We start from the raw sequence: 226,394 nt of genomic DNA, 5'->3' as shown, positions 1-226,394 counted from the left end.
ACAATTATCTTGAGAACTCAGTTCCAGAGGAAGGCCACTGGTTCCATCCCAAGGTCTGTGTAATCTAAAGATACAAGGCATGAAGACAAGAATAAGTATTACCACATTCCAGTAATGACTACATTCTTATAGGTTCTGATTATTGTGTGAGAGTAAGTAATAAGAAGAAGCTCACCGATCATTTCTTGATGGGACTCCTCAGTTCCCAAGAAGATTCCAAAACAAGAGGGATGATTAAATTTGGCACTTTATTCTTCTGTTTCACTTCTTAAGGAAGACATTAGGAAAATAATTAGTATTAATTCTGGGGAAAACCAATAAATTCTTTACCTTCTACTGATTTAGGATAACAGTCTCTCTGCCGTTTCCCCCTATTGTGTGCCCCCCTTGCAGCCTTGCTAGCAAGTGGGCAAGAATATTCTATTTGACTTCTACTTGATTCCAGGAATGACGGTTATGTTTTTATTTTGACCCCCTAGTTTGGAAAAAAATGGTGATAAACTTGTGATAAGTCATATAAAGTGAAACAACACTTTAAGAGCTATCTGATCATTTTATTATAGCATTTCTATGGGCGAAAATAATAGATTTTAAAATCTATTCCAGCTATTTTAAAGGCTTAATAAGGTCTTATGGAATTCTTATCAATAATTTAATGGTAGAAGTACTACTGAGAAAACTTTTTTTTTTTTTTTTTTTTTTTGCTGTACGCGGGCCTCTCACTGTTGTGGCCTCTCCCGTTGCGGAGCACAGGCTCCAGACGCGCAGGCTCAGCGGCCATGGCTCACGGGCCCAGCCGCTCAGCGCCGGACCGGGGCACGAACACGTGTCCCCTGCATCGGCAGGGCGGACTCTTAACCACTGCGCCACCAGGGAAGCCCGAGAAAACATTTTTGATACTTATGTAGCACTGCGTAAAGCTAAGTTTTTTTTATTACCTTTCCTCAATTTACGACACAAAGCAAAACCGTCAAAAATTTATGACTGAAAAAACTACTGAACATTTCTACATTTGAGCTCTTATGTTCCTGGTTTGCATTAAGTTACTTATATGGATTTATTTTAAATTGTGTCTCTTAAAAATAGTATAATATATTAAAAGATGGAAATACCCATTATTGTTTCTGTGTGGAGGGTAAATATTTCAAAGCTCACACCAAACGTTCCACAAGGGGGCACCAAAGACTCATTTATGGTGATTTTGGCTCACCTTCAAAAAAAAGTAAATTTAGCTTTTATATATTTGATATTGATGTGGTGTGACACTGCCAGATAGGGGAAATGTTCCTTGACTTAATTTTTAAAGGGTATATAGAATAAATTTTGGTAATAGTTATTACTAAGAGTTGGTAATTAAAATACTTTAGCTGACTTGCAAGAGTGTACTGTTTTCCGGGATGACTTTTAGCAGAACACCTTGTTGGCGGCTGGGTCCGTAACTTGGCCATCTGTGTTCTCTTGCCCAATGGCTCTGCCACGCTGGCTCCTTTATCACAGACTGTGGAGCCAGAGGAGTGGAAGGAGCAGTAGAAACATGGAGGTGAGTGCTGATTATGAATGCTGATGGCATGCTACCAATATTTTCCCTCTGGAATTCTCATTTCTGCAGAAAGATGGTGCTGGTTCAGGTCATAATCACATCCTGCCTAGATTCTGCTCAATGCCTCCTAACAGGTCTCTTTGCTTCTACTTTCTGCCCATCTGACTCTGTCCTAGTGTCCATTGCCAGGTTATTTGTACTAAAACATGCCTCCAATTATGTTGCTTCCTATTAAAGATGTGGCAGAATTTAGGATCTCCTAATGGTCCTAACTTTCTAGCAATCTCTCCCACCATTCCACTCTGTACACTTTCTTCCAGCCAAACCAGACTCCCTTACTGTTTTCTAAACTCCCCCTGTGCTTTCTCCTGCTTCTTCTCTCTCTTGCCACTCTAAATCCCATCAAATCCAGCTAATCCTTAGTTTCTTTCCATGAATCTTTTTTTTTTTAACATCTTTACTGGAGTATAATTGCTTTACAATGGTGTGTTAGTCTCTGCTTTTTAACAAAGTGAATCAGCTATACATATACATATATCCCCATATCTCTTAAACCAAACAAATAAGAAACCCACTCATTGTGCGTGGTGACATTGCTCTGCACCTTGCTTTTTCCTTATCTATCTCTTTTCCTTATCTATCACTGATACAGAGCTGCCTCATTCTTTTCATTAGCTGCCTGTGGTTGTACCATAATAGAACCCAAACCCGTCCAGATGGACAAATAGGTTGTTACTGAGCTTTTAGTCTTTGATTTCTTTTTTTTTAATTTTTTAATTTATTTTTTTAAACAGCAGGTTCTTATTAGTCATCAATTTTATACACATCAGTGTATACATGTCAATCCCAATCGCCCAATTCATCACAACAACACCCCCCCCCCCACCGCTGCTGCTTTCCCCCCTTGGTGTCCATACGTTTGTTCTCTACATCTGTGTCTCAATTTCGGTTCTGCAAACCTGTTAATCTGTACAATTTTTCTTTTTTTTTGAATTTTCAACATTTATTTATTTTTTACATCTTTATTGGACTATAATTACTTTACAATGGTGTGTTAGTTTCTGCTTTATAACAAAGTGAATCAATTATACATATACATATGTTCCCATATCTCTTCCCTCTTGCATCTCCCTCCCTCCCTCCCACCCCTCTAGGTGGTCACAAAGCACCGAGCTGATCTCCCTGTGCTGTGCAGCTGCTTCCCACTAGCTATCTATTTTACGTTTGGTAGTGTATATATGTCCATGCCACTCTCTCGCTTTGTCCCAGCTTCCCCTTCCCCCACCCCATATCCTCAAGTCCATTCTCTAGTAGGTCTGTGTCTTTATTCCTGTCTTACCCCTAGGTTCTTCATGACTTTTTACTTAAATTCCATATACATGTGTTAGCATACGGTATTTGTCTTTCTCTTCTGACTTACTTCACTCTGTATGACAGACTCTAGGTCCATCCACCTCATTACAAATAGCTCAATTTCGTTTCTTTTTATGGTTGAGTAATATTCCATTGTATATATGTGCCACATCTTCTTTATCCCTTCATCCGATGATGGACACTTAGGTTGTTTCCATCTCCTGGCTATTGTAAATAGAGCTGCAATGAACATTTTGGTACATGACTCTTTTTGAATTATGGTTTTCTCAGGGCATGTGCCCAGTAGTGGGATTGCTGGGTCATATGTTAGTTCTATTTGTAGTTTTTAAGGAACCGCCATACTGTTCTCCATAGTGGCTGTACCAATTCACATTCCCACCAGCAGAGCAAGAGTGTTCCCTTTTCTCCACACCCTCTCCAGCATTTACTGTTTCTAGATTTTTTGATGATGGCCATTCTGACTGGTGTGAGATGATATCTCATTGTAGTTTTGATTTGCATTTCTCTAATGATTAATGATGTTGAGCATTCTTTCATGTGTTTGTTGGCAGTCTGTATATCTTCTTTGGAGAAATGTCTATTTAGGTCTTCTGCCCATTTTTGGATTGGGTTGTTTGTTTTTTTGTTATTGAGCTGCATGAGCTGCTTGTAAATTTTGGAGATTAATCCTTTGTCAGTTGCTTCATTTGCAAATATTTTCTCCCATTCTGAGGGTTGTCTTTTGGTCTTGTTTATGTTTTCCTTTGCTGTGCAAAAGCTTTGAAGTTTCATTAGGTCCCATTTGTTTATTTTTGCTTTTATTTCCATTTCTCTAGGAGGTGGGTCAAAAAGGATCTTGCTGTGATTTATGTCACAGAGTGCTCTGCCTATGTTTTCCTCTAAGAGTTTTATAGTGTCTGGACCTACGCTTAGGTCTCTAAACCATTTTGAGTTTATTTTTGTGTATGGTGTTAGGGAGTGTTCTAATTTCATTCTTTTACATGTAGCTGTCCAGTTTTCCAAGCACCACTTATGGAAGAGACTGTCTTTTCTCCATTTTATATCCTGGCCTCCTTTGTCATAGGTTAGTTGACCATAGGTGCATGGGTTTGCCTCTGGGCTTTCTATCTTGTTCCATTGATCTATGGTTCTGTTTTTGTGCCAGTACCATATTGTCTTGATTACTGTAGCTTTGTAGTATAGCCTGAAGTCAGGGAGCCTGATTCCTCCAGCTCCATTTTTCTTTCTCAAGATTGCTTTGGCTATTTGGGGTCTTTTGTGTTTCCATACAAATTGTGAAATTTTTTGTTCTAGTTCTGTGAAAAATGCCACTGGTAGTTTGATAGGGATTGCATGGAATCTGTAGATTGCTTTGGGTAGTATAGTCATTTTCACAATATTGATTCTTCCAATCCAAGAACATGGTATATCTCTCCAATTGTTTGTATCATCTTTAATTTCTTTCATCAGTGTCTTATAGTTTTCTGCACACAGGTCTTTTGTCTCCCTAGGTAGGTTTATTCCTGGGTATTTTATTCTTTTTGTTGCCATGGTAAATGGGAGTGTTTCCTTAATTTCTCTTTCAGATTTTTCATCACTGGTGTATAGGAATGCAAAAGATTTCTGTGCATTAATTTTGTATCCTGCAACTTTACGAAATTCATTGATTAGCTCTAGTAGTTTTCTGGTGGCATCTTTAGGATTCTCTATGTATAGTATCATATCATCTGCAAACAGTGACAGTTTTACTCATTCTTTTCCAATTTGTATTCCTTTTCTTTTTCTTGTCTGATTGCCATGGCTAGGACTACCAAAACTATGTTGAATAATAGTGGTGAGAGTGGACACCTTGTCTCGTTCCTGATCTTACAGGAAATGCTTTCAGTTTTTCACCATTGAGAATGATGTTGTTTGCTGTGGGTTTGTCGTATATGGCCTTTATTATGTTGAGATAGGTTCCATCTATGCCCACTTTCTGGAGAGTTTTTATCATAAATGGGTATTGAATTTTGTGAAAAGCTTTTTCTGCAAGTATTGAGATGATCATATGGTTTTTCTTCTTCAATTTGTTAATATGGTGTATCACATTGATTGATTTGCATATACTGAAGAATCCTTGCATCCCTGGGATAAATCCCACTTGATCATGGTGTATGATCCTTTTAATGTCTTGTTGGATTCTGTTGCTAGTATTCTGTTGATGATTTTTGCACCTATATTCATCAGTGATATTGGTCTGTAATTTTCTTTTTTGTAGTATCTTTGTCTGGTTTTGGTATCAAGGTGATGGTGGCCTCACAGAATGAGTTTGGGAGTGTTCCTCCCTCTGCAATTTTTTGGAAGACTTTGAGAAGGATGGGTGTTGGCTCTTCTCTAAATGTTTGACAGAATTCACCTGTGAAGCCATCTGGTCCTGGACTTTTGTTTGTTGGAAAATTTTTAATCACAGTTTTAATTTCATTACTTATGATTGGTCTGTTCATATTTTCTGTTTCTTCCTGGTTCAGTCTTGGAAGGTTATACCTTTCTAAGAATCTTTCCATTTCTTCCAGGATATCCATTTTATTGGCACAGAGTTGCTTGTAGTAGTCTCTTAGGATGCTCTGTATTTCTGTGGTGTCTGTTGTAACTTCTCCTTTTTCATTTGTAATTTTATTGATTTGAGTTCTGTCCCTCTTTTTCTTGATGAGTCTGGCTAATGGTTTATCAATTTCGTTTATCTTCTCAAAGAACCAGCTTTTAGTTTTATTGATCTTTGCTATTTTTTTTTTGTTTCTATTTCATTTATTTCTGCTCTGATCTTTATGATTTCTTTCCTTCTGCTAACTTTGGGTTTTGTTTGTTCTTCTTTCTCTAGTTCCTTTAGGTGTAAGGTTAGATTAATTATTTGAGATTTTCCTTGTTTCTTGTGGTAGGCTTGTATAGCTATAAACTTCCTTCTTAGAACTGATTTTGCTGCATCTCATAGGTTTTGGATCGTCGTGTTTTCATTGTCATTTTTCTCTAGGTATTTTTTGATTTCCTCTTTCATTTCTTCAGTGATCTCTTGGTTATTTAGTAACGTATTGTTTAGCCTCCCTGTGTTTGTGTTTTTTACATTTTTTCCCCTGTAATTCATTTCTAGTCTCATAGCGTTGTGGTCAGAAAAGATGCTTGATATGGTTTCAATTTTCTTAAACTTACTGAGGCTTGATTTGTGAGACAAGATGTGATCTATCCTGGAGAATGTTCCATGTGCACTTGAGAAGAAGGTGTAATCTGCTGTTTTTGGATGGAATGTCCTATAAATAACAATTAAATCTATCTGGTCTATTGTGTCATTTAAAGCTTCTGTTTCCTTATTTATTTTCATTTTGTATGATCTGTCCATTGGTGTAAGTGAGGTTTTAAAGTCCCCCACTATTATTGTGTTACTGTCGATTTCCTCTTTTATAGCTGTTAGCAGTTGCCTTATGTATTGATGTGCTCCTACGTTGGGTGCATATATATTTATAGTTGTTATCTCTTATTCTTGGATTGATCCCTTGATCATTATGTAGTGTCCTTCCTTGTTTCTTGTAACATTCTATATTTTAAAGTCTATTTTATCTGATATGAGTATTGCTATTCCAGCTTTCTTTTGATTTCCACTTGCATGGAATATCTTTTCCCATCCCCTCACTTTCAGTCTGTATGTGTCCCTAGGTCTGAAGTGGGTCTCTTGTAGACAGCCTATATCTGTGTCTTGTTTTTGTATCTATTCAGCAAGCCTGTGTCTTTTGGTTGGAGCATTTAATCAATTCACATTTAAGGTAATTATCGATATGTATGTTCCTATGACCATCTTCTTAATTGTTTTGTGTTTGTTTTTGTAGGCCCTTTTCTTCACTTAGAGAAGTTCTTTTAGCATTTGTTGTAGAGCTGGTTTGGTGGTGCTGAATTCTCTTAACTTTTGCTTGTCTGTAAAGCTTTTGATTTCTCCCTGGAATCTGAATGAGATCCTTGCCGGCTAGAGTAATCTTGGTTGTAGGTTCTTCCCTTTCATCACTTTAAGTATATCATGCCACTCCCTTCTGGCTTGTAGAATTTCTGCTGAGAAATCAGCTGTTAACCTTATGGGAGTTCCCTTGTATGTTATTTGTCATTTTTCCCTTGCTGCTTTCAATAATTTTTCTCTATGTTTAATCTTTGCCAGTTTGATTACTATGTGTCTTGGTATGTTTCTCCTTGGGTTTATCCAGTATGGGACTCTCTGTGCTTCCTGAACTTGGGTGGCTATTTCCTTTCCCATGTTAGGGAAGTTTTCGACTATAATCTCTTCAAATATTTCCTCTGGTCCTTTCTCTCTCTCTTCTCCTTCTGGGACCCCTATAATGCGAATGTTGTTGCATTTAATGTTGTCCCAGAGGTCTCTTAGACTTTCTTCATTTCTTTTCATTCTTCTTTATTCTGTTCTGCAGCAGTGAATTCCACCATTCTGTCTTCCAGGTCACTTATCTGTTATTCTGCCTCAGTTATTCTGCTATTGATTCCTTCTAGTATAGTTTTAATTTCAGTTATTTTATTGTTCATCTCTGTTTGTTTCTTTAATTCTTCTAGGTCTTTGTTAAACATTTCTTGCATCTTCTCAATCTTTGCCTCCATTCTTTTTCTGAGGTCCTAGATCATCTTCACTCTCATTATTCTGAATTCTTTCTCTGGAGCATTGCCTATCTCCACTTCATTTAATTGTTTTTCTGGGGTTTTATCTTGTTCCTTCATCTGGTACATTGCCCACTGCCTTTTCATCTTATCTTTCTGTGAATGTGGTTTTTGTTCCACAGGCTGCAGGATTGTAGTTCTTGCTTCTGCTGTATGCCCTCTGGTGTATGAGGCTACGTAAGAGGCTTGTGCAAGATTCCTGATGGGAGGGACTGGTGGAGGGTAGAGCTGACTGTTGCTGTTGTGGGTAGAGCTCAGTAAAACTTTAATCCGCTTGACTGCTGATGGTTGGGGCTGGGTTCCCTGCCTGTTGGTTGTTTGGCCTGAGGCAACCCAACAGTGGCACCTACCTGGGCTCGTTGGTGGGGCTAATGGCAGACTCTGCGAGGGCTCATGCCAAGGAGTACTTCCCAGAACTTCTGCTGCCAGTGTCCTTGTCCCCATGGTGAGCCACAGCCACCCCCGGCCTCTGCAGGAGACTCTCCAACACTAGCAGGTAGGTCTGGTTCAGTCTCCCCTGGGGTCACTGCTCCTTCCCCTGGGTCCCGATGCGCACACTACTTTGTGTGTGCCCTCCAAGAGTGGAGTCTCTGTTTTCCCCAATCCTGTCGAAGTCCTGCAATCAAATCCCATTAGCCTTCAAAGTCTGATTCTCTAGGAATTCCTCCTCCCGTTGCTAGACCCCTAGTTTGGGAAGCCTGATGTGGGGCTCAGAACCTTCACTCCAGTGGGTGAACTTCTGTGGTATAAGTGTTCTCCAGTCTGTGAGTCACCCACCCAGCAGTAATGGGATTTGATTTTACTGTGATTGCGCCCCTCCTACCTTCTCATTGTGGCTTCTCCTTTGTCCTTGGATGTGGGGTATCTTTTTTGGTGAGTTCAGTGTCTTCCTGTCGATGACTGTCCAGCAGCTAGTTGTGATTCTGGTGTTCTCGCAAGAGGCAGTGAGAGCACGTCCTTCTACTCCACTATCTAGGTTCAGGGCTCCCATGAATCATTTTCTGATCTCTCCAACAAAACAAAATTCTTACCTTCTTTGAATCTAGTGTTTTTTGTGTGTTTTTTTAAAATTTAATTAATTTATTTATTTACTTATTTTTGGCTGTGTTGGGTCTTCGTTTCTGTGTGTGGGCTTTCTTTAGTTGCAGCGAGCAAGGGCCACTCTTCATCGTGGTGCATGGGCCTCTCACCGTCGTGGCCTCTCTTGTTGTGGAGCACAAGCTCCAGACACGCAGGCTCAGTAGTTGTGGCTCACGGGCGTAGTTCTCCGCGGCATGTGGGATCCTCCCAGACCAGGGCTCGAACCAGTGTCCCCTGCATTGGCAGGAAGATTCTCAACCACTGCACCACCAGGGAAGCCAAGATCTAGTGTTTATTCATACCTTTCTTACGGTATTTATGGCATGTTTTATTTGTATTAAATTCTTGTTTTCCACCATTAGCAAGTTCCTTAAAAGCAGAATTGTTTTATTTACCTCTCTGCCTCATTTAGCAGAATGTCTTGTGCATGATAGATGATGCAGCAAGTATTAATTGAATTGCTGAATTAATAATGATTATCACGATATGATAATGAATCATATGATAATGATATATAATAGTTATGATGAATGAGAATTAAGATATGCATGCATGTATGTGTATATACATACACATATGTTAGGTGTTTAAGGGCAGAGGATTTTGGCCTTTAGGGTTGAAATATGCATCACTTTATGATTAAGTGGTATATTACTACATGCAGAAAGTAAACAATACATTCCAATTTTTATGGGCTAGGGTGGCAAAAGTATTTAATTTTTTTGTGTGTTGTTATTCAAGAGAGGGAAGTATATGTTCAAAACATAGTACTTAAAAAATTATTTATTTATTTTTGGCTGCGTCGGGTCTTCATTGCTGCATGCAGGCTTTCTTTACTTTTTATTTATTTATTTTTTTCCCCAGGCTTTCTTTAGTTGCAATGAGCAGGGGCTACTCTTCTTTGTGGTGTGTGGGCTTCTTATTGTGGTGGCTTCTCTTGTTGCAGAGCACGGGCTCTAGGCATGTGGGCTTCAGTAGTTGTGGCATGTGAGCTCAGTAGTTGTGGCTCACGGGCTCTAGAGTGCAGGCTCAGTAGTTGTGGCACATGGGCTTAGTTGCTCCACGCCATGTGGGATCTTCCCAGATCAGGGCTCAGACCCGTGTCCTCTGCATTGTCAGGTGGGTTCTTAACCACTGTGCCACCAGGGAAGCCCTATAGTACTTGTTTTAAAGGAAAAAAGTATTTTCTTTCTTTTTTTTCTCCAGCTTTGTTGGGATAGAATTGACATATAACATCATGTAAGTTTAAGTTGTACAACATGTTATTTTGATACACTTATATATTGCAAAATGATTACCACCATACTATTAGCTAACATCTCCATCCCATCACATAATTACTACTTCTTTTTTTGTTGGTAAGAACATTTAAGATTTACTCTCTTAGCAACTTTCTTTTTTTAAAAAATTAATTAATTAACTTATGTTTTATTTTTGGCTGCGTTGGGTCTTTGTTGCTGCACGCAGGCTTTCTCTAGTTGCGGCGAGCGGGGGCTACTCTTTGTTGCTGTGCGTGGGCTTCTCATTGTGGTGGCTTCTCTTGTTGTGGAGCACGGGCTCTCGGCACATGGGCTTCAGTAGTTGTGGCACTCAGGCTCAGTAGTTGTGGCTCGCGAGCTCTAGAGCGCAGGCTCCGTAGTTGTGGCGCATGGGCTCAGTTGCTCCATGGCGTGTGGGATCTTCCCGGATCAGGGCTCAAACCTGTGTCCCCCGCATTGGCAGGTGGATTTTTAACCATTGAGCCACCAGGGAAGTCCCTCTTAGCAACTTTCAAGTATATAATACAGTATTATTAGCTATAATCACCATGCTGTACATTAGATCCCCAGAACTTGTTAATCTTAGATTAACTGAATGTAATTTTATTTCTTTAATGTTTTCATGTGTTTTGGTAAATATTAATGACTTGAAGCTTATTTGGGTGTCACCTGAGGAGAGCTGAATGATCTTATATGTTTAAAATAAATATTTTAATAATAATAAAGTCATGGGTTAAGAAAAATTATGATCTGGGTGATCTTATTGAAGTACACATCTTGAGTGTGTCTCTCATTTGTTTAAAATCTTAATTGAATTGATGAATTAATAATAATTGGTTACCATATAAGATAAATTTTATCCAAATCTGTTTTCTTTTTCAGCTGATATCAAATAAATTTATCCAAATCTCAGTTTACTCTTTAAGCTGATATGCTAGAGTACTTCGAATATAGTTGTTTGCTTTTGAGAGGGTTGAAACTGAGCCACTGCCCCTTTCATACTCCCTTTGCTCCAGCCCTCTAACCAGTATCCCTCTCCCATGGCAATGCTGCTTTCTCCTTTGGATTGTCATTCTCTCTCTTCCCCTCTGCCTCACTCCTGTTTGCCTTTTAAAACTCTGCTCAGTGGACACAAGGGCTGATCACCTTCCCCCCCTCCCTGGCTGGTTATGTCACTCTCTGGAGACCCTTTGTATCTGTGTTCTCATAGCATTTATCAGAACTTTTATGCTTTCCTTGTTAGCCAGTGAAGTCCTCTGACCTGTGTCTGAGTCCCCAGTACTTAGTCTAGTCCCTAAGCACCGAAAAGAAGTTCACTGTTTGCCAAAAGTCTTCCGTGCCACCTCTCCTATGCCTAGCCTGGGTTAGGTATACATGGGATGCCCTGGGGCGCAGAGAGCGGGAGCTCTGTGTCATTGTTGAAAACGAGGGGCTGTCAAGACTGCTGTCATGAAAGGCCTCTTTTTCCCTTATTCTCTGCTGCCAGGGAAATGTACACCTGCTGCCACTCTCCTTTTGTACTGACACAGAGGATAATCTGCACTCATTTTCAAGTTACTTTGTAAGTGCTTTTGAATTGTTTCATGAGGAGTGTAAATGTGCCAAGGGCAGGGGCTGTTCTTTCTTACCACTCTCTAGTGCTCTAGAGTCTACTAGTATAATCAGAGACACAGTAAATGTTGACTAAATGGGCTGTGGAATCCTGAGACAGTGACCTCAGTTTAAAATATTTATAAATCTTTATTGTTGGTGGCTGATTTTTAATTTGGCCAGGAAGTGAACCATGTATATTACAGACATTATCTCATTATATTAAGAGCAGTGCTATGAGAGTGGTACCATTATTATTTTCTTTTTTTTCCCCTTTCAGATAAGGCTTAGAAAGAGTTTAAAATTGTGTTCATCCCCACTAGTGAATTTAGGGCTGAGGTTAAAATGATGGCTGTTTGACTCCAGATATTTAGACTTGGCTTTCTGCCTGCTCATACTAACCTGAGTAGTATCCCTCTCCTATGGCAGCAAACCTTTGGTTCTCCCGCTCCCTGATTATTAGAGAATCACTTGCTGTTGGTTTGGCTTCAGGTAAGGAGATAGGAAATTCAAGCTAATGGACATTTTATTTTTCCTGATCACTGATGCCTGACTGGCAGATCAAAAATTAAGATCGGGCTTCCCTGGTGGTGCAGTGGTTGAGAGTCTGCCTGACGATCCAGGGGACACGGGTTCGTGCCTCAGTCCGGGAAGATCCCACATGCCGTGGAGCGGCTGGGCCCATGAGCCATGGCCGCTGAGCCTGCGCGTCCGGAGCCTGTGCCACAACAGTGAAAGGCCCGTGTACCACACACACACACACAAAAATTAGATCTTCCAGCAATCCCACTCCTGGGCATATATCCAGAAAAGAGGAAAGCTCTAATTTGAAAAGATAATGCAACCCAATGTTCATAGTGGCACTATTTACAATAGCCAAAACATGGAAGCAACCTAAGTATCCATCAACAGATGAATGTATAAAGAAGATGTGGTATACACACATACACACACACACACACACACACACACACACAAACACACACTGGAGTATTACTCAGCCATAAAAAAGAATGAAATAATGCCATTTGCAGCAACATGGATGGACCTAGAGATGATCATACTAAGTGAAATAAGTCAGACAAAGACAAGTATTATATGATATGTGGAATCTAAAAAACAGTACAAATGAACTTATTTACAAAACAGAAACAGACTCACAGACATAGAAAACAAACTTTTGGTTACCAAAGGGGAAGGGGGGGAGGGATAATTTGGGAGTATGGGATGCACACTACCATATATAAAATAGATAAACAAGAAGGATTTACTGTATAGCACAGGGAGCTATATTCAGTGTCTTGTAATAAACTATAATGGAAAAGAATAAAATATATGTATATACACATATATGTATAACTGAATCACTTTGCCGTACACCTGAAACTAATACAATACTGTAAATTAACTATACTTCAATTTTTAAAAATTAAGAGATCTTTTATTTTGACCAATCTACTAATGTTCTTTATAACTTTTTAAAAAAGACTTTTTTAGAGCAGTTTTAGGTTCACAGCAAAATTAAGAGGAAGTTACAGAGATTTCTCATAGACTCCCTGTCCCCACACTTGCATAGCCACTCCATTATCAACATCCCCACCAGAGCGGTACATTTGCTGTAATCATTTGATGAATCTACATATACCATTATAATCACCCAAAGTCCATAGTTTACCTTAGGTAGGGTTCACTCTTGGTGGTGTACATTCTATGGGTTTGGACAAATGTATAATGACTTGTATCCACCATTATAGTATCATACAGAGTAGTGCAACTGCCCTAAAAATCCTCGGTGCTCTGCCTATTCACCTCTCTCTCCACTAACCTCTGGCAACCACCCATCTTTTTACTGTCTCCATAGTTTTCCCGTTTCCAGAATGTCATGTAGTTGGAATCATACGGTATGTAACCTTTTTCAGGTTGGCTTTTTACTTAGTAATGTGCATTTAAGGTACTTCCATGTTTTTTTGTGGCTTGATAGCTCATTTCTTTTTAGCACCGAGTAATATTCCATTGTCTGCATGTACCAGAGTTTATCTATCTACCGAAGGGCATCTTAGTTGCTTCCAAGTTTTGCCAATTATGAATAAAGCTGCTATAAACATCCATGTGAAGGTTTTTGTGTGGACTTAAGTTTTCAACTCATTTGGGTAAATACCAAGGAGCACAACTGTTGGATCATATGGTAAGAGTGTGTTTAGTTTTATAAGAAAACACCAAACTGTCTTCCAAAGTGGCTATAACATTTTGCCATCTCACCAGCAATGTTGTGGTTAGTTCCTGTTGGTCCACATCCTCACCAGCATTTGGTGTTGTCAGTGTTTGGATTTTGACCTTTTGAAAAGGTCTGTAGTGGTATCTTATTGTTGTTTTATTTTATAACTTCCAATAATAAAATCTTTATTTCTTCATTAAATATAATTCACTAATTTAACACATATTTATTGAGCATTTACTATATCATGGCAGGTTTTGTTCTAGGTGCTGGGCCTGCAGGAGAGCCTCACACAGGTCAAAAAATCCCTTAGAGCTCAAATTCATTTTTAAAAAAAAGTAGAGGAGGGGAGAAAAAAAAGGAGAAGAAAAAGAAAAAAATAATGTATTCTCTATTTGTAAAAATTACAAAACCCTAGAGCAATATTAGAGTTTTAAAACTTTAGGGAAGCATTAAAAAACGGAATTATCTCATCAGTTTGTGAAAGAAACAAAGTAATGTAATGGAATATATTGACAATTAGAATAAATCTAAACCAGCAGGTCCAGAGGGTAGTTATCTTGAATAAGTTAAGAAATTGCCTAATGAATGTATTAAACTAATTATGTTCCTTCTTCAAAAAATTATTAAACTGTTAAATGAAAAAATTAAAAAAAGAATGCTGTTTTCTAGTTAAATGTGATACGGAGTATATGTAGTTGTTATCCAGTATTGATATGTAATTTCACAAAAAGGAAAGAATCAGTGATTATCGAAAAGAAAATGTAAAGAAACAATATGTAAATGTTATAACTGCCACAAATGCAGTTATTTTAGGGACTGGAATGGGGGATGGTATTGTATATCATCAGATGTAGAGTTGCCATCCAGCTCCTAGGAAAAACATTCTACTGCATTATCCTGTCATTTTGATTCATTTATTCATGAATAAAAATGATTCATGTAAAAATTAAGGATATAGTTTAGCTATGTGGAAATAAGTGAAAACAACCCAAATGAGAACAAGCAAAGGCTATTTATTCAGAGCTTGTTTTAGCAAAGGAGTCAGCCACCATCACTTGCATGTGGCAGTGGCTCAAAGGCAGGCAAGAGAGTGGGAAAGCTGTATAGCGAAAAGGAGGGAGAACTTCTGGTATGCTCTGATTGGAGTTTGTTAACAGGGGAAGCTGGAAGTGGGCTATCTAGAATCCAACAGGCATCCTATGTTACTAGTTAGGGAAGCATATTTGGTTTTCTCTGATTCGTCCTGAGTTGGAAGTGAGGGCAAAAATGAGAGAAACTGGCAGCTACTGAAGAAGTCCTGACCATTTGGGGCTTATTGCTGCAGAAGTTGTGGCTTGGCTTCCCAGGCTGGTTGCTACAGAGGTTATTAAAGTTCTGTTGTCATATATGGTCTGGCCATTGTCCATTTGTACAGTCAGACTTTCTATTAAATATCCCATTACTATTAAATATCCCATATATTTAATTACTATTAAATATCCCATTAAATATCCCTTTCTATTAAAGATCCCATTATATCCCATATAAATATCCCATTAAATATCCCATAATTATCAAAAATTAAAATCACAATGGTAATATGAATTTCATCCCGTTGATGCTATTCCTGTTCACATTTAGAAAGGTTTGGAACTAGGCTTAAGTTTGACTCTACCACACCAAACCCAAGGAAGGACCAATATGTTTAAATCACTAAACAGGTAGGATGCCTGAAAAATCTGCTTTTGATCGTCAAGGAGAGATCTACACATACACTGCAGTCTCTCCAGCAGTACCTGTGAGAATCGTTGGATAAATCCCTGTAGCTTCTCACCCTGAGCAGGTTACAAAGAGTAGCCCTCATGCAAATTAATCCTTGCAATTCAGATCAGCCCTTGTGACTTTTGGTTTATGATTCATATTTGGAGACCTGATCATTTTTCTTTGTCTACAGCACCTTTACATGATATCACTCCTGTCCTGTTCCGCAGTTGCATCACAGTTTTATGCTCTCCAAGATTCCCCCCAATTGACTTTAGGTGTACTACAAAGTCTATGTTTTAGTAAGTCTATCCCAAATACATCCTTCAAATTCTCTAATAATATGTCCAGAATCAGAAGAGAATAAACAAAAACTTAATTCCATTTATGTAGATATAGGTCTTATTACAAACTTGTGGTTTTGAACTGCCTAGGTTTTCAACAATGGTATAGACTAGTGGTAAAAAAAAAAAAAAGGCCTTTTTGGAAATACTAGCTAGTTTGGGGAGCAGAAACATAATAAAATGTGTTAAAAGTAAGTAAAACACAGTCATCTGGGGAATACAAATTAAAACCACAAAGAGATACCACTTCACACCCAGCAGGATGGCTAGAATCAAAAAGACAGATGATAACAAGTGGGAGTGAAGCTGTGGTAAAATCAGAACCCTCATCCACTGCTGGTGGTAATATAAGACGGTACAGCCAATTAGGAAAATAGTCTTGTAGTTCCTTAAAAATTAAACAGGGTTGCCAAACAAACATAGAATTACCACATTACCTAGCAATTTCACTCCTAGGTATATATCCAAGAGAAATGAAAACATGTCCACACAAAGACCTGTACACAAACGCTCACAGCAGCATTATTCATAATAGCTAAAAAGTAGAAATAATCCAAATGACTATCAACTGATGAATGGACAAATTGTGGCATAGCCATACAATTGAATATTATTCAGCAACAAGAAGGAATGAAGAACTGATTCATGCCACAACATGGATGAATCTTAAAACATTATGCTAAGTGAAAGAAACCTATCACAAAAGACCAACATGTGGTGTGATTCCATTTATACGAAATGTCCAGCATAGGCAAATATATAGAGACAGAAGGTAGATTAGTGGGTGCATAGGGTTTGGGTGGGGACGGGATAATAGGGGTGACAGCTAAGAGTATGAGGTTTCTTTGAGGTGATGAAAATGTTCTAAAATTGATTGTGGTGATGGTTGCACAACTCTGAATATACTAAAAACCACTGAATCATACAGTTTAAATAGGTGAATTTTATGATATGTGAATTCCATCTCAATAAAACTGTTACCAAAAAAAATCATCAAAACATTAGAATAGCTTCTTATCTAAGCATTTGGGTTCAAGTAACTGCCTCTATGATTCTTATGCTAGTTTTCTAAATCTCTAATGAGATTATTTTTAGCGAGAAAAGCTGCCTAGCCTGGTTGTTAGAGCAAAGGCTTTGGATGAGACAGGCCTGGATCAGTTGGTGGTTTCAACACTTTCAGGCTTTGCTTGTCTTTGAGCAAATTTTATAGGTCCAAGTCTCAGTTTCTTAAATTGTTGAGGATAATATCAATCTCCCATGGTTATGGTTATTATTAGAGGCCCACAGCATGTGCAATAAGTGTTAGCCACACTTAATGTGAAAACAAATTATTGACTTCTCATCAGTATGGCTACCTAAACCAGGAATTAACATATCTTTTCTGTGAGCAGGGCAGAATGACTGCAATGGAGAGATGTTTCAACAAATATGTACTGAGCAGTGGCACTCAGTAGTGGGTGCTGGGTGGTTAAAAGAACCTGAATCTCCTTCACCCCCAGGAGTTTACTGTCTGGTGAGTGGCACCGAGAGTAGAGGGTATCCCTTTAAGTCATGAGTTTGTACTAACTACATAGGAGTAAGAGGGAGAGCTCAATGAAAGGAGCTCACGTGAAGGTATTCTGGAGATGACACTCAAGCTGAGTATTGAAGAATGAGAAAATTTAGCCTGATAAAGAAAGTCCAGAAGGGCTTTCCTGGTGACAGAAAAATGGTGTAAGGAAATGCCTGAAAAGCCCGTTTGTATGTCAACTCTTAAATTTATATCTCCCAAATTCCAGGCTTCTATATCAACTGCAAACTCAAAATCTTTGCTTTGGATGGCTAATAGGCTTCTTAACCTCTTTCCTACCTGTGTTCCTCTCACAGCTTTCTCCATCTCCAATGATTGCAACTCCATCCTCCCGGCTGCTCATGGCAAAAAAACTTGGAATTATTCTCAACTACTTTCATTCCAACATCCACTTTGTCAGGGAATCATCTTGGCCCTACCTTTAAATATATGCAGAATCCATGAGTCCATCTCAAACCTGTTACTCAAACCTGCTACTACCCTGCTCTGAGCCACCCGCTCTTGCCTGCTACTACCTGGCCCATCTGCATTCGCTATACAGCACCCAGAGTGATCATTTTCAAATAAAAGTAAAATCGTGGTACTTCTTTGTTCAAACTCCTATAGCTTGTGTTTCACTCAGAATGAAAGCCAGAGTCCTTACGAGGGCCAACAAAGCCATTGTTGATTTGTTCCCTCACGCGTCCCCTTCCTGTTCTCCTCACTAGTCTCCCTTGACTTCATTTGGCCCACTGATTCTGTTTGGCCAAGGTAGTGGTTTATTGCTTTATTTTTTTGTCTTTGCCTATGTACTGCTGAAGAGGAAATAAATATAACGAAGCAGGTGTTACGGTTTCTTGCAGTACCAGCACCCCTTGTCTTACTCCTTGTTTGCTTAAGCACTCACACACCTGCAGGCCCTAGGAGGCAAATGTGGAGCCACTGAGGGTTTCAAGTAGGTCAGATTTGCATTTGGATAATTTTGCTTTCAGCATGGAGGAACTCCATGGAGTTCAAGGGGAACTCCACTGGAAGCAACGGCCAAGAGACAAGTTAGGAAGTATTTTACAACAGTCCAAATGGCAGCCTGTGCTAGGACTCTGGTTGTTAGTGGGAAAGAAGATTCCAGATTCCAGAAATACTTCAAGGTAGAATTGGCAGGACCTAGTGCTTGGGTGAATATGGTGTTTCTGGCTTGAGTCACTTGGTGGAAGAAGGTATCGCTTACTGAATATGGGATTTATGTAAGAAGATGAAATTTGAAAATAAGAAATGGGAAAAAATGTGAATTTCCCTTTGGACATTTTGATTTGGGAGCATCCAAGAAGAGCTACCACGGGTAGAAACTGGATTTAGGATTCTCAGGTTCAGGGGGAGAGGTCTGGGCTGGAACTCTGAGTTAGCCACGACGTTGCTAGAAACGCTCACTTTTTCCTAATTAGAGATATTGTTTTTTTTTCAAATTTCACTCTTCACTTAAACTCCTCTATCATAACTTTTCCGGGAACACACACTATGGGCAACCTTAGTATATTGTCCCCTCTTCATGATTCCTTCGGTAATTTTAAAATCTTAGCTATCTTGAGAATTTGGCTGCCCTAACCGATTGGAGGAAAAGTGTGAGGAAAATCTGGTTCCTAAAGCACGTGAATATTTAACTTTTTATACAGGCATTCATAGAACTGAACGCGCTCAAGAGCTGTGTGTGGCGAGTACTCCCCCTCCTTCGGTATCTAGAAAACTCTTCCCTTCCTTCCTCGTCTTCCCAGGACTAGCCAGAGGGCCCTCCATCCCCGCACCCGCTCGGACCCGGTCTTTTCTTACTGTGGACGGTGTGGGCGGAGCTTGTGCGGGAGCTTGTGCGGGGAGAGCAGGCCTGAGCAGCAGTCACCACAGGAACGAGACCCCAGCTAGTTCGGGCTCTAAGGGCGATGCGTCTCCAGGGCCCTAGCGGCGGCAGCGCCGGGGTCTGGGCGCCCGTCGTTCCGCAGCCGTTGGCGGCGGGGCCGGCCCCTGGCCCGAAGGAGGACGGGCGGGGTCAGACAGCCTACCTTCCTCGGCCCCGGGGGGCCCGAAAGGCGCGTGACTGCCCGCTGCTCGGCGCCCGCATTGTCTCAGCTCCATAGCAACTCGGGCCGGGCGGGGCCACAGCGGCCGGCGCAGTCCGGGGCCGCGCGCCGCTCCGCGTCGTCATCCGTTCCCGCACGGGTGACGGGGGCGCGGGCAGCGGCGGCGGCATGACCGAGAGGCGGCTCACCGCTGGTAGGTGGGGCGGCCGGGGTCGGTGTCGGGGCCGAGGCTCGTGGGCCGCTGTTCTCGCCCGCGGGGTGGCCCCACTGCGCACCGCCTCTGGGTTTCCTTCTCTGCCCGTGCGTCCCGTAGCACTGGCTCCAGAGTTCTCTCACCGCATTTTGTAAGGAATTTAACCCCTCACCCTTTCCCCAGTGCTTCGTTGGCCCCGTCCTGTTTTATCTTGCTTAATTCTCCGTTTTGCGGCGGGAGTAATGGAGGCCTCCGTCTATTAAGGTTAACTCCAGGGTCACAGTCAATTAGTGACCAAGCTGAATTCCAGAGGCCTTTCCTCCCCACTTCCACCTTGAATTCCAACTTAAAATTCAGTCCATGTGCAGAAAATGAACAGAGGGCCAAGATTTTACTGAGCTTGCCCACGTATAAAGCTGGGCTAAGTGCTGTCTCAAATTATTTCATTTACTTTAAAAGGAAATCAGATTTAAGTGAGATAATGTAATATTTTATCTTGTTTCAGAGCCACCAACTATTACAGAAGAAGGATTTGTAAGTACAATTTAGAGAGCTACTTTTTCTTTTCTTGGCTTTTTTTAAAAAATAGCAAATCATAGATCATTGAAAAAAAAAGCTGTTTCTTTTCTTCTTTTTGCCAAATGAGTATAATAGAGGCTTCCATTTCATAACAAGAGTGCTGAGTACAAGAATTGCTTATTTTTTAACAGGTACATTTTTAAGAAGGGGCCATCTGACGTTTATGGTGGATGCTATTCATTGTTAAAGTTCTTTTACATAAATGGCCTCATTTAATTTTGCTGAACTTGTTAATGACTCCATGAGAGGTAGACTTCATCTCCATGGCTTTATTGTGATGGGGCTGTGCAGTTCCTGGTTACAGTAAACATTAGTAGGTGGCATTGATTGATGATAAGTGGTCTATTTACAGTTGCAATTCCTTTAAAAATGTGCTAAATATGTTCTTAGGTCAGACTTCTGGAGAGTTGAGTAATAATAAGTACTTGGCCAAGTACATCGTAATTGTTGTCATTTAGGTGAGTGCTATACCTAGGGTGGTGGGCTCTGCTGTGATTCCCGCAGCAGAACTTGCCCAAGTTTATACATTAGCTAGGAGGCAGTAGAGCCTCATTCCTACTAAGGTTTGATTCCAGCAGTTCTAACCACTTCTCTAGATTATTTGCGTATGTCCTACAGCACTTATTTCTCTTCTTGGTCAATTATCTTATTTGTTTTTGACTTTTTATTCAACAAACGTGAGCGCCTCTATATTCGCAGTGCAGTGCTAGATGCTGAGGATAAGTCTCCAAAAGTTCACAGTCTAGTAGGGGCTATGAGAATGGAGGCTCTCTGCTAGCTTCATTTGCTAGTACTTTCCACTTTCATCCTTCCAGACCTTTGGTCCACCACTGAGAGAGGGAGACCAAAAATAGAGGCACAAAGAGTGTGTCAGAAACTCCAACCATCTTCCTGTTGCCTTGGCATCACTCAGTGTAGTGGCATATTTCTTAATCTGCTTCCTGGACTGTTCTTCACATCAGCAGGAGGTAGGTAAGCGTTTCTGGAGATAACCCTTTCCCATACAACTCCAGCACTAACTCTCTGACAAGCACCCAGCGACATTACCCTTTGAGCTGTCTGCTAACCTCTCCAGGTCTTTTCCCAACTTATGGGAACTCATAACATCTTGAAGATTCTATTAGCCACTACACTTTCTCTTGGTTTCTTTGTACCACTGTCTCCCAGTTCTCCCATCTCTCATTTTTATGTCCCTCTTTCTGGCTTCTCTTTCTTCCTTACCCATGAAAGTGTTGACCTTCCTCAGGATTCTCTGGGAGGACTCCTCTTCTCCTCCTATGGCTTCAGCTACTCTTATTTCACAGGACTCCCAAATCTACACATTTCCAGCCCACACACCTCTTATGATGCTAGAACTCTGTATTTATTGTGTTATTGGACACCTACATCGTCTGGATGTCCCTGCATCACTTCAGTAGTCTAAACTGAATTAATCACCCCACCCCATTCTATCTTTCTTCCTCTTTTTCTTATTTTGGTTAATGATGCCACTGACCATTCAGTCACCCACATCAGAACCTTTCTTCCCTTTTCTTCACCTCCCACCTGCAGTCATTTAGCAGGTTCCTTTCATAGCCAGATCTTTTTCTCCATCCTCAGCGCTGTCTTATTCAGGCCCTCATCCCTGAGCATGTACTTTGGCAGTAGTCCTCCCAGATATCACTGCCTCCAATATTCCCTCTGCCAACTTCAATTTTCCTTTGCCTAAGGCTTAAAGAGCAGACTCCTGCACGTCAGCTATGCTGGATTACTTGCTGTGGCTTTGCTCTGCCTTTATATTTTTCCTTCTCTCATCAGTCCTACCTTGGCTATCAGATTGATGTTAACTCTTTAAAAAATTACCATGTTACTCAATTACTCAGAGCTTTATTAATCCTACTATTTACTGAATGCTGGCTGCATGTTAATATTTAACCTCAAAACAACTCTATTAGGTGGTTATTAACACCCACAGTTCACAGATGAGGAAGTCAGTGTTCACAGAGGCTAACTAACTTGGCTTGGGGCCACACATCTAGTAACTGGCAGAGCCACAATGTCAAAAGCCTCCCTTTAGCATTCAAAATCTTTCCTACAATGTTTCAGCCTTCTTTAAACCTTACCTTCCAATACTTTCTATGTGATAAAGACAATGTTCATACCATTTTAGGTTTATAAAGTACTTCGCATGTCCTCTGCTCCAGCCAAACTGCCCTGTTTGCTTCGTTGCCTTTGCTGTTGAGTTTTGTCTCAGTTGCCCTTCCCCATCCATTTCACAGTCTTGCACATGCTTCAAGGTTCAGTTCATCTCCTCCATGAAACCTCTCCAACCTAAAATCATCCAGATTGCCTTTGAGCCCTGTGCAGCTTTCAGTTGCGACCAGTTTGTGACCAGATCCTCAAATTCATATGCTCACCAAGCATTATCTATAGATTATTTAATTCATATGTCTTGCACATAATATTTATCTGTTTTTCAGAAGTATAAAAGTATTTTTTTCTCATTAATATTTTTAGAAGAAATTGTGTGACAGAGATCTCTGGTTCCCCAAAATCCATTCTACCATTTTCCATAATACATACCAGACATATTACTGTCCAAAATAATTACAACATTCTCTAGCCTCCCTTGCAGCTAAATGTAACCAAATTCTGCTTACAATGGAATGTAAGCAGAAGTGTTGTGTCATACTTCTGAAAAGCTGATGTTTACAGACATTAAATAACTAACCCCTGGGTCACACAGCTAGTAACTGGTCAGGCCACAATTAGAACCTGTGTCATTCTAACTGTACTACTCAGATAAATGTAAAGGGAGAGAACATGCCCTTCGTCTTGTTTCTTGCTGGCTGAAATGAGGATGTGATCCTGGAGCTGAAGCAGTCATCTTGGATCCTGAGGTAGAAGTGGCATCTTGAGGATGACACAGTCACAAGATCAAAGGAGCCTGGGTTCCTGATATGTTGGGAAGCCAGTATGCCAGTTCTGAACTGCTTATAATTACATGAGAGAAATAAACTTTTGTGTTATTTAAATAGTGTTATCTTGGTTTTCCATTACTGGCAGCAGAGTCCTATTCTAATATAAAGTGCTTCCATAGTCATAGGCACTTTTTGCTTATTGCATTTTCTCAACCAGTGATCTAAAAACTACAGTGCTATTAAGTATGTCTGCAAAATATTTTAACCCTACGTCTTCAAATGAGAGAATAACATTTAGAATAAATCATTTGTTGTCAGGGACACATTGCCTTGTATATATTTTAACTTTTTGTTTGTAAATTTTGCAATTTCTTAACAAAATTGTGAACTCCTGGAGGGCTAGTGTTGTGACTTAGTACACCTTAATATTCCCTATAGTTAATAGCACAATTCCCAGAATATGTTATTAGATGATTGATAAATTAGTGTAATTGCTTCACTTATCAATTTTTTGCAAAGCTTCGTTTGATATATATTCTATATTTTCTACTTTAGCATTTTTAAGGAGCATTTTTTCTACTTTAGTGTCTTTATTAACTTTGGTCTTTGATAATTTTCTCAGGGAAAATATATACAAAAAGTTTACATATTCAGTTTTCTCATTAGTTCCTTTGGGGATATATTTTTAGTTATATAAGCAATGTATAAAAACATTCCTGTAAATAATTCAAATAATAAAAGTGATAAAGTGAATGCTTCTCTTCATTACTTCCCTCAATGCCATACTCTTTTTCATATTCCATAAAAATTGAAATATAAATCTGTCATAGCAAGAATAGTAGAGTTCAGACCGCTTTATGATACATTGAGATTTGATTATGTGTTAGGTATACATTGAGAAAAGTTTAAATTTTAGAGTGACCCCTAAAATTCTTTTTGACTTTAAAATAGAAAATAAATTAGTATTAAAAACTTAAGTACTTGACTCTTTAAATTCAAAATAATATTTTTTTATTGTGCCTTAAAAATTGAAACTATATAGATAGATATGTCATGCTTCAAAAATAGTCTTTGTAGAGTAAAACTTTTGTAGTATACTGATCTATTTTGTTGAAGGATTTCTGATATATAAAACTCACAGTTTCAACTTTAAAAGCAGATGCCATTTAGAAAAGAAAAGAGTGTTTTTTAAAAAAGCAGATGCTCTTTATTTATACCATAAAATTGAGACTGTAGTTTCAAGCAGTATTTTCTGTATTTTACTTGTTAAAAATGGTATTTATTTTTAGTTAATCTTTAGTTTGTTTAAATTCATATTCTGTTATTTGTATAGGGTGAATGAATTTATTATAAACACAGAGCATCTCCCAAGCATGAGGATATTCTCATTATTCTAATGTAATATGCAAAAAAATCCATATGTTCCAGTCCTCATGAACAAGACTAAATTATATGAACATTAATGACCAATTGGTATTTGTCTTTTCATATTGTAAATACGGCTGACTGCACATCAGTTGGTTGAATGAACTGTGAGAGCACACTCGGTTGACACGCTAGGTGGCGTTATGTGGAAGTGGTGGAGGGCAGGGGCAGGTGGATGGAGGTACCATCCTGCTTCCCTGCTCACTTTCTTTTAAGAGGGTGCAGAGCGAGGTGCGAGAAGTGTTTCCAACAAGTCATTCGGAAACAGACTGGTCCTAGAGGTCCTTTGGAAAGTGTAGGCCGTTTGGAATCCTTCCATCTCTGTGGAGTCCAGTTCTCTGGTTGGAATCAAATTCTCTAATGCTTTTTGGAACTGCAGAAAGTGCGTTAGAAGTTCCATCAATATGATAGTCAACAAGTATATTTTTAAGCAACAACTTGCACTTCTCATTGTATTAGGCACTACTGGGGACACACACTGTCTGTCACTATTCCCAAAAGTTGTATACCTTCTGATTGGCGAGGTGGCCTTTAATGAGGACACACAGTTTATATTTGAGTATGAATTTTGAGGTTTGAACCAAAAGCACATTTAGAGAAGCTTTCTATCCGTAGGTAAGGTGTGGCATGGGAGAAAAGGTGATAAAGAGTGTGAGATACTCTTAAATTAGGATACCAGATTGTAAGAACTTTTGTACAGGGAGAAAGCCTTAGGGTATTTCGCCAAATGAATTGACTGAAGCCAAGTAGGTATAATTAGACAGTGTGATTGGATAAAAAGGGAATTGAGAGCTTCCTTTACCTTCTCCAGGCCTTTGAGAATTTCCTCCAGGAGGGAGCGTGAGAACAGAAACCAAATGGAAAAGTACCGCTGGGTAGATGCTGATTGTAATATGTGATGATAACCCTTGGTATAAAAGGAGATCCATACTTTTGTTGTTCATTGCTTGAGCCACTCATATTTTCTCCTTCCTTCATAAACTGTATTCATAATACAATATACAATTTTGCCATCCCATGAGGATCTGATAAATGGTCTTTTGGCTCTTAAGTTTCCAGAGTGCCTTGGATCTATGCAAGATATACTTTCAACAAGCCACTTTGTGAAGTTTGTTTCCCCTTGTGTTCTCTTTTTGTTTTTCTTTTTTGGCAACATCTCTGCTTTTTATTTTATTGATGTTGCTTTATTAGTGTCTTTCTTAGGTTATCACTCTTTAGGTTTCATGTCCTCAGTATAATCATTCAAGCATTCACTCAACAAAAGTGTAAGCATCTATTATCTGAAGCATTGGGAGTTTTTTTTAATTGAAGTATAGTTTATGTACAGTGATATGTCAGTTTCAGGAGTACAGCAAAGTGATTCAGTTATATATATATATTCTTTTTCAGATTCTTTTAGCATTGGGAATTTTCAAAGTGAGTAAGAAACAGTCTTTTTCCTCCAGAAATTCACAGTCTAGAGAGTGAGATATCTAAACACACAATTATAGTCTGAAATATTAAAAGTTATGATGGGGAAACATATCATAGTTCTCTTCTTTTGGAGAAGAGAAAAGGATAGATGGGTAAATAAGAGGAGAAAAGGTTTTCCAAGTAGAATAATCAGCATGCGCCAAGGTGCAGAACTATTAAAAAAATTGCTATGACTGGAGCATGGTAGTATGAGATGAGGCTAGACAGCTGGGCAGGAACCAAATTGCATTCATCATAAGCCATTTTTTTTGTGTTAGAAAAGGATGGGGGATTGGGAGACAGGTGGAACTCTTGTATTGATTGTGGTGTTGTTAGGAAGATTGATCTATACTGTAATGGTGATAAGGAGAGATAGGAAGATGAGGTTTGGCATGTTGTGGGCAGAAGGGTGAAGCAGAGGTCCCAGGGGTCTGACCATTAGTGCATGGAATCGCAGGGTAGTGGTCAGAAGATTGTCAGATAACCAGAGACTGATTCTAGATGTGATGATAATGATTTGGGATCTGTCATTTAGTACACAGGAGGCTAAGAAGGCCGTCCATAGGTGCAGAGAAACATGATATTGTTTCCTTGTACATAAGTCCCCCCATCCCAACATTTTTTTAATGAAAAAAATTTAAACATATAGGAGAGTTAAAAGAACTGTATGGTGAATACCTATATACCCATCACCAAGGTTTCACAGCTATTAGCATTTTGCTACATTTGCTTTTTCATGTTTCTGTCCTTCTGTCCATCACACCATTCGTCCATCAATCCATTTTATTTTTTTATGCATTTCAGAGTATAAGCTGCAGACATTGATATGATACAGATCACCCCTAAATATTTCAGCATTTTATATCATAAACTAGTGTTCAATATTAGTTTATGGTTCTTATGTTGAGGTAAAATTTATGCACAGGGAAATGGAAAACTTTCGAGTCCCATTTGACAAATTTTGACAAATGTATACACCTGTGTAATCCAAACCTCCATGAAATATAGAACATTTCCATAATCTTAGAAAGTTCTTTCATGCCTCCTTCCAGTTGATTCTTCCTCCATTCCCCAAAGACCACTGTCCTGTTTTTTCACCATTGGATTATAGATTCAAATTCATATAAATGGAATCATACAGTTTTCTTTTGCGTAAAATTACTTTTGCTCAGCATAATGTTTTTGAGATTCTCCACGTTGTTGCATGATTCTGGCATGTACATAATTTTTTATTGTGGTAAAATATACATAAAATTAAACTTAACATTTTAACCATTTTTAAGTGTATGATTTCAATGGCATTAAGCACATTCACATTGTGTCACCATCACCACTATCCATCTCTAGAACTTTTTCATCATCCCAAACTGAAACTCTGTACCCTTTAAACAATAACTTCCCATTACCCCTCCTCTAGCCTCCAGTTACCATTATTCTACTTTCTGTCTTTATGGATTTGCCTAGTCTAGGTAACTCATATAAGTGGAATAATACAATATTTGTCCTTCTGTGTACAGCTTATGTCATTTAGCCTGACATTTTCAAGGATCATCCATGTCATTGCATGTATCAGAATTTCATTCCTTTTTAAGGCTGAATAATTCCATTATATATACATACCATATTTTGTTTATACTTTCACACATCAGTGGACATTTGGGTTATTTCCACCTTTTGGCTGTTGTGAATAATGGTGCTAGGAACACAGGTGTACAAATATCTGTATGAGACCCTGCTTTCAGTTCTTCTTATACCCAGAAGTAGATTGCTGGATTATATGGTAATTATATGTTTAACTTTTTGAGGAATGGTGGCTGTACCATTTCACATTCCTGTCAGCAATGCATAAGGGTTCCAATTTCTCCACATTCTCACCAGCACTTGTTATTTTCATTTTTTTAAAAAGATCATAGCCATCCTAGTAGATGTGAAGTGATATCTTGTTGTGGTTTTGATTTGCATTCTCTTGTTGCTATTGTTGTTGAGTATCTTTTCATGTGCTTATTGACCATTTGTATATCTTCTTTGGAGAAATGTTTATTCAAGTCCTTTTCCCGTTAAAAAATTTGTGGTTTTTTATCTTTTTCTAGCTTAGATCTTTATATATTCTGGATATTAAACCCTTATCAGCTGTATGATTTGCAAATATTTTCTCACATTCTGTAGTGTGTCTTTTTACTTTCCTAGTAGAGTCCTTTGATTCAAAAGTTTTTAATTTTCATGAAGTCCCATTTATTTATTTATTTTTTGCTCATGCTTTAGATGTCATATTTAAGAATCCATTGCCAAATCCAAGGTCATGAAGGTTTATCCTTATGTTTTCTTCTAAGTATTTTATAGTTTTAGCCCTTATGTTTAGGTCTTTGATCCATTTTGAGTTAATTTTTGTATATGGTATAAGGGAAAGGTCCAACTTCATTCTTTGGCGTGTGGCTATCCAGTTTTCCTAGCACCATTTGTTGAAAAGAATGTCCTTTCTCCACTGGATTGTCATGGCACCCTTGTTGAAAATTATTTGACCATATATGAGAGGATTTATTTCTGGACTCTTTTCTATTCCAATGGTCTGTATGTCTGTCTTTATGCCAGTACCACTTTATTTTGATAACTGTAGTTTTGTAGTAAGTATTGAAATCAGGATATATGAATCCTTCAGTTTTTGTTCTTTTTCAATATTATTTTGGATGTTTGCAGTCCCTTGAAATTCATTGTGAATTTTAGGATGGGTTTTTCATTTCTGCAAAAAAAAAAAAAAAAGGCATTGGGATTTTGATGGAGAGTGTATCAAATCTGTAGATTGCTTTGGGTAGTATTGTCATCTTAGCAATATGGTCTTTCAGTCCATGAACATGGCATGTGTTTCCATTTATTTATATCTTCTCTAATTGCTTTCAGCAGTTTTTTAGTTCAGTGTACAAGTCTTTGCCTCCTTGGTTGTTATTCTTTTCTCTGCTACTGAAATGAATTATTTTCTTAATTTCCTTTTTTGATGCACATAACTTTAAAAAAAATTTTATTTATTTATTTTTGGCTGCATCAGGTCTTAGTTGTGGCATGTGGGATCATTTCGTTTTGGCACGTGGGCTCTTCGTTGTGGTGCACAGGCTCTTCGTTGCAGTGCACGGGGTCTTCGTTGCAGCACGCAGGCTTCTCTCTAGTTGTGCATGGGCTTCTCTCTAGTTGTGGCATGTGGGCTCCAGAAGGCGTGGGCTCAGTAGTTGTGGCATGTGGGCTCCAGACTGCTTGGACTCTGTCGTCGTGGCACGCGGGGCTCTCTAGTTGTGGCACACGGGCTTAGTTGCCCCTCAGCATGTGGGATCTTAATTCCCTGACCAGGGATCGAACCCACGTCCCCTGCATTGGAAGGCAGATTCTTAACCACTGGACCACCAGGGCAGTCCCCTGAGGTGCATAACTTTTTAATATTAGGTTTTATGCTTGAGATGACTGTATGTAATTTCTAATCAAGACTTTCAATGTTGATATTTTAATATTCTTGTATAGTCTCTTGGTGAGAAACTGTATTTCCTAATAGGTATTAACATTTTTTAGACTTTTTTACAACCATTCAAAACTGCAGAAGTTGAAATTAAATTTTAAATTTAACAGTACTCCCTCTTTTCATGACAAATATAATGTTAAAAATTCTTAGGAAAAACAAATTTAGAAGTCAATAAAATGTTTCAGTTATTTCAAAATAATGATGAAACTCTATAATGCAGTATATGCATATATTTTTCAAGTGATTGCCTTGTATCTAGCTGGTATACTACTACAAGGATCCAGCAGTTGCCAGTAGACAGAAATATCTGTTGTATGTGAAGGCCAGATTTGGGGCCATCATCCTTCCAGGGTCTCCCCTCCCCCTTTCCTTCAAGCTGTTAACACCTTTTGACTGTGAACTGTCTTCTTGGACATCTCAAACAGAAACTCCTCCAGCAGCTTCATAGCGCAGTGGTATGCTCTGCAGCTAGCTAATAAATCCATGTCCAGGGGCCTGAGCAGCTCTCTGGCTATGCTCAGTGTCTGGGTGTGGGATGTGGCTGATAAATCACAGACTCCAGGGAAAGGAGTTGGATCTGAGGAGTCCCAAACAAGTTTGCTCACAACCAGAGGTCACCATCCTGGGAGCACCAGCCATCCCTGACTGTGCCTGGTAGCCTTGAGGTCTGAAGAGGTCCACTTTCACTTGACCCATTGAATTCCATTGTCTGCACACCACCACGTGTCATGGCCATACCGGGTGGGAGGCTCTGGTCTAGTGACTGGCATGTTTAGAAAGGAGAAAAGAAAGAATTTATATGTACTTTAGGAAGAAGAAGCAAAAATAGGTCCACCCTGATAGGCTTAGACCTTATTTCCAAAATTATACCTATCTCCTGATCGATGATAGCATTCCCAGTCTAAAGTGTGTCAGTTTAGGATTCTGCATTGGAAATTAGATGAATGGCTTTGGCTAATGTGTGAATGGCTTAAAAGGAAGTTGGAAACTTGGATTATTTTTCTAGTTGTGCCATTAGGTAACTGATTACCTTTACTATGTTTTGCTTTCCAACCTCTCTTTCCTCATGCATTTCTCTCTTTACTCTGCATTATTGCCTCTCATGTGTATACTTCTAAATATAGAATTTGAAGTTATTTGAAATGCAATTCAAATGCCATTTTCCCCACTTGATTCTTTTCTGATTCCCCCTACCAAATAATATCTTTCCCTCCTTTGGGAGGAAACGTTTTATGTTGTAATTTTCTTATGGCATGTATTGTATTCTTTCTTGGACTATGGTTTTTGTCTGTCTTTATCTCATTTCCTCTTCCTTGTTTAGAAGGTCTCTGTATATCTTGCATCTTTTAGAGTTGTGAAGAAGTTGTAGTTTATCTCATCTGAGAGTCCAGCAAAATGATTTTTTAAGCAATAAAATTTTTTACCTATTATAGTTAGCAAGCACATATAAACTATTTTGTTTAACCCTCTGTCAGGAAGAAATTTGAGAAGTTTGGACTAAAAATGGAAAAGCTGACTTCACTTTCACAGATGGCACACCTGTAATACATGAAAAAAACAGGTTTTTCAAGAGTGCATCCAATTCTGAAAAAGTGTTCCTGCCTTCCATTGCATCATTCTGCAGAGAATCTGTGTTGCAAAATTTGCAGCCAGGTTCATGGAATGATGTAATGGAGGAATTGATTGTAACTCAATTTTCTCCTTGATTGTACCACTAACCATCACCAGTTCATTGGTTATTTGGAAGATATTAAACCTGAATATGGAGACTTAGTTCATTTTACTACAGCCAAGTGACTGGATTGTGGAAATTTATTGAGAGTAACTGAGCTGCTTCTCCAGATCAAGGCCTTAAAAAAATTTTTTTTTAAACTAAAGGGTTTGGAGGATAAAGGGTTTATCAGATCCTCATAGGTTCACAAGACTTTGTTACTGATGTGACAAGATATCAGGACACAATGAACTAGAAACTGCAGTGGGAAAATATGCTCAATTATTTAGAGAGGTGCAGGACTTCCCATTAACGTGTGACAAGAGGATTGAGCAGATGGCACTTGAAGGCTACACTTATTTCCATTGTGGAACTAACTACCCTGATATCAGCAGAAACACTTATGTTTAATATTGGTAGAAATTAAGACACAGTTTCAGAAAAGAAATACAGATTTTGATGTATTTGAATAATAATGTCCATAAATAATGTTGTAAGTGCAAACTGAGGATGTGACTGAACACCCAGGGAATGCCCTCTCGTGTGGTGCCTCAGAAGGACCTGAGGGAGCTGAGAGCAATTGCTTACCAAGGGTTAGGGCATTGCTGCTGGAGTCAGGTGTGTGGGCTGGTACCACCTGAGAACTCCTGTCCATCTATCTGGAGATGAGTTCAGAAATTGAGAGTAAATGTTTAGAAACCTCACAGTAATTTGACAGAGTATTGAATTTAATAATAAAAATGTTGGGCTTGTATTATGTATATTTTTATTTCACTTTCTAATAATTCATTCTTATTGTATTTTACAAAAGTTATCTGTCTGAAATCGATTAGGGAGAAAACAACAAAACAGGTACTTCTTCACAGGTGGCTTGGAAAGCATTGATTAGAGTCTCTTAGAAGTGTGAGGCATCTGGAAATGAATATATGAATCTGAGGATTCTCTAGAAATTTCTGGCAATGTGACTGACCAAATTCTAGGTGACATTTAGGTCTATGTGTATTTATGAAATACACATTTTGTTTTATAGCTAAAAATTAAAAACAAAATGACTATTTTAGAAAAACTAACAGGGACTGTACTCCATTACAGTTACTAATTTAAAATACTCAACTTTCCCATCTGTGGATTTTTTTTTTTTTTTTTTTTTTTTTTTTGCGGTACGTGGGCCTCTCACTGTTGTGGCCTCTCCCGTTGCAGAGCACAGGCTCCGGACGCGCAGGCTCAGCGGCCATGGCTCATGGGCCCAGCCGCTCTGCGGCATGTGGGATCTTCCCGGACCAGGGCACGAACCCGTGTCCCCTGCATCGGCAGGCGGACTCTCAACCACTGCGCCACCAGGGAAGCCCCCATCTGTGGATTTTTGATCATGAGCCCAGTGGTGTAAAATTTGGCCACCCTTATTGTAGTACAATGTCTTTACCTAGGAAATTTACCCAGGAAATCCTAAAAATATTTATTGAATTCTTTATTAGGTTGCTAAATGAAAATTAAAGTAACTCTGAAAGGTGAAATTCGAAAGATGATTAGACTTTTAGCCTCTACCAAATGTTATCTGCCTTGTTCTGCTGTATTTGACCTTTGCCAATCAGAATTTTTTTGAGCATGTATTACTAAAGTACCACTATGAGGATAGTATGTTTGTGAGATCCTGAGTTTTATATTGTTGTTGTTTTAATCAGCTGAGATTTTTAGTAAACTAAATCCTTAGTTGTTGTTCTAACCAGTTCAGATCTTTACAAAGTTCTTTGATATAAATCCTATAAGTGATTGTTCATAACTCTATTCTGATACTGCAATTACTTAAAGAAACTACCCTGAAAATCTGTTTTCCAAAGTAGGTGTTAATATACTATAATATCTTCCTTATACTTTCACACTATACTTCAACAAATTTTTAAAAGTTGACCTGTATAAGAAGAAAATAATCAGCCATATGGAAATAATAGCATTGTGTCATATTGTCAACTTTCATGTTAGATTTGTGAAACTGAAATATAATTATGAATAACAAAATAAACACACGTACTATACAACAGGGTATGTGATGATGTGATTTTGACACAATAGAAACAATTACTAATAAAATAAGGTGTTTCATTTGGAAGAGAGACTTTGTTATTGGCAGTGGCTTTCCAATTTTGCCAACTTTAAAAGTGACTATGTTGGTCGATGAGATAGTTATGGGAAAAAAATGTATACAATCCTTATTCTTAGAACACATGCATTGTGAAAGTTTCTTCATGCAAAAGTTACGCAGGACCCAGATTACTAAAACTGTCTCATTCTAAGGGGGAGGCAGTGGAATATTTTCTTCACTTAGTTTATCACTTCTTTTAGGCAATTCATGAAATCCTTCATTCTGAGTTTCATCTTAACCCCAAACACTGGTTCTGTCTTTATTGACTCTGCCTTTATTTTTATGAAATAAATATTTTTAATAAGTCCATGGGAAATTTGCTGTGTGTAGTATTTTGTACTTGTTGACGTTTCTTTAAGCATCGTGCTGTATTCTCATGTGTTCTGTTTTCCAGCTAAGTACAGTGGCAAGGCCTTTTAAGAGGATGCTCCATTCTATATTCTTATTTCTTCCTTCCAGAGATTGTAACACTGTGTTCCATTTATAGTGAGGGTTCACTCTTGACTGACTGAAAATGATTTGAAGATCTACATTATAATCTGTTGGTATCAGAATTAGAGAATAATATTGGCATGTTTTAAGACATTTTAGTGTAAGCATAATATTGTTTCTGTTTTTTTGCAGGAAGATTCTTTGGCAACAGATGATTTCCTTGTGGACTACTTTAATGAATTCCTAAGCCTTCCAGTGAGTATATTATTATGTTCTGTGGAATATATTATCAAAGCAAAATATTGTAAACACTGGATTATCTTGTGAAACAAATTTATCAGGGATGATATTTTTTTAAATACTAATTAAAGCATTTAGATAAAGTTTTGCCTTTTTATGGAGTTAATCATTTGGGTTTGAATCATATTTGGGAATTGAAGAAGCTGGGTCAGTTATACTACAATAAAAGTAAATAAATAAAGAAAAGAAAAAAAAACCTGGAATTTTTCGAACAATCAAAAGCATTCTGTACAAAATCAGATACAGTTGTATTTGCGTATCATTTTACACTTTGAACTGAGGTGATAAGGAGAGAATACAAAAAAATTTAAGAAACTGAATTTCTTGCCTCTAGGCAATTATTGTCATCCTCTTGGACAGATATTAAAGTGGAATTTGTGTTTAAGGAAACTAGCGTTTTATATCGATAGTAAATAAGACTCGAGATGTTGGTGTAACATAGGCAGATGCCAAATAAGAGATTTTTGGTCTTAGACAGAGTGACTGGTAGAGTAAGTATTGAGGGATTTAGAAAAAGTGAAATGGGGATGCATTAAAAACACTTCTACTGGGCTTCCCTGGTGACGCAGCGGTTGGGAGTCTGCCTGCCGATGCAGGGGACGTGGGTTCGTGCCCTGGTCTGGGAGGATCCCACATGCCGCGGAGCGGCTGGGCCCGTGAGCCAGGGCCACTGGGCCTGTGCGTCCGGAGCCTGTGCTCAGCAGCAGGAGAGGCCACAACAGTGAGAGACCCACGTACCACACACAAAAACAAACAAACAAACAAAAAAACCCACTTATACTGTTGTATAGAAATAAAGTTCATCAGGAATGTCAGATGAAAGAAAGTTAGATAAGAAAAGGGTTTTATTATTGTTATGGAAACTTTTTTCATTCAAATTCTTACTAGGCAAAATTTGAAATATAAAAAGTCACAAATAATTTTAAAGGGACTGGACCCTAAAATGAGTAATCTCTTAAAGCCCAACCACTGAAAATGATTTTTGAAGGGAACGTATTAGATGTATTTTTTTGTCTAGATTAGCTTTTGTGTATATGTATGTATTTATGCATGCATGTTTGTTGTGTTTCCTTTTTTCCAAAAAGAATCTGCGATTTCTCCTCCACCTGGCATGCTAGGTGTTTGGGACCATTATGGGGGTCAGGTTGAGACACCAAGCCACGCTCTCCCCTTCCAGCATCAGGCTTGAGCCACATTACAGGACACCCCTGGAGCTTCTTTTGTGGTCTGACTCTTCAGCTTTCATTTTCTAATTGTATATTAGAAAAACCCAGCCGAGTCACAAAGTTGTCGGAATTTTGCTCTTCTGGATTATGTAGTCTTTCCTCTAGGCTCTGCATTCTCCATTCTTCCTCCAAAAAAAGTACATTTTTGTGAAGTTTTAAAAAGAAAAATCTTTATATTGGGTCTAATTCCAGTTTCTCAAGATTTACATTTCATTGTCTCAAGATTTATGATTATCTTGACTTTGACTTGCTTTAGAAAATAAATTCCCCTGCCTAACTTTCTTTCTAAAAATATTTTTAAATTATAGAAGAAATATAACAATAGTATAGAAAATTAACTTCAAACGTAAGAAAAACTCAGCTGAAGTCCTGCCATCCAGTTAGAATAGACGTGACCTTTTTTGTACATTTGCTTCAAGGCTTTAGTTGAATTGACTGAATGTGGTTTCTGTTGAACTCTGTCTCTGCAATAATGTTTTTCATCCCTCCCCAGCAGTTTCGCCCCTTCATATGTCCCATGCAGCCCACCTGGACCACTCCTCTCTCTTTTCTGTCTCTCCAAATTCTTCTGCTTTTACATTCTCTGTCTCTCTCTCTTTCTGTCTCTCTGTCTCTGTTTCTCTTCCTCTCCTTCCTTTGCATTTACATTTGGTACCACACAATCTACTTATTAACTACCCATGCTTCATGCCATAAGGTGGGAGGAGGGGAAATGTCACAGGTTTTCAAAAAGAATTTGGAGGCAGGGAGGAGAAGGAATAATGGATTCTTACACCAAGTTCCTAGCAAGATTCTAGAACAGATTAGTAATGTTTGGTTTATGAGCACTTAGCTAAGAATTAGAAGCCAGCATGGGTTTACTGAGAATTAGTGAGCCAGACTAATCTCTGTCTCTTTTTTTTGGATAGTTTTGAACTGGCACTTTAGGGAACAATAAATTTAATGTATTAGGATTTCAGTAAATAATAGTAATGATAACAAATTGAACCATGTTACTTCCTGCTCAGAACTTTGTCTAGCGGATTCTCATTACACTAGGAATAAAATCTAAAATCCTCTATGACCTGACTCTTGCCATCTCTTGGTCTTTATTTCCTATGCCTCTTCCCCTTGTTAATTCTTTTCCAGCCTAACTGGAAAACTTGGCCTTCTTTATGTTTCTCAGACATGAATATGCCAATGGTACTCAGGGCCTTTCAGCCTGGAAGGCTCTTCCCTGAGATATCTGTATCACTTTCTCTCTGATTTTTATCACTTCTGTTCAGGAAGCCTTCCCTCCCAACCTTGTCTAAAACAATACACCAAACACATGCTCCACTTATGCTGCTGTATTTGTCTGCAAAGCCCTATCATGATCTGTGAAATTCGTTCTGAAATATTTGAAAGAGTTCACTAATCACAACTAGAAGGGGTTGACTCTTAACAGACGACAGATTGAAATCCAAATTCCTTAATATGGACTCTTTGCAACATGGCCTCAGTAGAGCCTTTCTAGCTTTGTCTCTAGCTTCGTACTTCTTATGTCACCCTGTGCGCTGTTTCCTGCTTCCCCCAATTACCCTCCCTCACCTTAACCACACGTGCTCTTCCTGTGCTCATCTCCCAGTGTAGTGGCTAGGAAAGGGGGGCAGGCAGAACTGTTTGCGCTCAGCCCCTCCACTCATTACTCACGTGATCTTAGACACATTCCTTAATTACCTAATTCTTCGATTCCTTTCTCTACCAAAACAATACAACTATCATACAAGATTGTTATGAAACGAGGTAATGTACATTAAGTGCCTGGCACAGAAGTAGTGCTTCTCTTTCCTTTCCCTCACTGACTAGCCCATCTTGTCATCCATTCCTGAAACATGAGGCGTGGTCACTCTTTAATTGGATTGATGGATCATTGTCATTCTAGAGAATAGTCTGTCCCATGCAAATCTGTCATTGGCTTTGACGTTTAAAAATTATTTTTTATCGGAGACTTGGATGAAACATTGCAAGTGAACCAGTGTTTTTCCATCTTAAGGTCACTCAGCTAGTAAGTCACAGGGTCCACTCAGGTCCACATGGCTCAAAAACTTGTCTTACTGCACTGTAGTGACTATAGAAATGGCAGCAGAGGGATAAACTAATAGTTTGGATAACAGAATCTGGTCTCATTTTTGTCATGGTAGTCTGAAATGGGCTAAAACAAACAAAGCTAATGTGTTTTTAGGGTGCATTAATAGAAATGTAGTTAAGATCAAGAAAAATATTAGTCTGGAGCATAGCAGGCGCTCCGTAAATGGTTTTTTGAATCGGATTGAATTGTCAGACCTCATTTGGAATATTGTGTTGCATTCTTGATGCGGTATGTTAAGAGTTGCTCTGCCAAACCAGACTCAATAAGATTCAGTTAATGGATGCTCTGGAAACCATGTCAGATGAGTGAGGGTTGAAAGACGAGTGGGTGTTGAACATGGCTTGGGAATGGGTAAAAGTGTTGTAATGAAGAGCTCTTTCCAAGTATTTGAAGCTCTGATTGAGGAAGAAGGGTTAACATATTCTGTGAAGCTAGAGGGCAGAACCAGGGCCAGCATTTAGGAGGAAATTGATTTTCACTCACTGGAAGAAAAATGTTTAAAGATTGTTTTCTAACAATAGAATGGGCTGGCTTGTGCAGGACCAAACTCCCTGTGATTGAAGATATTCAGGTATAGGTAATCATTTGGGGCAGTATTTTATAGGGGATATATGTACTGGGTGGGAGATTAGACTTTGTCAGCCAAATTTGATTAATTTCTTCTCCTCTAAGTGTGTATTTCTTAATCTCAGGAGTTACACTGTAAATTTCCTGGGGCCAGGATAGGTCCCTTTCTTCTGTATCTCCCTAAACTTCTTGAGGACGATTTTCTTTTTATTTTTATGTCTTCCATGTAAGATCTTTGAAATAAATAAATAAACCTTCTAATCTGCCTCCACTTCTCTACCACCTGCACCTTCCAAAAAAAAAAGGCCCAACACCTAAGCTCGAGAGTGTAGACACATGTTATAACATTCTCTCTCTAAAAGAGCTCTTAAGTCGTCTAGATTTCTGAGATTTCCTTCACATCTGTAGTGCAATGCCCAAGGTCCCATAACTGGATTGTGGCGCAAATGGGCCTAGGAATCAGGCTTTCTGTCTCCTACACCATTTCTTTCTATTACACCATAACACCCTTGGGACACATTGTAAGATCCAGAAATTGACGGCTGGTAGCCTGCCTCCATGTTATTTTTTGACGAGGGGAATCCAGGACAGTTGCTGCTATTATAAATGATTATGGCACTTTCCAAATCCTAGCTTTCATAACTTCATTCCGTTTGTTCTGGTGCCAGGTTCACTTTCAGATATTGTTTTCATTTGGTGTCTGGGAGGTTTTTTTTTTTTTTGCTGTCAACTCTTTATGGACAAGTGTTTGCTTATTAAATTTTCTTCTATGCTATAGTGTGAAAACACTTTTTTTCCTTTTGGTTTTGCTTTGTGTGTTTTATGCTCAGTGACTGTTGTGGGATTGAGTAGATGAGCCCACATACAGATTTAGGTTGGTCCTCTGTGGGTGGTTTAGAATGTTTGTGACATTTATGGTTTGCAGAAGCTGAAGGGGTGGCCTATTCTCTACCCTCCTTGCAAGGATAGGTATGTCATGTGTTTGCCAGACCATGCTTAGCTATGTGCCTTTGGAATTTTACCATAACTTCTCTTTTTGGAATGATTCTCCACACTTTTTTAAAATCTGTAAACTATTATAATTTCTTGCAGCTTTATGAAGGAGTTATATGTTAGATTGTTGGGTAAGGGGAGAGCGAGAGAGAAAGAGAGAGAGTATGGATTTGGGGAATGGGTGGGATGAAGTGGGGATGAAGGACTTGGGTCTTCCCCTGCCAAGATTTAAATACTCAGAGACTGATTTTTAAAGGTGTTGTTGGAGCCCTAGGTAGTACTGCTTAGTTCAGCATTTGTTCCTATGGGTGTTTTGATAAGCCTTGTAGCTCAAACATAAAGCACTCAGATTACCTAATGTAACTCATTTTTGAACTAAGGATATTTCCTATGCATTTTATGTGGCACATTATTCCTTCCATCCCACTGGTGAATATGTCCAGTAAATAGTTTATGGTTAAGCATCTAAAATGACAATAAAACTTAGATTAAAAGAAGTTGTTATTGGTAACTGACTTGTTATATTCAAGTTGTCAGATGTTTCTCATTCACTGACTAAGATGCATGTTTAAAATATAGCTTTGGAGCTCAATTAGTAGAGACAGAGTTGGAGCAGAGATGAACATGTATTAAATTAACCTAGTCATTAGTTTTTAATTTAAATACTGTTCAGCTAAATAATTTGGCACCCGGTAAGTTTCAGTGGTGCTGGGCTGGCAGTTAAAGCACATCACTAATTATTCACAGGTTTTTTTTTCCTCCTCTTTTCAAAGAAATGTGGAACCAGCAATTTATTGTGGTAAAAATATTTTCATGCACTTGCTTTTTCTGTGAAAATATTTTTCGCACATGGATGACTGGTACTACAAAGTTAGCTTTCACCGCCTTCAGGTCAATTCGTTTTAGAACATTTGGAAAATGATACCCTTGAAATAAGAAAATTAAGTAAGGGAAAGAGCAGTCTGTAACAGCTTGCAGAGGATTGGGTTTGAGGCTCAAACTGAAAATTTTTCCTATCATATGATTAAAAGCTGAGTGTTCTCTAAATCAGCCTACTCAGCTTTCTGAGGGAAAGTCTTCCTCCATCATTCATTTCTATCTCCCCCACTTTATGTGTCTTTTATTGTCACATACTAAACTAATTTGAGCAATTTTGTAGATAAGCTTAGAAACGGTTAAAAACAAGAGGACATGACGTGTGAGAGAGATTCTTCTTAAGCAGACAACAGGACTTCGGAGAATAAAGCCCAGGGTTCTTTCTCCTATAGACCATAGATGGTATAGACCACAGATGGCCAGCCCTTCCGTGTATGTGAACACGCATGAAAGTCAGCATGAAGTAGGAAACAGAATGTGGGCTTTGAAGTTTGCTCAACCTGGATTCTGTCTCCCCCCAGTTAAAAACTCTGCAGTGGCTCCCCATCATTCTAAAGCAATGATTCTCAAACTTGAGCATGCATCAGAATCACCTGAGGGCTTGTTAAACACAGACTACTGGGACCCACCCTCAGAGTTTCTGATTATGGGGTGAGGCCCAAGAATCTGCATTTCTAACAGGTTCCTAGGTGATGCTGATGCTGCTGGTCCAGGGACACCCTCTGAGAATCACTGATCTGAGAGAGTAAGTTGAGAGTTATGGCATAAATAGAAAGTCCTTGGTGAACTTGTCCTCTGTCTTTCTCTCCAGGCTTCCATCATGTTATTCTCCCCCCCAAATATTAAGCTTCAGCAACGTCAAACTGCTTGCAGGTCCTCAAAAGCAGCCTGTTGTCTGGTGCTCCTTGTCTATTGTTCTTTTCTTTTCTTTTTTTTAAGCCTTGCCTTCCCTGGCTCTTAGCCTCGTTCTCCCATCTTCGAAGGCACCAATGTTGCATCTCTCTGTGCCTTTATTCAGTAGTCAGGACTTCCTCTGACCACGGCCGGGAAATGTTCTCTCTGATTTTTTTAAAAAATTAATTAATTTATTTATTTTGGGCTGTGTTGGGTCTTCATTTCTGTGCGAGGGCTTTCTCTAGTTGTGGCAAGTGGGGGCCACTCTTCATCGCAGTGCGCGGGCCTCTCACTATCGCGTCTTGTTGCGGAGCACAGGCTCCTGACGCTCAGGCTCAGTAGCTGTGGCTCACGGGCTTAGTTGCTCCGCGGCACGTGGGATCCTCCCAGACCAGGGCTCGAACCTGTGTCCCCTGCATTAGCAGGCAGATTCTCAACCACTGCGCCACCAGGGAAGCCCCTCCTTGTCTATTGTTGGTGCATGTATCTCGATACACTTGCTGTTTCTTTTGCTGAATTCCCTTCTCTCCCTCATCTGGCTGTTGAGACTGCCTGTTTATTCTTCCAGACTCAGGTTTCTCTATACAACTTCCCTAATTTCCTAAAGATAGTTAGCAAATCCTTCTGTGCCATCACTCTAGTTTGTATATACTTCTATTGTAGTTATTGTGGGTTAAAGTGGACTTGCCTTATACACGCGTTATTACTCAAAATGAATTATTCATGCTCTGCAGAGTGAGCGAGGGTGATTTAAAGAGTGAGAGTGACTGTTTACCAGTCCACAAACACACATAGACCAGTCTGTGAACATCCTAGAGAGCGTGTGAGATGAAAGATGAGAATCTGCCACTCCCTTAGTGGCTCTTATCCCTCTTGCCTCTTAGTGTAGTCATATTCTTATGCTGAGGGTGATTCTCGTGGTAAACATACATAGTTTTGTATAACATGAGCTTTATACACAAGGCCACCACTTTATCTGGTCCCTAAATAAAGAAGTAGTGACACATTTCAATGTCAGAGGAAAAATGGACTGTGATAAACTTCTTGAAAGATAGAACAACACGATACTAAGTGTTTTCAAGGATTTCAAGGGGTAGTTTTGACTAAAGATGATTTCACCTTATGTGCTGACTGTAGGACCACTTTTCCTTGTCTCACATCTCAGTTCATGTCTTGGGATGTGAGCCCTGTTGATTTTCAAAATCAGGGGCTCATCTCTCATGCACAGGTCTTTAAAGTTGGGATGCCTGATGTGGGGTTTGAACCCTTTGCTCCTCATGGAGAAGCTCTGGGTTTCGAGTTGCCTCGCAGGGTCACTGCACCAGGGGTGGGGTTTATGGCAAGGTTGTGTCCCAGCTTCTCCTACCTGTTTGATGTGGTTTACATCTTGTTTGCCCAGTGTGTAGTCATCACTCAGCCAGCCTTTTGGCTTCTTTATGAGGAAATTGTTCCATATGTAGCTGTGGACTTAGTGTGTCCACTGGAGGAGACATATTCAGGATCTTCCTAAGCCGCCATCTTACTGTAGGATGAGTCTTTATTAAAAAATATGTGTGTGTGTATATATATATATATATGTACCCACATATACACACACAAACACATAATAGGTATTTATACATATACACATATATTTCTAACTCCAATTTTATAACATCCTGCCATTTATTAAATTTTAACTATAGTTATAGCTAGCAATCTGTTAGTAAAACTTGGAAGAACTGATGCTCTCCCTAGTACACTTACTGATCCAAGGGAAAGGGCTTAATGTCTTCTACTACCTGGCTAAATATATATAAATTAATCCACATGAGTATGCAGTTCTCTTAAGGAATCCTAAAATAAATTAATATTCTGGAAAAGGGACCTGATTCTGGATTTGGAGGGCAAAATGAGAAAAGACACAGCCAATCCACCATATACTTGCTATGGAGATAGAGGCCCCAAACATGTTAGTGATTTACCCAGAGTCACAGAGCTACTTATTGGCAAGCTGGTATTCAAACTCAAGACTCCTGACTGTTGTATATTAACTGACTGACTTTAAATAAAAGTTGGCAGCATTTAGTAATTACTGAGAAAAGCTCAGAAATATTGTCTTTCACTCTCCCTCCTTTTTTTGGTCACAGTGAATGGAACGGTGTTGAAATAGTCTTAAATGAAGAACACATTTTACTTAATTTTCTCCTTTTGGGCAAGGGAGACTTAGCTTTCATGGCTCCTGGGAATGAAAGAGACAACAGGAGTGGTATTTCTTCTTACTTTACTCATTCTTCCCTAGTAATCCACCCCCTTCTAAGAGAATAACATTGCCTCATAGAGACCAGGTGTGTATTTCTTTCCAGTTCCAAAGAAGCACAGAGATAAGAGGTTTATGCAAAAGGAATTTCTGCCATAATATATCCTGACACTTATCTCATGGCATAAATACATTTGGAAAAGAAGGATTCAGTGGGTTCCCTTACCTGTAGTCAGGAGATTTCTAAGGCTTCTAAAATGAAAGAGGTAATGATTAAGAATACAAAACTTTGTGTAAGTATATATGCATACATGTAAATATCAAGTCTTCTTGGAGACAGTGAGTTTCTGGTTTTTAAAATTGTAAGACGTATTTCCACAAATTTATTTTGCAGACCTTTTCAGAGGCAATTAGATTTAATGTGGACTATGGAGTTTTTGAAGTAGTTAACAATGCTCCACAACTTCTGGAAAAGCAACTGAAAAAAATTCTCTTCAACCAGCAACCTCGAAATCCCATCTATGATGTTGTAAGAAAAGGAAGGAGTGATATTAAACCTGTTCAAGTGAATTCCCCTTATGAAGATGAGACCATTAGTGTCAACTACAATATCATGGTAAGAAAGTATATTTGAGTTTATATCTTGCTAGGTAGATAAAGCATTAAGTGAGATTAATATCAGGTTCCTTGGGCTTCCCTTTCTGAAGTGTAACTGTATCTATTAAATTTTATTGTACTTGTACAAAGTATTTGTTAGTTACTGTATAATCTTATTCATATCAAATGGCCAGTTTAGTCTAGCAGTTTGTTGATATTTGATTATCAATATGAGAAGGTTCATGTAATTTACTTTGAATATTTAGAAAATAAGTTTAATTTGGGGCAGTATAAATATATGTATGCTTTACAGTTTAGATGCATTCTAGAAAGTGTGGGTATATAGGCGTACCTTGGAGATATTGCACGTTTGGCTCCAGACCACCACAACAAAGTGAATATCATGATAAAGCAAGTCATACAATTATTTTGGTTTCCCAGTGCATATAAAAATTATGTTTGCACTACACTGTAGTCTTTATTAAGTGTATCATGGCATTGTGTCTTAAAAAACAATGTACATACCTTAATTTAAAAAATACTTCACCACTAAAAAACACTAACCATCATCTGAGCCTTCAGCAAGTCATAGTAAACAAATGTAATAATAATGAACATGATTGAAATATTGCAAGAATTACCAAAATGTGACACAGAAACATGAAGTGAGCAAATACTGTGGGAAGAATGGTGCTGATAGACTCGCCTGCCACAGGGGTGCCACTAACCTTCAGTTTGTAAAAAACACAGTATCCGTGAGGCACAATTAAAGCAAAGCACAATAAAACAAGTTATGCCTGTGCAGTGAATTTATTTCATTTGAGTTCTATCCTATCAAGCATTTGGGAATTGAGATTTCTGTCTTTTAATTATTAGTTTCAGGTATACAACACAGTGATTTGATGTTTTTATACATTGTGAAATGAAAACCACAATAAGTCTAGTTACCATCTGTCACTATACAAAGTTATTACAATATTATTAAGTATGTTCCCTATGCTATACTTTGCATCCCTGAGACTTATTTTATAATTGGAAGTTTGTACGGCTTAATTCCCTTTACCTATTTTGCCCTTTCCCCCACCCCCAGAGGTGGAATTGCTGGATCATATGGTAGTTCTAGTTTTAATTCTTTGAGGAAACTCCATCCTGTTTTCCATAGTAGTTGTACCAATTTACAGTGCACGAGAGTTCCTTTTTCTCCACATCCTCGCCAACACTTTATTTGTTGTCTTTTTTGATAATAGCCATTCTGACAGGTGTGAGGTGATATCTCATTGTGGTTTTGATTTGCATTTCCCATCCAGTTAGTGATCTTGAGCATCTTTTCATGTACCTGTTGGACATCTGTATGTCCTCTCTGGAAAAATGTCTATTAAGGTCCTTAGCCAATTTTTAAAATTGGATTTTTTTTTTGTTGTTGTTGTTGAGTTGTATGAATTCTTCATATAATTTGGATATTAATCCCTTATCAGATGTATCATTTGCAGATATCTTCTCTCATTCAGTAAGTGGCCTTTTTGCTTTGTTGATGGTTTCTTTTGCTGTGCAAAACTTTTTAGTTTGATGTAGTCCCATTTGTTTACTTTTGCTTTTGCTGCCCTTGCCTGAGGTGACAGATCCAAAAAAAAAAAAAAAATATTGCTAAGACCAGTTTCAGAGAGCATATTGCTTATGTTTTCTTTTAGGAGTTTTATGCTTTCGGGTCTTACATTTAAGTCCTTAATCCATTTTGAGTTTATTTTTGTATATGGTGTAAGAAAGTGGTCTAGTTTCATTCTTTTGCATATAGTTGTCCAGTTTTCTCAACACCATTTATTGAAGCGACTGTCTTTTCCCCATGGTATAGTCTTGCCTCCTTTGTCATGGATTAATTGACCACATAAGTATGGGTTTATTTTTGGGCTCCCTATTCTGTTCCATTGATCTATATGTTTGTTTTTGTGACAATACCATCCTGTTTTGATTACTGTAGCTTTGTAGTATAGTTTGAAATCAGGGAATGTAATACCTCCTGCTTTGTTCTTCTTTTTTTTTTAATTTATTTATTTTATTATTTTATTTTATTTATTTGTCTTTTCTGGCTGCATTGGGTCTTTGTTGCTGTGCACGGGTTTTTCTCTGGTTGTGGCAAGTGGGGAATACTCTTCGTTGTGGTTCGTGGGCTTCTCATTCTGGTGGCTTCTCTTGTTGTGGAGCACGGGCTCTAGGCACGTGGCCTTCAGTAGTTGTGGCTCGCAGGCTCTAGAGTGCAGGTTCAGTAGTTGTGGCACACAGGCTTAGTTGCTCCGCGGCATGTGGGATCTTCCTGGACCAGGGATCGAACCTGTGTCCCCTGCACTGACAGGCGGATTCTCAACCACTGCACCACAAGGGAAGCCCTGTTCTTCTTTCTTAAGATTGCTTTGGATATTTGGGGTCTTTTGTGGTTTCATACAAATTATAGGATTATTCTAGTTCTAGGGAAAATGCCATGGGTGTTTTGCTAGGGATTACTTTGAATCTATAGAATGCTTTGGGTAGTATGTACGTGTTAACAATATTAATTCTTCCCATCCACAGGCGTGGTATATCTTTCCATTTATTTGTTCATCTTTAATTTCTTTCATCAATATCTTATAGTTTTCAGAGTACAGGTCTTTCACCTCCTTAGTTAAATTTATTCCTATGTATTTTATTCTTTTTGATGCTGTTGTAAATGTGATTGTTTTCTTAACTTTTCTTTCTGGTAGTTCATTATTAGAGTATAGAAATGCAACATATTTCTGTATATTAATTTTGTACCCTGCAACTTTACTGAATTTATTTGTTCTAATAATTTTTGGCAGAGTCTTTAGGGTATTCTATATATAGTATCATGTCATCTGCAAATAGTGACCGTTTTACTTCTTTTTTTCCAGTTTGGGTGTCTTTTATTTCTTTTTCTTGTCTGGTTGCTGTCACTAGGAGTTCCAATATTATGTTGAATAAAAGTGGCAAGAGTGAGTATCCTTGTCTTGTTCCTGATCTTAGAGGAAGAATTTTCAACATTGAGTATGATGTTAGCTGTGGGTTTGTCACATGGCCTTTATTATGTTAAGGTATGTTCCCTCTGTGCCCACTTTGTTGAGAGTTTTTTTTTTTAATCGTAAATCGATGTTGAATTTTGTCAAATGCTTTTTCTGCATCTATTGAGATGATCATATGATTTTTATTCATTTGTTAATATGGTATATCACATTGATTTGTCAATATTGAACCATCCTTACATCCCTGGGATAAATCCCACTTGATCTGATTTATGATTCTTTTAATGTGTTATTGAATTCACCCTCTGTGTTTTATTGGGGATTTTTGCATCTTTGTTCATCAGGTATATTGGCCTGTAATTTTCTTTTTCTTTTCTTTTTTTTTTTGTAGTGTCTTTGATTTTGGTATCAGGGTAATGCTGGCCTTGTTGGATGAGTTTGGAAGTGTTCCTTCCTCTTCAATTTTTTGGAATAGTTTGAGGATAGGTGTTAACTCTTTTTAAAATGGTTGGTAGAATTCCCCTGTGAAGGCTTCTGGTCTTTGACTTTTGTTTGTTGGGAGGTATTTTTTTATTATTATTGCTAATTCAATTTCATTATTGGTAATTTGTCTGTTAAGATTTTCTATTTCTTCATGATGGAGTCTTAGAAGATTGTATATTTTTAAGAATTTATCCATCTCTTCTAGGTTGTCCAGCTTATTGACAAATAATTGTACTAGTCTCTTATGATTCTTTGTATTTCTGTGATATTTGTTGTAACTTCTCTTTCATTTCTGATTTTATTTATTTGGGATCTCTCTTATTTCTTGATGAGTCTGGGTAAAGTTTATCAATTTTGTTTACCTTTTCAAAGAACTAGCTCTTCATTGATCTTTTCTTTTTTTAAGTCTCTATTTCATGTATTCCTGCTCTGATATTTATTATTTTCTTCCTTGTACTAACTTTGGGCTTCGTTTTTCTTCTTTTTCTAGTTCCTTTAGCTGTAAAGATACATTGCTTATTTGAGATTTTTCTTATTTCTTGAGGAAGGCCTGTATCACCATGAACTTCCCTCTTAGAACTGCTTTTGCTATGTCCCATAGACTTTGGAAAGTTGTGTTTTCATTTTCATTTGTTTCAAGGTATTTTTTATTTCCTCTTTGATTTCTTCACTGATCCACTGGTGGTTTAGTAGCATGTTATTTGGTCCCTCCATGTTTGTGTCTTTTCCAGTTTTCTTCTTGTACTTGATGTCTAGTTTCATACCGTTGTGGTCAGAAAAGATGATTGATGTGATTTCAGTCTCTTAAATTTATTGAGAATTGTTTTGTGGCCTAACATGTGAGCTATCCTGAGTAATGTTCCATGTGTACTTGAAAAAAAATGTGTATTATGAAATTTTTGGGTGGAATGTTCTGTATCTGTCTGTTAGGTGTATCAGGTCTACTGTGTCATTTAAAGCCGATGTTTTCTTACTGATTTTCTGTCTGGATGATCTGTCTGTTGATGTATGTTGGGCACTAAATTCCCCTACTATTATTGTGTTACTGTCTATTTCTCCTTTTGTGTGTGTCAATATTTGCTTTATATACTTAGATGCTCCTATGTTGGTGCTTAAATATTTATGAATGTTATATCCTTTTCTTGGATTGACCCTTTTTATCATTATGTAATGCCTTCCTTTGTCTTTTGTTGCAGTGTTTGTTTTAAAGTCTATTTTAGGCATGTGCAGTCAGTAAGAGGTGGGCAGAGGATGCGGGAGATGTGCGTGGCTGTGTTTCGCTGGCCCAGAAGGGGAACTGCATGCTTGAGGTGACCAGGGACTGAGCATTTCAGATCTGCTTGGTAAACCTGGTGCATCACCATGCTGGCCACAAGACTTGTGTGTCTCCAGACACTACCTTCCAGGGTTTTCCGCCAAGGTTTCACCAGGGCCTCCCCTGTTGTGAAGAATTCCATCACAAAGAATCAGTGGCTCTTAACACCCAGCAGGGAATATGCCACCAAGACAAGAATTGGAATTCGGCATGGGAAAACTAGCCAAGAACTCAAGGAGACAGCTTTGGAACAATCATTGGAAAAAATATTTTAAATTGATCAGATGGAAAGATGGTTTATTGCTGCAGTTGGTCTTGGAGCTTTGTGCTACTATGGCTTGGGAATGCCAATGTCTAATGAGATTGGAGCTATTGAAAAAGCTGTAATTTGGCCTCAGTATGTGAAGGATAGAATTCATTCCATCTACATGTACTTAGCAGGAAGTATTGGCATAACAGCTTTGTCTTCCCTGGCTGTGAGCAGAACTCCTGCTCTCATGAACTTCATGATGAGAGGCTGTTGGGTGACAGCTGGTGCAACATTTGCATGCATGATTGAAGCTGGAATGCTGGTACGGAGCCCAGGCCCAAAGCGTCTTGCTTGGTTACTACATTCTGGTGTGATGGGTGCAGTGGTGGCTCTTCTGATGATGTTAGGGGGGCCTCTTCTTGTCAGAGCTGTATGGTACATGGCTGGCATTGTGGGAGGCCTCTCCACCATGGCCATGTGTGTGCCCAGTGAGAAGTTTGTGAACATGGGAGCACCCCTGGGTGTGGGCCAGGGTGTTGTCTTTGTGTCCTCACTAGGATCTGTGTTTCTTCCACCTACCACTGTGGCTGGTGCCACTCTGTACCCAGTGGCAATTTATGGTGGATTAGTTCTTTTCAGCACGTTTCTCCTGTATGATACACAGAAAGTAATGAAGCATGCAGAAGTAGTACCAGTATATGGAGTTAAAAAATACGATCCCATCAATTCGATGTTGGGAATCTACATGGACATTTTAAACATATTTATGCAAGTTGCCAGTATTCTAGCAACTGGAGGCAACAGAAAGAAGTGAAGTGACTCAGCTTCTGACTTCCTTAATACATCAGATATCTGGCTTGTCTAATAGGGGCAGATATTCTTTAAATAGTTTGTGCAAGCAGCTTTCATGGACGTTTAGAAGATAAGAACTTGTCAACATGTTTCAAGTGTTCCAGTAATGTGATGCTTCAGGTCTGCTTTTTCTTCTGGAGAATAAACTCAGTAGTTCTCTTCCAAATAGCACACACATTTTCAATTCTCATGTTTGAGTAATTCTAAAATGTTCTAATGAATGTGAAAACCAAGTTCTGTGCTGCAGGAATTTAAGTATTTTATCTATTATTAAATTTATTTGGTTAAGTGAAATTTAGCGAACTGTGTACCTGCATTTTTCATTTGGAATGTAGAATATTAACAAGTAATGTCATAAGCGATATAGGGGTTTGGTAAAGGGACCAGAGAGAAGTAAAGGGACACCTGCAGTCTTTCTTTGATACTTAGAACTTAACAGTCGTGTAATTGTGGTGAGCCAGTGAAGGGGTCTGGATGTTTGGAAACAAGTCATGGCTGTACATCTGCTGAACTTGTCAGAAGTGTTGAGCAGAAAACAAAGACATAGGCGATCCTCCAGGCTCTCCTTACAGTATAGATGTGATCATATTTGGCTTTTCATTGTTCGACACTGTCAGGAGAGTCCACAGTGCTAATCATATGGAGAATTCCTGTTATATATATTATGTGTGTGTGTAAGCCTTACTTTTGAGTTGTCTAGAACAAAATATCCTTAAAACATTCAGGAAAAAATATTCAAAGCATGAAAATTGTTGCATTTTTAAGTATACAAACAACATATGCATAATTGCTGAATGTTTTTGCAAATTTATTGAAATGTTTAAAGGAATACATGCTTGCCTTTCTCATCTCTTCCGGCTTTAAAGCTTTTATCAGAGAAGCCTGTTTGTGGTTTACACTTGAGACTATGAAAGCAGTTTTCCCCCTCAGATTTGGTTTCTTGCATTCCCTCTCAGAGGAATCACTAAAAAAAGGAAGGCAAAGCAAGGCTTCTTTCATGAACCAGATCAATCAAAAATGCAATGGAGGAAATGCTTCATTAGAGTTTCCCCTAGCAGAATTTTTCTTCTCTCCTCCACAGACCATTATTTAACTCTCCTGTGCCATTTGTAAATTTTTTGATACCGAAGAGTTATTTTTGGACATTCTTATGAATGAAATAAGTGTATGATTATTGAGAGAGTTGGTGTTTTGACAAATATTTATTACAGTAATCCATAAATAACTATTCTAACCACTTCAAGTTACATAGGGTGCTTATTTCTGAAATAATAAAGGTTCTGGCCAGATTAAAAAAAATAAAGTCTATTTTATCTGATATGAGTATTGTTATCCCAGCTTTCTTTCGGTTTCCATTTGTATGGAATATCTTTTCCATCCTTTAACTTTCCGTCTGTGTGTGTCTTTAGATCTGAAGTGAATCTCCTGTAGGCAGCACATAGATGGGTCTTGTTTTCTTATCCATTCAGCCACCCCATGTCTTTTGATTGGAGCATGTAGTCTGTTTACATTTAAAGTTATTATTGATAGGTATGTACTTATTAATTTTTTTCTGGTTCTTTTTGTAGTTCTTCTTTGTTCCTTTCTTCTCTTTTGCTCTCTTCCTTTGGGACGTGATGGCTTTCTTTGATGTTATGCTTGGGTTCTTTTATCTTTATTTTTTGTGTGCTTATCATAGGTTTTTGTTTGTGATTCCCATGAGGTTCATGAATATAACCTATATATACATGGCAGTTTATTTTAAGTTGACAGTTGCTTAAGTTCAAATGCATTCTAAAAGCATCATTGGGCTTCCCTGGTGGTGCAGTGGTTGAGAGTCCGCCTGCCGATGCAGGGGACACGGGTTCGTGCCCTGGTCCAGGAAGATCCCACATGCCGCGGAGCGGCTGGGCCCATGAGCCATGGCCGCTGAGCCTGAGTGTCTGGAGCCTGTACTTCACAGTGGGAGAGGCCACAATAGTGAGAGGCCCATGTACCACAAAAAAAATAAATAAATAAAAATAAAATAAAAGCATCATATTGTTACTACTCCCCCATGTTTTATGTTTTTGACATCATATTTTATACCTTTTTATTTTATTGTAGTTATAGTTGATTTTACTACTTTTGTCTTTTAGGCATCATACTAGCTTTTTAAGTAGCTGATATTGCCTTTACTCTATATAATTTTTGCCTTTACCAATGTAATTTTTTTCTTTCAAATATTTTCTTATCTCTATTTATGGCCTTTTCTTTTCCACTTAAAGAAGATCCTTTAACATTTCTCATAAGGGTGGTTTAGAAGTGATGAACTCCTTTATCTTTTGCTTCTCTTAGAAACTCTTTATCTCTCCTTTAATTCTGAACGATAATCTTGCCAAGTAGAGCATTCGTGGTTGTAAGTTTTTATTTTTCAGCCCTTTAATATATTATGCCACTCTCTTCTGGCCTGAAAAGGTACTGCTGAAAAATAAGCTTGTAGTCTTATGGAAGTTCCCTCGTATGTGACTAGTTATTTTTCTCTTGCTGCCTTTAAAATTCTTCCTTTATCTTTAATTTTGCCGTTTTAATTATGGTATGTTTTGGTGTGGATCTCTTTGGGTTCATCTTCTTTGGGACTCTGTGTGCTTCCTGGTTCTCAATATCTATGTCCTTCTCCAGGTTAGGGAAGTTTTCAGCCATTATTTCTTCAAATAAGCTTTTGCCCCTTTCTCTCTCTCTCTTCCTTCTGAGTCATCTACAAATTTTAGTATGCCTGATGTTGTCTCAGAGGTCCCATAAACTATCCTCATTTTTTAAAAAAAACTTTTTTCTCTTCTGATTGGGTGATATCCACCTTTCTGTCTTCCAGATCGCTGATCTCTTCTTCCATATCATCTATTTTGCTATCCATCCCCTCTAGTATATTTTTCATTTCAGTTATTGTATACTTCAGCTCTGATTGGTTCTTTCTTATATTTTCTGACTCTGTTGAAGTTCTCAGTGTGTTTCTCCTTTCTTCTCCCAAGTTCAGTGAGCACCTTTATTATTATTACTTTGAACTATTTATAAGGTACCTTTCTTATCTCCATTTTGTTAAGCTTTTTTTTTTTCCTGAAGTTTTAGCTTGTTCTCTTTTTTTGGAACATATTCCTCTGTCTCCTCTGTTTGACTTTCTATATTTTTTTAAATTTAATTTTATTTATTTTTTTATACAGCAGGTTCTTATTAGTCATCAATTTTATACACATCAGTGTGTACATGTCAATCCCAATCACCCAATTCAGCACACCACCACCACCACCCCCTGCCACTTTCCCCCATTGGTTTCCATACGTTTGTTCTCTACATCTGTGTCTCAGTTTCTGCCCTGCAAACCGGTTCATCTGTACCATTTTTCTAGGTTCCACATATATACCTTAATATATGAAATTTGTTTTTCTCTTTCTGACTTACTTCACTCTGTACGACAGTCTCTAGATCCATCCCCATCTCAACAAATGACCCAATTTTGTTCCTTTTTATGGCTGAGTAATATTCCATTTTATATATGTACCACATCTTCTTTATCCATTCGTCTGTCGATGGGCATTTAGGTTGCTTCCATGACCTGCCTATTGTAAATGGTGCTACAATGAACATTGGGGTGCATGTGTATTTTTTGAATTATGGTTTTCTCAGGGTATATGCCCAGTAGTGGGATTGCTGGATCATATGGTAATTCTATTTTTACTTTTTTAAGGAACCCTCATACTGTTCTCCATAGTGGCTGTATCAATTTACATTCCCACCAACAGTACAAGAGGGTTCCCTTTCTCCACACCCTATCCAGCATATGTTGTTTGTAGATTTTCTGAAGATGCCCATTCTAACTGGTGTGAGGTGGTACCTCATTGTAGTTTTGATTTCCATTTCTCCAGTAGTGATATTGAGTAGCTTTTCATGTGCTACTTGGCCATCTGTATGTCTTCTTTTGAGAAATGTCTGTTTAGGTCTTCTGCCCATTTTTGGATTGGGTTCTTTGTTTTTTTAATATTGAGTTGCATGAGCTGTTTATATATTTTGGAGATTAATCCTTTGTTGATTCGTTTGCAGATATTTTCTCCCATTCTGAGGGTTGTCTTTTCATCTTGTTTATGATTTCCTTTGCTGTGCAAAAGCTTTGAAGTTTCATTAGGTCCCATTTATCTTTGTTTTTATTTCCATTACTTTAGGAGGTAGATCAAAAAAGGTCTTGCTGTGATTCATGTCAAAGAGTGTTCTTCCTATGTTTTCCTCTAAGAGTTTTATAGTGTCCGGTCTTACATTTAGGGCTCTAATACATTTTGAGTTTATTTTTGTGTATGGTGTGAGGGAGTGTTCTAATTTCATTCTTTTACATGTAGCTGTCCAGTTTTCCCAGCACCATTTATTGAAGAGACTGTCTTTTCTCCATTGTATATCCTTGCCTCCTTTGTCATAGACTAGTTGACCATAGGTGTGTGGGTTTATCTGTGGCCTTTCTATCTTCTTCCATTCATCTATGTTTCTGTTTTTGTGCCAGTACCATATTGTCTTCATTACTGTAGCTTTGTAGTATAGTCTGAAGTCAGGGAGTCTGATTCTTCCAGCTCTGTTCTTTTCCCTCAAGACTGCTTTGGCTTTTTGGGATCTTTTGTGTCTCCATACAAATTTTAAGATTTTTTGTTCTAGTTCTGTAAAAAACGCCATTGGTAATTTGATAGGGATTGCATTGAATCTGTAGATTGCGTTGGGTAGTATAGTCATTTTCACAATGTTGATTCTTCCAATCCAAGAACATGGTATATCTCTCCATCTATTGGTATCATCATTAATTTCTTTCATCAGTGTCTTATAGTTTTCCGCATACAGGTCTTTTGTCTCCCTAGGTAGATTTATTCCTAGGTATTTTATTCTTTTTGTTGCCATGGTAAATGGGAGTGTTTCCTTAATTCCTCTTTCGAATTTTTTATCATTAGTGTAAAAGAATGCAAGAGATTTCTCTGAATTAATTTTGTATCCTGAAACTTTACCAAATTCATTGATTAGCTCTAGTAGTTTTCTGGTGGCATCTTTAGGATTCTCTGTGTATAGTATCATGTCATCTGCAAACAGTGACAGTTTTATTCATTCTTTTCCAATTTGTATTCCTTTTATTTCTTTTTCTTCTCTGATTGCCATGGCTAGGACTTCCAAAACTATGTTGAATAATAGTGGTAAGGGTGGACATCCTTGTCTCGTTCCTGATATTAGAGGAAATGCTTTCAGTTTTTCACCATTGAGAATGATGTTTGCTGTGGGTTTGTTGTATATGACCTTTATTATGTTGAGGTAGGTTTCCCTATGCCCACTTTCTGGAGAGTTTTTATCATAAATGGGTATTGAATTTTGTGAAAAGCTTTTTCTGCAAGTATTGAGATGATCATATGGTTTTTCTTCAATTTGTTAATATGGTGTAGCATATTGATTGATTTGCATATATTGAAGAATCCTTGCATCCCTGGGATAAATCCCACTTGATCATGGTTTATGATCCTTTTAATGTCTTGTTGGATTCTGTTTGCTAGTATTTTGTTGAGGATTTTTGCATCTATATTCATCAGTGATATTGGTCTGTAATTTTCTTTTTTGTAGTATCTTTGTCTGGTTTTGGTATCAGAGTGATGGTGGCCTCATAGAATGAGCTTGGGAGTGTTCTTTCCTCTGCAATTTTTTGGAATAGTTTGAGTAGGATGGGTGTTAGCTCTTCTCTAAATGTTTGATAGAATTCACCTGTGAAGCCCTCTGGTCCTGGACTTTTGTTTGTTGGAAATTTTTTTTTTTTTTTTTTGCGGTACGCTGGCATCTCACTGCCGTGGCCTCTCCCGTTGTGGAGCACAGGCTCTGGATAAGCAGGCTCAGCGGCCAGGGCTCACGGGCCCAGTTGCTCCATGGCATGTGGGATCTTCCCGGACCGGGGCACAAATCCGTGTCCCCTGCATTGGCAGGCGGACTGTCAACCACTGCGCCACCAGGGAAGTCCCTGCTGGAAGATTTTTAATCACAGTTTCAATTTCATTACTTGTGATTGGTCTGTTCATATTTTCTGTTTCTTCCTGGTTCAGTCTTGGAAGGTTATACCTTTCTAAGAATTTGTCCATTTCTTCCAGGTTGTCCATTTTATTGGCACAGAGTTGACTGTGGTAGTGTCTTAGGATGCTTTGTATTTCTGCGGTGTGTGTTGTAACTACTCCTTTTTCATTTCTGATTTTATTGATTTGAGTCCTCTCCCTCTTTTTCTTGAGGAGTCTGGCTAATGGTTTATCAATTTTGTTTATCTTCTCAAAGAACCAGCTTTTAGTTTTATTTCTATTTGCTATATTGTTTTCTTTGTTTGTATTTCATTTATTTTTGCTCTATCTTTGATTTCTTTCCTTCTGCTAACTTTGGGTTTTGTTTGTTCTTCTTTCTCTAGTTCCTTTAGGTATAAGGTTAGATTGTTTATTTGAGATTTTTCTTGTTTCTTGAGGTAGGCTTGTATAGCTATAAACTTCCCTCTTAGAACTGCTTTTGCTACATCCCATAGGTTTTGGATCATCATGTTTTCATTGTCATTTGTCTGTAGGTATTTTTTGATTTCCTCTTTGATTTCTTCAGTGATCACTTGGTTATTTAGTAACGTATAGCCTCCATGTGTTTGTGTTTTTTACATTTTTTCCCCTGTAATTCATTTCTAGTCTCATAGTGTTGTTTGTGGTCAGAAAAGATGCTTGATATGATTTCAATTTTCTTAAATTTACTGACACTTGATTTGTGACCCAAGATATGATCTATCTAGGAGAATGTTCCATGCACACCTGAGAAGAAAGTGTAATCTGCTGTTTTTGGATGGAATGTCCAATAAATATCAATTAAATCTATCTTGTCTATTGTGTCATTTAAAGCTTCTGTTTTCTTATTTATTTTCATTTTGGATGATCTGTCCATTGGTGTAAGTGAGGTTTTAAAGTCCCCCACGATTATTGTGTTTCTGTCGATTTCCTCTTTTATAGCTGTTAGCAGTTGCCTTATGTTGAGGTGCTCCTATGTTGGATGCATATATATTTATAATTGTTATATCTTCTTCTTGGATCGATCCGCTGATCATTGTGTAGTGTCCTTCCTTGTCTCTTGTAACATTCTTTATTTTAAAGTCTATTTTTTCTGATACGAGTATTGCTACTCCAGCTTTCTCTTAATTTCCATTTGCATGGAATATCTTTTTCCATCCCCTCACTTTCAATCTGTATGTGTCCCTAGGTCTGAAGTGGGTCTCTCGTGGACAGCAAACATATGGGTCTTGCTTTTGTATCCATTCAGCAAGCCTGTGTCTTTTGGTTGGAGCATTTAATCCATTCAAGTTTAAGGTAATTATTGATATGTATGTTCCTATGACCATTTTCCTAATTGTTTTGGGTTTGTTTTTGTAGGTCCTTTTATTCTCCTGTGTTTCTCACTTAGAGAAGTTCCTTTAGCATTTGTTGTAGAGCTGGTTTGGTGGTGCTGAATTCTCTTAACTTTTGCTTGTCAGTAAAGCTTTTGATTTCTCCATCGAATCTGAATGAGATCCTTGCCGGGTAGAGTAATCTTGGTTGTAGGTTCTTCCCTTTCATCGTTTTAAATGTATCATGCCACTCCCTTCTGGCTTCTAGAGTTTCTGCTGAGAAATCAGCCATTAACTTTATGGGATTTCCCTTGTATGTTATTTGTCATTTTTCCCTCGCTGCTTTCAATAATTTTTCTTTGTCTTTAATTTTTGCCAATTTGATTAGTATGTGTTTCGGTGTGTTTCTCCTTGGGTTTATCCTGTATGGGACTCTCTGTGCTTCCTGAACTTGGGTGGCTATTTCCTTTCCCATGTTAGGGAAGTTTTCGACTATAATCTCTTCAAATATTTTCTCTGGTCCTTTGTCTCTCTCTTCTCCTTCTGGGACCCCTATAATGCGAATGTTGTTGCATTTAATGTTGTCCCAGAGGTCTCTTAGGCTGTCTTCATTTCTTTTCATTCTTTTTTCTTTATTCTGTTCCACAGCAGTGAATTCCACCAGTCTCTCTTCCAGGTCACTTATCCGTTCTTCTGCCTTAGTTATTCTGCTATTGTTTCATTCTAGTGTATTTTTCATTTCAGTTATTCTACTGTTCATCTCTGTTTGTTTGTTCTTTAATTCTTCTAGGTCTTTGTTAAACATTTCTTGCATCTTCTTGATCTTTGCCTCCCTTCTTTTTCTGAGGTCCTGGATCATCTTCACTATCATTATTCTGAATTCTTTTTCTGGAAGGTTGCCTATCTCCACTTCATTGAGTTGTTTTTCTGGAGCTTTATCTTGTTCCTTCATCTGGTACATAGCCCTCTGCCTTTTCTTCCTTTCTATCTTTCTGGGAATGTGGTTTTTGTTCCACAGGCTGCAGGACTGTAGTTCTTCTTGCTTTTGCTGTCTGCCCTCTGGTGGATGAGACTATCTAAGAGGCTTGTGCAAGCTTCCTGACTGGGGGGACTGGTGATAGGTAGAGCTGGGTATTGCTCTGGTGGGCAGAGCTCAGTAAAACTTTAATCTGCTTGACTGCTGATGGCTGGGGCTGGGTTCCCTGCCTGTTGTTTGTTTGGCCTGAGGCAACCCCACACTGGAACCTACCTGGGCTCTTTGGTGGGGTTGATGGCAGACTCTGGGAGAGCTCACACCTAGGAGTACTTCCCAGAACCTCTGCTGCCAGTTTCCTTGTCCTCACGGTGAGCCACAGCCACCCTCCACCTGTGCAGGAGATCCTCCAACACTAGCAGGTAGGTCTGGTTCAGTCTCCCCTGGGGTCACTGCTCCTTCCCCTGGGTCCCGATTTGTACACTACTTTGTGTGTGTCCTCCAGAGTGGAGTGCCTGTTTCCCCCAGTCCTGTCGAAGTCCTGCAGTCAAATCCCGCTAGCCTTCAATGTCTGATTCTCTAGGTCCTGTTGCCGGACCCCCAGGTTGGGAAGCCTGACATGAGGCTCTGAACCTCCACTCCAGTGGGTGAACTTCTGTGGGATTAGTGTTCTGCAGTCTGTGTGTCGCCCACCCAGCAGTTATGAGATTTGATTTTACTGTGATTGCCCCCCTGCCCCCGTCTCATTGTGGCTTCTCCTTTGTCTTTGGATGTGGGGTATCTTTTTTGGTGAGTTCCAGTGTCTTCCTGCTGATGATTGTTCAGCAGCTAGTTGTGATTCTGGTGTTCTCGCAAGATGGAGTGAGAGCATGTCCTTCTACTCTGCCATCTTGGTTCAGTGACTTTCTGTATTTGATTCTGTGAATCAGGCCAAACAGCTACCTCTCCTGATGTTGAAGATGTGGCCTTGTGTAGGAGCATTCCTTGTGTAACGTGCTTGTGCTAGGAAGCTTTGGAATGCCAGCTGGAGCTGGAGAGGATGTGGACTGGGATGGGGGGGGTGTCCCCAGGGCATACAGCATCGGGGCTCCCTTGGTAGGATGGTTGGAGTTGGAGTAGGCACATGCCAGGGTTTCCCCAGATGTGCCTCTCCAGGGCTGCTCTAGCAAGATAACTGTAGCTGGAGTGGGTGCAGGTTGAGTATTCCCAGGTTGCACTGCATGGGGTTGAGATTTCTGATCTTGAAATTACATTGTGTGGCTCTGAGTCCCTGGCATTAAATTCTCTCAGCTTCTGAATTTTGTCTCCCTAGCATGATGTATAAGAACTTGGGTTCTAATATTGGCTCTTCAACTTACTAGACTGTGCTTTTATACAAGTCATTTTGATAAGCATCATTTTCCTCATCTGTCAAATGATGCCTTCAATACCTACTACTTAGGTTTGTTGTGTGAATCAAATGAAAATAATAATGTGTAACAATACTTTTTTCTCTTGATTTAAAACGTCTGATGGACATTTTAAGCTAACGTATATCTAATACTTAAAACATAGCTCTTCTCCAGCCTGGAAAGTCTTCAATTCTTCTCTTACTGAATTCAGATATACTTCTGTCTTTCTTGTTTAATTTCATCAAATTAAATGTATTAATAATAATAACAGTATTTATAAATATTGTTTATAAATACAAAAATAAAAATAGTAATAACAACTATGTTATAGCATTGTTTTGAATTTAAAACAAGGAAATCTATTATGGACAGTTTAGCACTGTATAAACATTTAGTTAAAAACTTTTTTCCCTAGTTGGGACAGTGATATTTATTGGTTTATTCAGTTTCTTCAGTGAACAGAAATTTTTTATTTCATGGAAGTCTTTATAAACTATTTCTTTATTGTTAAAAACTGTTTATTAGGAGCTTCTTATTTTTTTATTGAGGTACAGTTGACATAGAACATTATATTAATTTCAGGTGTACAACATAATGATTCAATATCGGTGTACAAGGAGCTTCTTAACTTGAGTTATGTATTTTGACACAGTCTCTCAGAAAGATATAAAAGGTGATCTTACTCGATATATTTGAGGTAGACTGTGATTCATTAAATATACATACTGTAAACAACAGGGCAACAATTTAAAAATATTTTAAACAGGTATAAATCATATAATAATAGTGGAGACAAAAAGGAATAAGAAAGTACTCAAACCAAAAACAGGCAGAAAATGAGGAAAAAAGAAATAAAAGATATACAGAACAAGCAGAAAACAAGATGGTAGATTTTGAGCAAACCACATCAGTAATTAGCAGCACCTTAATCATATACATAAATAATTACATTAAATTTAAATGGCTTACAGACCCCAATTAAGAGTCAGATGGGTTAAAAAAAAGACCCACCACTATTTTCTGTCTATAAGAACATCACCTTAAATATAATACAAAATTTTGTTGTAAGTAAAAGAATGCAAAAAGCTATACCATACAATTACTAATTGAAAGAAAGCTGGATAGACTGTATTAATATCAGAGTAGACTTCAGAAGAAGGCATCTTGCTATGGATATAAAGAGACATCACATAGTGATAAAGGGATCAAGTCACCAAGAAAGCATAACAACCCATAATTATGCACCTTACAAAAGACCTTCAGAATACATGAAATAAAAGCTGATAGCACTGAAAAGAGAAATAGACAATCCATAGTTATAGTTAAAGACTTAAACACTGTTCTCCCAGTAATCCAATAAAAAAAAGACAGAAGATCAGTAAGGATATAGGAAATCTGAACAACACTAGGTATCCAGTCAATCTAATTGATGTTTCTAGAATAATTCACCTCACAACTGCAGAGTACACAGTCTTTTTCAAGTACACTTGGAATATTTACCAAAATAGACCAATTCTGGGCTGTAATACAAATTTCAGCAAATTTAAAAGATTTGAAACCGTGCAAAATGAGTTCTCTGACCATAACAAAATTAAACTATAAGTCAGTAACAGAAAGACACCTGAAAAATCCCCAAATATGTAATTAAACAACAGACTTCTAAATAGCCCATAGCTCAAAGAGTAAGTCCCAAGGGAAGTTAGAAATTATGGGGAATTGAATAAAAATTAAAATGCAACATAAAATTTGTGCGATGCAACTAAATAATTCTTTAGAGATAAATTTATAGCATTAAGTGCTTATGTTAGAAAAGACTAAAGATCGCAAATCAATGATCTAAGCTTCTACCTTAGGAAACTAGAAATAGAAAATTAAGCCCAAATTAAATAAATAAATGACATAATCAGTTAAATGGAAAACAGAAAGACAAGAGAGAAAATCAATGAAAATAAAGGCTAGTTCTCTGAAAAAAAATCAATGAAATTGATAAACTTTTAGCCAGAATGATGAGGAAAAAATATGAGAAGAAATAACTGATCAGTATCACAAATGAAAGAGGGGACAGCAGTATGGATACTACAGACATTCAAAGAAGATAAGGGAATACAAACAGCTTTATGTCCATAAACTCAGTAATTAAATGAAATAGACATATTCCTTGAAAGATACAAATTACCAGTGCTAACTCAAAAGGATATATGTAATCTGAATAGTTCTAAATCTATTAAAGAAATTGGATTCATAGTTTAAAATCTTCCTACATCATACTTAATGGTGAGAAACCCAAGTTTTCTCACTAAGATCAGATACAAGGCAAGGATGTCTCCTCCCACCAATCCTTTTCAACATTGTAATGGAAGTCCTTGCTAATGCAGTAAGGCAAGAAAAGGAAATACAAGTTATACAGATTGAGAAGAAAGACATAAAAATGTCTTTGTTCACAGATGACATGATCATCTATATAGAAAATCTGAAAGAATAAACAAAAAAACTCCTGGAATTAATAAGCAATTATAGCAACATTGCAGGATACAAGGTTAACATACAAATGACAATTGCTTTCCTATATACTAACAATGAACAAGTGGAATTTGAAAATAAAACCACAATACCATTTATAATAATAATAACATTTACCATAATAATAAACATAATACCACTAGCATCCCCCCAAATGAAATACTTAGGTATAAATCTAACAAAATATGTACAAGATCTATATGAGAAAAACTATAAAACTCTGATGAATGAAATTAAGGAACCAAATAGAGATATTCTTTGTTCATGGATTGAAAGACTTGATATTGTCAAGATATCAGTTTTTCCCAACTTGATTTATAGATTCAGTGCAATCTCAATTAAAATCCCAGCAAATTTTTTTAATGGATATTAACAAACTGATTCTAAATTTTTTGTAGGGAGCCAAAAGAGTTGGCGGACTGATGCTAACCCAACTTAAAGACTTACTGTAAAGTTACACTAACCAATACAGTGTGGTATCAGTGAAAGAAAACACAAATAGATCAATGGAACAGAATAGAGAGCCCCAAAATAGACTCCCATAAATATAGTCAACTGATCTTTGACAAAGAAGCAAAATTAATACAGTGGAGCAAAACAGTCTTTTTATTTTTAAGTGAAACCAGTCTTATTTCAAAAAACACTCCTTTCAACAAATGGTGCAGCAACAACTGGACATCCAGTGCAAAAGAAATGAATCTAGACACAGACTTGACACCCTTCACAGAAATTAACTCAGAAGTAGATCGTAGTCCTAAATGCAAAACACAAAACTATAAAACTGCTAGATGATAATACAGCAGAAAACCTAGATAACCTTTGGTAAGGTGACTTTTTAGATACAATATCAGAGACATGATCCATGAAAGAAATCATTGTTAAGCTGAATTTCATTAAATTTAAAAATTTCTGCTCTGCATAAGACATTATTATCAAGAGAATTAAAAGACTAGCCAAAGACTTGAAGAAAATATTAGCAAAAGACACATCTGATAGAGGACTGTTATCCAAACTAACAATAAGAAAACAAACAACCTGATTTTAAAATGGGCCAAAGAAGATATAGAAATGGCAAGTATATAAAAGATGGTCCACATTATATGTCATCAGAAAAATGCAAATTAAAACAACAGTAAGATACTAGTACACACCTATTAGAATGGCCAAAATCCAGAACACTGACAACACCAAATGTTAATGAAGATGTGGAGCAACAGGAAATCACATACATTGCTGGTGGAAATGCAAAAGTGGTACAGCCACTTTGGAGGACATTTTGATGGTTTCTTATAAAACTAACATACTCTTAGCATACATTTCAGCAATCATACTCCCTGGTTATTTACCCAAAGGAGTTGAAAATATATGCCCACACAGAAACCTGCATATGGATGTTTATAGTAGCTTTATTCATAATTGTCAAAACTTGGAAGCAAGTAAGATGCCCTTCATTAGATGAGTGGATAACTAAACTGTGTACATCCAGACAATGGGATATTATAGAGTGGTAAGAAGAAATGAGCTTTCAATCTACAAAAAATACATGGAGGGACCTTAAATACGTATTTCTATGTGAAAGAAGCCAATTTGAAAAAGGCTACATACTGTATGATTCCAACTATATAATATTCTGGAAAAGGCACATCTATGTAGACAATGAAAAGATTAGTGGTTTTGTATAAAATGGATAACTGATAAGAACCTGCTGTATAAAAAAATAAATAAAATAAAATTCAAAAAAATACAGAATAAAATCAAGCACATAAAAATATTAAAAAAAAAGATTAGTGATTACTAGGGGTTCCAGGGGCCAGAGATGAATAGGCAGAGCATAGAGGATTTTTAGGGTAGTGAAAATACTCTGTATGATATTACACTGATGGATATATGTCATTATACATTTGTCCAAACCCATAGAACGTACAACACCAAGAGTGAACCCTAAGGTAAACAATGGATTTGGGGTGATTGTGATGTGTCCGTGTAGGTTCATTCTTGGTAAAAAATGTACCATTCTGTGAGTGATGTTCATAAAGGGGGAGGCTATGCATGTGTGGATGCAGGAGATATATAGGAAATCTTTATCTTCTCAGTTTTGTTGTAAACCTAAAACTGCTCCAAAAAAATAAGTCTTGAGGGAAGAAGATTTCCACAAAGAAAACTCTAGGTCCAGATGACTTCACTGGTGAATTCTGTCGAACCTTTAAAGATGAAGTAATACTAAATTTATGAAAACTCTTCCAAAAAAAAACAAAAGAAGAGGGATCAATTTCCAACTCATTCCAGCATTATCCTTATACCAGCACTAGATAAAGAAATTTCAAAGAAAAGAAGAGCTTACAAACGAATATCCCTCATGAACGTAGGCACAAAAAAGTTCAAAAACAGCAAACTGAATCTAGCAATGCAAAAAATACTAATAATGAAGCATATTTTAGAAGAAAACACAAATGTAAATCTTCATGACCTTATATAGGCATTGGTATTTTAGATATCACACCAAAAGCATGAACAACAAAAGAAAAAAACAGATAAAAATATAAAACTTTTATGGTCTAAAGAAAGTGAAAAGACAACCCACAGAATGGGAGAAAATATTTGCCAATCATATATCTGATAAGGACTGTGTATCTAGACTGTGTAAAGAGCTCTTACAACTCAACAGTAAAAGGACTACCCAATTTAAAAATGGACAAAGGATCTGAATAGATATTTCTCCAAAGAAGATGTAAAAATGACCAATACACATATGAAAAGATGCTCAACATTTTTAGTCATAAGAGAAGTGCGTTCAACATTGGGAGGTGAGGTGGAGGAGTTGGAATGAATGGAGAGTGATTGCTAATGGGTATGGGTTTTTTGGAGAGGGTGATGAAAATGTTCTAAATTTGTGGTGATGGTTTCTGAATATACTAAAATCATTGGCTTATACTTTAAATGGATGAGTTGTGTGAAACATAAGCTATATCTCAAAGCTGTTATTAAAAAAAAGTGTTCGCACATACACACATCACAATGAACTATTTCTACTCACCTATTATGATGTACAAAATAAACAACAAATAAATATTGACAATACAAAATGCTAGCCAGGATGCAGAGCATCTAGAACTCTTACATTGTTGAGGCAAATTACATTTGGGAAAACAGTTTGGCAGTTCTTCCTGTTAAACACATACCATACTACCTATCTATCTTATTCCTATATATTACCCCAAGAGAAATAGACAGTTATGTTCACATAAAAACCTGTATGTGAGGGATTCCCCTGGTGGCACAGTGGTTAAGAATCTGCCTGCCAATGCAGGGGACACAGGTTCGAGCCCTGGTCCGGGAAGATCCCACATGCCGTGGAGCAACTAATCCCGTGCGCCACAACTACGGAACCTGAGCTCTAGAGCCTACGAGCCACAACTACTGAGCCCATGTGCCACAACTACTGAAGCCTGGGCGCCTAGAGCCCGTGCTCCGCAACAAGAGAAGCCACTGCAGTGAGAAGTCCGCACACCGCGATGAAGAGTAGCCCCCACTCACCGCAACAAAGACCCAACGCAGCCAAAAATAAATTAATTAATTAAAAACAAAAACCTGTATGTGAATGTCTCTAGTTGTTGTATTATAATCACCAAAAGCTAGAAACAACCCAAATTTCCTTACTGGGAATGGATAAATAAAATGTGGTTCATCAGTACAGTGGAGTATGACTCAGCAATGAAGAGGAATGGACTAGTGATCCATGGAAGAACATAGATCAATCTCACATGCATTATGCTAAATGAAAGAAGCCAGAGTCAAAGGCTACATACTATATTGATTCCATTTATATGACATTCTGGGAAAGGCAAAACTATATAGAGAACCTGTCAGTGGTTGCCAGGGCCTGGGGTTAGAGGGAGTCATTGACTGCAAAGTGTCATGAGGAAGTTTGGAGCTGTTGGAACTATTCTACATCTTGATTGTAGTCATGGTTACATGACTGTATGTAATTGTCAAAACTTGTAGCACTGTGTACTAAAAAGGATGGATTTTACTCTATGTAATTTATACTTCAGTAAATGACTAGACAGAGAATCTAGTCCATTGGCAGATAGCCATGCTTTATTTAGTTGCTCATACATATAAATATAATTTTTATTAATCTAATCCTGGTGACAGTTTAAAGAGCTTGTGTATGGCTAATTGGAAGTAGTTCTAGAATGATTTACCTACCGACAGCCAGTTTCCCCTAACCTTTTGGTTATCTGTTTTTCTTTCTTAACATTTTTTTTAGTTTTAAGGATTAAATAATTTTATTTTAGGTAAATTATTTTTGTGTTTCTTATAGTATTTATTAATTTATCCTTCTATGGTTGGCAGGGTTGTTTTGTATCTTTTTGGTCTTTATATTTTAGTTACTTGAAAACACCTTGAAAGGATTTTTTAGCAGTTTGACTAAAGACTTTTCTTCAATTTTGATTTTATTTTTTTATACTTTTCATTAATTTTTAAGTCAAATAGATGCAAAACATACAAAAAGGAAAGAGTTATAGGTGAACTGTTCATTTGGTAAATATTAGGCAAACTGATTTTGTATGAACTGAGTAGTTCCACGGCCTTGTAGAATTCCTCAAGTGTTTATGTCGATTTTTATGTGCGGTCTGGTGTCTTTCTGTGATACATTGAGTACATTGCTCATGAGAATTCAAGACTCCTGTGTGGTTGGTTGTCAGTGTGTAGCATATGTGGAATCCTTCTTACTCAAGATCCAAATGTCCTTCAGATGTCACTGATAAGCAGTCAACAAGATGCTACTGTTAAGGTGCTGGCTGTTTCCAAAGTTTCTTCTCTTCTTTCAGTACCCAGAAGATAGTCTTTGGTGAAGGCAAGTGGGTGTTTTTGGCTAAACCGGAGGAAACCATTGTTTGCTCAGTTTTCCAGTCCTGGGGAGCCTAATGACTTGGTGCCACATGTCAGCATTGCTGAGCACAGGTGCACCCCCAAGAACATTAGCTTCTCAGATGGTGGCAGCACTGCTGTGTGAGCCTGCGAGTTCCTCAAAGGAGATAGCAGTGGTCTGCCTTGACTCTGATGTTAATATCACAGCAAAATTTTTGCTTTAGCAGACAGTCAGTGGAAGCCACATAGTGCAGACACATTTGCCTCACTGAAATGTGTACTTTATTGGTTGTTTTACTTATTATTAGCATTTGTTTAGTGTCCAAGGTACTGGCATTGATTAGAATTCTGGAAAAAGTGAATATAAGACAAAATAGAAACAATAGTATATAAATGTCTTAGGATGAATAGCAACTTAGTAACTCTTCTGTAAATTCATGTGACCCTCACAACCTCAAGATAAAATCTAAACTCCATAATGTTATTTAAAAGACTACTCATAATCAGGGCCCTGCCTACTTCTCCAGCCTTCCTCCCTCCATCTCTCAAATCTTACCCTGTGATCTATTAAACTTATCTTTATTTCCTTCCTCCTTCCCTCTTCAACCTAGCTAATCATGCTTCCAGTCAATTATAATTTTTAAAAATTTTTATTGGATTATAGTTGATGAACAATGTTGTGTTAGTTTCAGGTATACAGCAAAGTGATTCAGTTATACATACACAAGTATTTTTTTCAAATTCTTTTCTCATATAGGTCATTACAGAGTATTGAGTAGAGTTCCCTGTGCTATACAGTAGGTCCTTATTAGTTATCTATTTTATATATAATAGTAGTGTGTATATGTCAATCCCAATCTCTCAGTTTATCCTTTCCCCCTTCCCTCCATAACCGTAAGACTGTTTCTACATCTATAACTCTATTTCTGTTTTGTAAATAAGTTCATTTGTACCATTTTTTTAGATTCCACATATAAGTGATATCATATATTTGTCCTTCTCTGTCTGTCATATGACAGTCTCTAGGTCCATACATGTGGCTGCAAATGGCATTGTTTCATTCTTTTTTAATGGCTGAGTAATATTCCATTGCATATATGTACCACATCTTCTTTATCTCTTCTTCAGTCAATGGACATTTAGGTTGCTTCCAGTCCTGGATATTGTAAATAATGCTGCAGTGAACATTGGGATGCATGTATCTTTTTGAATTATGGTCTTCTCAGGGTTTATGCCCAGGAGTGGGATCGCTGGATGGCATGGTAGCTCTATTTTTAGTTTGTTAAGGAAACTCCATACTGTTCTCCATAGTGGCTGTACCAATTTGCATTCCCACCAACAGTGTAGAAGGGTTCCCTTTTCTCCACACCCTCCCCAGCATTTACTGTTTGTAGATGTTTTGTTGATGGCTATTCTGACCAGTGTGAGGTGATACCTCACTGTAGTTTTGATTTGCATTTCTCTGATAATTAGTGATGTTCAGCATCTTTTCATGTGCCTTTTTGGCCATCTGTATATCTTCTTCGGAGAAATTTCTATTTAGATGTCCTCCCCATTTTTTGACTGGGATGTTTGTTTTTTGTTATTGAGCTGCAAGAGCTGTTTGTATATTTTGGAGGTTAATGCCGTGTTGGTCACTTAGGTTTGCAAATATTTTCTCCCACTCTGTTGGTTGTCTTTTTGTCTCATTTATGGTTTTCTTTGCTGTGCAAACACTGTTTAAGTTTAATTACGTCCATTTGTTTATTTTTGTTTTTATTTTCATTACTCTAGGAGGTGGATCCAAAAAGATATTTCTGCAATTTATGTCAGAGAGTGTTCTATGTTTTCCTCTAAGAGTTTTATAGTATCGGCCTAACATTTAGGTCTTTAATCCATTTTGAGTTTATTTTTGTGTATGGTGTTAGGGAGTGTTCTAATTTCATCCTTTTACATGTGGCTGTCCAGTTTTCCCAGCACCACTTATTGAAGAACTGTCTTTTCTCCCTTGTGTATTCTTGCCTCCTTTGTCATAGATTAGTTGGCTATAGGTGTGTGGGTTTATCTCTGGACTTTCTATCGTGTTCCATTGATCTATATTTCAGTTTTTGTGCCAGTACCATACTGTTTTGATTACTGTAACTTTATAGTATACTTTGAAGTCAGGCAGCTTGATTTCTCCAGCTCCTTTTTTGTTTCTCAAGCTTGCTTTGGCTCTTTGGGGTCTTTCGTGTTTCCATACAAATTAAAAAAATTTTTGTCCTAGTTCTGTGAAAAATGCCATTGATAGTTTGATAGGGATTGCATTGAATCTGTAGATTGCTTTGGGTAGTATAGTCAGTTTGATAATATTGATTCTTCCAATCCAGGAAAATGGTATATCTCTCCATCTGTTTGTGTCATCTTTGTTTTCTTCCATCAGTGTCTTATAGTCTTCTGAGTCTTTTACCTCCTTAGGTAGGTTTATTCCTAGGTATTTTATTCTTTTTGTTGCACTGGTGAATGGGATTGTTTGCTTAATTTCTCTTTCTGATCTTTCGTTGTTAGTGTACAGGAATGCAAGAGATTTCTGCGCATTAATTTTGTATCCTGAAACTTTACCAAATTCATTGATGAGCTCTAGTTGTTTTCTGGTAGAATCTTTAGGATTTTCTATGTATAGCATCATGTCATCTGCAAACAGTGACGGTTTTACTTCTTTTCAAATTTGGATTCCTTTGATTTCTTTTTCTTCTCTGATTGCCATGGCCAGGACTTCCAAAACTATGTTGAGTAAAAGTGGTGAGAGTGGACATCCTTGTCTTGTTCCTGATCTTAGAGGAGATGCTTTCAGTTTTTCACCATTGAGAATGATGTTTGCTGTGGGTTTGTTGTATATGGCCCTTATTATGTTGAGGTAGGTTCTCTGTATGCCCATTTTCTGGAGAGTTTTTGTCATAATTGGGTGTTGAATTTTGTCAAAAGCTTTTTCTGAATCTATTGAGATTGTATGGTTTTTATTCTTCAGTTTGTTAATGTGGTATATCACATTGATTGATTTGTGTATATTGAAAAATCCTTGAATCCCTGGGATAAATTACACTTGATCATGGTGTATGATCCTTTTAATGTGTTGTTGGATTCTGTTTGCTAGTATTTTGTTGAGGATTTTTGTGTCAATGTTCATCAGTGATATTGGCCTGTAATCTTCTCTTATTGTTGTATCTTTGTCTGGTTTTGGTATCAGGGTGATGGTGGCCTCATAGATGACCTTGGGAGTGTTCCCTCATCTGCAGTTTTTTGGAAGAGTTTCAGAAGGATAGGTGTTAACTCTTCTCTAAATGTTTGATAGAATTCCCCTGTGAAGACATGTAGTCCTGGACCTCTGTGTGTTGGAAGTTTTTAAAGTACAGTTTCAATTTCAGTACTTGCGATTGGTCTGTTCATATTTTCTATTTCCTCCCGGTTCAGTCTTGGAGGGTTGTACCTTTCTAAGAATTTGTCCATTTCTTCTAGGCTGTCCATTTTATTGGCATATAGTTGCTTGTAGTAGATTCTTATGATCCTTTGTATTTCCGTGATGTCAGTTATAACTTCTCCTTGTTCATTTCTAATTTTATTGATTTGAGCCATATTCCTTTTTTTTTTTGATGAGTTTGGCTAAAGGTTTATCAATTTGTTTATCTTTTCAAAGAACCACCTTGCAGTTTCATTGATCTTATCTATTGTTTTCTTTGTCTCTATTTCATTTATTTCTGCTCTGATCTTTATGATATCTTTCCTTCTGCTAACTTGGGTTTTATTTGTTCTCTTTCTCTAGTTGCTTTAGGTGTAAGGTTAGGTTTTTTTTTTTTTTTTTTGAGGTTTTTCTTGTTTCTTGAGGTAGGCTTGTATAGCTATACACTGCCCTCTTAGAACTGCTTTTGCTGCATCCCATAGGTTTTGGATCGTTTTATTTTCATTGTCATTTGTCTCTAGGTATTTTTTATTTCTTTGGTGATCAATTGGTTGTTTAGTAATGTATTATTTAGTCTCTACATGTTTGTGTTTTTTACAGTTTTTTTTCCTGTAATTGATTTCTAATCCCATAATGTTCAGTTTCCATTTGCATAGAATACCTTTTTCCATCCCCTCACTTTCAGTCTGTTTGTGTCCCTAGATCTGAAATGGGTTTCTTGTAGACAGCATATATATGGGTCTTGTTTTTGTATCCATTCAGCCAGTCTGCATCTTTTGTTTGGAGCATTTAATCCTTTTACATTTAAGGTAATTATTGATATGTATGTTCCTATTGACATTTTCTTAATTGTTTTGGATTTGTTTTTGTAGGTCTTTTTTCTTCCCTTCCTCTTTTGTTCTCTTCTCTTGTAATTTGTTGACTATCTTTGGTATTGTGTTTGAGTTGCCTTTTCTTTTTTGTGTGTGTATCTATTGCAGTTTTGGGGTTTGCTGTTCCCATGAGGTTTTGATACAGCAGTCTATATAGGTACAAGGTTGTTTTAAGTTGCTGGTCTCTTTCCCACCTAGAGAAGTTCCTTTAGCATTTGTTGTAAAGCTTGTTTGGTGGTGCTGAATTCTCTTAGCTTTTGCTTGTCTCTAAAACTTTTGTTTTTTCTGTTGAATCTGAAAGAGAGCCTTGCTGGGTAGAGTATTCTTTGTTGTTGGTTTTTTTCCCTTTCAACCCTTGAAATATATTGTGCCACTCCCTTCTGGCCTGCAGAGTTTCTGGCTTAAAAATCAGCTGATAACCTCATGGAGATCCCCTTGTATGTTATTTGTTGCTTTTTCCTTGTTGCTCTTAATATTTTTTCTTTGTCTTTAATTTTTGTCAGTTTCATTAATATGTGTCTTGGCATTTTCCTCCTTGGGTTCATCCTGTATGGGACTCTCTGCACTTTCTGGGCTTGAGTGTTTCCTTTCTCATGTTAGGGAAATTTTTGGCTATAATATCTTCAAAAATTTCCTCAGTTCCTTTCTCTTTCTCTTCTCCTTCTGGGACCCGATAAAATGAATGTTGGTGTGTTTAATGTTGTCCCAGATGTCTCTGAGACTGTCCTCATTTCTTTTCATTCTTTTTTCTTTATTCTGTTCTGTGGCAGTGATTTCCACCACTCTGTGTTCCAGCTCACTTATTCGTTCCTTTGCCTCAGTTACTCTGCTACTGATCCCTTCTAGCGTGCTTTGTGATTTTAGTTATTGTATTGTTCATCTGTTTGTTTGTTCTTTATATCTTCTAACTCCTTGTTAAACTTTTCTTGTGTCTTCTTGATCTGTGCTTCCATTTTTTTTCTGAGATCTTGGATCATCTTTACTATCATTACTGTGAATTCTTTTTCAGGTAGATTGCCTATCTCCTCTTCATTTAGTTGTTCTTGTGTGGTTTTATCTTCTTCCTTTTTTTGCAACATATTTCTCTATCATTTCATTTTGTTGAACTTTCTGTGTTTGTGGTCTCCTTTCCACAGGTTGCAGGACCATAGTTCTTATTGCTTCTGGTGTCTGCCCCCTGGTGGGTGAGGTTGGTCCAGAGGCTTATGCAGACTTCCTGGTGGGAGGGACTGGTGCTTGCCCTCTGGTGAGTGGAGCTGGGCCTTGTCCGTCTGAGGGGCAGGGTTGTGACAAGGGGTGTGTTTTGAGGTAGCTATGAGCTCAGTATGACTTTAGGCAGCCTGTCTGCTGATGGGTGGGGCTGTGTTCCTGTCCTGCTGGTTGTTTGGTCTGAAGCATTCCAGCTCTGCAGCCTGTAGGCTGTTGGGTGTGGCCAGGTCTTAGTGCAAAGTGGGGACCTCCAGGAGAGCTCACACTGATCAGTATTCTCTGGGGTCCAGTATTCTCTGGTGCCCACAAAGCCCCACCTCCGCCACCAGTGTCCCTGCCCTGACAGTGAGCTGCAGCCAACCCCCACCTCCCCAGGAAACCCTCTCAGACCCTAGTTAGGTCTAGCTGTGATTCCTGTGGAGGTATTGCTTTGTGCTCTGTCCCAGCACACATGAGGTCTTGTGTGCACCCTCCAAGAGTAGAGTGTCTGTTTCTTCCAGCCCTGTGGAGCTCCTGCACTCTGGGGTTCTTCCTCCTAATGCCTGACTCTGAGACTGTCTTGAAGGGCTATTTTTATGTGGGAATGTCCCTATGTAGTCTCTGTGTGTTTAATATTTTTTGGTGCAAGGGCTGTTTTTGGTATGGATGTCTGCCCCCTCTTTCCTCAGTGTATGCTGGCCGTTATCCCCTTGATACGAGGTGTGACTGATGTTGTGGTGACCTAAGCCTGCACTGGATATTGAGCGGAGCCTCCTCTTTGCTCTGTGGTTGTTAATTCCCTGTCAGGGGCAGGGTCTGCGGCCCTCAGATCTGTTTCTGAGCTGTGTTTCTAATTGTGGTATGCAGTAGGTGAGATTGGAGCTCTCCCGCTGGGAGAGAAGCCACTGAGTTTTCCTCTTCTGGAACTGTTCACCTGTGAGTGAACTCTGTTGTGTCACTTTTCACCCACTGTGTTGGCTCACAAATTACACTGTCGTTGGAACTGCTCTCAGCGCCCCCTTAACTGTGGGTATGCCGGCAGTTGGCCCTGGCATCTCTCAGGCGTTGTTTTCACCAGGCCACCAGTGCAGATCCACCGAAGTCATATCCCAGGACTGCAGTAATCGTGTACCTGGACCCACTGTGGTAGCTGTGGAGGCAGCTCAGATTCTGGCCTTGTCCAATCTCCATGTGTACGTGCCCACCAAGCCCACAGCTGCTAAAGCTAGACCCGTCTCAGCTATGGGAGCACTCGTCCATTTGGACGTTCCTCAGTTGCTGAGTTTACAGTGCTGACAGCGGGGGTGTAAATCCGTGGTTCCTGCAGCCTCAAGGAGAGATTTCAGCTCTTCTTCCTTAGTTGCATTGCCCCTGGGGCTCAGCTGTGGTTTCAGCCCCACCTCTGTATGTGTTCCTCCTGCTAGCATCTGTTCTTCAGGCTGTCCCAGAGCACATGCACCCACCCAGGTGGGCGGGGGTGGAGGCGGCAACAGGTGGGGCACGCGATCCTGCTCAGGCAGGTGACCATCCTAATGCCCCCCGAGGCAGGGGCCAGTGCATAGGGAAGGGGGCTGCAATGGTGGCCTCACCCCTTGCGTGCCACTCAACAATGGCACTCTGCTTCCGTGGCAGCCTGGGCTTCTTCCATGAACATTCCCAATCGTGGAGCTCTTTACTCCCGTCCCTTCAGGCTGTCCCTTCACAGCCAACAGCTGTCCCCTCCCTGATTCCACTCTCCAGACCCCATGTTCCATCATGCAGCCCTGCTCCGCACCAGCAGACACAGGACTCGGTCTGGGGAGCTCAGGGCTGCGGCATGGACCATCTGGACCATCCGTGTAGGTCTTACTCTGTCCTGTCTGCCACAGACTGGTTGCTGCCCTCTCCTCCGAGCCCCTGAAGCTCCCTCTCTGTCCCAGCTGGTCTCCCCACCGGTGAGGGGGCTTCCCTGCGTGCGGGAACCTCTCCTCTCCTTCAGCTTCCCTGCAAGGGTGCAGGTCCCGTCCTGTTTCCTCTTCTTTTTTTCTTTCTTAAGTCCTACCCGGTTGCGTGGGGATTTTTCTTGCCCTTTGAGGTGTCCAGGGTCCTCTGCTAGTGTTCAGCAGGTGCTCTATGAGAATTGTTCCATTTGTAGATGTAGATGTATTCTTGATGTACTTGTGGGGAGAGGCGAACTGCACATCCTCCTATTCCTCCATCTTGACTCTGTCCCCCAACCCCCCAGTCATGTTCTGTGGGAAACCTTTGCTGGTTTTCATGCCCATGTGGCCTCCCACAGAATCCTGAACTTCTGGTGCTTATAGCACTCTGTTATTATTGCTTATTGAATTATCTGCAAACTCCTTAAAGGAAGGGCCTTCTCTTTCTTGTTAACCTTGGTATCCTCAATGATAATGCCTGGTGATGTTAAATATTTAACAAAATTTCCTACAATTGGAAGGACAAAGGGCTTGCAGTCACTCTAGCAGTCTTACCAAGTTTTCTGGTTAGTTCTTTTTCTGTTTGTGATTATTTTTCACCCATTTTATGACTGTGAAAATACTGAGACTGAATTTTTTGTCACTCTTTCTCTTTCAGTAAGTTACTTAAGTTTTCTGGATTCAGCTTGTTAATCCGTAAAACATAGATAATAGTTGATACAGGGTTGTTGAGAAAATTGAAGAAGTACTTGTGACTCAGGGTTCTTACTCTCTCCCATCCAAATAGAAGGTACAGGCAGGGCTCCCTGTAAGAGCTAGAGGTAATATTGCTCTAGTGATTAGGCCATCATTGTCCTGAATGGTGAATTTCTTTGACACACTTTTTCTTTTTCACTTGTCCTCTAATAGTGTCTCAATCGTGAACAAGGTATTCACTGGGTCAAAAAAGAAAGACTTCCAGCATTTCTGGAAAGTGATTGCTACTTTGAATACAGGTATTGTAATTCCATCAATATACATATTTTTAAATGATTTTTGTTCACCAAAAATAATTTTTCTGTACTTTCTTAATAAAATTGTATACCTTTAAACTCATTTGAGTTTATATTCCACTTGCTATATAGTATAAGATAGAGCATTGGTAAAAATCACTTAACTTTTGCAAAGAGATTTTGTAGAAACAGTACCTAATAAATGTATTTCTATTCTGCTTCTTTGATCATTATATTTAAAATTTTTTTCTACTTCTGTAAAGGTATTTATGTTCAGGGTGTTAAAAAATGAATATGAGTGTCATAAAAAAGACAGAATGTTGTAGTGCAGGGCCATGTTTTTCTTTTATGCTCCCTGACTTCTAAAGTTTAAGTACCTAAACATTCTGAAGTTTTACTAAAATTTGACTTTTGCTTAGAACAACTGTTTTTTTAAATAAAAATAAAATAAAATAGAATAATTATTAATTAGTAATTCTATGAATAAGCCATTAATTTTAGCAGATCCTAAGAGAATCATTCTGCAGAGTTAGGACGGGAGATTGATTTGAATACATAAAACAAAATTTTTTTTTTCTAAATTCTACCATATTTGAAACTTATTTCTAGTTTGTATGATTTCTGAAATGCAGGTTAGCCAAATTGGTTTCACAAGTAAGATGGAGTGAATCAGGCATGAATATCACATTAGGTGCAGATTTTTCTCCCTGGGTCCTGAAAAAACCAACCAGTCCACCACCTCCTCCTGCTGAAGAAGATGATGTTATAAGTATGAAAAAGTTCTGCATTTCTCTTGGCAAGGTAAAAGTGTGAGTGTTTCTTTGTGTCTTGGCACTTCAGTGAAACTTCTCATTTTAGGGATATGAATTTCATGTACCACTTGAATAGGAAAATGATTTCAAATACTTCTGAAGTAGATTTAGCAAATATTCTTTTAGGTTTATGCTGACTTATTTGCCCTACACTCTTTCACCTGAAATGTAATTAGAATTATTATCCTCATGTGTACAAAGGAAAAATGCACAATTGAAGAACATCCCCAATGTCACCTGAGAAGCAAGGGTTTCATTGTTCATTCCAAATTTTTTATTATTTGGAATTTGTAATTTTTATACAAAACAACAATAAATTGGGCCTTCTCTTCCCTATTGTCAAGATTATTCCTCAGTAATAAAATGCATAACTGTTTAGCTGTTACCAGATAAATTTGCCCTTCACACTTGGAGAATGTTGGGTGGTATGGGTACGTTTGAAGAGATCTAACCTAGAATCAAATGTCCTTTTGGGGAATCACAGTTTAGTGAATACTGTTGTTTGATCTTTGCCTCTGCCAGGGCGGAACAATTTTCCTTCTACCCTTCTAGGTTCTTTTGCTGATCTATTAAAAACAAAACAAAAAAATGACATAAGACAGGGTAACAGGAAAAAACAAATGTAATTTAGTATGTATGGGAACCCTATAAGAATATAAGACCCAAGAGCAAGTTGGGCAGTTGAGACATATATGCCATCCTGAGCTAAGGAATGGGGTAGGGGCCTGGGGCTTCAAAGTGGAGGAGGGTAATTCACAGGACTATAAGAAGACCAGATGTTTGGTAATTAGATGTTTACCTGCCATATAGATAGGTCGGTCATTCAGATAAAAGTTATCTCTGGAGCTGGCTGTCTCTGAGCCAGGCCCCCTATGTAAATTCTTTTAGGTAGTTAAAGGAGAGGTAAGTGTTTTTCTTGAGTCTGTTGGGTCGTGATCTCCTTCAGCTCACAGTAATACACAATGCCATGGCATATTTTGGGGTCACGTATTCTGCTTCTCTTTAGCCTCTAATTATCAGATCTTCTCTCTGGGAAGACATTTCTAATACACAGTTCTTTACAAAACCAGGAATTGCAAATATGTTACCCATGTGTTGCTATTCTCCTAGTTTGCATTCATGACAGAGATTGCTAATCAATTATGGCAATTTTCCTGCTGAGCTAGGACTTGGCTCCATATTCTTTTTCAACACAGCCTTCTAGGCAGGCACTTCCAAGTGATCAAAGATGTCATACAAGAGGAAAACTATTTGCCATCTCTGTTGGAATGGATATCCTTCTCCTATCTTATTTGCACATTTTTTTCATGTGTAAGCTCCTATTTAATTTTGTAGTTTGACAGTTCTATCAGCAATATTTGGCAAAAATGTTAAAAAATTATGCCAGTCCCATTATTTCCTCTGAATAATGCTCAGGGATGTACTGAAAGCACATTTTTCTTTTCTCTTATATTTATTTTTAGGTATTTATTTTTTATCTTAACCCATATGTTACAATAATGTTAGGGATGTCAAAAAATATACTGATAGTAGGGGTCAATAAACATACAAAGGAAAGAATCAATCTAGGGGAATAAGTTCTGATTCCTTACAGGTAAATTTAATCAAATATAAGAGAATAAAAATCCAAGCTAGTTTACTTTTACTAGTTTCTGTGATGGAAAAAGCTCATTTCTGTCAACTTGAGTAATATTTGAACTGTATATATTTTTTAATAGCCTTTAAACTTTGAGGACTCAGTTTTCTTTGGGACCTTAAATCACTAAACCATGACTATAGATAGGGATTAATCCATATGATAATTGGTAATATTTCTTTGAGTCTTCAATTATACCATCTAAACACAAACAATTGACCCATCTTCTAAGAGTACAAAGTAGAATAGTTAACTGCTTTTATGTCTGGCTAACTACTTCTTTCTCCCCTGTCTTCTACTCTCTCATCTTTTTTGTGCAGTTGAAATAGCAAGGACTCTTGTATGTTGGTCTCTCTCTGTTCCTTGCAAGTTCCTTAATTATTTTGGTCTCCTCTCAGTGTTTAGGATAGTACTTGTAATAGAGTAGTCATTCAATAAATATGTTGAATGAACATGTAATCAGTAATAAATGACTTGGTTTTAGAGGAAGGAAAAGAGGAAACAAAAGGCAATTAGATTCAAAGCTTTTATCTACCAAGGAAACCTTACTTTTAAGACGGGCAGTGAGTACACTGATGACACCTGATATTTCTTTCTCTTGCTTTTGGTCTTATTGTGTGGCCTGACGTACCCTGCTAATTCTGCATAATAGTCAGGGAACAATTCTATTCCATTTGAGCCTTGCCTCCTGTGTGAGTGTTCCTTAGGCTAAGGGCCAGCCAGGTTGGAGAAAGGAGAAGTGAGAGTAATGCTGGGCACTCCCTTTTCTGCTTCTGTTGAACAAGCTGGATTATCCTAGAAGAGTAGGTGAGGACATGACTAAGAAGCAGGAAGAAGAATCTTCCCAGGAAATCTGAGATGGAGTTTCTTAGGACTGGGGTTCTAGAAGCTGTGTGTCAGGTGGAGAATTGGGTCAGCTGGTTCAGGAGTACACAAAAGAAAGGAAACATTGAAGCCTTCATCCAGGGGCAGGTGAGTCAGGAATCAGCCTTCAGGAAGCATCCAATCCAAGCAAAGTTGTGAAAACTGAATCTAAGGTAAAGGGGAAGTTGAGCATGGAGAGGTTTCCAGTGCTATTGAGAGTTAAGTTTTTGTCATATTAGGGAGGAGTTGTTAAAAACACTGAGCCAGGCCACACAGAATTGGGGGCATGAAATAACTGGGAAAGTTGTGAATGGGAGTAGCTAGCAAAAGATGCATCCAAAGACTGATGAGCCGTGGTGACTGCCAAGTTAAAGTTAGATGGTGTGAATTTGTAGTGAATCCAGGAAGTAGGATTGCATGCTTCTGGTGGAAGAGTGAAGAATTTGATGGGTAGTGAGCTCATTTCTTTCCTTTGACCATCTAATATGAAAATAATCTGAATTGAAATTTCCTTACCATTATTCTCAGCTAATGAGTTTTTCTGTGTACAACATTCTTTTCTTTCACGGCATAATTTTTCCTTTACATATTGCACTATGCAAATGAATATTATCATAATGACTTGTCCAGATTCATGACTGGAAGAATACTGCTAATCTTACGTTAAACAAATGTGCTCCTTTCTTCCTAGGCCTCCTATACTCAAACAAAAGATTGGTTTGCATTAGCAAAACAAAATCAGCAAACAGTATCAACCTTTTCATTACCTTCTTGTGTATTACACAACAAAATTGGATCACCAGTTAATTCATCTGTTTCCGGTAAGCAGAAAAGGACAAGAATGGCCTCAGAACTCCTTTTTACATCTTTTGTTGTTATTCTAAACTTACAGTACAACACTTAGTGGATGGGGAGAAAAAATTATCTCCCCTGCAACACCACTTTCTACTGTTTTTCAAGAGACAACCTGATATAGTGAAAAGAGGATGAGTTTAGAACCCAACTCTGATACTTATTAGTTTGTGACTTCTGCAAATTATTCCACGTCTGGGAGCTTTGCTTTTGTCATCTGTAAGATTAAACTAATGATGCATACATACTGAATGTATAGAAAATGCTTAGTGCTTCATACCTAATGGACAGTCAATAAATATTTGTCTTGTCATTATTTCCTGTCACAGTTTACAAATTCTTATTATTAATCCTTTGAAACGAAGTGGGTGCAACCTTTCTCTTCTCCCCAAAGTAAATAGTGATTTACGGAACTTGAGTTTTCCTTCTGTTTTTAAGTTCAGACTGTTTCTCACCTTGAAAAGCAGATAAATTTCTACTGTGGGGAACTTTGTGGGTGATACAAACTTTTCATAAATAAAGGGAACCTTCCAGAAATGGGAGTAATTAAATACGATATTGCTAGAGGGAGAAAAAATCTTGCAATGTGATTCAAGAGAGGAACTCAGAAATTCACTAACAATTCTTACATAATTCCTTTGAAAAGTATAAGCAACCTCTGGAGGTGATAAGTCTGGATTCTCTAGGATTGAACCCAAATCTAGGTAAAGGGGAAAATCATCTTCCTAATTGGAAATTGCTGAATTTATAGATTTCTTACTATTTTCCCCAAATAGTAAAGTAGAAAATTGGAGAGTGCCGTTAGTAAGCAGGAAGAGAAAGGATAGCAGGAAGGCAGTGAGCAGAAGTGCCAGGCTTGCACTTTACCTCCAAGTCTGTGGGGTTGAGTGTATACCCAGTATCCTTTCACAGGTTTACAAAAGTCTAATCTCAATTTTGGGGAAGTTTAGTATATTTATTTTCAATTAAAATTGTAATGAAGCATTTCCAGTTCATTGAGACTTGAAATCTATTACTGAGAAAACTGAGAGTGGGACACATGGGTCAGGGTTTTCCGGATCCACGGCTTTGCGGGGGGTAGATTTGCCATGTGAAATAAAGCACTGATATCAGATATTTCACTGATTTCTGAAAGACAGAAGAATAGGGGCTAGACTATATCTTTAGAAAAAGTGTAAAAGCAATCCATTTGTATTTGTAAGTCTTCACAAGGGCCTTATGCAATTTTGTAATTTTAATGATAGGTTATAAGTATAGTAGTAATTGAATCTTTCTGATAAAATAGTGAATTTTTTTAATTGCTATTATGACTCCAGTTCTGGTCTGTGCTTCTATCGTCTCATCACCTATGGCAGCTAATTTTATTTTACCATAGAACATGAAATATTAAAGTACATACAGTTGTTTGATGTACACATTCTAATTCTTTAATAGATTTGGCCTTTGTATGTTGACATTTTCAGCCTGGAATATTACATTTTAAAAGTGTATAATGTCTTTTGAAGATCCTCTTTATTAAGGATATCAAATATTTAATTCATCTGCCACCAATATCCCGATCTTTCATGTCCAGGGAAGACATGGCTAATCCCTGTTGGCAGTTTTTCTCTCTACTGATCCCATATGTAGCCTTAGACTCCTCATGACACTGGTTGGTCCCTGCAGTCACTACCGATGATAAACCCATTTGCCATCCTAGCTCTATAACATCTAGTTAATAATTAAAAGAAAACTTTTACATTTATATCTGATCTAATAGCCTTTTATGATTTAATACAGAGAGTTTTATCTTTGATGATGGAGTTCACCCCAGGACGAAAAAGAGCCCATCTACAACCACTAGGTTAATTTCCGAATTTGAAGAAGATGGGCCTGTATCTCTACAAGACACTCCTTCTCAAGCTCTTCTGAGGACATACCTTGAAAAGCAACAGGATGTTGATGAAAGCCTGACATTGCATTTCTCAACATGTGAAGAATTTTTAAGATCTTATATAAACTTTATTTTGAGAGTGGCAATTCATCAAATTCTTGGAGCACCACTTAGAGAAAGCCCAGATTATATAAATTTCAGAAATGTAACAGAAGTGGTATTTGATGAGTGTTTGGGGACTACCTCTGGCAAGAATGTTTTGCTGAGTGAAATGCTAAAGGAAAAGTCGGAAGACATGTTAGCACAAGCAGTTTCAAAAACTGAGAGCGTTGGACTAGAAAGCAGGGCTAATTGGTGTATTTCTCACAAAACTTATGACATTGGCAATAGAAAGGAGTTCGAAAGATTTAAGAAATTTATTAAAGGTACATTAGGGGAGAGATATTGGTGGCTCTGGATGGATATTGAGAGGTTAAAAGTTCTTAAGGATTGTGGAAGACATCAAAGGTATTTCTACTTTTTTATTTTTCAATAGTTTTAAAACCAAATTATAGAATATTAGTTTGGGTCATGTAAGCACCGGCAGAAAGCCTGAAATAAATATTTAAATGTAATTTATACTTTTAGAGGAATGAATAATAATAAGATTTATTTTATTATAATAATATTGATTTATGTAAAAGATACCTTATGCCAGTATAAGGGGCTGGCTGTTCCTAACAGCCTGCTCAGTTAACAAATTCTATGGTCTTTAGTCAGATGCCACTTCGCCATTCATATCTGAATGTGATAGCTGCTAGATATGATGCTGGATATCCTCTAGAGAGCCTCTTAAAAGTCTGATGGGGCACAGGTCTTCAGCTGCTCCAAATGTTTTAGGTCAGTATAAGTCTTAAGAACCTTAAGAGGACCCTGCTTTAGGAAAGTCCTTATGTTGTGTTTTCCTGATCTGCTCTGAACTCTGAAGCAGATCCACTGTAGTAGACTGCAGTTCCCATTAAAGGTTTGACTGAGTAAGTACTAGTGACTTGATTATTCCAGTTATCTCAGTGGCATTCAGATCGTAATGCCACTGTTGTTGATCATAATGATCATAACGTCATTGTTGTACACAGTTATAAGCGCAGGGATTACCAAATGGTTGATTATGAAGCATGACCTGATTGATCCCAGGGTAGAAGGCCACTACCACTTGCCAAGACATGTTAGGGAAGGGATAGGCAAGCAACCTACATAGATTCTTCAGAATTAATACTGTATTAGTTCCTATTGTTGCTGTAATAAATTACCACAAACTAAGTGGCGTAAATCAACACGAATTAATTCTCTTACAGTTGAAAGGTTAGAAATCTAAAATGGGTATGCAGGGCTGCGTTCCTTCTGAACACTCTAGGGGAAAATCCATTTCCTTGCCTTTTCCAGCTTCTGAGGCCACCTACTTTCCTGGGCTTATGCCCCCTTCCTCCATCTCCAAAGCCGGCAGCATGACATCTTTTCTCTTCTCTGACTGCTGCTTCTATCCTCACTTCTTTTCTCTATGACTATTACCCTCCTGCCTCCATCTTAGGACTGTTAAGATTACATTAGCACCAATTAGATAAGCCAGGATGATCTCCTCAAAATCCTAATCACATCTGCAGAGTCCCTTCTGTCATGTAAGGTAACATTCTTAGGTTCTGGAGATTAGGATATGGATATCTTTGTAAGGCCATTGTTCAGCCTACCAAAAATACCCTTCCCATTCCCATATCTGTGAGAAATATTTATATCTCCCTGTAACTCACTTTTGGTTTTAAGATAGTTCATTAATTGCCTGAAGCATTTTGGAAGTGAAAATATTTGGCTAGTTGAATATTGTGTCAATGTGTGTGTATGTTTGTGTATTATTTCAGACATATTGAGAAGATGAAAAAATGCTATCTAGTGAGCAGTGGAGACTGCTACCTTTCTGCAGAAATCTTATCAAAATTTAAACTGCTAGATGGATCTCAGTGGAATGAAGAACACTTAAAAAATATTCAGACTGAGGTTGTAAAACCCTTACTTCTTTATTGGTAAGAAAAAATAATACGCATCAAAGTTATTTGCTTTCACTTTTCTTAAGCTAGTTACAAGTTATACTTTTTTGTCTTAAGGCTGTAACATTTATGGAAATTTTGAATGACAAGATTATTATATCTTTGGCCTTCTCTAAAGTACCTATCCTTTAGATAATTTTGATATTTGAGGGACTTTAAATCCGTAATAAGACTAGACAGTACTTAAGCTCCATTTGAACTTTGTGAGCATATCCTTCTACCCCTGACCTTCTTACACTCAGGACCTCATCAAATAGATGTGTGTTTGTGTGTGTGTGCATTTGTGTGTGTGTGTACATGTAGCTTGAGTTGGATTTGTCTCAATAAACATTCCATGAACACTTTCTATGGGCCAAGTGTTGTGCTAAGGATACAAGGGTAAAACACAGTCAAGTCTAGTGATCCTAGTCTAGTGGGAGGAACAAACATATAAAATAAGTGTAGCAAAAGAAAGTGTGGTGAATGTACAGGATACGGAGAAGAGGTAATATTTCACCTGGGACTCAAGGGACTCTAAACAAGAGAAAGAGAATGGACCTAGTGGAGAAAATGTGTGCCTTCTGAGGATCAGTGAGCTGTCCAGCGTGGCTGTGATGGACCTGATCATGTTACTTCTCTGCTTTAAGTCTTTAACTAGTTACCCCAAAGCTTTCAGTGTAAGGTTCAAATTCCTTAAGTTAACAAATAAGATTATCATGGGCTTCCCTGGCGGCGCAGTGGTTGAGAGTCTGCCTCCCGATGCAGGGGACACGGGTTCATGCCCCGGTCCGGGAGGATCCCACATGCCGCGGAGCCTGCACGTCCGGAGCCTGTGACCTCAACGGGAGAGGGTACAACAGTGGGAGGCCCGCAAAACAAAACAAAACAACAAACAACAACAAAAAGATTATCATGATTTTTTTCAATGATATGTGTTTCTTTAATTAGCTCAATCACATCCCTTTTTTTTTTTAACAACCTTATTGGAGTATAATTGTTTTACAATGGTATGTTAGTTTCTGCTTTATAACAAAGTGAATCAGTTACACAGATACTTATATCCCCATATCTCTTCCCTCTTGCATCTCCCTCCCTCCTACCCTCCCTATCCCACCCCTCCAGGTGATCACAAAGCACCGAGCTGATCTCTCTGTGCTATGCAGCTGCTTCCCACTAGCTGTCAGTTTCACATTTGGTAGTGTATATATGTCCATGCCACTCTCTCACTTTGTCCCAGCTTACCCTTTCCCCTCCTTGTGTCCTCAGGTCCATTCTCTAGTAGATCTGCGTCTTTATTCCTGTCTTGCCCTTAGGTTCTTCATGACCTTGTTTGTTTGTTTTTTTTTTTTTTAGATTCCATGTATATGTGTTAGCATATGGTATTTGTTTTTCTCTTTCTGACTTACTTCGCTCTGTATGACAGACTCTAGGTCCATCCACCTCACTACAAATAACTCAATTTCATTTCTTTTTATGCCTGAGTAATATTCCATTGTATATATGTGCCACATCTTCTTTATCCATTCATATGTCGATGGACACTTAGATTGCTTCCAAGTCCTGGCTATTGTAAATAGAGCTGCAGTGAACATTGTGGTACATGACTCTCTTTGAAGGAATAAACCTACCTAAGGAGACAAAAGACCTGTATGCAGAAAATTATAAGACACTGATGAAAGAAATTAAAGATGATACAAATAGATGGAGAGATATACCGTGTTCTTGGATTGGAAGAATCAACATTGTGAAAATGACTCTACTACACAAAGCAATCTACAGGTTCAGTGCAATCCCTATCAAACTACCAATGGCATTTTTCACAGAACTGGAACAAAAAATTTCACAATTTGTATGGAAACACAAAAGACGCCAAATAGCCAAAGCAATCTTGAGAAAGAAAAATGGAGCTGGAGGAATCAGGCTCCCTGACTTCAGACTATACTATAAAGCTGCAGTAATCAAGACAGTATGGTACTGGCACAAAAACAGAAACAGAGATCAATGGAACAGGATAGAAAGCCCAGAGATAAACCCACGCACATATGGTTACCTTATCTTTGATAAAGGAGGCAAGAATATACAGTGGAGAAAAGACAGCCTCTTCAATAAGTGGTGCTGGGAAAACTGGACAGCTACATGTAAAAGAATGAAATTAGAGCACTCCCTAACACCATACACAAAAATAAACTCAAAATGGATTAAAGACCTAAATGTAAGGCCAGACACTGTAAAACTCTTAGAGGAAAACATAGGCAGAGCACTCTATGACATAAATCACAGCAAGATCCTTTTTGACCCACCTCCTAGAGAAATGGAAATAAAAACAAAAATAAACAAATGCGACCTAATGAAACTTCAAAGCTTTTGCACAGCAAAGGAAACCATAAACAAGATGAAAAGGCAACCCTCAGAATGGGAGAAAATATTTGCAAATGAAACAACTGACAAAGAATTAGTCTCCAAAATTTACAAGCAGCTCATGCAGCTCAATAACAAAAAAACAAACAATCCAATCCAAAAATGGGCAGAAGACCTAAACAGACATTTCTCCAAAGAAGATGTACAGATTGCCAACAAACATATGAAAGAATGCTCAACATCATTAATCATTAGAGAAATGCAAATCAAAACTACAATGAGATATCATCTCACACCGGTCAGAATGGCCATCATCAAAAAATCTAGAAACAATAAATGCTGGAGAGGGTGTGGAGAAAAGGGAACCCTCTTGCACTGTTGGTGGGAATGTAAATTGATACAGCCACTATGGAGAAGGTATGAGGTTCCTTAAAAAACTAAAAATAGAACTACCATATGACCCAGCAATCCCACTACTGGACATATACCCTGAGATTATCATGATTTGTCCCTGCCTATGTCTTTGGCATTATGTCTCATCTAGGTATTCCAGATTACTTGTAAACTTTTTATTTTTCCATATATAGAGAGAATGTTGTTTTTCTCTTTCTCTGTAAACTTCTATTCTTAAATATTTAAGAAATGTATAAATTATACTGAAATAGGCACCTGTATACACACCACCCAACTTAAAAAATCATTACTAATACAGTGGAAGCTTTCCTTTTTTAAATTTAACTTTTTGTTTTGAGATAATTGTAGATTCATATGCAGCTGTTAGAAATAATACAGAGATTCTGTATACCTTTCACCCAGTTTCTTCCAATGGTAACATCTTGCATAACTGCAGTGCAATATTGCAATGAGGAAATTGACATTGATATAACTCTCCAGTCTTTTTTCATATTTTGCCAGTTTTACAAGCATTTATTTCTCTGTGTATAGTTAGTTCTATATAGTTTTATCACATGCATTTGCTGTTACAGTCAAGATACAGAGCAGTTACATACATGCCTCCCTTTGTATTGCTCTCTTATAACCATACCTACCTCTTTCCTTCCCCCTTTCTCATAATTCCTGGAAACTACTAATCTATTATATAAATGAAATAGTACAATATGTAATCTTCGGGTATTGGTTTTTTCATTCAGCATAATTCCTTTGATATCCATCCAAGTTGTTTTGTTCTTTTTCATTGCTGAGTAGTATTCTGTTTTATGGATGTTATACATTCATTCACTCATTGAAGGACATTCGGGTTGTTTCCAGTCTTTTGATATTATTAATAAAGTTGCTATGAACATTGATGTACAGGTTTCTGCATGAGCGTAAGTCTTCCTTTCTCTGGGATAAATGTCCTAGAGTGAGATTAGTGGGTCATACATAGTCTTTTTTTAGTTTCAACAGCAACAGCCAAACTATTTTCCAGGGTGGATGTACCCTTTTACATTCCCACCAGTAGTGTATGAATGATCCAGTTTTTCTGCATCCTTGCAATTGTTTGATGTTGTCACAGTTTTCTGTTTTAGCCAGTAAATACTTATTTACTTATTTTTATAAGTGTGTAGTGATATCTCATTGTAGTTTTACTTTGAAACTCTCCAGTTGTTAATGATGCTGAACGTGTTTTATATGCTTATTTGTCATTTGCATATACACTTCAGTGACATATCTGTGTGTTTTGTACATTTTCTGATTGTGTTCTTTCTTATTATTGAGTTTTAGAGTTATTTTTATGTTCTAGATACTAGCCATTAGTCAGGTATATAGTTTGCAAATATTTTCTTCCAGTTTTTAGCTTGTCTTCTTAAAGACAAGCTTTCTGAAGTCTTCTTAAAAGGGTCTTTCATACCTTCTGGATGGGTGAACATGTAGAGGTGCACCCACATCCCTTGCCCTATGCTTCTCTTCCATCTAGCTATTTCTGAGTTATATCCTTTTATAGTAAGCTAGTCATGTAGATTAAGCAAACAAAAATATTGTGGATAATGGGAACCAGAATTCTCATCAACGTGGAAGAGAGTTACAAATATAGAAGAGAACAGAGTGAATCCTGTGGTGATGAACTGGAATTAGAGGTGCAAATGGAAAATGCAGCTTTCACAAACTCATGTTACCATACTAATTATGAAGACTAATTCACTGAAGAAAAAACAGGACAAATCAAACAACAGAAGACCATGCAGACAAGAAAGAAAACAACTTGCAAGAGAAAATCTGAAATGAAACGTGTGTGGGATTTTCCCTGGGAGGGGGAGGGGAATATATTGGAGGACTCTCTAAATGAAGGGTTCCACATAATTTTTACTACAAATGTTTCATTAGAGTAAAGGCAGTTATCCTCTTGAGCCAAGTTTATTCAACTAATGCAAACTTCCCTATGTCAAATACACCTACTATTAAGAATAAATATAACCGTATCTGAAAAACCAAAAAAAGTGAGTCTTTTATAGAGCAAAGTTTTTGAATTCTGATGAGGCCTTCCTTTTATGGATTATGCCTGTGGTGTCAAACCTGAGAACTCTTTGCCTAACGCTATATTCTGAAGATTTTCTCCTATGTTTTTCCTAAAAACCTTATAATTTTATGTTTTACATTTAAGTCCGTGGCCCATTTTGAGTTATTTTTTACATATGGTGTGAGGTTTAGGTCAAGGTTCAGTTTTGGTTTTTTTTCTTGCTTATGGATATCCAGTTGCTCATCCTCATTTATTGAAAAGGCTGTTTTTCCTCTTTCCTTCTTTTCTATGTTTTTCATTGACATACAGTGAAAGCAAACTGTATAGATTCACATAACCACCATGACAATCAGTGTACAAACAATTCTATCATCTTAAGAAACTCTCACACCACCCTTTTGTCATTAGACTCTTCCCCCACTCCCAACCCACTGATCTGTCCTTTGTCACTATAGTTTTGTCTTTTTAGAATGTCATATAATTATACAGCATTAACTTCTGTTGGTCAGCATAATGCCACTGAAGCATAGTGCATCCCAATTGTTACATGTACCGTAGTTCATACATTTTGTTATTTGGGCTTTCCGGTTGTTCTTTGTTGGTAAGTAGAAATGTGATTGAATTTGTGTGTACTCACTCAGTGTTGGAGAGGGCAAAAGCCCTTCCAGGCTCAATTGCTAACCTCAGACAGGCCTGCTCTGCTTTTCTGGCTCTTTTGGTGCTGTTGCATTCTCAGGTCCATCAGGCACTGCCTTCTTCTTCTCACCTACACACCAACGTCTTGCAGGTCTTACGGCTGATCTTTTGTACCCACCTGCTTGTATATTGGGGTTTGGGGGGATACCGTGTCACATTAACATTTTGTTCTAAATGTCGTCCGTGAGTTTTTGGTTTTGCCATCTAGCTGTGCTGTCTGTTTTTATGAAGGGATTCTGAGAGGTAGAAGAACAGTATTGCTGACTTTGCCATCTTCTCAGAATTCTTTCTTAACCTTTTTTCTTGATCTAGCTAAATCCTGTATATTCTTTAAAATTCAAACGTAAACACAAACAAACATTCATGTCACCACCATGTTGCTTGGGAAATAAAGCATTACCGAGACCCCTGAAGTTGCCTTCCTGATCACACCATCCTTACTCCCACTTGGGGGTAGCCACTATCTTGACTTCTGTGATTATCGCCTTGCTTTTCTTTGTAGTTTTACCAACCATGTATGTAAATAAATCCCTAAGCATGTATTTTTATCTGCCTGTTCTACAACTTTATAAAAATGGAATCATGTTGTATGCCTTCTTTGCGTCTTCTATCAACAATATATTTGTAAGATTTGACTGTAACTGTATTTAAGAGTTTTATTAATTTTCACTGTTGTATATGGCATTCCAGTGCATGAATATACCATAATTTATTTAGTGTTTAAAAAAATTTGTGTCATTTTCTCTTTTCACAATTGCAAGCAATGCTGTACACATATCCATTTTTCCAAAGTAGTTGTACCAATTTGCATTCCCACCAACCAGAATATGAGAGTATCCATGGCTACAAATCCATGGTAACATTTAATATTGTCGGAGTCTTAAATTTTTGCCTATGTATTTGGTATGTCATTGGTGTTTTGTGCTTTTTCACTTGCATTTCGCTGATTATTGGTGAGGTTGATAACCTTTTCAATATTGAGTGGTCATTTGGATTTCAACTTCCATGAATTGCTTGTTTATCTTCCTTGCCCATTTTTCTGTTGTGAGATACATAGATAGATGGATAGATAAATAGATATAGATAGATATACACACATTCGCATACACACACATGTATATACATATATATATGTATATATATATATACACGTGTTTACACACACATATATTGGATGCAGTTCCTTTGGTGATTTACGTGGCAAATACCTTCTCCCACTCTCTAGACCTTCAGATTAAGAGGTGTACAATCAATGTACATGAGAACCTGTATGATGGAAGTGTGAAAAAGAATACAATACCTGTTTAGGATTGACTGTGAAATGTAGTCCACAGTATTTGATGAATTCACGTAGTGGCTAATAAAAAATTAATGCAATGAATTAAATAAGAATGCAAGATTAAAATGGGGCCATGTGAATATACTGTAATGATGGGAATTAGAAAATTGATATACCCAGATTTCCTGTCCAGCACATGTATGATTTATTTGATCAGGGTCTTGTAAATATGCCCACTTACTAATTGGCATGAAAATAAGAGGTAATTTTAGATATTTCCAAGTCTGCAAGTAAAGGTTTTGAAATATGGTGTAAAGTGACCACCCAGATCTTTACAGGGTGCTTTCTGATCCTAAACTAATTATGGACTTTGGGTTCTCTTCCACTCCTAACCTGTGTTTACATCAGGGAAGTATCTACCATCTTCCTGTTTTTAAAGGGAGGCAATTTTCTACCAGGACCTGAAATATGAAGTGAAATTAGTCTTTGGACCATGGCACCAGGGGGAAAACCTAGTCCAAGAAGTAATTAACAACAGGCCCTGACAGCTGGAGTTAACCCCATAGGCAATATGGGAATATCCATCAAGTTAAGTGGGACCTTGATACTGTGCCAAACATTCTTTTTCCTAAATTTCTGGCAGTAGTGTAGGTCTTTCATTTATTATCTAAATTGTTATAAAATTAATTCTTACCTTTAAATTTAAGGCTTGAAAATAGATCATATGATTCATAATCCACTTTAGTAGTATACTTAAGCATTATAAAAATGTTTATATATTTTTAAATGTTAATTTAATCCACTAGTTTTTATTTGGTATTATAGATAAATTGTAAACTGCTTTAAAACAGATTACAGATGCATTCTATTTTTGTTTTACTAGAAACTGTAAATTATTTTTTAAAATTCCTTCATTAACTAGATATATAGGTTTCTTTTTCTTATCAAACAGATAATAATTTGAATGTAATTTTATTAATTATTTTTTCTTCATGTATATTGCCTGTTTATATTGTATAAGTGAATGTGATTTCAGGCAGTTGATATATCATAGAATAACATTGGAAGGAGGGGCTAGGCAGCAGAAAAAGAAGAAATTATTAGAAAAGAGATGTGGCAAGACTGATAATTGTGAGCGTAGATATTATACATTTGGTAGCGTTTTGATTTTTGAGGCTTATTGTCTAGTTTAATCTTAAATTTGTTTTTCCTCCAACTAGGGCACCGAGATTCTGTGTTACTCATTCATCCTCAACAAAACATGCTAGTGCTGAACTGAAATTCTGGCACCTTCGTCAAGAGAAACCAAGGAAGGATGTCGACCCTTTTCCACAAATGGCAACCCTCTTGCCATTAAGACCTAAATCTTGCATTCCACAGATACCTGAGATGCAGGTAGGATGTACATTGATACTTTGATCTCTAAAGTTTGTAATAAAATATCCATGCTTGGGTTTTGTACACTAATACTTAAGTTTCATCATAAACCTTTTGTTGTTGTTGTTGCTTGTTGTTAATGTACATGCTGCAACAATTAGGAAATAAGAAAACCTATGGTTTGTTCTCCACCAATCAGCCAATGTGATCTTTTAAAAATGCATGATCATGTACTCACTTGCTCAAAAACTCTCTAGTGGCCTCCTCTCTCACTCAGAATACAAGCCAAAGTCTTTACACAGCTGTTTACACCCCTGCTAACTTCCTGACCTTATTTCCTAGCATTCTTCTCTAGCTTACACCACTCCACACTGGCCTCTTTGCTGTTCTTGGAACACACCAAGCAAAAACCTGGGAGGGCTGCACTTGCTGTTCCCTTCACTTGCAGCACCCTTCCTCCGGATATGTTGCCCCTCGCTCACTTTGGTGTCTGCTCAGATATCCCTTAATCAGAGAGGCTATCCTTGACTCTTCCATGTAAGCACACTTGTGTAGGACAGCACAGATACCCTCCCTCCCTATTGGAGCCCTCTGCTCTGCTTTATTTTGCTTTATTGTACTTAAGACCCTGTGATTTATGTTTATTGTCTTTCAGCTCCTACTAGAATATAAGGGATTTTTCTTTGTTAACTGCTTTTCCTCAGTGCCTAGAACAGTGCCTGGTGCTTAATAAATATAAACTGAACAAATGAGTGAAAAGTAGCAACAGCAAAATTAGAAATAGTGAGCATTTTTTCACAATGGGGAAGAATAAGATAGTACAAAAAATAGGGGGGAAAAGTCCACAAAGAGAAGAAAAGTTAACCAGCTTTACAGAGAAGAAGTAAATAATCCTATATGCTTTGGCATAGAGATATAATAAATGTAGCTAACACCTGCATTTCAGAAGTAAGGAGCCTTATTAATCTTTCTAGCTTTAAAGGTGTCACAGAATGTTAAGTGTTATTAGCCATAGCCACACACAAGCCCTTCAAAAAAAAGATTACTTTATGATCAGGATATCTTATTTTTAAAAGTCAGGAAGATGTATAATTACAGTTTTTAAAATTCAGCTTCTACAAGTAGTGCTTTAGAGCTGGAAATACCTTACAGTTTTTCTATTAGTGATTTCTTAATCCTGTATACATACTAGAATCACATAGAGAGTTTTTAAACATACTGGTGCCTGGGTCCCACCTTCAGAGAGTCTGATTTAATTGATATAGACTGGGTGAGAGTCACTGTAAAATCAGGAGGTTGGCTTAGAATTGAAGTTCTCATCCTGCCTGAACATTGGAATCACATTTTAGAACCTACATTTTAATAAGATTCCTAGGTGATGTGTAGGCAAAGCATTGCTACAGGCTGGTGGTTCTCAAGCTTCGGCATGTGTGAGTCACCTGAGTCCGAATAGAGACTTCAGAGGGCTTCCCTGGTGGCGCAGTGGTTGAGAGTCCGCTTGCCGATGCAGGGGACGCGGGTTCGTGTCCCCGTCTGGGAAGAACCCACATGCCACGGAGTGGCTGGGCCCGTGAGCCATGGCCGCTGAGCCTGCGCGTCCGGAGCCTGTGCTCCGCAACGGGAGAGACCACAACAGTGAGAGGCCCGCGTACCGCAAAAAAAAAAAAAAAAAAAAAATTTAGGGCTTCCCTGGTGGCGCAGTGGTTGAGAGTCCGCCTGCCGATGCAGGGGACGCGGGTTCGTGCCCCGGTCCGGGAGGATCCCACATGCTGCGGAGCGGCTGGGCCCGTGAGCCATGGCCGCTGAGCCTGCGCGTCCGGAGCCTGTGCTCCGCAACGGGAGAGACCACAACAGTGAGAGGCCCGCGTACCGCAAAAAAACAAAACCAAAAACAAATAGAGACTTCAGGGCTGCACTTAAAGATCAATATTCAGTAGGTCTGGGATGGGGCCCAAGGATTTGCATATCTAACAAGCTCCCTCCCACGTGATGTTTTTGCTGCTGGTCTGGGGACCACACTTTGAGTTAGTGTCACTGTAGTGAGCTAATGGTTTCTTATCCATTGTTTAGACATTTTTCTGACCTCCTTTGCACTTGTGGCCTTTTTGTATGCCACTCTACTGATAAATCTGAGCTTCCTTGTTAGTCCATGTGACTTTGTGACCCAGTCACAAATCTTAGAGGTGTGGTGTAGGGAGCACATCATCCGATAACATTTGGCTTTCTGAGTACCATCACCATATGTTGTCATCGGTGTTTTCTAGTTGGATAACTAATTCTGATCTCATTCTGTTTCCCCCGCAGAAAACAGTGTAAGGAATGGAACTCGATTCTGTTTTCTTTATTTTTCCTGTTTTAAAAGTTGAGATATCATTTATGTAGAGTAAAATTCACCCTTTTTAGTGTACTGTTCTGTAATTTTTGACAAATATATACATTGTGTAGCTACCATCACAGTCATGATATAGAGCAGCTCCTTAACCCACCCCCCAATTCTGCTGTGCCCTTTTGTCAGTTTTTTCTCTATCAGTTTCTTTTTGGCTACTTTTCTTGCTTTCTCCCAAGCCAGAAAGCTCAAAAATTCTAATTTAGGCCATCCTCTCATTTTAAGTATAATACACTTAAAATTTTTTTTTATATTAAGGAAACTTTTTTGTTGTGGTATGGTAAAAAGCACATAACAAAATTTACTGTCTTAACCATTTTCAAGTGTACACTGAGGTAGTAAGTATATTTGCATTGCTGTGAAACAGGTCTTCAGAACTATTTTATCTTGCAAATTTGAAACTATATACCCATTAACCAACTCCTCCTGCATCCCCTGGTAACCACTATTCTACCTTGTGTCTATGAATTTGCCACTTCTGTATGATACACTTTTCATAAGCCCAGTCCCCTGTGGTCCCGCTCATTTAGTGAGTATTGGTTAATGTCATGCTTTGTTCCGAATTACTAAAACAGATGTGAGCCCTGACACCTAGAATGTTATAAGTAAAACATACTTAAGTAATTAATTTTGTTTATAGAATTCTTAAAAAAATATTAGTAGCTGTTAGGCACCTAGAGTGTATATGAGATTTTATTGTTTTTTCTGGATAATAAAGCATCACAAATAAATTTCTTGCTCTCCAGCAGCACATATTACATTCTAATTGAAGTTGACATATAAGAAAAGTTTGTTTCTTTTTCAAATTATAAAAATAATAAAACTACTGTAAATTTGGAAACTGAAGAGACAAATCACTCTGATCTCACCGACTTCTAGACAACTATTAACCTATTTTCTCTTAGGCTTTTTGTAAATTTTTAATTGTAATATACTTATATTTTTAATATACTTATATTTTTAATAGTATATTATACAATTTTTAATTGTAATAAACTTATATCTTTCGATTCTGGTAATTTCTTCATCAGTATTTTTCCATAATTTTCATAATCCTTACTTTTAAGTATTATATAATGTTACATTTATATATTATATATATAAATACATGTATAAGTATATATAATTGTTTCTTTCTCCTCTCTTTGGACATTTAGGTGTTTGTATTTTTTTGATTCATGTATGTAGCATCTCATGTTCTAGATTTAAATAATTAACTTTTGCCATAAAGAACATTTAAGAATGAGAAGAATACACATGATAATAAAATATCCAAAAATGGAAGGAAATAGTTCTGTTAAGATATAAGTCTCTTATGGACCAATGGTGTCCACACATCTTTTCCCGCCCTGCTACCTGCATTCCCTACCCCACCACACACACATACACATACACACACAGGGCACTAAAACTTATTCAGTTACAGAATAAAGAAAAGTTTTTACAAAGTTCTTCCTCCAGGAAAGAGTCTTTTTTCATAATAACGTAAAGCCTTTGGCCTTGTTTTTTTAATACTCTCAATAGGTATAGGGATTTCAGCCTGCTGGTTGCATGAAAGTTGGAGTTTGAGACGGAGAATAAAAAATATTCTCCGTCTCAAACATAGTGTGGTAAGTGGTAGAGTGAGGAAAGAAATCCTCTAATCAAAACAATTTTGAGGGATTTTTGGAGAGCTGTGCTTTATTCTCTGTCCTTTTTTTCCCATTTTGCCCATTTTTCACTTTGTTCATTATCTTACTACTTTTTAGAAAGAAGAATCCAGTTTATTACAACTTTCTAAATCTCCCAAGAAACCACCTAGAGTAAAAACAGCAATTCAAAAACCTTGGAAGAGTGAGTCTTTGAATCCAGTTTTTCCTAAGGATGATGTGATTAAGAAAGGGTAGGTGCAGCTTTTTGTGTCCCAAGTGCTTTTCTGCAATGATAAGATTTTTGAAGAATTTAAAAATTAAATAGAAATTGAAAACTAATACTTTTCTTTTTTTACATGAGTTCTTATATTTCAGGGATAGATATTAGAGGGTTGTATTTCCCATGCATACTCTAATTAATCGTAGAACGCCTAAGATTAGTTAATTTTAAAGAGGTGGTAGTTATGATCTCTATCTTCTCATGAGCTGTACAATCAAAAGACGTCTCTGAGAAGATTGCCCTTCAATTCTTTCTTTTCCCTGCTCAGTAATATTTCTCAAGCTTGAGAACTCAAAATACCCTCAATAATATTGTACTTATTTAATACAGTATATTTTAAAAATTTGTTTAGATTTGCCCACCTGTTTACACTTTTCATTGTTCTTTATTTCAAACGGAGTTATTTTCCTTCAGCTTGAAGAAATACCCTTTGGTGTTAACTTTGGTGTGTAGTCTGCTGGTGGATAATGATTTGTTTAAGGATTTATTACTTCACTTTTATTCTTCTTTATTGAGATAAAATTTACCTATCGTAAAATTCACTATTTTAATCATGTTCAGGTATACAATTCAGTGGCTTTTAGTATATGCACAAAGTTGTAAAACCATCACCACTATATAATTCCACAACAACTCATCAGCCAAAAGAGAAGCTCCATCTCATTAACAATCACTCCTCACTCTTCCCTCCCCCAACCCCCGGTAACCACTCATCTACTCTCTGTACCTTTCCCTTCAAAGGAGAAGAGAGGGAAGGGTTCAGTAACCAAGGCAATGGGGCTACCTTGGACAGGAAATAGGACACTTCTTCCTGAGACAGGATGGAAGGAAGGAAGGATGGGTGTAGGTAAATATATCTGTTGATAGATAAATTTGAAATGCTTTCAGCTGCAAATAACAGAAAAGTTGACTAACAATGGCCTAGACAAATGGAATTATGTTTTTCACAGAGCAAGAAATCTGAGTGCAGGCAACTGCCAGTATTGGTTCACCAGATCAGGAGTATTGAGGCCTAAGTCTTTGTAATGCTCTTGGCCATTCCTTTATCATCAGTGGTGTTACAGCTCCTGACATCAGGCTTTCAAATCGTAAAGAAGGAGGAGGGGCAGTATCCATTAATTCTCTCCCTGTAGTCAGGAAAGCAGGCTTTCATAGAAGCTCCCCAGCAGACATCGTTTTATATCTCAGTCATAACTGTTACATGACAACCCCTCCCTACCTGGAGTCTTGATAAGTGAATATTCAGCTTTTTCAGTATTTTAGTGATGCTGGTGATAGAATCATGTTGTCAGAAATGGGTGTTGAGTTAGCCAGTCAATTAATAGTGTCTGCTACATGGCACAGGGGAAACTGAAGCATGATGTACCTACATTTTGTCTGAGAAGAACCTGCAGAGTAATCTGCTGGTGGATTGGCATGGAGGAAGCCTGGTGAGTTGGAACAGGCATGGGTTATGGAGCTGGAAAATGAGGTTTGGAATAATTGCCGTGGGCTATGGGAGAGGGAGCTGGATGAGAAAATATAAAAAGCTAATGTCGAAAGTCATTTAGTCTAACTCCAGAGTCTTCCATCATCTCATCTCAAACTACCACATATAAACCCATATGAATTCCACCTGTTGTGAGGATTAAATATGATCATATGAATTATATTTGGCACAATGTTTGGCATGTAGTTTAGCTGTTAGTGTTCTCTTGCCCTAAGAAAATTAGTTAACTTGCTGCATTTTAAACAAGACTTTGCCTATTTACCTTCATACATTGTTCACTCTTCTCACCATCTGAAGAACCCCTCTAAACACAGCCCCCCCCCCACATACACACAGAATTTATCTTCCACCCATTATTCAGGAACAAGCTCATTTCTTTAATTACTAATATAGCTCCAAGAGACTTCTCATTCTTACACGCCCATAGTTTTATTATCCGTCCCAGACATTTGGCATCTGTGATATGTTCACGAATTCATTCAACCAGCAGTTATTTTATTGAGAGTTGTCTTTATGTATGACTGTACCTCATTTTCTCAACTGCCTCTTGAGGGCTGGGCTTGATGCTGATACTTTTTTTTCTAATTCTCTCACAATGCTTAGGAGCATGCCTAAGATTCGGTGAATGTATACCAAAGGTGCTCAAAATATTTGTTGATCAATTAGTTCTCATCCCTATAATTTAGGTCAAGGCACATGTCAGAAAGCACCAAAATTATTTGTTTAGCATCTTTTACTGACATTTCTGAATGTCTGAAGCCCCAGCTGGGTAGAAGATATACTTATACAGAAGAACCTGTGGTAAGTATTTTGAGAACTGAGTAATTTGATTCCTCATTTAACCTATTCAGTGTCCCCTGATTTTAGAGAATTTTTACTGATTTACCATAATGACTTTTTTCTTTACTGAACAAAAGAATTATTTTTTCCTTACAAAAGGATTTTTATGCAGAAACTTTCTATTTCCTTTTGTAGTACCATGTTGCTGTGTACTCTGTTGATTACTGTTTTCAAAAACAGGTACATTCTCGTTTTGGTATGATCACACCTCAGACACAAAATAAAACCCTCTAGGATTTTTATTACATTTTTAACATTTTATAAAAAGTAATATTCTATGTTATGTTTTGGAAGTATGTTTAGAACTTTTATAAAGCAGAGTATTTCCAGTGTGTGGTTACTTTGATAATATGGATTTAATACACCAGTTCTAAATGAAAATTTCACATTCTTTAGCAATTATACTTTAGGTAGAAACTTTCGTAGTCCTAGTATGGACTGAACATTTGCATATAATTTTGGACTATTTATTTTATTCTAAGCAAACAGTTCTCCTTTTCTTCTATTTAGTATTATTTCCTACCCAAATAATGATTTTTTAGCTTTGGAATGCTAATGGTTAAACATCATAAAAACATGAAATTTTCACCTCAGAATTTGTTTAGTAGGGGGATAAAGGGAGAGGCAGAGAGACACTATAACAGAGAGCAAGAACCTGACTTAAACCCTAAATCATCCATTCCACAGTTATCTTAAGATTACAAAGAAGTAGTCTGAGTTCCACACAACAGATAGCAAAGAGCTCATGTGAATATGGACGCCCTTCCTTATTCTAGAGTTACTCTTGTGCTTGGAGAAATAGCCAGCTTTCTGTGTTTCAAGAACGGTGTTAGGCTTGCCAGCACTGTTGGCAGAGAAGCCCATAAATAGCAAAGTTTTATGAGAACTTATACTGCCATTTACACTCTGAAGGCCGTGACCTGTATGGAATGAGACTGTCCAAAGAGGGACCCCGTAAGGACAGTTAATGAGCATCACTGAGAGGCCTTGAAGATATTTCTTTTTATAACTCTCTTGTAGCTATTACAGCAGCGGTTCAAGGCTAAAATAACAGTAAATACGTAGGAAAGAGGCCACCAACAGAGATTTGGAAGACTCCTAAAATGGTGTCACGGTGCCTGAAATGTGAAAATAGTTGAGGTTGGGAAGTCAGTTTAATATTACGTTTGAAATCAGATTAGTTTATAATAGAATGAACTCTGCTGCTATAGTTGGCTCCATAAACGAATCTTGTGGGACAGGCAGATGCAAACATACTGCATTAATTACATATATGGTACAAAAATAAAATAAAATAGTCCAGTGGGGAAATGACAGCTTGGTAGAATTTATGAAACCCTGTTGTTGTACAATGCCATAAAAAAATAACAATGTTTCTGGGTGGATAATGTACTTCTGTTTTGTTATCTAGATTAAAACCATGGCAGATGGTGCCTTGGGAGGATTTCACATGGAAAATTTGTTGCAATCTTTGTATGTAGAAAATAGAGCTGGATTCTTCTTTACTAAATTCTGTGAGAACTCAGGGAACAAGGTAGAAGATAATTATTTTAAATCTAATTTTATACTTTTACTTCATTTAAAATGAGAGATTGAAATAATTTAATGCTCAGATAGTTATATTTGATGTTAAAATTCCCATCTCCTCTGGTAAGAAATCTCATGTTAAATATTTAGTAAAATTTTAAATATCTTAATTATAATTCTCTTTGGTTCATTTTCCTACTAAAATTACAAAGAAAAGTAAAATACAGATAGACAACAATTGACTTGCATTATTAATAATAGATTACTTTCATATAACTTTGTTTCAGTGTAATGTATATTAACTTCAGTGCTGATTTCTATCAATCCTTTACGTTTTATTTTTAATAAGTCTAACAATGACAGTTGCAATGAATAGTAACAAACTTATTTCTAGGTTTTCTGTTTGCTTGTTTTTTAGTTGTCACAAACAGTCTTTATTTTGCTCAAATAAAAAGTATTTCACTAGCTCAATTATTAGAGTTGTGTTTGCTTCTGGTATAATATACATTTGCCCACATATATCAGAATACCTTCAGATTTTGGTTTCATGCCAGAGATAACGTGATTACTTTTTAATTATTAACTAGAACACTTACTATTTTAATGACCAATTATGTGAGAAACGTATATACAAAAATATAATGATCCAGTGACAATACCAATAAATAATTTGTATGTTGCCAGTTTGTGATACAAGATAAAACCACCTTAAATTGAACCTGATTTATAGTAACACCAAGGAGCTAAACAATTATTTTTATTTGAAATTAGAGCTTTGTAGAGCTTTAATAATTGGGTGGTAGTAATTTATGTACTTTTTCCATCTGCAGTTGTGGAAGAACAGTGTGTACTTTTGGTTTGACCTACAAGCTTATCATCAGCTTTTCTACCAAGAAACAATTCACCCTTTTAAAGTATGCAAGCAAGCTCAAGTAAGTAGTAAATAATGTTGGTTCAATGTGAAGCACTAAGTACACAGAAATGAAAAGTTGTGTCCAGCCTCAAACCAGAGAAATCCGGGAGTGTGGGCAGAAAGGCAGCAGCTAAGTTGTTGCCATTGAGTTACTTTATTTAAATGTCAGCAGAATATTGTTTTATAATCTGATTTGTGGGTTCTCAGTTTTATCTATTTTATTTGGTATGCCTTATTTTCTCTTTGCTGCCGATTAATTGCTCTTCCAACAAAGGACATCTTATCTTTTTTCTAATTTATGCCTTTTTGGTTTGGTTGTGAGTAATTTAAAAGAGAACCCTGAGAGAGGACTTGTAATGAATCATTGAAGTGACTGGGAGCAGAGGCATTGACCAAAGATGTTCTCTGAGCTTCCTGCAGCAATCAGCTGTTGGAGATACTTAGGCTATTGGCCCGTCTAAAGATGGGGAAAGAATGTTGACTGATTCTGTGTGGCATAGGCCCTGTGTCATCACCTGGCCTTCTGTGCTACATGCTATGTAAGACAGATGCTCAGAGTTGGAGGAAAGAACATCTTAAGACCTCTCCAAAGCAAAATAGAGGATGGAGAACAGAGGATTCTCTGCAAAGAGAAAGAGAGAGTAGCCATTTTTTGAGGGGAGAAAGAAAGGGAATAGAATTATGACTCAAGCTCACTTATCTTTTCAGTTTTTATTCTTAGGCTCTCCTAATCTTTTATGGAGAGAGGTCATCAAGCCTAGAAAACTGCTGATCACTTCTATATCTGTTGACCACTTAAGTGGTTCTTATAATCTGAAATAACCCCATTCCAGGGGACCTTTCCTTGAGCAATGCTGAGATTAGCTTCGTCATATTGTTTATTATCGTATTATAATCTTATTCAGGACATCAGAGAGTACTCCTGGGTGTTTGCTGTTACCTCCACCACCCTGACTTTGGCATTAATAACTATGTTTTATAAATCAGCTGACAGAACTTTGTACTTTTTACCATGAGAATTAGGGCTTCGGTTCCTACAGAGCCCAGATCTGGCTCCATGAAATCATGAAACTGTATCTCTAATTTGCCAGTACCATTTTCTGAGACCACACAGTTGGCTCTTCTGCTTGTTAATCCTTTACCTGTAATTCTCTACTTACCCTTCTTTCCCTAACCTATTGCCTCTGACTGCTAAAGTGCCACCATTTTTATTATATTTTCACCACTACAAGGCTGACTCCTCTAAAAATCTTCAGCAGCTCACTCAGTTAAGTAGGTTTTTTTGTTGCTGTTGTAATCACAATATTTCCATATACTTGTAAAAGGGGAAATTCTGTTTGAGCTTGGTAGACGTTAATTCTTTGTAATGGTATTCAACCAGCTATAAATGATTGTGAAACAGGATACACTCACATTTTTGTTATTCTGAGATATTCTGTTTGGGGATTATTGAGGCCCATAAGCTTTTTATCCTTCCTTAGCTTCTCTTTTGAAGAGTCAAAACAGTATGGGGGGAGGGGAGTGATGGAGACATTGGTTTTAGTTTAACTGGGGGAAATAAAAGGAGCAAATCATATAATCTTTTTGACTTGCTTGCTTTTTGCATCTGTGGTTATTTTATTTTTTGGTTAGTGGAGCAATTGTCTAAATTGGTTTAGGTTTTAATTATCCAAGATTTCTGCCCCCAGATACAAGAATTGCTTCTAATACCATGGTCCTATAGATTTGTTTCACAATATGAAATGCCATTGGTTTCTTTATAATAGAAATGCTGTATAACTTCCTTCAAGGGTACATGTACAATACAGATCTTTGGATTGATCAAGCCAATGGCAGAATATAATCAGCTGGCACTGTGTTAAAGTTGCCATTAACTTGATTTTTTTTTTTTTTTTTTTGCGGTACGTGGGCCTCTCACTGTTGTGGCCTCTCCCGTTGCGGAGCACAGGCTCCGGACGCGCAGGCTCAGCAGCCATGGTTCACAGGCCCAGCCGCTCCGCGGCATGTGGGATCTTCCCGGACCAGGGCACGAACCTGTGTCCCCTGAGTCGGCAGGCAGACTCTCAACCACTGCGCCACCAGGGAAGCCCTAACTTGATTTTTATATTGTCTTTGTACATCTGATGAGCTGCGTGGTAAGAGACCAAGGGTTGATTACAAAAGACTTACATGCTTTTCTGTATGCTGATCGACACATTACATACCTTGAGGTTTTATTACCTCAAGAAGTATTGCAGAAATATCTGTAGGCAGACTAGATGGGAGGTCAGTGATAGTGATTTAGCATGACTAACTGTGGTCCAGGAGTTTGAACGACAGTCTTGGGCACATCCTGAAGGTTTCATTGCACAGCTTCCAGATAGAATCGTTCAGTTAGGAACCAAATGAAATGGTCTTGGCAAGGAGGAAGAGAAGCACCACCAGAGTGCAAAGATACAGTCTTTGATCCTAGCAACAACTTGCCAGTGGACCATCTATCACTGCCAAGATTTGGAACCAAGATTTCTGCCAATAGTCCTACTGTTTTTTTAACATTACATACTTGCTTCAGTGAGACCATTACAATAGAATGAAGTGGATCTGGGTACCACAGTCTTTTGTAAGTTCTTCCATCTTTGTAGAAATCTTTCAAACTGTATCCCAACAAAAACTACACATTTAGAATTTACCACTCTCCAAAGCATATACATTGGGATTTTTTAAAAATTAGTAAATGTATTATACATGCATAATTATTATACATGTTTACACATATGTATACATACACACAAACATGTTCAAAATAAAAAATCAGTGGGAAGGAGGAAGAGAGAAAAAAAGAGTAAAAATTAGAGCCTAGGAGCAAAATTATGTGGAGAATGTAGGAATTAATGAGTAGAGAGGGTAGATAAGAATGAAATGAAAGTGAGGAATAAGAGGATTGCTAGGTAAATCCACGGCACTTTTACCACAGAGTGCTATTGAATATAAAGATGTTCTTGCAGCAATGTGAGATTTTTGCCTTATTGAATTGAACATCAGGGTAACACATTTTTAAATTGAAGTATAGTTTATTTACAATGTTTCAGGTGTACAGCAATGTGATTCAGAATATATATATATTAATTTTGTTTATACCCAGTAAGTAGTCTTAACTATTTTTTTATTACCATCAATGATGTATAGATTTATTTAGTTATTTATTTAACATCTTTATTGGAGTTTAACTGCTTTACAATGGTGTGTTAGTTTCTGCTTTATAACAAAGTGAATCAGCTATACATATCACGCACAAATTTCTTGCTTACCATTGGTTTTTGCATCACATTCCTTCCTTTGGGTTTGATTTCTGAAGAATAGCTTTTAATAGGTTTTTCATTAGGATTTACTAGTGGTAAAAATCAGATTTTTTTTGTCTGAAAATGTGTATTTTCTTCTCTCATTGATCATTCAGCTGAATATAGAATTCTAGGTGGACAATTTTCTCTCAGCACTTTGCAGATATTATTCTACTGTCTTCTGGTTTCTATTGCTATTGTTGAAGAGTCTGCTTTTGCTCCCTTGAGGGAGGATGTTTTTTCTCATTCCTTTTATAATCTTCCCTTTGACTTTGGGGTTCTGTATGTCACCTCAATGTGTTTATTACTACAATTATCTTTCTTGGGTCTAAGTTGCTTCTAGAATCTGAGGAGTCATGTCTTTCATCAATTCTGGAAAATTCTCAGCCATTATTTCTTTCGGTCTTTCTACTTCTCTTTTCTGGATTCTCTGGTCAATGTTGGGGCTTTTCAGTCTATCCCATATCTCTCTTAATCTCTCAAGTTTCTCCATCTTGTAATATCTGTGTTATATGTTTTAAAACTGAACAAGATCAATTTTCTTTGATCTGTTTTCCAGTTCATATTTTATTTCTTCAGCAGATTTCAATCTGCTGTTTAATCCATCCATTGAGTTAAATCATTTAAGGAATTACTTTTTATTATTATTAGACATTCTACTTGTGTTTTTTAAATCTTCCTGGTGATTTATATTTTTGTCTTATTTTTCTTCATGTTTTTAGTTCTCCTTTTATGTCTCTAAGCATTTTAAACATATTTTGTAGTCTGTAGCTGTGTTAGGTATCTATTCCTACATAAGGGTATTATCATAACTTTGTGGCTTAAACAACACACCTTTATTACCTCACAGTTTATACGGATAAGGAGTCTGGGCACAGCTTTGCTGGGTCCTCCACAAGGCTGTAAATCAGGATATTGACCAGGGCTGGTTTCTCATCTGGGGCTCACCTGGGGAACAGTCTTCTTCAGTGCTCACATGGTTGTTAGCAGCATTCAGTTCCTTGCAGACCACCAAAATAAGAACTCATTTTTTGTTAGCTGTCAGCTAGCAGCCACTTTGGCTCTGTGCCATGTGGTCCTCTCCATATGGTAGCTCACAACACGGCAGCTTGCTTCTCCAAAACCAGCAAGGGAGGGAGTTTCTTAGTAAGACTGGCATTACCGTCTTATGTAACATAATCATGTACACGTAATCACATAAATCTCATCATTGTTGCTGCATTCTGTTGGTTAGAAGCAAGCCATATGTTATGCCCACACTTAGGGGGAGAGGGTTATGAAAGGGAATGAACACTAGGAGACACTGTTCATGGGTGCCACCCTAGAGTCTGGCTGCTACAATATCCAATAATTCCATGATTTGTAGTTCTTGGGAGAACTAATTCTGCTATTTATTATTTCTGCTGACATGGTGGATTCTTTCCTTGTGTGTTTTGTAATGTTGAGTTATGAGCTCTTATAGTAAAGTTTTTATCTGGGGTGCTTCTGCTAGGCACATTTTTAATGCTAATTTGTCGTCTTGGGGTTTCCTCATTTGCCAAGTGTAATCTTGAAAACCACACCCACATGATGGTAAACTCATGATAGTGCGTCCTCAGGAGATATTTTTCTTTTACATAGAGTATAAGCCAAGACAAGCAAGCTTCTTTTTTGTTTCCTAGGTTTGGTAGTTGTATATATGTACATTTTTTCCCACTCTATGTTTCACTTTGTGTGTACCCCTTCAAGGACCATGGTGTACGTATGGGTCTCAGTGTTACATTTTCACTTTGTGAGGGTCCAAGGCCCTATCTCCTGTACCCTGTGGCTCTTATAACCCACATCCTTGATTCACCCCATGGTAGTCTCATCATCAGCTCATTCTTAGCACCCTGGTTTTCAGTACACTCCTTAATTTTGACCCATGGTAATTTTCCTTACTACCGCAGCTATGCATTTAAAAGGATATTAGTTATCCTTTATCCAGTACTTCTAGACAGTTTATAGAGAAAAAGATTCAAGTAATCTAGCCTGCCAACATACCAAAAAAGGGAGTCTCTGCAAGAAGCAGTCATATATTTTCTAATTTAATACCCATAGTAAGAATGGGAGGTATTTTTATCCTATTTTTTATAGATAAAAAAGAACCTAAGGCTTCCCTGGTGGCGCAGTGGTTGGGTGTCCGCCTGCCGATGCAGGGGACACGGGTTCGTGCCCCAATCCGGGAAGATCCCACATGCCGCGGAGCGGCTAGGCCCGTGAGCCACGGCCTCTGAGCCTGTGCGTCTGGAGCCTGTGCTCCGCAACGGGAGAGGCCGCAACAGTGAGAGGCCCGTGTACCGCAAAAAAAAAAAAAGAATCTAGATCTCTGAAATGTTAACTTTGCCAAGGTTTCATAGTTGGGAACAAACTTAAGCTCAAACTTGAGGTGCAAAACCTACTTCAGTGCTGTACTTTGCCTTCTCTGCTCTACATATAAAAGTTCATCACGTCTACCACAGAGGACTTTGTAAGGTCTGTATAAGATAATGTAGATGGAAATATTTTGTAGTTTAATGTAGGGCACTCTATGAAATAAGTAGGTATTATCATTATTAGAGTCAATACTTAAGGTTCTATCAATTGCCTGGTTAATGGAGAACGAAGATAGGAATTTGAAGAAAATAAGATAGAAGAACAGCAGCTCCTAAACCAACAGCTATTCATTTAACCAATACTATAACTTATTCTGAGATTAAAAATACCACTTAAATAAAAATGTGCTTCATATAATTACAAACTTTTAAGCTATATTTTATAATATTCTGTTACTCACTTCTTAGTTAACATTCACAAAGGGCCTGGTATGTGCCAAGTAATGTTCTGTGAATGCAAAGATAATTAGGACAAAGTTCTTGACTTAAAGAGCTCACTCTGTAGTGGGGGAGAGAGAGAATTATGGAGGTACTTCAGTCACATTTAAAATAAAACCAGATAATAGCATCTTAACTGGAAATTAAATAAGTTCTGCCTTTACTGGCAGATAAAAGTTGGTTATCGTTTTTTTTTTTAAATCAACATCTTTTCAAATACCTGTAGAAGGGAGAGAACTATTTCCTTTTTTTTTTTTTTCCATTTTTTGAGCCGAACACTTTAATCCTTTAGTCTTATTCCTGCTCTGTGAAGCAATACAAAATAAATCTCTGTCTTTTGGGTGACAACTCTTCAAACAAAAATATTATACTGTCCTGTTTTACTCCTCTCAACAACTTTAGACTAAATCTCAGATCTTTTACATTTGAGATTTAGGTCTTTAATCTTAGCTAGATGAAATCTTGACATTTGGAAGTCCCATTCCTGACATCTCCACCCAGTAATTTGACAGCTCATAAATATTCTGGCCTAATGCTCTAGTGAGCAACGGTTGTGCCTCTCTATCCCTACAGAGAAATCAGTTGATGGGTCCCATGGCAAATAAGTCAGTCTAAGTGATTACCCCTATTCACCCAGGATCTCTAAGGGTTTACTCTATTTTTTTTTGGAATTTTATTTTATTTTATTTTATTTATACAGCAGGTTCTTATTACTTATCTATTTTATACATATTAATGTATATACGTCAATCCCAATCTCCCAGTTAATCCCACCACCAACGACCCCCCCGACGCTGCTTTCCCCCCTTGGTGTCCATACGTTTGTTCTCTACGTCTGTGTCTCTATTTCTGCCTTGCAAACCGGTTCATCTGTACCATTTTTCTAGATTCCACATATATGTGTTAATATACAATATTTGTTTTTCTCTTTCAGATTTACTTCACTCTGTATGACAGTCTCTGTGTCCATCCATGTCTCTACAAATGACCCAATTTCATTCCTTTTTATGGCTTAGTGATGTTCCATTGTATATATATGCCACATCTTCTTTATCCATTCGTCTTTCGATGGGTATTTAGGTTGCTTCCATGACCTGGCTATTGTAAATAGTGCTGCAATGAACATTGTGGTACATGTGTCTTTTTGAGTTATGACTTTTTCTGGGTATATGTCCAGTAGTGGGATTGCTGGGTCATATGGTAATTCTATTTTTAGTTTTTTAAGGAACCTCCATACTGTTCTCCATAGTGGCAGTATCAATTTACATTCCCACCAACAGTGCAAGAGGGGTCCCTTTTCTCCACAGCCTCTCTGGCATTTGTTGTTTGTAGATTTTCTAATGAAGCCCATTCTAACTGGTGTGAGGTGATACCTCATTGTAGTTTTCATTTGCATTTCTCTAATAATTAGTGATGTTGAGCAGCTTTTCATGTGCCTCATGGTCATCTGTATATCTTCTTTGGAGAGATGACTATTTAGGTCTTTTGCCCATTTTTTGACTGTGTTGTTTGTTTTTTTAATATTGAGCTGCATGAGCTGTTTATATATAATGGGCATTAATCCTTTGTCTGTTGATTCGTTTGGAAATATTTTCTCCCATTCTGAGGGTTGTCTTTTTGTCTTGTTTAGAGTTTCCTTTGCTGTGCAAAAGCTTTGAAGTTTCATTCGGTCCCATTTGTTTATTTTTGGTTTTATTTCCATTACTCTGGGAGGTGGGTCAAAAAATATCTTCCTGTGATTTATGTCAAAGAGTGTTCTGCCTATGTTTTCCTCTAAGAGTTTTATAGTGTCCGGTCTTACATTTAGGTCTTTAATCCACTTTGAGTTTATTTCTGTGTATGGTGTTAGGGATTGTTCTAATTTCATTCTTTTACATGTAGCTGTCCAGTTTTCCCAGGACCACTTATTGAAGAGACTGTCTTTTCTCCCTTGTATATTCTTGCCTCCTTTGTCATAGATTAGTTGACCATAGGTGCGTGAGTTTATCTCTGGGCTTTCTATCCTGTTCCATTGATTTATATTTCTGTTTTTGTGCCAGTACCATATTGTCTTGATTACTGTAGCTTTGTAGTATAGTCTGAAGTCAGGGAGTCTGAGACCTCCAGCTCCATTTTTCTCCCTCAAGATTGCTTTGGCTCTTCAGGGTCATTTGTATCTCCATACAAATTTTAAGACTTTTTTGTTCTAGTTCTATAAAACATGCCATTGATAATTTTATATGAATTGCATTGACTCTGTAGATTGCTTTGTGTAGTACAGTCATTTTCACAATATTGATTCTTCCAATCCAAGAACATGGTATATCTCTCCATCTGTTTGTGTCATCTTTGATTTCTTTCTCCAGTGTCTTGTAGTCTTGTGAGTCTTTTACCTCCTTAGTTAGGCTTATTCCTAGGTATTTTATTCTTTTTGTTGCAATGGTGAATGGGATTGTTTCCTTAATTTCTCTTTCTGATCTTTCATTGTTAGTATATAGGAATGCAAGAGATTTCTGTGCATTAATTTTGTATCCTGCAACTTTACCAAATTCATCGATTAGCTCTAGTAGTTTTCTGGTGACATATTTAGGATTCTCTATGTATCGTATCATGTCATCTGCAAACAGTGACAGTTTTACTTCTTCTTTTCCAATTTGTATTCCTTTTATTTCTTTTTCCTCTCGGATTGCTGTGGCTAGGACTTCCAAATCCTTGTCTTGTTCCTGATCTTAGAGGAAATGCTTTCAGTTTTTCACCATTGAGAATGGTGTTTGCTGTGGGTTTGTTGTATATGACCTTTATTATGTTGAGGTAGGTTCCCTCTATTCCCACTTTTTGGAGAGTTTTTATCATAAATGGGTGTTGAGTTTTGTGAAAAGCTTTTTCTGCTTCTATTGAGATGATCATATGGTTTTTATTCTTCAGTTTGTTAATATGATTGCTTTGTGTATATTGAAGAATCCTTGAATCCCTGGGGTAAAACCCACTTGATCATGGTGTATGATCCTTTTAATGTGTTGTTGGATTCTGTTTGCTAGTATTTTTTTTTAATATTGACATATGTCGTGAATTTTAAAATTTATTTATTTATTTATTAATGGCTGTGTTGGGTCTTCGTTTCTTTGTGAGGGCTTTCTCTAGTTGTGGCAAGCGGTGGCCACTTTTCATCGCGTTGTGCGGGCCTCTCACTGTCACGGCCTCTCTTGTTGCAGAGCACAGGCTCCAGATGCGCAGGCTCAGTAATTGTGGCTCACGGGCCCAGTTGCTCCACGGCATGTGGGATCTTCCCAGACCAGGGCTCAAACCCGTCTTCCCTGCATTGGCAGGCAGATTCTCAACCACTGCGCCACCAGGGAAGTGCTGTTTGCTAGTATTTTGTTGAGGATTTTTGCATCTATATTCATCCGTGATATTGGTCTGTAATTTTCTTTCTTGGTATTATCTTTGTCTGGTTTTGGTATCAGGGTTATGGTGGCCTCACAGAATGAGTTTGGGAGTGTTCCTTCCTCTGAAATTTTTTGGAAGAGTTTGAGAAGGATGGGTGTTAGCTCTTCTCTAAATGTGTGATAGAATTCACCTGTGAATCCATCTGGTCCTGGACTTTTGTTTCTTGGAAGATATTTAATCACAGTTTCAATTTCATTACTTGTGATTGGTCTGTTCATGTTTTGTATTTCTTCCTGGTTCAGTCTTGGAAGGTTATACTTTTCTAAGAATCTGTCCATTTCTTCCCATTTCTTCCAGTTTGTCCTTTTTTTTTTTTTTTTTTTTCTGGTACGTGGGCCTCTCCCTGTTGTGGCCTCTCCCTTGCGGAGCACAGGCTCTGGATGTGCAGGCTCAGCGGCCATGGCTCACGGGCCCAGCCGCTCCATGGCATGTGGGATCTTACCGGACCAGGGCACAAACCTGTGTCCCCTGCATTGGCAGGTGGACTCTCAAGCACTGCGCCACCAAGGAAGCCCCAGGTTGTCCATTTTATTGGCATAGAGTTGCTTGTAATAGTCTCTTTGGATGCTTTGTATTTCTGCAGTGTCTGTTGTAACTTCTCCTTTTTCATTTCTAATTTTATTGATTTGAGTCCTCTCTCTCTTTTTCTTGATGAGTCTGGCTAAAGGTTTATCAATTTTATTTATCTCCTCAAAGAACCAGCTTTTAGTTTTATTGATTTTTGCTGTTGTTTTCTTTGTTTCTATTTCATTTATTTCTGCTCTGATCTTTATGATTTCTTTCCTTCTACTGACTTTGGGTTTTGTTTGTTCTTTCTCTAGTTCCTTTAGGTGTAAGGTTAGACTGTTTCTTTGAGGTTTTTCTTTTTTTTTTTTCGCGGTATGCAGGCCTCTCACTGTTGTGGCCTCTCCCGTTGCGGAGCACAGGCTCTGGACGTGCAGGCTCAGCGGCCATGGCTCACGGGCCCAGCCGCTCCGTGGCATGTGTGATCTTCCCGGACCAGGGCACGAACCCCTGTCCCCTGCATCGGCAGGTGGACTCTCAACCACTGCGCCACCAGGGAAGCCCCGAGATTTTTCTTGTTTGTTGAGGTAGGATTGTATTGCTATAAACTTCCCTCTTAGATCTGCTTTTGCTGCATCCCATAGGTTTTGGATCGTCGTGTTTTTGTTGTCATTTGTCTCTAGGTATTTCTTGATTTCCTCTTTGATTTCTTCAGTGATCTCTTGGTTATTTAGTAACGTATTGTTTAGGCTCCATGTTTTTGTGTTTTTTATGTTTTTTTCCCTGTAATTTACTTCTAATCTCATAGAGTTATGTTCGGAAAAGATGCTTGATATGATTTCAGTTTTCTTAAATTTACTGTGGCTTGATCGGATTTACTCTTACATTTGCACAACTTCACAAGAGAGAAAGGAAACTAAAAACCTAAGTCAATTAATGTCATCAGGCCTATACCATCTCTTGGTGTTTTTAGGAAGCTGTAAGTTGTGATATAATAATAATGCAGAATTCATTAATGTTTTCATTCAACAATGTGTTATTGCTGTCCTTCTCAACCTCTCTGGCCCCAAATCGTTTAAATTTTCCATTAGGTGATCTTAGGCACAGTGTGGATCCAAATGAAGTTCATTCCAGGTTGTGCCCTACCTCAGGGTTCTACAGTAATGTCCATGTACTTGGCCCCTTTGCTCCTGCTCCATTTTTTATTACTGTAGAAACAGGAAAGAAACATAAACTGGGTAGCACTTAGACCAGCAGTTACAAGCACATTTGCCCTTGCCTAAAAATGTTGCAGATGTTTCCACAAATATTTATCATAAACATCTAGTATACATGAGGCTCTGATCCATGCTGGGAGCACTTTGAGGAACAAAACACATACAGGTGCTACCACCCAAATACTATCAAAGTTCAAGAATATGCTCTCATTTTTGCCTACTTTTCCAGAGAGTGCTAGAAAGATTGAGAAAGAAGAGACCATGTAGCTCTTTCTCTATGAAATTTGCATTGTACTGACAATGTTTTCCAATGAAGTCTGAGCTAATTTTAGGTTACCAAAACCTTGGGTGTTAACCACAAATTCCTTTGAAAAAATGTATGGCATAAGTGGGGCAGTGTTGAAGATTTTTTTGATAATCAGCTTAGTTTTTTCTTTGCTTGCTGTCATCCATTACCTTAATTGTTTAGCTCCTCTCTTTACTTGGCATTTACAGGACTTAAATACTTCAGGGTGGTCCTGACATTTTCATTAAAGTGGTATGAGCTAAATGCTCCTTCTCTAGGCTGATGGTGTATTTTCAGGTGCACTAACAGAGATCATTATTTCTTCATACAGCAGTAGTATTAAGAATCAAGCTGTGTTTCTTAAAAGATGAATGGGCATGGGTGAGGGGTCAGGTTGGGGTGATGATTAAATGTGGAAAATCCTGTACCTCTTTATAGCTTAATGGTAAATTTCAGAATCTTCATAATTAGGTTGTTTCTGAGTATCAGGCCTGTTATTTATTCAGGCTTTGTTACATTATTTGTTTTTGTTACCAGAGAGATGGTGTCTCAAGTACCGCTCGGGCTTGGACTGTTGAGCACTATGAATCACTGAGCACGGAATCCACAGGGTTCTTGTCCTGCATCCCATTTCGTGGCACTTGCTGGTGAATTGGACTCAGGAAGAACACATGTAGCAGCCAGCTGTCTGGCTTACAGTTATTCATTTGTTTCCCCTGTTCCTGACAGTCATACGAGCTACCCGTGTTCCATCCTAAGATTTTGAATATTATAGGATTATGGACCAAACGAGATCCTTTTTTAATCCTTTTGTTTCCAGAAAAATCAACACCTGAACTTCTCTAAACCATAATTATCATTATACCTGACATTTATTTAATGTTTACTATCTGTCAGGTTCTATGGAGATCACTTTACATGGATAATTTTATTTAGTTCTTGACAATTCTAAGAGGTAGATATTGGTGTTTTCTCCATTTTACAGATTAGGAAACTGAGATTTAGAGTTGAGTAGTTACCTAAGGCAGTACTTTCCATTTAGCAATTAGTGAGCTTGGAATTAGAACCAAGTATTCTGACTGCAGACTCTGTACTCTTAACTTCTAAGTCATTGCTTTCTGATTAATTGTCTCTAGAAAAAAAGGAGTATCTGTTTATCACCTTGTTTAATTTTTCACTTTGGTATCTTAAAATATCTTTATGAATGTTGAATGTCGAATTTCACCCTTAATAGTTTCCCCCACTGGACTGTAAGTTCCAAGAAGACAGTCTGCTTTGTTTACCTCATATATTCAGAACTGGAGCTGGCATATAAAAGATGCTGTAATATTTTTTGAATGAACTCATTGGCATGCTTATATTCTTAGCAACATATTGTAAGCCTAATTATAGATAATAATTATTTATAAATGACTGCCAGCCAGGTGCTTTTAATTGTTAAAAAATTTTTAAATAAAATAGCTTCATGGGGCTTCCCTGGTGGCGCAGTGTTTGAGAGTCCACCTGCCGATGCAGGGGACATGGGTTTGTGCCCCGGTCTGGGAAGACCCCACATGCCGTGGAGCGGCTGGGCCCATGAGCCATGGCTGCTGAGCCTGCGCGTCCGGAGCCTATGCTCTGCAACGGGAGAGGCCACAACAGTGAGAGGCCCGCGTACTGCAAAAAAAAAAAAAAAAAAATAGCTTCATGAGCCCCCATATACCGTCACCCAGCTTCAACAATGATCAAAATTCTGTCTTTCCAGACATACTGTGTTTATAGTCCAAGATTTCTCTTAGTAAGGAGCCCTTAACAAGCTTCCCTGGAGCAACAGTGAAATCTCCCTGTCTCCTCCCACCTCACTCAAGGAACTTAAAAATAAGGTTGCTTTCTGAAACTTAAACTATGAAATCAGTGTGTAATAATTCAGAATGGATATGAGCAGTTGTCTAGAGACAGAATGGCTTCACAGGCCTCAAGACTTCTAATGAACATGCCAGTACATCTAAAAAAAAGAGTGTTCTGGGCAAGAAGAGGCATTGATCAGCAGCAGCATCCAGAAAGAGAGGTGTTACAGAGGCAGTTCTTGACCATGGCCTTGAAGCGCTGTCCTCAGCCAGCTGCTCCTGTGAGCAGCTGGTCAGCCTGATAGATCTGGAAGGAAAGAACATTCATAGGGTCATAGTTAACTTCCCTTGTTTTGACTCCAAGCAACCTGCTACATTTGAGCTTGCTTTCCAAGGTGCCGGTGAACGTAAATATCCCATCTGTTTGGTGGTTGATTTTCTCATTGTAAAGTAATTCCTCAACGCCCTGGTTTTAGTATCAGTTTCTTGTGCTTTGTTGGCCTGGGTTAGCTTCTCTGTGAGGCAGGTTTTTTAGGTCCAAAATGTTAATATAGTCATGGTTTTCTTTCTGAATTATTCTTTGTTCACTGATTTTCAAGGAATTATTTTTATTAGAGGTTAAATAATTCCATTAGTTTAAATATCTATTTTGCTTTTGTCTGTTAAAATGTTTTTCAAATTGAATCCAAAAATTATAAAAATAAAATCCTTGTTTGTTGCTTAGGTTGCCTAAACTGCTTAATAATAACTCTTTTTTGTTTTTGAATTTTATTCCATCATATACTGAGTCGATTTTGCTTAAAATACCTTAAGCAATGGCCCGAGTCAGTCTTAAGCCTAGTCTGTTTTGTCCCTTGAGTTTGTGGTTTGTTTTTGGCTTTATTTAACATGTTGTTTTCCCTTTTGATTTTTCATTCTGTCCAAAATGATTCGTTTGTTTTACTCTTTTATCCTATTGCCATTTTCTTACGTTCTCTTTTGCACTGAATTCTGCTTAGTAGAGTCTGAGTAATTGCCAGAAATTCTCTATTTGATTGTCATCACATTATCTTTTTTGTGCAACTCCATCTTGTGTTGATCTCTGCAGTAGTTTGCCTCTCAGTATCAGGATGTTTCAATCTCTAGATCCCATCTTTAAGATTCCTAATTGAAAAAACCCAAGGTCCTTCACATGAAAATCCATTTGTGGAAAGCTCCATCTGTAATTTATTCCCTCTCGGCATAGCTCCTCAATAATGTTTTTGAGCTCCTTGTGGGGTATGAGAGGTCGTTATAAATCATCATTTTTTCCTCCTTTCGCAGGAAAAAAAAAAAAAACATTGGATTGCTTGAACTTGCTCATTATTTTTCTTCTTCCTCATATGAACTCAGATAATGATGTTCTATGTCTGCTAGAGCTGTGAAGTTATGAAAACAGACTTCTCTTTTTGCTGAAGTAAATATTTTGTGATTTCTGAAAGTGTCCCATATCAGGGCATTTACATTCCTTTTGTAAACTCCTCTAGGAGCTCTTTGCCTTAGCTTTTTGGAGCACAGTTTCATTTCATTTTTTTATATGAACTCCAAGGATGAAATTATTGAGCTCAGTTGAGAAGATCCCATGTGACTTGCTATTTGCCTTCAAGTACAGTAATATGTTTTTTGTTGTTGTTACAGCATAGTGGACATCTGTTCTGTTGTGTTCAAGATTATCTGTGAAGTGATTTTGGTCTCTTTGTGGTCCAGACACTGCATCAAGATCCATTAGTACCAGTTAGTTTTATGTCTCATGATGCTTTAATGTTTCTCCTTCATAGTTTCTCCTTATACTTTCTCATGAGGACAAGTTAACAAGCTTTTCCCAACTAAACTCTTACCTCTTCTGGTTTCCTAATCCGACTGAAGTTAAATTTAACATTTGAAGTTTAACTTTGCCCTTTTCCAAATAAAGACTATTCAGGATGTAAACAAACAATGTTAAAGAAAAACTTACTTGCCCTGCTCCTGTAGTTTGACTTTAGTTTAACTATTAAAAAGAACTTGGGCTTCCCTGGGGGCGCAGTGGTTGAGAATCTGCCTGCTAATGCAGGGGACACGGGTTCGAGCCCTGGTCTGGGAAGATCCCACATGCCGCGGAGCAACTAGGCCCGTGAGCCACAACTACTGAGCCTGCGCGTCTGGAGCCTGTGCTCCTCAGCAAGAGAGGCCGCGATAGTGAGAGGCCCGCGCACCGCGATGAAGAGCTTGCCACAGCTAGAGAATGCCCTCGCACAGAAATGAAGACCCAATACAGCCAAAAAGAAAGAAAGGAAGGAAGGGAGGGAGGGAGGGAGGGGAAAGAAAGAAAAAGAAAGAAAGAAAGAACTTTACTGTAGCCGTATTTTTAAAAATGGATGCCAGTTATACAGTATTCAAGTAAACTGTGTTATAAACTGGCATATTCTGGCCCGAATTAGTTTATTCTGGTATGTGGCTTTGCCTCCAGTGAGTACTTGAATTAGTTGGTGTCATTTGCTTTTTTCCTACTTTATTTCTCTTTGTTTGGTAATCGTGATAGGAAAAGAGAATTATCTTTGCCTTATACTCAGTGGTATGATGATAAATGTTTAATAACCACCTCTCTGGGCGGTGGATAAGCAGCCCTGATTTGTAGCTTTTGCTGATCTCTGCGTGTAAATACTCTCTCCGTGGATGATTACAAGCTGCCAACATGGCGTTACTGAGCACAGAGTTGGGAGGAGAGGTGCAGCAGCCCACCATTATACAGTATTTTCCACCAGACAGATAGAATAGAGGTAAATAACCCCAAGAGCATGGACAGTCGTAAAACAGTAAAATCATTAGGAAGTAATCGGTTTTGAGTATTCATCATCTTTGTTTTTAATATAATTTGCTTAATTGTAAGTTTATATAATTTTTGATAGTGACTGAATTTAACAACCTACTCACCAAGTTCCTGAAAATTCGTGAATTAGCTCTTGTAAGCTGGCTTCAGTTTACAATGGAGGAAGAGATAATGACAAGGGTAAAGGATCACTCTGATCCTCTCAATTGTATATTTCTCTAATGTTATCGCTGGAGACCCTGACCCTCCACCTTCACATTTTTCCTCTACCCTTTAGAGACTGCCAGTGAACGCCTCGCTTGTACCTAGCAAAGAAAGCATGGTATCTTTGCTCCAGAATCTCCACAGCCTGCACAGTTTGTTTAGTATAAACTGAAAATAAAAGGAGTTTAAGAAAAATCTTTGTATATTTCAGTAGCCAAAGTTGTTTTCGTCTTTTATCTTTCTAGTGTATGAAATAGTGTCATGGGTTTTATGGGATATTTCTTCTTCTCAGGGGCCAGTGAGGTCTTTGTTGATACTACCCTGTCAGTCCATCTGGCAGGATCCTAATGCTACCTCCCAATAAGTAGAAGGAAATAGCAACAGCAGACAGCTTTATATTTCTTCTACTCTCTTGGTGGGCATGTTGGACAGTTACTAGAAGATGGTGAAAGATACATATCTTTGTGTAGCCTTACATGATTAGAGTTACTTCTTTTACTATTGCAGTGGAGTAATGGGTCTAAGAAAAAAGGATTTGCTAAAAACGCCAAATGCTGAAGCATGAATGTTTTCTCCTAATCTCTGGAATACTTTCATAAGTTATTTTGAAAATCTTCTTTTTAAATGTCCCCAGTTTTATTAACCTGGTGATATGCTCTGCTAGTTGTCCTATAATCTGGTATTAAGATCTCACAGCATATAGGTTTTTACACATCTTGTACCTAGTTTACTGAGGGACTCATTTTACATCATACAGTTCTGCAGTTGGCCTGGAGGTGACAGCAGAACATCATGCAATCAGTGTTACCAGGCAGTCATAGAAAGATACATATACATGATCATTAAAATAAATACATCAAGACAAATTATGTGAAACTGTTCCATTAACATAACTAACAGCTGAAATGTAACATAGCAGATCAACACATGTGCTACAGCATTTGGTGTTATTCTTGATTTTGCCTTTTAAGGCTCCCCAGAAATTGTTCTTATTTTCGTTGGAACACAGATGAGCATCAAGCTGCAGCTCATCCAATGGCCCCTACTTATGGAAAAGATGCTTTCCCAAAGACTGTGCTCACCTTTGGCACAGCGAAAGTACTTCGTTGGGTACAGCATGATAATTGGAATCTAACCCCATAGCTGACATCATTTAGTCTTTGGTACAAAGAGAAACCCAAATAGCACAGAAAGTTTTGGAGGCTATTTCATTATTTTTTTGCTTTTTACACTGTTAAAAACAAGAATAAACTCAATAAACCCCAAATTCTCCTTCCTCAGGTATGTTCATCTAGACTTTATGATGCAGTAAGAAAACATCAATACATTTCAGGGTCTGTGAAAATCAATATAATGTCGGAAAGCCAAGCCTGGAATGCATTATGATATATTTGAAAGGAGATTGGAATCCACTTTCATCCAAGAATATGCTCATCACATACACTTTCAAAATGATTTTGAAAGCTATTAAGTGGCAATGCTGAAACCTTGCATGGAAAATATTTTAGCATTGGAAAAAATATAAATTGCAATGGGAAATATATTTTAATTTGAGCCATCTCCTATGTAGTGCAATACAGTTGTTGTGTGCAGAATATTAGCTCTAAGTAATGAAGCATCTGAGATTTCCTTGAAAGGCAAGCAGAAACATTTTTGTATTTCTTCCTATAATTCCAACAAGGTCATGTGTATTAAAAATAATTTAAATTAAATATTGTTAGTCATCTCACTATCCTTTAGAAGGCAAATGTGTATCAAAATCTCTCTCTCTCTCTGTCTTCATTTCTCCCAGTTTGTTTCTCCATTCCACTTTCCAGTTCCATTCTTCCTCCTGTCTCCAAGGTATCTATCCTACACCTTTTTTTCTTCATAGCCTTGAGAGTTTAGCTAAACAAGAGAATTAACTCCCAGCATTTCAAGACTGTAAGAGATGTTTCAGGGGGAGGCATGGCTTTTTTTTGCATATCTAATACAGATGCCAGGAAAAGTGAGTCACAGGCACAGGTATAGAGCAGGGCCGGGCAAGCCGCCCATTGTGCATTTCCTGCTTACATAACCTTTGAGTGTCTCCAGGAGAGATGGGGTTTAGAGAGAGCCATGCTGAGTGCAGTGCCAGGCAGTCTGATCACAGACAGGCTTGTATCCCTTCTCAGAAACTTCCCTGCTGGGTTGTTAAAGAATCATAGGTTAATGTTTAAACTGGAATCATGTCGGCCACAGCTGTTTGTGAGTGAATCTCCACTTTAATGTGAATCTGAGTAGCTGACTAAGATATGAAGGGAGCATTGTCCCCTCCAACATTAGCTACATTGTTATTTAGTCAGTGGCTGAAAAGGAAGAACTGGGTGGCCAATAAGAAATCAAATGATGCAGGATACTTAAACGATGTTTCTAACCTGTGACTAGACTATATTACTTAGCTATAACAAAGCATAATCTTTATAGTTCATTATAAAGTCAATTAATATCAACTTAGAAATGATTTTCACCATCTTTATATAGACCTTAAATGTGTTGTTTAGCTTTTTAATTTTGTTCCATATATATGATTACATCCCTTATGTTTGTTATTATATAGTCAGTTGGTCAGTTATCCACTTAAAGATTATCTCTGGATTATTAGAAACACATATTAGAAAGACATTCTCAGATGTAATGCCAAAATTAAGTTGAATGTACTATAATTTTACTGTGTGGCCTAATTAAGGATGGATAAATCAGTTTTCTTCTCCTTACCCCTGTAACCACTTTTGTCCCCACCCTCCTAGGGAGGTGAGGAAGAGGGAGAGACCAGAGACCAAGCCTCAAAGGAAGCCAATAAACACCCACAATGTGGGCTTTCAAGACCCTTTCTAATGCTTCCAGTTCTGTGATTTTATAATAAAACTGGTAAAGAGTCAAGAAGGCGAGGGGAGTATACTACTCTTAAGGATTATGCTAGTTATCATAGCGGGGGTTGATACTTGAACAAAGAGAAGTTACTTAGGTGATAACGAACAATGTTCTGATAAACGAGCTGCCAGAAAGCAAAAAAAAAAAAAAAAAAAGTGGGAGGGCGAACAAATATACCTACATTTAGGTACAATCAGAGAGAGGAAATATTTTAAAATTTCTTTTAAGATTTTGATTTAGAGCATTTTTTTTTTAACATCTTTATTGGAGTATAATTGCTTTACAATGGTGTGTTAGTTTCTGCTTTATAACAAAGTGAATCAGTTATACATATACATATGTTCCCATATCTCTTCCCTCTTGCGTCTCCCTCCCTCCCACCCTCCCTGTCCCACCCCTCTAGGTGGTCACAAAGCACCGAGCTGATCTCCCTGTGCTATGCGGCTGCTTCCCACTAGCTATCTATTTTACGTTTGGTAGTGTATATATGTCCATGCCACTCTCTCACTTTGCCCCAGCTTCCCCTTCCCCCTCCCCATATCCTCAAGTTCATTCTCTAGTAGGTCTGTGTCTTTATTCCTGTCTTACCCCTAGGTTCTGCGTGACCTTTTTTTTTTTTTCTTAGATTCCATATATATGTGTTAGCATACGGTATTTGTTTCTCTCTTTCTGACTTACTTCACTATGTATGACAGACTCTAGGTCCATCCACCTCACTACAAATAACTCAATTTCATTTCTTTTTATGGCTGAGCAATATTCCATTGTATATATGTGCTACATCTTCTTTATCCATTCATCTGTTGATGGACACTTAGGTTGCTTCCATGCCCTGGCTATTGTAAATAGAGCTGCAGTGAACATTTTGGTACATGACTCTTTTTGAATTATGGTTTTCTCAAGGAATATGCCCAGTAGTGGTATTGCTGGGTCCTATGGTAGTTCTATTTGTAGTTTTTTAAGGAAGCTCCATACTGTTCTCCATAGTGGCTGTATCAATTTACATTCCCACCAGCAGTGCAAGAGGGTTCCCTTTTCTCCACACCCTCTCCAGCATTTATTGTTTCTAGATTTTTTAATGATGGCCATTCTGACCGGTGTGATGATATCTCATTGTAGTTTTGATTTGCATTTCTCTAATGATTAATGATGTTGAGCATTCTTTCATGTGTTTGTTGGCAGTCTGTATATCTTCTTTGGAGAAACGTCTATTTAGGTCTTCTGCCCACTTTTAGATTGGGTTGTTTGTTTTTTTGTTATTGAGCTGCATGAGCTGCTGTAAATTTTGGAGATTAATCCTTTGTCAGTTGCTTCATTTGCAAATATTTTCTCCCATTCTGAGGGTTGTCTTTTCTTAACAGGGAAGTCTGTGAAACTTCAATCCAACTTCTAAATAAAATATTCCTGCTTTGGGATTTTTGGCTTTTGATATCAGCTATTCAATTCATATGATTTCAAATTAGACAAATGTGTGTTCCTTAGAAAGGAGTTTCCTCTGCCTTTCTTTCCTTTATTTTTAGCTTTAAATATGTGTTGAGCACCTCCAGGAGTCTTGTTTTAGAGAAACTTTCATTTTGTCTAACTGGTGGCAGTTAAATATAGAGAGACCATATAATTTATCATCTGAATCAGGATTCTTTCGAAAATAAAAGGGGAAATATAAATAATTATGCCAGGATAGTAGGCTTAAACCAGAATGAAACCATATGGCTACCCTAATTGTAGCTCCTTGGGGTCGTGGTATATGCAGTTAAATCGTTTGTGGAAAAAAACAGACTCAGAGAAAGAGAGATCAGATTTGTGGTCACCAGAGGTGGGCAGAGTGTGGGGAGGGAAAATTGGATGAAGGTGGTCAAAAGGTACAAACTTCCAGTTATGAGATAAATAAGTACGAGGGATGTAACGTACAACATGACTATAGTTAGCATTGCTATATGGTATATATGGAAGTTGAAAGTAGATCCTAATAGTTCTCATCACAGGGAAAACATTCTTTGTCTTTTCTTTTTGTTTCTATATGAGATGATGGATGTTAACTTATTGTGATAATTATTTCATGATGTATGTAAGTCAAATCATTATGCTGTACACCTTAAACTTTTACAGTGCTATATGTCAATTATATCTCAATAAAACTGGAACAAAATAGTCGAACAGCAACAAAAAGTGTACATGGAGCCCTGTGGCTTTATAGAGCACAGTAGGACTGTGAGGTCAGGAAGTAGGTAGTAGCCTGGCAAGGGTCTGATCTAGCTTGGACAGAAGACTGTGTTTTATTATGGTTTTTGTTGGGATGGAACTGCTGCCCCTATTTCCTCCTCATATTTTTATATTTGTCAGTTTTTCCTTGTTTTATTGTAGAGAATTAAATTCATAGGACTTGCATTTGAGGAAGAAGGAGAGGAAAGTGGGGAAGAGTCAAAGAATGTGCTGTGAATCATATGAAAACTGGAAAAGGAAAAGATAATGTGTTATATTACTGAGTCATTGAGTTGGAGGGTCCATAGGCTATCCATGTAGCTATAATAAGTAGGCAGCTAGAAGCAAAGGTTTTCAGTTCAGGAAGGAAATCAGGTCTAAAGCTGTATATATTTGTGTTTCTTCCACATATAGTTGATTGTGAAGTCTCTGAGAATGAATGAAGTCTTTAATTCATTAATTCATTCTAAACTTATCATTATGCTAGATGCTAGGGACACAGTAATAAACAAAGCAGACCAAATCTGTCTTCATAGAGTTTATACTCCAGTGCGAGAAACATACAAATACAGGGACCTATGGGCACACATAAGAATGATACCTAAGCCAGACTTCAGGAGTCAAGGAAGACTCAGTCCTTTAGGATGAATAGAAGCCCAGCAAAGGGGAAAAGAGGAGGAGGGTGGAGTACAGAGAGGGCACAGAGCACATACTGTGAAAGTCCTGTGAGAGAGTGCCCGGCATGTGTGAGAAACCGAAAGAGTGTGAATTAGGAAGAAAATATAGTTGAACGTAGAACTTTAATGAATGCCTTCCTTTAAGGGGGGGATATGGAGGAAGAGGAATCAACAAAGGAGCCTAAGTATGGAAATAGGCAGCGAATCAGGAGAAAGTGTTGAAGGCAGAGGAGAGAGTCAACAGTGTTAAAGCTGCATAAGGGAACTTCCCTGGTGGTGCAGTGGTTAAGAATCCACCTGCCAATGCAGGGGACACAGGTTCGAGCCCTGGTCCGGGAAGATCCCACATGCCGTGGAGCAACTAAGCCCGTGCGCCACAACTACCGAGCCTGCGCTCTAGAGCCCGTGAGCCACAACTACTGAGCCCATGCACCACAACTACTGAAGCCCGCATGCTCTAGGGCCCGTGTGCCACAACTACTGAGCCCACGTACTGCAACTGCTGAAGCCCCATGCCTAGAGCCCATGCTCCGCAACAAGAGAAGCCACCACAGTGAGAAGCCCGTGCACCTCAACAAAGAGTAGCCTCTGCTCACCACAACTAGAGAAGGCCTGTGTGCAGCAACGAAGACCCAACACAGCCAAGAATTAAAAACAAAACAAAGCAAAAAATGCCGCGTAAGGAATCAAGTAGGATGAAGATTAAGGAGAGAAACCATTGAATTGGCAATTACGTGGTTCTTAGTAATCTGAGACATTAGCTTCTTTGGCATGAGAACCAGATTGCAATAGATTGAGAAATGATAGAAAAGTGAGTATGAAGATTTGTTGGGAAGGGAAAGAGAGAAAGGGTGATAGTTTGTGGACAAAATGGTGACAATTAGAATAGGAGAGATTCTTTGTTTGAACACCTTTGAAGCATTAGAAAGGAGATGAAATCAAAGGAAAGGTAGATTAAGGGCGTAATTGGTGTTGCATGGTGCTGGGGAAATGGAGTCAACAGCACGCATGAATCATTTAGCCTTGGGAAGGAGAACTTTGAAACATCAGAGAAAGAGAAAGATTTAGAAGAAAGCTCTTGAGGGGACAGTTGAAGGCATCCATACCAGTGGTTTCTCCCAGTTGAGTGGAAGATAAAGTCCACTGAATGTGGAGAAGCCTAAGGGTACAGTTGGGAGCTCTAAGGAGCATGGCAAAGTTTAGAAATAAACAAAATCTTGCCAAGTTTTGTGGTCACAGCTGAGGTGGGTTTTTTTGTTTTGTTTTTTTGTCATTGTTGTTGTTTGTTTTTATTTTGAAGAGTATTTATAATTGAACCAACTATCATAGCTTTTATTGGGAGCTTGAGTATAGAATTGGAAAAATGAACGAATGATTAAGGTGACCCAAAATTTGGCCTCAACAAGGCAGAAGATCGAGGTGGGAGGAATTAAGAATGTTTTAAAAGTGTAGTTGCAGTTTTCAGTCCAAATTGTATAAGAAAGTAAGACAAAGTAGGTGGTGCATGATTTATTTAGAGGACAGGAAGAAACTGCAGATTGTGCTGAAAGTAAAGCAAAGCTTGGTGAGAGGTGCAAAAAGATGAAGAGTAATGGTCAGAGCGAGAAAGCTGTGCTATTAATATAGTAAATGGTAAAGTAAAGTGAAGGTCATTCTGAAGAAAATCATAAAGCAAAATTCCAGAAGGTATGATAGAGTATATAAATGGCATCTAGGGTCTCATAGGACTGTGGGTAGCAGTAGATTTTAAAAGACATGAGGAGTGAAGGCAAGACTGAGAGTGTAAAGGAAAGGAGTAGATTTGGGTGTCCACCAGAAGCTGACAGTCACTTCTATCACTGTTATTCTAGTCACCATTTCAGCCTCTTTTGTACATTACCCTCTTCACTGTTATGCTTTTAAATCAAAGGAATCACCTTGATGTCTGTACAAAGAGTTTGGTATGTGGCACACCAAGTCTCCTTAAACTACAGTTCTGAATGTAGCTGACTCAGTGATAAAACAGTTGCTTTATTTTGCCATTAGAGGATATTCCTGCCCCAATAAAACCTGACTACTGATTTTTTTTTCTTTTCTTTTCTTTTTTTTTTGCTAAATAGGAACTGATTTTAACTTAAGTGATTTGGGGGGTCAGATTTACTTTCCTTTGGGGTATATTTGAAATTACTGAAACAAATTCTAGAGACATTTTTTAATGTTGTTAATTTGATCACGTTAGTTTTTAGTTTCTTAATTTACCTTAGTATAGACATTATTTTAATTAGTTCACTTCTTAAAACTTCCAGTTTAGAAAATGTTTGAGTAGATTTTTGTTTGTTTGTTTGTTTTTTGCGATACACGGGCCTCTCACTGCTGTGGCCTCTCCCGTTGCGGAGCACAGGCTCCGGACGCGCAGGCTCAGCGGCATGGCTCACGGGCCCAGCCACTCCGCAGCATGTGGGATCTTCCCGGACCGGGGCACGAACCCGTGTCCCCTGCATCGGCGGACTCTCAACCACTGTGTCACCAGGGAAGCCCTAAGAGTAGATTTTAATCTGATACAATCTTAGCTTGTTAAACAGGTTAAATTTAGGTCATTCTTCTAAATAACTCCCAAGGTTAGGAAAAATTGCCATGTGTGTCTGAAGCAAATTTCATTTAAAATATTTTAGAATCATTTGGTAAGAGTATGGTTCACTTTAGACTATTAAATCCAGCAGGCTATGTACCTATATTTGAGAGAAGGGAGTTTCCAGACTGCAGATTATCTAATTAAATAGAACATCTAGAATGGCTTTTAAATATGCCCCTTCTCCTGTATTTCACAACCCTTAGGAAGAAAGAGATGTTCTTTGCTGCTCTTCAGGACTCATCTTTTAATAGCTTCAAAAATTTTGGAGTTGGGGCTTCCCTGGTGGCGCAGTGGTTGAGAGTCTGCCTGCCGATGCAGGGGACACGGGTTTGTGCCCCGGTCCGGGAAGATCCCACATGCCGTGTAGCGGCTGGGCCCGTGAGCCATGGCCGCTGAGCCTGCACGTCCGCAGGCTGTGCTCCGCAACGGGAGAGGCCACAGCAGTGAGAGGCCCGCGTACCCCAAAAAAAAAAAAAAGAAAAAAAAAATTTGGAGTTGGCTCCATCTGCTCATTTCCCCCCTCCTTAACCTCATTAATGTTATCTAAAGACCTTTACAGTTCTCTTTATCTTCCTAGAAAATTTCAATACATGACTCATGAAATTTCTCCCTACTTTTTCTTTTTTATCACCTTGAAGCTTTTCCAATACCCAAACTAATAATCCTTATAACATATGTGCTAGAGTGTTTCTTAATTTACCCAATTCCAATGTCTTTTATCTCCATTTCTCCTAAGTTAACTATAGGGATGGCCATATACCAGAATTCATCATAATTTGGAACTACTCCAGCTTAAAATTTTTGAACTCTGAAATTTCCCTTTCAGATCGTAATTTCAGATTAGGCCACTATCTTCCATTCATTCATTTAGCAAATATTTATTGAGTGCCTATTATACACTGAACTTTATAGTCCTCTCTTTTAACTATGCTACATGGGCTTCTCCTTTATCTTCACTTCTAGTTCTTTGATACTCTGCCCTGCTTGTTATTGTATTACTACCCTGACTCTAATCTCATGTGCTTTTCTACCTATAATGGACCTCATGGTTGGTCATTTCAACTGCACTTTAAATCTGAACCTTCAATTCTGACTTCTTTTCCTTAGGCTCTTTTACGATTTCCTCTGACCTTATTCATTATTATTATATTTTACAATCAATATGTATTGATATTTCCCTACATGTTTATGCTTTATATTGTTCTATATTCCATCCTGCTTTTGTCTAGGGCCTCCCTTTAATTAATTAATTAATTAATTTAGTGTAGGTCTGCTGGTGACGAATTCTGGTTTTGTTTATTGACTTACGACATCTTTATTTCCTTTTTATTTTAGAAGGGTATTTTTTTTTTTTACCAGGTATAGAAGTATAGGTTAGCAGTTATTTTCTTTGGGCCCTTTAAAGACTCAAGGCAAGAGTCTATATCAGGTCCACCCCTGCTCTTAGAGTGTTTTGAGAGCCTGGGGTGTTTATAGGGGCTTCCCTACTGGCAGATCATGAACTATAACCCTTGTCCTCTCAGCGCTGAGAAACGTCCAAATACTCCAATTATAGGTAATTATAAGGACTTTGGCTGTTATTCTGTGTGAGGTGGGAAGTCACTGGAGAGTTTGAATGGAGGAGTGATACACAAGGAAGACCATGAAGAAGCAAAGAAGAACCTGAGAAGACCAGTTAGGAGACTATTGCAAAAAAGCAAGCAAGAGATGAGGGTGGCCTGTAATTTTTTGTCTGGCTGTTAAAATAACTTCCAAACTGCCTCAAATCTTGATCTACTCAAACCGTTTTTCCCGTATGATGCCACAGTGATTTATTTCTAAAATTCATATCTAAAGATGTCACTTCTCAGAGATTCCCCATTTTATATCTTTAGGTAAAATTCAGATTCCTTACCAAAGGAAAACAGATGATATCCGTGCTGTGGAGCCTTCCTCCCTTTATATCCTCCTCTCTTATTCTACCTCTTTCCTTTAGCCAGTGTTCTCTACTTGGAGCCTAGACGCTCTCTATAAGGTTATAAAACCCCCTTAGGCCTCCATGCCTTGGGCCATGTTTTCCTTCTTCTTGGACTGTCCTTCTCATCAACTCCCCTATCTTGTCTGACTTACTCCAACTCATCTTTAAAGATTCAGATTAAAGACTAGGAAGGAGCTTATCTTTCTCTTGCAAGAGTTTCTGAACCTTTTCCTTCCTCATTCCAAGACAAAAATGAGTCTTTTCTGTGGATTCAGTACAAATCAATAAACATTTATAACATCTGCTCTCTACCAAAACAGTTTTTAGGAGTTGGAGAATCAGAGAGGACTAAACTGCAGTATTTACTCTCAAGATCCTTGTTCTAGAAGAGAAGACACATGATACATGATTGCATTATAGTGTGTTAAGTGTAGTAGTAAAAAGCATGATCTTGGGAGGAGGGTATGAATGAAGGGCTCCTAGAAGAGGAGAAATCCATGTCGGTTTTTAAGAATAAATCAGAGTTTATGAGGCAGACAAGGTGCATGGGGTAGGGCATATATACAAGATTGAAGGAACAATGTGTGCAATGGTATAGAATGGCAAACATCAAGGTTTAGGGAATTACAGAAAAATGCGTATCTGAGTGTAAAGTTGAAAAGGTGATTAATGGAGGTGAGCTTAAAAAGAAAGGCAATTATTGAAGATCTTATTTTCAATGCATACCTTTATTGTAGTACTTATCATACTGTGTTGTAGCCACTGGTTTTCATCTCTTTGTCACACCAAATGGCTCCTTCAGGGCAGGCATTCATTAATCTTTACATACATAGCACCTATCCAAGTGTCTAAGCTGCAGTGGGTACATGGTAAATGCTTATGTTATTAATGTGAACCCTTTAAAACTTTTAAAAGATTATTTTACATAAGACTATTATTTGGTATTTGGTACAAATATCTTTCTATCTGTCTACCTATCTATCTTATCGCCTGGGTGGAATCTAGGCATTATCAGTTCCAAAGTCTAAGTATAAAAATAAAATTGAAATAAAATGCAATTAATTAGAGATTCTTTTTTTTAGATAACTATTTATTTTGATATACTGATGTAAATAGAACAGAATGAAGAAAAAATTATGATAGAGATCAGATAATCTTTAAAATGGAGGAAGGAGTGTGTCGCTTTTGGGAGAAATCACCAATAGTCTTTCTTTTTTTAATTTTTATTTTTAACAGCTTTATTGAGGTTTAATTTACATGCCATAAAATTCATTAATTTTAAGTATGAAACAATAACAAAAACTTCAGTTAAATTTGATGTGCAGAGCATGACATATCCAGTATGTAACATTTTAAAAATTAAATGTTATTAAATTGCTTCTCAGATTTAAATTGCTGTTATTGAGAGACAAGACAAATGAGTAGAATGGAATAGACATTTATGCAGCTTTGTCTAGGAAGCTAGAAGTTCCATGTACATCTTTCCATTCACTTTTATTTCCTTCTTGTATCTCTTCCACAGCATTGGACACCAGATGGAGACATTTAAGAACTCTGGAACTCAGTTGGGTAGGGGAGGTAGTCTGTTGGGTCTCTAGACTGATAGTCAGTTTTCAGCCCTGGTGAATTCTTGCCTCTTTTTCCCTAAAAGGCATTTCAAACCACTTTGGAAAGTAACACAAATGTGTTAGAAATGTCATGAACATAAGGAAAGGAGACGTATAACCTGGAATCAATCATAATAATACATAGTAGTAATCTGAGAAAAAATAGAATAACCAAATCACGTACACTTATACAAGATACAGTGACTAGTTGACTAATAACCAACAAAGAAATAGGAAAAGAAAATGAAAAGCAAAGGCTTTGAATAAACACGTTGCTTTGTCTTAAGTAGTTTCACACATCTTTTCAAGAAAAAAAATTACTTGAGCTTATTTGCCTTCTCTTAACTTTCTAAAAATGGCTTTGCTGAGGAATCTACTAACCATTATGGTTTCTTCCAATATCCTCTCCTTTCTCTCCCTTCTCCCTTAGTATCTTTTTGCCACATACATTGCTCCTTCAGCCACTCTTGACATTGGACTCCAACAGGAAAAGAAAAAAGAAATTTATATGAAAATACAGCCGCCATTTGAAGACCTTTTCGACACAGCAGAAGAATATATCCTTCTTCTCCTTCTTGAGCCTTGGACAAAGATGGTAGAATCAGACCAAGTTGCTTACAGAAAGGTATTGTGGCACTGATGAATTGTGTGTGAACAATTCAGGTTTACTCCAAAACTGATGATGGGCAACATTGTTAACTCGCAAGAGAGAAAAGCTGGAAAAGATTTCATGTGGGCCAGGGACTCAGAGTTAAGATTTGGGCAGACACAAAATTGGGGCAGGGAAAGTATTTATTAACTTAGTTTTTGCCAGTTTCCCTGTTGTGTCCTAACAAAAGGCTAAAATTGATGTCATTTTAAAGTCTGTCTACAAATATATCAGCAGAGAAAAATTTGAGTTTTGGTTTCCTGTGAACCAATAAAATATGCCATGTTAATATACTGGCTTTGTCACTTCTTGCCATTTCTCAGCAGTGGCTTTAATTTTGATTAATGGAAGGAGGCTGTTTATTTTTATTCTGGATGAATTACAGTAAATATTACATCCATGGAAAATATAAACATTTCATATATACTGTGGAAAGCACATTCTCTGACTTAAAGCACCCTCAGATGTTCATCAGGTCAGACTGCTTGATTTGATAAAAGTGTCAACACATCTTTTTTCATTCCAAAAGAGGTCATTTTAAGTCTCAGGGCTTGACTATTTTCACTATTCTTATTGATGGGTGGAGGAAATTTCTTTAAATGTTTATTTTGAATCACAAATTAAAACCATTTGTGGGTATTTTTAATATTATGTTAATGCATGTACCCTGTACATGAGGTCATTTCAGGTGGATCCCTGCTGTCTCTGTATTGCACTTCTTCATTCAGATCTCCTGAACAACTTCTTGGTCATGTCTTCTCGCAGAAAGGATGGGTGAGGTAATTAAGATGAAATTAATACCAAGCACCTCGGATAGAGCCACCTTATTGGATAGTGACCAACACAACCCCACGGCTTACTAAATTCATTGACCAAACTAATGAATTTTTCAGTCCTGATTTCTTTTTGTCCTGAAAAATTAACACTTGTATCCTTTCTACTACAAAAATACATATTTTACACTAGGAAAATTGAGATATTATATGAAATTAAAAAAAAATATCTCCAGGGACTTCCCTCGTGGTCCAGTGGTTAAGACACCGTGCTCCCAATGCAGGGGGCCCAGGTTCAATCCTGTCAGGGAACTAGATCCCACATGCCGCAATGAAGATCCCACACGCCGCAATGACGATCCCACACGTGAGAGCAGAGATCCTGTGTGCCGCAACTAAGACCTGACGAAGCCAAATAAATAAATTTTTTTTTTAAGAAAAGAAAAATTCTCTCCAGTCATGATTTTATTATTTTTTAAACTAATTAAATTTTTTTTGGCCACGCCTCCCAGCTTGCGGGATCTTAGTTACCCAACCAGGGATCGAACCCATGCCCTCCGCAGTGAAATCACAGAGTCCTAAGCACTGGACAGCCAGGGAAGTCCCCAGTCATGATTTTAAATACAGTATATGGTATAGAGGAAAATGGATATAAGATATGGTCCTAGGATGACAAAACAGATTCAGAATTATAACTAACTTCCCTAAACCAAGAAGTTTTAGCATTAGCAGTGATTCTTACGAAATGCCTGGGACAAATTATACACTCTTTTTAATAAGAGGAAAAATAAATTTCTCTTAATTCTATAAACTTCTTAAGTTCAGCCCAGAGGACTTCTCTAAAAGTCCAGCTGACTGGATTATGTAGACTCTTTCCCAAAAAGGATAAACAAGAAGATTTAACCAAAATTAATTATTAAATACAGCAGTTCTCAGTCGGCTAAACTGATCTTTCTCAATAGAGAAATGGAAAATGATCTTGTTCTCCTGACTGTATGAAGCAGTGCAATACACAATCTGAAGGCTAAGTCCTACTGTGAGGTTTAATTTGTGAGGTTTAAAGACTCTCCCCTCTCTTGCTATAGCAATAAAACCTTTGCTCACAGACTGATAACAATAGCGTCCAATCATTTTTTTGTTCTACTGAGGATTATTTGGTCCCTAAAGCTAAGAGTGCCTATCTTCATGACTATTATCCAGTTATAAAGAATAGAAGATGGAGAAGTGATCCACCCAACATGTTTGCACTGTCTGCTAGTTCACATAGGGTGTCCAGAAAGGAGGAATGATCTTTGGTGGCATTATAACATTACATAGAAATGTATACCTTTTTTAACATCTGAAGCCTGACTTTGCTGTAGCTAATGTTTTGTTTTGTTGGGTTTTTTTTTAACATATTTATTGGAGTATAATTGCTATACAATGGTGTGTTAGTTTCTGCTTTATAACAAAGTGAATCAGTTATACATATATATATGTTCCCATATCTTTCCCTCTTGCATCTCCCTGCCTCCCACCCTCCCTATCTCACCCCTCTAGATGGTCACAAAGCACCGAGATGATCTCCCTGTGCTATGCGGCTGCTTCCCACTAGCTATCTATTTTACGTTTGGTAGTGTATATATGTCCATGCCACTCTCTCACTTTGTCACAGCTTACCCTTCCCTATCCCCATATCCTCAAGTCCATTCACTAGTACGTCTGTGTCTTTATTCCTGTCTTACCCCTAGGTTCTTCATGACCTATTTTTTTTTCTTAGATTCCATATATATGTGTTAGCATACAGTATTTGTCTTTCTCTTTCTGACTTACTTCACTCTAAATGACAGACTCTAGGTCCATCCACCTCACTACAGATATCTCAATTTCGTTTCTTTTTATGGCTGAGTAATATTCCATTGTATATATGTGCCACATCTTCTTTATCCATTCATCCGATGATGAACACTTAGGTTGCTTCCATTACCTGGCTATAGTAAATAGTGCTGCAATGAACATTTTGGTACATGACTCTTTTTTGAATTATGGTTTTCTCAGGGTATATGCCCAGTAGTGGGATTGCTGGGTCTTATGGTAGTTCTATTTTTAGATTTTTAAGGAACCTTCTTACTGTTCTCCATAGTGGCTGTATCAATTTACATTCCCACCAACAGTGCAAGAGTGTTCCCTTTTCTCCACACCCTCTCCAGCATTTATTGTTTCTAGATTTTTTTTTCTTTGCGGTACGCGGGCCTCTCACTGTTGTGGCCTCTCCTGTTGCAGAGCACAGGCTCCAGACGCGCAGGCTCAGCGGCCATGGCTCACGGGCCTAGCCGCTCCACGGCATGTGGGATCTTCCCGGACCGGGGCACGAACCCGTGTCCCCTGCATCAGCAGGCAGACTCTCAACCACTGCGCCACCAGGGAAGCCCTGTTTCTAGATTTTTTGATGATGGCCATTCTGACTGGTGTGAGGTGATACCTCATTATAGTTTTGATTTGCATTTCTCTAATGATTAATGATGTTGAGCATTCTTTCATGTGTTTGTTGGCAATCTGTTTATCTTCTTTGGAGAATTGTCTGTTTAGGTCTTCTGCCCATTTTTGGATTGGGTTCTTTTTTTTGTTATTGAGCTGCATGATTTGCTTGTAAATTTTAGAGATTAATCCTTTGTCAGTTGCTTCATTTGCAAATATTTTCTCCCATTCTGAGGGTTGTCTTTTGGTCTTGATTATGATTTCCTTTGCTGTGCAAAAGCTTTTAAGTTTCATTAGGTCCCATTTGGTTTGTTTGTTTGTTTGTTTTTATTTCCATTTCTCTAGGAGGTGGGTCAAAAAGGATCTTGCTATGATTTATGTCATAGAGTGTTCTGCCTATGTTTTCCTCTAAGAGTTTGATAGTGTCTGGCATTACATTTAGGTCTTCAATCCATTTTGAGTTTATTTTTGTGTATGGTGTTAGGGAGTGTTCTAATTTCATACTTTTACATGTACCTGTCCAGTTTTCCCAGCACCACTTATTGATGAGGCTGTCTTTTCTCCACTGTATATTCTTGCCTCCTTTATCAAAGATAAGGTGACAATATGTGCATGGGTTTATCTCTGAGCTTTCTATCCTTTTCCATTGATCTGTATTTCTGTTTTTGTGCCAGTACTATACTGTCTTGATTACTGTAGCTTTGTAATATAGTCTGAAGTCAGGGAGCCTGATTCCTCCAGCTCCATTTTTCGTTCTCAAGATTGCTTTGGCTCTTCGGGGTCTTTTGTGTTTCCATACAGATTGTGAAATTTTTTGTTCTAGTTCTGTGAAAAATGCCAGTGGTAGTTTGATAGGGATTGCATTGAATCTATAGATTGCTTTGTGTAGTAGAGTCATTTTCACAATGTTGATTCTTCCAATCCAAGAACATGGTATATCTCTCCATCTATTTGTATCATCTTTAGTTCCTTTCATCAGTGTCTTCTAATTTTATGCATACAGGTCTTTTGTCTCCCTAGGTAGGTTTATTCCTAGATATTTTATTCTTTTTATTGCCATGGTAAATGGGAGTGTTCTCTTAATTTCACTTTCAGATTTTTCATCATTAGTGTACAGGAATGCCAGAGATTTCTGTGCATTAATATTGTATCCTGCTACTTTACCAAATTCATTGATTAGCTCTAGAAGTTTTCTGGTAGCATCTTTAGGATTCTCTATGTATAGTATCATGTCATCTGCAAACAGTGACAGCTTTATTTCTTCTTTTCCGATTTGGATTCTTTTTATTTCTTTTTCTTCTCTGATTGTTGTGGATAAAACTTCCAAAACTTTGTTGAATAATAGTGGTGAGAGTGGGCAACCGTGTCCTGTTCCTGATCTTAGAGGAAATGGTTTCACCACTGAGGATGATGTTGGCTGTGGGTTTGTCATATATGACCTTTATTATGTTGAGGAAATTTCCCTCTGTGCCTACTTTCTGCAGGGTTTTCATCATAAATTGGTGTTGAATTTTGTCGAAAGCTTTTTCTGCAAGTATTAAGATGATCATATGGTTTTTCTCCTTCAATTTGTTAATATGATGTATCACATTGATTGATTTATGTATATTGAAGAGTCCTTGCATTCCTGGAATAAACCCCACTTGGTCACGGTGTATGATCTTTTTAATGTGCTGTTGGATTCTGTTTGCTAGTATTTTGTTGAGGATTTTTCCATCCATGTTCATCAGTGATATTGGCCTGTAGTTTTCTTTCTTTCTGACATCTTTGTCTGGTTTTGGTATCAGGGTGATGGTGGCCTCGTAGAATGAGTTTGGGAGTGTTCCTCTCTCTGCTATATTTTGGAAGAGTTTGAGAAGGATAGGTGTTAGCTCTTCTCTAAATGTTTGATAGAATTTTCTTGTGAAGCCATGTGGTCCTGGGCTTTTGTTTGTTGGAAGATTTTTAATCAGTTTCAATTTCAGTGCTTGTGATTGGTCTGTTCATATTTAATATTTCTTCCTGGTTCAGTCTCGGAAGGTTGTGCATTTCTAAGAATTTTTCCATTTCTTCCAGGTTGTCCATTTTATTGGCATATAGTTGCTTGTAGTAATGTCTCATGATCCTTTGTATTTCTGCAGTGTCAGTTGTTACTTCTCCTTTTTCATTTCTAATTGTATTGATGTGAGTCTTCTCCCTTTTTTTCTTGATTAGTCTGGCTAATGATTTATCAATTTTGTTTATCTTCTCAAAGAACCAGCTTTTATTTTTATTGATCTTTGCTATTGTTTCCTTCATTTCTTTTTCATTTATTTCTGATCTAATTGTTTATGATCTCTTTCCTTCTGCTCAGTACCACCAAACCAGCTTTACAACAAATGCTAAAAAAACTTCTCTAGGCAAGAAACACAAGAGAAGGAAAAGACCTACAATAACAAACCCAAAACAATTAGGGAACTAGGAATAGGAACATACGTATCGATAATTACCTTAAATGTAAATGGATTGGGCTTCCCTGGTAGTGCAGTGGTTGAGAGTCTGCCTGCTGATGTGGGGGACACGGGTTCGTGCCCCCGTCCAGGAAGATCCCACATGCTGCAGAGCGGCTAGGCCCATGAGGCATGGCCGCTAAGCCTGCGCATCCGGAGCCTGTGCTCCGCAACGGGAGAGGCCACAACAGTGAGAGGCCCGCGTACTGCAAAAAAACAAACAAACAAAAAAAGTAAATGGATAAAATGTTCCCACCAAAAGACAAAGACTGGCTGAATGGATACAAAAACAAGACCCATATTTATGCTGTCTACAAGAGACCCACTTCAGACCTAGGGACACATACAGACTGAAAGTGAGGGTATGGAAAACGATATTCCATGCCAATGGAAATCAAAAGAAAGCTGGAGTAGCAATTCTCATATCAGACAAAATAGACTTTAAAATGAAGACTATTACAAGAGACAAAGAAGGATACTACATAATGATGAAGGGATCGATCCAAGAAGAAGGTATAACAATTGTAAATATTTATGCACCCAACATAGAAGCGCCTCAATACATAAGGCAAATACTAAGAACCACAAAAGGGGAAATTGACAGTAACACAATCATAGTAGGGGACTTTAACACCCCACTTTACCAATGGACAGATCATCCAAAATGAAAATAAATAAGGAAACACAAGCTTTAAATGATACATTAAACAAGATGGACTTAATTGATATTTATAGGACATTCCATCCAAAAACAACAGAATACACGTTTTTCTCAAGCGCTCATGGAACATTCTCCAGGATAGATCATATCTTGGGTCACAAATCAAGCCTTGGTAAATTTAAGAAAATTGAAATTTTATCAAGTATTTTTTCCGACCACAATGCTATGAGACTAGATATCAATTACAGGAAAAGATCTGTAAAAAATACAAACACTTGGAGGCTAAACAATACACTACTTAATAACCAAGGGATTACTGAAGAAATCGAAGAGGAAATCAAAAAATACCTAGAAACAAATGACAATGAAAACATGACGACCCAAAACCTACGGGATGCAGCAAAAGCAGTTCTAAGAGGGAAGTTTATAGCAATGCAGTCCTACCTTAAGAAACAGGAAACATCCCAAAAAAACAACCTAACCTTGCACCTATAGCAATTGTAGCTAATGTTTTTGTTTGTTTGTTTGTTTTTTGCAGTATGCAGGCCTCTCACTGTTGTGGCCTCTCCCGTTGCGGAGCACAGGCTCTGGACGCACAGACTTAGTAGCCATGGCTCACAGGCCTAGCCACTCTGCAGCATGTGGGATCTTCCCAGACCAGGCCACGATCCCGTGTCTCCTGCATCGGCAGGCAGACTCTCAACCACTGCGCCACCTGGGAAGCCCTGTAGCTAATGTTTTTCACTATGTGGGTCTTCTTGCTTCTGCCTCCAAACTAAATTATTGGCAAGTGTATTTGTTTTTTAGCCCACTGTTATTGGCAAATTGTGCACGCTTTCCCCACTTTTTCATAATGCACATTCTTTTGATGTTACAAACTTTATTATTGTGTTATTATAGGTGGAGCTGGTGGAGGAAACTCGACAGCTAAATTCCACGTACTTCAGAAAGCTACAGGCTTTGCATAAAGAGACAGTTTCCAAGAAAGCTGAGGTAAGAAACTCTCTACTTAGAAAAACAAAGATTTAACTTAGAAAGGATTATCACTGCATATATTGGGGGGTAGCAGGGGGGAGTAGGAATCATATATTGAGGAAATCATGTATTGATAAAGTAGGGGTCAGGCAGTTTCATTTTCTGCTGCTTCTTTGCCCAACATGCTGCATTTGACAGGCATCACATTTTTTTGACACATTTAACAACAAAGCCAGAAAAATAAAGCAGTTGAAGTAGCATAGGGAGCCAAGATACAGGTTTGCCTTAGCTAAGAGCCTTCAAGCCACATTATATTCCTTTGAATGTTACTGGTTATTTTCTGTATGGCAGCAGCGCTATTTGTTCAAGTCACAAAATAATTAAATTGAGTTTTCCAAACAGAAAAAGAAGTGTTGTGTGATAGCAGTAAGCAAAATAGTAAAGAAAAAATATGGAAAGGCTTTAACAGAGTCAATAAAAATATCATAGGATTGACTAGGATATTAAAGTGTTATTTGCAAATTTGTGACTGGCTAAGTAAACCATGATAGATCCATAAGGCCATAAGATTAAATGTGTGTATCTACTTAGAAATGACAGTTTAGATTCATATTTATTGACATGGAAAATGCCCCCGACATATTATTTTATAAAAATGTGGGGAACAAAAACACTGGTATCAGTTAATCCTATTCACCTAAAATTATACATGCATTCCTAGGTGTATACATATATGCAAAGAGGGCTGTCTGGAAAAATGTTCATCAAAATATTAAAAATAGTTAGCTCTGAGTGGTAAGGTTTCAGGTGATTTTTTAATTTTCTACTTTGTACCTATCTGAAATCTTTATTCTTTTGCAATAAAGTTTTACACAAACAGTAAAGCTGTTTTTTAAATGTAACCTTCATGTTATTGCCTTATAAACACAGAAATTCTTTATTTGAAATTCTATTAATTAATATCTGGAAAGGATACATAAAAATTCATAAAGTATCTTTAAATTTTTTTAAATTTATAGTACTATTCATAATACTTATACCTATCAAAAATTGATTTTTAAATATAGGTAGTTTATCTCATGGTCTGATGCTTTTCAAAAACAAATAGGGAGGTGAATTAATTATATAGGGAGTTACATAGGAAGGATTTCTGAAGAATAAGCCTCTCTAGCTCTTTGCCCTGAAGGACTTGTAAACTGTTCGCAAAACATCAGAGGTATTAAAAATACCTAACAATTAACTGTTATATGAAGGAGATTACATCTAAAGTATCTTTTACTACTCTATAACGTAAAAAACTTTTATAGACAAACTAATGTTTTATGTTCATGATATATCGTTAAGAAAAAGAACCAAAAACCATACATGGTTGTATAGTCCTGTTTCCACTTGTAATAAACTACATGTGTGTACAAAAAAGACTAAAAGGATACACATAAAAATGTTTGTGGTGGTTATCTCTGAATGGTAGTACAATGTCTGCTTTTTGTTTTCTTTTTACTACAAAAGACATATTACTTCTGTACCAACAAAAATAATAAAATTAATATTTTATAAGCAAGTGTATAGTAAATACTTACTAATGTTCCTAAAAAGAAGGGAATAGAATGGAAAGGAACAGAACAGAATTTGATGTGAGTTAGAACCAGATTCTAGATTCTTTACCCAGTTCTACCTTTGGACTGATAAATGCCATTGGCCTAATAGTTAATTTTTATTTCAGTTTCTCTTTAAATTTGGAAAATAATTTGTTGTATTTAAGAGATTTTTATGAAAAGTGTTATTTCACTAGGACACTACTTGTGAAATTGGATCTGGTATTTCACTGCTTCCTCATGTCTCTAAACAAACAGAATACTGGAATAATGTTCCTGCAGAATATAAGCATTTTAATTTTAATGATCTGCTTAACAACAAACTGGAGTTTGAACATTTCCATCAGTTTCTTGAGGCTCGTTCTTCAAGGTAAGGAACATAACCATTTTAAAATTTATTTCTCTCTTAAAATATTCTTCTAAACTGTTAGATACTTGTTTTGATTCAACATATAATAAAAATGGTTTGGTGCTAGATTTTACCCATTTCAGTAAAGATTAATGAAACCTGTATGGATAACCTTTTGTTGGGAATTGCATTTTGATAACAGCCTCCAAAATGTTATTTTAAGTGGTCAAACAATATTTGTTGATACTTTTACCATTGGCTAAATTAAAACACCAGTATGTTTTATTTTTGCCTATTCTCATGTTTCTTTCTTTTGCATTTTTCTAAACAGGTGCTCTAATGACTCTTTCTGAGAAGTTTCTCTTTTATATTTTACTAAGCTATTGAAATTACTATTTTGTGATTTTCATTAGTTAATACATAAATGAAACATTATAGTTCTGCATAGAATCTTGGTACCTTATGACATATTTATCTAATATAAACTGAAGTGTTAATCATATTTTTTCCAATAATTTTCTCCCAAGTTAACAAAAACAGGTTAGACCTGGGAGCCAAATTTCACCTATATAGTTCCCCTTTGTGATGATAATCATTCTAAATTTAGCAGGTTGCCAAATAGACATGCAATAGGTGGAAATTTTTCCATATTTGAAATTTATAATACTAGTTCATCATTAATGGAAGAACTCTGAGACCCACCCTACCAGTATGATGGTAGATTCTTCTCTGATCCCAGCACTCCTTGTATTCATTCATATATTTAGCCAGGATAAGACAATAATAATATTAATAATATCATACTCATTAGTTCCATGGTCTAATCGGTTGTGCTAACTGCTCAATACAGCACTTTCTAAATTCTGTCAAAACAACAACTTGTTTGGTGTTTAATAGAATTGAAAGAAATAAATAAGAAGGGCTGTACTTTTTCATTTTAGCATGGACCTTATGTGCTGGACAGACATTGAACAGTTCCGAAGAATAACTTACAGAGATCGAAAGCGAAGGGAGGCAGAATCTATGTACATTAAAAACAAGTACCTTAATAAAAAATATTTCTTTGGACCCAACAGTCCAGCTTCTCTGTATCAACAGGACCAGGTATCAACATGGAGACATATTTTCTACATTTAAGTATGAAAACTAGTAATTTATTTCTTTTTGCCAACAATCTCAACGTCTTCTTTTTTCTTTTGCTTTTATGACTTATATGTTCGACACTTTTGATATCTTTTTTTTTAGGTATTCATAATTATCTACAAATGTCTTTTTTTAAATAAAGGCTGCTTTCCTTTATTTACTTATTTAAAAAATTTATTTATTCATTTATTTATTTGGCTGCACCAGGTCTCAGTTGCAGCATGCGGAGTCTTTACTTGCGGCATGTGGGATCTTTAGTTGAGCCATGCGAACTCTTAGTTGCAGTATGTGGGCTGTAGTTCCCTGACCAGGGGTCGAACCCTGGCCCCCTGCATTGGGAGCGTGGAGTCTTAACCACTGGACCACCAGGGAAGTCCCTCTACAGATGCCTTAAAATTCACTCAAGTATTATATATTATTAAAACTGTGTTATTTTTAAAGTAATCTGTGGAATAAAAATAACTTTCATTCATCCACTCACCCATTCATTCAGCAAGTATGGGTGCCTGTGATATGCCTGACGCTGTTCTAGGTGCTCAGGATAAGTGGTAAACAAGGAGGACAAAGTCCTTGCACCTTTCAAAAGCAGAAAAGCAGCCATTATCAGCCATTAAACCCCATCTCTACCTCTTTTCTGTTCTTGTCTTACCTGAAATTACTCCAGACATAACTGATTTTTGAAAAATCCTGTTTGCCATTGTACTGTCTCCCAAAACAATTTTTATTGACCAGGAACATAGATTTTCCATTTTGTTGAGCCAAGATCATATGGCTTTAATCACAACTTATTAATAACTAGGCGGTGTCATTATTTACAGCAAAAATGTCAGATTGGGATTCAACAGTGGTTTTGAGTGTTCATGTAATTGATCACATGAGATATGGCTCAATTTTAATGCCTTTGAAATATAAAATTGTTGTAATTTATTTAACCTGAAATTTGCTAATATTAGAAGTTTGCTAGATCAAATGTGTAGCATTTGAGTTCTTTATTTTCGTAGTTTAAAAGGATGTGTACCCTGATGGCATACGTTTGTAAAATACAAATCTCAGATTAATTCAGTAAATTAAAGAAAAATTCAGAGCTATTCATAAGTAGGGCATACCAAATTAAAAATCTAGATCTTTGGGGGGAAAATAAACAAAAGTCCTTGGGAGTAAGAGGGAGAAGAAATTCTAGAATTAAGCAACTTTAACAAAAATGTCTTGCCATTAGTTCCCTGAGATACAAATCTGGGATGTATTAGCAAAAGTGGCTGGGAGTATCTCAATAAGCATAAGTATGAAATAAACACATGGAAAGCATTTGTTTTCTATTTGGCTTGTGCTACATTGTGTGAGGTTTCATGGTATCTGATGCTACTGTGTGAACCTTCCATAGTAAAACTTGCTGAGAATTAAAAGTTCAGTGGAAAAAGTCATCCATTGCTGTCATAGCAAATGATTGTGCTTACTATAGAGGAGTTTTCCAAATGACCCTTCTTCCTCATCTTTGTCTTCACTTTTATTTTTATTTACCTATTTTATACTTAAGGATTTCTGCATCGCCTTATGTTTTATACAGACCATGCTAGTTCTAATCCTAGTTGTGTGGCCAATTTGCAGTTTGATTAGCAAAGTAGTCTTTTCTCTTATTCTCTTTTCTTCTTATTTTTATACAGAAACCGTATTATTGTTAATATTATTTGATTAATATTATTAAAGGATGGCTGAGAGAGTTTCTCTTTTTATATAAAACAATATTATTATTAGGATTAAGTTAATCTTATTAGTCAAAGGAGAGCTAAGACTCCAATGAGGAGTCCAATTTTTTTCTGTGTACAAAAAACTCACCAATTTTGAGTGGTATATATGCAGAAACAGGATGATTTATAGTAGGAATTGGCCATTAGTATTGTTTTTTAATTAATTAATTTTTATGGCCATTAGTATCGTGGAAGCCAGTAATTATATAGAAGGAAGATTTTGGCCACAGAGAAATTGTCTTATAAAAGGGCTACCTGTGCAAGTCAGAGACTATTGTCTGTATAACCTGGCCTTTTTCTACTTCCTGCTATCTCTGTTTTCTTCTTTGAAGTTGTTGGAACAGCCCTACATTGCTACCACCACCATCATTCCACCATGTCCAACCCAATGTTTATTGGTAATATGCATATTTATAATGTCTGAGTCAAGGTTGTCTCTTAACTAATTAATGCCTTATTTTTCTCAGACACAAAAGAAAATGCCTTCTCAAACAAGTCCATTTGAGTAGAATCAGAGATTCATAGAATATTAGACCTAGAAGAGCCCTTAGAAAACTAAAAGCCTAATGCCCTTATTTTACAGTTGAAGAAACTGAAGCCATGGAGAAAAAAATGGCACTGCAGTTGTCACACAGGATAGAAATCCCTGTGTTCTTTGAAATATATTATCATAAGCAAAATCATACATCTAAAACAACCATCACATAAACCACAATTCTCTGTTTGATGTTAGGGAAGTTATCTGTCTTTACTGTACACAGCAAAGCCAGGAGCTATTTTACAGAAAATGAAAATTCTGGCACCTATCAGGTGCTCAGCAAATAGTCTTGGGGTGAATGAATAAATTAATGACTACTAGCATTTCTTTACCTAAACAGAAGTTTGTTGTTTCTGTTTCATTTTTATTTCCTTAGATAATGCATTTAAGTGGTGGCTGGGGAAAGATTCTCCATGAGCAGCTTGATGCAGCTGTTCTAATTGAAATTCAGAAGCATGTTCTAAATAGGCTAGAAAATGTGTGGTTGCCATTGTTTCTTGCAAGTGAACAGTTTGCAGCACGTCAAAAGATAAAGGTATGTAAATTAGTATAATCTTGGGATAGCAACTGACAGCACCTCTCAAAGCCTCAAATGTGAAAGCCTGACTCAGCCACTGTACTTCCATGGCATAGTGGTTAAGAGCAGGAAGTCAGACTTCCCAAGTTTTAATCTCAACACTGCCACATATTAATTGTACAACAGTAAGTTTTACAACCTTAGTTTTCTCATTTGGAAAAGAAATGGAGATAATAAGAGTAATAGCTTTATAAGATTGTTATGAAGAGGAAACGAAATGATATGTGTGTAGTTTCTTAGCGTGGTGCCTGGTACACAGCAAACACTCACATACTGTCTATTAATATAGTTATTATTTTTTACATTATTATTATTGAGTCTTCATATAAATGGGCAAGGATGTACAAAGGGGAATAGTTAAATGAATTATAAGAATTCCATACTATGGATACCTATGCAGTTTTCCATATAAAATGAGATTATAAAAATGAGATTTCCACATATACTGGTAATGAAAGATGTTATTTATTGAGTGAAACAAGCAGGATGCAGAACAATACATAGAAGATAATCCCGTTATATGTACTTATATCTGTATATCTGTCTATGCATTTCTCTTTCTCCTTCTCTCTGTCTATATTTATGTTTATGAACAAAGATGAAAGAAAAGATCTGCCTCCTGGGAATGGGTATGGGTAGTGTGAAGGATTTTTACTTTGTAAAGTAGGGTTTTTGTTGTTTTGCTTTGTTTAGTTTTTATTTTATAAGAAGCATGTATTGCTTCAATAATTTTAAATGTCATTATCACACCTAAAAACAGGCAAACCTGATCTTTACAAAAAGAACACAAGGAGTAGAGAGCATGTAATTTTGGACTTCAGTGTGCAAAGCACATGCCATTAGTATTGATCAGGAAGAATGTAAAAAAGCTGCCCTCCATATTTATTTTATCAAACACTTTGAGTCTTACTTATCTGGAAATATCCTTAGTCTTCTTAACACCTTAAGTTATGGAAAACACAGTACAGCTGGGAACATAGAACTTATAGTATGGGGAAGAAGACCTGACTTGTTTTAGGCAAAAAGTTCCTGGAAGTAAGCTTTGGGACAACTCAGATTTCCTCATTTCCTTTCTTCAGGCTAACTCTAATTGTCTATCCAAAGCCAAGTAGAAAGATATTTGGCTCATTAATATTGTTTACCGTGTTTTCTCACTACATTTACCACAATAACTTTATTGTAATTTACAGCTCCTTCCTAACTTAGCAATTCTGTGTGTGGCCAGCAACATTCACTGATTCTGGCAACCTTAAAGCCAAAGACAGAAGAGAAGGAAGATCAAGAATTTTTAATAAAATGATGCTGGAGCATCTCACACATTTAGGGGAAGAGTTGGCACCCAAGCTTTGCAAAGGCCAGGGGCCAGGACAGCCCTGGGAACCCAGCAAGAATTCTCAGATCTTTTCTCCAGGCTGTGGCTACCAAAAGACTCAGCAGCAGTGATTCTAGTCCCTGTCTGTCTGGGTCAGCTCCTGGATCTACCTGCTATAGACAGGGAGGTAGAGTCACATAGCACAGATTTGGCAGGAGTGGTTCCCAAAAAAGGGAAAATATTGTGAATAGGCAATAACCTCAAGAAATATCTACTGTATTACCTCCCTGTGTTGAGTAACTTTTGTGCTCATCTAAAATTAGTCGTGGCTAGAAAATACACAAAAATTTGGGAAGTCCTAATCATCCTTCCAGCTTCAGTTTCTATGGGGCCCAAGTGAAACTGTTGTCTACCTTTGGGGCAATACACTCAGGTATTATTATCTCCATTTTGCAGATAAGGAGACTGTTAAGAGAATTTGAGTGACTTGCCCGGGGACATGCACAGGGCTTCCATTTCTAAGTCTTATCCTCTTTCTCCTGTTCTTTCTCTTATTCACACTGACCTTTACCTCATTTTTTAAAGCTGTTAAATCAGTAAATGATTTCAATACTGTAGACATTCTGAATAACTCGGATAAAATCATTGGTTTGCTTCTAGGTACAGGTGAGAGACATAGCTGAAGAACTTTTACTACAGAAGCATGAAAGGAAAATTGGAGTCTGGAAGGCAAGTAATATTTGTTTGTTATGTTCTTCCTCTTGTAAGTTACACTGTCGAAGTATTGTTTTTCTTCCTCTTCTTGTACAGAGACCCTCATTGTAGATAATGCTTTTTTCTAAGCCACCAGATGCGGACACTGTTCTTAACTAGCTAATGGAATCTGCAGGGAAGTGTGATTCTACTAGAGCCCTCTTCTTAAAGAGTCCCTTAGCCTGCTCAACCCTAGAAGTGTGGGATTGGACTCTAAATGTGTATTTTTAGTTGTTTTGCTTGTGATGGATTTATTGAGACAGGCTGATCATTCCAGCATATGGTAGTTTATTTATTATTGGGAGTGGTTTACACAAAAAGAATGGGGAGTATGCAGCAGAATCAGCAACTTAAATTATCTTACATTATCCTCTTTATTTAGAATTACATTTTAACTTTAAAAGAATTAAGATAGCTATCATTTTGGCGCTTATTTAAACCACTACAATATGATACCTTCCTAGAAATCGCCTGTTTTGCTTCTTAACAAGCATGATAAACACAGTCTTTTTGAGCCTACAAATGTATGTGTATTCGTCCTTCTATAGGTCTTGATAAAATGTCAAACTAGACCCAGGTGACCCCCTACAACCTAACAAAGATAAAAATCTATTCGACTGTTAGGGGAGTGTATGTATCTGTTAGGATGCTTTTTTCCTGTATTTTCCTCTTGAAAGGAAACAAACTGTTCTTATATTTGTCCTTTGCTATGTATTTTTTTAAAAATACTAAATAGAATGGGCTTATATGTTATATTATCGTACATTATATATTATGGTATTTTCTGTTTAGTTAAATTACGGGTTTTAGTTAAATTACTAAGTTTTAGTATCTTAAGAAGCAGGTCTTAAAACATTATTTGTTGAGTGGGTTTTAAATAAACATCCCAGTCTAATACATAGTTGTTCCTATTTATAGGGCTATAATTTTAATATGGACCATCTGGTGATGGTCTTAACTTTTTGTCCTTGGAACACCACATGTGCCTCACTAAAATAGTGATAGACATCTATTCACTTTATCTGGGGTAAAAGCACCACCGTTCATCTAGAGTGCCTGGAGTTGCCTTCGCTTTTCAGTTTCCAGCTCAGATGTCATCCTCAAAGCCCTTCTCTGTAAAGCTCTTACTCCTCCAGGCAGAATTAGTTACTCCTTCCTTTGCATTCCCATAGACTTTTTACATAACTCTCTTAAAACGCTTATATTGTTGGTCACACATGATTTGTTTCAAGGAACTTATTTTATGCATTGTCAGTAATGGGTATTTATCGTGTGCAATGGATATTTGTCATTGATTGTTACTATAATTCCTAAGTTCATCTAAAACATTACCTTTAGAGTGATGCTTCCTTTCATGGTTGTAGGCTAAACTCAGATTTGGGGCACTTCAATAAATTTATCAAATGAAAAAAAATCTATTCAGTAAATTCAATAAAATCTATTATTTTTCTTAATCTGAGAGGCTAAAAGAGGATGAATATGTGATCTAAAATGGGCAAGGTAAAAAAAGTAGACATCGTATACTTCAGAATTGTGAAGATAAAATAAGTAATACCTTTAAGCATTAGTAAAACAACATGGCTTTTTTGTTGTGTAAAGTGAATCCTGGGTCAGAGAAAGTTTATTTTTAAAAATATGCACTGATAATTATTTCCTCCGGTTATTAATTATTAATAGTAATTTATTATTAAAATAATATAAAGATGTCTTGCCTAAAAACATGATCTTCTGGGAATTCCGTGACAGTCCAGTGGTTAGGACTCAGCACTTTCACTGCTGTGGCCCAGGTTCAATCCCTGGTCAGGAAACTAAAGTCCCACAAGCGGCACAGCGTGGCCAAAAAAAACCATGATCTTTCTAGGATAGAATTATAGTGAAGCTCCACAGTAAATTTCCTATTTAAATTAATAAGAGTAATTGGTAATTTTTTCTAAAATTTTTGAAAAATATCTTAAATGTTCAACTGTTTTTACTTTTTAAAAGACAGGAAAATTGCATATTAATGTATAACATATAATATATATAATTATAAAATAATAATTATAACATTATGATTACTTTGTTCTGTTTAAGCACAGAACTCATACTGTACGCCAAAGTGTAGTTTTTCACCATAGTCCCAAACTGTAATGATTGTTAACATTCTTAATGTACTCATATGTTCTAAGTCATCCAATCATTTCTTCTTCTCTCCACCTCTTAAAAAACTGATGCCATAAAAATACAAAGGAGACAAAAGGGAGAACAGAGGAAAGCTGCCAAATTCTATTTATCCATGCCGTAAATTTCAACCGCCAAAAATAAAAGAGATAGAAGTTGGTAATTTTCAGCCTAATAAATGACTTTATTATTAACTTTTAGAACACAGCTAATTTTCTGTATTCTCTGATTTGGACAGCCTGTGGAGAGTAAGTGGATATCGTCATCTTGTGATATCATTGCTTTCCGTAAAGCATTATTGAATCCAATTACCGCAAGACAGTTTCAACGGTTTGTGGCTCTAAAAGGAGATTTATTGGAAAATGGGGTGCTCTTTTGGCAAGAAGTACAAAAGTATAAGGTATTGTATTCGAAGCTGGAGAAAACCACCTCTTTTTAAGGAGGAGATGCATTAACATATCAGTTTCCTAACTTTTTGGACAAGATTTGTATAAGATATCCCAACTTCGATGTTTTCATACCAATGTGTAAATATTGAGGTATCTATTGTTCTGTGTTAGATACATTTATTATTATACAGTGAAAAGTAAGAGTTAGCCCTGAAATGATAGTATTAGGTTTTTCAAGGTTTCACGTATATTATGATCTAATGAGAATCTTCCTGAAAAGTTTTAACTATATTTTTGCATATTGCTTATCTATAAATGTACTATACACATTTTTGCTGAAGATATTCATATTCAGTACTTTAACCAAGACCTGTTTACAAGAATTCCTCCTAACCATATTTGCAGCAATAGTAATAAAAGATAGTGGATTACAGATAAATAAACAACAGAGATGAGAGAGGCTTTACTATTAGAATGGCCAAATTCTTAAAATAAATAAGTGAAAGAACAAGTTATTAGGTGCAAAAGCATTTTATTGTCAGGTTTAAGTGTTTGATGGAATCATATAGAATCTGTGCATTGAGGAGGAGGAAAGGACTTCCTAGGTTATGTAATCTAGACTTGAATACAGGAATGTTGTCTAGAAATACCTAAGAGTAGGCATCCTTGCTCCCAGGGTTAGCAGGCTCATTTCCTTGCAAGCAGCCTATTTAATCCCATTATAAAAGTAGGGAGTAAAACTAAAGCTGGAATTTAAGAGGATAATGCTTTCAATTGGCCTATAATCTACGTATGTATAATATTATGCAGTACTAATACTCTGCAGCATATTTATTCTATATAGTTAATAGTTGCTCAATACAATCTTACTTCCAGACTTTCTCCAGCATTCCATGAAACTGTTTTCTACCCTTTTCTGTTATCACCAGTTTTTGTACCTTTGTCAACATGGAAATTTCCGCAGGAAAAAAAAAGTATTTTGAGATAAGTTTTTTTAAATCTATCACAAGATAAGTAATACTAAGATAATTTTTTTGAAAATTAAAAAGGAGGTAGAGTCTGTTTTCCATAACAGGAAATTATTATGAGTGAGCAGAACAGTCTTTAAGCTAAAATGAACATGAGTAAGTCCAACCCTGCTAGGATAAGAGGTAATGAGATAAACTGTGCAAAATAAGCATTTAAGAAAACAGACTCATACATAGTCAGCCCTTAACTTTGTGACTGTTTCTCCTTCAAGGCTGCCCTTGGTCTTCATTTAAATATCTTTTCTGTGGTATAGAACGGAGGACATATAATACTAGGTAGCTTTTAAAAATCATGCTTCAAGGGTGAATTTGTTTATTCAGTAAGCATTTACTAAATCACTAATGTGCCAACTATTATGCTAGATTGTAGGAATAAAAAAATGGATAAAATACACTGCCCTCCTTTGAGGAGGGAATCATCCATGAAAACAAAATATCATGAAATAACATTGATTATGATCCCTGTTCTAACTAGTTATAATTTGGGCACAGAGGGGAAAATGATTCAGGGAGGGTGGTAGCTCAGAGAGGTCTCAACAGAAGTGACGATACTTACAGGGAACTCTACTCAATAGTGTGTAATGACCTATATGGGAAAAGAATCTGAAAAAGAGTGGTTATGTATATATGCATAACGGATTCACTTCGCTGTACAGCAGAAACTAACACAACATTGTAAATCAGCTATACTCCAACAAAAATTTTTAAAAAAAGAAGTGGGACTTTCCTGGTGGCGCAGTGGTTAAGAATCTGCCTGCCAGTGCAGGGGAAATGGGCCCGAGCCCTGGTCCCAGAAGATCCCACATGCCTCAGAGCAACTAAGCCTGTGCACTACAACTACTGAGCCTGCACTCTAGAGCCCGTGAGCCACAACTGCTGAGCCCATGTGCCACAACTACTAAAGCCCACGTGCCTAGAGTTCGTGCTCCACAAGAGAAGCCACCACAGTGAGAAGCCCGCGCACTGCAACAAAGATTAGCCCCTGCTCACTGCAACTAGAGAAAGCCCATGCGCAGCAACGAAGACCCAAACAGCCAAAAATAAATAAATTAGTTAATTAATTAAAAATAAATAAATAAGAAGTGATGATACTTGAAATGGGTCTTGAAGAAGTTTACCAGGGGGAAAGCATTCCACCTAGCAAGTCTTACTGTGCTCACTTTTATTTTTTTATTTTTTTGCGGTACGCGGGCCTCTCACTGTTTTGGCCTTTCCCGTTGCGGAGCACAGGCTCCAGACGCGCAGGCTCAGTGGCCATGGCTCACAGGCCTAGCTGCTCCACGGCATGTGGGATCTTCCCGGACCAGGGCACGAACTCGTGTCCCCTGCATCGGCAGGCGGACTCTCAACCACTGCACCACCAGGGAAGCCCCTACTGTGCTCACTTTTATATGGCTTACTCATATTAAGTGTTCACATCTGTCAGATATTACCGTAATGCTTTTCATGTAATAACGACTTTATTCTTTATAAGAATCCTAGGTCAAAGCTGTTAATTCTCACCATTTTACAGATGAAGAAGCTAAGGCACAGAGAAGTTAAGAAACTTCTGACATCATACAGCTAATTAAGTAGTAGAGCTGGAATTTGAACCAAGACATTCTATTGCTAAAGCTTGTGCCCTTAATCACTAAGTTATGCTCCCTCCCAGTGATGATTGTAGTAATATGTAAAGAGATGACTACAGTGATCTTAATCAAACATTATTCTGAATTGTGAAAAATTGGAAAGAACCCTGATGTACAACAACAGGACATTGGTTATTTTAATTATGATACATCTATACAGTAGAATACTCTGCAGCCATTAAAAATTATGCTATAGGAGATTAATCAATGAAAAAAGGTATTCATCTTACTGATTTTTTTAAAACCTAGCTACTAGAAAGCAGTATGATTTAATACAAAGTGTGTGTGTGTGTGTGTGTGTGTGTGTCCGTCCCCATAGAGAAAAGACTTGAAGGAAATATACATCCAAGAAATACTTTTTCAGCACCTGTCAAGGGCCAGGCTAAATCCTGAGGATACAACTGTGATCAAAACAGTCTTTTCTGTCAGGGCTTACAGTGTTAGGGGAGGGACAGACAAGTGATAGGCAAAGTGATTATAAGAGTGTGATTAGTGTAGTGGTGGGAGAAGCACAGGGTAAAATGGAAATACCTAAGATGGCCATCTCCTGGACTGGAGTAGACACAGAAAGTTTACTAGAGGACAGTACAGTTGAACCTTGAACAACACAGGTTTGAACTGCAAGGTCCGCTTATATCTGAATTTTTTTCAATAAATTCAGACTACAGTACTTCACAATCCACTGTTGGTTGAATCCAAGGATGTGGAACCACAGAAGCAGATGGCCAACTGTAAAGTTATACGTGGATTTCCAACTGCTAGGCAGGGTTGGTGCCCCTAACCCCCACGTTGTTCAACGGTCAACTATGTGCTTAACACATAGGCCTCAATGATAGGTAAAAGTGAACTCGCTAAAGGTATAGTAGGGCAGAACAACTAGAAAAAATACCAATCCTGATTCTATCTAAATTCTATCTCTATACTCTTAAAATTAAAACCGTATAATTTCACAGATTTGTTTTTATTTCATAATCCTTATATTCCATAATAATAAGCCAGGCTCACCAAATATATGATCATTTCCCTAGTAATGGCAAAAAATTTAATTTTTGGTAACATACCAAACATATGTGTTATAAATAGGCATTTTCAGAGGGAATACTAAATTGAGTAAAAAATGCTAACTGTTATCTCAGTGTAACATTTATATCAAGATTTTTTCACATATAACTTATGCCAAATTTATATATGTAAAGTTTTATATGGCAAGCTCTAGAAATTTTCTTTCTTTAATACTGTCCGTAAGATAGTTATTACAATGCCTGTCATACAGTAACTACTTAATAAATGTTGGCTTATTTCCAGCCTAGAATTACAAGTTTCCAAATTTGTGTGCTTTCTAGTGATTTAGAGAATAATGTCTTTGATAAAAAATGTCATAATTCAAGCTAAGCTACCTCTTTACTTTAAAAAGTGATAGCCTTACATCTGTGGCATAAAACTGGGTCTTTTTTTTTTTTTTTTTTTGCTGTACGCGGGCCTCTCACCGCTGTGGCCTCTCCCGTTGCGGAGCACAGGCTCTGGACATGGCTCACGGGCCCAGCCGCTCCGCGGCATGCGGGATCCTCCCGGACCGGGGCACGAACCCATGTCCCCTGCATTGGCAGGCGGACTCTCAACCACTGCGCCACCAGGGAAGCCCAAACTGGGTCTTTTTAATGTACAATTACTATTTTTAAATTCTTTAGCTATAAAGATGAAAATATAATAGGTTATCTGAAAAACTATAGATCCTAAGAGATGCATAATAGTACACCTGTAACCACCAGCATTCCCGCTTCTGTTGCTAGCCTTTTTGAGCCTAAATCACCTTGCTGTAGAAGCAGTTATGGTAGAAAAAGCTCTTGCATCCACCAGTAAGTTGAGTAGGGTGCTCTCCTAGGGCCCTGTGTATACCTTTATTATCATTACCACTTATTAACTATCTCAGATTGGAAAAACGTTTTTCATGCTTCTCTTCCAGTAGAAATTTTTTTTGAACATCTTTATTGGAGTATAATTTCTTTAAAATGGTGTGTTAGTTTCTGCTGTATAACAAAGTGAATCAGCTAGATGTATACATATATCCCCATATGCCCTCCCTCTTAAGTCTCCCTCCCACCCTCCCTATCCCACCCCTCTAGGTGGTCACAAAACACTGAGCTGATCTCGCTGTGCAATGCAGCTTCTTCCCACTAGCTATCTATTTTACATTTGATCGTGTATATATGTCATTGCTACTCTCTCACTTCATCCCAGCTTACCCTTCCCCCTCCCCACATCTTCAAGTCCATTCTCTACATCTGCGTCTTTATTCCTGTCCTGCCCCTAGTTTCCTCAGAACCACTTTTTTTTCGATTCCATATATATACGTTAGCATACGGTATTTGTTTTTCTCTTTCTGACTTACTTCACTCTGTATGACAGACTAGAGGTCCATCCACCTCACTACACGTAACTCAATTTCATTTCCTTTTATGGCTTAGTAATATTCCATTGTATATATGTGCCACATCTTCTTTATCCATTCATCTGTCGATGGACACTGAGGTTGCTTCCATGACCTGGCTATTGTAAATAGAGCTGCAGTGAACATTGTGGTACATGACTCTTTTTGAATTATGGTTTTCTCAGGGTATATGCCCAGTAGTGGTATTGCTGGGTCCTATGTTAGTTATATTTTTAATTTTTTTAAGGAACCTCGATACTGTTCTCCATAGTGGCTGTATCAATTTACATTCCCACCAACAGTGCAAGAGGGTTCCCTTTTCTCCACACCCTCTCCAGCATTTATTTTTTGTAGATTTTTTGATGATGGCCATTCTGACCGGTGTGAGGTGATACCTCATTGTAGTTTTGATTTGCATTTCTCTAATGATTAGTGATGTTGAACATCCTGTCATGTGTTTGTTGGCAATCTGTATATCTTCTTTGGAGAAATGTCTGTTTAGGTCTTCTGCCCATTTTTGGATTGAGTTGTTTGTTTTTTTGATATTGAGCTGCCTGAGCTGTTTATATGTTTTGGAGATTAATCCTTTGTCAGTTGCTTCATTTGCAAATATTTTCTCCCATTCTGAGGGTTGTCTATTCATCTTGTTTATGGTTTCCTTTGCTGTGCAAAAGCTTTGAAGTTTCATTAGGTCCCATTTGTTTATTTTTGTTTTTCTTTCCATTTCTCTAGGAGGTGGGTCAAAAAGGATCTTGCTGTGATTTATGTCATAGAGTGTTCTGCCTATGTTTTCCTCTAAGAGTTTGATAGTGTCTGGCCTTACATTTAGGTCTTCAATCCATTTTCAGTTTATTTTTGTGTATGGTGTAAGGGAGTGTTCTAATATCATTCTTTTACATGTAGCTGTCCAGTTTTCCCAGTACCACTTATTGAAGAAGCTGTCTTTTCTCCATTGTATATTCTTGCTTCCTTTATCAAAGATAAGGTGACCATATGTGCGTGGGTTTATCTCTGGGCTTTCTATCCTGTTCCATTGATCTATATTTCTGTTTTGGTACTGTGCCAGTACCATACTGTACCATTTTTGTTTATGGTACTGTGCCAGTACCATTTTTGTTTATGGTACTGTGCCAGTACCATACTGTCTTGATTACTGTAGCTTTGTAGTAAAGTCTGAAGTCAGGGAGCCTGATTGCTCCAGCTCCGTTTTTCTTTCTCAAGATTGCTTTGGCTATTTGGGGTCTTTTGTGTTTCCATACAAATTGTGAAACTTTTTGTTCTAGTTCTGTGAAAAATGCCAGTGGTAGTTTGATAGGGATTTCATGAAATCTGTAGATTGTTTTGGATAGTGTAGTCATTTTCACAGTGTTGATTCTTCTAATCCGAGAACATGGTATATATCTCTCCATCTGTTTGTATCATCTTTAATTTCTTTCATCAGTGTCTTATAGTTTTCTGCATACAGGTCTTTTGTCTCCTTAAGTAGGTTTATTCCAGCCAATTTATTCTTTTTGTTGTAATGGTAATGGGGAGTGTTTCCTTAATTTCTCTTTCAGGTTTTTCATCATTAGTGTATAGGAATGCAAGAGATTTCTGTGCATTAATTTTGTATCCTGCTACTTTACCAAATTCATTGATTAGCTCTAGTAGTTTTCTGGTAGCATCTTTAGGATTCTCTATGTATAGTATCATGTCATCTGCAAACACTGACAGCTTTACTTCTTTTCTGATTTGGATTCCTTTTATTTCTTTTTCTTCTCTGATTGCTGTAGCTAAAACTTCCAAAACTGTGTTGAATAATAGCAGGGAGAATGGGTAACCTTGTCTTTTCCTGATCTTAGAGGAAATGGTTTCAGTTTTTCACCATTGAGAAAAATGTTGGCTGTGGGTTTGTCATATATGGCCTTTATTATGTTGAGGTAAGTTCCCTCTACGCCTACTTTCTGGAGACTTTTATCATAAATGGGTGTTGAATTTTGGCAAAAGCTTTTTCTGCATCTATTGAGATTGTCCTATGGGTTTTATCCTTTAGTTTGTTAATATGGTATATCACAGTGATTGATTTGTGTATATTGAAGAATCCTTGAATTCCTGGACTAAACCCCACTTGATCATGGTGTATGATACTTTTAATGTGCTGTTGGATTCTGTTTGCTGGTATTTTATTGAGGATTTATGCATCTATGTTCATCAGTGATATTGGCCTGTAGTTTTCTTTTTTTGTGACATCTTTTGTCTAGTTTTGGTATCAGAGTGATAGGGACCCCCTAGAATGAGTTTGGGGGTATTCCTCCCTCTGCTATATTTTGGAAGAGTTTGAGAAGGATAGGTGTTAGCTTTTCTCTAAATGTTTGATAGAATTCACCTGTGAAGCCATCTGGTCCTGGGCTTTTGTTTGTTGGAAGATTTTTAATCACAGTTTCAATTTCATTACTTGTGATTGGTCTGTTTATATTTTCTATTTCTTCCTGGTTCAGTCTCAGAAGGTTGTGCTTTTATAAGAATTTTTCCATTTCTTCCAGGTTGTCTATTTTATTGACATAGAGTTGCTTGTAGCAATCTCTTATGATCCTTTGTATTTCTGCAGTGTCAGTTGTTACCTCTCCTTTTTCATTTCTAATTCTGTTGATTTGAGTCTTCTCCCTTTTTTTCTTGATGAGTCTGGCTAATGGTTTATCAATTTTGTTTATCTTCTCAAAGAACCAGCTTTTAGTTTTACTGATCTTTGCTATTGTTTCCTTCATTTCTTTTTCATTAATTTCTGATCTGATTTTTATGATGCCAGTAGATATTGAGGCTTTACAGGACAGGTGCTGTGTCTTGGGGCTCAGCTGGCATGTAGCAGGAACTTAATATGAATTTGTTAAATGAGTCAAAGTAGACACTAAAGCTGCTCCTTTGCTAGGAGAAGAAACAATCAGGATTAAATGAAACCCGTATTTACGTAAGGTATGTGCATCAAAGTCTTAGGTTCCTTTAAAAGACAGAGATTGACAGAATGGATGGGAAAAACATGGAACTAGATGCTATCAATGAGACACACATAGATATGAAGACACAGGGTAGGAGCAATAAAGAAAAAAATTTCTTAGGTTTTTCAAATCCAAGTGAAATAAAAGCTATGATCTTTTAAGATTGTCTTGACATGTCCTAGTAACCTCTTGACCTGAAGTTAAAATATATATATATTTACTGACAGACATATTGACACATTCTATAAAGTATTCTATTAATGCATTAATCATATATTGTTCTATCTTTCCTCCTTGTTTAGGACTTGTGCCATTCTCATTGTAGTGAATCCCTCATCCACAAGAAGATCATGACTATTATCAACTGCTTTATTAATTCCAGTATTCCACCAGCTTTACAAATTGACATTCCATTAGAGCAAGCCCAGAAGATTATTGAACACAGGAAGGAGTTGGGACCATATGTATTTAGAGAGGCACAGGTAAGAAATCAGGGCATGTAGTAAGCATACTTTAAAATAGATAATCAATCTAGATATTCTTTAAAAGTTTTTGCATTATTCATATTTGGCAAGGCTCTAATCCTCCTAATCCTGGGTTATTCTATTTAATTTAAAAAATATTGCATATGCCACAGAACATAGAAACTAGTAACTTACTATTTTGTTCATGATAGTATACAGCAAATACAATTATTTAAATTCTGTACTTTGACTTTGCATGGTTATCATTTTATTTCTAACTTATAAAACTACAGCTAATTCCTCCTTCCTTTCCCACCATTCATATTTCCTTTTAAAATGTCTGCTACCACAAAAATGGTAAAATGTGTGTCCCAAGATTTGTGTATTTTTAAAGGTTGGAATATTCACATAGCTCATAAAATAAGTGAGAGGAGATTTAAGTACCCAACCAACATAAAGTACACAAGCTCATGAAAGGAAAATCATGGCTGTTAACCTACTCAAGTTACTTCTTTTTTAGGTAAATAATAGAAAACAGTGATTGGCTGAACATTATTTGCATTTTGAAAAGCCTTTTAGTGATGTTCCTGAAAAATGATTAAGAAAAATACATAATAATAGGGGTAATAGGGAAGGCCATGTCACAATTTAAGTGATATGAAACAGAGATTTAGGGTATGATTGCCTTTGAGCATGGAAAAAGACCATTATTCCTTAATACTCATTTGCAAGCCAGCTGTGTTCTAAGTCCTAAAAGGAACTGAAAGTAGACTCACAATCCAATTACGCATTGAATAGGCAAAAATAAAGAAGAATGATTGAGGATGTGCTAGAGAGAAATAGAAAAACCATGGTGTCAGAATTGTAGCATCTGTTAATGAAAAGATCACTTAGCCTAGCCTAGGTCTCCTGATAGCCGGGAGACCGTCTAGCCTCAAGTCTGATGGTGAATGTCTGGAGCTGCTTACGTAGGTTGGTTCCACTGCACTGTCCAGGGATTGCAGCCAGTGAACTTTATTGGAGTCCTCTAGTTTAGGCCTCCTACCTGATTTCCCAAAACAAAGTTCCAAACATATCTTAAATATGGACTTTGGAGTATCAGAAAACAAGAGAATATTTAGGGGCCTTACCTCACCAAATCTATTGTTTCTGTGTTCTGTAAGGAAGCTCAGAGAATGGCATATCTCCTATCCAGGTATGCAAGCCAGAGATCTGGTTGCCATCTTCATGTCTTCCCTATCCTTCATTCCTTACCTTTGGAGATCTTCAGTCACTAATATGTATCCATTTGTCTCCTTCTTATCTGTTATTCTATCTACTTTTCTCCAACTCCATGTTGCTACCTCAGTTCACATCTGCAATGTCTCACATTGATTACCAGAATTCCCTGCCTCTAGGCTCTCTCAAAACCATTTAACTCACTGCAGACAGATCCATCTTTTCAAAATGTATATTTGATCATGTCACTTCTCTGCTTTCAATTTCAATTACTCCCCATTGTCTTCAGAATGAAGACCAAGCTCCTTACTACATATTTCTCTAGCCACATGTCTTCCCACTCCCTGCCATCTGTCTCCCAGTCTTACTGAAATATTTGTACTTCCATAAAGAGGGCTTACTTTCTTGCTTCCAGAGCTTTTTACAATATCATCTTCTCTCTCTTATGCTTCTATTGTATCTTGTATTTGTCCCTGTCAGAACACTTATCACACAGAATTGAAAATGGCTATTCTCATGCTTCACTTTCCCATCGGACTGTAAGGTCTTTGAGCGTAGGGAATGTTTCTTATTTGCCTTTGTGGCCTGGGTGCGCAACACTCAGTAACATTTTTGAACATATGAATGAGTGATGTGAGAATAGATGGATCATGACAGGAATAGATCAAATTGGACATGAGAGCAAAGTTGAGCGAAAGGGCTGAATAATAAATGTAAAAAATGCCTGTTTTAGTATTGTTTTCACTATAGCAGTGGTCCCCAACCTTTTTGGCACCAGGGACCGGTTTCGTGGAAGACAGTTTTTCCACGGACCGGGGGCGGGGGCGTGGGTGGATGGTTTTGAGATGATTCAAGCACATTACATTTATTGTGCACTTTATTTGTATTATTATTACATTGGAATATATAATGAAATAATTATACAAGTCACTATAATGCAGAATCAGTGGGAACCCTGAGCTTGTTTTCACTTGCTACTCACTGATAGGGTTTCGATATGAATCTGCAAGCAGTTGATTTATTATGGTCTCTGTGCAGTCAAACCTCTCTGCTAATGATAATCTGTATTTGCAGCCACTCCCCAGTGCTAGCATCACCGCCTAAGCTCCACCTCAGATCATCAGGCATTAGATTCTCATAAAGAACGCACAACCTAGATCCCTCACATGCGCAGTTCACAGTAAGGGGTCACGCTCCTTTGAGAATCTAATGCCGCAGCTGATCTGACAGTAGGCGGAGCTCAAGCAGTACTGTGAATGATGGGGAGCGGCTGTAAATACAGATGAAGCTTTGCTGGCTCACCTGCCACTCATCTCCTGCTGTACGGTCCTGTCCATGGCCCGGGGGTTGGGGACCGCTGCAATATAGCGTCTGCCTGTCCCCCATCTGCATTCCTAATAGCTTGAAAGTTTTCATCACCCAGCCATATTTTCACTGACCCTTCTCACTCATACTAGAGCATTGCCCATCTGCTGGCAGTGAGCAAAGTAGCTCTATATTTATTAAAACATTTACTTATCCACAGTTTGGTTATCTTTTAAGGTTTTGGAGGTACAGGACAATTTTCATGAATAACATGTATGTTATTAACCTTAATTGCAACTTTTAGAAATAGAGCAATTTTATGTCTACCTTGAAAAATTGTGTCCTAATAGGGTGACTTTTACTGGAAAGCCTTCTAAATGAAAATAAATATATTTGAGAGCTGGGAATGACTCAGGTTTTGGAGGGGTAACTGAGAAGTAGGGTCAATATAGTTGGTAAATAGAGGTGGAGGAGTATTTAAGTTTACAAAGTGCATATAAAAAGTACCATGATCATTTAACATTGGAGAAGAGGATTACTTAATTAAATGCATGGCAGATAAATGTAAATGAAAATTTTTTAAAAGCCTGCACTTCATCAAATAAAGTATGTTTAGCTTTTGTGTTCACAATCCCAAGAGGCTATAGAATTTAATGACAAGATAGTATTGTAAAGGGAGTAAATAGTTCTACTAATGATACTCACGTACAGAAACGAGGAGTCGTGAAATATATCAATTCAGGACGCTGTTGGTCACTGCAGCATTTACTTTTTAAAAATTCCACTTTCCCCCTGAAGAGCTGGCTTAGAGCCTAATGGGTTAGTTCATTTTTCTCCAGGGCATTAGGTATAGGCCATTCCCAGCAACAAAACGTTGGACTTGATCTGATGTGACAAGTCCTACCTTCTAGGAAGTAATGTATGCCTCTGGAACTAATGGAAAAACTTGGCATGGGAATTTGAGCAACAATTCTTATCTCTTTAAATATCACAATTAATCACTTAATGTAGAGTGTCCTAAGAAAGCATTTGTGCAGGATACCACTCTGCTTTTTAAATGTTACTTTTCTTGCTCTCACATAAAAGAGAGATTGTATCATTTAAAAGTTACTCAAGATTTATTCTTAGATCTGCAGCTTTGTTTAAGGGCTTTTCCAGAGGCAAAATGGTATTTTCTTTCTCTAAAAGAAGGGAAAGGGGACCGGAGAGGAGTTCCCCTTGATGAACTGAATATTTGGAATACTTGCATAAAACAGCAGAGTGTGTGGCAGATCAACTGGTGTATGTTTTCAAAGAAAACATAAATTTCTTATTTAAAAAGACCTAATGGATTCTTTATTAATACAATCAACTGGATAGGGAAACATAAAGCATAAAGTGACTTTTAACTGTATTTAAGAGTATGTTTTTCTTAAAAGAAAGACTTCTCATTGGTAGTAAAATAACATTGATGATAAGCATGTGCTGAACTAAACTATACCAAGATGTCTGGAGACAATAAGTTGGAGGAAACATGCTGTATATTAAAGAATAGAATAGTTAATCCATTATTATGGTGAATTAGAGTTTAAATTGGTACATTTGTATAAAACTGTAATCTGAGACATACTTTGTTTTATATACAGATGACAATTTTTGGAGTTCTGTTTAAATTTTGGCCTCAGTTTTGTGAGTTTAGGAAGAACTTAACTGATAAAAAAATTATGAGTGTTTTGGAGAGAAGACAAGAATATAGTAAGCAGGAAAAAAAATCGGTAGTCACGGAAGACGAAAAATTTGCAGAGGTGAGACAAGAATCATTTTGGGTTTAATCAGACTTTTAAAAGTTATGTGATATGTGTAGAAGAATTTAGGCTGAGCAAAAATACAGAGAAGTTATAGAATACAGATTTTAGTGGTTTTTAAAGCCTTCAGTCAGAGGTTTCAGACTTGTTTTTGAATTTTAAAAAATTTATCTCAAATGTCATCTCTTCTATGTACCTCTCTTGGAGAACACTTTATATTGTCTTGTGAATAAATTTTTGCATTTGTTTTTCTCACTGGACTGAGATCCTCAAAGATACCATCTGTCTTATTAAACAGTTCTACCACTATCCAGCACATGCTCAATTATAAATTATTGTTTACCAAATAAATATGGGAATGAATGAAAAAATACTATGTACTGGGGGCAGCATTTTCAATATTAAAATTAGAGAATGATATATGACTGTGAAATTTACAAATGTAAGTCATAAACTGTCCAGCCTGCCTATTTGTCTTTTAGTCTGACCATTCATTTATCAGTTCCTCTATCTTTATATTTATCTATTTTCCTTGACTTGAAAAGGGATAACAAGTAATATATTTCATCTTATTTGTAAGTTTATCCCTATTGTGTTTTTAAAAAGAAATTTAAAAGATAATCTAGGGACTTCCCTGGTGGCGCAGTGGTTGAGAGTCCGCCTGCCGATGCAGGGGACACGGGTTTGTGCCCCGGTCCAGGAGGATCCTACATGCCGCGGAGCGGCTGGGCCCGTGAGCCATGGCCGCTGAGCCTGCGCGTCCGGAGCCTGTGCTCCGCAACTGGAGAGGCCACAACAGTGAGAGAGGCCTGCGTACCGCAAAAAAAAAAAAAAAAAAAAAAAGATCTAAAGATATAAAAGTAATATAATTATAACACCCATATTTGCACAGGTCAAAATAAACACTGTTAACATTTTCCTCATTTGCTTTTCATTTTTCCTTAAGAAGTGAAATACTGCAGAACAGTAAACTCTCTTAACTCCAGCCCTGAGTTCTATTACCCTCCCCATCTCCAAGAGCAACCATTAAGTTTGGGGTATGTTCTCACAGCTCCTTTTTAAGATAGTGTTTTATATGGTGTATGGAGTCATAAACAATCCAGAGGACTGTTTTGTGTGTATTTTAACTTACGTAATGGTACCATATTTTATTAGTCTTCTCAGGCTACCATAGCAAAATATCAGAGACTGGATGGCTTAAACAACAGAAATTAATTTCCTCATAGTTCTGGAGACTAGAAGTCCCAGATCAAGGTGCCAGCTAATACGATTCTTGGTGAGACCTCTCCTCCTGGCTTGAAAATGGCCACCTTCTTGTTGTGTCCTCACAAGTTGGGGAGAAAAAGAGTTCTCTCTCTCTTCCTCTTCTTATAAAGCCACAGTTTCTTTGGATTAGGACCCTACCTTTATGACCTCATTTAACCTTAAGTACCTCTTAAAAACCCTATCTCATGATACAGACACAGTGGAAGTTAGGGCATCAACATATGAATTTGAGGAGACACAATTCATTCCATAGCACATATTGTGCTTTCTACATCTGCATTTAAAATTCAATTTTGTCTTTTAATTCTACCCACACTGCTCTACTTAGATCTCATTTATTCAGTTTAATTGCTGCATTTCCATCATATGAATAAATATACTATTTTTATTTAACTTTTTTTTTTTTAAGTTTTGGCTGCGTTGGATCTTCATTGCTGCACACGGCCTTTCTCTAGTAGTGGTGAGTGGGGGCTACTCTTCGTTGCGGTGCGCGGGTTCCTCATTGCGGTGGCTTCTCTTGTTGCCGAGCACAGGCTCTAGGTGTGAGGGTTTCAGTAGTTGTGGCTCGCGGGCTCTAGAGCGCAGGCTCAGTAGTTGTGGCGCACAGATTTAGTTGCTCCGCGGCATGTGGGATCTTACCGGACCAGGGATCGAACCCGTGTCCCCGGCATTGGCAGGCGGATTCTTAACCACTGCACCACCAGGGAAGTCCCTATTTCTTTATTGTTGGAGTTTTTTCAATTTTTACCATTGCAAACAGCACTGCAGACAACATTCCTGTAAACGTCTTCATATTCACATGTATAAAAATGTTTTTGGAATGGCTGAGTAAGAGAGTATGAGCGTGTGTCAATCTATATTCCTACTTCTCCCCATTTGGTTTGTTCAGACTTTGAAATTTTTGTCAGTCTGTTGATGACAAGTGGTATGTCATCATGCTGATGCCTTTATTTACGTTCACCTAATTATTAGTAAGGTGGAACAACTTTTCACATGTTAACTATTCAGATATTTTGATCAGGATTGTAATGAACATATAGGTCAGTTTGAGAATTGATGTCGTAACAATACTGTGTCTTCTGCTCCATGAACACAGTTTATCTCTGTTTAGTTATTCTTTCATTTCTCTCATCGATGATTTGTCATTTTTAATGACAGGTCTTGAGTATATTTTGTGAAATTTATACCAAAGTATTTCATGTTCAAAATAATGCTATTGCTATAATATTTTTAAATTTAAAATTCCAAATTATTTTTTAGAAAAATTTTTATTTTGAAATAATTAACATTCACAGGAAGTTGCAAAGATAGTAGAGAAGTCCCATGTACCCATCACCCAGTTTCCCCCAGTGGCTACACCTTACATTAACTATATACAATAGTAAAATCAGGAAATTGATATTGATACAAGGTGTGTGTATAGTTCTATGCCATTTTGTCACATATGTAGATTCAAGTAACCAAAACGATATTCAAGATGCACCACAAAGATGTCCCTCATGACTATAAGTCATATCCATCCAATTACCCATTATAATGTCTGTTAGCCATGGATCTGTTCCCCATTTAGAAAATTTTGTCGTTTTGAGAATGTTATATAAATAGAATCGTACAATATGTGACTCTTTGAGACTGGCAGTTTTCACTCTACATAAATACCCTTGAGATCCATCCACGTTGTTGTGTATATCCGTAGTTCGTTCTCTTTGACTGCTGAGTAGTGCTCTGTGGTACATTGTACCACATTTTAACCATTCACTCATTAGAGGACATTTGAGTTGGTTTCTATTTTGGGCTATTACAATAAAATGCTAATGTAGTCACTCTTGCCTTCTTCTTCTCCTCCTCCTCCTCCTTCTTCTTCTTCTTTTATTTGCATGCTTTTATTTAATAATACCTTTACTGAAATTTAATTCACATACCATAAAATTCACACTTTTAAAATATACAATTTTGTGGTTTTAGTATATTTACGGAGTTGTGCAACCATCAGTACTACTTAATTTTAGAACATTTTCATCACCTCCAAAAGAAACTGTACCCATTAGCAGTCACTCCCCTTTACTCCTTCCCTCTCAGCCTCTGGAAGCCACTGATCTACTTTCTACATCTGGACATTTCATGTAAATTAAATCATACAGCATGTGGCCTTTTATGGCTGGCTTCTTTCACTTAGCATGATATTTTCAAGGTTCATCCATTTTGTAGCATGTTTCACTACTTTATTCTTCTTACGGCCGACTAATATTGTACTATATGGCTGTACTACAGTTTGCTTATCCATTCATCAGTTAATGTACTTTTTGGCTATTATTAATAATGCTGCTATGAACATTCTGTACAACCTTATGTATAGACATGTTTTTATTTTTCTTGGGACCTAGAAGTTGAATTGTTGGCTCCTTTTGAGGAACTGCCAAACTTCTGCAAAGCTACAGAACCATCTTGCTATCTTGATTTTCACATGGTATATTTTTCCATTCCTTTACTGCCTACATCATTATATTTTAATTAAGTTTCCTGTAAACAGCATATAGTTGTGTCATGGTGGTGTTTGGTTTTTGTTTTTAGTCTACCCTACGAATTTCTGTTTTTTAATTGGTGTATTTAGTCTGTGTATCTTTAATGTCATTATTGATTTGTTAGTTCTTAACTCTGCCATTTTATTTTTTGTTTTATTTGTTCCCTGTTTCTTTTGTTCTATTTCCTTTGTCTCGCATTCCTGTGGATTTACTTGAACATTTCTTAGAATTTCATTTTGCTGTATCTCTGTTTGGATGTTTCAGTGGTTGCTTTAGATATCACATTATACATGCATAACTTATCGCAGTCTATTGGTGTTGACATTTTACCAGATTGAGTCTAGAAACTACCTCCCTTTAAGTCTCTTTCCCCTCACCTGTTTATAATTATCCTAACTATTTCTCAACATATATTGAGAACCACATCAGACAATTGTATAATTTTTGCTTCAACCATCAAACATAAATCAGGAAACTCAAGGTGAAAAGTCTACTGTATTTACCCTTACTTTTGCTCTTGCTATTTTTCTTCCTTTTTGATGTTCCAAGATTTATTATTTTCTTCTTTCTTTTTTCCCTGTAAGTAACGTATTGTTTCTCACTTACTGCTTTCAAAATTCTTTTCTTTGTCTTTAGTTTTCAGAATTTTGATTATGATGTGCCTTGTGCAGATTTCTTTGGGTTGATTCTGTTTGAACATTACTCAAGTTCTTGAGTCTCATGTTTATATCTTCTGCCAACTTTGGAAGAGGGGAATTTATATTCATATTATATATGTGTGTGTATATATGTATATATACACTTTCTTTATGATCGATATTCATGAACCCTTGGGTACCTTATAGCTTCATTTCTGAGAGATTTTTATTTTTTTCAGTCTTTTTTTAAGTTCAGTAAACTGTCATTTTACACTGGCTTTTAAAATTTATCTGTTTCTGTTCTGAGTTTCTTTTTTTTAACATCTTTATTGGCGTATAATTGCTTTACAGTGGTGTGTTAGTTTCTGCTTTATAACAAAATGAAACAGCTATACATAAACATATATCCCCATATCTCCTCCCTCTTGCATCTCCCTCCCACCCTCCCTATCCCACCCCTCTAGGTGGTCACAAAACACCGAGCTGATCTCCCTGTGCTATGTGGCTGCTTCCCACTAGCTATCTCTTTTACATTCGGTAGTGTATATATGTCAATGCCACTCTCTTACTTCACCCCAGCTTACCCTTTCCCCTCCCAGTGTCCTCAAGTCCATTCTCTACTTCTGCATCTTTATTCCTGTCCTGCCCCTAGGTCCTTCAGAACCCTTTTTTTTTTATTAGATTCCATATATATGTGTTAGCATATGGTATTTGTTTTTCTCTTTCTGACTTACTTCACTCTGTATGACAGACTAGAGGTCCATCCACCTAACTACAAATAACTTTTTTATGGCTAATATTCCATTGTATATATGTGCCACATCTTCTTTATCCATTCATCTGTCGATGGACACTTCGGTTACTTCCATGTCCTGGCTATTGTAAATAGAGCTGCAGTGAACATTGTGGTACATGACTCTTTCTGAATTACGGTTTTCTTAGGGTATATGCCCAGTACTGGGATTGCTGGATTGTATGGTAGTTATATTTGTAGTTTTTTAAGGAACCTCAATATTGTTCTCCATAGTGGTTGTATCAATTTACATTCCCACCAACAGTGCAAGAGGGTTCCCTTTTTTCCACACCCTCTCTAGCATTTATTGTTTGTAGATTTTTTGATGATGGCCATTCTGACCGGTGTGAGGTGATACCTCATTGTAGTTTTGATTTGCATTTCTCTAATGATTAGTGATATTGAACATCCTTTCATGTGTTTGTTGGCAATCTGTATTATCTTCTTTGGAGAAATGTCTGTTTAGGTCTTCTGCCCATTTTTGGATTGGGTTGTTTGGTTTTTTTGATATTGAGCTGCATGAGCTGCTTGTAAATTTTGGAGATTAATCCTTTGTCAGTTGCTTCATTTGCAATTATTTTCTCCCATTCTGAGGGTTGTCTTTTCATCCTGTTTATGCTTTCCTTTGCTGTGCAAAAGCTTTGAAGTTTCATTAGGTCCCATTTGTTTATTTTTGTTTTTATTTCCATTTCTCTAAGAGGTGGGTCAAAAAGGATCTTGCTGTGATTTATGTCATAGAGTGTTCTGCCTATGTTTTCCTCTAAGAGTTTGATAGTGTCTGGCCTTACATTTAGGTCTTCAATCCATTTTCAGTTTATTTTTGTGTATGGTGTTAGGGAGTGTTCTAATTTCATTCTTTTACATTAAGCTGTCCAGTTTTCCCAGCACCACTTATTGAAGAAGCTGTCTTTTCTCCATTGTATATTCTTGCTTCCTTTATCAAAGATAAGGTGACCATATGTGCGTGGGTTTATCTCTGGGCTTTCTATCCTGTTCCATTGATCTATATTTCTGTTTTTGTGCCAGTACCATACTGTCTTGATTACTGTAGCTTTGTAGTATAGCCTGAAGTCAGGGAGCCTGGCTCCTCCAGCTCCATTTTTCTTTCTCAAGATTGCTTTGGGGACCTCCCTGGTAGTGCAGTGGTTAAGAATCCGCCTGCCAATGCGGGGGACACGGGTTTGAGCTCTGGTCCGGGAAGATCCCACATGCTGCGGAGCAGCTAAGCCTGTGTGCCACAACTACTGAGCCTGCACTCTACAGCCCACAAGCCACAACTACTGAAGCCCGCGAGCCACAACTACTGAAAGCCCACACGCCTAGAGCCTGTGCTCCGGAACAAGAGAAGCCACTGCAATGAGAAACCCATGCACCGCAACAAAGAGCAGCCACCGCTCACTGCAGTTAGAGAAAGCCTGCGCGCAGCAACAAAGACCCAACTCAGCCAAAAAGAATAAATATATTTAAAATAAATAAAGTAAAAAAAAAGATTGCTTTGGCTTTTTGGTGTTCCTGAGTTTCTGCATTTATGATTTGGAGTATTTCATATATGAAAATGTTCGTGTAGGGATATTTTATCCACTTTGGACTCCTATGTTAGAGTTTTCCTCTGATTCATGCTTAGATTTCTTGGACAGTAGTGTCATCAGCTAAAATATTGGAGTTCTCATTTTCTGTTTTATTCTTGTAATGGTTTTATATGCATATCACCTGCCATTTTCTGCTCATTTTGAAATGTCTTATATTTTCCTCAACCACCAATAATAGGGAGCAATCAGAACTCTTATACACTATGGATGGGACTGTACATTGATAGTCACTTTAGAAAACAATTTGACTTTATCCAGTAAATTAAAAGATGCACTTAGCCTTCAACTTATCAAATCTCCTTGAATAATTTATGGACACAGATATCAGGAGACATGCACATGGTTTATAGCACCCATGGCATTCTATAGCAAAAAAATCAGAAGCTATTCAAATGTCTGTTAACAGGAGACTGGAAAAACAAATTCATGTAGTAGGATACTGTGTTGTGATGGAAAACAAATAAACTAACCACAATAATAAACATAGATGTATAGCAGGAGCATAATGTTGAGTGGAAAATTTTCAAATGAATAGAACCAGTCAATTCTGCTTATATAAAGTTAAAATTTATATAAAACTAATCAGTACAAATGTGGGAAACTATAAATAAGAAAAAGGAATGATAAACGTAAAAATTCAGTATAGCGGTTACCTTCATGGGTTGGGTGGAGATAGATGATGGGATTGGAGAGTGACACAAAGGGGAGCAGAGGTACTGGTGATATTGCATTTCTTAAACTTCGGTGGTATTGTTGTTATTCATATCTTATGTGAGTGTTATAAATGTTTTTGTAAGTAGTATATAACATTTTTATATGAATGGTGCTACAAAAAATTATCATATTTTCAGAAGCTTATCTTTGGTTGATATATTCTATCATCCGGAGGTTGAGGGTATTTCCAGTACACTCAGGGAATGAGAATCAGGGAAGACATAAGAGTGAGAAAATAGGAAGAGGTGTCTGCAAAATCTTGCTTCTACTGAATCAGTTCTTCAGTGTGGCTTCACATATTTTTGTAGATGTATTTTGAGTTCTTTAACCATGGAGCAAATATATACACATATATATCCCATGTATGGAAATGAAATGTTATTAAACTTAAATATAATTATTTTTGGATTATTTATTTTAACAATTTCTGCAGTTATTTCCCTTCCAGTGGTTTAGGTGATAAATGATAGATCAAATAATACAAAAGCTGATTTCCCCCTCAAACCAACTATGCATCTGGCCCAATCTATGTAATCTGACAAAAAAACAGAGTTCACTGAATAAAAATCCTCTCATTTACCTTCTCCAGTCCCTGAGGCAAGTCCATGTCTGACTGAGCTGCTTGAATGTGATCCTAAGTTGGTAGGCTCAGGAAGGAAATATATTTGAAGGGTTGATGTAGGGAGAAAAAATTAGAATGTTGTCTAACATGTATGCTTGGAGCTCTTTTCTGATTCCACCTGTGGCACATGAATAACTTCACCAATCAGATGAGTCTCATGTGAGTCTGCTGCATTTTCTACTAATGTGGCCTAAATATTCTCTCTAAAGAGCTTCCCCTCCTAATCCTTTTCCTGCTTCTTTCACCAGACTTTTACTGATCATCTACTACATAGAGTTTTATTGATCATCTATTCATATTGATCCCTACTACATATGCTAGGGATATGAATATAATTTATATATAGTGTAAGGATAGATAGATACACACATACACTTAACTGAAAAGAATATAAACAAAAACTGAAATCCCAGAAAATGAGGAATTAATTATTTGTGGGGGAAAGGTAAAGGATCTCAAAGAAAAGGTAAATTTGAGTTAGTCTTAAATAGTAGGATTTTAACAAATGGTTCTAAATATATACTTATTGAATAAAGGATATAGAAGTAAGGAGGATATAAAGATCTCTTACTGTATCCTAAACACTTAGGAAGAACTTCACAGCTCTCTAAGTGTCATCCCAAGTATTTTCAGTTTACTTAGATATATGATAAACATATTGTCTGAAACAAAAGTTGAAATATACAGTGTGATGAGGGTAGAGAAAATCTGAAATTGCTGCTTTTTCAGAAAATCCAAGATGTATCTTTATATCGTCCATATTATACTTCAGTTATGGAAATGCAAATGTCCTTAAGTGATCTTCTGATCTGTCCGTATCTGTCAACTGGTAACTGCTAATAGGGTTAGGTACAAATGTTGACGTTCGTTTTGTAGGGTGAATAATCCTAAAGAAAACATAGGAATTCTACTTCTGAATATTCTTATTTTACACAATAAACATATTGCCATCACTTATTAGTGACTTCAAATTTTGCACATGCATTTATTTTAACACAGAAAGTGTAAGCTAAGGAAGACCAGTAGAGTCGACATTTGTTCCAGGATTTTATTGTCAATGAAGACGTATGAGGAAATGTTGGAAAAAGTGAATATGGGAAACTCATAATTTTTTTTGTAACGTGAAAATGTGTCCTCTGAAAAAAATCACTTACTATGAAAAATATTGGATTTCCCTAGGTAACCATGGGCATGACTCATAACCCTCTTAACCTCAAATTCATCTATCACCTAATGGTGATGATATTAATCTCATATGATTTGAGAGGGATTCATTGAAATGATATGAATAGAAGAACATGTAAGGTATTCCACTATACAATTGTAAGGTATCATTTGATCTGAGATAACATAGTATAGTGGTTAGGAGTGCAGTTTCTAGAGTCAGACTGCCTGGTTTTGAATCCTAGCCTTATCATCGATCAGTTCTAATATCTCAGGGAAACCAGTTCACTTCCAAAAACCTCTTTTTTTTTCAGGAAAATGAAAATAGTAATAGAAATTACATCACAAGGTAGAATTAAATATAGTATGTGAAGAATAATACATGTCATAAAGTAAATGTTAGTTATTTTTTTTAATATTGTAGCAGTAATTGGCCTTCTTTATAATAAAAATACTAATATCAATTACATCCTTCATCTCTCATTCTTATAAAGGAATCAAATGAAACTGGGTAATCTGAAGAAAGATATGACAGGAGAATCAATCTCATGGAAAACTTTCATGTAGTTTAATATCAAATACTTAAAATGAACAGTGGCAAATTCATTAACAAAGGATCAGTAAAATTTTTTAAATTTTAAATGGCAAAAAACAAGGTTAAAAGACAAATTGGGAAAACATAAAATGTATGATATGTTATAAAAAATAAATCACAAATACTCTTAACAAAAAAATAGGGCAAAGGGCATCAACAGGCAATTCTCAAAAGAAATACAAATGATTAAAAGCATTAAAAGGGGGCTTCCCTGGTGGCGCAGTGGTTGAGAGTCTGCCTGCCGATGCAGGGGACACGGGTTCGTGCCCCGGTCCGGGAAGATCCCACATGCCGCGGAGTGGCTAGGCCCGTGAGCCACGGCCACTGAGCCTGCGCGTCCGGAGCCTGTGCTCCGCAACGGGAGAGGCCACAACAGTGAGAGGCCCGCGTAACGGAAAAAGAAAAAAAAAAAAAAGCATTAAAAGGTGTTCAACCTCAGTAGTAACCAAAGACATGTAGACTGGCAAAGAAGAAAATATCCAGTGTTGGTTGAGGGTATGAGGAAGAGGCCTGCAAATTCATGCATTATTGGAGAAAGTGTAAAATGGTGCTTTGTTTCTGAAGGGCAATTTGACAACTTTTATTGTTTAAAATGTTCATTCTTTATAATCCGGCAGATAGACTTCTAGACATTTATTCTAAAGGAGAGAATTTTAAAAGTGCAGAAAGATGTTTGTATACAGCATTGTTTATAATAGTAAAAATTTTTAATGACTTAAATTTCTAATAGCAGGTATTGGTTAAATCATCTATGGTACATTCCTTTACTAGAATATTATTCACCTGTTTAACTGATAATGTAGTTTATTCTTTAATCATTCAACAAATATTTGAGTGTATGAGACCATTCAGGTCTTCTATGATGGCACAGTGCTTAAGAATCTGCCTGCCAATGCAGGGAACACGGGTTCAAGCCCTGGTCCGGGAAGACCCACATGCCACGGAGCAACTAAGCCCATGTGCCACAAGTACTGAGCCTGCGCTCTAGAGCGCAAGAGCCACAACTACTGAGCCCACGTGCCACAACTACTGAAGCTCACATGCCTAGAGCCCGTGTTCCACAACAAGAGAAGCCACCGCAATGGGAAGCCCGCACACAGCAAGGAAGAGTAACCCCCGCTCGCTGCAACTAGAGAAAGCCCGTGTGCAGCAATGAAGACCCAACACAGCCAAAAATAAAATTAAATAATTGTTTTTAAAAAGACCATTCATCCAGTGAAAATGATGATGTAATTTATGCATTCCATCATCCAACAAATATTTAAGTATATACTCTGTGTTCTGCAGTAGGCATACTTGGTGAATGATACAAAGACCCTGCCCTTATATTCCTGTTCTTTATTTATTCACAGAGAAATGTTTTCATGATATTTTTCATGAAAAAGCAGATTTTAAAAGTTTGTATACTGTGATTCCATTTATATGAAATTTAGCTAATAAAATATCAATATTCAAGTTATAGATTATATCTAAGCATTTGTCTAGTGAGAAGTTTGGATGGATGTTCATGAAAATGTAGTGGTTTTTCTTGGAAGCTAGAATTTGGAGGTGATTATTACATTCTACTTTATAATTTCTCTCATTTATTTTTTCATATTTTTATATTAGTATGAAAGAAATTAAAGATCATAACAGTAGAATATGTCATATTCATGACATTGACTTGATGAAACCTTGTGGTGCGGTGCTTACCACAAAATATTTTTTCATAAGATGTTATGACTTCTGAACTGTAAGTTTATGTTAATATAGTGTTACCCATTTTTTGGAATAATTTAATTTAATATAATTACAGGATGGAATCAAACAATATCCAAGTACTTCAGGATCTGCTATCAAAACAGCTGCTTTAATCAGTGACCCAGGTTTAGGCCAGCAAGCATACGGCCAACAGGTAAGCAGGAAAGATATCACTTCTTCTGTAGAGCAATGGATAGCAGAATGCAAAGAATCATGAGAGATTACTACAAGCAACTATATGCCAATAAAATGGACAACATGGAAGAAATGTACAAATTCTTAGAAAAGCACAACCTTCTGAGACTGAAACAGGATGAAATAGAAAATATAAACAGACTAAACACAAGCACTGAAATTGAAACTGTGATTCAAAATCTTCCAACAAACAAAAACCCAGGACCAGATTGCTTCACAGGCGAATTCTATCTCACATTTAGAGAAGAGCTAACACCTATCCTTCTCAAACTCTTCCAAAATATAACAGAGGGAGGAACACTCTGAAACGCATTCTGTTAGGCCACCATCACCCTGATACCAAAACCAGACAAAGATGTCACAAAAAAAGAAAACTACAGGCCAATATCACTGATGAAAATAGATGCAAAAATCCTCAACAAAATACTAGCAAAGAGAATCCAACAGCACATTAAAGGGATCATACACCATGATCAAGCAGGGTTTATCCCAGAAATGCAAGGATTCATCAATATACACAAATCAATCAATGTGATACACCATATTACCAAACTGAAGGATGAAAACCATATGATCATCTCAATAGATGCAGAAAAAGCTTTTGACAAAATTCAACATCGATTTATGATAAAACACCATCCAGAAAGTAGGCATAGAGGGAACGTACCTCAACATAATAAAGGCCATATATGACAAACCAAGAGCCAGCATCATTCTCAATGGTGAAAAATTGAAACTATTTCCACTAAGATCAGGAACAAGACAAGGTTGCCCACTCTCACCACTATTATTCAACATAGTTTTGGAAGTCTTAGCCACAGCAATCAGAGAAGAAAAAGAAATAAAAGGAATCCAAATTGGAAAAGAAGAAGTAAAACTGACACTGTTTGCAGATGACATGATGCTGTACATAGAGAATCCTAAAGATGCCACCAGAAAACTACTAGAGCTAATTAATGAATTTGGTAAAGTAGCAGGATACAAAATTAATGCACAGAAATCTCTTGCATTCCTATACACTAATGATGAAAAACCTGAAAGAGAAATTAAGAAAACACTCCCATTTACCATTGCAACAAAAAGAATAAAATACCTAGGAATAAACCTACCTAAGGAAACAAAGACCTGTATGCAGAAAACTATAAGACACTGTTGAAAGAAATGAAAGATGATAGAAACAGATGGAGAGATATACCATGTTCTTGGATTGGAAGAATCAACATTGTGAAAATGACTATACTACCCAAACAATCTACAGATTCAATGCAATCCTTATCAAACCACCAATGGCATTTTTCAAAAAACTGGGACAAAAAATTTCACAATTTGTATGGAAATACAAAAGTCCCCGAATAGCCAAAACAATCTTGAGAAAGAAAAACGGAGCTGGAGGAGCCAGGCTCCCTGACTTCAGAGTATACTCTAAAGCTACAGTAATCAAGACAGTATGGTACTGGCACAAAAACAGAAATATAGATTGATGGAAAAGGATAGAAAGCCCAGAGATAAACTCATACACATATGGTCACCTTGTCTTTGATAAACGAGGCAAGAATATACAGTGGAGAAAAGACAGCCTCTTCAATAAGTGGTGCTGGGAAAACTGGACAGCTTAATGTAAAAGAATGAAATTAGAACACTCCTTAACACCATACACAGAAATGCACAAAATGGATTGAAGACCTAAATGTAAGGCCAGACACTATCAAACTCTTAGAGGAAAACATAGGCAGAACACTCTATGACATAAATCACAGCAAGATCCTTTTTGACCCACCTCTTAGAGAAATGGAAATAAAAACAAAAATAAACTAATGGAACCTAATGAAACTTAAAAGCTTTGCAGAGCAAAGGAAACTATATACAAGACGAAAAGACAACCCTCAGAATGGGAGAAAACATTTGCAAACCAAGCCACTGACAAAGGATTAATCTCCAAAATATACAAGCAGCTCATGCAGCTCAATATCAAAGAAACAACCCAATCCAAAAATGGGCAGAAGACCTAAATCGACATTTCTCCATAGAAGATATACAGATTGCCAAGATACACATGACAGGATGCTCAACATCTCTAACCATTAGAGAAATGCAAATCAGAACTACAATGAGATATCACCTCACATCAGGCAGAATGGCCGTCATCATGAAATCTACAAACAATAAATGCTGGAGAGGGTGTGGAGAAAAGGGAACCCTCTTGCACTGTTGTTGGGAATGTAAATTGATACAGCCCCTATGGAGAACAGTATCGAGGTTCCTTAAAAAACTAAAAAAGAACTACCATACGACCCAGCAATCCCACTACTGGGCATGTACCCTGAGAAAACCATAAGTCAAAAAGAGTCATGTAGCACAATGTTCATTGCAGGACTATTTACAGTAGCCAGGACATGGAAGCAACCTAAGTGTCCATCAACACATGAATGGATAAAGAAGATGTGTCACATATATACAATGGAATATTACTCAGCCATAAAAAGAACTGAAATTGCGTTATTTGCAGTGAGTTGGATGGACCGAGAGAGTGTCATACAGAGGGAAGTAAGTCAGATAAATACAAATACCATATGTTAACACATATATATGGATTCTTAAAAAAAAGGGAAAAGAAAACAAATGGTTCTGAAGAACATAGGGTCAGAACAGGAATAAAGACGCAGAAATAGAGAATGGACTAGAGGACATGGGGAAGGGGAAGGGTAATCTGGGACGAAGTGAGAGAGTGGCATGGACATATATACATTACCAATTGTAAAACAGTTAGCTAGTGGGAAGCAGCTGCATAGCACAGGGATATCAGCTAGGTACTTCGTGTCCTCCTAGAGGGGTGGTATAGGGAGGGTTGGAGGGAGACGCAAGTGGGAGGAGATACGGGGATATATGTATACATTTAGCTGATTCACTTTGTTATACAGCAGAAACTAACACCATTGTAAAGCAATTGTACTCCAATAAAGATGTTAAAAAATAAGTAAATTAAAAAACAAAACAAGAAACAACAAATAAGTTTTTCAAGGATGTGCAGAAAATGTAACACTTGTACACTGTTGGTGAGAATGTAAATTGGTGTAACCACTCTGAAAAACAGTACGGAGAGTCCTCAAAAACATAAAACTAGAACTACCATAGGATCCAGCAGTTCCACTACTGAGTATTTGTGAAGAAAACAAAAACACCGGTTCTAAAAGATACATTCACCCCTATGTTCATTGCAAGATTATTTACAGTAGCCAAGATATGGAAGCAACCTAAGTGCCAATCAATATATGAATGGATAAAGAAGAAGTGGTACACACACACACACACACACACACACACACACACACACACACACACCAGAATATTACTCAGCCATAAAATGAATGAAATCCTGCCATTTGTGATAACATGATGGACCTATGGTGTATTACGCTAAGTGAAATAAGTCAGAGATAGACAAATGAACAAACGGAACCAAACAGAAACAGAGTCTTAGATACAGAGAACAAACAGGTGCCAGAGGGGAGGGTATTGGTAGGAGGAGAGAAATAGGTAAGTGGTAGTGAGAGGTACGAACTTTCAGTTACAAAATAAATGAGTCACAGGTATGAAATGTGTAGTGTGGGAATATAGTCAATAATTATGTAATATCTTTATTGTGACAGATGACAACCAGACTTATCATGGTGATCATTTTTAACATATAGAAATATGGAATCACTGTGTTGTGCACCAGGAACTAGCGTGGTGTTGTAGGTCAATTATACTTCCAAAACAAACAAACTCGGTGAAAAAGAGATCAGATTTGTGGCTACCAGAGGTGGAGGGTGGAGGGAGGGTGAATTAGATGAATGTAATCTAAAGTACAAGTTTTCAGTTATAAGGTAAGTACTAAGTAGGTAATGTACAACATGATAAAAATACTGAACACTGCTGTATGTTACAAATGAAAACTGTTAAGAGAGTAAATCCTAAGACTTCTCATCATAAGGAAAAAATTCTTTTTTCTATTTCTTTAATATTATATTTATATGAGATGATAGGTGTTTTCCAAACCTCTTGTGATCATTTCATGATGTGTGTAAGTCAAATCATTATTATTGTACACCTTTAACTTAAACAGTGCTATATGTCAATTACATCTCAATAAAACTAGAACAAAATTTAACTTATTAAAAATTTAGGTCAAGGCTATAGAAAAATCCCTTTACTTCATCATAAACATATCTACATAAATGTAGATCCGTAATAATTTTTGGTACCCAGTTAAAAGTTTAAATCAGTAAGTTCTGTTTATGAAAATTCATGTAAATTTTTGAAATGTGCACATTTCTTTATATGTGTTCTTCTAGCATAAATGGTTTAAATGAGGGAGCTGATATTATCTTACCTTCAGTTTATTTACTGGGGCAAATATTTCCAAAATTAATTTTGAAAATTGTTTTCTTAGCCAACCTGGTGCTACTCAAAGTACATAGAAGCCTTAGAACAGGAAAGGATTCTTCTTAAAATTCAAGAAGAACTAGAAAGAAAGTTGTTTGCAGGTAATTTTTGCTCTTTGCTTACAGGGTTGCTTTGTTATCTTCTATTACAGATTAATATTAGCGGACTTTGTTAATTATTACTTCACTGTTTCCCTTATTTCTCTTATTTTTGTGCAGCCACACCATCTTTTACAAATTTCAAGTCTGCTGCTTCCGCTGTCTTTGAAAAAGACCATATCTTCCCACAACATTCAGAGTGAGTTTCATGTGATAGTCTATCTTCAGTTCTTTCTTCCTTATTGTTAGAACTCTACCTGTCACTTGGCCATCTGGAGAGGGTAGGAAGGGATGAGGACTGATTCCTTCCCAACTGCTCTGACTCCCAAGTTAGGAGAATTTCAGAGTGTGTGTGTTCCGTCTGTCTCTGTTTTTTTCTCCTCTGCTGATGAGGAAAGACTATGACATACACCCAACACTACATCCTATTTCCAGAGTGACAGCACTCATGGAAGTGTATACACTGCTGCTGATAGGTACAAGATAAGTCATAGACTGAATTGATCAGTCCCATCCATGTCTCTCTGACTCACACACTAATGCACGTGCACACCTGCACAGTGCACACACAAAACACACACACACACAAACACACACACATACACTTACACTCTCCAGTAACAAACTGATGGCTAGGAGCACCTTGCCTCCCTTCTGAATGGCACAGTCTCCTGAATAGAAAGGCCCCTGGGGAATGATAATTGATTGCTTCTATCTGCTCCTTATCTAGTCTTCTCTTCCACAAAGAACATTTATGGAAGAGTGGGCTTAGTTTCCCAAGGTTTCCCAAGCTGAATTTTTCTAAGTTCCACTTTCCCAAGATGGGAATATAAGAAAGAACTGAAAGTCAAACTGGGGTCCTTCTCTCATACAGATACTGATGTGATTATACAGTTTTGATACTAGCGTTAGAGTTTAACAATGCCCTTACAAAGTAGTATACTAGTATAATGTAATGTATGTGTAACCCATTGACCTAATACTTAAAGAACCCTGTAAAAGCCCCCTTTCTCTTATCTTCCATCTTGTAGCTTAGATTTTTGTTTCTGAAAATCCTTAGTTTTCTGGTTCTTGGGAGGGTTTGATGAGCAGGCCTTTATGCTCTTAGCCTGCTCATCTTTTTTCTCTTCTGATTTATCCTACTCACTGTGCCCTCTGTCAGTTCCCCCACCCCATAGACCAACCTCACAGTCCCTCCAACATTTAGGGTGTGCTGACACATTTGTTAACTTTTTTGATCCTTCTTACAACTCTGTGTACGTTTCTGTTTTTGTTGGTTGGGATTTAAATTTTCTCTAGCAGCTTATGTTTCAATCATTTCTTCTTCTTCTTCTTCTTTTGCAGGAATTCTTTAAACCAAATTTAACTAACATGGAAGCTCAAGTGAGTTTTTGACGGTCTGCTTTAGAGCAAGCCTATCATCTAAATAAAGTTTAGCTTGTTTTACTTCCACAGTTTGAAAACGACGTCTCTTCTGTACACACGACATACAAGACTATAAAAATTTTTTTAACTTATTTAGGATAAAATGACTTCTATCTAGGTTAGAAGAATCAAAATGTTTTGCTTATCACCCACGTTAAGGAACTATGTTTTGCTCCTCAAGTAGTCTTCCAACAAATATTCCTTGAGCACTCACTATACAGTTGACCCTTGCACAACACAGGTTTGAACTGCACAGGTCCACTTATATGCAGATATTTTTCAATAGTAAACATTACATTACTACAAGATCTGTGGTTGGTTGAATCCATAGATGCAGAACTGCACATACAGAGGAACCGTGGATACAGGGGCTTACTATAAGTTATACACAGATTTTCAACTTTGTGAAGGGTTCAGTACCCCTACCCTCTGTGTTGTTCAAGGGTTAGCTGTATTTGGTTAGCAGGTATATTCAGCAAGTGCTTAGGGGACTAATATTCCTAGCAATAAATTGACCCAAAACATAGAGGGAAAAGCCTTCCCCACCTTATCCCTATCCCTATCCCACTCTAAAGAAACCGTGTATTAAAGCAGTGAGAACCAGACTTTAGTGTGCATAAGACTCACTGTAACATTTGCTAGCAATGCCGATTCCTGGGCTCACTCTCTGAGAGTCTGATTCAGTAGTTCTTGAGCAGAACCCAGGAATCTCCCTCTTTAATGGACATCCTAGTTGTGTGTGTGATATGGGCATTCCACAGACCACTCTTTGAGATAAACTGTTAGGGTAGCAAGAGAAGACCTTTAAGAGAAGAGAACCTTTAGGTAGGGTAGCAAGAGAAGACCTTTAGCAGAGAGAACCCAGACATACATCCTCCTATCCTCTTTCCTGGAGGGAAAGGAGAATCTGAAATAAATGATGTGGGAGGATGAACCTTCACCATCTGTTGGCCTCAGGACTCAGAAGCTCCAAGGACTGTGACCTGGCTTAGCAGGTTGGAAGCCTTAGACTTTCACCTTATTATGATCCCAGAAAGTATATTCAAAATAGGAACTACCATTCCTAATTCTCTAAAGAGTTAGACATTGTAAAGAGGGGAAGTATCAGGAGGCACACTTCAAAGATCATTTTTCTTCTAAAGCAGTGGTTTTTTGGACACTTTTTTTTAAAGCATTGGAACTCTGTAGTTGCCTCTGCTCCCATACTCCTCTATACCCCATATTGGCCAAGAAGTTTGAATCTCTTTTCCATTCATTGCCTTTTTTTTTTTTTTTGATTCCATTCCTTTTCTGCCTTCTTTTGATTTTAACTGATCATTTTATGTGATTCCATTTTCTCTCAGCATATCAATTATACTTCTTCTTAAAATTTTCTTGTTGGTTGCCCCTAGAGTTTTCAATATACATTTACAGCTAGTAAAAATCCACTTTCAAATAATACTCTGCTGCTTCATGGGTAATGCAAGTACCTTTTAACAGAATTTTCCAATTTCTCCCTCCTGTTGCTTATCATATTGCTGTCAATGAATTCACTTATCCATAAGCTGTAATCACTGAATGCATTATTGCTGTCATTATTTTGAGCAAACTGTTTTCTCCTAGGTCAATAAAGAATAAGAAAAATAAAAGTTATTATTTTACCTTCATTTATTCCTTCTCTAATGGTCTTTTCTTCTTTGTGTAGATCTGAGTTTCTGACATACCATTTTCCTTCTCTCTGAAGAACTTCTTTTAAAATTTCTTTCAAAGAAGGTCTGTTGTTTGCCTTAGGACATCTTTATTTCTCCTTAACTTTTGAAGGATAATTTCACCAGATAAAAAATTATAGGTTAGTGGGGTTTTTTCTTTCAACCCTTCAAATACTTCACTCTCTTCTTGCTTGCATGGTTTCTGAAGAGAAGGCAAATGCAATTCTTTTCTTGTCCCCCGGCTTCTTTCAAGATTTTCTCTTCATCTTTGATTTTCCACAATTCAAATACTATATGTCTAGGTGTAGATTTTTTTGTATATGTCCTGCTTGTGATCTCTGAGATTACTGGATCAGTAGTTTCATGTCTGTCATTAATTTTGAAAAACTCTGTCATTATTACTTCAAATATTTCCTCTGTTCCTTTCTTTTTTTTCTTCCGCTATTTCTATTACATATATCTTGTACCTTTTGTAATTGTCCCATAGTTCTTGGATATTCTATTCTGTCTCTTTCATTGCTTTTTTCCTTTTTGCATTTCAGTTTTGGAATTTTCTACTGACCTCTTTTCAAGCTCACTGATTCTTCCCACAGCTGTATCTAGTCTATTGATGAACCCATCCAAGGCATTCTTCATTTCTGTTTCAGTGTTTTCAATTACTAGCATTTCCTTTTGATTCTCTGTTTGAATGTCCATCTCTCTGCTTACATTATTCAGACGTTCTTACATATTGTACACTTTTTTTATTAGATCTGTTAGCATATTAATCATAGTTATTATAAATTGCTGGTCTGATAATTCCAAAATCTCTGCCATATCTGAGTCTGATTCTGATGCTTGCTTTTTGTCTCTTCATACTGTGGGTTTTTTTTTTTTTTTTTGCCTTTTAGCATGCTTTATAGCATTTTGTTGAAAGTAACATATGATGCATCAGGTAAAAGGAACTGAGGCATATGGGCACTTAGTGTGTGAGGTTTTATGTTTATCTGGCTAGGAGTTAGGCTGTATTTAATGTTTGCTATAGCTGTGGTGTTAGTGGCTGAAATTTCCTCTCATTTTTTATCTCCTCTGTTGTTTTGGGTTTTCCTAGATTCCTTCATAGGGTCTGAGGTTTGCAGCTCTTTTATCTGTAATCCCTGTTATTATACTGGAGCACTATTAATGTGGTAGTAGAATGTGAGATAAAAAGTGTTTTCTAGTCCCCTGAGTAGATCTCAGTCCGTTAGTGAGCCTGAGTTGGATATTTCCCTTCTCCCGTGTCAGTTAGGCTATGGGAAAACAACAGTCTGTTAGGCTTTGGCAAAATAGTTTCCCTTGAGGGCAGGCCTTGTTAGGAAGACCAGAGAACTCTGGGTGTATTCCAATATGGTTCCTCTATCCTTCCCCATACCAGAAGCAGGAGGGGATTTTTCTCTGATCTTTACAATGAGAACCCAGTGGAGCTCCTGGAAGTAAAATTCAAGAATGTGGTGATGGGGCAGGAAGGAGGGTATGGAAGCTAAGGGCCCCCTTGGATTTTTAACTCTCAAACTATTCTACACTGAGCCTTGAGAAATTCATCAACTACCATTTAAAGTTTTCCTACTGAGGAGATTGGCTCAAGATGGCAGACTAGAAGGACATGCTCTCACTCCCTCTTTTGAGAACACCAGAATCACAACTAACTGCTGAACAATCATCAACAAGAAGACACTGGAACTCACCAAAAAAGATACCCCACATGCAAAGACAAAGGAGAAGCCACAATGAGATGGTAGGAGGGATGCAATCACAATAAAATCAAATCCCATAACTGCTGGGTGGGTGACTTACAAACTGGAGAACACTTATATCACAGAAGTCCACCCACTGAAGTGAAGGTTCTGAGCCCCACGTCAGGCTTCTAAAACCTGGGGGGTCCGGCAACGGGAGGAGGAATTCCTAGAGAATCAGACATTGAAGGTTAGTGGGATCTGATTGTAGAACTTCAACAGAACTTGGGGAAACAGAGACTCCACTCTTGTAGGGCACACACAAAGTAGTGTGCACACTGGGACGCAGGGGAAGGAGCAGTGACCCCATAGGAGACGGGACTAGACCTACTGGCTAGTGTTGGAGGGTCTCCTGCAGAGGCAGGGGGAGGCTGTACCTCACTGTGATGACAAGGACACTGGCAATAGAAGCTCTGGGAAGTACTCCTTGGTGTGAGCCCTCCCAGAGTCTGCCATTAGCCAAATCAAAGAGCCCGGGTAGCCTTGTGTTGGGTTGCCTCAGGCCAAACAACCAAGAGGGAGGGAACCCAGTTCCACCCATCAGAAGACCAGCGGATTAAAGTTTTACTGTGCTCTGCCCACCAGAGCAACAGCCAACTCTACCCACCACCAGTCCCTCCCATCAGGAAAATTACACAAGCCCCTTAGATAGCCTCATCCACCAGAGGGCAGACAGCAAAAGCAACAAGAACAACAATCCTGCAGCCTGTGGAACAAAAACCACATTCATAGAAAGATAGACAAGATGAAAAGGCAGTGAGCTATGTACCAGATGAAGGAACAAGAAGAAACCTCAAAAAAACTAAATGAAGTGGAGAAAGGCAACATTCCAGAAAAAGAATTCAGAATAATGATAGTGAAGATGATTCAGGACCTCAGAAAAACAATGGAGGCAAAGATGGAGAAGATACAAGAAATGTTTAACAAAGACCTAGAAGAATTAAAGAACAAACAAACAGAGATGAACAATACAACAACTGAAATGAAAACTAAACTAGAAGGAATCAATAGCAGAATAACTGAGGCAGAAGAACGGATAAGTGACCTGGAACACAGAGTGGTGAAATTCACTGCTGCGGAAGAGAATAAAGAAAAAAGAATGAAAAGAAATGAAGACAGCCTAAGAGACCTCTGGGACAACATTAAATGCAACAACATTCGCATTACAGGGGTTCCAGTAGAACAAGAGAGAGAGAAAGGACCAGAGAAAATATTTGAAGAGATTATAATTGAAAACTTCCCTAACATGGGAAAGGAAATAGCCACCCAAGTCCAGGAAGCACAGAGAGTCCCATATAGGATAAACCAAAGGAGAAACATGCTGAGACACTTAATAATCAAATTGGCAAAAATTAAACACAAAGAAAAATTATTGAAAGCAGCAAGGGAAAAATGACAAATAGCATACAAGGGAGCTCCCATAAGGTTAACAGCTGATTTCTCAGCAGAAACTCTAGAAGCCAGAAGGGACTGGCATGATATACTTAAAGTGATAAAAGGGAAGAACCTACAACCAAGATTACCTGGCAAGGATCTCATTCAGATTCGATGGAGAAATCAAAAGCTTTACAGACAAACAAAAGGTAAGAGAATTCAGCACCACCAAAGCAGCTCTGCAACAAATGCTAAAGGAACTTCTCTAAGTGGGAAACACAAAAGAAGAAAAGGACCTACAAAAACAAACCCAAAACAATTAAGAAAATGGTCATAGGAACATACATATCAATAATTACCTTAAACCTGAATGGATTAAGTGCTCCAACCAAAAGACACAGGCTTGCTGAATGGATACACAAACAAAACCCATATATATGCTGTCTACAAGAGACCCACTTCAGACCTAGGGACACATAGAGACTGAAAGTGAGGGGATGGACAAAGATATTGCATGCAAATGGAAATCAAAAGAAAGCTGGAGTAGCAACACTCAGATAAAATAGACTAAAACAAAGAATGTTACAAGAGACAAAGAAGGAAACTACATAATGCTCAAGGGGTCAATCCAAGAAGATATAACAGTGATAAATATATATGCGCCCAACATAGGAACACCTCAATACATAAGGCAACTGCTAATAGCTATAAAAGAGGAAATTGACAGTAACACAATAATAGTGGGGGACTTTAACACCTCACGTGCACCAATGGACAGAACATCCAAACAGAAAATTAATGAGGAAACACAAGCTTTAAATGACACAATAGACCAGATAGATTTAATTGATATTTATAGGACATTCCACCAAAAAACAGCAGATTACACTTTCTTCTTCTTTTTGTAGTTATTTCTGAGATATACATTTTAAAGTAATAACTAGAATTATGACTTGTAACATTATACCAGAACATATAAGATTTTTAGAAATTTCATGTAATGTCTGAAACATTTATATTAACATATTTCCATACAAATAACCCAAAGAAAGTTTAGCACTAGTTGTCTTTTTGTTTGTATGTTTTTTTATACTGTAGGTTCTTCTTAGTCATCAATTTTATTCACATCAGTGTATACATCTCATTCCCAATCGCCCAATAGAGCACACAACAATCCCAAACCCACCGTGGTTTTCCCCCCTTGGTGTCCATACGTTTGTTCTCTACATCTCTGTCTCAACTTCTTCCCTGCAAACCGGTTCATCTGTACCATTTTTCTAGGTTCAACATACATGCATTAATATACGATACTTGTTTTTCTCTTTCTGACTTACTTCACTCTGTTTGACAGTCTCTAGATCCATCCACATCTCAACAAATGACTCAATTTCATTCCTTTATATGGCTGAGTAATATTCCATTGTTTATATGTACCACAACTTCTTTATCCATTCCTCTGTCGATGGGCATTTATGTTGCTTCCATGACTTGCCTATTGTAAATAGTGCTGCAATGAACATTGGGGTGCATGTGTCTTTTGGAATTATGGTTTTCTCTGGGTATATGCCCAGTAGTGGGATTGCTGAATCATATGGTAATTCTACTTTTTGTTTGTTTGTTTTTTTCAGTATGCGGGCCTCTCACTGTTGTGGCCTCTCCTGTTGCGGAGCACAGGCTCCGGACGCACAGGCTCAGTGGCCATGGCTCACAGGCCCAGCCACTCTGCGGCATGTGGGATCTTCCTGGACCAGGGCATGAACCCATGTCCCCTGCATCGACAGGTGGACTTTCAAACCCTGCGCCACCAGGGAAGCCCTATTTTTAGTTTTTAAGGAACATCCATACTGTTCTCCATAGTGGCTGTATCAATTTACATTGCCACCAACAGTGCAATAGGGTTCCCTTTTCTCCACACCCTCGCCAGCATTTGTTGTTTGTAGATTTTCTGATGATACCCATTCTAACTGGTGTGAAGTGATACCTCATTGTAGTTTTTGCTTGTTTGTTTGTTTTGTGGTACGCGGGCCTCTCACTCTTGTGGCCTCTCCCATTGCAGATCACAGGCTCCGGATGCGCAGGCTCAGCGCCCATGGCTCACTGGCCTAGCCGCTCCACGGCATGTGGAATCCTCCCGGACTGGGGCACAAACCTGTGCCCCCTCCATCGGCAGGCGGACTCTCAACCACTGCACCAACAGGGTAGCCCCTCTCATTGTAGTTTTGCTTTGCATTTCTCTAATAATTAGTGATGTTGAGCAGCTTTTCATGTGCTTCTTGGCTATCTGTATGTCTTCTATGGAGAAATGTCTATTTAAGTGTTCTGCCTATTTTTGAATTGAGTTGTGTGTTTCATTAATATTGAGCTGCATGAGCCATTTATATTTTTGGAGATTAATCCTTTGCCCAATGATTCATTTGCAAATATAGTCTCCCATTCTGTGGGTTGTCTTTTCGTCTTCTTTATGGTTTCCTTTGCTGTGCAAAAGCTTTTAAGTTTCATTAGGTCCCATTTATTTATTTTTGTTTTTATTTCCATTACTCTAGGAGGTGGATCAAAAAAGATCTTCCTGTGATTTATGTCAAAGAGTGTTCTTCCTATGTTTTCCTCTAAGAGTTTTATTGTATCTGGTCTTACATTTAGGTCTAATCCACTTTGAGTTTATTTTTGTGTATGGTGTTAGGGAGTGTTCTAATTCATTCTTTTACACGTAGCTGTCCACTTTTCCCAGCACCACTTATTGCAGACACTGTATTTTCTCCATGTATATCCTTGCCTCCTTTGTCATAGATTAGTTGACCATAAGTGTGTGGGTTTAACTCTGGGCTTTCTATCTTGTTCCATTGATCTATGTTTCTGTTTTTGTGCCAGTACCATATTGTCTTGATTACTGTAGCTTTGTAGTATACTCTGAAGTTAGGGAGTCTGATTCCTCCAGCTCCGTTGTTTTCCTTCAAGACTGCTTTGGCTAGTCAGAGTCTTTTGTGTCTCCACATAAATTTTAAGATGATTTGTTCTAGTTCCGTAAAAAATGCCATTGGTAATTTGATAGGGATTGCAGTGAATCTGTAGATTGCTTTCAGTAGTATAGTCATTTTCACAATATTGATTCTTCCAATCCAAGAATATGGTATGTCTCTCCATCTGTTGGTATCTTTAATTTCTTTCATCAGTGTCTTATAGTTTTCTGCATACAGGTCTTTTGTCTCCCTAGGTAGGTTTATTCCTAGGTATTTTATTCTTTTTGTTGCCATGGTAAATGGGAGTGTTTCCTTAATTTCTTTTTCAGATTTTTCATCATTAGTGTATAGGAATTCAAGAGATTTCTGTGCATTAATTTTGTATCCTGCAACTTTACCAGATACATTGGTTAGCTCTAGTAGTTTCCTGGTGGCATTTTTAGGATTCTCTATGTATAGTATAATGTCATCTGAGAACAGTGATAGTTTTACTTCTTCTTTTCCAATTTTTATTACTTTTATTCCTTTTTCTTTTCTGATTGCCGTAGCTAGGACTTTGAAAACTATGTTGAATAATAGTGGTAAGAGTGGACATCCTTGTGTCATTCCTGATCTTAGAGGAAATGCTTTCAGTTTTTCACCATTGAGAATGATGTTTGCTGTGGGTTTGTCGTATATGGCCTTTATTATGTTCAGGTAGGTTCCCTCTATGCCCACTTTCTGGAGAGTTTTTATTTTAAATGGATATTGCATTTTGTCAAAATATTTTTCTGCATCTATTGAGATGATCATATGGTTTTTCTTCTTCAATTTGTTGATATGGTGTATCACATTGATTGATTTGCATATATTGGAGAATACTTGCATCCCTGGGATAAACCCCACTTAATCATGGTGTATGATCCTTTTAATGTGTTGTTGGATTCTGTTTGCTACTACTTTGTTCTGGATTTTTGCGTCTATATTCATCAGTGATATTGGTCAGTAATAATTTTTTTTTTGTCGTATCTTTGTCTGGTTTTGGTATCAGGATGAATGTGGCCTCATAGAATGAGTTTGGGAGTATTCCTCCCTCTGCTATCTTTTGGAAGAATTTGAGAAGGATGGGTGTTGGCTCTTCTATAAATGTTTGATAGAATTCCCCTGTGAAGCCATCTGGTCCTGGACTTCTGTTTGTTGGAATATTTTTAAACACAGTTTCAAATTCTTTACTTGTGACTGGTCGGGTCATATTTTCTATTTCTTCCTGGTTCAGTCGTGGAAGGTTATACCTTTCTAAGAATTTTTCCATTTCTTCCAGGTTGTTCATTTTATTGGCATAGAGTTGCTTATAGTGGTCTCTTAGGATGATTTGTATTTATGCAGTGTCTGTTGTAACTTCTACTTTTTATTTCTAATTTTGATTTGAGTCCTCGCCATCTTATTCTTGATGAGTCTGGCTAATGGTTTATCAATTTTGTTTATCTTCTCAAAGAATCAGCTTTTGGTTTCCTGGTCTTTGCTATTGTTTCCTTTGTTCCTATTTCATTTCTTTCTGCTTGGATCATTACGATTTCTTTCCTTCTGCTAACTTGGGTTTTGTTTGTTCTTCTTTGTCTAGTTCCTTTAGGTGTATGGTTAGATTGTTTATTTGAGGTTTTTTTCTTGTTTCTTGAGGTAGGCTTGTATAGCTATACACTTCCCTCTTAGAAGTGCTTTTGCTGCATCCCATAGGTTTTGGATCATTGGGTTTTCATTTTCATTTGTCTCTAGGTATTTTTTGATTTCCTCTTTGATTTCTTCAGTGATCTCTTGGTTATTTAGTAACGTATTGTTTAACCTCCATGTGTTTGTGTTTTTTATGTTTTTTCCCCTCTAATTGATTTCTAATCACAAAGTGTTGTTTGTGGTCAGAAAAGATGCTTGATATGATTTCAATTTTATTAAACTTACTGAGGCTTGATTTGTGAGCCAAGATGTGATCTATCCTGGAGAATGTTCCATGCGCACTTGAGAAGAAAGTGTAATCTGCTGTTTTTGTATGGAATGTCCAATAAATATCAATTAAATCTATCTGGTCTTTTGTGTCATTTAAAGCTTCTGTTTCCGTATTTATTTTCATTTTGGATTATCTGTTCATTAGTGTAAGTGAAGTGTTAAAGTCCCCCACTATTATTGCGTTACTGTCGATTTCCTCTTTTATAGCTGTTAGCAGTGGCCTTATGTAGTCTTTATTTTAAAGCCTATTTTGTCTGATATGAGTATTGCTATTCCAGCTTTCTTTTGATTTCCATTTGCATGGAATAACTTTTTCCATCTCCTCACTTTCAGTCTGTATGTGTCCCTAGGTCTGAAGTGGGTCTCTTGTAGACAGCCTATATATGGGTCTTATTTTTGTATCCATTCATCAAGCCTGTGTCTTTTGGTTGGAGCATTTAATCCATTCACGTTTAACGTAATTATTGATATGTATGTTCCTGTAACCATTTTCCTAATTGTTTTGGGTTTGTTTTTGTAGGTCCTTATCTTCTCTTGTGTTTCCCACTTAGAGAAGTTCCTTTAGCATTTGTTGTAGACCTGGTTTGGTGGTGCTGAATTCTCTTACCTTTTGCTTGTCTGTAAAGCTTTTGATTTCTCCATCGAATCTGAATGAGATCCTTGCCAGGTAATCTTGGTTGTAGGTTCTTCCCTTTTATCACTTTAAGTATATCATGCCAGTCCCTTCTGGCTTCTAGAGTTTCTGCTGAGAAATCAGCTGTTAACCTTATGGGAGTTCCCTTGTATGTTATTTGTCATTTTTCCCTTGCTGCTTTCAATAATTTTTCTTTGTGTTTAATTTTTGCAAATTTGATTATTACGTGTCTCAGTGTGTTTCTCCTTGGGCTTATCCTTTATGGGACTCTATGCACTTCCTGGACTTGGGTGGCTATTTCCTTTCCTTTGTTATGGAAGTTTTCGAGTATAATCTCTTCAAATATTTTCTCTGGTCCTTTCTCTCTCTCTTGTTCCCCTGTAATGCGAATGTTGTTGCGTTTAATGTTGTCCCAGAGGTCTCTTAGGCTGTCTTCATTTCTTTTCATTCTTTTTTCTTTATTCTGTACCACAGCAGGGAATTCCACCATTCTGTCTTCCAGGTCACATATCCCTTCTTCTGCTTCAGTGTTTTCTGCTATTGATTCCTTCTAGTTTAGTTTTCATTTCAGTTATTGTATTGTTCATCTCTGTTTGTTTGTTCTTTAATTCTTCTAGGTCTTTGTTAAACATTTCTTGCATTTTCTGGATCTTTGCCTCCATTGTTTTTCCGAGGTCCTGGATCATCTTCACTATCATTATTCTGAATTCTTTTTCTGGAAGGTTGCCTATCTCCACTTCATTTAGTTGTTTTTATGAGGTTTTTTCTTGTTCCTTCATCTGGTATATAGTCCTCTGCCTTTTCATCTTGTCTATCTTTCTGTGAATGTGGTTTTTGTTCCACAGGCTGCAGGATGGCAGTTCTTCTTACCTCTGTTGTCCGATTACACTTTCTTCTCTACTGCACATGGAACATTCTCCAGGATAGATCATGTCTTGGGTTACAAATCAAGCACCGGAAAATTTAAGAAAATTGAAATTATATCAAGCCTCTTTTCTGACCACAAACAACACTTTGTGATTAGAAATCAGTTAGAGGGGAAAAAACGTAAAAAACACAGACATATGGAAGATAAACAATACGTTACTAGATAGCCAAGAGGTCACTGAAGGAATCAAAGAGAAAATCAAAAAATACCTAGAGGCAAATGAAAATGAAAACCCAATGATCCAAAACCTATGGGATGCAGCAAAAGCACTTCTAAGAGGGAAGTGTATAGCTATACAAGCCTACCTCAAGAAACAAGAAAGAAATTCAAATAAACAATCTAACCATACACCTAAAGGAACTAGACAAAGAAGAACAAACAAAATCCAAAGTTAGCAGAAGGAAAGAAATCATAAAGATCCGAGCAGAAAGAAATGAAATAGGAACAAAGGAAACAATAGCAAAGACCAAGAAACCAAAAGCTGATTCTTTGAGAAGATAAACAAAATTGATAAACCATTAGCCAGACTCATCAAGAAAAAGAGGGCGAGGACTCAAATCAAAATTAGAAATCAAAAAGTAGAAGTTACAACAGACACTGCATAAATACAAATCATCCTAAGAGACCACTATAAGCAACTCTATGCCAATAAAATGGACAACCTGGAAGAAATGGAAAAATTCTTAGAAAGGTATAAACTTCCACGACTGAACCAGGAAGAAACAGAAAATATGAACAGACCAGTCACAAGTAATGAGATTGAAACTGTGTTTAAAAATCTTCCAACAAACAGAAGTCCAGAACCAGGTGGCTTCACAGGTGAATTCTTCAAACACTTACAGAAGAGCTAACACCCATGCTTCTCAAACTCGTCCATAATATTGCAGAGGAAGGAAGACTCAAACTCATTCTATGAGGCCACCATCACCCTCATGCCAAAATCAGACAAAGATACTACAGGAAAAGAAAATTACAGACCAATATCACTGATGAATATAGATGCAAAAATCCTCAGCAAAATAGTAGCAAACAGAATCCAACAACGCATGAAAAGGATCATACACCATGATCAAGTGGGATTTATCCCAGGGATGCAAGGATTCTTCAATATACACAATCAATGTGAAACACTATATTAACAAGTTGAAGAATAAAAACCATATGATCATCTCAATAGATGCAGAAAAAGCTTTTGATAAATTTCAACCACCATTTATGCTAAAAACTCTCCGAAAATTGGCATAGAGGGAACCTACTTCAACATAATGATGGCCATATATGACAAAACCACAGCAAACATCATTCTCAATGGTGAAAAACTGAAAGCATTTCCTCTAAGATCAGGAACGAGACAAGGATGTCCACTCTTACCACTATTATTCAACATAGTTTTGGTAGTCCTAGCCATGGCAATCAGAGAAGAAAAAGAAATAAAAGTAATACAAATTGGAAAAGAACGAGTAAAACTGTCACTGTTTACATTTGACATTATACTATACATAGAGAATCCTAAAAATGCCACCAGAAAACTACAAGAGCTAATCAATGAATTTGGTAAAGTTTCAGGATACAAAATTAATGCACAGAAATCTCTTGCATTACTATACATTACTGATGAAAAATCTGAAAGAGAAATTAAGGAAACACTCCCATTTACCATTGTAACAAAAAGAATAAAATACCTAGGAATAAACCTACCTAGGGAGACAAAAGACCTGTGTGCAGAAAACTATAAGACACTGATGAAAGAAATTAAAGCTGATAGCAACAGATGGAGAGATATACCATGTTCTTAGATTGGAAGAATCAATATTGTGAAAATGACTATACTACTGAAAGCAATCTACAGATTCACTGCAGTCCCTATCAAATTACCAATGGCATTTTTAACAGAAGTACAAGAAAAAAAATCTTAAAATTTGCATGGAGATGCAAAAGACCCCCAATATCCAAAGCAGTCTTGAGGGAAGAAAGAAGAGCTGGAAGAATCAGACTCCCTGACTTCAGACTATACTACAAAGCTACAGTAATCAAGACAATATGGTGCTGGCACAAAAACAGAAATATAGATCAATGGAACAGGATAGGAAGCCCATAGATAATCCTACACACCTATGTCAACTAATCTATGACAAAGGAGGCCAGGATATATAAGCGAGAAAGACAGCCTCCTCAGTAAGTGCTGCTGGGAAAACTGGGCAGCTACATGTAAAAGAATGAATTAGAACACTCCTTTATAACATACACAAAAATAAATTCACAATGCATTAGAGACCTAAATATAAGACTGGGCACTATAAAACTCTTAGAGGAAAACATGGGAAGAAATCTCTTTGTCATAAATCACAGCAATGTAGTTTTTGATCCAGCTCCTAGAGTAATGGAAATAAAAACAAAAGTAAACAAATGGGACCTAATAAAACTTAAAAGCTTTTGCACAGCAAAGGAAACCATAAACAAGACGAAAAGACAACCCTCAATGGGAGAAAATATTTGCGAACGAATCATCGGACAAAGGGTTAATCTCCAAAATATATAAACAGCTCATGCAGCTCAATATTAAAAAAACAAACCACCCAATCCAAAAATGGGCAGAAAACTAAATAGGCATTTCTCCAAAGAAGACATACACATGGCCAAGAAGCACATGAAAAGCTGCTCAACATCACTAATTATTAGAGAAATGCAAATCCAAACTACAATGAAGTATCACCTCACACCAGTTAGCATAGGCATCATCAGAAAATCTACAAACAACAAATGCTGGAAAGGGTGTGGAGAAAAGGGAACCGTCTTGTACTGTTAGTGGGAATGTAAATTGATACAGCCACTATGGAGAACAGTATGGAGGTTCCTTACAAAACTAAAAATAGAATTACCCTATGACCCAGCAATGTCACTACTGGGCATATAGCCAGAGAAAACTATAATTCAAAGAGACACATGTGCCCCAATGATCATTGCAGCACTGTTTACAATAGTCAGGTCATGGAAGCAACCTAAATGCCCATCGACAGATGAATGGATATAGAAGATGTGGTACATGTATACAATGGAATATTACTCAGCCATAAAAAGGAATGAAATTGGGTCATTTGTAGAGACATGGATGCATCTAGAGAGTGTCATACAGAGTGAAGTAAGTCAGAAAAAGAAGAACAAATATCATATATTAACGCATATATGTGGAACCTAGAATATGGTGCAGATGAACCAGTTTGCAGAGCAGAAATTGAGACACAGAAATAGAGAAAAAACATATGGATACCAAGGGGATAAAGCGGCGGGGGGGGGGGGGTCGGGGGGGTTGGGGTATGATGAATTGGGAGATTGGGATTGACATGTATACACTGATGTGTGTAAAATGGATGACTAATTAGAACCCGCTGTATAAAAAAATAAAATAAAAATTTAAATAAATAAATAAAGTTTTCCTACTGAAATTAGATCCAGCTGCTGGCTTCTGCTCCTGGGTTTCTGCTTCTGGTAAGCTGTGATTCTGTTTCTGCCTGTCTACCTCTCCAGTTTTAGGAGCAGCAGTTTACCCTGTTACCACAGTTGTTAGTAGGGTACAAGAAGAGTTCTTGATTTTCAGTTTGTTTCGTTTTTTTCTTTTTGTGATGGTGGTAATGATGACTTCTAAGCTCTTTACATGTTGTATGGGGACTCTGAAGCTTCACGCCAATATTTTAAAGTATTCTATAGTCAGTTTTATTCTTAAAATAAAATTAAGAATAATTAATTTCCTAATTATTAATGACATAATAAATAAATATATATGTTGATGGAAATTTTTATATTATAAATATTTACATGTTAATTTTGGCTTACCCTCAAAGCATCTCACAGCATTGTTTAGTCTTACTTTTTACCACTAGTGTCAATTTCTTTATATTAGTTCTCAGGAAGTATCTTCTGACTGGTTCTACTGATTCTTCTTAACATATCTTCCGTGCACCTTCTCCTCCCCTCATCCCCCCACTGGATGACTGCCTTATTTCAGATTCTTACCACCTTGGATGTGAGTTTTAATTAGTATCTCTAAAATAGAAGTTTTTTATTTAGCATGACATACATATAAGGCCCTCCTATCTTCAGATATAAACATTGATTCAGATCAGACATTTGTTCCTCTGGGATGCTATCTTTGATATTCTTCTCTTACCCCAGATTTCTTGAACAGCTACATGAGTTATCACTCCCTCTTCTGTCCTAACACTATAGCTTGTTCATTACTCTATAATAGCACTAGTCACATTGATTGTAATTTTCTGTTTAGTTTCCGATTAAAGCTGTTAGTTGAATTTCAGCATCTTACATAGAACATCTAGAAAATAGATGTTCTTTAAAAATTTGCTGAAGAAATGAAAGAAATATCTGCATTGTAAAATCTTCAGAAGGTAAAAATCACTGCTCATCTAAGAAAGTCAATATAATGCTATTCAAAAATTTTTTCCATTGGTATTTTTGTAATTATAAATGCACAGCAATGGGTCTATGTTGTATAAAATATATTATGTTTGTTCTGACTACATCATTTTTCATATTTATGAAAATACACTTACATGTCATTGTGTCTTTCAGAGAATAAATTAATACTTATGAAATCACATTCAATCACTTAAGTCACTTTAGGCCTGGGTTTCTCAACCTTGGCACTGTTGACATTTTTGGCCAACTAATTCTTTGCTGTGAAGGGCTGTCCTATGCAATGGAGGATGTTTAACAATATCCCTGGCTTCTACCTACTGGTAGAAGTAGGTAGAAGTAGTGGGCTGGTAGCACCTCCCCAGTTGTGACAACCCAGACTATCTCTAGACATTGCCAAATCATCCCTAATTGAGAACTACTACTTTAGACTTTGGAATATTTTTATGTTTTACTTTTTGAAATCCCTAATTACAATGGAATCTTCAAATTCTAGTTCTCTGGCATATCGTTTTTGTATAAAGTATCACACCTGCTAACTCCATAACACTACCAACAGTGCCTTCTAATTAATGACAACTCACTTGTTTTAGTGAATATGTGTATTACATCCACTTGAATAATTTCTCCTTTTACATCATCTTTGGAAGTATAATGCCTGAAGGAGATACTCAGGCAATATTTATTGAATTAATAAAACATAAAATAAATTCCTTACTTAGATTTAATGTAACATATACTATATTTTAGGTAATCTTAAAAGTGCCATTAAATCTGTCTTGGGGGACTTCCCTGCTGGTACAGTGGTTAAGAACCTGCCTGCCAATGCAGGGGACACAGGTTCGAGCCCTGGTCTGGGGAGACTCCACATGCCAGAGGACAACTGAGCCTGTGTGCCACAACTACTGAGCCTGTGCTCTGGAGCCTGTGAGCCACAACTACCGAGCCCATGTGCCACAACTACTGAAGCCTGTGTGCCTAGAGCCCATGTTCACAATGAGAAGCCACCACAATAAGAAGCCTGTGCACCGCAATGAAGAGTAGCCCCCACTCGCCACAACTAGAGAAAGCCTACATGCAGCAATGAAGGCCCAACACAGCCAAAACCAAAACCAAACAAAACAAAAATCTGCCTTGGATTTGTACAAATAACTAAATAAATTCTAACTGTGCTATATGTTTACATCTGATATGCTGCTTGCTTTTGTCAAGAAGCATAAAGAAAAGACAATTACATTTTTTTTTTTTTTTTTTTGCAGTACATGGGCCTCTCACTGTTGTGGCCTCTCACGTTGTGGAGCACAGGCTCCGGATGCACAGGCTCAGCGGCCATGGCTCACAGGCCCAACTGCTCTGCGGCATGTGGGATCTTCCCGGACCGGGGCACGAACACATGTCCCCTGCATTGGCAGGCGGACTCTCAACCACTGCATCACCAGGGAAGCCTGATAATTACTTTTGGAAGTCTTAGTGTGTATATGTTAATCCCAAACTCCTAATTTATTCCCACACCCCTCCTTTCCACTTTGGTAACCATAAGTGTGTTTTCAGAGTCTGTGAATCTCTTTCTGTTTTGTAAATAAGTTCATTTGTATCATTTTTTTAGATCCACATATAAGTGATATCATATTTGTCTTCCTCTGACTTACTTCACTTAGTATGATAATCTCTAGGTCCATCCATATTGCTGCAAATGACATTATTTCATTTTTATGGCTGAGTAATATTCCATTGTATATATGTACCACATCCTTTTTATCCATTCGTCTGTCAATGTACATTTAGCTTACTTCCATGTCTTAGCTATTGTAAATAGTGCTGCAATGAACATTGGGGTGCATGTGTCTTTTTGAATTATGGTTTTCTTCGGATATATGCTCAGGAGTGGGACTGCTGGATCATATGGTAGTTCTATTTTTAGTTTTTTAAGGTACCTTTATACTGTTCTACACAGTGGTTGTACCAATTTACATTCCCTCCAACAGTGTAGGAGGATTCCCTTTTCTCCACACCATCTCCAGCATTTATTGTTTGTAGGCTTTATGATGATGGCCATTCTTACTGGTCTGAGATGGTACCTCATTGTAGTTTTGACTTGCATTTCTCTAATAATTAGTGATGTTGAACATCTTTTCATGTGCCTTTTGGCCACCTGTATGTCTTCTTTGGAGAAGTGTCTATTTATGTCTTCTGCCCATTTTTAATTGGGTTGTTTGTTTTTTTGATATTGAGCTGCATGAGCTGTTTGTATATTTGGGAGATTAATCCCTTGTTGGTTGCTTCATTTGCAGATATTTTCTACCATTACGTGGGTTATCTTTTCATTTTGATTATGGTTTCTTTTTCTGTGCTAAAGCTTTTAAGTTTAATTGGGTACCATTTGTTTATTTTTGTTTTATTTTCATTAAGAGGTGGATTCAAAAAGATATTGCTGCAGTTTATGTCAAAGAGTGTTCTAGCTATGTTTTCCTCTAAGAGTTTAATAATATTCAGTCTTACATTTAGGTCTTTAATCCATTTTGAGTTTATTTTTGTGTATTGTGTTAAGAATGTTATAATTTTATTCTTTTACATGTACCTGTCTGGTTTTCCCAGCACCACTTATTGAAGAGACTGTCTTTTCTCCATTGTATATTCTTGCCTCCTTTGTTATAGGTTAATTTACCATAGGTACATGAGTTTATTTCTAGGCTTTCTATCCTTTTCTATTGATCTACATTTCTATTTTTGTGCCAGTACCATAATGTTTTTGGTGGTTTTTTTTGTTTGTTTGTTTTTTCTGCAGTACGCAGACCTCTCACTGCTGTGGCCTCTCCCGTTGCGGAGCACAGGCTCTGGATGCGCAGGCTCAGCGGCCATGGCTCATGGGCCCAGCTGCTCTGCGGCATGTGGGATCCTCCTGGACTGGGGCATGAACCCGTGTTCCCTGCATCGGCAGGTGGACTCTCAACCAGTGCACCACCAGGGAAGCCCTACCATACTGTTTTGATAACTGTAGTTTTGTAGTATACTCTGGAGTCAGGGCGCCTGATCCCTCCAGTCCTGTTTTTCTTTCCCAGGAAGGGACTCCATTCTTAAAGCCATGCAAAAAATCTCACATGCTCTGAGTTCCACCATGGAGGCAGTAGTTTGAAAGGAGCCTGTGTCCAACCCATATATTGATCTTGGGCAACATCCTGGAGAGGCAGGAGTCGGCTCGGACTCCCCTTGGGGATGGAAACATGGCAGCAGCCATTTGGTGGTAATCATTTTACTACAATAACAATGGTGATGGCAAATGCCACTTTGGAATAATCCCTCTAGCCTAGTAGCACTGGGTGCTAACATGTCCACCAGCAGGATGGCACCAGTATCAAGTCCCCCCAAGGCCAAGCAGTCAACCACACAGGGACCCAGCACTGCCCACCAGCAGGCCGGTACCAGCCTCATCTCCCCTCAGGCCATGTAGATAGCTGCATGAGGACCAGGTTCTGACCTCCAGTAGGCCAACAGCCTCTTCAAAAGACACAGACTCAGCCAGCTGAGCCAGGGTCCAGCCCTGCCTATGAGGACACCCAGCATAGTCAGCCCCACTGCAACCTAAGGGCACACACAGCCCACATCATGGGCTCTTCTAGAGCATATAACTGATGACCAGAGGGGAGCATTCTGCTGGGCCCCATAGGACCACTTCTACATAAGACCACTTCTCCAATATTGGGAAATATAACTGACCAACCTAAAAATAGAAATAAACAGAGAGGATTGTGAAAAATGAGGAGACAGAGGAATATCTTCCAAAAGGAGGAACAAGACATAACCTCAGAAAAAGAACTATATGAGGTGATGATAAGCAATCCACCCAATATAGAATTCAAGGTAATGATCATAAAATTGCCTACCAAACTTGGGAAAAGAATGGAAAACACAGTGGGATTTTCAAAGAAGAGAAATTATGAAGAAGAATCTAACAGAACCAAAAAATACAATAAGTGAAAAAAATACACTAGAAGTCAACAGTAGATTAGATGATACAGAAGAAAGAATCAGCAAACTGGAAGACAGAGTGGTGGAAATCACCCAAGGTGAACAGAAAAAAGAATTTTTAAAACTGAGGATAATTTAAGAGATGTCTGGGACAACATCATGTGTACTAACATTTGCATTATAAGTGTGCATAAAGAGACTAGAGAAAGAGAAAGGGGCAGAGAACTTCTATGAAGATATATAATGGTAAACTTCCCTAACCTGGGGAAGGAAACAGATATCCAAGTCCAGGAAGTCCAGAGAGTTTCAAACAAAATGAAACCAAAGAGATCTACACTAAGACAAATTGTAATCAGAATGGCAAAAATGAAAGAGAATTTTTGAAACAACAAGGAAAAAGCAACTAGTTATGAATAAGGGAACTCCCATAAGACTCTCAGCTGACTTTTAAGCAGGAACTTTGCAGGCTATAATGGAGAGACATGATATTTAAAATGATGAAAGGCAAAAAAATCTACAACCAAGTATACTTTAACTGGCAAGGCTTTCATTTAGATTTAAAAGAAAGATAAAGAGTTTCGTAATAGAAACCTAAAAGAGTTCAGTACCACTAAACCAACTTTACAAGAAATGTTAAAGAGACCTCTCTAAGTGGAAAAGAAAAGGCCACAACTAGAAATATGAAAATTACAAACACACAATATCATTAGTAAAGGCAAACATACAGTAAAGGGACTAGATCTGCAATTTATAAGGTAGTAGGAAGGTTAAAAGACAGTAGTAAAATTGTCTACATCCACAATAAGTAGTTCAGGGATACACACATAAACCTCATGGTAATCACAAACCAAAAATATGTAATAGATATACCAGAAAGAGAAAGGAATCCAAACATAACACTAAAGATAGTCATCAAATCACAAGGAAAGAGAGCAAAAACAATCCTAAAACAAATAAAATGGCAATAAGGATGTCAAAAATTACTTTAAATGTAAATGGACTAAATGTTCCAATCAAAAGCCATAGAGTGGCTGAATGGATACAAGAAAACAAGACGCACATAAATGCTGCCTATAAGAGACTCACTTAGATCAAAAGACACACATAAACTGAAAGTGAGGGGATGGAAAAATATTCCATTCAAATGGAAACGAAAAGAAAGCTGGGGTAGCAATACTTATATCAGACAAAATAGACCTTAAAACAGAGTCTGTAACAAGAGACAAGGACATTACATAATGATAAAGGGACCAACCCAACAATAAGATATAATAATTGTAAATATATATGCACCCAACACAGGAACACCTAAATATATAAAGCAAATATTAACAGACATAAGGGGAGAAATTGAGAGTAGCGTGATAATAGCAGGCAACTTTAACTCCACTAACAAAAATGTACAGATCAACCAGACAGAATGTCAATAATGAAACACTGACCTTAAATGACACATGATATCAGATGGACTTAATAGATATATAGAACATCCCACCCAAAAGGTGCAGAATACATTCTTCTCAAGTGCATATGGAATATTCTCCAGGATAAATCACATGATAGGCCACAAAACAAGTCTCAATAAACTTAAGAAAATTGAAATACTATCAAGCATCTTTTCCAACAACTGTATGAGACTAGAAATCAACTACAAGGAAAAAAATGCAAAAATAAAGCAAAACAAAACATGTGGAGGCTAAGCAATGGGTCACTGAAGAAACAAAAGAGGAAATATTTTTTAAATGCCTGGAGTCAATGAAAATAGAAACACAATGACCAAAAATCTATAGGACACAGCAAATGTAGTTCTAAGATGGAAGTTTATAGCAATACAAGCCTACCTCAGGAAACAACAAACATGTCAAATAATTAACCTGACCTTATGCCTAAAGGAACTACAAGATGAACAAATGAAACCCAAGATTAGTAGAAGGAGAAAATAATGAAGATCAGAGCAGAAATAAATAAAATAGAAACTTTAAAAATCTATAATTGGACGATTGAGATTGACATGTATACACTGATGTGTATAAAATTGATGACTAATAAGAACCTGCTGTATAAAACAAATAAAATTAAAAAGAACTGTAGAAAAAATTGATTAAATTAAGAGCTGATTCTTTGGGGGGAAAATTGACAAATCTTTAGCTAGACTGACCAAGAAAAAGAGAGGATTTAAATAAATAAAGTTAGAGATGAAAGAAGTTACAACTGATACTGCAGAAATACAAGGAATCATAAGAGACTACTATAAACAAGTTCATGTCAAAAAATTGGATAACCTAGAAGAAATAGATAAACTCCTATAAATGTACAATCTTCCAAGACTCAGGAATAAATAGAAAATATGAATAGATTGATTACTAGTAAGGAGGTTGAAACAGTAATAAAAATTCTCCCAACAAAGAAAATCCCCAGACTAGATGACTTCACTGGTGAATTCCACAAAACACTCAAAGAAGAGTTAACATCTATCCTCAATCTGTTCCAAAAAAATTGAAGCAGAAGGAACACATCCAAGTACATTTTACAAAGTAAGCATTACCCTGATACCAAAAGGACAAGGACAATGACCAAAAAAGAAAATTACAGGCCAATATCCTTGCTGAACATAGATGCAAAAATCCTCAACAAAATATTAATAAACCAAATCCAACAATACATTAAAACAATCATACACCATGACCAAGTGGGATTTATTCTAAGGATGCAAGGATGACTCAACATCTGCAAATCAATCAACATGGTACATCACATTAACAAAATGAAGAATAAAAATCATATCATCTCAATAGATGTAGAAAAAACATTTGACAAAATTCAACATCCATTTATGATTAAAAAAAACACTCAACAAAGTGGGTATAGTGGGTACATACCTCGGCATTATAAAGACCATATGTGACAAATCCACAGCCAACATACTCAAAACAGTTTCACAACAACTGTGAAAAGCTGAAAGCATTTCCTCTAAGATCAGGACCAAGACAAGGATACCCACTATCACTACTTTTATTCAATCTTGTAGTGGAGGTTCTAGCCATAGCAATTAGGTAAGAGAAAGAAATAAAGTAATCCAAATTGGAAAGGAAGAAGTAAAACTTTCTCTCTTTGCCTATGGCATGATACTATATATAGAAAACCCTAAACAGTCCACCAAAAAAAAAAGAAAGAAAAATGTTGTAACTAGTGAATTTAATAAAGTCACGGGATACAATATCAATATACAGAAATCTCTTATTTTTCCATAAACTAATAAATAACTTTCAGAAAGAGAAATTAAGAAAACAATCCCTTTTACAATTGCATCAAAAATAATAAAATGCCTAGGAATAAATTTAAGCAAGGAGGTAAAGGACATGTTCACTAAAAACTATACAACACTGCTGAAAGAAATTGAAGAAGACACAAATAAATGGAAAAGTATTGTGCTTATGCATTGGAAGAATTAGTATTGTTGAAATGTCCATAGTACCTGAAACAGTCTACAGATTCAGTGTACTCCCTATCAAAATTCCAACGGCATATTTCACAGAACTAGAACAAATAATCCTAAAATCTGTGTGGAACCACAAAAGACCCAAATAGCCAAAACAATCTTGAGAATAAAGAACTAAACAGGAGGCATCATGCTCCCTGATTTCAAGCTATACTACAAAGCTACAATAATCAAAACAAGATGGTACTCTCACAAAAACAGACACACAGATCAATGGAACAGAATAGAGAGTCCAGATATAAATCCACACATATATGGACAATTAATTTACAACAAGGGAAGTAAGAATATACAATGACAAAAAAACAGCCTTTTCAATAAATAGTGTTGGGAAAACTGGATCACTATCTTATACCACATACAAGAATTAACTCAAAATGAATTAAAGTATTGAATGTAAGACCTAAAATCATAAAATTCCTAGAAGAAAACAGGCAGTATCTTCTTTGACATCAATCTTAGCAATGTTTTTGTGGACCTGACTCCACAATCTACTTAAAGAGAGAAGATATTTGTAAATCATATATTTGATAAAGGGTTAATATCCAAAATATATGAAGAATTCATACAATTCAACAAAAAAGGCAAACAACATGATTTTAAAATAGGCAGAGGACCTGAATTGACATTTTTCCAAAGAAGACATACAGATGACCAACAGGCGCATGGAAAGATGTTCAACATTACTAATTATTAGGGAAATACAAATCAAAACCACAATGAAGTATCACCTCACACCAATAGAATGGCTATTACCAAAAAGACAAGAAATAACACATGTTGGAGAGGATGTGGAGAAAAGGGAACTCTTGTACACTGTTGGTGGGACTGTAGATTGGTGCAGCTACTATGGAAAACAGTATGGAGATTCCTCAAAAGATTATGAATATAACTACTGTATGACCCCACTATTCCACTTCTAGGTATATATCTGAAGAATATGAAAACACTAATTTGAAAAATATATTCCCTTTATTTTTTTTATTGCAGCATTATTTACAATAGCCAAGATATGGAAAAAAACCAAAGTATCCATCGATGGATGAACGGATAAAGAAGATATGGTGTATATTTATATATACACAATGGAATACTATTCAGCCATAAAAGAATGAAATTCTGCCATTTGAGACAACATGGATGGACGTTGAATGTATTAAGTGAAATAAGTCAGACAAAGACAGATACCATATGATTTCACTCATATGTGGAACCAAAAAGAAACAATGAGCAAACAAAATAAAACAAAAACAACTCATAGATACAGAGAACAGATTAGCAGTTACCAAAGGGAAAGGGGATTGGAAGGTGGGTGAAGTGGGTGAAGGGGATCAACTGTATGGTGATGGATGGCAACTAAACTTGTGATGGTGATCACTTTGTAGTATATATCAACATTAAATTAAAATTCTGTACACCTAAATCATATAATTTTTTAAAAGTTTATAAAATTCTACACCGTTTTCTCTTCCAGAGTCAGTTGCCTAGGGTGTAGGCCTGACCTGAAATAGCTATTATTTTAGAAACATCTTCTTTAAAGTAATTTTTATAAAACTAATGTGTATGTGCTCCTTTTTTTAAAAAAAAATCAACAGTATATCATGTTAAGTGGTAATCAACCTTCTCAAACCCACTGTGATAGTTTGCTGTTTCCCAACATCTATCCAACACATTACTCTTAATAATGGAATCACCAAGTTTTAGCTGTGCCCATGACTACCTAACTGGAATTAATTGTCATTTCCCAGTCTCCCTTGAAGTAGATATGGCCATTTGACCAATGTCAGGCCAAGGGTATCTAATAAAAGTGTGAAATATCCATTCAAGTCTTTTAAGAATGAAAATGCTTGCCAACCATTTTCTCTTTCCTCTTTTTGTAAGCTGGATCACAATTATAGTGCTGGCTGACAAGGTCCCACCGTATAGATGGGGCAACTTCCTAAGGAATTATATAGCCTGTGTCTCTGGATGACCTCGTGAAGAAGAGATGCCTTGCTCTGGACTGTTAGGTGAGAGAAAAATCCCTATGTCATTTGAGTAACTTTATTTTGTGCCTTTTTATTATAGCAGCTTATACTTTACCTTAAGTGATACAAAAACTGCTACCAAGAGTAGAGTACTGCCATAACAAAAACCTAAAATATGTGACATTGATTAATCAGTCACTATGCAGCAAGGAAACATATAATGGAAGGTTAGAAAGGTGGTTACATTTGTAATGTCATAGAAGAATATTTGGTGAACCTGTTACTGCTGATAACGTGGAGAGCAGACCATGTGCTTGTTGTACCCATAGTTTTCTAAAGGAAGTGGTCCAAAAAACAAAACAAAACAGAAAGATAGAATGTTGGTGTGTGTTTATGTGTTAACTGTTCCATGCTGCTTTTAGCAAGGTATCATGAGAGATATATCAGGCAAGAATTAACCCATTTACAAGTAAAAATGAAAACTAAGGGAGTCACATTCTCTGACTGTGGCTTACAATTTAAACTAATATAACATCTAATAATTTGGACCCTCAAAGCTGGGAAAGTCAACTGCAACTATGCCTCATAAAGTAGAGACTTTGGTCAGTACCATTTTCAAAAATTGCTCATTAAGACTTTTCATGTGGACTGTGGTGGCCCTGTAGATGTGATGCCTTCCTAATCCAGCCGGTTGTTTTAGATGACCTTAAAATAGCCACCGTTAAAATAACAGAGAATTAAATTTGCTAAGCACAGAAGTGAAGAAATAAGAGAGTTGGAAGGCTTAAGAACCATGACAAGAAGAAATTTTGACATGGAACCAACTGGTAGTAAATAGATTGAAAGCTTACTAAATTTTGATGGAATTGTATTCTCAACAAAACCACAAATCTGGCCTGAAAATGCCAGTAATTTTTCAGTCTATAAAACAACCACCAGCCCCCAAACTTGCATTAGAAAGCAGGCTGTGAAATTTATACAACCTCCAAAGAGGCCCACTTTCCAATTCCAACTTCAGATGTGGCCTAGAGGAAAATAGATAAGGAAATTTGTCTCAGAAGGCAAAGTCACAAGCCCCAGAGGACTAGAGACAAGGGAGTTTCTCCCATAGAATAGAATCAGGATCTAACGAAGTGTCTTAGTTCAGGCTTCTATAATAGAATACCATTGACTGGCTAGCTTGTAAACAACAGAAATTTATTTCTGCCAGTTCTGGAGGCTGAGAAGTCCAAGATTAAGACACCAGCAGCTTCTATGTCTGGTGAGAACCCACTTTTGGTATATAGATAACTGTCTTCTTGCTCTATGTGCACATGGCAGAAAGGAGAAGGGAGCTTTTGGGGGTCTATTTTGTAAAGGCACTAATACCATTTATTAGGACTCTAGCCTCATGACCTAATAATCTCCCAAAGGCCCTACTCCTGTACCATCACACTGGGAATTAAGTTTTCAAAGTATAAATTTTGGGGGGGACATAAATACCCAGTCAATTGCACAAGGTATCTTCACATTTCTAGCCAAGAAGATGAATTGTGACTACTATGTATTGCCCTTTCAAACCATCATAATTATACTGTTTCTTTTCTATGCTCTGGTTTATATGTCAATATTATCCTAATAGCTTTCTCCCTTATAAATATTGTTAAAACCTCTGGTCCACAGATGAATTCCTTTCCAATCCTTAATACTATTATATGCTTATTCTCTTTGACCTTACTATTATATGTTTATTCTCTTTGACCTTCTTTATTATCCTATCTGTAGGAATTTCAGAAGATGTTAGAAAGCATATACTTAGTTTTGACATCTCAAATATGGTAAAAAAAAAAAAGTTTAAGAAAAGTTTAGCAACTTTTTAAAAATTACTTGTTGATAGGGTAGGACTTGTAGAATGGCTGAGTGAGAAGTTTAGCAAATCATCTCACCAAAAAGAAACAATAAAACTGGACAAAATTGTCAAAACAACTACTTCAGATTCTAGAAATTGAAAAAAGATATATAATAAATTGAGAAACATTATTCAGGAAAAACTACTGAACCTCAAGAGGAATAGTTGGGAGTTTGTGGAATTTTGGTCTAGGCCTACTTCCATTCTGCCAATTCTGTTCCATAATGTAGTAGTTCTACTAGGGTGGGACAGTCCATAGGACCAGCAACCTTGCTGCCAGAGAGCGGTGATTTGATTTAGATTGGAATGTAGAAAAACTCATTCCCAGGAGTTTTGTCAATACAGTGGAATAATCCAAGAACAAGAGCAAACATCCAGGAAGGCCAATCCCATAGCTTGACTGAGGTCATGCCACTGTTTGTGGCAAGCAACATACTAGCATACCAGCCAGAAATATAATAAAAATCAGAATTAGAGAGCCATGATGGCCATTGATAAACTTTTACATATTCCTGGTGGTTTGGAAGCTGGCGGGCTTGTAGAAGGCTGCACACATGCTCAAGAGAGATCAGAAAGAACCCTAGCTAAATACCCATCTCTAGTTGAATATGAGGCCTGTTTACTCAGAAAGTAAGAGTTGGAGCAAACTTAGAGGCTAAGTAAACTTTGAATGCAGTCCCTAAACCACACTTTGATGCATCAGCAACGAGTGGAAAACTTACTAGCTCAAAGTATTGAAGTGCAACTTCTGACCAGTCATTGGCTGACCACTAAGTTGTGCTGACCCAGTGGTGACCTCTAGGAAGCAAAGCATAAATGTAAAAACAATGAGCAGAGACATAAGTAGCTTCACACTGCAGGGGAGATAACCTCTGTAGAATTAGACCAGGTAAATCACTAAGCAATTAACAAACAGAACAAAAACAAACCCCTGGGATAGGGGGTGAATTGCAATCCAGAGATTCTACAATATATTATCTAAAATGTCAAGTTTTCAACAAAAAGTACAAGAGATGCAAAGAAAAAGGAAAGTATAACCTCTACAAAGGAAGAAAACTAGTCAATAGAAACTGTCTCTAAAGGACCCAGGTACTAGACCTACAGACAAAGACTTTAATCAGCTATTATAAACATGCTTAAATAACTAAAGGAAACTTTAAATAAGTAAAGGAAAGAATGCTGACAATACTTCATTAAATAAAGAATATCAATAAAAAGAAAAAAAATTTAATGGAAATTCAGGGAGTTGAAAATGTCAGAAAAGAAAAATTCACTAGGGGAGTTCAACAGCAGATCTGTGCTGGCAGAGAAAAGAATCAATGAACTTGAAGATAGATCAATAGAGATTAGTCAATCATAAGGACAGAAAGCAAAAAAGAATGAAAACAAACTACCAGAGTCTCAGGGAACTGTGGAACACCATCAAGTATACAACATACATAAAAGGAGTCACCAAAAGGAAGAAGAGAAAAGTGCAGAAAAACAATTTAAGAAATAATGGCCACTTTAAAGAAGAAAGACTTGGAGCTGAACAAAGATGGCAGAGTGGTAGGACGTCCTCTCACTTACTCTTGTGAGAACACCAGAATCACAAATAGCTGCTGGACAATCATCGACAGGAAGACACTGGAACTCACCAAAAAAGATACCCCACAACCAAAGACAAAGGAGAAGCCACAATGAGATGGTAGGAGGGGTGCAATCACAGCAAAATCAAATCCCATAACTGCTGGGTCGGTGACTCACAGACTGGAGAACACTTGTACCACAGAAGTCCACCCACTGGAGTGAAGGTTCTGAGCCCCACGTGAGGCTTCCCAACCTGGGGGTCTGGCAACGGGAGGAGGAATTCCTAGAGAATCAGACTTTGAAGGCTAATGGGATTTGATTTCAGGACTTTGACAGGACTGCGGGAAAAAGAGACTCCACTCTTGGAGGGCACACACAAAATAGTGTGTGCATCAGGACTCAGGGTAAGGAGCAGTGACCCCAGGGGAGATTGAACCAGACCTACCTGCTAGTGTTGGAGGGTCTCCTGCAGAGGCTGGGGGTGGCTGTGGCTCACCGTGGGGAAAAGGACACTGGCAGCAGAAGTTCTGGGAAGTACTCCTTTGCTTGAGCCCTCCCAGAGTCTGCCACTAGCCCCACCAAAGAGCCCAGGTAGGATCCAGGGTTGAGTTGCCTCATGCCAAACAACCAACAGGGCAGGAACCTGGCCCCACCCATCAGAGGTCAAATGGATTAAAGTATTACAGAGCTCTGCCCACCAGAGCAACACCCAGGTCTACCGTCCACCAGTCCCTCCCATCAGGAAACCTGCACAAGCCTCTTAGATAGCCTCATCCACCACATGGCAGACAGCAGAAGCAACAAGAACTACCATCCTGCAGCCTGTGGAACAAAAACCACATTCATAGAAAGATAGAAAGATGAAAATGCAGAGAGCTATGTACCAGATGAAGGAACAAGAAAAAAATCCCAGAAAAACAACTAAATGAAGTGGAGATAGGCAACCTTCCAGAAAAAGAATTCAGAATAATGATAGTGAAGATGATCCAGGACCTCAGAAAAACAATGGAGGCAAAGAGCAAGAAGGTGGAAAAATGTTTAACAGAGACCTAGAAGAATTAAAGACCAAACAAACAGAGATGAACAATACAATAACTGAAATGAAAACTACACTAGAAGGAATCAAGAGCAGAATAACAGGCAGCAGAATGGATAAGTGACCTGGAAGACAGAATGGTGGAATTCACTTCTGTGGAACAGAATAAAGAAAAAAGAATGAAAAGAAATGAAGACAGCCTAAGAGACCTCTGGGACAACATTAAATGCAACAACATTCACATTATAACGGTCCCAGAAGGAGAAGAGAGAGAGAAATGACCAGACAAAATATTTGAAAAGATTATAATTGAAAACTTCCCTAACATTGGAAAGGAAATAGTCACCCAAGTCCAGGAAGCTCAGAGAGTCCCATACAGGTTAAACCCAAGGAGAAACACACTGAGACACATAGTAATCAAATTGGCAAAAATTAAACACAAGGAAAAGTTATTGAAAGCAGCAAGGGAAAAATGACAAATAACATACAAGGGAACTTCCATAAGGTTAACAGCTGATTTCTCAGCAGAAACTCTACAGGCCAGAAGGGACTGGCATGATATACTTAAAGTGATGAAAGGGAAGTACGTACAACCAAGATTACTCTACTCGGCAAGGATCTCATTCAGATTCGAGGGAGAAATCAAAAGCTTAACAGACAAGCAAAAGGTAAGAGAATTCAGCACCACCAAAGCAGCTCTGCAACAAATGCTAAAGGAACTTCTCTAAGTGGGAAACACAAGAGAAGACAAGCACCTAAAAAAACAAACCGAAAACAATTAAGAAAATGGTTATAGGAACATACATATCAATAATTACGTTAAATGTGAATGGATTAAATGCTCCAACCAAAAGACACAGGCTTGCTGAATGGATACAAAAATAAGACCCATATATATGCTGTCTACAAGAGACCCACTTCAGACCTAGGGACACATACAGACTGAAAGTGAGGGGATGGAAAAAGATATTCCATGCAAATGGAAATCAAAAGAAAGCTGGAGTAGCAATACTCATACCAGATAAAATAGACTAAAATAAAGAATGTTACAAGAGACAAGGAAGGAAACTACATAATGCTCAAGGGATCAATCCAAGAAGAAGACATAACAATTATAAATATATATGCACCCAACATAGGAGCACCTCAATACCTAAGGCAATTGCTAACAGCTGTAAAAGAGGAAATCGATAATAACACAATAATAGTGGGGGACTTTAACACCTTATTTACACAAATTGGCAGATCATCCAAAATGAAAATAAATAAGGAAACAGTAGCTTTAAATGACAGAAAAGACCAGATAGATTTAATTGATATTTATCGGACATTCCATACAAAAACAGCAGATTACACTTTCTTCTCAAGTGCGCACGGAACATTTCCAGGACACATCTTGGGTCACAAATCATGCCTCAGTAAGTTTAAGAAAATTGAAACCATATCAAGCATCTTTTCTGACCACAACGCTATGAGACTAGAAATGAATTACAGGGGAAAAAACGTAAAAAACACAAACACATGGAGGCTAAACAATACATTACTAAATAACCAAGAGATCACTGAAGAAATCAAAGTGGAAATCAAAAAATACCTAGAGACAGATGACAATGAAAACAGGACCATCCAAAACCTATGGGATGCAGCAAAATCAGTTCTAAGAGGGAAGTTTATAGCTATACAAGCCTACCTCAAGAAACAAGAAAAATCTCAAATAAATAATCTAACCTTACACCTAAAGGAAGTAGAGAAAGAAGAACAAACAAAACCCAAAGTTAGCAGAAGGAAAGAAATCATAAAAATCAGAGCAGAAATAAATGAAATAGAAACAAAAAATAGCAAAGATCAATATAACTAAAAACTGGTTCTCTGAGAAGATAAACAAAATTGATAAACCATTAGTCAGACTCATGAAGAAAAATAGGGAGAGGTCTCAAATCAATAAAATTAGAAATGAAAAAGGAGAAGTTACAACAGACACCACAGAATTACAAAGCATCCTAAGAGACAACTACAAGCAACTCTGCCAATAAAATGGACAACCTGGAAGAAATGGACAAGTTCTTATAAAGGTATAAATTCCAAGACTGAACCAGGAAGCAATAGAAAATATGAACATACCATTTACAAGTAATGAAGTTGAAACTGTGTTTAAAAATCTTCCAACAAACAAAAGTCCAGGACCAGATGGCTTCACAGGGGAATTCTATCAAACATTTATAGAAGAGCCAACACCCAATCTTCTCAAACCCTTCCAAAAAATTGCAGAGGGTGGAACACTCCCAAACCCATTCTATGAGGCCACCGTCACCCTGATACCAAAACCAGACAAAAATACTACAGGAAAAGAAAATTACAGACCAATATCACTGATGAATATAGATGCAAAAATCCTCCACAAAACACTAGCAAACAGAATCCAACAAGACATTAAAAGGATCATACACCATGATCAAGTGGGATTTATCCCAGGGATGCAAGGATTCTTCAGTATATGCAAATCAATCAATGTGATACACCATATTAACAAATTGAAGAATAAAAACCATATGATCATCTCAATAGATGCAGAAAAATATTTTAACAAAGTGCAACACCCATTTAAGATAAAAACTCTCCAGAAAGTGGGCATAGAGGGAACCTACCTGAACATAATAAAGGCCATATATGACAAACCCTCAGCAAACATCATTCTCAATGGTGAAAAACTGAAAGCATTTCCTCTAAGATAGGAACGAGAGAAGGATGTCCACTCTTACCACTATTATTCAACATAGTTTTCAAAGTCCTAGCCACAGCAATCAGAGAAGCAAAAGAAATAAAAGGAATACAAATTGGAAAAGAAGAAGTAAAACTGACACTGTTTGCAGATGACATGATGCTGTACATAGAGAATCCTAAAAATGCCACCAGAAAATTACTAGAGCTAATCAGTGAATTTGGTAAAGTTGCAGGATACAAAATTAATGCACAGAAATCTCTTGCATTCCTATACACTAAGGAAGAAAAATCTGAAAGAGAAATTAAGGAAACACTCCCATTTACCACTGCAACTAAAAGAATAAAATACCTAGGAATAAACCTACCAGGGAGACAAAAGACCTGTATGCAGAAAAGTATAAGGCACTGATGAAAGAAATTAAAGATGATACAAACAGATGGATATATATTCCATGTTGTTTGATTGGAAGAATCAATATTGTGAAAATGACTGTACTACACAAAACAATCTACAGATTCAATGCAATCCCTGTCAAATTACCAATGGCAATTTTTACAGAACTAGAATGAAAAATCTTAAAATTTTTAAGAAGCACATGAGAAGCCGCTAACATCACTAATTATTAGAGAAATGCAAATCACAACTACAATGATGTATCACCTCACTCCAGTTAGAATGGGCTTTATCAGAAAATCTGCAAACAACAAATGCTGGCGAGGGTGTGGAGAAAAGGGTACCCTCTTGCAGTGTTGGTGGGAGTGTAAACTGATACAGCCACTATAGAGAACAGTATGGAGGTTCCTTAAAAAACTAAGAATAGAATTACCATATGATCCAGCAATCCCACTACTGGGCATATACCCAGAGAAAACCATAATTCAAAAAGACACATTCACCCCAACGTTCATTGCAGCACTATTTACGATAGCCAGGTATGGAAGCAACCTAAATGCCCATCGACAGATGAATGAATAAAGAAGATGTGGTGAATATATACAATGGAATATCATTCAGCCATAAAAAGGAACGAAATTAGGTCATTTGTTGAGACGTGGATGGATCTAGAGACTGTCATACAGAATGAAGTAAGTCAGAAAGAGAAAAACAAATATCATATGTTAACGCATATATGTGTAACTTAGAAAAATGGTACAGATGAACCAGTTTGCAGGGCAGAAATTGAGACACAGATGTAGAGAACAAACGTATGGACACCAAGGTGGGAAAGCCGTGGGTGGGTGGGAGTGGGAGTGTGATGAATTGGGAGATTGGGATTGACATGTATACACTGATGTATGTAAAATTGATGACTAATAAGGACCTGCTGTATAAGAAAAAACGGGGGAAGAAGAAAGCCTAAAATGACACATTAGACCAGTGGACTTAATAGATATCTTCAGGACATTCCATCCAAATGCAGCAGAATACACTTTCGTCTCAAGTGCACAGGGAACAGTCTCCAGGATAGATCACATCCTGGGTCACAAATCAAGCCTTGGTAAATCTAAGAAAACTGAAATAGTATCAAGCATCTTTTCTGACCAGAACCCTATGAGAATAGCTATCAATTACAGGAAAAATTCCTTTAAAAAAAACAACAAAATTTCCAAAGCAATCCTAAAGAAAAAGAACAAAGTAAGAGGCATAACCCTCCCAGATTTCAGACAATGCTACAAAGCTATAGTAATCAAAATGGCATGGTATAGAGAGCCCAGAAATAAACCCACACACCTATGGTCAATTAATCTTTGACAAAGGAGGCCAGGATATACAATGGGAAGAAGACAGTCTCTTCAGCAAGTGGTGTTGGGAAAGTTGGACATTCGCATGTAAAGCAGTGAAGTTAGAACACAGCCTCACACCATACACAAAAATTAACTCAAAATGGTTTAAAGACTTAAACATAAGGCATGACACCATAAAGCTCCCTAGAAGTGATCTTAGGCAAAACATTCTCTGATATAAATTGTACCAATGTTTTCTTAGGTCACTCTCCCAAGGCAATAGAAGTAAAAACAAAAATAAACAAATGGGACCTAATCAAACTGACAAGCTTTTGTATGGCAAAGGAAACCATAAACAAAACAAAAATACAACCTATGGAATGGGAGAAAATATTTGCAAACGATGCGACCAACAAGGGCTTCATTTCCAAAATATACAAACAGCACCTACAACTCAACAACAACAAAACAAACAACCCAATCAAAAAAATGGACAGAAGACCTAAATAGACATTTGTCCAAAGAAGAAATACAGATAGCCAATAGTCACATGAAAAGATGCTCAACATTGCTAATTATTAGAGAAATGCAAATCAAAACTACAATGAGGTTGCTTCCATGTCCTGGCTATTGTAAATAGTGCTGCAATTAACATTGGGGTGCATGTGTCTTTTTGAATTATGGTTTTCTCTGAGTATATGCCCAGTAGTGAGATTGCTGGGTTACATGGTAGTTCTATATTTAGTTTTTTAAGGAACCTCCATAGTTCTCCATAGTGGCTGTATCAATTTACATTCCCACCAGCAGTGTAGGAGGGTTCCCTTTTCTCCACACTGTCTCCAACATTTATTGTTTGTAGATTTTATGATGTCCATCAACAGAGTAATGGATAAAGAAGATGTGGTACATATGTACAATAGAATATTACTCAGCCATAAAAAGGAACAAAATTGGGTCATTTGTAGAGATGTGGATGTACCTAGAGTCTGTCATACAGAGTGAAGTAAGTCAGAAAAACAAATATCATATATTAACACATATATGTGGAATCTGAAAAAATTGGTATAGACGATCTTATTTACAAAGCAGAAGTAGAGACACACATAGAGAACAAACGTATGGATAGCAGGGGGGAAGAGGGGTGGTGGGATGAATTGGGAGATTGGGATTGACATATATACACTACTGATACTATGTATAAAGTAGATAACGAATGAGAACCTACTGTATAGCTCAGGGAATTCTATTCAATGCTCTGTGGTGACCTAAATGGGAAGGAAATCCAAAAAACAGGGGATATATGTATATGTATATCTGCTTCAGTTTGCTATACAGTAGAAACTAACACAACACTGTAGAGCAACTATACTGCAATAAAAATTTTAGAAGAACAAACAAAAAATCTAGAATGAAGTACCACCTCACACTGGTCTGAATGGCCCTCACTAAAAAGTCTACAGATAACAAGTGCTGGAGAGGATGTGGAGAAAAGGGAACTCTCCTACACTGTTTGTGGGAATGTAAATTGGTGCAGCCATTATGGAAAACAGTATGGAGGTTCCTCAAAAAAATAAAAATAGAATTACCATATGATCCAGCAATCCCACTCCTGGGCAAAAATCCAAACAAAACTCAAATTCAAAAAGATACATGCATCCTATATGCATAGCAGCACTATTCACAATAGCCAAGACATGGAAACAACCTAAATGTCCATCAACAGATGAATGGATAAAGAAGCTCACTCTCCCAAGGCAATAGAAGTAAAAACAAAAATAAACAAATGGAATACTACTCAGCATAAAAAGAACCCAATAATGCCATTTGCAGCAACATGGATGGAACCAGAGATGACCACAATAAGTGAAGTAAGTCAGAAAGAGAAAGACAAATACCATATGATATCACTTATATGTGGAATCTAAAATATGACACAAATGAAGCTATCTACAAAACAAAAACAGACTTGCAGACATAGAGAACAGATTTGTGGTTGCCAAGGGGAAGGGGGTGGAGGAGGGATGGAGTTGGAGTTTGGAATTAGCAGGTGTAAGCTAATATATATAGAATGAATAAATAACAAGATTCTACTGTATAGCACAGGGAACTATATTCAGTATCCTATGATGAACCATAATGGAAAAGAATATTTTAAAAAGGATATATATGTATAATTGAATCACTTTGCTGTATAACAGAAATTAACACAACATTGTAAATCTACTATAGTTCAATTAAAAATAAATTAATTGAATGTGTGTGGTCAAAATACTGAACATGCTTAGTTGGGAGCCCTTATTAGTTATTCACATATAGATTCTATAAATAAACATAAACCCTCCTATACAGTTTCCACCATAAAACTACTGAAATTGGCTCCTTCCACTACATGAGGACAAAACAAGAAGTGAGTTCTTACCAGACACTGAATGTCTTGATTTTGGACTTCCCAGCCTCCAGAGTTGTACCTTGCAATACTCTGAAGAGAGAACCTAGCCAGGCCATGCTGTATTTCTGACCTATAGAACTTAGCTCTAAAGAAATTTCAGAGAGGGAGACCTTCAAGATGGCAGAGGAGTAAGATGTGGCAATCACCTTCCTCCCCACAAATACATCAGAAATACATCTACATGTGGAACAACCCCTACAAAATACCTACTGAATGCTGGAAGAAGACCTCAGACTTCCCCAAAACTGTGTGGCTGACAGGATCTTCATGCTCTGGCCAGGTGTCAGGCCAGTGACTCTGAGGTGGGAGAGCTGAGTTCAGGACATTGGTCCACCAGAGACCTCCTGGCTCCACATAATATCAAATGGCAAAAGCTCTCCAAGAGATCTCCATCTGAACGCTAAGACCCAGCTCCACTCAATGAGCAGCAAGCTACAGTGCTGGACACCCTATGCCAAAGAACTAGCAAGACAGGAACACAACCCCACAAATTAGCAGAGAGGTTGCCTAAAATCATAATAAGGTCACAGACACCCCAAAACAAAAAACCGGACGAGGTCCTGCCCACCAGAAAGACAAGATCCAGTCTCATGCACCAGAACACAGGCACTAGTCCCCTCTACCAGAAAGCCTAAACAACCCACTGAACCATCCTTACCCCCTGGGGGCAGACACCAAAAACAATAGGAACTATGAACCTGCAGCCTGTGAAAAGGAGACCCGAAACACAGTAAGTAAGCAAAATGAGAAGACAGAGAAATACACAGCAGATGAAGGAGAGAGGTAAAAACCCACCAGACCAAACAAATGAGAGAAAATAGGCAGTCTACCTGAAAAAGAATTCAGAATAATGACAGTAAAGATGATCCAACCTCTTGGAAATAGCATGGAGAAGATACAAGGAACGTTTAGCAAGGACCTAGAAGAATTAAGAGCAAACAAACAATGATGAACAACACAATAAATGAAATTAAAAATTCTCTAGAAGGAATCAATAGCAGAACAACTGAGGCAAAAGAACAGAAAAGTGACCTGGAAGATAAAATAGTGGAAATAACAACTGCAGAGCAGAATAAAGAAAAAAGAATGAAAAGAATTGAGGACAGTCTCAGAGACCTCTGGGACAACATTAAATGCACCAACATTCTAATTATAGGGGTCCCAGAAGAAGAAGAGAAAAAGAAAGGGAATGAGAAAATATTTGAAGAGATTATAGTAGAAAACTTCCCTAATATGGGAAAGGAAATAGTCAGTAAAGTCCAGGAAGCACAGAGAGTCCCATACAGGATAAATCCAAGGATAAACAAGCCAAGACACATACTAATCAAACTATCAAAAATTAAATACAAAGAAAAAATACTAAAAGCAGCAAGGGAAAAACAACAAGTAACATACAAGGGAATCCCCACAAGGTTAACAGCTGATCTTTCAGCAGAACCTCTGCAAACCAGAAGGGAGAGGCAGGACATATTTAAAGTGATGAAAGGGAAGAACCTACAACCAAGATTACTCTACGCAGCAAGGATCTCATTCACATTCGACAGAGAAATTAAAACCTTTACAGACAAGCAAAAGCTAAGAGAATTCAGCACCACCAAACAAGCTTTACAACAAATGCTAAAGGAAATTCTCTAGGCAGGAAACACAAGAGAAGGAAAAGACCTACAATAACAAACCCAAAACAATTAAGAAAATGGTAATAGGGATATACATATCAATAATTACCTTAAATGTAAATGGATTAAAAACTACAACCAAAAGACATAGACTGGCTGAATGTTTACAAAAACAAGACCCATATGTACACTGTCTACAAGAGACGCACTTCAGACCTAGGGACACATACACACTGAAAGTGAGGGGATGGAAAAAGATATTCCATGAAAATGGAAATCAAAATAAAGCTGGAGTAGCAATTCTCATATCAGAAAAAATAGACTTTAAAATAAAGACTGTTACAAGAGACAAAGAAGGACACTACATAATGATCAAGGGCTCAATCCAAGAAGAAGATATAACAATTGTAAATATTTATACACTCAATATAGGAGCACCTCAATACATAAGGCAAATGCTAACAGCCATAAAGGGGAAGTTGACAGTAACACAATCATAGTAGGGGACTTTAACACCCAACTTTCACCAGTGGACAGATCATCCAAAATGAAAATAAAGAAGGAAACACAAGCTTTAAATGACACATTAAACAAGATGGGCTTAACTGATATTTATAGGATATTCCATCCAAAAATAACAGAATACACTTTCTTCTCAAGTGCTCATGAAACATTCTCCAGGATAGATCATATCTTGGGTCACAAATCAGGCCTTGGTAAATTTAAGAAAATTCAAATCATATCAAGTATATTTTCTGACAACAATGCTATGAGACTATATCTCAATTACAGGAAAAATTGGTAAAAAATACAAACACATGGAGGCTAAACAATACACTACTTAATAACCAGGAGATCACTGAAGAAATCAAAGAGGGAACCAAAAAATACTTAGAAACAAATGACAATGAAAACACGACGACCCAAAATCTATGGGATTCAGCAAAAGCAGTTCTAAGAGGGACGTTTATAGCAATACAATCCTACCTCAAGAAATGAGAAACATGTCAAATAAACAATCTAACTTTACACCTAAAGCTATTAGAGAAAGAAGAACAAACAACCCCAAAGTTAGCAGAAGGAAAGAAATCATAAAGATCAGATCAGAAATAAATGAAAAACAAATGAAGGAAACAATAGCAAAGAACAATAAAGCTAAAAACTTGTTCTTTGAGCGGTTAGACAAAGTTGATAAGCCATTAGCCAGATTCATCAAGAAAAAAAAGAAGACAAAATCAATAGAATTAGAAATAAAAAGGGAGAAGTAACAACTGACACTGCAGAAATACAAAGGATCATGAGAGATTAATGCAAGCAACTATATGCCAATGAAATGGACAACCTGGAAGCAATGGACAAATTCTTGGAAAAGCACAACCTTCTGAGAATGAACCAGGCAGAAATAGAAAATATAAACTGACCAATCACAAGCACTGAAATTGAAACTGTGTTTAAAAATCTTCCAACAAACAAAAGCCCAGGACAAGATGGCTCCACAGGCGAATTCCATCAAACATTCAGAGAAGAGCTAACAGCTATCCTTCTCAAACTCTTCCAAAATATAGCAGAGGGAGGAGCACTCCCCAACTCATTCTACAAGGCTACCATCACCCTGTTTCCGAAACCAGACAAAGCTGTCACAAAAAAAAAAAAAAAAAAAACTACAGGCCAATATCACTGATGAACATAGATGCAAAAATCCTCAACAAAATACTAGAAACAGAATCCAACAGCACATTAAAAGGGTCCTACAACATGATCAAGTGGAATTTATCCCAGGAATACAAGGATTCTTCAATATATGCAAATTAATCAATGTGATACACCATATTAACTCACTGAAGGATAAAAACCATATGATCATCTCAATAGATGCAGAAAGAGCTTTCAACAAAATTCAACACCCAGTTATGATAAAAACCCTCTAGAAAGTAGGCATAGAGGGAACTTACCTCAACATAATAAAGGCCATATATGACAAACCCACTACCGACATTGTTCTCAATGGTGAAAAACTGAAACCTTTCTCACCACTATTGTTAAACATAGTTTTGGGAGTTTTAGCCACAGCAATCAGAGAAGAAAAAGAAATAAAAGGAATACAAATTGGAATAGAAGAAGTCAATCTGTCACTGTTTGCAGGTGACATGATACCATACGTAGAGAATCCTAAAGATGCTACCAGAAAGCTACTAGAGCTAATCAATGAATTTGGTAAAGTAGCAGGATACAAAATTAATGCACAGAAATCTCTTGAATTCCTATACACCAATGATGAAAAATCTGAAAGAGAAATTAAGAAAACATTCCCATTTACCATGGCAACAAAAAGAATAAAATACCTAGGAATAAACCTACCTAAGGAGACAAAAGACCTGTATGCAGAAAACTATAAGACACTGATGAAAGAAATTAAAGATGATACAAACAGATGGAGATATATACCATGTTCTTGGATTGGAAGAATCAACATTTTGCAAATGACTATACTACCCAAAGCAATCTACAGATTCCATGCCATCCCCATCAAACTACCAATGCCATTTTTCAAAGAACTAGGACAAAAAATTTCACAATTTGTATGGAAACACAAAAGACCCTGAATAGCCAAAGCAATCTTGAGAAAGAAAAACGCAGCTGGAGGAATCAGGCTCCTTGACTTCAGACTATACTACAAAGCTACAGTAATCAAGACAATGTGGTACTGGCCCAGAAACAGAGACATAGATCAATGGAACAAGATAGAAAGCCTAGGATAAACCCACACACCTATGGTCAACTAATCTATGACGAAGGAGGCAAGGATATACAATCGAGAAAAGACAATCTCTTCAATAAGTGGTGCTGGGAAAACTGGACAGCTACATGTAAAAGAATGAAACTAGAACACTCCCTAACACCATACACAGAAATAAACTCAAAATGGATGAAAGACCTAAATGTAAGGCCAGACACTATAAAACTCTTAGAGGAAAACATAGGCAGAACACTCTATGACATAAATCACAGCAAGATCCTTTTTGAGCCACCTCCTAGAGAAATGGCAATAAAAATAAACAAATGGGACCTAATGAAACTTAAAAGCTTTTGCACAGCAAAGGAAAACATAAACAAGATGAAAAGAACCTTCAGAATGGGAAAACATATTTGCAAATGAAGCAAATGACAAAGGATTAATCTCCAAAATTTACAAGCAGCTCATGCAGCTTAGTATGAAAAAAACAAACAATCCAATCCAAAAATGGGCAGAAGACCTAAATAGACATTTCTTGAAAGAAGATATACAGATTGCCAACAAACACATGAAAGAATGCTCAACATCATTAATCATTAGAGAAATGCAAATCAAAACTACAATGAGGTATCACCTCACACCAGTCAGAATGGACATCATCAAAATTCTACAAACAATAAATGCTGGAGAGGGTGTGGAGAAAAGGGAACCCTCTTGCACTGTTGGTGGGAATGTAAATTGATACAGCCACCCTGTAGAATAGTATGGAAGTTCCTTAAAATACTAAAAATAGAACTACCATACACCCAGCACTCCCACTACAGTGCATATACCCTGAGAAAACCATAATTCAAAAAGAGTCAGGTACCACAATGTTCATTGCAGCTCTATATAGAATAACCAGGACATGGAATCCGTCTAAGTGTCCAGAGAGATAAATGGATAAAGAAGATGTGGCACATATATACAATGGAATATTACTCAGCCGTAATAAGAAACGAAATTGAGTCATTTTTAGTGAGGTGGATGGACCTAGAGTCTGTCATACAGAGTGAAGTAAGTCAGAAAGAGAAAAACAAATACTGTGTGCTAACACATATTTATGGAATCTAAAAAACAAAAGCTGGTTATGAAGAACCTAGGGGCAGGACAGTAATAGTGACGCAGTTGTAAAGAATGGACTTGAGGACACGGGGAGGGGGAAGGATAAGCTGGGACGAAGTGAGAGAGTGGCATGGACTAATATATACTACCAAATGTAAAATAGATAGCTAGTGGGAAGCAGCTGCATAGCACAGGGAGATCAGCTCGGTGCTTTGTGACCATCTAGAGGGGTGGGATAGGGAGTGTGGGAGGGAGACGCAAGAGGGAGGAGAGCGAGGAGATATCGGGATATATGTATATATATATATATAGGTATATGTATAGCTGATTCACTTTGTTATAAAACACACCATTGTATAGCAATTATACTCCAATAAAGATGTTTTTAAAAAATGTACTGAAATTATGTATATAAAGTTTTTATCAAAAAGCTCTTCTTTTTAAGTTAAAGTAATGTTTATGTAGTTAACTTTTCCACTTATCATCAAAAGAAAATAACTTTCATTTCTTTTAAAGAATAATTAATTTGGCTAATATGAAAAGCACTTTACAACATATTGATAACACTCCATCTGAGGATTTTAATGGATTGTTACAAAAAAAATCATTCTCCTTTGTGTGTGTGTGTGTACTATTCATTTTTAAGGCTGTTAGCAGACAAGAAAAAGTGCACTTAATCCAATTTTGCTTCTACTTGAAGAATTTTTTTGTCCACTAAAACTATTATGGACATAGTCTTTTTATGCCATATGTGCTTGAAGTTCCCATCTTGCCAGAAATATAGTTTTTTTAAATCCAGAGAATTTTCTTACTCAGAAAAATATTCTTTCACGCAGAAAAGCAATCATCTCTTTAACTAGAATGTGAAATGAGACAAACGACAGGACAAAAAAGGAACAAACACATTGTCATACAGGAAGAATGTGCTAGCGTGTAAGAGCTTATGCATTACTGTTGTTAAGACAAATAATGTGATATATCAACAAAATGTAATATACTATGTAAAAATTTTTGTAAGCATGAGGTGTGTATTGTTTGCAGGATGGCTATCCTTGTTGATAATATTCATTATTATATTTCAGCCTAAGGAGAATGACGGTTTTAATTCAGATGTAATTCAGCAAAGACCACTGTGTAATCATTATAGCCATCAACAAACTGATTCATGTGCAGTTGGTCCAAAAGTTACAAAAGCTGTTTCTGAGTTCTTGTTTGTACCCACCATTTTAAGATTACATCAGAATTAAAGCATGCAGGACTTGAACTGACTTCAAAGACTAGACTTAGACTTCTAGCTAGTTTAGCTTTTTTCTTTTATTGGTTCATGTTTTCCATTTGGCTTCCATATCCTGTTTTAGCTTGATGCCCCTTCTAGAATTTCATTTACAAATCTTACAGCCTTGGTTGGTGAAACACACTAATTAATGTTGTGGTAGAGGCTGAGGATTTTAGCAATCTCATGCCTCCTGCTTGGAAAAATATCTGCTGTTTTTCCACCCCATGTCTAACACCATACTGAACATGGCAAAATGCATCTTAAGTGGAACTCTAAATGCATTTAATCAAAATGCATTTAAGGAGGACTGTTTACACTATCTGCTGCCAATACTATTAATCGTGAAGCGCAAGCCTTTCAGTGCAACAGAAATATGAGATCTACTTTTTCCTACTTAGATTTTTTCAAGAAAAAACAATAAAGTAAAAACAGGTTATTTTATGATTTTTTTTTAATTCCCAAGTAATGCTTAAGCCAACAGCATTCCAGCTTTATAAAATGGACAATTCCATGGGCTTTGTAAATCTCTTATGAATGCGTTAAGAATGACCAATTTAAGGGAGAAATTCCAGTTCCATAGGTCTTTGGCCTGTCTGAGAATCCTGTATAGGCAACCCAGCTCTGATCTGCAGCTTTATGCTTGAAGAAGGTTTTTTGGTGACCATCTTCTCGAAAAATCTTGGTTAGTGCTATAGTATATCCGTCATATTTTAGCTGGAATTGAATAAAGTTAAAAATACTTGTGTTAATATGCCTACTATGCTTTTAAAAGGTCCAGAAAGTGCCATATATTTTTGATTGAGTCTAATTAGGGTCACTTTATTTGCATGCCATTTTGTGACGGTGCCGGTACAAATCCATTCAGTGTTTTTTTGAGCAGCATGTAGGGTCCAGGCTTTTAATAGGTTTAAAACCTTTGAAGAAATAGTTGGATGGTTTTATAAGCACCATACTTTGTCGCTCCTGAGGTTATAGTTAAATTTTTAATTCTTGGTAAAAGACAGTGTGACCTTAAAAAAAATAAATAAAAATTTTCAATTTTTGGATTTCCCCAACTCTAGCTAACTGATAAAGAGGAAAAACAAGCAACTCTTGAAATTCTGAATTCAGTGTGCCTGGAATATAACACCCTTGTTTAGTGAGCTGACTTGGCCACGTTAGTTGGTCATCAACCAAAGGAGATGGAAAGGATACTTCGTGAATCTGTGCTGTAGATGTAGCAACCTACACTGCCAAGTTCAAGCTCTGTTTGCCAAGTTACCTTATCCAAATCCTCACGTATTTGAAAGCTTTATGTGTCCCTTGAGACATTTTGATGAATGTGATTCCACCATACTTCCAAGAACCTGGGGATCCAAGATTAAATAATGAAAAGTTAATTTATAATACATTTACCTTGAGCTCTGACGGCAGTGTTTGTGTTAACATAGCCCCTGTGTTCCGTCTAATGTGTGTGTGTGCAAACATAAAGGAACGACAAGTTGGTTCCAAAACAAGTTTAAAAATGTATGAGGAAAAAAAAACAGTTTAAAAATGTATGTGGCTTGCTTAAGGCTGTTTTCCTCACAGTTTAAAAATATCTCTTCCAAGATGGCGTGTTCTGATTTTTCTAATATTTAACTGAAAGCTTCTTTTGAAATATAGAGAAACCTGGTTCAGAAATGTATTCCTTGATTTCTACTTTTTAACATTATTTATTTATTTGTCTATCTATTTATTTATTGGCTGCATTGGTTCTTCATTGCAGTGTGTGGGCTTCTCATTGCAGTGGCTTCTCTTGTGGAGCACCGGCTTTAGGCACATGGGCTTCAGTAGTTGCAACATCCGGGCCCTAGAGTGTGTGGACTTCAGTAACTGTGGTGCATGGGCTCAGTAGTTGTGGCTTGAGGGGTCTAGAGAGCAGGCTCAGTAGTTGTGGTGCACAGGCTTAGTTGCTCCGTGGCATGTGGGATCATCCTGGACCAGGGATCGAACCCGTGTCCCCTGCAATTAGCAGGCAGATTCTTTTTTTTTTTTTTTTTAACATCTTTACTGGAGTATAATTGCTTTACAATGGTGTGTTAGTTTCTGCTTTAAAACAGAGTGAATCAGCTATACATAGACATATATCCCCATATCTCCTCCCTCTTGCGTCTCCCTCCCACCCTCCCTATCCCATCCCTCTAGGTGGTCACAAAGCACTGAGCTGATTTCCCTGTGCTGTGCGGCTGTTTCCCACTAGATATCTATTTTACATTTGGTAGTGTATATATGTCCATGCCACTCTCTCACTTCGTCCCAGCTTACCTTACCCCCTCCCCGTGACCTCAAGTCCATTCTCTACATCTGTGTCTTTATTCCTGTCCTAGCAGGCAGATTCTTAACCACTGCGCCACCAGGGAAGTCCCGGCTTCTACTTTTAAAACATATATCACAATTCTCAGTATGCCACGTATAGCAATACTCCTACTTTACTAAAGGAGGTAAAAAGAAAGGGCCAAAATGATAAAACCTATTGCTTACATTCTTATTCATGTTATTGTACAAAGTGAATGACTAAGTTGTGGTCAGCACTAATAATATCTGAATTTCCTTACTATAGTTATGATGATAATGATCATGATGATGTTCGCGAACATTTATTAAATGGTTATTAATTACCAGCTTTTTCTACATTCCTTACAAGAACCAGAACCATCAATAAAAGTTATTATTTTACCGATTAGACAACGTGGGCACAAAGAGGTTAGTTTATCCATGGTTACACTGCTAACAGCTTATATCATGAAACCATGATGACTTCCAGCATTAATTCCCTTTTGAGCCTATCCAACTATCATTATGACACCTAGCCTCAGTGTCAAGGGAGAATTAAAGTCCAAGCCTCATATGAAGCAAATTAGTCTTCTCATTTGATATGAATAATAACATTGCTTATTTCCTAGAAACGGAATAGATGCTTAAGTAGTAAATGCAGATCTCATCCCTCTGTGGCAGATAGGTAGAATAATCTCTCTAGAAGTATTTGATTTTTCTAAAATGTGATGCTTGGCTTTGGGTTTAGACTCTAATACTTGGCCTTAAGATACTGACATTGATACAATATATTTTGATAATACAATGCTTAGATTATACTTTTGTATTTTTGGTCATGTAAGAATTGATTAGCCACTTGAACTCTCAACCAATGAAGTGAGAAGGTCTTTTTTTTTTAATGTGGAAGTTATTTTTTGAATGATCTCTGAGATGTACTTTACGGCCTGGCAAGTTAAATGTTCATGTATATGTGTGTGTGCATGGGTATAAGTTTTCATCTAAATACATATGCTCATGATACTGTTGTTCATGGGTGATAACAATATGGATGCTGTATAGCTTCCATTTTACTTGTCAAAAATAATTTTATGATATTGTTTGATTGGAACATTGGTCAAGCTAGGCCAGGCCATACTATTATAAAAAACCCTGAAATCTAAGTGGCTTAAAATAAAAAGCTGAATGGTACTTGGGTATGATTTAGGTGGATTCTTGAAGTTTTAGCTCTGTTTTTATGAATTTATAAATCATCCTTTCTGTATCCTCGGTGCAAGTTGAGATTACTAAAGTTACAGGAAGCACGCAGACAGGGATCGCACATGTTTCCTGTCCTGCACAGAACTAAACTGGAAATCATACTATATAGGTTTGCTTACCTTTAATTTTTTACTGTATAAATATAAGATTGAGCTATAAGAACCTAAGAAATATTTGTGGACTTCTGGCACTGGACATGATGAAGTAACTAGTATCAGACCTCCTCTTCTGCCATAAACAACTATTAATCTTTTGACCTAAAGCAAATAGACTGCCATTTATTTCTCCAGCAAAAAGAAAGGAGGTGGTTTTCAGCATCAGCAGAGAATTACAATTTCGGGTCTGCAATCATGGCAAGCCATGTGCAAGTCCCCGCACAGTAAGGGAAGGAGAACTCCTTTATAGAAGGGAAAAGGAGGTTGGAAGGGCTATAGTAAACAAAGACCCTATAGCTTTTCATTAGCTGAGTTATTGCCAGGAAGGAAGAGGAGTCTTTCTTCTTCCTGTCGGGCTCTGCTATTATCACAGGGTGTGAGAACTTCCCCTTCAGCCCTCCTGGCTCTATTTAATTGAGGTTTCTATTTATTAATTTTTTACATTTCCCCCTTTTAATCAAGATCTTTCTCTGAAAGCATCACTGATCAGGAGTCAGGTTTTCAGTTTCAGTGGCTTTTCGTCCCTCAGTGCCAGGAAGGATCTTTCCTGGGTGTAGTGTCTCACGTCAGAGGGAAAGTACACAGACTGGAAACCTATTGAGATCACATTTGTGTAGCAAGAAGAGGTGGGAGGGAGGACTCTCAGGCACTTTTTATCTAAAGTCCTGTTAACAGATTATAGACGCTGGAGATCTGAAGTGTTATGTCATTATCAAAGGTTTGGTGGCAACCTTCCAAGAGGCCTGGTCAGAAATGTTGGGAAAGCTGTCTCATCAGGTGTCATCTGCTTCAATTCTGGGAAATCTTTACTTTCAGCTCACCAGATTATGTGCAGGTCCAGTCAAGATTTGCTGCTTTCTTTAGGTGTGTCATGGGAATCCAAGAGTCTATTCCCCAAACTTTGGTGGCATCATATGGTAATTCTATGTTTAATTATTTTTTTGAGGAAATACCATACTGTTTTCCATAGTGACTACAACATTTTATATTCTTACCAACAGGACAGAAGAGTTCCAATTTTTCCACATCCTTCCCAACACTGGTTATTTTCTATTTAAAAAAAAATAATATCCATCATGATGGGTATGAAATGGTATCTCATTGTGGTTCTGACTTGAATTTCCCAAATGATTAGTGATGTTGAGCATCTAATTGGCCATTTGGACATCTTCTTGGAGAAATGTCTATTCAAGTTCTGTGCCCATTTTTTAATTTGTTTGTTTGTTTTTTGTTGTTGTTGTTGAATTGTTGGAGTTCTTTATGTATTCTGAGTGCTAACAGCTTATCAGACATAGGATTTGCAAATATTTTCTCTTATTCTGTAGGTTGCCTTATACTCTGTTGATTGAGTCTTTTGATGCCCCAAATTTTAAATTTTGATATAGTCTGCTTTATCTAATTTTTCTTTTGTTGCTTGTGCTTTTGATGTCATATCCAAGAAACCATTGCAAAATCCAATGTCGTGAAGCTTCTCTTGTATTTTCTTCTGAGTTTTATAGTTTTAGCTCTTACCTTTAGGTCTTTGATTCAATTTGAGTTAATTTTTGTAAAAGATATGGAAAGGGT

The 226,394-nt window shown here is 37.4% G+C and overlaps 2 protein-coding genes across 2 annotated transcripts; both read left to right on the top strand.

Annotated features, from left to right (window-relative positions):
- Positions 1–19,590: 19,590 nt before the first annotated feature.
- RGS22 (regulator of G protein signaling 22) lies at positions 19,591–176,658 on the top strand (the record flags this gene model as incomplete). Its single annotated transcript, XM_082858451.1, is given in 27 exon segments — positions 19,591–19,615; positions 20,121–20,149; positions 33,949–34,011; positions 43,356–43,577; positions 74,889–74,974; positions 75,604–75,772; positions 78,975–79,104; positions 80,915–81,515; positions 82,901–83,062; positions 91,077–91,251; positions 95,368–95,501; positions 97,706–97,820; positions 99,271–99,393; positions 100,217–100,318; positions 129,108–129,302; positions 136,586–136,678; positions 138,453–138,625; positions 139,546–139,708; positions 142,407–142,565; positions 144,580–144,648; positions 147,071–147,232; positions 155,580–155,759; positions 159,890–160,048; positions 171,747–171,845; positions 176,319–176,412; positions 176,530–176,566; positions 176,568–176,658. Coding segments are annotated over 27 exon segments (3,810 nt in total).
- Positions 48,371–49,428, top strand: LOC309974488 (growth hormone-inducible transmembrane protein-like; the record flags this gene model as incomplete). The annotated part of the gene is given in 2 exon segments (XM_082859142.1): positions 48,371–48,636; positions 48,640–49,428. Coding segments are annotated over 2 exon segments (1,014 nt in total). The 5' UTR covers positions 48,371–48,411.
- Positions 176,659–226,394: the final 49,736 nt, after the last annotated feature.

The sequence above is a fragment of the Leucopleurus acutus genome, assembly GCF_964270905.1.
Source record: "Leucopleurus acutus genome assembly, chromosome: 17".
In the NCBI taxonomy this organism is placed as follows: Eukaryota; Metazoa; Chordata; class Mammalia; order Artiodactyla; family Delphinidae; genus Leucopleurus; species Leucopleurus acutus.
Note: the sequence above shows the minus strand (reverse complement) of the source record. Positions and strands in the feature narration are given on the sequence as shown.